Consider the following 207,558-nt stretch of genomic DNA (forward strand, 5'->3'; position numbering starts at 1 on the left):
TAATCATTACTGCAGAATCTTAAGAGCTGTTTTCATGTAAACAATGAAGAAAGAGGTCATCTTATTGCACTTAGGAGTCCCAAACTGACTTTTTGCCTGAGGTATAGTTCTCCACTAAATCATTTCAACTAATTCAAGCTGTTAAAGCTTTTTGGAGAGTAGTGCGGCACAGCATTGCTAAGAGATACATCACCTACCCTGCTTATCTAATAGCAGCTGATACGACGCTGCTGCTGTACAACGTTACAGGAAGGCTGCATACTTGGGAGCCTTCCAAAGGCCCAACCAGCTGCCAGAGGATACGAGGGAAGAATTTTTCACACTTCATTTCTATTAGTCTAACTTACTCGTGACCTGAATACCAGTAAAATGATGTAGCATTTCTTTATCAGCCACCATCTGAGCATCTGAGCGTGTTTTATCCTAGAGCTCTCTGCTGCATCACTGGAACAGCACACTAAACCTTAATCAAAAGACTTTTATTTCGGTGTACCTATGACAGATTGTTACCCTTTGACCTATTTTAGAAATGGGAAAAGTAAAGCAATTGTGCCTTAAACCAAGATTTGTACCATTGCAATCCTGTTGTGCATATGTTAATGAAAAAAGAGAAATAATCTGGTATAGGACTTGCTAAAAACCTAAACTGGATTATAGAACTAATGTCTCAAAATTAATACCTGAGGCAAACTGGGTATTAGTTAACAAATGCTAATCTTTTTGGGCATTACAACAGCTTGCACTGAGGTCAAACACATTATCACCATGACTAAGTTGCCATCTCCCTTGTGCTTCCAACGCAAAATATTTTGCTTAACCTGTACTGGCTTAACCCATCTGATGCCAAGATCATGCTGACAGATGGCCCGCTTTTAATAAAGGGCACATTAAGTGCAACGGAGACTCCACAAACCCCTGTAATGAAAAGTATGGAAGGAGTGCTGAGTGGAAAGACCTCTGCCAAACCACTGTAGCCCCCCGGGCCAAGCAGCCCCTGTGGCAGCTGTAAATGGGTTATTCCCAAATGGCGCCTGTGAGAGTGAAGTGAATTCCTACCTGTCAATTGACGCTGACAAATTGTAGTCCAGTCTCCCAGCTTCATTCCACAGGGTTAATGCTGCCTAACTCATGCAAGAAATTCTGTTCTTCTGGTCTCTTCCAAGTCCCTGCATTGCTCATGATTTCATGATTGTTAGCTTAACTCCCTGGAAAGTAGGTGTCACTCCCACCCTACTATAGGAGCTTAGGAGGTATTAAATAATAAAAAAACCAGTCAGATCCTCATGCAACAATACAGCATGTCTGTATTTTACTATTTTCATAATAACTAGGAGTTACGAAATAAATTAGGCAACAAGTAAAATGATAAATTAGATTCATAACACTAAAAAAGCAACTATATATTGTTTCATATTTTATATATATACACACATGTATACATGCACACGAATCAGTTAATTCAAGTAAAATTCCTGTGGAAAAAATAAATTTATACAATGCTTTTGTTTTGAAATGGTATTTTAAAAGATTTGTTTGCTTTTGGGCTGGAGGAATTTACTTTGCTTCCCTGATGCCAGAACAGGGGAGGGAGAAATGCCCTGTATAGCATTAACTGCAGACAGGTGCACACAAAATTTATTAGACTTGCTTGATGAACTAAAATCCAAAGTACTTTTCAAATCTCATGTAAATAATAAAATTTGTGTGTTTTAACCAGACTGTTAACTATCATGCTTAAAATACTGTCAAGCAGAGTTCTAGCTGGGGATGCCTAATATGAAACATAAGGCTAATGTAATCTAAGCCTCAGCAGACATTGTTTATCTTTTAATTTCATTTCAAATTAATTAGGAAATATTTTCTATTTTTTCCCTTGGAAAATGGAACCAAGTTTGATTCCTCAAGAACTAAAAGTTATACTATAAGTATCTTGTTAAATTTTTACTATAAAACAGAAATTCTGTTTCCCAAACAAACAAATGTGATTTATGGCAGAATAGTGTTAACAATAAAAGGACCCGGCACAGTGGATGGTATTCAATGTCCTCAGTTCTTGGAAAAGCAAGTCTGGCAGATTTCAATTATTAGGAATTAACAAATTCCCTCAACATTCAGACATCTGATCCTTTCAGTAAAGTTAATTGCACTGATTAGTGGCTTGTGTCATCTTTTTCCAGAAACTTTTTCCAGTCATCAACCAAATCAAGCCGGAATTGTGGATTGCTTCAAAACAGGTACATTTTTCAAAGGCAGTGGTTGAAAAGTTTATCAGCTACACAGCTGTAAGAAGATAGATTCAAACATAAATTCCTTTAAAAGCTGTCTAAACGTTCTTGCTTTTTTTTTTTTTAAGAAAAATTTTGAGATAGTAGTGGAGGTGGAGTTCTTATTAGCAAAGTGGAATAATCCCTTGAATGTTAGAAACAAGGTTGTTTACATCTATTTTTAACACTCGCTTCTTCAGAAGTCTCTTGACTATGGGGAAGTCTGGTTGGCAACTGAGAAAAGGTCAGTGACAGCTGACAATGTTGGTGACAACATGAGTGAAAGGAAAAAGCTGCCATAGGTTATCAACTTTTTATAAGGTCTGTAGTACGGACCCAGAAACATTGACATCAGTATCACTTAAAGGAGGCAGGAATGACAGATAAGCCAGTCGAGAGGCACAGAATTTGTCTGGTTTTAGGTTACTGGTTCACAGAGAGTTTACTTGGTTCTTGACTTGGTGGAGGAGACTGGAAAGCAGTGGTCAAAAGGCTCAAACACGACATCCACCATTCAGCTGCCTGTGGCATCTTCCTGAGCCATTGCTGCTAAATCCCTGCTGCCCTATAAAACGTGAAACAAACTTTGTTATTGTTCCCTTTCACTCTTGGCGTACTTCTTAATACCAGGCCTTGTGAAAGGGCATCCACAGGCCACCTGGCATTTCTTGCACAACGCTTGTATAGAAGGGATTATCCTCCATTTAGCTATAGGCTCTGTGCTCTCTGTACATTGGATTTATGTGCCTGTATAACAGATCTTAGCTAGGTTTCATGTAGAGACTCTGCTATCTTTTAAAATGAGATGTTAACGTAACTCAGAATATAACCAAAGATTACCCAACAGCAACTAGTTCTTACTAGTGACCTGCTTTCTTGGATGAAATGATACTACCCACAGCAATAGTCAAGGTTATCTATATAGCGGTGTATATACACACACACACGGGTCAGTTCAGCACACCAGTGAAATTCCTTGCGCGTAGAGAAGAGCAGCGCAGATTTGGAACCCAGGCTTCCTGATTTTTAAGAACGTTTTCCACAACAGTATAGTATTCAATTTTGATTGAGGTCTGATTGGACCATGACATACAGCCTAATGCAAGCATGCTTTCCTTTTTAACTTTACAATATAGTACCTGGCACTGAAGTATAGTATTCTAATTAAATGATTCCAAGTGGGAAGATAATGTCACAGATTGTTGTGCAGTCTTTGTTTTAATTATGATTGGCCTCTGACTGGTTTTTTCAGATTTAATTATCAGTGCATTACGAGATTATCATTACTAGGAAGGTTAAATAATTTCCTTTTTTAAAGAATCTGGTACATCCTTTATCTAGACATAAGTTAAAGAAGAGATGCTACTACTAATTTGGGCTAATCTGGATGCTTTTGTAATATTACCAAACAAAAAAGATGTAATAAGCCACAATGTACTTCAAATATTTTTTGGCAAGGAAAGAGCTAGAAGACCACCTTCTTATAGAAGCACTAGTTGTAGAATAGAACCTTTGACTGAAAAATTGTTAAGTCAGTAGGTGGAAGAATAAGTTAAAAGCTCCTAGAGCTATGTGAGAAACTATAGAAGTAATCAATGACATTAACTGGGCTGAAGTTTCAAATGCAAGTATTTGAATGGAAGATAATACAACATTTCCCTAGGTTAGAGATGAAACCTATTTGGAATTAGAAGATCAAGGAAGAGAAAAGGGTATTTTGAATGAGCTCGAAATGTCACTGGATGACTAATCAGGAGAAAAAAGATGACAAGAAACTGATAAACAAGTACACTACATCCTGTAGGCCAGAAATGCCCCAAATGAATTAGCGGACCTAATGAAGTTTTTGAGTTTTGACATATAAACAAAGCGAAGTAACTAGTCACGGCTTGCCAGCTGCTGCATTTCATTAACAATACCCGTGTTTTTTGCCTCACTTCTGTTAAAAAATAAATTTCTTCGACGTACTTTACATTTACCACAGTGTAAATGTGAGACGGAGAATAACTTGCTTCTTTGCAGCAAATCACTTACTTGTTCAATCCCTATTCATAGTCACCTCTACAGCCTTTTAAAACAAGGCGAACAAGGAAAGAAATGACACTATTAGATAAGAAAGATGAACTCAAGCTTAGAGGTAAGCTAGGATATGGCTCTCATGCTAAACAAACATATATCCAGTTTTAAAAAATAAATATGATGTTGATGACATAGTAGTATCACCAATAGTAGAGCTTTGTAGTAATGCAATAAGGATTTTCAGTTTCAAAACCTACTGAAGCAAGAGTTAAGCATGAGTAAAAAGCAATAGCTCAGCATAAATGGGAAAATCAGGGGTATTAACTGCTACAAGCTAAGACTTGTAGCGTGTCAAGGCTTGCAGTGTATACAGGCTTCACCTGTACCAGGCTGCAAGAATAAACATACCCTCTTTGGGTTATGTGCTGGCACTGGAAACAGGAACTACAAATAGACAGCAATAAACAATATACAGTCATACAGTCAATGTGATGTGTTCTAATTACTGACATAGCATGATACATTTCAATGAATGGAATAACAAATTGGAACATGGAATGGGACCACCCCATCAAACATTAAGGAGCAGCTTGAGGAAGGCTGCTACTACTGAGGTACCTGAAGAAGTGATCAGAGGAAGCCTGGACATACTGCGTGATCACAGGAAGGGTAATAATGCCCAAAGACCCAAAGCAATACAGGTGTAGAAATGCATGTAACAGCTACGAAAGACCACACACACACACACAAAAAAAAAATCAATATTTTCTAATTACCTCAGGAAGGTAAATAGTAGGGGAGGAAGACCAGTGAAAAACCAACCAAGCAAAAACCCCCCCAGTACTAGCAAAATAGGTGGTAAAGATTCATGGTATAGACTCATGGGAAACATCTCCAGTTTTCTTCCTCTCCTCTTCTGTTAATCTATGTATCAGCCAGGGAAGACAACTCTAACAATCTTCATGAAAGACAGTAGTTGTGAATAATTTCAGGATGTAACACACTAGATAAAGCTTCCAAACATCAGAGATGTTTTTGAACAGTCTCCAAGAAGAAAAGATGGGGATAAGAAGATACAGTTGTTGTGAAATGCAACTTGATATTCTTCCGAATAATAAACAGTGGCAGAAAACAAGATAAACTTATCTTGGTTTGTCTTAATTACTTTTTTTTCCCCTCTAGTTATTCTGGAAGTACTAGACTAGTTGCCTGCCAATAAACATATGAAGTACCACCCTTCTCTAAACCCTCCAAAGGCCATTAGAGAATGGCTTTATAGAATTTTTAAAAAACATTTTCATCATTAGACATCACAGTTTATTCGAACAACTATTTGCTGTGAGGAAATAAACAGGGATAGGAAATCATTGTTAGGTTTTGGCAACTATATTGCTAAAAAGCAAAATTCAAAATTTTATGTGATAAACAACTGGACAGAATGTAAGCAATGTTCTCTCAAAAATTTAATATCAATCTGAAGGAAGACAATTTTCATCAAAATAAAAAGTGACATAATTTTACAGCATGTAAGTTTAAAAGAAACTTATCTTCAACTGCTGCATTAATAAATCCATATGAATATAAATAATCTGATTTAATCACATTTGTCATTTGCAGTTATAGTTTAGCAATTACAAGCAAATACAAGTTATTATGCTAGAGTAATTTTTTGTCCTGGTCTGAATGTTGAGCCAACTTGTCCTTTCCTCTTCTTGGGATTCTGAAAATTATCATACCTGGAAACAGAAAAAGATATTAGCAAACTCCTTTGTTTGCATATGCCTCTTCAGATACACATTAATGCAACACAGAACTACAGATGTTTAAGTGTATTTTTATGGAAGTGAAGAGTGCATGTCTTCTCAGACCTGGGGGCCTGAAGGGAGTGCATGTCTTCTCAGACCTGGGGGCCTGAAGGATTTTTTGTACACAAATCCAACTCAGAGAACTCTATGCCATGCTCTGTGCTTCCTCTTTTTTTTTTTTTTTTTTTTTTTTTTTTAGGGTGGTTGGTGGAAGGTGGGACAAGGAACAGAAGTGGACAGGGTAGTATAGACTCCTGGGAAGCATCTCTCATTCTCCTTCTTTCCTGTCTCTCTTCTCTCTTTCCCCTGCTGTAAGACCTGCTTATCTAGGTATCAGCTAAGGAAGACAACTCCTTAACAATCTTCATGTCAGAAGAACTCCCTGTGAGATCACAGAATATCCCAATGCCAGTTTCCATTTTTTTCACTACAGTCATTTCCAAGTCTAAGGAGACACATTCTTCTTTTCAGTATGTTTATACTTCTGCAGGTTACTGCCTTTTCACAAACATGGCAGCTACAAAGACCACTATGGGGAGTCAAAACCCACCAATCTGAAAATACGAGGAGCTACTGCTCAGTGGGAGCAGGAAGGACCTAGCTCTAAGTCTTAGAGAATTGGTGCCTCTTTGTATTGGCACAGCTCTTAACACAACACAAGGGTTTTCTGGTCTGCGATCAGAATTTCTAGGTCCTACATTAATAAAAACAATAAAAGACAATGCACCGGTAAAATATTTTCCCTTTCCCAGTACGTAATTTAGTGTTTCTGAAAAAAATTGCTGTCAGAAGCTATTCAATACCAGTGCCATTCCCCACATTAAATAATTATTGTGTTTCTGATGAATGAGAAATGCGAGAAGACCAAATCTCCACTGAATTCACAATTACTAAACATTTAATACTTACAGTTCAGTAAAATTTTTCCAGTCATCTTGGCTAATGGATGGTCTTATACTCCTAAGTGCAGTCATCAGATGGGACTGGGTAATAACTAAAGTGTTCTTGGCAAGCACGGACTGATTAAGGGTGCTGTCCTCCTTAAAAACAGAGCCACAAACAGACAATGAAAAATTACCACAGAAATATAGTGCCACAAATATCAGTAACTCTGGAACCTCCTCATTACATGTACGGACAAATGTATTATACATACAGTCAGAACTTCTCCCCTCCCAATATTAGTAACATGGAAAGAACTGTTTAGCTATATGAGTGTTAACATTTGGCTTATTTTCCTCAAACTAGGTTATCATTTATCTTTGCTATTTTTGTTACATTATATTTAATGTTATTGCAAACTTTATTTATGGAAATATCGAGAAGTGTGGGAAAACAATAGAGAAGCGTTAAGACTAAATAATTAAAAAAACTGCCATACTCCATTCTTGCTTCTGTAATTGGCTTTGATAGCACTGATTTCTGTCCTCAGGTGCTCTATTTGCTGCTCCTGGTTATTTTCCAAGGAGTCTTCTTGAGAAGCTGCTCTAAGCATTGAAGGTTGTGATGACGCTGCATCTCTCTGAGTCATACTGGTAAAATCGTGGGTTATGGAGTCTGGTCCAGACAAACACAAAGAGCTCTAAATTGACCACAAGGAGAAACGTATTAACTCACAATGGATCCAACAGAGGAACTGCACTATTAAGATTTGGTCTACAATTCAGTATAAGGCTGCCCCCACTGGCAAAAAGAGTTCTTTCTCTTAAAAACATATCACATACATAACTTTTTGAACAGAAAGATTTAGGTTAATTTGCCAAGGTGCTTGGGAAAAGTACAAATTTGAAATTTGAAAAAAGTGTTTCATGTTTGGAAAAAATCTAAATATTTTTGCAATGGCCTATCTCAAAAAGAATAAAGGTCTACTAAGGCAATTGTCTTATTTACATATGAAAATCAGTGTTTCTGAAATCTGGGCAAGTTTATGTATTTTGCTTTGGAATGACTCATAATTTAAATATTCATCACCTCCAAATGCCCTGTGTACTTGATAAAACATGCAACTTTCAAGTTCAACAGCTTTAAGAGATCAAAGTCCTTGTAGCCTTGCTGAAGATCTTTGTCAGAGGAAAATTTCAATCTCTAAAGATACATTAATTGAATACTGTCATATATAATGCAAGATAAAACATACAAAAGCACCTTAGCAGTCAGTAATTAGTTCTCCCATGTCAAGATAAGATATTTTTGGCTTTAAGAATCAATGCAAGACAATTTGGAAAACAAGAATCTAACAACTTTATTAACTACTTGTAGTAATAGTTCTACAACAGATCTTGAAAATGAACATCCCATGGATCACAAGCAAACTGTGAAGTCATCAGTTCACCATAAGGAGCATATTCTGTTTTGGTTACCTGGCAGCCAAGCGAGATGAGCTGGCCAGCTGATCACTATGCAGGTGCTGGGTAGCCAACCAGCACATCCCTATCTGCAGGCTAGCCAGAAAACATGCTGCTTTCTGTGCAACGTGATACTACAACAGGAATTCTGCTTCTTAAGAGCAACGATGGAAGCCAAGGTTTACTCCTTTTCAATCCCATAGTTAGATTATTCCATTAATGCACACTTTACTGGAAACTGAAAAATGTTTGTTGATTCTTAATTCTTGAAAGCTGGATGGTCATGGTTTAGTAATAAAACTAAGTTTAAAAAAAGATCAAACCCATCAGAAAGTTGAAAACTGTTTTAGTATTAAACTTTGGAAGGGAATAAGCCATTAGACCAGACAGTAAAATCTAGTATGAATGCAGTTTGCCTGATTATAAGGTACTAAGCAGTACTATCGGGTTTTGATTTTAAAGTCCTGCAAAGTTGCAGAGAAGTCCATATTGTATTTTGTCAAGTAACACCCTTTCATCTTCTGCCCCACTGCAGATCACAAGATATAGGATAAGACAGTTTGAAGGACAAAGCAGACATAATTGTATTTACCTAGCTTCACAACTGGTAGTATTTACAAAATTCAAAATATTAAGCGGGTAATTTACCAGTTCTGAGGAAGTTCCATTTCCCAGCTCTGATTCATAAGAGCTCCCAAAATAAAGACGATATATGTTGGACCTTGGATCTTCAGGAAGAAAGTCAGACATGTCTAAAGAAATAAGAGACTGCTCTAGCCCTGCTTCTCCATCTATTGCTGAATCATCTGAGCCACTGCTGTGGTTTAGAAAAACCATGGAAGAGAGACTGAAGTCACTATCAGAACTAGAACCAAAATCCTGTAACAAAGAACAGAACATTAGCACTGTTAGCTCATAACTAATTGCAATCTGAAACACAGATTGCATATAAAAACATTTCATATACAGTGCCAATGAAAGTATTGATTTACATTTGATTCTAGTAATCTGTCTTGCTCTGCGATTACATTTCCAAATATTTTGCTAAGAAAATCCAATGCCTTTAAGCAGAACTTCCTGCTTAAATAGAAATATAGAAAATAATATGAGGGGATAATCTTAAAGTTTTGTTTGTTTCCTTTGAACTGTCTCACTCCGTAACAGCACGTGTTGGGAAACTTCATGTACATTTTCTGTTGCAGAACCGTATCACTTCTGTCTCAACTACTCCCTCCAGGCAACTTAGCAGCTTGTGTAAAGTGCTCTAGGAGATTGTGGTGAGTCTACTTTTACAGTGCCTAAAATTGCTGTACTCATCTTTAGTCATAGTCAACACATTTTAAGTGCTGATCTGGAAATCATAGTAGTTGCTTCAGACTGGTGTCTGCAAACCTTTTTGATGGTACACCTGTCAGTAAAAAATTTCTGAGCATGGTCAACTAAATATATGCACATTTATTTATTAGCGATTTATATACATGTACTATTGACCTTCTAATATTTTCTTCCTGCACCTCACTGGATTGTCTTGTGCATCCCCTGGGATGGGCACGCACCACTCTGAAGACCACTGCTTTAGACAATGGTGTCCTCTAATGACAGATAATCATCAGGTATCCTTACAGCCACTTCCTTGCTGATGCCACAAGTGACGGAATTGTTACGGAAGATATGCTGGAGATCCCTCCCAATACTAAGAGTTGCATCCTCAGAGGCCCATCCCTTGCTACAGCTGGGGCAAAAAGAACCCAAGAGCTTTCCTTGCTTTTTGCACCCCTGACCCAACCCTCCCGTTTGACCTCCAAGTAGTGGAAGCCATGCCTGCCCCCTTCTGCCCCCCAGAAGACAGGCATTACAAATGTGAGTAGAGGTAGCTGAATAGAGGCTAAGAGGGGAAAGGACCTGTCAGTCACATAAGGGGTATAAACCAAGGGTGGGATCCTGTATCTTGGAAGTGCAAGTATTAGCTGGTGCCTGGAGGATGAGCCAAAGCAGACCACTTCAGATATCATCATCCTCTCCACCTCTCTCCTGACGTCAGATAACAATCTGTTGGAACAGCTCCACAAAAGCCGCCAATTCCTTGCTTCCTCCATCATCCAAAATGTGCCACCTCGAAATCAAATTTTCTAGCTGCTCCTAAGAAACAATAAGTGGGATCCCTCCTATTGATCTGTCAGTCGTTCCTCACAATAATGATAAACAGACTTGGCTTACATAAATCTAACATTAAACACCTATCATAAAATGGAAAAAATCTCATGCTTAAGAAGTATTTAAACTAATTTGTTCTTCTTGCATTATTCTGCAAATATATTAAGACTTTAATCCTCTGTATAGAAATATAGGAAAACTAAATCTTATTAAACATAGTTTTGCTAAAAAACCCTCGAAAATTAACGCTTTCAAACATATTAACATCAAAATAAAAAGAGGAGAGACTTCTTTTTTATCAGTTTTATTTACCTGTGTTAAACCTGAACCTAAATTAGTATGGATTGCTTCTAACTGAGCATTGTACAGCAAAGCTTTTAGGTCAGCCCCTGTGAACCGTTCCGTTTTTGCTGCCAAATCCTGAAAGTCCACATCGTTTGCCAAGGACAGGGAATGACTGAGAGCTTTTAAGATTTCATAGCGTGAATTCTGTAAAAAGGGAGAAAAAAAACCAACCCTTCAGTAAAACAACCTGTTATTTTCCTTGTTCTGATTGCTAGGCAGTGCTTTGGCCCTGTCATGAGCAACTTCATATCTAAAAGAGGATCTTTTTCAAAGAAGATACCACCCTAATAATAGTCCATATAGGACATACTGTACAGTAATCAATCTTTAAAATACAGGCATACATCATTACATTTTCTTGAAGAATAAGAGAAACTGTACCAAACACAGTGTACAGAGAAATATATTTCTTTCAATATCTAGCTAATATCTGGGATTTTTATATATAAAATACATACAAATATGAAGGTGAACTCTGCTACCCGTATATCCTTTTGCAAAGAGAAGTATGACAAAAGTGAAAAACTTCAGTTTACTGGAATGATCATATTCTAAACCAGAAGTTTACAAGGAGAAAAAAGAAAGGAAAAGAGTGTATTTGTGTTCTTATGGCACAGGATTATCTTCTTCATGTTTGTTTTGGAACAAAATGATGTAGTATTTGTTAAATGTGCCAACTAATCTGAAAATGAACAGCACTCATTTTTTCTCATAAAACGGGGAATCAAAGACACACACTGTACAGCCTCAAAGGCCTGATCCAAAACCCACTAAAATCAATAGGAATCATTCCTTTCCTAACTAGTGACACATCTGACTTAAAAACAGCTTGAATACTCCAAATTAAATGTAGACAAAGAACAGTGGGATCAACTGGATTCAGAATAAAACTGCTCTGAAAACTTCAGATAATTAAAGAGTTGTGTTGGGAATGGCTACAGTTCGTCAACTCAGGCAAGAGTTCAATTCAGCAGATCTACTGAACTCATAATTCAGAGAAAGACGCAGAACATAACAAACACTACCCTGCATCATTTTTTTCCTGCAGACTAGCTTAATTTTTTTAATCAATGAAGGACTTGATCCTGAAGACTGTGGTAAACAGCCTTGTCTTTCCCCAGTTTTATGCGAACACATGGACACTAAATAATCAGTGAATTTATACTGTTGTATAACTGGAGCTGGGCAACCAAGTTCACTTCATCCAGGTTTGAAATGTCACTAAATACAAAGAAATGGAGAATAAAGCCCCTGAGTTTGATTTTCTTTCCTTGTCTCTCATCTAAGATGTTTTGTTTCCTCACCTGATCAGGAGGTGGACAGTACAGGCACTTATCCAGTCGACCTGGCCTTAACAAAGCAGGGTCAATCAAATCTGGGCGACTAGTAGCAGCTAGCACATAAACCCCTTCGGAAAGTGCAGAAAAATATCATTAACATCTGCTAAACTTTTGCATTAAAAGGAGCACACAGATGAATTATTACCTTGTAAGCCTTCCACACCATCTAACTGAGTCAGCAGCTGGTTAACCACCCGGTCTGTAACTCCTGTGTTGTCATGACCTCGGCGAGGAGCAATAGAATCAAACTCATCAAAGAAAACAATACAAGGTTTAGCTGCCTGAGCTCTAAAAGGAAAAAAAAAAAGAAAAAGGCAATACTTAAATTCTGTTTAAGTTTGGGTCACAGGTAAAACTGTTAAGAAATATTAAAGGTAATTACTTTTTGCTTCAGAGAACAGTTATCTTTAATGAGAGAACAGAAAATCTGTTTTCTGTAGAAATTAACAGGTTCTGAAGAGTTGGATTGCAATGGAATCACTGCTCATTTGTACGACATACCGCGTGCTCACTTTATAATTTCTGAAGTACTGAACTGTCATGTTATATACATGAAAGCTCTAAAATCCAATCACTGCAGATGAGGTGTTGGCTTATGTACACCTAATACAAAGACTGCCTACACTGTAAACTAGAAGAGAAGCAAAGGCTATGTAGGGTATGTTTATATTATTGAGCATTGAGGGTCAGTAAGGGCAGATTTGAAAAACAAAGCAACTGGCACCAAGGACCTCAATACCAAGTCTAGTATGATCCCATGTACTGAGTGTTCATTACTACTTGAAGAACACTTGACTGTCTCCTGGAATCATCTGAAAGGAACTCGGCATGCATTTTCCTAGACAGTTCTGTGCTGTGAACCAATGCACTGTAAATGGAGAGAACCAGGAGTTCAGCTTCAAAAGTGCACTCCTGATCTAAGCCAAAATGCTCAGTTCTTAAATAATGATGATCAAGTTGAACTTGCCAAGATCTGAACATCTGGTTCGGCACAACTAATTATTTGAGATGCTTTTGTGATGTGATGCCATGTCTCTTCTAGGACAACAAAATTATTTCTTGGAGCTTCAACCAATAAAATTCATTGATAACATCACAAATCTTTACAAAGCCAACCTGTTAAAGATATCTCGAACTGCTTGTTCACTTGCTCCAATGTATTTACTGAGCAGCTCTGGCCCCTAAAAAAAAAACAAAACAGAAAAGAACATTCATTAAACGTTTCTCAGTTTTAATGTGTTATTCAACATCAGCATACATTTTATAAACTAGAGTGAATTTTCTGGTAAACAAGAGTATGGCATCTCTGAACAGAAGAGCCAAGGGGTCTAGATAAGCCAAAAGAATCTTCTAAGCATTCCAACTTACTTTAAAGTAGTAATTTACATTTTTCTACTATAACAGAACATGTGTTAAAGTATCACAAGGCAACAGCTTACACTGTATTTTGAAAATATGTTTAAAATGCATTGCTAAACTTCATTGCCTGCTGGAACCAAAATCAGTTTCCCATTTTTTATAAAAAGATTCTTAAGAACATCTAATCAAATTTTGTAACTCTGCCTAATTAATAATTACACAAAAAAAATCTCCATAATAAAACTATGAAGTTCCAGAAGTCATATGGTGGGATATCCAGAGACATACCAAATTTTAAATGTGAGTTTCTTACTTCAGTATTTTGCCCTCACAAGCACATACTCACAGGTATTATGTTAAGCTAGTTCTTTCAGTTAATAAAATGAATCAATTAATCTTCAAAATCTTGTTACCTGGATGCTGATGAAATTCATTCCACTCTCTCGAGCAACTACTCCTGCTAACAGTGTTTTTCCTGTTCCAGGTGCTCCATACAGCAAGACTCCTGATCTCTGTCGTATGGGCAAGTTTGCAAATAATTCTGGATACTGGAAAAGAATTTCAACAAGACATATTCTAAAATATGTAATTATTCTGCAGTGTACTGTAAAATCACTGACTAGGGTTGATTTTTGTCTAAACAGAATGTGTCTAATTTCTTTTATCCACATTATTATCACAAGAGCTCATCTGGACTGTTAGCTTACTTGGGGCTAAAGCGGGTTCCTAGGCTTCATAGGTACTTACAACTCAAACAAGCGGCATTTTCTACCAAGAGGAAACAGGACAGAACAGGGATGCACTAGAGCTTTACAATGTTTATACTGGTACTTCTAAATTCCTATTTTAATCACTGACTGATATGACTGAATTATATAAGTATGCAGTAAAAGATCCTGTCCATTATACAGAAGATTGTTCAGTCATTTCTCTGAAGACTGAGATGGACGGCTCGTCTCAATGCTGGAAGTTTTAAGCAAGGCAGAAAGGTCAAAGTGAAATAAAAGGGAACTGAAGGACTGGCATTCATCCAAAGGAGAGTACTCTTCTAGGAAAAGCACTGCAGAAGACAGCTGGAAATGTTGTCTTTACAGAGCCTAATCACAAACCCTGCAACAGAGAGTGTCACAAAGATCATGTTACCAATACTGCAACATTCTAGAGCTACACTTAACCTGTAGAAAAGCACAGGCCATTGCCTTTTGTATTTGGAAGAGGGAAGGGAAAGGAGAAAGAGTTTCCCAGTAGCTGCAGACAGTTGAAGACTGGGAAGCTACAAAAGAAGCTTAAAATCACACATGTTGTCGTTCTGTCGAATACTGTGTCACACCTTAAAAAACATTCTTCCCCTACTAACATTATGTACAAAATTCAGGTAACTGATTTAAAAGAACTGGGTACCTTTGCAGGTAACATGATGGTATCCATGAGGATTTGCTTCACATCTTTTAAGCCACCAATCCTGTCCCAGCCAACATCCTTAGGTTTATGAAGGTTGACACTTCTCAGAGCTAATGGAGTAAAATCTTTTAAAGCTTTCTGAAAATCCACAGTTGACAGATTCAATTCTGCTAAAAAAAAACCACACAAAAAACCTCTGACCAAAAAAAGAACACACAGTCTACCAGTAACAAATTCCTCACAATATGTAACAATTAAATAAATTTTAACCATAAAAACTGGCTTTTTATTTCTGTATTACTCCACAGGTTCTGAATTACAGAAGTAAGACTATGAAATAAAGAGATTTTGTTGTCCACATACCACCATTTTGAAATGCATTCTGGTTGGAAACACAGGCATGAATGGCACGATCCACCAGCAGTGTTAAATCTCTAGCAACAAAACCTTCCGTTTCCTTTGCAATACACTGGAGGTCAAGATCAGAGAACTTCTTTATATCTGAATTCAGTTTCTTTTTTATTATGGAATACAACATTTCACATCTTTGCTTCTGAAAAACAGAATTGTGCAGCAAGTGTATATTGAGCTTACAATTTATATGGATTTCAGAAATTCAAAAAGTAAATACATATGAGTTACTAAAATTTCCTTAAATATTTACATGTCACAAAACCTTCAAATAACAAAATGTGAGCAGGTATGAATATAAAAAAAAGTTAATTCTTCACGTGAATTTCAATAACTTCACCAGTTTTACAACTTTAAATGTTTACCTCACCACAGCTGTGTTAAACCCAACAATAATAATGAAACAACCCTCCGCTTCCCAGATTCTACTGTTTTACACCATTTTTTCCGTTTCACAGGAAAAGGAATATTTTTTATTTTGCTGACATGAGTAGAATATCTTTGAGATTAAATATATTGCACTAGATAAAAATACATTTGATAGTCTGTTATCTTTGAGATCCTGACTTTTCCAGTGATATAATCATCCTTATTCATGTATTAGTATGATACAGGCAGACTTGCAGGAAGTGGGAAAAATCTGCACTGTATCTAACACAGAATCCCCTCCACAATGGCCTTTAACCGTGACAGATGGCAAGCAGGCAGGAACAACACATGTTAAAACACAAATGAGGTGCCACATCTGTGTCATGCCATTAGGGTATGCAAAGGTACAAAGTGCTGCTTTCTCCTGCAATAAAGGTACACTGTTTATTCTTCCTTCTACCCTTTTACTTTTCAAAATGGACTATATCCAAAAGTAGAGGGATATAATTAATATAGAAAACCAACCCAAAACCTTCACATAAAATTTAGTTTTAATAACATTTTAAAAATACATGTTCTAAGGCCATATTTATTCCTCTGAGCAGTGAAGAAACACACTTAGGTTTAATCTCATTTATCTAACTGTAGTGACTTACATGTTTTTTGAAAGATGCTCCTCTAGAATCCCCTTACAGGTAACAATGAGACAGGCATATCTCACCTATGTTAGACAACCTGACTTGTTTTACGTTGAACTGAAATGTCCTCTGAATACACCTTTCTCCCACCACTGAAGATAAGGGGAGTGAGGCCAACTGGGAGTTTTCACTTTTGTTTTTCTAAAACTTTATAATGACAGATGTAAGTTTTGAAGCATTTAAGTATCATGAAAGAACTTGTAAGATTTCCAGATTTTTTCTCCTCTTCGGGTGTAACCTACTATTTTTGCACTGTTCCAGTGTTGCATTTGAGGCTACAGTGAAGGTAAGCATTTTAACCAAATGAATAAATACCTGAATTTACCTGATCTGGAGATCGGATACATTTGAAGCACTGAAATATGTGAGTTCCTTGAGCTGAAACCAGGGAAGGATGAAGGGAATGTTCAGACTGACTTGTGGCAATTAATGCAATCATACTCCCCATGGAAATAACTTCTTTTATCAGATCTTTGAAAACTAAACACATAAGACATAGCTCCATGAATTGCAAAATAGCAAAAGATGCTGCATTTCATAATAGACATTTCTACTGTACTGGAGAGCAGCATTAGGGCACACAAAATGTACCATCTTATTATATACTTGGTTTATTCCCATATTTACAGGCTTTTATTTTAAATTAAAAAATTAATAAAAGATGTATAGTTATTTTTTTCTAGGACAGTACATTCCATTAACAGAATGCCATCAGAAGTGCTCTTTAAAAGTTAAATTTGTAACATCACTGATGAAGTCTACCACGGCATATTAAATGGGCTTTTTTTTTTTTGTCTTAGAAATTTTGTTCTAGAAATACTGTCCCCTCCATGCAAACAAAAAAGGGAAAGCTACGAGAATACAAATAGATGCTAAGCCTAGAAAATAAGCAATCTAGGAAAAAATAAATATATAAAAGTCAAAGAAATTATGGATGCAAGGTAGATCTTCAAGAAATAATCTTTAAAACTCTAAATCTCTGTTGTATGCATTATACCAGTAAATAAAGTAAGAAGAAACACAAACAATTGTGCAAGTAACTTAAGTGCACATTTTTAAAGAAGAAATGATGGCAAGATTTTCTGAACTTCAAAAGTAATTTAATAAAAAATTATACTAACTCCTTGAAACTGAGCTAAGAAATGGAAGATATTTTTTGATATGACTTTAATTTTACATGAACAGAGCTGAATACAGCTAAAAAAATAAAGCATTAATCTTGATCATTTAATTTTACTTTGCAACTTATCATCGTCTAGATTTTAGGGAATAAAAAGGAACTGTATACAGGATATCAAACTACAATTGATAATCTTATTTTTAAAATCTGTGGATTGTTCCATTGTAAAATAAAATAGAAGTTCTACAAACTATATAGCAAGTAGGATGATAAAGAAGTTAGTATTCAGCTAAAAGAAGCTGGTTCTAAACATCAATAAGTATAAAATTTATATATTTCTGTAATTATAAATAATAATTATGGAAAATTGTATGAATTTTAATGATATGTGAATGATGATACTGATCTTATAAATAATTATCAGTTCAAGATTCATCTGTAATTTGTAAGCAATTGCAACGCATTTGAGTGCATGAACAATGTAAAAAGGAACTGAGAAGCCTCTAACACTGGCAGCGGTACTGACAACGGGCATTGCCATCAGCAGCAGCAGCGTACGTACCCTTGGCTGTGACTACTCCACACTCCAGAGTGGACTATTTTGATTCAGCTAGCGGTCCACAAATGGTCTACATACCATAATTTGTGCATCACTGCCATGGAATACCACACAGTCCAGAGGCAATAATGATACAGACAGAATTGTTCAGGTAGGACAGTACAATTCAGGTGCAAGAAACTCTAAGTTGCATTACATTTTTATCCAGACACAGGTAGCACAGTATTACCATAAGCAAGTCTATTGCTTTGAACAGTTTCAGGGCTGTTCTCGTGCTCTGGTGTAGAAGGTACTCCAACAATGTTATCAAGATCATCCATCAAAAGAATGGATGGTTGTCTCCATGCTGCCTCTAAAAAAGCTTCTTCCACATTTTTCCTTATGTTTACTAATCTTTTTCCTAAAAAAGAAATACAATTTTAATGACAAAACGTATCAGGAAAAAAAACATCAGACTGACTACATCTTCTTCATGTAATACTACAATGTTCTGACTTATGTAGCTTAACTTTACTCCTATAAATCCAGGCACCAAGATTAAACCAGAGGCAATAGTCAGTAAAGAAAAGAGTCCATACCTCCTACCAAAAAACCACACCAGAAGGATCCACTTGTCCTAAAATGAGATTAATCATATTCCACTAACCACTATAGAAGCCTACAGGTCTAATTTCTAGACAGTTAAAAACAGAGCGGTATCAGCAGCATTCTAAATTAGTCCTGCAATTGGAAAAATTTTTCAGAGCAAAGGACCTAGCTCTTTATCAATCTTTCTTTTTTTTTTTTCTCTGGAGCAATGAGCTTAGTAGGGACTTAAGCAAAAAGGGACTTATGCAACCTAAGGGCTCTGTAAGAAAACATTTGAGTATTATGATTCTCTGCCTCTCTAACATCAAGACTATGTGGGAAAGCCAGTAAATGAAAGACAAAAAAAGTCTTTTTGTTTCCATTTTTGGTGGAAAATACTTATTTTGAACTCACAAAACCTAAGGATTCATCTCATCGTCATCTACAGTCATGAGTGTTAGATGCCTACTGCCAACATACACTAGGTTAGTAAATATGCCATCATAAATCAGGTTTCAGCTGGCTGTTTGATCCTTCTTTGGTGCCTGTGTCTTCTTTTACTGAGTATTACAGGTATCCTTTAACACTTAAAATTTCTTAATGTAACGTTTATTCCAGCTAGCACAGCTGAAAAACACACAGTTCTACTTGCATCTTCTTGCTGTTTTGTAACAATTAGAAATAAGCATGGCAAGCCTGGTTGGAATTTGGTGGTGGTACGTGGGACAGAAACAGATGAAAGTGTGAAATAAGCTTATGGCAGCTGTATTTTCATCAAACTGTTAACGATGCTCATTGTGAGGCATCAAATATCCTTGCAAAAGCAGTAATAACACTAGAAAAATTATTTGGACTAAATATAACATTCATGATTGTGCTTCTTCATCATACAGCAAACATCTGAGATTTAAAAAACCATTATCATACCTCTTAAAGCTTTACAATCAATTACTTCTACATGAGCATCCAGTCTATCGAATGCTTCTTTGCAGATGGCCTTTGCTAATGTTGACTTTCCACTCCCCTACAAAAATAAATGTAAGCTAATGTAAATTGACAGAACTATTTCCTTCTGTTTCTGTGGAGTTTTTGTCACAGTATACACCAGTTAACAAGCTGGGAAAGCTGTACGCACACTGATTTTATTCCTCACCAAAAGCATGTAAGCATTATATATTACAAGAAAGCTGGAGAGGGACTTTTTACAAGGGCGTGTAGTGATAGGACAAGGGGCAATGGATTTAAATTGAAAGAGGGGAGATTTAGATTAGATATGAGGAAGAATTTTTTTACAATGTGAGTGGTGAAACACTGGAACAGGTTGCCCAGAGGAGTTGTGGATGTCCCATCCCTGGAAGTGTTCAAGGCCAGGTTGGATGAGGCTTTGGGCAACCTGGTGTAGTGGAGGGTGTCCCTGCCCATGGCAGGGGGGTTGGAACTGGATGATCTTTGAGGTTCCTTCCAACCCGAACCATTCTATGATTCTCTGATGCCTTTATATCACTTGCTAGAAACCAAAGCCCTAAAGTAAAACAAACATAAACAAATTTAGAGTGGATACATCTACTGCAGATAGTGTTCTGATTCCAGTGAGTTCAATGTTAAGACATCTCTTAGTTTCAGTGGAATATGGTATTAAATGGATCACCATAAGAGGCAACAGGAAAATCAGAGTATCAACTCCACTGCCATTTTATGTTATAACACAGGAGAAAATACCATATTATTATTTTCATTCAGATATTTCAGAGACAAGAAGCATTTATTATACTATAAACAAAAGTAGATTAATCCCCTAAGGGAACAAACTGAAATTACACTGGTAGTGATCTTTAAAAGTTACATATTTTTTTTATATATATATATATACATGAAATATTAATATATATTGATGAAGTGTGCATATAATGTGTGGTAATATGATATAACGTAATATGATATAACGTAATATGATATAACGTAATATGATATAACGTAATATGATATAACGTAATATGATATAACGTAATATGATATAACGTAATATGATATAACGTAATATGATATAACGTAATATGATATAACGTAATATGATATAACGTAATATGATATAACGTAATATGATATAACGTAATATGATATAACGTAATATGATATAACGTAATATGATATAACGTAATATGATATTTTACTGAATTAACTCTGTTCAGGTAACTGCTCTTTTTTCAGCTTGTTCTTTCTTTGGAATTCAGATGGTATCAAAGAAAACTAACAAAAACAGCAGAGGGGTTGGAACTAGATGATCTTTAAGGTCCCTTCCAACTCAAACCATTCTGTGATTCTATGATATAAAAACAGTTTTGTAACTATGGAAAACAATTTGGGAGGGTTTGAAAGTAAAGAGTAGTAAAGTGTGTACCTTTCCTCCTGTGAGAAGCACCCCTCCACTTCGCAGTCCCACAGCAAGAGCAGCCAGCTTTTGAGACAAAGGACGTCCCAGAAGACTGTGGCTTATGTGTTCAAAGGTAGATGTTCCTAATTTGTCCACTCCTCTGCAGAGCAAATAAAACATTATATAGTCTAAGGTAGCATCAGTACACAGCAATAGCTTGCAGTATGGTGAAGTTTCAATGCTGACACAATTCGATGTACTTCACCTTTTCAAGAAAAAACTAAAGACAATTCAATTTGAAGAGACAGTACCCTTATTTGGCAGTGGTGACACAGGGGACACAGACAGACACTGCAGAACACCCTCAAAACGGAAGGGTTATCCAGTCATTCTACACCACCCTAGCATGAGGCAGGTCTCAGGAAGCTAGGAGCTAACCACATGTTGATGCTTCATCTATTTGAGCGTCTGAGTAAGAACCTACTAAGGAATATAATAAACTGATCAAACGTGGAGCATGGCCAGCTCAGAAAACTACTCAGCCTTTTCAGAAAAGCAGCACATAGTGCATTTGAAGCCATCCTTATCCTTCACCAGTCCTAAATCTTTGTGACTTTTGACACAACAGTGTTCCTTTTAGGTCCACAAACAGCAAGGCTATCAGTTTTGTATTTCAACTTTTTGTTTAAAGCGTTGTTCCAGGAGAAACGGAATGAACAAATGAATCCTGCTTTCTAATACCCCCACCCTTGGAACAGGTATCCTGGAGAGGTAGTTGATGCCCCAAGCCTGTCAGTGTTTTAAGAGGTATTTGTACAATGCCCTTAACAACATGCTTTAATTTTTGGTGAGCCCTGGAGTGGTCAGGCAGTTGGACTAGATGATCATTCTAGGTCTCTTCCAACTGAAACATTCCATTCTGCTCTATTCCTACCACATCCCATCCTTACCACGCTACCCCTACGTCACTTCCTACTCCCTCTCCAACATAGTATCCTCAGCTGCCTTTCACAATGCCAACGGCATACTACCACAATACTTCCAAGTCTCTCGTGTCCCCTCTGCCCCATCCCTACCTCAAGTTTGCTACACAGTACCACTGTCTTCCCTTATAGTAATGACCACAGCTTAACATATCACTTAGTTATTGGCTAGGAAAGAGCCAGCAAGTCTCATGGCTAGTTCCAGACTATACCACTGCCACTAGTCCCCGCTAGCAGGTTAACCAAGTAGCTGTTGAGCTTACATGGCACTTCTTACCAGTGGAGACAAGATTCTGAATTTCTCTCCTCAAATGACAATTCTGAAAAAGCTAGGAACTAAGTTTCTTTGACACCCACACTATTAAATTTAGTTAAACAAGTAAACGGGTTTAAGTTACTGTGGGAAGAGAACTGACCAGTCTGCAACATATTGTAAATTTTGCTTCATTTGGAAACCCCAGCTAAAAACACCCTCCAACAACCCCAGTATCCCTTACTGCTACACAGAGGTCTCTCTCATACCATTGGGTAGCACAGCAAGAGTCACTCAACTATCAGTATTTCTTCTGCAACTTACGCAGTTCTGAGACCTCTCATCCTATTGTCAGATACAGTGAACTTTTCAGTACTTGAGTACCTTTAGTCATGTGAAGTTTTCTATTCACTTCCTTCAGTAAGACTATTCAGAGGACAAAATTAACCATCTACATACACTAGGATAAGGTCTGAGCCTGACAAGCCAAAAGATGCAGAGTTTCTTTAGATCTGGTTTACTTTTCAAAAAATCTGCATTTACAGCAATATTTTTTTTTTTAAATTCCCATTCCCATTCCCTCCCACGTTTTCTAATATGAAAACGTCTCACCCTAAATCGTTTAGTTTGTGGTACGGAAGGTTCCTGTCTGTATCACACGTAGGTGGCTGGCTGTCACCTTCAGCTTTGCTAGTTAGAGGATGTAAAAGAACCTACAACAAAGGAAAGAGTTAGTACTTTACATTAAGTATACCTACAGAAGAAGGGTATAGAAGTGACTAGCCATTTTTGGAATTGTATAAAGAAAATGCTGCATGTATGTTTTGCTGAAGTTTATTGTGCTCGAGAGAAAGATGGATTGGTAAAATGGCATTGATGCAAATATTTCCAAACTACAATCCAGTGTTCACAATGATGTAACAACCTGTGATTAGGTGTCAGGCCAAGTGCTGTTTATACCAGACTATGCGGCCCATTATCTCTTTCCCTACCTGTAACTACTTGTTCCTTCTCCTGTGCCGGCACGAGTACTTGTGAGGCAAGACAGTGAATCAGATCAGGAGTCTGACCTGGGTGAAAAGTAACCTGACAACACACCTGGCTTGTTTTACCTGCATGAATTTTTCAGTCTAGTTCACTAGGGAGCTAGTACGGAAAGCTGGGCAAGCAAACAGGGCTAACAGAGAGGTTCACAGGTAACAACAGACTGGTAGGAGATGCTGACGCTGCTATTAAGAAACGCGCTTCGCCCTTTCATCTTAGTACCAGTCACTAGCACAATTTGTAGAAGCCTTCTTGTACTCCTCTACTACCACTAGAAATAAAGCACTTGTTTTACCTTTCTTTTTAAAAGGAAATCTTAAATTTTGCAGAAAAACTCTTATTTTAAACAGCCGAAACAGGACACCTTAATTCTCCACTCACATTTAACTGTATCAGTTTAAAAATGAAAAAAATGTTATCCCACTTGTATAACCATAAACCTGGTGTCACAGGCACTGATTCAACCAGAATTATTAATGGAAACAGTAATCTTAATATTAAATGGAAATATTTATTCTCCTGAGAAAGGAAAGACTGAAGAAACAGAAGGCACAGAAACTACTATACAACAGAGAAGGCAGCGTGATCTTGGTAGGTTTGAATGGGGAATACATCTCACCATCGTCAGAACAAGCTACTGTTCCTGCCAGATACAGCTGAAGTGATTTCACAGTGCTTTAGGTATTAACGGAAAGAACAACTAAATGTAGGGATAGTATGTTCAAACTTGGAACAGTACTGACTTTCCTGTACTCTAATTCATTTTCCTGAGAGTTTAATACAGACTATGAAATTCAGTAACTAGTGTGGCATGCTTGGAATCTCACCAATGCTGAGGCTATAAAATAACATAAAGAAGGCAGAATTAACTTAATGAACAGACTGACATTATTTAATTAAAAAGGGAAACTCAAATACATTATATATAAAACGTAACACATTTTTAACCAAATGTAACAATTTAAATTACTTGATACCTGATACTATGTGATATTTACTTGTATATTAGTCTTTTGCAGCAAACTGGGACTCAGTATAAAAATATTCTCAGGCTTATTTTCTTCAATGTGTGCAGGATGCACTACACTAAGGACAAACTCCTCCATTCCTGTAAAAACCCAAGGAACAACTATTAAAATTCCAAATAATCTCACAAGATGAAACAGGTGTTTTTTGAATTACTACGACATAATCCAAAATGAAAGAATAAAAAAGGTTAATCGTTATTAAAGCATAATTCATGCTTACAGTTTCAGTGTAAAGAGATATCTGTTTTGTTAAATGGTGTATATAGAGAGATTAAATGGCATATTGCCTAAGTAAATTCCATACTGGACAGTTGAGACAGCTACAGTACAGGATGATATTATCCTTACCTTCTTTAACAGACAGATGTATACAGTCTGTGCCTGTCATTATCCATGGGTGATCATCAGTAGTGGAATCCTGCAGCCAAGAACTGAAAGCAGTTTTAACATCATCTTCATTTGTATCTTTATGCTAAATAGGAAAAAAGAAAGAGTAAAAACTGTTTTCTTCTTATGTATGAGGAATTTGTTTCTCTTATGGTAGCAGAGAGAAAGAAGATGATACAAATTTTATTCTAGAAAATGGCATTTTGCCAATAAACACCATTTCTATCAACTGCTCTATGGAAAGCATCTGTCTAGCCCTTGCTACAGCAACAGCTGAATCTTCCACTACCTCTGAAGATTTTACCTTTTGGAACACTGATGTGAGCTCAAGGAAGAGCTTTTCTTCTTGGTTTACTTATCTGTATTGCCAGATCCAAGAGCACTCCTCAGCTCATGGGTTTGAAAGAGCACCCGGGGAATGCACGTGTGACTCATTTTGGGCACTCTCTACACCCCTCTCATCCCTGTATACCTGGCTTCCTACACAAAAACTCCATGGCTCATCCAGGTCAGGGGCACCACCAACAGACTGCAACAGGCAGGCAAAGAGACCAAACCACTTACCTCAGATCACCTAGATAATTGGAATAGGAAAAGAAATTGAATCTAGATAGTGTACCTCTTGGTTGAATTCCTAATCAGAGAAGTATAACTCCTGTTTAAAAAGAGGGAGGATCAACTGAGATCATGGAATCAGTGTTCAGAAAGGAAAATGAAAGTTACTGTCATAATTCTTTCTGCATTTGGCTGTTTTTTTCCAAGAACTAAAAAAACTTCAACTGAATTAGAAAGGAAAGAAAAGGAGAAATCTGTATTTAAGACATATAAAAGCACACATAACTACTTCTTACAATTTTAGCAGATTACTGCCAGAATACTTCTTTTAACTCCAATATAAAAAAAAAAAAACAATGCAGTTCAATCACTCCTCTGTAGGTAAGAAACCAAATTAGAAAATTAAGGATAAAGAACAAACCTAAATAAGCCCTGCTATGATGGAAATTGCTGTATTTGAAGTTTTGAGGGGCAGCTAACATGGGAAATAATCAGTCCAGTGTCACACAGAAACAAACATACGGTACATTATGAAGAAATAAGTCATTCCAGAGCTACATCTGAGACTGTGAGAACTGGTACTGAGTATGTTCTTACTGTCACAGATGCTCACCCAGAAGACTGGTTACGTCTCATTTACAGGAAAACAGAGAGATTCAGTGATATAACTCTAGAAAATTAAATCTTTAGCATGAAAAAAAAAAAAGAAAAGGAAGAAAAAACGAAACAGCTCACAAAAAATGATAATAATTTTACTGCAACTTTCTTTCTTAGGAAATCTACTGGGCACCGCAATGTTTGAAGAGTATGAGCATTCCTTCAGGAAACGAGGAGTCAAAATTCAGAATTTCTATTTCCTCCACCCTCTGTGACTTCTGCCAATTCCTTTAAATAGAAAATCGTTACAGAGAGCAGGCCAAACTATTTGAAATATCTACCAAGTGCAAAACAAAATTTAATGGCTTGATGTTTACAGTATCATTGATCAAAATACAAAATAGTATTACTAGATAAGCCATGTTTGAGTAGATCATAGCTTCTTCTTAATTAAAACTTGCACAGTAAAAAGAAAAAGCCATGAATTACTCAAAAAAGGAATTCCTTTGGAATTATCTCATACATGATAGATGACTTCCAAACTATCATCTAGCAAATGAAAATGAATAAACATAAAAAAAATGCCAACTTGACCAGTGCAACATTATCAGTTTTTCGATATACAAATATGTAATCAAGAATATCAACTCACTAAGTTCTGTTTGGGTTGCAGTGTAAGAGATACGGGAATTTTAGGAATAGATTCAACTGACTTAATTCGGACCGTTGAATGTATTTCAATACGTAGTTTTTTTCTCAGATCATCTGGAATCTGAAACATTTAAAATAAAAGCAAACAAAAAGAAAATATCAGAAAGTAAAACAGTTATAACATTGCTTATATAATACAACATCAGTTTCTTCATTGCTAAAAGAACCTCTACATTTGATCATCGATCTGTTTATTGGCTGTAATCTGCAAGACAATTAAGAAGAGAACCATAAAATTGATGGGGGTATTCAAATCTTGTTCTCTCATGCACACTTTCTAATTGCCTTTTATCCTGTTTGTGAAAGTGCTCACTATAGCTCACCATCCATTAACTTCTTTAAATAAAACCCCAAAGTTTGCAAAAGAAGAATTAGGAGTAATTCTTAGAATGTTTTAAGAATGCTTTTACTACAGGAAAAAACCAACTCTACTTTCACTTGCTAATTAAAATTAATTTTACATGGGCAGGTAAGTATAAATAGGCTGGTATACAAATCAGAACTAAGCACAAGTGCACCACAGACAGAGAAAATCCAGTTTCCCTAAATTGTACTCGTAGGTGTGCCTTTTTAAAAGGGAAACTTCTTTATTTTCCAAAATTTCTTTTTCAAAAATAATATGTTATTTTAAACATATTTCCAAACTGAAAACATCTCAAATATTTATTAATTCTGTCAGTCTTCATGGTTGATACCATTTGGAAAATTGTTACATCTCTCAAAAGATTTAGTGGTAAATACCACTGCAGGCTCTTGCTCTCACTCTCAATGTGAAAGAATGAGCGAATCGTGAGAAGAATATTATGTCAAAATAGTCAAATGGTGACCTGGAGTGCATTTTATCTATTTTTGTGGATGCCACATGTGCTTCCAGGAAAGGAAAAACATAAGCAGGCTGTAGTTCCATCGGAACAAGCTGAAATGTCAGTGTCTGCACACTGAGACTTGTGCCATCTTACAAAACAGTATGTAAAAACCAAAATAGTTTAAACTATACAAAAGCCAGATATTTGATATTAATTTTTTTAATGATTTATTTTAAAGAATATACAAAGGCACTTGCAAACATCATGTGGCACTAGGATATGTGATCCCATTACTTTGCAGTTTGATGACACCTAGAGTCCAAAGTACATTCTGAAGTGATAACTGATGAAAAGAATCTCGTTATGCAGTACTGAACGTATGTAAATAGATACTTCCATGTTCTTATGAATACAGTGGCTACCAACATATTGTGAAGAAAGCATGCATTCCCTCCAGAACCACTGAAGAATTTTCCCCAGTTGGTGCGAAAATGCTACAGGTGCAGAAATCAAGAGTACACCGTACGTCTTGGAGGGTGATGGCAAGTAACGTAGTCCAGAATGAGACGGCTTAGCAAAGCACAGCTCTAGTAAATACTATTTAATTCTAGTGTACTCTACCTGAGAGCACAGCTCTAGTAAATACTATTTAATTCTAGTGTACTCTACCTGAGAGCACAGCTCTAGTAAATACTATTTAATTCTAGTGTACTCTACTTGAGAGCTTAGCACAAAAGTCTATACCCCAAAACTGCATGTTAACTAGCCAGTTCCACAATTACCCAATAGAAAATGTCATACAATAAAAAGCCCAAAAGATAGCGTGCTCAGACTGACCCAAACTCTTCCAACATGTAGGGCTTCCCCACTGTGGCCATATTCTATGACACTCTTTAGGTCTTCAAATCCATTCCAAACGATTTGAACAACGGATCCCTCACTGGATGCTTGACTGCTATCAGAATTAGAATTATTTTTGTCTTGTGTACTAGTCAAATGTTTTTGCTTTTCCAATGGCAGATTTTGCTTTGCTTCTTGATGACGCTGTCTTGGGGAAAGCAGCTCATTAATTTTCCCATAAGATACTACAGGGTTTGGATCCAAATCAATAAATTCTAAATTCCACGGAAAAACATGAATGGCATTGCATTTCAGAAATGCATGAGTGGCGGATGCATTCTGCACGCTGGGAGGCTGGAACTGACATACTCTAAAAACGGAATCCATGTGAATTAAGTTCAGCAGCTTGTCTTTGAAGGTGCTCATTTCATCTTTATCACACAAAGTCTTTTGTTTCTGGTCAGACGTATGAGAGAAAATGCTCCCTATGAAATTCCATATATTTGGGAGAACATTTGAGCCAAATGTCATGTCTGCATCAGTCTTACTCTGTTCAAGGACTCCAGGCTTCAAGTAAGGTTGTCTGGCAAAAGGATCCTTTACTGTTTCTTCTTGCTCCATGTTATTTTTCACAAAACTTCTGAGCAAGATGTCACTTTCTGTGGAAGGTGTGCTGGTGATATTTGCCTCAAGTTCACGTGTTTTGGGACGTATCAGAAGCTCCGTGCGTGGCTCTAATCTCCCAAAGGAGGCTGCTGGCATAAGCGTACCTGAATATGAACACAGGAGGTCAATGAACGCACCCGCTCTCGCGAAACAGCGACTCGAGGGGCCGCGAGAGCCTTCACTGCCGCTTACCGATTCTGACGTAAACGTGCGTGTGCTGTTCAACCCATATAGGAAAGATGGCTTTTGGAAACACTATTCGAATCTGGTCAAGAAGGTGCTTCTCAAGAGAGGAAGCGTGCAGTTCCTGAGGAAACGTGACACCATTATAAATTAAAAACTGCAAAACTTTTTAACATTTGTTTGAAGATAAAAGATCTACGTCTCTTTCTAATACCCCATTTGAAATATAAAATACAATTCAACCCCACCACATTTAGTATTTCCTTAGGGGTTGAAAAGAATGGGGCAATGTGCAAAAAACTGCTTGCATCAAAATCTATGCCATCTGTTTAAAAGGATGTGAACAGTAGAAAACGTTTTGTTACCAGAATTTCCCAATCGTCTGCTGAGAGTGGTTCCACTTCCACTTGCTCACAGGAGGAGACGTGGGAACAGGGTTCAAGAAATACCTGACAAAAGTAACATCATTTCAAAACATTTAACTTCTTATTTTTAAACACATAAAAGCTCCATCTTTAATTCAACTAGAAAATTGACATCTCCTTCATTATATGTTTTCACTACTTCGAACACACATAAGCAGAAGATGGATGTTCAACATATTGGAAACGTTGGATTGCACTGGGAATGTCTGGGGACTTAAACACACTGTGAACCAGATTGACTGTGAAAAGCATCATGAGCTTTATCAGCTGCTAACAATCAATTTTTAAAGCATATTGATCACATAATAATATTTTCGTTTTTAAATTTTTATTTTAAAATGACCTGGACCTTAGAATGCTGAAAAATTCATCAAGTTTTACACAAATTTAGGTAAGGCAGAAACAGTTGAAGAGATGAAGAAAAGGCACAATACAAAAGCAAAACCAGCTCCTTTATGAATGATTTCACAGGAAGCGGCCTCGCTTCCACAGAAGAGTTTTAAGGTCCCGTGTATCAGGAGGAATGACAAAAACTATTGTGGCTTAGGCCAGATTAAGAAAGCATTAAAGGTCAGAAAGCATTAAACATATATTTCAAAAGTTAATTTTTAGCAAAGGTTCCATGTGACAGAAAAATGACAATTTTCAAACAATATCATGTCATACATTTTTAAATAAAGTTCATGGAATTTTTCTCAAGATAAAACTAGTTATGTATCCTCTGAGAGGGATTTATTTCACGTCAGCTTTGATAAAAGGAACAATTGATTTTAAATTCCTCTAGGTATTCCAAAAGTTGAGAGGAATATCCTTTCCACAACATGGTAAACAGAAGAGCGTATGATTACGAAACACAGCAAACATGCAGTTCCTGAGTCCAAAACAATGGCAAAACTACCTAATTATTCATTTGATTGTACAGATGATTTCCAGGCAACAGCTGGGTGAGCTTTTCTTACGTTTCCTTTGTCAAATGTTTTTCTGTTGAAGGCTATTAATCACTAGAATAAAAAAGGTTAGTTACCTTGCCACTGAACTAAAAAACTAAACAAGGTGAGATAACACACTGCTTTGAGCCACATTCTCTGATCTTGTCTATTGTGCTGAATCCCATTTTCCACTTGGGAGAATAAGTGTACATGAATACACTACACAACAGCATTGTGTAGAGTAACACTTTTCCATTCTTGTTTGTTTAAATATCTAGTTATTAATACAAAACACCCTTGCACGTTGACATTAATAGTCTCATGTCAGGAAGCTCTGCCTGCCTCTTAGGCATCTCCTCGACTTCTGTCCAGTGACAGAATCATTTACAAGAAGTTTAACGCAGTGTCCAAGAGTAAGAGGACAATTTAAATACACATTCAAAGAGAGAGGATATACTGGGACATATAATGGAAAAGGGGGGGAAAAAAGGGATAAAAATGTAAACCCTAAATAAGTCAACCAAGGAGAAATATGCAGTAAGACAATAATTACTTTAAAATAACAGGAACTCCAGGCAAAACATTCTCATGAGATAATTCTCAAATTGTTTAATTGCTTAAAAGTGTATTTTCCTAAAATTAATGGCACTGCAGATAGTGGCTCCAACCCTGCAAAGACCTACTGACAAACCTATCCTAACATTATTCGGGCAATTGCTAATGATTTAATGAGCAAACCTTTCCATGTTTGAAACATTTCCTGGTGGTGAACTTTTCTTATGAGCAGATATAAAAGAAGTAACTGTCTAAATACATGAAACAAGAAGTTCATAGCTAACTTGTAAATCATCACCTTTTCAGGCATCTTGCAACGTACTCTTTATTTAAATAAGAAGAAAATACTGCATTTCAAACCTGTTCTCCATCTGTAATGCCAAGTTTCTCCGCTAACTGTCTGTTAATCTCTGCAATATTTTCACCCTGGTGACCTCGATGCCTGATTTCCATCCAGCTCAAAAATACAGGCTGATGACCACAGGATACTTTCACAGCTTGGCCCTATGAGTTTCAAAGAAATAAAATAAATTAACATCAAACAACCCAAATAAGATCAGTAATAGTCAACCTAAACTTCATTTGACTGGAGAGATGAAAGGAATTAAAAATATTTCTGGATTTTACATGCTCTATTTTAATTAAGATTCCTTAGCAATAACTTGCAGCATTTACAACATATTACTAAAGGATGTTTATTAACAACGACAGTTGGGTTTTTTTTTTAATTCTGGCAGACTAGCCAACTTCTTAACAACCAAGACCTTCCTTAGAATTCTTCTCCGTGTTATCTATTTGCACAACTTTCAACATAGAAGTGTGTGTTGGTTTCAATTTTTCAACAGCTTTTAATTTTTATGGACTATTTTTAAGTAAGGAAAAGAATTCCTCTTTCCTTCTTCTGTACTATAGTCTATCAAACAAGTATCTTACAGAAACGTGTGACTACGCACTTCTATTTCCCAAATGAGGAAAAACCTTCAGCACATGCCTAAACTTCACATGCATTTTAACATTTGCATGGACTCCAAGAGTAGTTTTGTGAGCTGGGGAACGTGTGAAATAAGTCACAAATCACACAAAGTCAGACCAAAATGATTTTATCAATCTGTTTCAGAACTGCTCAGCTATTCTGATTCAAAACTGAAGAATCTCAATATGTTCAGTCAGTTTTCATATAAAGAGACTATATCCTACGTTGTATCACTCAACTGACATTTTCTGTATTTTTGTTTTGCAAAAATGACTACTTTTATGAACATCAAGTGACCAAGACAACGTGCACTGTGGATATACCACAGATTTACTTGTCAACATAGTGATGTTTTCTGTTTTGTTCCCATCTCTATTCTAATGATTTTGAATATTATTTGACTTTTTGGCAAACTCCAAAAACGTTTTCAGATAATATGTACACAGGTTCCAAGATCCTTTTACCAAAGGTAATGTTTAACTTACAGCTCTTCCCTGTATTCACACGGATAAAGCCTCTCCCTGAGTGTCTTAATCTTCACACAACATTGAGTTTCATAGACCATTGTATCACCCACTTATCTAATATCTTCTGCTATTAGATTTAGCTTTTGATTCCATTTAAGTTTTTATACGATTTACTCAGTGTAATTTGTTAACATAATTATTTATCCCCTTTTAAACATTTTTATTCTAGAGTTTGCATTTAATATGCTATTTCTATCAAGATTTTGGAGCTCATATATTTTCATTTTGCAGATCACGTTACGTAAAAGCAGGAGCCTGCCACAACCAACCATGTACAGAATGATGCCGCAAGACTTCAAAGCAATTACACTCGTTTTCCCTCTCTCTTGCCAGCAAATTTAGAAAACATCCAGAAACCACAGCAGAAATGAAGCTAACATTTATACTGGATTTCTTGCAACCTCTTGCAGCCCCACCAACCCTTCTTCTACTACTCCAAAGAAATAAGAGCAAGTTTTTACAAGTCTAGACGATTTCGCGTCTGTGAAATGTCCTTTTTGGCCACAGGAAAGCAGCGCGGCACCGCAGGTCAAGCACGGTGGGTGCGTCCAGCCACCCCCGCTCCCCAGCTTTGCTCCCATCTCATCTTCTTCACCTGCTCGTTCTCACCATTTCTCCTCCAAGCTGTCTGTTCTGCCAGCAGACCCTTAATTCTTGCGTTCATCGCACAAGAGACACAGGCGGGCTTGACCCTTGTTTTCACGTGTGAAACGTTATTCAAAACCTTAAGGTGCGCTTCCTGCGACCGACCCACGTGCTTACTAGGGCTCTGCATGGCAGGAGTCTCTCTCTACACAGGAATATATCGTGACAGACTTACGCACGCCGAGAGCGGTTATTCTGCTGGGATTTACCACCTTACCTCCCGCCTGCAAGACTGATTTACACGTTATTCAGTTAATGCCAGTGAGTTACCGCGACGACCGATACAAAATACACAGTACTGAGAGAGACGCAGATGACACCAGTGCGGACCGCGCCGAGAGATCGACTCCGAACTTTTCCCGCATTTTATTACGAGGAAGGGATGGCAAAGCAGGCGAGCTCCCGCGGGGACCTGCCGCCGGAGCCGGGCTGGGCCGGGGGGGGCCGCCCCGGCGGGGGCTGCGCAGCGCGTCCCGCTCCGACGCGCGGCACCGGCGCGGCCTCCGGGCGCCGCCGCACGGGGCGCCGCGGGGCCGGAGAGGGAAGCTGGGGGAGGGAAGGAGGAGCGGGGCTCCCCGCCGCCACGGCCACCATCGCGACACGGCGGCTGGTGGCGGGGAGGGCTGACGCTCGCCGGGAGGGAGGAGGGCTCCTCGTGTCACCATAGCAACGGGATGCCGAGGGCGCACGGGACGGTGTTCTCCCACAATCCTCCCCGAGGCGTCCCTCCGCCCAGGCCCCGAGCGGCGCCCACCCGGTACCTGCTGCAGGCGGAGGCGAGAGGCCAACTCGGGAGGCAAGTGCAGGAAGCAGTCCCGGGTCCCGCTCAGAACGACCGTCACCGCGGCGGCTCCAGCTCCCCCTCCGCCGCCGCCCCACATGCCAGCGGCCGGCCGGGCCGAGCCGGGCCCCGCAGCCCGGCGCCACGGAGCGCCCGCTCCGCCCTGGCAGGGAGCTGCCGCCTGGGAGGGAGGCGGGCAGACCTGCCCGAAATTCCCCCGTCGCCCTGACATGGTGGTACGACCCACCGCCTGCCAATGCGGGCGCGGCATATACCCACTCCCTGCCCCTGATTGGCTTCTCTATCGAGGGCTCAGACTCCTCCGTCTGGCGTATGGGTTTCCGCCCCAGCGGGAGCCAATGAAAGCGCTGTCCGATGTCTGATTGGCTGTTCTCTCGGCGAGCAGCTAGAGCTGCCTAGCGGGAGGGCGGTGGGTGATGGGAAGATGGCGGCCAGCAGCTGCAGTACTGGCGGCGGGCTGGGCGATGCCTGCAGGCACCATGCGCAGCTCGGGGTCTGCGAGTCGCGCGCCAAGTACCGGGAGGGGCGGAGGCCGCGCGCCGTGAAGGTGGGGCCGGCCCGGTTCTTCCGCGGCTGCGGCGCGTGCCGGGGGCGGCGCGGTGCGGTGCCGCGCCGGTCTGCCCGCGCTCGGGCGGGACACGGGCGAGGCGGCCCCGCTCCCGGAGCGCCGCGTCCTCGGGGCTGGTGGGCGGCGGCGGAGCGGGCTGTGGCCGTTGGAGCTGACCGGCGAGCTCCCCGCCTTCACCCAGCTGTGGTCGCAGCCCCGCCCGGGCTCCTTTATTGCAGCTTGTCCCCGTTCGCGGTGCTTGTCGGCTTTTCTCTCCTCGCTGCTGAGGCGCGGCGGGGCGCGGGCGGGCAGGGGGCACCGGGAGGAACAGCCGGAGTCGGGTGTGGTAAACATGGCGGCTCCTTCATCGCGCCGTGTGACTTGGTCGCTTGGAAACGCCCGGAGCCCGGGGGCGGGTTCTGTGCGGGACACGGGCCCGGCGGTGCAGCGCCGCGCCGGGAGGCTCGCGGAGCGGGACGCCGCCGTTATGGGCCGGCGGGCGGCGGCGGGGCTCTGCCTGTGCTCCGGTGTCCGCCGGCTGCCGGGGGGTGAGGGGAAGGCCTCCCGTCGCGGGCCGTGCCTGCTGCGGAGCACGAACCGCCATTGCCGCAGCAAAAATGCAGGATTTGGTTTTTGTGTGCAGTTAGCGCTCGGTGCGCGGCAACGGCGACTTCCAGGGCTGGCGTAGAAAGAGGGCAAGTGGCGGGAGCGAGCTGCTGCCCTAACAACGATTTATGAGACCTGTTTGCAGAGCGGCTTTTATAATGGTGGTTTGAGAGCTGGTTTCCTGAGGGGTTGTCTTGAATTTTCTGCTTTTTGAGAAGGGTGTGTAGCTCACGCAGTCTAGATGTTTTTTTTTTTTTAACAAAATCAGAGCGAATTTCCTTTGATCTTGTGGTTTACCTACCTGTCATTCGTAAGGAGCTGTCACGGAACTTTTCCTTAGAGCCTGTGTTATGTGACAGTCATACCCAGAGCAGGAGTGGTGTTTTTGCTACCTGCTGGGGAAGATCTTGCTTCTGTCTTAAAAACGTGTGCGGTTTGATCACTGTAGTGAAGAGGCAGCTTTGCACACACACGATCTGCCCCGAGGAATCGTGGTACCTTCCCCCCCCCTTCCCTCCCTGTGTTTTATCTGTGTGGCCGCTCTGCCTGAGAACAAGACAGGTTTTACAGTGTTTTTTTTCTTTATTTTGACAGTGCCTCGTATTAACCGGTTACTAGTCAGTCTGGCTAGCAAACTGGCCAGAGGCTTGTAGATTTTACTCACCAAATGGCAGTACTCTGACTTGGTGGAGAGAGTTAACTCTAATTTGTGTTCTGCTTTGAGTAAGAAGCTTGAGCTCAGTTCCCTCGCAGTGATGAAGAGGACCCAGATTACTGTGCTCTTACTGCTCCTGCAAGGGTCCAAAGTCAGAGTACAGAGGGATTTTCAACATCCTGAGAGGATTTAAGGAGCAACAGAAAACAGAGATGATGTGTTACTTTTGGAGTAAAGCAAGAATTTGAACATTTTAGAATATTGTTTTTTTTTTTTCCCTAGGTTTATACTATCAACTTGGAATCTCGTTATATACTAATACAAGGAGTTCCTGCACTAGGTGTTATGAAGGAATTAGTTGAACAATTTGCATTATATGGTGCCATTGAAGAGTATCATGCTTTAGACGAATATCCAGCAGAGCAATTTACGGAAGTTTATCTTATAAAATTCCAGAAACTGCAATGTGCAAGGTATTGGACAGGGCAATATCTGCCTCTTGCTCTCTTAATCTTTTACACCTTCTTTATTTACAATCTGTTAAGATTCTAGAGAGTTGAGGTAAAATCCTCAGTTTTGCCAATACAATTTAATTCCCTTCAGGGTGGCCAAGAAAAAAATGGATGAACGAAGTTTCTTTGGTAGTTTGCTGCATGTGTGCTATGCTCCAGAATTCGAAACAGTCCAAGAAACTAGGGAGAAGCTGCAGGACAGAAGAAAGTATATAGCAAAAGCAACAAATCAAAGAGGTTTGTAATTAAATTTCCTGTAGAACGTAACATCTCACTTCGGTGGGAAAATGCTTTGTATCTGGCTGTTGTAAAGATGCATTTTAAGTATCTTTGCCGCAGAATGGAGACATCTTTCAGTATTTAGAGGGCTGTATCTTTTTCAAAGCAACTTTATGGTTTTGGTTAGCACTAAAATAAAAAAAATGCATAAGCTTTAATAATGAAGTGTTTTTAGTAATACTTTAATAATGAAGTGTTTTCAAAATGTTATCTGAAATTTCAAGCACTGGCAGGAAATATGGGATCATCTTTTCACCCTTGTTCCAGCTTATTCAGGCATGCCAAAGGGACAGTTTTGTAAGGAAGGTGACTATACCAGAACATTCACCAAAAAAAATTTCTCCAGCATACATTATTTGGCACTGGACGAATGCTAAGAATGGGCTGGGTTTACAAAGGCTACTGTACTGCAGAGTTCCCAGGCAGCACTGAAGGCTGGGCAAGATGAGAAATAAGTGAATTGCTGAGCGCAGGCTTCTCCTTTCTGTCCTTATGTACTTTGAGATCATAGTTCATTGCATGAGGGTATTTAAAGGGAATAAAATCACTGATTTTTAACATCAAACCACCTTTTTTTCCAATGTTGCACGACAGCCTATCCTTGAAATTGTAACTGGAATCATTGATTTGAAACTTTAGAAATATTTTCCTCATGTTCTTAAAACTGCTGAAATACTGCTCAGGCATTCCTTTCAAACCAGCAAAGGGACTAGGCTGGAAAACTTTAGTTTGAAAGGTGCGCTTAGGAAAAAAGAATCACAGAAAGGTGGTTGGGAATGAAATACCACTGGTATTGCTTCTGTAATTATATTAAATGTTTTTTCTTATGTGTTAGAACTAATAATGACATGAAATAGTGAAGCTACTTTTGTTGTTTTAAAGATTGCTTTGTGTTAAAGAAAGTAGAGAGGCCTAAGAAGACCGTCTCAAAGAACTCTGACTGTCCATGGAGTACATCAGGATCATGTGGAACTGGTAACTGGGATCCATCCTGCTTTACAAGTTCTCACGGAGTATCCCACAACACAGGGTATCCACCTGGGAATCATCACCAGAGCCTGTTGACATTTCCCCAGTATGATAACCATTGTGCTGAGACTTCTGGGTACTTTGGTCAAAACACATCCCTAACTCTAAGTGTACAGCCAGGAGGACATACTCCACCAACGCCTTTAATGCAGCAAAGAACAGTTCCAGTTGATAATGGAGTTGACAGGTTTATGCCTCGTACGACTCACCTGCAAGAACGTAAGAGGAAGCGAGAAGAAGGTAACAAGTTTTCCCTCATTGGAACAAATGTGGACAATACTGAAGTCACTATTGGTCCACAGCTACCAGAAATACCTAAAGTGGATATGGATGATGATTCCTTGAATACTTCAGCTACATTAATTCGAAATAAACTGAAAGAGGTATGGATTCTGAAAATGCTGATATTTTAATTTTCAAACAGATATATTATGTGCTTGTTATCTATAAAAATAGAGACGCTAAGGTAACTTAATTCAACAGTCATTCGGTATTATCAGTTTATTTGCCACTTAAAGCTAGCTTTTTACTACTTAACCCTTTCATAATGCAGGATATTGCAGGCCTTTCTACTCCACACCTCTTACACTACACTTCAGAAAGTATAAATGTCGGTGTAAAACTACACCTTTTTTCCATGTGAGGAGGCAGGATAACTTTGGAGGTAGTCCTGCTGACTCCAGTGTGGTACTCGTATCTCATTCCTGATTCAAAGGGAGTGAAAAATAATAAAGCCAGAGTCAGATATAATTTTGCTCCAACACTTCTTATGGCACTAAAAGATGTACAGAACTATGAATTCCATGCCGAGAAGTGTGTCTTGAGGTGTATAACCTGTGGAGGATATTAATCAAGTAGCAGGTCAAACACTCCTGATAAAACTCTCCATTTAAATTAAGATATGAAAAAGCTCCCTGGACTATAACTAGACTGATTTGAAAGAGCTTACCTGCAGTCAAATTGATAAATAACAACCCCTTATGTTAAATACATTTCTGAAATATGTGTCAAAACACATTGTCCCTTTCCCTTTTCTTCCTGAAATACCTGAGTTTTAAAAATATCCTAAGCCTTACTTTGAAAACACTTCCGGTAGGTTCTGGTAGGGAGAGGAGTGATAAGGTATGTAACACTTATCATTGAGTATCTGAAGTGAGTTTGTGTGGTTAAAAGAAAACAGAAGTGTTAGCAGTACTATTTTTGTGTAAGTTTCACCTTGCTGTGTTTAATGCTGCCTTTGGTGTTATTTTTTTCCCTTTTTCTGCAGGAAAATTCAATACAAGTGTGATTATAGGAATAATACATCCTATTCAAACTGGTTACAGTTTACTAAGATTTTTTTTTTGTCCCCGATTTAGGTAGCAGATTCTGTTTCAAGAACATCTGTGGAAAAGCCAGAGAGTAACTCAGCCAAACCACTTGTAAAGCAGAGAAGAAGAATATAGATACTGCTGGCAGCATCTTCCAACAGTCCTTTTTTAAAGGATATAGTTTTAAATACTTATTTTTTAAGTTAAAAATAAAACTGTTTTATATTGTATTTCCAAGCAATTCCCTGTTAAAAATTGTATCAATTTGTTTCTTGGAATGAACAAACCAGTATAATATATTATTATTGTTGCCATCTTGTCCTGTGTACTTCATACGGTCACGTATTTCATAACTCGTTGAAGAACTGTATCTAGGCAGAGTAACAGAAGTAAATTCTGTTTATTCAGTAGCTTTTACAGTAAAGGAATACTGAAACTTAGTAATAGGTTAAAGTTGCTCATTTTTACTATACCATGAAGAATGGTGAAGAAAAAACCTCTTACAACAGTATTCTACTGGGAGTCACAGTTTACGAGTTTCCTGGAAAGTCTTCTGTTCAAATGCTATACTGCTCTTTAAAAAAAAAAAAAAAAAAAAAGTTTTTAATTAATTAAAGGATTTAAATTCAATTGGAAAAGATGCTAAACCGAAATGTGTAAGCAGTGACAGTGCTTACACTTAGGCATCTCTTGCTTTTTAGCTTAGAAAAGGTAAATTCTGTGGCATTCATGATGTCATCACTGAGAGACCACTTGGAACAGTCAAAGTTGTAACTGAAGGGGAAATTCAAATTGTATCTGCTGAGCAGTGGTAATGTGTGACCAAGGAACCATCTGGCGTGGAGGGCAAGAAGGCCCAGCTGCAGAATGAGTTAAGCTGGCTGGAAGCAGGAATGATGGAGACTGACAGAGACTGAGACGACTTAAAGTAAAGGAGTGAAATTTCCGTTGGTGATGAGATAAATACCCACAGCGTTGTGTTGTAACAGTCTGGGAGTGGGAACGCTCAGGGGCTGCCTTTGGCGGCAGAACTGGCGCTGGGGAGATGAACCCAACACTGAGCTAAGGTGTCCCATGCTGACACGCACAGGATCAGTGCTGGTGCATGTCATGAACTGGCTTGGGGTGCATCTTTGCAGACTCCTTGTAGAACCGCTTATGGTGGTGGGACTCTACCAAAAAGTTGTTTGTTACGTTTTTTAAAAAACACTTATTTAAGTACAAATGAGTTTTTAATTTGCGTGAAAGGGTACAATTAAAATTCCCCAACATAACCCCACGGGGAAATCTAGTAAATTATGGGTTTTCTTCACGTAAAGCTCATAGCTGAAATTTACTTAGTGCTTTTAGGGCTTGAAAGGACATGTAAATGGAGTTCTCTCTTAACAGTGAATCTAGAGACCTAGTGAAAGGGCAACAGTTGGGTAGGGTACAGAACAGAGGACACAAGTAGTGGAAGCAAGAAACAAGCCGAGTTTTCCACCTCTTGCTGTGATTAGCCTGAATTGTGTACCTGGTTTATCCCCAACACTGACAAAAAACCCAGTCATTTTTCTATGGTGATTAATGAATGTAATTTTGTTCAGAAGGTTTCTAAAACTTCTGCACTCATGTAAAAACCAGAGTACTTACCTATGTTTTCCCCAACCCCTGAAAGTCTTTGACAGCCTGCCAGAAGAAGTCTGATATTTTGGAAACGGCTGCTTTGCAGCTGACATCGTGTCATACAGTGTGCAGCCACAGCTACAAGACTCTTCTTTCCTGTCCTCCAGCCTGCCAGGGAGGTGAGCTGGCAGGAAGCGCAGGTTTCCAGCAAATGAAAACTTGCCATGTTCTCAGCAGTCTTACTGAACTTCTCTGTTTCTAGGAATCACTGCATGTATTTCAGAATTTTGTTTTTCCATCTCCATGAAGTCACAACTTGCAGTATTTAAAAATGACATACAGTTCAAGTAGAATAACGATTATTGGATTAGGAAAGAAATTATTTTTTATTATAGAGCAGAAACGCTCTCCACAGTTGAACTCAACATTGAGGAAATAAGCATGTTCTAAATTACTATCTTCCAAAAAAAATTACAAATCTCTGAATTGAATTAGATGTATTGCTAATAAATAAAGCCCAGTTAGATGTAATTAAAAAACAGCAGTGCCACACTCTGAGATGAACGCCACTCTCAAAGTATGCTTTTCAGAAAGTTTCCAGCCTCTCCCAAAAGAGGCTGTAAGTGAGGTGGTGGCAGCGTTGCCAGTGGCACTGAAGAAAGAAAAATAAAAGTTGTATTCCTGGAGAGCTTTCAGACAAACAATTAAAGATAATGGTCTCATTTTCTTAGTCTGAGAGGGTGTTCACTGAGGATTGTTCACTGTATTGCTGCCCCGGGATAGACAAACACTGAGGAACTGTGTTCTTCCTTATATTCTCTGGTACCAGTGTTTGACTGTGTAAGGAAACATCAGTGCTGTGAAAGGCAGACACCAACTCAGCACATGCGTATCTCACAACGGAGGCGTCTACCAGTTGACTTCAGCAGACCCCATGTGATGACAAGTTGATACCACAATAGATACATCTCCTTAACAACAGTACAGAAAGTATTGCACATTTTTTTAAAACTCAAAGTTGATGTACCTTTATGTCTGGCAAACATGGTCCAAAGGCTTCTAAGAGAAGATTTTCATCTCTGACTGATTCTTCAAAGTCCATCAAAGAAAGCTTGCCATCCTGATCACGGTCCTACAAAAGGAAGGGAACTCTTCAGCAAAGGATGATTACTTGTAATAATCGTATTTTTGTTTAACAGGTGGTTTATTGGCATGGATTCTACTTTTAGTTTGATTATATGCAAAAAATAATTTTCCTTGGGCCGTCAGTCTCTGCTCAGACAAGATCTGTATCAATTGCCTCTACCTAAGGTATAAAAGGTGGAGCAAGCTCAACTATCTCATATGGCTCTGCTAACGGAATTCCAGAGAAGGCAAAACTTTAACATGGGAAGAGGCCGAGCCGAGAATTGCATAGACAAATCTCAAGCACAGCTGCACTGAGATGAACTAAAAGTTGGAGACTTAAAAGTAGGAGAAAACATTATGGTATATTCTGTATATGTATTTACCCCACGAGTGTACCTACACCCTGGAAACACTCCACCCTAGTGGTTCCTATAGTAGGCATACTTTTGCCCTGTCTTGTTCACGTACAGCACCCAGAAGCATATGGTGGAGGATGCTGGTGCCAGCCCACTTCTTTCTTACTGCAGCATCTCAGCATAGCAGAACATTCCTCTAGGAGTGGAAAGAAGCAGCCTTGTGTTTTTAGTATTTCTGCAACTTGAAAACCTCCTGCTTCTACTGACGTGGCAGCTTGAAACACCAACAAATGCTATGGCGAGCATAAGTACTTTAGACCATATAAAATAAAGGGTTTAAGTGAAGATACATGGGTGGATATGACTAGGGCTCAAGGCACAGGGCCAAATCAAAATTTTTTTAAGATTAAGTCATGGAACCATCATAGCTGGTGAACATGAAGGGAGCACAGGTTCTAACAGCCAGAAAAGTATAGGCAAGGAGCTGTGTAGACAGAGATTCCTGAACAGGAAAACCTGCCACTGGATCCTTAAAAGAAACAGACGTGGCTGGGTACACTCTACTTTTTACACTCCTCAGCACGGGGGAGGGCAGGGCATGAGCATGTTCATTAAAACACTTGCAAGTATGAAAACGGTATCATGGGACTTGACGTATGCTTAGTCACAATGCCATGGTACCTACAGGCAACGGCTCAAAGAGGAGATTTTTCTTCTCCGAGTGATGGACTCCACAAATGCATTTTTGGATATCTAAGAATTAGTTGTTTAGTTATTTGAGATGGGCAGCAATATCCTACTCGGACAACTGCCCAGCAGCCAAATCAGACCTGGACATTCTTCAAACACGTATCAGAGCTTTATTAAGTTCTCGTGGAAAAGCCAAAACAGGATTATGTACATGATTGGTTCATAATATGGTCTTTAATATATGAACATTCATTCTGTCTGAAGCATAGTGCTTGTGCTTGGACTAGCATAGCCCCCTTACCAACTGCCCAGAACATGAGGGCATTCATTTTGGATGCAACCTGCAGGAAAGCTGCGCATGCAGGTGCTCCAAAGATGAACGAATTGCTGAGCCGTAGCTTGCCTCCTGTGTGAGACTGGACTCAGCATTGTCAAGAACTAAGGGTAAGAGACTTTTCAGCTGAGGTTCTGCAAAAAGGGTGGGTTTGAAAACTAGAAGATGGGGTTAAACAAAAGGAGTTGGGATTCAAGATCTGCTTTTAAGTGAGATTTTTTTTGAACACCACCATAGGAGAGGAGGTTGTGTTGAAACGCAGTCCCTGGTTGATCTGGATATTCTAGATTAATCACAGTAAGACAAGTTTTACACTAATAACTTTGAGGTTACTATTCTAACAGAATATATAAATTGGATAAAGACATTTCATGATCACTTGATAAAACACAAATGTGCTTAATAATAAAGCTAATGCAGATGGCTAACGCGAGAATAAATATAGTTTACACTTTGGAATTTTCCAGTTTTGACGGGGCATGCACATATGTGTATGCACACAAACACATGCTAGTTTATACATAAAGTTTAGAATACATCTGCATGATAAATTAACAGCTTCATGTGAGGATACTGGACTGGGACTCATTACATCTGGATTATATTTTTGGCTTTCCTTAGGAGAATTGCTTATCTCAAGTACATAACTAACTCTGTGGCTCAGGATCCCACTGTAACTCAGGCACAGTATTTTGTTATCTCATAGCAATGTTCTAAGGTTCAGTTAATGTCTGAATGTTTGACAGACACTCCAGTATCACAATGAGTAAGTACTTGCCATTTTCTTCAGTACTATGTCTACCAAATCCTTAATTCCCTCATCAGGATCTTCTTCTGACGGTTGTTTGAGAAGGCTGTTTTTCAGCATTTGAAACATTTCTTCTCTTGAAATATATCCATCACCATTCAGGTCGTAAACCTCAAAACAGTCTTTTTGAAAGATAAATAAATTTAAAGTTCATACAAACTATATCACACACAAAACTGTCTGTTACCTATAGACAGAAAATGAGAATTTTATGTTGTAGAGCATATCTACTGAGCCATATTTATCACATATAATATTTATATACGAAATATATGTATCACATTTTGATACATGTACTAGTAAATTACTGCCTATTTACCCTTCATAGTTGAAGTCTACTTCTTCTCAAATAAATAATCTTCAGTTCACAGAAACTACACTACCTTATAGATCTTAACTTCTCTAAAATCGTTTATTTAGAATATAAACAAGGTTCTGGTTTAGAAACCAAATTTCCCACAGTGGGGACCAGCTGTTTATATCCAAAGGACTTTGCATCTACAAAACACATACTCATTATTTCAGAAGCTGGGTTAGAAAAGTAAAGGAAATGGAAGAATGAGCTGTACTAGCAAGGAAAACAAAACAGAAATATCCCTTAATGCAAAGGAAAATCCCTGTAACAATGTATTTTGAGTATCTGCCTAATTCCTCTTCTAATTGTTTCTACCTTCCTGGAACCAGAAATCTATGACCATAATAAACTTTACTATCCTTCACAAAACTTGTTTAAACAAACAAACAAACAAAGAAGCAAACCAAAAGCTTCAGTTTTGGGACACAAGAGTTGTTTTTTTCCCCCCCCCCAACAAAGAGTATGTCTACAGTGAAAAATTGTACTGGCATACACCTACGACAGATAACACTGTATCACTATGCACTAGTATATTTTACAGTGCTTACAGCACTACACGGCAGCTTACAGCTGCATACTTTACAGTCTGTAGTTGTACTGACGTAGTGAATTACATCCTGGGCACACATCCGAGTGCTGTGACATCCCAGGCCACTTTTCAGATGAATTTACATAGTCCATTAGGGATGGCTGATGCTGCAACTTGGGAACTATGGAAAGAACATGCTGTCGTCCTCTTTTCTATTACACTTTTTTCCCCACATGCCCTATTTTTTTTTTTCTGCTTCTTAAAATTCTAGAGTTTTTGCTATTTTTTCTCCCTATCTTTCTCCATCATTACTGTGAAGGTTCTCATGACTATCTTACAAACAGACTCCAAGCTGAAGAACTGCTGGAATTAATGCAACTGCTGCTGTGTCCCCATCGTGCCAGTAAATGAACAAGGCACAGGCCTTGGTTGGCTTGAGACCCTGCTATTCAGGCAAAATCACCCTTGAGCTACATCTGTATCCTTCTAATTTTGTTTATGAATACAAAAACGTATACCCTGTCAAATCTGTATACTGTAGAACAAGCTTCAGTTCAAATGCTAGTTTTCGTCAGCAACAAATTTAAGTGGCAGCTATAATGGCAGTTTACACAGAAAAACCTTTGTCTCAGAGAAGCCATTTCAGAACTCCGTTTCATTGCATTAAACTATACAGAAGAAAACTCTTCAATTACCTAATACTTTATAAGAGTAACTACTAAACTGTAATAAAAGCAACATGTAATTTAATAGTCATTAATTCAATGATTATTACTAAGTACTAACATACAGATAAACCTTACACTTAATCCGTTCTTCCAGTGTCCCTCGAAGAAATACTGATAAGCCTTCCACCCATTCCACCACATTGATGCAGCTATCATTGTCTCTATCAAAAATGCGGAACACTGGAAAGTACATTAGACACATTTAAAATTTATGTCATAGGGAAACACAAACAATATTTTCTTAAATTTGATGAAAATATAAAAACATATTTTTTCTAAAGATGTTTCTCTGCTTTCATCAAGGTATGATTACCCTTCTTGAGCCTTTCTAAGTCATAATAATGATGAGGATTTCGCCCCTCAGTTTACTCATCTTCCATTCCAGAATCCTGCTGGGATAGACATTTTGTCTGATTTGTTGCTTTCCTGACTTGAACAACTACAGGATGCTTCCATGCAGACGTAAATCAAATAAACCAATATCCCTTATGCTCAGGCATATTTGCATGTAGAAGAGGATTTTAATTACTAGGTTTTGTCAGAGCAAATCTTGGAGAAAGTAATCCTATAAACAACACATACAAAGGAAAAGAACCTTTGCCTGTCTTTCAGGTACCTAAAGAATTTTTTTTTCTCCCTTCCCTGAAGAAACTTTCAATCTTTCAGCTTCACTATTCATACAGCCTGTAATATAGTACTTCAAATACAAGATATAATTCAAAGCATCAACTAACATCTATAATAATTCATTTAGAATGTTAATTACTAAGTTTGCTACAGGAACACCTCTACATGCAGAGCCAAGGATTTTGGAAATGGAAAACAGGTTTTGTTTTGCAAACTGAAATCAGCCCCCTTGTACGTAAGCATTAAAGTAATTTTTAAGAATGCGTGCCTGTAAGGTGTCTTCCAAGACACATTTGACTTGTTGCATAAAATGGCAACAAGTTTTTATTTTATGGCATTTAAATACCACTCCGGCTAGAGAACAGGAGAAAGCTGAACCAGGGGGTGGCTCTTGGCAGCCTGAGACTGAAAAGAACGGCAGACTCGTGTTCTCCACATGCTCCTCTAGACACCTGTACATCAGAGATCACTCATGCGACTTCCACAGCAGCAGCAGTAAACATGGCCCTCATGTTATGAATCTGTGAAATCACTGCACTTTCAAGGGGTTATTTGGCTCATTACTCTCATCTCTCTGTATTGCCTGCCTAGTCCCTTCAGTGGCGTTCTCAGAACCTCCGTTCCAGAAGCCACCTTCTCTAACAGAATGCCCTTCTGGGACCTCCAAGCCGGAGACAGAGCTGCCCACCGGCAGCACCGACCGCAGCTCCCGGAGGGCACCAAAGTGACCCCGTGCTGCCCTCTTCTGCCACCGCACTGCAGTGACTGGGACAGAAACCGCCACAGGGCAGCACCTCTGGCTGCTCTCCCTCGTACAAGCGTGAGCCAACCTCAACTAAGGGAAAACTATTCCGTGCCAAGAAAAAGACACCCTTTACGCCGCAGCTCCTGAGCACAACTCTTCCTTTGCTCTCCCTGCAGGGATGAGGATGCCGCTGCCTTGTCCAGGCACGCTCATCGGTCGACAACGTAAAACGAAAAGCCGACATCTTTTTCCGACCCGCGGGCCTCACCTCTGTCCACGACCATGTCGTCCGTCATGCCGAAGGCGCCGTGCAGCGTGTCTCTGAACGTGCCGCGGTCAAAGCCCGCGGCAGCGACCCGGCTGCTCGACTTGGCCACGAGCGCGTCGAAGAGCCTGACCAGACATTCCACCTCGCTTCTGCTGACTGCCCGGTCGGAACAAAGCGAACACCGTGTGTGACCGCAGCCCGTAGGAACACGCGGCAGGCGCGGGAGAGCTGCCGGGCCGCCCGCTCAGGGGTCACCGCTAAACCCACCCCCACCCCCCTCCGCCCCGCGCCCGCTGCTCCCAAGGGGCGCGCGGTAAATGCCCCCCGCGGGGGGCGGGCGGTGAACGGACCCGCAGAACGAGCCGCGGGAACAACGGGAGGCGGCCCGGAGCAGCGAACGCCCCTCCGCCCGCCGCCCCGCGGAGCGGGCCGGGCCGGGCGCGGGCGCCTGCCGCCCCCAGACTCACAGTGCTTGGCGGACCGGCCCAGCGCCTCCACCAGCTGCGGCAGCCTCTTCCTGCTCATGGCGGCGGGCTCGCCGCTGCCGGCCGCCGCTGCCCCGGCAACGCGGGCGGGCGGGGCGGCCGCACGGCGCCGCCTGGTGACGCCGGCGGCTCACGCGTACGCGCGTATATATGGCCGTAACGAAGGAAATTTGTATCCTGCATTAAAAATAGCAGTCGTATAAAACAAAATAACTGAATTTCAAGCTTCTGAGAATGTTTCTGGAAAGAAGAGCTAACAATTGAATACTACATGCAATACTGTTTGTTCATCCGCTGTCAGCAGACAGAAATCTGTTCAAATACTCCTGTTCTCACATTGCTCGTTTCTACTGTGCCCCGCTGCTGAAGCTTGGAACCTGCCGGTAGGCTGCCTGGTGTGGTGCCCCGAAACCCACCTCACCTCCTCAGGTACTCAGGAGTGTACGACCCGGGAGAGCTGAAGGGCTGTGACCAGACTTTACTCTTCCTTCAGGGGAAAAAAAAGAGGATGCAAGAGGAGTCGCAAGGTATTTGTTAATGTATTGGAAACAGAAACACTTCGCTGTCAGCATTAAAGCAGCTCTGTTGCGAACTGGCAAAACCCGTCAGCCCCTCGAGCAGCTACAGCACTTCCAAAGCGCGACAGCGTCTGGAGCACACACAGCTGACCAGGACAGTTACCTTCAGACAATTAAAATCACATACCAGCTTACGTATTTGGAAGACTGGGGCTCTCGTTTCCATTTTTATTTCTTTCTGTTGCAGGTAGTTGTGTAAAAGTCAAATAAGGTATCACACAGGACAGTGCATTTATGCTATGGTTCATTACAAGTTCTTTTACCAAAACTGCAACATCACAACTTAAAAATAAGACAATCCCCAAAAAACCAAACACAAACCCCAAACCAAACCCCTACTGTTCATTGCATCTTGCATTTATTTTAACCTGACAAAACAGTGTCTAGAATTGGTAGTATCAAGCCCAACAGTATAAAATATTTGATCAAAATATTCTTACTTTGTTTTAGAGGGACGTTGCTGCAACTCAATGGTTGTCTTTTCCCAAGAACTTAACTTGAAAAGTCAATTTCTCTGTAGAATGACAATTTGAAATCCTGTTTCCCCCCCAGTTTTTAGTTATGGTTTGCAGACTAATAATCAAAGTCTTAAAGATCCTGAAAATCTTGGCAATAAAATCTTTGAAACATCTGTATGCAACAGAGGTAAGTTTTAAGTTAGCACCTGTGCAATGAAAAAAGGGGTGGATCAAAAGTACAATCTATAGTTGACCACTCGGGATGGACGGGCAGTTGTTAAAGGCTAACATGAGGCCAAGCAATAGGTACATCAATGGAAGGTTATAATGAGAATTTCATGTAAAAACTAAAATCAAATGGTTGCTTGTGTTTTCTTGTGTGCACATTTGATTTATAAAAGCTTTTTCAATTTCTAAAGCAACTAATTCAAAGTAAAACAGCTTTATGATTTAGGTCAACATTCTGTAGCCCTCAAGTACAAAAATATAAATACAAACTGTTTAAACAGTATCTTTAATGAGATTCTGGCAGTAGTTTTTTAATCTAACAGGACACATCACGTAACAGGTCTGCCACTGAACTTGCTTAGAGTAAAATCAGCTTCAATATGAAGCTGTTAAGGTATCAAAACCCTGCTTTTTACATGCTAAATATCTTCAGCAAGTGTGCACTTAAACACAGCAATGAACTTAACTATAAGAATAACTAAATACATACATGAAACTCTGCATGTGGAACGTAATTCATAGAACTGGTTACAACAAATGATTACCTGCATTTCATTAAGTTAAAAATGGTACAAATCATGCAAAACAATTCTAAAGATAATGCAAAGAAAGCTACCAGTGCTTGCACGAAGTGTTCAACTTAACCAAAATTACATTAAATGAAATACGCATATTTACTAGCAAAGATCTATCGCTATTTCAAAGAAGCGGAGGTAAAATCTTCAGGTTTTGAATGTCAGTTATACTGCAAAATGTCATTGCTCTTGCTTAATGCAGAAGCACATGCTTAGAAGCCCAGAACTGCTTACTCAGAAAAAGTCTGCTGATGATAGTTCTGGCTTCCCTAGAATCAGAGATGCTGCATGGATTAAAAATAGCAGAGATTTGCAGGAATCAAAGGCACAGGCACCCGATTCAGTTAGCCAAAATGGTAGCATTCCCTTTCTCGTAAGCATGAAGACAGTAGTGGGGCAGATGATAAACATTTCTACAAAGGCAGCGTTTTAAATGTTATCATTAATTTCCCATTTTGTAAATGCCATTAGCAGACACCAGCTTGTAATAGTTTATTTATAATATTAACCTGCAGGATGAACTTGGGATTTTATTTGTCCTGATTTACAAATAAAGACTATTACTAATGCTTTAAAAGACTACTTTTACTATCTAAAAAGTTTAACTCTTATTTTCCAATATTTTACACCTCAGCTGGACTACCATCTTATATTGTTTCAAACATCTAACACGGCTTACTGGAATTTTATAAAAGTTGTACCTCATGTATTAAGCAGCAGGCAATAACAATGGTCTTTCCCAGCACAGCTGCATCTGGCTGGCTACTGGAAGATTAGGAATATTTCTAAAACACAGGAAAACTCATGCAGTTTGGTAAAGTTTGCTGTCATTTCACAGTTTAAGTTTCCTTTAGTCATTGCACTTCCGTTGATAGTCTTGTTTTTTTAAAAATATTATTCCGAATCTGAATTTGAACCAGCAATCTTCTTTTTCTTCTTTTTACCATGTTTCTTGTGCTTCTTTCTCTTTTTTGTTTTATCCTAAAAAATAATAAAATTGAATGGAAGTTATCGTATAATAAAATTGCTATCAAATTCTGCTAATGCAAAATGAGAGCACAGAAAGGACACCTTTAGAAAGACATTTCAAAAGAGATTTCTATAAAAGCCTATTGAGAAATCACAAAAAGAAAATTCCTATTTTACCCAGTAATTTGCACTATTATGAGCAGTCTTCAATTTATCTCCATCGTGGTCTGGCTATTTCATACTTCTCATCACTGCTACTATTCCATTCCTATTCTTTTAAATGATTTTCACTGCTTTATAGATTTCTGAGAAAGTAATAAGGAAGTGCTTTGACAAGCAGTGACATCTCACATATATGGCAATAACTAGGATGTTTACTTACTTTCAAGTAAGTGCTTATATTTACTATGTAAAATTAAATTTTTGGCTAGAATCTTTAGCACTTGCACCATGATTTGGTACGGGGCGCTTAACAAGGAAGAATTATACACAACGATAACAAAGGAACAGCACTGATGCTTGTGTGGCAAACTGCTACCCCACCCAGTACATCTTACAGGTATTAGTATTCTAGTAAGTTGATACAGAGTAAAATATATGCTACAATAAGTGTTAAACTTACACAAATCTCAAATCATATGTATCTATATAGTGACAAATTCTTCCTTTAATTCTACAATTGAAAAAGTGACTTCAGCAGGTAAATAGAAAAGTTGATAATTTGGATTCACGTGACAGTAGACTTTTGCTATAAAACATTTGTATTAACGAAAAATGTGAAATTGGAAATTAACCAAGTAAAGAGTGTTTGTATCCTAAAACTATAGTATAAGTAAGGAGGATACTTGCTGTTTTCTCTTTTTCCTCGTTGTTTTTCTTCTTTTTCGCCTGAACCTGAAAAAACATTTAAATCAAATGTAATGGGAAAGCAGCTTCGGAAATGCTGTTTTAAATAGAAGTTTGAGCCTTTGTTGCACATAAACGAACTATGGCACAACAGTAGCAGAACATACTGAACAATAACCCATGAAGAAGCACTGGTTATCTGTGTTATATTCTAGAATACGCATTATCCTATAAACATCTGATTTAAATGAGCTTTTAAATACACAGCAGAACGAGAAACAGCAGAGATATAAAGGTAAAATTACTAAGCTAATAACGTGGCAAAAATTCTTAATGAGAAAATGCAACACATTGGAACCCTCCAAAATTTTGTAATCCTACAAGAACATGAATCCTCAAAGTATATATACACAAGGATGAGAGTAAGATTATTACGTCCAAAATTTTTAATTCACTGGGAAAGGGAGCCAAAAAATTTAGCCATCTTGAAATCTGCCTATCTATTCACAAAGATCAGAGGGAAATCTTGTAAAGGACACCACACAAATCACTTAGCCTCATTTCATTAAGCTCCAAAATACCCATAAAAAGTTGAAAATTTTCAAGCAAATTTATTCAAAATAACTGGTAGGTGAAAGGAGCTATATTAAACAATTCTCACTTAAAGTTGTTATTAAAGAGAAAAATATAAACAACTTTGAATGTGCTACACCCTTTAAATTCAACCGTACGGAGCAGAACGGTTTCAACAATATATTAAATCTAAGCTAATTCGTTCATTCACTCATGCGAATCAGTAAGCTAAAAGCATCACAACATCTGAAATTGAGATTTCACACTGACCTCCTCTGTCTGATCCGATTCGGACAAGGATTCTGATGATAAAGGTCCATCACCACGATCCGCTTTCTTCCTTTTCCTGTGGTGATTTTTGCCTTCCTACACAAAGTAGTATATTTGTGAGTAAAGTAAAGCCTTTCAAATTTTGTAAAACTTCTGCTTAAAACTTAGATGGAGATATTATTTCTAAGTTGTGAAATATTTTTAAATATTGTTGACGTTATACTAATTATTCATCATCAACAAATTACCCTACCAACTGTTAAAACGCTTTTAATGGAAATAATCTTTTTTCTGTATATTCCTTTATTTTGTCACCAAGATACAGCAGCCTTCTAAAAGTGAGAGGAAGAATACTACAATATAGTGTCTTATTTTAAATAATAACACATGAAGGAGTAAGCATTTGAAAATAAAATGTTTAACCACCTTTAAATACTGAGTAAATGAACGTGTCTCAATACGTGCATACAAACACTGCAGCTTCAGACTCTTGCTTTGTTGATGAAATTAACATAAAAGGCTCCCTCTATATTTATGTCCAACCAGGACAAGCTATCCCTGCCAGCTGCACTTCAACACAAATATACTTCTCAGTATATTTAAAGGACAGTCTTTTTTTTAATTTCTTGTTCAAATTTTCATGCTGCATGAGATTGCTCTGATGAGACACTTTTCCGCCCCGCCCTCCTTTGCTATGGACCAGGCTATGACTGCAGCTACTTTCTTCCATTAAATTTGTAAGGCCAGAAACTGAAAAAATTCTTGTTAATCATCTTTTTGCAAGGTCGGACCACGCATCTCAGCTGTGCTATTTAGTCTGTTATAGGTACCTCAATCCCTTCTCAAAAGCACTCATGGAAAGTAGACACGACGCAGCTCATTTGGGAGACGGGGAATCTTCAGGGAGGGGAAGACCTCCAGTCCCCAAACGCCCTTTGCTTTCAGATGTGTTAAACTAGCCCTACAGTAAGGGGCTATGGTCCATCCTCGGTCTTTGAAGAGAAGCTACTCAAAGTCAAAAGGAGTTGGTGGCAAATGGAAACTATGAAATGGAAGCAGGAGCAAGAGAAAAAAAAACTCCACGCATTTGCCTTATGCAATGGAGAATTTGTACATCAAAGTCCACACTATTGACTGGAGCAGTAGAGGCTGATGTGATAAGAAAGGTAACTGGAGAGAAAGACTGGAGTGGACTCTGAAAGCATTGTTAGTTTACACATAGGGTAGAAATAACTAAAATTTAAGTCAAAAAGATTATTTGCATTAAACATAATGGAAGAAGGAAAGTGCTCAGATGTGCGTACAAAATGACAAGATGGCAGGAAGGAGAGACAGTTTTCATGCTCGGAGAAAAGACAGAATAAGGTAATTTTTCTTAAGCTAATACATTTTTCTCTGCAATTTTTCAAAGCCATCACAAGTACAATATTTATAATTATGACTACATTTCAATAAATACATCCTCTGTTTGATGTTCCTTAATTTACAGCAACAAGCCAGTATCCTACCAGGCATGCCACTGAAATACGCCACACATATTTTTAGCTCAACGTGACTGCTCAAGATAAGACGCAAAACACGAGAATGTAGCTGACCTACTACAGCAGATTAGATACTGTCTCATTTACCGTCATAACAAGAACAGATCCAGCAGTTTCCACTAACAACAGGAGCTGAACTCAACTAAAAGTCTCCCTCAAACTGGGGATACTGAATGCCTTCTGACTGTGTAGTTTTGGACAGAAAATTTCCGTAAGTGTAAATTGAGGCATTCGGTATTCAAAAAAAAAAAAAAGGAAAAAAGCACATTCCATTAGATATGTAAAAATGCAGTTCTGAGGCAAGTAGTTCAGAAGTAAAAATACCTTTTCTTTTTCATAATCTTCCTTTGACCTTTTCTTTTTTGTGCTGTCCTAAATAGAAAGAAAAACATAAACCATGACAAAAATATTTCAGGGAAAAGATAGAAATCCCAAAAGCAGCCTGACCCATTGTCTTTTTCTGCGTATTGAAGGTCCTTCTTCAAAGTTGTTCTTTCTACTTTGTACTTAACAGGAAAAATATGAAAAATGCGTAATTTTGATGCAGCTGCTTATTTCCTGAACCAGCAGTGTGAAAAGATCTGTTTGGAATCACGTAACAGAGTACTTGCAGTCACACAGAGAGCCTCTGGAAAGGATACCAACTGTCACTACTGTAACCACATGTTTAACATACAACAGTCTGGAGTCTTTATTCTCTAACCATGCCCATCGCCGCTGATCAGCCAGGGGTTAAGCCGGTATTTCCATAGTTTTCTGCCTTCCAGTTTCAGCAGTAAGGGTATCTCTGTGTCCCTTCATGTAGCAGAAGTTTTCAAACTCCCATTAGCGCAAATTCATAGCTGTACGCAAGCAGTGATTCATCACAATTTATACCACACTGAATTAAGATTTTCCAGTGAAAGTCTGTGATGAAGTCTACACACACAATCTTAACAACTCACTGTATTATTAATATTTAGGCATGAAGTAGTTACTATCCACTGCAACACAGAAAAATGCCAACGTAACAGAACAAATTGCCTCATATATCTTCTCCCCTTTTTTGTTCATTCAGTAAGCCTGTGTTATCTACATTGCTCTACTTTCAGAAAAGGAAAAAAGACACCCTCAATTTAATATGCATTTGGGAAAGGCTCAGTGCTCCAAGAGGAAACTACTCAGTCCACAGATATTTAGAAAGGCAATATTCTGGCCACTGACATCCTACAATACCTGCATTTTCATAGATGGTGTTAATGTAGTATTAAAACTAAACATTTGAGCAGTACAAAAGCTGCGCATGCCTGAATTCAGAAAAATACTACAAATTGCTGGAATAAAGCATGTTTGCTTTCTAAAGATCAAATTATTTCTGCCAGACATTGTGGCCAGTGGAGGTGGATTCCCGATTGCATCAGGAAGATACAAGTGTAGCTCAGCTACCTAAGAATGCATGGCTTCAAATTTGGAAGATTAAAAAAAATATTGATATGCAAAAGTCAGAAATGTTTATGTCTTTATAACAGATCAAGAAAACTTGCCAAGGGTAACACATCTGCATATTTACCTTGCTGTCTGACTCAGATTCAGAAGATGAGCTTGCTGAAGATTTCCGTGAGGAGCGATACTTCTTCTTCCTTCTTTTCTTCACTTGCTTTTTATCCTATCCACAAATATTGTAGGAAAAAAGAAAAACACAACCCTGAATTTATTCTCACTAGAATTAAAGACTCACATTAAATGTAAAGAATAGGGAACACTCAAATTCCTACATGTTATCATGCTCTCTTGAGGAATAAAGTGCACTACAATTGATTCTTTTAGCGGAGGACCTTCGTAACTCTTCTGCATTGAAAAAATGTAAACTGGTGAAAATTCCAGGTTCTCTAGATTCTGTTTATTATTAGATGTGTGCTGTAGAATCTGATTATCTGTAACAAAGATTTTTGCTAAAAAATAAAAATCGTATGTTTGCATTTTTATGATTAGACGGGGGATTCTATTGAAAAAACATGCAATTCAATGTTAAAACAGAAATGGATCCAGTTTACAAGTCAGCCACCCAAAATTTATAGTGTTCACAAAGAAATTCTTGAACAGATATATATTTAAAATTAACTTTATTTTATGTATCAAATGCATAAAAATTAAATAATTTTATGCAAATCAAGCCCTCAGAAAATATTCTAAAATATATTACTAAAAGCTGTGTTAAATAAGCCTCATGAACAAAACGTGTTAGATTCCAGTAAGTTAGCTCTTACCTCATCTTCTGAATCAGATGAACTGCTGGAAGAATCAGAGCTTGATGAAGAAGAGGAAGATGAAGACAACTTGACCAAACACAACAAAAAGTGAAGCTTGTGAGATGCAGCATTTTGTCTGGCAAATAGTCAAAAGTCCCTCCAAACATTCCCTTTAAATTTTCTTCATTTGCAAAGTATTATCAATGAAATTTTACTTTGAAGAAGCTGGTCTTACATAGATTTTCTTAAATAAAACTCTAAAAGTAACTTCTAACATTTTTCATTTAATCATATCTACTTAATGCTCTTTTCCTCCCTTTTAGCAGAAGTAAAACTCTCCTTGTATAAAATGTAGACCACTCCCTCAAATAAAAATCAGTTAATTTACAGCTAAATTCAAAATTACAGCTATACTCTCTTTCCAAGAGAATTTAAATGACAAATAGGAACAACCCCAAAGCAAAAAAGCTCGGAAAACTGAAAATTTTGCTCACCCTATTAGATTTCTTCTTCTCTTTTTTCTTTTTCTTAAAAATAGAATAAAACAAATGTTACTTTGGCATCGTGTTCTTCTGTCGTGCATTTAGATTTATGTACTTCGACGCTGTCTTGTAAAATGTATTTATAACATTCTGTATTGGCAACACCGACGATAAATCCAGTTCCAAATACAGACTGTATGAAGCTGAAAATAACTTACCTCCTTCTTTTTGGAGGAACTCTCATTTCCACCCAGTAATTTCTCCCTGTGTTTTTCCAGTTCTTTCTTCCAATTCTGAAAATAAAACCAAACAGAGACAGTGACATGAATGTTACTTCCAAACAGCTTTTTTAAAGATATCTTTTTCCAAATTTTGTCCTCTACCTGACATTACAGTTTTCACAAAACTCACAGAAAAGAGAATGTTAACCAAGACTATAATGCATTTGATTCTACACGAGATTAATATTCATCAAAATACCACCTTAGTTTGCACTTTAATGTTCAAATTATTTGTCATTTATCTTGAAGGTAATCAATTATGGTATTTTTGTTCTTGCCAGAGCACTTTAGAAAGCCAGGGCACCATACCAGAAAAACTGCTACTTCATCTTAGTTTTAAAATCACCTGAAACAAATTTTCAAGCCAAATTTTCCTGGCCCTTCTTCCATGTATGGGTGTCTCTAGTGTCTGTTCTGGGCCTTGTCAGTGTCAACAAAAATGAGAATATTTTATACACGTCTTCATAGAAACACTCTTACTTTTGTTAGGCCAAGCACACTGCATGGATAAAAGTCTCCTCTCATTCCTCCTTTTCGATCCCTCACAAGGTCTCTAGGTCTACCGAAAATCCCCCCTTCAAGAGCCCTGAAACATCCAGCCCGCCCCCATCAGATTGGAAGGCTGCAAGCTTCAACCTGCGCTGTTCCTGCTCCTCGTGTCAGACACATCATGTGCTCCCTTCTTTATTATTACTATTCTGATCCTCCCTTTCCTCACAATGAAGCTGTGTTGGTATTGTATTAGCAAAGCAACGATAATCCACACGTTGTGCTGAAGGGACAGAAATACCAGGAATTAAGTAAGATGACACCTGTGCAAGGCAGTACGACACACAGATCCCCAAGTCAGCACCCTGTGAATTGGCTGCACGGTGCTGCTCAGAGACACGGCAGATTAGCCAGGATACAGTGCTGTGCGTGACGTGGTTCCACGGTCCAAGGCAGCACCTACGCAATACCGCAGCGCGCTGTGTACTCTGATACATTGGCTACCCAGAGCTACCTGAGGGGCCTCTAACAACAGCCTGTGCTTTATTAGGCAGGCATTCTCTTTAAATTATTTTAAGACTGTGCTAGTGTCATGTTTTAAACAAAAAAGCACAATATCTGTCAGTAAAATAGGAGATATAGCACCTCATTCAGATACTTGTAATCTTTTTAAGTGTTCAGAGATCTGTTCTTAAGAGGTTTAGGAAGAACTCATGGTCATTTCATGATTCTCTGCATCCCTTCCTACCCTTCTGCCATACTGAAAGGCTGTTATCTTCTATCCACGCCAGTTTCAACTATTTCACAATAAAGCAAAGATAAAAGCAGGAAAGGAATATGATAAAATACTAAACTAAAACTCACAGAGCACAGAACAACTGATCCTCTCAGAACAGTATCCCATGACCCTCCAAATACTGGTATAACTTCTTAGGCAAAAAGGTATATCCAGAATACTATGTCCTTCCAGTAACAGAGGAGAAACATCATCTCCTTCAACCAGAAACTCTTCGCACAATGATAGGATTACTGCTTGAAGCTTATATTGAGATACCGGAACCCAAGGAGGAACAGGAATAGTTAAATTCACTGTATACTAATTTCTTCCTATGTATACAACAGGAGTTGCACATGAAACTTTCTTATAGCACGCTGATACCCAGTAGCTACTGAACAAAAGCATTAAAACAGCTGCATTTACAGTAGGGAACCAGCATGGAATGTAATCAGCTTAGGATGAGAGAGAAAGAAGTGCTTTATAGTTCTATCCGTATATTGAGGGCTATTCTTTGTGCCTTCTCTTGTATAAATACCACGTGTATGGTCCTTGCCAAAGATGTCTGTTTCCAGCAATACACCTCTTTCCAATATATTTGCATTGTGTGACCTTAAACAAGTGAAGATTAGCACAACAGACTTTGATTTATCATACCAGAAAATGCGTTTCATTTATTAATATAAACATATGCATTTGTATAACTCTATTTACATTTATGAAAAGTTCCAAGTTTTATCCACCAGCAATTTTCAAAACTTTTTATGTGGCGTTTCTCTGAGCTGAGAGTACCTCCTCACTGGTTAAGTGGTAACCTTAATTTGCCATACAAATGAAACAAAACATTTCCTCATTAAAAGCATGAGTGAAGTGAAATATTACGGGTACTTGGCACTGTTAATGATAAGGGAGGAAAAGTAGCATATAAGAAGAATCAAGTTAATGTTACACACTAGTAACATTACCAACCTCGTTCATCTTTTCTTCAAACTCAGCCAAAGCCTTGGATCCTTTCTTTTTCTTTTCTAGTTGCTCTTTCACTTCTTCCCTACACAAAAAGGATGACAGATCACAATTTTCACAATTAAAAATACCTTCTTCGGTGTCTAACTTTTTGCAGGGTTTTTTTGAAGTTTAGCTTTGGCTGAACTTCCAACAGAAAGAAGAATGAAAACATCTTAGATGTTACGCATATGGTAACCTAACCCTAATAAGTTAAGTATGGTTGCTAAATCCCTCTGAAAGAGCTAAAGCTAACTTTGCAATTAGGGAAATTGTTCTCTCAGGTCTTATAAGAGGAGGCAAAATGGACTGAATGTAAAGTTGCTGAAATATCTCCAAGTGATGATTTTGTTGGGTAGGGTAAACTGCGCCAGCAAAATGTTTTTCTAGAGATTACTTTGTTTAAAAATTAAATATATCTGCAGGCTTTATGTATTAGGACTTGTGAAAGAGGTAAAGTGACCAATGTTTCCCTCTTCTGAGGAACAGTTACCAAAATATTTAAAGACAAATGGGAAACATGCATTTCAAAGTGAAATACTATTGTTTTTAAAAGAGGAGGCTGAATACATTATTTACAAAAGAACACCCTGGCCAGAGACAAGGAATCTTTAAAAACGCATTACTGGGTATTCTAGGGAGGAGGTAGGTACCAGTGTCATCTTAGTGAGAGGAAACAAATCTTCTACTCAAGAGGTCAAAACGGCAGACAAGTACTGACACTTACCATGTTGGTCTTGGCCTGTTCAAGTAGTCTTGTATTGTTGGTCCCGAATTTTGGGCAGGACCTCGTGCTCTGGCCATAGCTATGGGATTCATATAAGCCTTGAATATGAAACAACAAAAAGAAATACCAAATTCATCAGCTGCATTGTGATAGCAAAATCTGTCCTTTTTGTTTTTCACAGAAACTTGTCTCACTCATTGAAAAATAATCATGACTTGTTTCTAAAAATATAAAATATTTAACTAAATGAAGCTGATTCAGTCTGGCAGAAAGACTCAGGTAGGTGCTTTCAATTTGAGTTACACTGTGACAGAAAGAACTCATCCAAAAAGAGGCCATGTTCCGTACAATAATTCCCCTCCATAAGCAAGGATTTTGCAAACTGTGTACAGTATCATGATTACTGAAAAATTCTTCACTGGGATATAGAAATATAGAAAATGTATTTAAATTTCAGCTCTTATTCTCTGGGACAACTGATCTTATGCCTTTAAAGTTCTGCTCAAAATTGATGATAGCGGATGCAACAAATTCTCCATCAAGTTTCTTGCTGTAACACCAAAACAAGCAAACGGTGGTGCTTTCCTACAATTATGCATGTATGAAAATTCTGTAACTTAAGGCTATTTTAAGGAAGAAAAAAAAACAAACAACAAAACTCCAACAAAACAATGTTATGAGGTATTCCATCTTTCAAATCCCTGTATCCTCTTCATATTCACTCTAAAAATGTAATAGGTTATAAAAGATTAATTTAAAAGTCAGAATCTATAATCCACCTCAGCAATCAATGGAAAAACTCTAGCAAACAATTCTTCAATTTTTTTTTTCATGCCAATAATATTTTGCTCATGCAAAAGGGAGGTAGTCCATATACCCTCGATCTCTTGGACTTTTATCACTACCTGATCCCAACACCTCACAACTTACATTTGCAAAACACAGCACACACTGTTCTTACTGTCCACAGTTTGGAGATGAGGAAAAAAACCAAATAGTCAAAACAATGACTAGCTTTGGTTGCCCAATCTGAGATAATTTTTTTTAAGGGTTCAACATTTTATACATTCAAAGTAAAGATCTGACCATACGTGTAGCTCGTACGTGTCCGACATTGGTTTTTATCAGGCCCTAATGTGAACATTCAGAAACCACCATGCAGAGTAAGAGACTGCCTGTGAAAGCTGTCAAAAGCAGCAGCTGCTGCCTCCCCTCCTGTCCCCCCCTCCACAGAAGCAGTGGCCACAGCAACACTGAGTTTCTGGACTGGACTGCGAGTAGACTGGTGGCTCTTGGGGCTACATTTAGTCCTGGAAGAGGGACTCTGGGCCCTGCCTGGGATGGGGCAGCGTGCCGGAGGGAAGCACTCCCCACACTGAGTTTGGCTTATGGTCCATGAGCTGGACCACACCAAAGCAATTCGAGAACTCTTTCAAGTTGACTGTTTTTTGACTCAAATTGTAGGCTAACTAAGGGTGACATTTGCTGGTATTTCTTGGGGCTTTGCTTTGTTGCTTCAATCCATATAAAAAGGCTGACTAACATGGGCAAGTAAACGCTGAGATATGCCAATTTAAACTAGTTTAATCTCAGCTTGGCACCTTCTTTTGGTAGCCAGGCGGATGTATGCACTCAAGTAGTTACAGTACTTGAAGATACATATTCACATTATTAACTCTAGCATTTTGTTATATTACAAATCTACAAAAGACTACAAATTTTGCATGTGAATTCAGCTTCAAGTGGAAAAGGAGTTCCCTCAGCAATGCAGTAAAGCAGTAGCTGAACACTGTTTTCAGTAAAGATAATTTCAGTGTACTAGATCCACTAGAGAAGACAATAGAAATGTAATTCACAACTTGGTTTACTCTCGTGAGCAAAGTGAGCTCAACTTTTTGGTTACCATTCAAGAATTTGTATTTGAAAGCCCTAGCTTCTTACATAATTATTATTCCTGAAAACGAGGTCTATTGCTTAAATAAAAGTTAGCTACTTTCTTATCTAAGCTAACCTGAAACAAACACTCTACCGCCTCCCAAAAGAACTCTCTCTCTACCTGCAGAAGAGGCTACAACTGCCAAATGTTGTCTTTCTACTTCCTCAAACTAACCCCAGATAACTAGCTTGGAAGCTTCCTCCATTCAGTGACTTTCTTTAACTTTCAGGTAGCAAGCACATAATGACTGAAAACTGCTCTATATTTCACAGCTAGGAAATTTAGGTCTTAAACCATGTTCTTATCATTTCAAACAGGTTTATTTATGAAGAATTACTTCAACTAACATTTCTTAGAAGTATTTACACTACTTTGCCAAACTGCATGTCACTAGCCAGAGAGAGCACAGAAAGCATCCTCAACAGAGAAAGTGCTTGTCTGCACATTCATTTTTTTCTTTTGGCAGTTTGCTCAAGCAGTTATTAAAAACTATTTGTTGTATAGCTTTCATAAGGCACCTTCAGTCAGCTAGGGTTATCTGAGCAAGCAATACAAACTGTTACTGCCTTGCAAGTATCTTGCAGATGTGAAAAATAGTATTTATTTTCCATCTCCAAACGGTCAAAACAATGGTGTGTTTAAGAAGGGACATGGGAAAGAAATAACAGGTAGAAAGCTCTACGATCATAAAAGAGAGGCAAAGGGTCCTATAATATAACTTGTCTGTACTAGCAGCCACCATATTCCATGGTATAAGGAATCTTATATAGGAATATAAAGATTTGCTGGCATTGGTAGGTGCATCCCAACTGTCCTATGAAAAGAAAATTAAGAATAAATGAACAGACACCTAAATACACCCAAAAAACATTACAAGAGGGCAACGCATCTCACGGACAGGCCAGGTTTTCCAGTCTAACACTGTCAACTTTATTTTCCACTATTTCAATGTCTCAATAAAGTAATAAAAGGCACTTAGCTACTCATTTGTATAACGTATATGCCCATCATGTCTATTACATATTATTCCACTAAGGTAAGCAAAGGCATTTCCCTGAATGGATCAGAGAACTGCTGTGTATGTGCTAATATGTATTTCTAGTATGTGCTATGAGTTCACAACACATACTAGGAAGAGACAAAGGGAGGAAAAAATAAAAGTCTTGCGACTTGCTTTTAACCATAAAACTCGTTAACTGTAAATTCACAATGCCTAAATGAAACATGAGCGTAAGGTGAACCGGTACAAAAAAGTCTGAAGAAAAATACGAGGAGGGATGAATATAGTAACGGGGTACAAAATTAGGCTCTGCAATCCGGTGTGCAGAAGCGCATTTTTGGCCTTCTGGCCGCTGGCTCCCGAGGCTGGCAGAGCACTGCGTGGAGCTAAATTTCAAACCGCTCAGGTACAGCTAACGCCAAGTTTAAGAGAATACGGTTTAGCGGCGATCACAGCTACTTCAGCGAATGCTGCAACTCCCACTGGGAACATTTCATTCCGGTACGGACCGGGCCAGCATCTTAATCATCTTCGCGTCGCAGATGGCAAAGCAGGCATCAGTCACCACTGCTGCCGCGTCCGACGGGGCACTCGGAGCTTCCGCCGGGGAGCCGCGGGCACCGGCCTGCCCACGCTGAGGGACACCCCCCACGGCACCTGCGGCCCCCGCCCGCCCCGGCCCCGCTCCCGCGGCGCCCGGCACGGCCCGCCTTTGTTGTCTGGCGGCACGGGGCCCCGAGGCCGGCCGGCCCTCCCCAGTCCCGCCGCCGCGTAACCAGCCAGCCCTCCAGTGCCTCCCGCCCGCCGCGGCGCAGGCCGGGCAGCGCTGGGCGGCGGCCCCCGCGCAGGGGAGCGGGCCGGACGGGCCCGCCTGGGCCGCCGCACCGGTGCGGCCGCCCGGGCTGAGGCAGCGCCCAGCTTCCCACAGCTTTCCCGCCGCGGCCCGCCCGAAGCCGCCGCCGCGCCTGTGGTGGATCCCAGCGGCGGCCGCCGCGCCGGCCCGGCCCCCGCTGCTGCCTCCCCGCGTTACTCACGACTCGGTTGTCCCGCTTCCCCATGGCGCCGCCGAGACCCTCCGCCGCCGCCTAGCCGCCACCCCGGCCCAGCCCAGGGCCCTTTCCCCGCGCCCCGGAGGCCGCGCAGCCGGCGCCCCGGCCCTGCTCGGCGCCTCGCAGCCGCCGAGCTGCAGCGAGCGGTGATGGCGACGGCCGCGCAGCGCCGCCTGCCGGGGCCGCGGCGCCACCACGGCCGGGGCGGCCCCTCGCCGCTGGCGGATGGCGGCCGTTCGCGCCCCGCCTCGCCTCGGCTCCGCTCCGTTCCACCGGCGGCTCGGCCGCGGGGCGAGACCTCGCAGCCAGTAGGGGCGGCGGGAGGCGGTGGCCGCGCAGAAAAGCGCCGGTGGACGGAGCGGTCGGAAGAGGAAGGGCGGGAAGGGATAACGAAAGCGGGGGAGCTCGGATGCAGGGCGGCGGCTGAGGCGGTAGCAATGGCGGGGAGCCGGCGGCGGCCGCGGGAGGGCCAGCGGCGTTGTGGCGGCGCGGCGGGCAGGCGCCCGGCTGCGGGAGGATGGCTCTGGGCCGCCCTTCGTGAGGGGGAGCGGGGGAATGGAGGGCAGTTCTGAGGGGAGACAAGAAAGGTAAAGGTGCACTGGGATCGTGGGGCGCAGGGCCCGCGCTGCCCCTCTGGAACAGACATCCCAGGGCAGGACGGGATTTCATTGTAAGGGTTTTTTCTCCTTGATCCACCTAGTGGTCAGTTACAAATGGAACTGCGGTGCTTCCTTTTTCCTTCAGTAGATACAGAGACTAAGGGAAATAGCCTGTCCTGGCGTAGAATTCAGTGGAATGGGGCGCTTTTGAGGGAGAGGAAGGTGCTTATTCATCGCTCGCTGTCTGCATGGCAAAACAAGGAACGTTGTAGTATCGACAGGTTAATATCGCACCAGGTTAATGCAAATGCTAAAAGAAGCCTGGGAGTTACAAGGATCTGCTAACTCAGAACTTCAGATGTCCTTTTCTTAAAACGTTATGGTTAAAAATTACTCTACGTTAGTTTTAGCTTTGTAAAAATGAAGAAAAGTAATGACACGTTAATACGTTAATCATACAACTCACAAATGAGTTTTGTTTCTGAAATAGCATTGCTGTGTTAATCCTACTTAGCAATAGCTGGAAAAATTGGTGAGTTCACAGGAATCTGTGATACCAAGCTATTTGGTATAACCAAGAGCAGGTTGTGAGGAACTTGAAAAAAACTAAGAAGGTGACTACACCAGAATCGCATGTAAAATTTGCCCAATTGCAGATAAAATTTAATGTTGAAAATTGCAAGATTGTGCTTAAGCAAAGGGATAACTAATTCCTCAGGAAATAGTTGGTATGTTTTAAACCAAGGATGGCTGCTTTGAAAACACGGCAGGCTGAAGGTCTCACTGAGCTGCCTGTGATGCTGAAGAAGTCCATTGAAGACGGAAGAAACACTGCATTAAAATACATAAAAAATAAGGTTAGGAGCATTACTAAGCATATTACCATAGCCCTTTTGCGAAGCATGGTGACATCCTCACCCTGAGCACGTTTTCAGGTTTGGGCTCTTTCAGAGTACACCTGCATAACCCAGTTTTAGGTGACTGACGCCACCACGCTGCGCCCGTGCAGGCTGTCCCCAGTGCTGCTGCAGCCCCCAGCAGTATGAGGGTGGCCATGGGGTGTGGGACCATGGCTGTCTGTCCGTCCCTGTGCTGACACAGTGGTAGGACTGCAAGTCTCCGTGGGCTTCAGCTCAGCTGCAGCAGCGCAGGTGATACCTAAGCTGCGTCCAGTCTACCGGGACAGAATTACTCTTCAGAAACGTTTTGACCGAATTTGAACCAGGAGAGTTTATTCATCCAATGCTTTGCACTGTGTGGCTTTGAGCTGGTGCCTGGTGCCATTGCAGGCAGCTGGGGGTGCAGGATCCCTCCCTCCCTGTGCAGGCGGTGGGGAGGAGGGAGTCCTCTGCTAGGCACTTTGCAGTATTCTAATTAGACTCCCATTAGCTTTTCTTCCCTGGCTGCGAAGGAGGCTTGGGAGTCCAGCCAGACAATTCAGCCAGCTAAATCAGATGTCTAAAAATGGAGGAAAATACTTAGAGAAAGGTCTTCTGTGTGACAGGAGACTGAAAGATGACCTCGTTTATCCAAGGGGGGAAAAAAAGGCAACACAACTGATGAGTGTAAAATGAGGAATGATACAGATATTTTAAATCTTGCTTTCCATGTATCACTAAATGGCAGGGAAATGATAGACAACGACAACGCTTTTAAAATGAACATTTGTTTCTATGGTGCTAATAAGCATGTGACATCAAGTGTCATTAGCTAATTTTGAGGCAAAGAGGATGAGAACATTTGTGTGAATAATGAAAAGAGTAACATTTGTTCCTACTTCTGCAAGGTCCTTAGTATTTTGCATAATGCATTTTTTTAATTGGGTTTTATGATCTTCATGCAGAGGGTAAGTCACCTTCTCACAGATGAGGGCTAGGAAGAAAATTCTCATATGAAGAATTTGTTCCGTAACTGTCCACAGACTGTTGGATTTTATTCCGTGGTATCTTGCCTTGAGCACTATCAGAGCATAAGACAGTGGATAGTATGCAGATCTGTATGGTAGCTCTTATTTAATCTGTTAAATATTTCCGTGATTTTTTCCCCTTTTCACTATGCGTTAGCTATGGCTAATATGGGTACTTACGACGCTGACTATTCTGCTCAGCCACAGGCCTCACTGCAGTTGATCTGCAGTCTGTCCCTGGCTGGACTGCTGCTCCTAATCTGATAATGTGCTTAAAGACTAATTTGGAATGTCACATCATGTAAAGGTAGCAGCTGTTTTTATTTAATGCTGCGTCATATCTGCAGTGTATATAACTATGCTTTGTAAAGGACCTTCATGGTTCCTAGGGGCAGCACAAAGTTTTGGTTCTAAGTTGTAAAATCCTTTTTGGCTTTGGGGTGTGATTAGCTTTGCAGTCATTTTTGTCTAGAGCTTTCCTCCAGAAGCTGAAATCTGTTTCGATGCTTGTGTTAATAGTTTTTAGATTCCTATGTCTGGTGGCTCATTGGAGGCCTCGTTAGTAGATACTACTTGTATTCTGCTCTAAAGAGCACTTAAAGATCTTTACAATAAGCTGAAGCTTTATCTGAGTTGTTTTGATGAGGATTTTTTGGTTGGTTAGGAGTGAAGACAGGTAATACGCATCTGGTTTTAGAGTCTGATGTTGAGTCATTTGGTGTTTGACTCAAAACACGCACTTTTACCATTTCGATGTACCCAGAAATGTTAGTAGTCATATTTACAGCCAATCAAGAAAAAACAGTCAATCAACAAAGTGTGCTCCGCTTCCTAAAAGACGGGAGAAGAGAGCAGCACAATCTTTAGGAATACACAAATACCACGCACATTAGCGCAACTGTTGGATCAAGTAACACTTGGGGAAAATACAGTGTTTCATGAATAATTGAGAGTCATTATAGCTGAATTAAAGCACAATTTGCCTAAACCAAAACAAAGAAGATTTCAGTAAAGACAAACTAGTGCTGAACCACATAGCATTCGTAGCAATTGCAACAATTTTATGCCTAACTCAAATCTTTATTTTTTAAATGGAGTTCATCCTAGGTAAGCACTAAAGCAGCTCATAAATGAGAAATCAGGACAATTGAGGTTAGATTTTTATAAAATTAAAAGTATATGGTAAGGTGCTTGAAAGGGCATGCATGTGCTTACGTTTCTGTGTCTGGTTGTGTGTTCGTTTGTTGATTTTTCTAGAGTACCCAGGGTGTTGAGAAAACATTGGCAAACATAAAAACTAGAAAACAATGTTGCTAATTTTCTGTATTTAATATACAATACTTACTGCATTTGTATTCATTTTACATTTTACATAAAGGAAAAATATAGCTAGAAAGGTGAAGTAAACCTCAGGAAAGCAGTTTTAAATACAAATCTAACTTTTCGCCTTTTTACTTTCCAATAATTTGGGAACAACTAAAAAGAACTTGACACCGTGAATATTTTTATTATATTGATTTTCATACCGAACCCTCAGCACCCAACAATAAATACACAACTTTGCTTTTCTTGCACTGCCAGCAGCAAAACGTTCAGTTCCAAAGGACTGTAATTCTGATATAATACAATATTGATAACCTTCTGTGTGCCTTTATTTAATTTCGCTGTATTGACACATGATTATTTTTGCAGTCAACCATCTTTACAAACTTGTAAAAGCTAAAGAATATGTTATATGGTAAGATGCATGCTCCGATGATTCCATGCAGTCAACATGAAGTAGCCCCAGCTGAGGGTGTTCTCAAAGCAGAAGGCCCCACAGGGTGAAAATTGGGACACAGAGCAGGCATGCAGTTAGATCAAAGGGCTTTGTTTGAAAGCTTGCAAAGGGAGCTCTAGAGTTTCCAAAGTGTCTGCATTATTTCCCAGTCATTCTGTACAGCAGAAACACACTTTTTTTCCAATGTGTATATGGTAATCAGCAGCTGTGTGGACAGAGGAGAGAGGCTGCAAGGTTTCATGTACAGCAATGATGCAATACTTTTCTGTACCACAGTTTGTGTGTTGAAGCCCCTTGGTGTCATATTGATGACTAAAAGGTAAACCAGTATGTTTGAGTAACAAGTCAAGAAACCGCTGTTACCTTTTTCTGTACCTCTGTAGGTGATACTGCATTTCACACATAGGTGATTTTAATGCTGAATGCAAAGAATGTAAAGAAATTTTACTGAATAGTAACTATTAAGCACACAGAACAAAAAAAAAAAAGAATGATGCACCTTTAAAAGAAACAGTAACACACGCACCTTTTCATGTTTGTACCCTGATCAAAAAAACGTTATGAATTTCAAGTATGAAGTGATACAGTGAAATCACGTCCTGTGAATAGGTATCCATGGTAGTCTAGGTAGTACAGTTTGCACCGTAGGTAACTTTCCACCTTGCACAATAAAATCCTACAGCATATGTAGGTAAAGTGACTTGAAATGCTAAAACTCGACGTGCCAGCTGCTTTGCTGGGATAAGCGGATACAATGCTGTAGAAGTCAACAGGACTGTGCTGATTTTCACCAGCTGAGTATATGCCCTACGGTGAATGAAAAAGAAATATTCAAGACTGCTTTGCATGTTTTCCTTGAATTATCAAACCCTAGACACCTCCAGAGCAAATGATATTTTATTACCATAAAGGGAAAAAAAAAGAGGAAAAATAAGCCAAACAGCGTTACAGGCTGTTTTAACTTTCTGAATGTTTTTCAGGTTATTTTTTGTAAAATCATTCTGGGAAATAAAGGTACCGAGACAGATTTGGATTTGCTAATGGATGTTGCTAATTGATGTAACATCAAGTAATAAAGTTACTCTGGATGTGTCTCAGAAGCTGTCCTCACTGTTCATAGTATTCTGTAAACCTGAAAACACAAGTTTTAATAATGCCTTTTGAGAACATAACTTATCTTGCAGATTCCAAAACCAGTATCCCATGAGAGTTATGAACAGGCTTAACTTTATACATGTCTTCTGTTAACTTCAGTGGGATTTGTAAAGTTAAGATAGGCACACATGGACTGTCTGGAGCAGTAAGAACTGGATCTTATTTCTGATACATTTGTGTACCAGCATCATGCTTTTCTCCACATATCCCAATGCCACTAAGTGCACTTCTTTACTTTTGTATAAAAAAGTAATGAATAAAAATTTTGAGAGAAATAGTTACTAAAGATTTTTATCACACATTACCATTTATATAGTATTGTTGCTGATTTACTAAGCTTAAGTATCTTTATATAGACCTGAGCTGCCTGAAACTGAAATTTGTAGACTTACAAGGTCAAATTCTTGGTTTAATTTAACTGTAGTCAGTGGAGTTACAACAAGAGTAAATTATGCTAAATGATTTAAAATACTTTGAAACCCCCATCCTATTTCATGCAATTGTCCATGCACAAAAAAAACTCAAAAACCACCTAAATTTGCTGCCTTTATGCTTTTGTTTAGCCAACAACCTTACTTAAAGCCGACAGGCAACTTTATCACTGCGAAAAACTTTCTTCAGTTACAAGATGCCGCACAAACTTGGCCCCTGCCGCACAAACTTGGCCCCTGGCTTAAGCATCTGGAATTGACAGATACCTGCTGGACCTGCTACAAACGAAATAAAGCCAAAGGCAGCCTATGTAATGTTTTCTAATTTTAATTTTTCAGACAACATTCCCCCACTATGTGTAAAATTAGCTCTACAATAGCATTTCAAAGTAATCTGCTTATTCCTTTACATATTAAACCCTAAACAAAAATACCCTAAAGCATAAAAAATACTAAATCTGAACACACATACTACTCTAGTTGCAAAACTCAGTGTACGGTATGAAGCTTATTTATATTTTTTTTTGACTGATCTAGCTTTTTGCCTCTCTATGAACCTAGCTTCACTTCAACAACTGAAATGTGTACTAAACGCAAATAAACAATAAAGCAGCAAGACTTGACGCATTTTTTGGCAACTACCCTTTCACAGGACTAGTGTGTTTTCATAAGAAATAATATACTGAATTATAATGGCAATAATTTAGGTTAATGTCAAATAACTTGCAGATAAATGTGCCCACATCTTCAATAAACACTGACCCCATTTACTGGTGTCTTGGTGCTGTTATTAACCATGTGTCCTCACAACTACAGTCAGTTACTAAAGGAAAGCCTTTTTCTGCAAATACTTTTCGTGAGCAACTAGACTCACACGAGTAACCCCTCTAAGCTCTGTGGGACTGCTCAGGTGAGGTGCAGTATCCATGTGTTTGCATACTTGGGCCCTCAGACTGAATCCGAGTATCAAGCTAGTGAGGAACTACAAATACACACTGTTACACAGAAAGTAGCAGACAGACATACAGGTGAAAGCACCCTGTGATGCTTTCGGGAGTTATAATATAAACATAATTTCCAAAGTATACAGTTCAACTTCTAAGACATCATTTTGAAGGTATAATTTTTCTTTAACTAGAGCATTCAAAGACATTATACTTTTAAAGCTGTTCAAAGAAATGCAACTAAATATTACATTAAAAATAAAACTCACACGAGATTCAATGGCAGATATAGACCACTTAAATGAACTGGAATAAAATGGACCATAAATACATTAATCTGAATGCTTGAAAAGAATTTACAAAGAAATTAAGAGACTGAAAGGAAAGAATAAATGGGCTTGGTTTCAGTGCCAAAATCATACAGCTTCGTGTAGAAAACAGATTCTAGCAGAAGAATAAATGGCATCTTTATATTTTCTCTATATCTTAAGTATTTTAAAACATGTTTCTCACTTGAACAGAAGTGACTGCCTTACCTGTGAAAGAGGCCTGGCTAAGAGTCCTTGAGACTCTTTCAGGCCCTGTTTCAATTTGAACCAGCTCTCATTCCTCACTGAAAAGCACCGCCATAATGTAAACTTCTTTTGCCCACGTTGCTGTGACTCTAAGTGGGTTGTAGGAGGGGAGTTCAGTCTCCAGGGAAAGAGATTTTGAACACTGTGGAGAACGACAGCGAGGTTATTTAACAGTGCTGAATGCAAGGAAGGTGTCATGGATATTGAATTCTGTTTGTTGGAATCTAAACAGAGACAAATGATTCACTTAATATTGACCACCAGAGAGCGATCAAAATTGTTAGACAGTGCTGGTCTGCTCTGGTTTTAAGCTGGTAAAGGAGAGAAATGTTTTTCTGTTCAACTTATTAGGCACAATAGGAAGCAGAATAGGTGTGGTAGAGGTGAAATAAACCAAATCAAAACCAAAGAAAACTGGAAAACCACTGGGTTGCTAGACGTCTAGAGAGAAAAGGAAAGGATGGATCAATCTTTGCAATCCCTTCGGCCTCTAATCTCATGACACTGCAGTCCTTCTACCATGCTATGGCAGGTACCTTCAGTTCAAAATGTGCATGGCAATCAATACTTTCAGACGAGCACATCCCCACTGAGCTTATATAAGCCACCTTGTACAGCCGTGCATCCACAAACTTCTTGCCAGTACCCAATTTCTGATGTACTTTTGGCTGCAGTTGCAGCCTATGGTTACAGCCACCTTTGTTACGAGACTCTAAGATAGAGTCCCTGCAAGAAATGATGATGGATTTTAGGTCTTGCTGGAAAAAGATTGGTAAGCATTTCTTATTTCACTAGCACTTTACAGACCCAGGATATATTTTGAACCCAGTGGGTTTGTTGGGTTTTTTTTGTATCACTGATGAAAGATAATTGTTTGACATACATCATCATCCACCTGGAACAAAACATGTCTTTTCCCACAGCATGTCCAGAATTCAGAGTCATCCTTTTTGTGTAGTGAGAGAGCTTTCTTAGAGGAGTTCTTGCAACACTGCTGTTTAAAATACAAAATAGTCAGCTGTCACAGAAACAGTAAGCATACTGTTCCCTCTAGATCCTGGAAACGCTTATCCTCAGGAGAATATACTGCAGGTGAAGGTCCATCTGTGCCTAGCATTTGTGGCACAGCTCTGTACTCAAAACTGCCATAGCAAAAAGCAAAAGAATGAACTTGATTGCCTCATGCACCCAAGTCATTTTGAGAGTTGGGACATTCATATAAGGAAGAACTGTTTCACAGTTGCTCTGCCTCTGCCAGGAGGAAACCTCTCCCTGGGAACAGTGATCTCAGGGAAGGGGAAAGGAAGCGGGATAAGCAGTAGGAGGCTGGCATTGCTAGTCTTGTTAGTATCTGTTAAAAACTTCTGTATAACAGAAGCATCATTGGCTTCTCTTGTAAACATGTACATCTCAGACAGCTGTCCAGGGATCTTCTATACTTAGTAAATAATTTTATGAATCAAAAATCGTTTTGGCTAATCAAACACATTATGTTCAATCTATTGTAGCTCATCTCTTTGCTTGAAGCAAAGAGTGTAACAGTAGTGCACGCTTTGCCATATTCTATTGTAGTATTTCCTAGTTTCTATGGAGAAGCAAGGAAAAACTATAGTACAAATCATTGGCTGCCTGCAGACAGGGGGGGCTGCAGAATCACAAGGTAGTAATTTAGCTCACAGCTTCTTAAGTGGCCACGGAAGTATCAGCAGAGTCAGATACAAGTGATAGGTAATTAAGTGTCACTGCAGTACAAGGAAGCAGAGTGTTGAAAAACTGTTGAGGAATAGACTCCCCAGGACTTCTTTCACAGGGTAGCAGTAGGATGGTCTAGGATAAGGAAAGGACAGCGTGAGTGGCTGGGTGATCTATCACTATATGTATTTAACAAATGCCAGTGAACTGCTGTGTAGAATGAGTGGTTTCCCATCCCTGGAACTGTGAAATTTGTCTCTGTGCCAAGCCTAGTTGCTCATGCTAAATGGAAAGACCAAAATCAGCTGCTCTGCACCAACATTTACCCAGCCACCCACACACATGGACTAAATACAACAAAATGCTACACGGCCCTTGTGTTCTGCAATATTGGAGGTGACATAGCAATAGTTAACGGTAGCTCTCAGGTTGGCACAGCAGCTCAAAAAGCTCCACATCTGCTGTACAACCTGTGAAGAGACTTTTTTTCCACTGCAGATTGTTCTGCAGTATTACTTACACTGAGTGTCGGATAGACTTGCTAGGCTTTCAGGCTTGCTCCTGTAAGATGGTGAACCACCCGGACTGATCCAGCAAAACGCATGCGGAAAATCTTATCAAAATCCAAGTGCTCAGAAATATGCCATTTTGAATTTGATTTTCAATTTGTGGCAGGAGTCAACTCTCAATGCATGATATTGCACGCTAATGGACATTGTTAGTGACTCTCCTGCGTTAGAGCTGTACGTTCTCCATGTCTGCAGCTGAACAACAGGCAGTGCCTGTGTGGCCGGCTTAATCTGCTCTCAAGCTGTCTTACAAGACTTTTTTTTTTAATATCTACACAGTAAAACCTCTAGCTTCTGCAAGATCTGATTTAAAAAATAGAGCTGTTGCTATGTTGAAAAACTGCACTGTAACTCATGACTTGATTTGGCATAATAAGTATCTGGAACTAAAATCCTGTGCAATAGTCTTGCTTTATCATCTTATGCTTATGAAAGTGAGAAAACAAAAAATGTGGGAAAAAAAGTCTTCCCCATACACTTATACATAACTTTTTCACATATTCAAATTCACTTGCCAAAATTGTCTTGAACTCTCCTAATCTCTGCCCATGTTTTCTGTCTTTGCAGTACTTCAAATTTTTCCTCCCTCATCTAGCTTTTTTTTTTTTTTTAAAAAAAAAAGGCTTCGGATTTGCATAACATGACATATGTATGAAACATGGAATAAGACGAAAGGCTGCATATTGTAGAACATTAATTACGAACTCTTTAGGTGTAATTGCATGAAGGAAGTTGGCAGTCTGTGAAGATTCATTTTCCACGCAGTGGGTGGGTTTGACATGAGCCTGTAAATGGGAGCGAGTATCAATGTAAACACTAGAAAATGTGGGTTTTTTTGGCATGTGGATGGGTTTGAGGTGCAGAAAGCTAAACAGTGTGGATGCAAATTTATCTCACTCAAAAATGGACAGCAAGCTTGAGAGCTCTACAGAACATCCATGCAGACATCACTAAAGTAAATCACAAATATTACCTGTTTTCCCTTCTCCTTTCAGTCAAACAGTATAGGTTGCTTTAGTGTAAATGAACATTAAAAGGGTAGTTGTACTAAGTTCACACTTTTTTTCTTGCATAAAACCCTATCAACTTTGCAAGGTCAGTGAAAAAGTATCAGTTTCAATGCACATTTAATACACATTGTTTATATTTACATTTTTCATGGTATAAATATGCTCCTTTTCCCTTATTCCAACAATATTTTCCCAAAATTCCTTAAAATCTCAATTTTAACTTTACTAAGTGTCAGTCTTTTTTTTTCTTTCTTTTTTTTTCCTTCTTTTAAAGGAGGCAATATCTTTCGTTTGATCTTTTTTGGAAACAAAAAATGTACTCTACCAAAATCACCCAGTATCAAAATATCCATCGCAGAATCTCTTCTTACTTTCTCTAGCCATGCAAAAATCTCATTGACATTGGGCTGGATGAAGCCCACCAATATATTCTAACACAGATAAAACATTTCATCTGAAGGAAAAAACGCCATACGGTTAGGGAGTCTTGGTTTACATTAGCTCTTTTGTGGAGTCTTTCAATGAAGGCTGGAAATCTACCCCATTTGAATATTGCAGAAACTCTCAAAGGACTTTATTTAAGTCAAAGCAAATTTTCCACTAACTGTACTCACAGCAGCCTTGGGCTTTTCTGCCCAGAAAGTAAAAGGCTCATTGAAGCATGGTGCTGGGTAATTTCAGCTTCCGTTAACACATGAAGAACTGATGGTATCTACTTGGCCTCGTGGAATTATTTTTGAGAACAAGTTCCTATTATTTGATTTAGTTCTGTTTGGGAGCCTATCGCTATCTGAATTAAAAACATATACACAATTTCTCAGGAATATTTTTTAATGAAAAATACATCAGTTTCAAAATTTTGAGTGTTGCAGCTCAACGAATGACTTTTAGTTGGTTTCTGCAAGAACCTAATGAGCCATTTTTTATACTATCTGTGCACACTACTCCTAAGTGGTTTTTATGGTTCTTATATTGTGTATATATTGCATATCAGTATGCAATACTTGCTAAGCTTCAAAGTAAAGGGAAGAAATAACACTCGCCAAAAATATATTTGTCAGTTCATACGTCCACATCTTTCTTCTTCTAATGGCCTAGTTCATTTAAACTGATGAGAAAGCTTCTTTCTGTTTTACATAAATTACTGGGATTTGATGGTTACACAGTCTAGTCCAGAAACTAGAATTATATTACAGCCATTAACTAACAATTTGCAAAACAAAGAGATATAGTAAAATAAATAGCTCACATAAACCTCCTATTTGAGTCGTACAGCCTGTTAGACTGTTAAAATTGTAGTTGTGTTTTGCATGCTTGAACTGTACTTGCACAAAAAAAAAAAGGATATGAAAATGAAACTTGGAAGGTTAAACATATAAAATCCCATTTACTTCTCTAGACGTTGTTTCTGAACTTTTTCTTCATGGAAAGTAATCTGTATACTCCAGTACTTAGTAATCAAAACGAAGTAAAAGTGATAGCTTATTAACAGTCAGTTACTGAAGATTTGAGTATACAACATGTTATTATTTTCTGTGAAAGTAAAAATATATTTAAGTTCTCCTGCACAACTGCAGTTTGGAAAAATGTTTTTTTCTAATATACTGACTTCAAGATAATCATTTACACATTAAGAGAAGTGTGAAATCCTGTTAACATCAAAAAAGATCTTGATATTTAGAAGCAGTTTTATAGCAATAAAATAAATATGTTAGGTTCCTAAGCTTGTGATCAATTCAAGCTTCAAGCATAGCACAACAAAATCACTCTAATAGTCTAATATCTTCTAATTCACATTGTATATAAAAATCAATCCATTCATGAAACTACTGTATATGAAAAATATTAGCAAAGTGGTTCCATAAAACAGAGTTCTTAGAATAAACTTCCTCATTATTCAACTGTGTCTTATACATGGAACATAATTAATTTATGTGGCCTTTTAAACCAAACTGTGTGGTTTCTGATTCATATACATATTTAACAACTGATGCGTTTTCAGTTGTGAGTCTGGTAAGTGCTTCAAGTTTGTTGGCTAAAAGACCAAACCAGTATGTTTTCTCTTTATTTTCCATATTAAAGTTGACCTAATACCTAACAGCATAGAGAACTGCATGTGTAACAAAAACATACTTCTCAAAGACAGTGAGTGAACCTGTGCAAAGTAGCATGGCACAGTATTTTCTTCTTATTCACCAAAACAACCATTGAGTGTAAAAACCATGTAAGAGTTACAATGCTGGATACCATCCCCTATGCAGAAGATGCTCAAATGCTACAACTTACTGATTCCTCTCATGTAAAAGGCTCTGTACACATAGCACCAAATTTCAATATTTTGCAAACATGACGTCCTCCTTTTTTGGTGTGTTTTACAATAGAAACAACAGAGAAAGGTACTCTAACATTTACCGTTGTGGACTAATAGGCTGTAAAAAACATGGAGTACGGGCACAACCTACACAGAAATATGCACAAACTCTACGTTCAGAGTTTTACTTGGCACACAGAAGGCAACATAGGTTTATGAAAAACTAATGGTAAGCAAGGAGGTGCACAAAGAGACTCTTTTTTAATCATAGGTTCTGGGCTGCTGGACTGAAAGAAGCAACACTTGGTAACAGGGATGCTGGGGACACTGCCACTGCATAGCTATTGAAAATTTGGAAGAATCTTGATGGAAATAGCACCTGTGAGTATGACTGAAACCTGTTTCCTTAAGGGAGCTGAAGGAGAAGAACTGGAGAGCTATAGTGAGTGTGGAGACAGGGTGAAGAGAGAAAAGGGCTGCTTCAGATGTATTGCTAGGGTTCAGCACTCTAGCACTTCACCAGCTGGCTTTGGTGATTTTTTTCCTTGGCTATTGGGTCTGTTTTTCCTTGCAGAATTATGTAGTGGTGATAAAAAAAAGATTGGGGGGAGACAGAAATTGCTCCTTCTATTAGAACACCCTGTTCTCTGCTGAGAAGAGCACAATGCTTGGTGGTGGGTGCTTTAGGTGCTAAACATCTATACCTATTTTTAATATATTTTTTGTTATTCAGTGGTTTTTAGCTGCTGTTGAAACAGTCCTGTAGAACACATACAGGCATAGTTATTGATTAAAAGAATTGCACTCTGAAGTCTTATTTAAAGCACGTACGAAGAGTTTTCATCACAGTCTGGAAAATGCATGTCAAGGAGCACTTTCTTTTTCACATACACAATTCCTACATCCTACACGTATGGCAGTAATGAGTAAAGGTACTCAGTTACTAAAGCTATACCAGTAAAATAAAAAAAGCACGGGCATGGGCTTGAGCACAGTCCCACGGTTGTCTGTACTGTCTAATTATGAGCATGATTCCTGGCATGATTTTAGCCAGTGCCAACACTTTGCCCAGCCAGAGAACAGGCTTTCTCAGTTTACTGTATAAGTAAAGTCCCACGGTTTGGCAGGGAAGACTGGAAAAAGAGTGAGCCTATGGCATGTCAAATGGTATTTCTTCCTAAAGAGATTCTGAAAAGGAGATCATTTAAAAAGTCTTTGGTCCTTTGAATCTAGGCCCTTGCCACCACAAGGACCCCATTAGATAAATCTTTTCCCTAACCCTGCCAAGACAGAACTTAGATTTCTTTTTCTGTTCCTGCCATTCCCACTGGAAGGATGTTCCAGAACATGACCATTAATGCAGCCCTTCTCAAGCTATTCTCCTGAATACCCCCATTTATAACCTGATCCTATATTAGACAACATACAGCACCATGTTGCAGAAGCTCCACTTCTGACTTTGTGAGCCAGCCCCTACTTCTCTCTGCTGCTCTCTGAGCTTTTCTTCTGATACTACAGATTGGGAAATACTGCTTCAGTAGTTAACTTCCTTGTGATTTCCATATTCTCATTAGTATTCGGGCCAACACTAACCTTTGGCTTAAAGTGTTCTTTTCCCTCCTTTTTGTTTTACCCTAATAATGTACCTACATTCAGCAATCATATTCTCTTCTAGCCTTTGCTTCACTAAGCGTAATACAACAAGCTCTTCTAACAGAACAGATGCACATCTCTGTCTTGGAGTTTTGAGTCTAATTTGAAAATACTCCCTCCTCCGCTACATTTTCACCCTATGTTAGTTGTTGGAGAACTCTGGGAGAGTTCCCTGACAGCTGCTGGAAAGCCACACCAGCTGAATGCCCTGATAAAGTATGTACAACAGCTGGGTGCTAGGTAAAATGTGGAATGTTTTTAAAAGTGCTAAACTGTGTAGAAAACTTTTCTATTTGTTACTGTCGCAAGATTCTCCTGAATTTTGTCTCTGTTTGTTGTTCTCACTAGTGTTTAAAAATGATTAGCAAAAATTTCACTCTGGCCTATCCTTTTCTGTGAATGTTAAAACCTATTCACACTCAGGTCCATCGACTCGTGGTGGAATAGGGCTTGGACAACACCAGTGCGGTGGGTTTGCAGTTTCCCTTGGATGTAGGAACGGAGAGAATGACAGAGGCAAGGCCAAGATTAGAGGGTTAGCTGCTGTGACCGCTCCCTGGCCTTCAGCTTGCTGCTTGCAGAGCTTCCAAAACTCCTGTGTTATGCATCTGTAGTATCTGTGTGCAGATGCCTCATGCATGCTCTTGCCAATTTGCAACTTGCCTGTTCATGCTGGTAGGTTTTTGCATAGGCATCATTCTGGGCATGAAGAAAAGCACAGGCCACTGCATGCATGCATGCAAGTGGTCCTTTTAAAATCTGGCTTACTTAAAACAGATCTAATGTAACCATACGTCGCATAGTTATGCGTCTAACAGTAACAAAAAGCTTCACCCAAGAGACAGATAAGACCCACTAACTCTTCTGGCAATGTACCATGTCCCAGACAGTGCAGATACCTGAACCGGAGTTAACAGGGAAGTTCACCACAACAGCCAGTCTACCACAGGACTGAGAAACTTGCCAGGGAGACAGCTACAAGTTCCTGTGCCACAGCCGGAAAAATTATATTGCTCAACTCACTCCTAAGGACTTGCTGCTGCCAAGCATGCTGTGAATGAGGATATAATGCTGGCTCACTAGCTAAACAAGATGAAATAGAGGTGAGGAAGAGAGAAGCCTAAGGGACTATCACAGGAGTAGGCAAAGCTAGCTGCCTCACTTATCATCAGTTATACGACAATAGTGTATATTTATGGTTTTATGGTAAGGGCTAACTCATTGGACCAATATTTCCCCCCAAGTCATTTCCAGGTAAATGCACTAGAGTCATGCTGGTGAACAGCTTTTATGGACTTAAAATATTTCTTTTTTTCCCAGTACAGTATTAAAAAAATAAAAGCTTCTTTTTAAAATACTGAAAATATATTTTAGTTAAGGTAAAAATACTAAATATAAAAATTTAATGTAATTTAAATTAACTGTGCTATAAAGGCATGTGAATTGCTTAATTATTTTGACATTCAATAATGGCACATTAACCCTAGTGGAGAAGCATGTGCCGGTATACCCACATGGTGGTTTAGGAGAGAGGCTCATGCATTTCTGCATAGGAAACAAGTCTTCTTAATAAATGAGATCTGAGGGATTTTCTGACAGTAATGTTCATGCACTTGTGATGCATGACGGGGTGTTGCAGGTAAGGCAGCGCAGTATACAGCATACAATTCAGCACAAGTACATGTCTGTGCTTATTACAGGGATAGCATTCTCTGCTTCTGAACTGGAAATGTTTTTTCTATTTTCCTTTTTGGCTGATAATTAGAACAGATTGAAGGCAAAAACCTATATTGATTTTCATTGGCTCTGTTCATGTCTTTGAGCTGTATATCAGAAAATTTGGAATGAGATAAAGAAAATGTGCTTACAGCTGTTTCCAGGCAGGAATGATGGGTTCGATGATCAGCTAGAATGTGCCTGGATTTCAACGCAAACCGACCATTTTGAAACTGAGTCTTTAAGAACAGAACTCTAGAAGTTTTTTAAAACACTTGTTTTTTGCAAGATGCACATAAACATAGCTAGATAATAACTTGTTTGTGTATGAAAAAACCTAAAAGTTGAGACATTTATTATGACCACTATCACCACTGTTATTTTTATAAAGCAATGAAATGATAAAATAATCCATCCAAGTTTTCAAGTGGGGAAGCACCTGCATATACGCTATGAATGAACAGTAGCTGGATGTATTAATGCATGTATCAGTTAACTGCTGATTGCAGAGACCTGATATTTCAATGCCATTCTTACAATATTGCTGTAAGAGATCACATAATAATAATAATAATAATTTAAAAAGTACCAAATTATGCTTCAGCAGCTAGAGAGAGAGATTGCATCATGTTTTGGCAGTGACTCCATCATCCTACTCCACGCTGGCAGCATTCAATATTAAAAGGATAAAATGACAGCAAAACCAGTCAGCAGCTTCTCTTCCTCTGGAGTTTTCCCAGGTAGATAAACAGAACAAAACCCAAGCAAACATAAAGCTGCAATGGGAGCAGGTCAAAGCCCCGGCCCTTGCGTTAATCTGATGAAAGTAAACTAGATTGATTTCCTTGGATAAGCACATCACAATCCCAAAGTAAAAGATAAGTGCATAAAACCTCTAAATAATGATCTTCCCTAGAACAGCTATGTGGTTTGTGTGAGACAGTGGGCTTGTCAGCTACGTGTTTTGTTCATTTATGGTTCATCTTCAGTCAGCATTACGATGCATTCACCTCACTGGAGTTTTGGCTGGATGACATGTGAGAGTCCAGATTCTCCTTGCATTTCTCCAGATCGTGAAAATACGGGTGAGAGAGGGCAACATAGGCAGATATTCTCTTGGCTGGATTGAACGCTAAGCATTTCTGTAAGTACGAAAAGAAGTTGGTTTTAACTAAAATGCACAGTTAATAGTGCGAACATTGCATATACACATTAATGCATGCCACCTTCAACTTATGATCAGTATGAGGCACAACAGGGTCTCAGTGTGTGCTGCACAATAAGATGACCATCCATATTAAAACAAGCAGTGAGGTCGTAGTGTATGACTATGGCATCCCCAAAGCTAACAGAAAATAACAAGTTAGAAAATTCAGGTATTCATAGTTTAGGAAATACCAGAATTCAGGTTGTCTTGAATTTGCATGCACTGGACATCTGTGTCACAGACTGCAGGGAGCAACTATTCATGAAAAACCTTTGAATCCCCTCAGTGTTCAATGCACTGTTCTTTTGTGGTTATACAAACATGGACGACATCATAATGTCTATGTGAATTTGTAGGCTCAGTATTTCTATAGGTGTTGGGTCTTTCACTTTTAGCTTTCATATGCTAATGTTTTGTGTTCAGTTTCTCCCTTTTCTTCCCAGTTGTTCTTTGCTTGCCTTCTTTCCGGATCTTTATCCCAGCTTTTATCTAGCCAGCACTGAAATCTCTCCCATAGCCTTGTATTTTATACCTTGTTCTTCTCTTTTCCTTCATTCACCTCCAAGTAGCATTCTTCCTACTATCCTTGTCTAACCACTTCCTATTTCTTCTTTCTTTTCTTGTATCAGAATTTCTATCATTTAACTTCTGAAATTTAATTCAGTGACTTCCAGTCCTACTCTGCCCTTTCATCTGTGGCTCCCAGTTCTCATCTCTTTGCCTAACAGGAACAGCTTCCCTTTCCACCTCCTCTCCTAGGCATAGATACTTGTCTTCTTCCTCCCTCTAATCATGCCTCACACTCACTGAGCTCTCTGTCATATTTTATTCCTTGTTGTTCCCAGAATCTAATTCTTGTCCCACGTCTAGCTTCCATTTCCAGGCTGCCTGCAAGCACAACAGATGCTTTTCTCCTATCATTTCAAGTGTCCAGATGTAGTCCAGCTTACCACAACTGAGAGCTGCAATCATAAGGACAACGGAGGACAATCTGGTGTTCTGTAGAGATAACTTTGGCTGGAGATAGTAGTTCCTGAAAGGATGCAGCAAGTCTTTCAAGAGTTGCACTGAGCCTGCTCTACTGAGCCCATGTGAACTAAGATCTTTTAAAGGCTTCCAGAGAAAAAATTTGGCTAGATTTCAAAAAGCATGGCAAAAGGCAAACTGAGGCAAGGCCATTTTCTATATTTCATTCCAAGACTGAACTTCAGGGCTGGAGTTTATAACATATCATCAAAAATGATGGAAATAATTTAATTGAATTCACTGTCACCAGTTGTACCAGCACAATTTGTTTGCTTCTGTTCAATCCTGCCATCTGCAAGAGGCAACAATTGGTGAATTCCAAATCTGAAGTTTTCAGCATTGAATAGAAGGCATAAAGATATAATCTGCCACTGCAGCCTATTTTCTGCTTTATATCAGGTCCACTATACCATGAAAATGGTAGATCAGTTTTTGTACTCATGTCAGGCTTATACTAAAAGAAGGGCTGAATCAGTGGCACGATGGTGGTCAGTAATGGGGATCTAAGCATAAGCTCTGAAGACAGGTCAAACAGGTACTTCCCTGACAGTTTCCTAGTCTCTAATTGTTCTCAGCTCTGACACCTCTTGAGTCAAAGGTGGTGTCTTTGTGTTGATGTTTCACAGATTTATATGAATTTGTCTACCTACTTTTGAGCTTGTCTTTAATAACTCCATTAAATGGAAACATAAATGTTTCTTGGCATGTTGCACGCATAGTGGGAACTATCAGTCATGCAGCTTAGAGAAAAACAAATAGAAACTCACAAGAAGCAAGTCTTTGCCTAGTTCATCAATATCTGGTACAAATTTTTCAATAGGTTGTGCGGGTCTGGAAGTGAAAGCATTTATTGGAAGGGCAACATCATTAGGCCAGTCCTCTTCTTCTGGGAGTCCAATTACACTGTGAAAGGAAAACATAACATTAGGTCTGAACATTTATGCAGTCTTCCCTTTATATTGATTATACTGAGTGGAAGTTTACTTTATGAGTAAGTCTTTTTGTTTAAATGAGATTAATCGTACAGTAGTGCACTGATCTCTGTGAATAGAGCGTGATGAGTGTAGGTCCTCAGTGTGCTTGGTAGGAATCATTCTGTGGCCAGCACAATTTTCTGGCCCAGATCTCAATTTTCTGAGCCTTTTTGTTGAAAAAGGGTTGAGTGCTTTGGAAGAAAGTTACTCAGCTCTTGACTGGATGGTGCAACACATGTCACTCCAGGATGATTAAAAGCATTAAGTTTCAAAGGGAAATTGCATGCAAGGATCTTTATTCACAAGAATAGGGACGGAGAGAAGAGTGTGGGTCAAGATGAGGGTAAGGCAATAAAAGGGATGTTTCATAATGCTTCAAAGCTATGTGCAGTAATTGTTGCCCAAATTCAAACAATTTATTTGCTTCACAATACAGGTTTTAAAGTGTCAATTCAGCAGTGGCATAGGACTTGAGTGTCTTTATGCTTTTACTTTCAGGTTTTGTTTACTCTATAACAGAATATTTTATTTTCTTTTTATAATTTTTTTCTTTATTCTTTAAATTCTAGAAGGTATTTATACTTATTAAATAATCATGCTAAGGTTTAAAACCCAAATAAGTGAAATAGTAGATAAACCTCCAATGCTGGATAATGTCTCATACATTTTGTGCTTTAGTCTGATGCTAATATTTGTGGGGTTGAAATGCCAGTTTTATACATTGCTTGTCAGGTTTCAGGAAAAATAAATTTTTACAGGCTGTAATATCGAGATTCTTAATGGAAACACTGACAGAGTAAGACCAGAAGGAATTTCACCGAATACTTGGGTCTGCGCTAAGCTCAAAGCCACTAGGGAGCAGCATTGACCTTCTTCTTACTGAGGTTGGTGGTAAGACTGGGTGAGGCCATGGGCCAAACACTGTGATGTAAATCATAGGTTACATCAGTGAACTTAGTGGAATTACTCCACGTCTACCTACATGGATTTTAGATTGTAATTTGGCTCACCTAAAATACCTCTGAAAATTAATATGTCCTCAAAACAACAGCATGGCTAGAAGGGCAAAGCAACTAAAATCTCAGGACAATTTAATTTTATTGCATCTGAAGATTTCACAGCTCTTGGGAAATGATGAGTTAAATCTGTATGAAAAATTGAATCTGACTTTTGTCACCACAGGTAAGAGGGGGGTATGGGGCTACTCCCTTGGCCACAGTGATTAAAGCCATACGATTAGTTGTTTGAGCATCTGGACCTGTGTTAAATAGAATACAGATAGCACCGTAGGAAGATGAGGGAGCTAAATATTTTAAATAACAATGAAGTTTAACCTGCCATTCAAACATGTTTGGTTAGTCCCAGGTTTTTTAACGTTTGCAAGAGAGAGCATGAACAGGGCAGAGTAAGCACAGGCACAGGCACAGCTAGCAAAAAGAAACAAGGAGGCAGCCTGTCAGACAGGTAGGGCGGACAAGACCAAGAGTGGAAAGGAGAGATATTTTCAGATACACACTCACACAGTACTCAAAACTGTTAACAATGAATGTCTGCGTAGATGCCCTCACTCTGGACTGGTAGTACTACCATTTCAGTGCCTAAGTCTGGGAGTATCCTGGATGAGTTTCACCTCCTGCCAAAGGTTCAGGCCTGGTCTTGAGAAACGTTGAGTACTTTCCACTCCCATTGATCGCAATGGCAGACAAGTCTGCTCAAACCATTGCAGTGTTGTTTAGCCTTAAATCTATGAGGATATTCCACACACTGATGGTGTCCTGGAAAAGCAGGAAATTGTTCTGGGCCACGTCTGAGGTATTTACTCTTAAACATGGTGGAATTTTACCTGATGCAAATCAGAATGCACGTGTAAAGCAAAGGTAGAACACAGCCCCTTATCTGAAAGAATGCATCAGTCCAGACTGCATGAAAATCCCAAAACTACTTTCTGTCCAAATTAGTCTGGAGAATGAGTCACTAACGTAGAAAGAAGCAATCCTCCTACAAGAAGAGCTATGCCTAAATGTAGAGGGTTCTCCAGCTGTGAAAACACAGAATAAACACTATTTAGCATAACCAGCCCAGAACCCAAGAAATAAACTTTTGAGCTATTTAAGAGGAACTGCACAAAAGAAGCAAAACCAAACTTTCTCTTTAAGTCAATGTGCAATAAGGAGTTTCTTCTAAAATTAGCACGGCATTTTCTCTTCTTGATGAATTCTTTTCTGTACAGGTAATCTCGGCCCCTAGGGACGGAAAGATCCCTGTTGGAGGCTGCCGCTAGCAGCTATGCATTTAATACTAGCCCAGTTCATTTTGATTTTTCCCCTTAAATGTCATAAACGAATCAAAATCATTAAAAAAACAATCACAGCTATATATTTTTTAATTATAAATTATGTTATATGTATTAAAACCATCTTCGTTTAATAAAGCAGAATATTGTAGGACTAAAGGAGTAACTTTGGCAGAAGCAGAAAAAGTAAACTTTAAGGACTGATTTTTCTGGATTGGACAGGAAGAGCTATTCAGCGCATGACAAATTAACCACGCAAGTGAGTCACATACACTGGTATGGTATGCAGGAAAGGGAAGTCAACTGTGTGAAATCAGGACCAGCAATTTAGGAACCTCATATTAAATAATGAAAATGCTTAGAAACAGATCTGTTATGATTTGAGAACTGGAAAAATGGTTAAACAGAGAAATTCATTATTTGTTCTGTTTAAACTCTTCTCACTAGAAATTTTACTACCTTATCTTTGGAATATCTTCAAGAGGATAATATTTCAGCCTTCTCTCTTCTTTCTCTCTGCCTATCTATTTCTTATGTCATCCAGATCCCTGGATTGCTGCAGTCCCTCCATATGAAAAGGAAAGACAGAGGTGCAGAGGCAAACGGGCATGCATCCTCCGGAGTGGGACCAGCCCTATGAGGCTTTGATTTCCTAGCTACACGATACGTATGTCAGATCTTAAATTTACACGGTTCTTATAAATTCAGAAACATTTCTTGCTCTGAAGAGCTTTTACAAGAAAAAGTGATATAATCCCACTTAATTGTTGTATCAGTAATATCAATAACTTTTTGTTGTTGTTGTTTTTTAACTAAGAACATATTTTGGCAGAGAATTATTCTACCTCAGAGAGTTTAGAGTCTCCCCACCTCCTCAACATATTTGATATATCTGAAGAAGAAAAACACAAACTCCTAGAATTGTAAAATGGTTTTAAAATAAAGTCAATTAGTTCATCTATGAAAAAGCATATGTTAAAATGCTGATATTCCTTCTGTTCTCACTGTTACCTTCCCGACCAAATTATGTTAATCATTTTAACAGCCTACACAGTATATTTTAAAAGCTAAAACATTTTCTTATGTACTGAAATCTTTTTTGCAAAGAAGCTGTTGGTAATCATCATAGAGATTTCAGTTTAGTAACAATTTTAAAGTATTCTAATGTTTTCTGAAATGCACAAAGAAATTACTGAAAAATAAAACCTCTGCATTTGTTTATGTGAAGAGAATCTCTTGAATCTAACTGTTGTTTAGGAATATGCATGAATGGTACATGGACAATATGCATGAATGGTACATGGACAATATGTTTAAGAGATTTAAAAAGCCGAAAAGAGAGGTCTTTCATAACTTCCTGATGATGGCTGTTAGTTCTGCGGAACTATATTCCATGTTGCTTCCTCCTCCCACTCTGACACAGAATACACGGAAATATCGTGTTGCATACGGTAGCAATAGGAAATATGTTCTAGGAATACTTTGTTCTAGTCACATTATTGCATAAAAATATGGCAAAGATACCTCACAGTATTTCAGTGTTAAACAGATATTCACATAATGCAACTAGTTATTACTTACTCAAAGATTTTTCCTAGCTGATCAACATCTGAATTTCCACGGAAGAGTGGTCTGAAAGAATAAAGAAATATTTTTAGGATGTGACTTGTTTTAATTAATCTGAATTTATATTTGTCATTGATAGGTGCCAACATAGGGTGAGAATGTGGGAGGGTTTTTTTTGACCTCACTTCTTCTGCCTCTATGTTTTATCCAGTCTGTGAGAGTACCTTTCAAGTTTCTAATCAAACTGATAAAAAAGGGCACAGACAAGACATATTTTTGAATATCCTACTTTTGAAAATTTAATTGTATCCTTTAACATGAATGACATAACTTTCTCTCAACTAATACCTTCCTGTGAATTATATCATTGACAAAATATTTACACTGTAAAGAACATACTTAAATAGCTGTTTAGAGAGACAAAAACAGAGTGAATATCATGCAATTCATTAAGACATAATAAAATTAGAGATGAATTATTATGGATATAAATTTAAAATTAAATTTCTTGTGTATTGGAAACGTCCTCCTAAGTTTAATGGGTCAAATAAATGGCAATGGATTGATGAAGGTCCGTAAAGAATGGGGTGTGAAACTGTTCAGAGTTTACCTTGAAGGAGAGGAATACTTCTGCTGCATAAATAAAGATATGTTCAGGAAAGAAACAAATTAATAGGCTGAATGTCCAAAGGCGTTCAGAAAAAGCAGCGACTTTAAATACTTTCAGAGAGTGGTACACACTTTTTCTTCTGAAAGTGCAATTTAAAATATTTTCACTCATCATTTATAAAATACTATCACCCCATAGTGCCTAAGTAAAATATGAAATTCAGATTTGTATGGCTGTATTGCCATCTTTGTGTTGAATTCAGTAAGGTGTGATCAACAATGCAATTTTATGTTTAAACTCCCAAGACATTCCAACAGATTACTGACAGATGATTAAGGATCCAGCCAAGAATGAGGGCATCTGTGAAGATCAGGGCCCAGATGCTGCATACCATTTTGGTTCAACAAATGGTAGATTACTCCAAGAAATGCAGTTCAGAGACACTGCGAACCAAGACACCAACTGGGGTCAAACTGATAGCCAGCCCCTCTCCTCTGGAGCACAGTTCTTGGAGTACAGTGCATGCTGTAAACTTACGGTTACAGTTTAAAAAACTGTTCAACTGAGACCTGCTGACTTGATAAACAATGCGTATTTTCATGTTTTAGCTGGCAGCTTGTGGTTATGGAGAAATGTCAGTTCTCCTGCCTCTCCCTGCATACTCCTCTTCTTCTGTCTGATACAGGTCCTTAACAGCAGTGATAGCCAAAGACATTATTTCACTGTTGCTCTTCATAGGAGAAGACCTCTTCCCATTTACACTGGGAGAACAAGGAGTACTCAGCTATAGTCTTTCCCCTCCCATTGCCCAGATGCAGGAGCAGGTGTAGAATCTGGATCTCCTTTTATTAAACATGAGTTAATTCTGAAAAATGGCACTTTACGTGTTGACACTCTCTAATAGACAACAGAGCTCCATGTCACTGCCTATCTGGTGGGTCCACACCAAACACAGTAAGTAGACTCAGAGCACTGTGACATTTCTCAGTTACAGATAATAATCTGCAGAAATCTGTGCCACCAAGAAAAAGAGCAGAGCAATAACTGGAAGACATGCTGACCATCTTTGATGAAATAAACATGCGTTTTGTCTCCTTCGTGTTTGCTGCCGTTCAGGTCACATCGTATCAACTTACACTGCAAACTGCTTTGTGCAGGGAGATTGAGAGAACAATTTCATCAAGTCTGATTTGAAACCATGCTACATCAGATTGAAACAGATGGGATAAAATGTGGTCGCCTGTTACTTATCCATAAAGGGCTTTATTTATTTTGACTCTCAATAAATAATAAATAATAGTATGTGCTACTTCCCAGATATACATGATATTTAGTAACTGCAAACTCTTTAACAAGACCGTTTCAACTCATACGCGGAGGTTGCAGTGGATTTTAAGCTTTAAGGTATCCAGCAATACTGTCTTCTTCCAAAAAAAGAGGAGTATCTACTTCTGCTGTAAGTTTTGAGCCTGATTTTCAAAGTGGTCAGCAGCTACAATCCTAGTATTGTTTGTGGCAGCAGACACACTCCATGTTTTCCAAAGTCAGATAATACGACAACCTTAGACATTTTTTTGAATGACTGCTTAAAATTATTAACATACAGTTACTATGAGTATTTAATCTTGGCTCCAGTATTAGAATATTGGGGCCCTTTAAACTAATGAAATCTACAGAATCAAATAATCCTATCCATGCAAATGAAAAGCTGATTTAATGTTTTAAAACGTATGCTGAACCTTGTGTTAATGTGAAAGCTTGGCAAAGTCAGCCTTGTTTGCAAATCACCTTAGGCAGTGTCATGCCAAAACAAGTATGATTCTTGGGATTTTTAAGGAAGGTTTTTCCCATCGCTGCTGCTGTCTCAGATTCACTAAAGGCTGAAGCAAGAATTTAAATTCTTTTGAATATATAATTATACAACACAAGGTGACCTTCCAACATACTTTGATATTCCATCATAACGAAGTGTTATTAATTCCTCTTTCAGCCTCCTATCCATCCCACCATCATGACTACAACAGAATGCCAACTTCAGGCTAGGCACTACTAATGTAATGAAATCTGCCTCATGAATTTTGGCTGGAGGTTCAATTGGAATATTGGACGGATGATTGGGGAAGTAGATCCACTTAATCAACAGCCGTATGAAGATCTCGTCTCACATTTTGGCACTAGTTGCTCTTTAGTAATGACTTGCCAGCCCTGCAAGTCCAGTATACATGAAAACATTCGCCTCAAGCCAATTGTTTTTTTATTTCTATTCTTAAAGGTGGACATCAGCTCTCCTAGTACCACTGAACTGGGAGCATACTCAGCAGCCACAGAAATGTAAAATTTCACCTTTGTTCTTGGTATCTTTCACTTGACTTGCTCACCCACTCACTCCCTGAGGTTTATTTATGCAAGCTGAATCCAGAAGTCCTTACATGGGTCTAAGTTTTCCTCTCTCTGATATTAATCTGTGTAAGACTGGTTAAACTCTGAGAGTCTGATTTTGTAGAATTCCTTCTTTTGTTCCTTGGGAAATGTATGGGGCTGGATTTGTCTCCTGTGGCGGAAGATGTGAGTCTGTCCTCTGACTTCAAAGAACTAAAATCTGTGTGTACCTGTCTCTCAGGAAAGAGAGATATTCCAATGGAGGAAAGGGCTATCCATGGGGATACTTGCTTTTTGTGTGATTCCTTGATCCTCTCAACCATCCCTGACTTTGCTTGCTGCAAAATCCATTCTCTGAGGGCTCCAACACCATTGCTGTTACAAAACACACACTTGAGTAGGGAAGAAGATGGGACAAAAAGACTTACAGTGCACCTAAGACATATAATTTCCCTGTTTGCTCAAGAAGTCTCAGATGTTGTTGTCCCCTCATAATTTCCTACTTTTGTTGGTTGTTACTTTGATTTTTTAGAGAGGGAGGAGGAGGGAAATGTTACAGGGGATCTGCAGGTGTCCATATTGTTTTGACCACTGCTTCTTCCACCCTTGGAGCTGAGCCGTTATCCACTGCCGCTGGAATGATGCCCACTGAATGCAGGAAAATCCCTTTCATGTCTAATGCAGTATCGGAGTGCTGTTAGCCTACAGATGTGAAAATGGGTTGAAGACACTGTATTACTAACCTATCCTGCTCACATAAACTCCTACTGAGTCAATAAGCATGTACCTTAATTACTGAGGTACAAAATGTGTAGCTGCACAATTGAAGGGATATTAGCTAGAAGTCTGTATTGTGACTATTTTCACAGGATAAATCTATCTACCTTTTTATATGGCAGTCCAACACAAAGATACATACAACTCCTGGGCTGCATGAAGAACAGCATTGCCAGCAGGTCGAGGGAGGTGATCCTTCCCCTCTGCTCAGCACTGGTGAAGCCACACCTGGAGTGCTGGGTCCCGTTCTGGGCTCCCCAGTGCAAGAGAGACATGGACATACTGGGGAGACCAGCAAAGGGCCACAAAGATGATTACAGGACTGAAGCATCTGATATATGAGGAAAGGCTGAGAGAGCTGGGACTGTTCAGCCTAGAGAAGTGAAGGCTCAAGGGAGATCATCTTAATATAGAGAAATACCTAAAGGAAGAGTGCAAAGAAGATGCAACCAGGCTCTTCTCAGTGGTGCCCAGTGACAGGACAAGAGGCAATGGGCACAGATGGAAGCACAGGAGGTTCCCTCTGAACATAAGGAAACACTTTTTTACTGTGACCGAGCACTGGCACAGGTTGGCCCAAGAGGTTGTGGCACCTCCCACTTTGGAGATATTCAAAAGCCATCTGGACATGGTCCTGGCCAACCAGTTCTAGGTGGCCCTGCTTGAGCAGGGCGAGTTGGACCAGATGATCTCCAGATTCAGAGGAGGAGGTTGGTCCCTTCCAACCTCAATCATTCTGTGATTCTGTGATAATACAGAAATAAAAATACAGATCATGACATCAGGTTGAAATGTAAAACTTCGCAGACCCTGAAAAAATTACCGTCTGTTTATAGTTTAGAAGGAGTTGCATCACTGATCTTCTGGCCAAAATATGCAGCTGAACAAATTAGATTTCACCATTCACCAACTTTAGTCTCTTTTCTCTTATCCAAAGGAGTACATTCAGCTCATGTTGTTGTTTCATGCTGAGTTTCACCTTCACTGAATATTCTATCTGAATATATTCTAACTGAATATTGGTGTCTGAAAGGTTGAGTACTTTATTTTATAGACACTGTGTTTCATGTCTGTGCTACTAAGTAAAAACTGAGATATAAACATTTCCTAAGCAAGTCTCCACAAAAAAATTTTCCCTGGTGCAACTCCACAGACATGCCAAAGCAATTCTAAAAGTATTGTATACAATGACAATGCAATGACACCGAAGAGAGAAATGAGGTTTAGCTGTAAACATTACTTCCAGACTTTACTTTTAGTCTTTGGTCTACAAAGCAGAGGGTCTGTAACTTTTCATAAGAAAAAATAGAATTTTCATAAAGATTAGAACTAAAGATACTGATAAGCACTGCTCTAGTCTATACTGCAGTATAGTAGATAGAAGGAAAAAAATAGTCTAATAAACCATATGCATCGAGGCATAGGAAAAGATTTCTGCAGATTTCTTGATAGAAATATTTTGAAACAATTAGTGACATTCTGATTGGAAACTTATCTTTCAATATCTGACACTGGGTTATTCAACTACAGGTGAAATGGGTACATGGAAGAAAGGTGATGGCAAGAAAAACAGTATTGAAGAGGGAAAAAAAGACAATAAATTCTCTTTCTAACCAAAACGTATTACAGGGCTATGATGGCAATTCTAGATTTGGGAATACAAATGCCTCTAAGGCTAGACAAGCCTTGCATCTTTCCAGATATGTAAGAAATAACTTCCAAAACAACTATTTGGATTCTTTCTGCTAGTCCATTTGCACAGTGTGATGACAACTGCAGCTGGGAATTCCATCCCCATCCTTGTTATCACAGAACAACAATAAGGATAATCTCTTGCTTACCGACTTGAATATCTACAATATCCTCAGTGAAAAGTCTGTATATTGACAATTCACCTGTACTCAAAGAAGTCCTACAAGAACTCTCTAAGATCAAAAGAGGATCATGGATGTGAAAGGTACAACCTGCTTTTTGGGCAAGTAGGGCTTAGAAAGTCTGGTTGAAGAGATGGCAAGGAAAAGCATTGGGAAGAAGAGCAGCAATTTCCAAACAAGTAGCTGCTGCTTTGAAGGCGTTAGACAAGATGAAAGTGAAAGCCCATGATAATTTGACCTTGAGGAGAGAAAAATGTAAAGGGAAAGAATATAGCAGCAGTTTGTGGAAGTGGTACAAGGAATTTTAGAAGATGGTAAGTTTGTAGTAGTGAAGTCTAGGAGTTAGTATGTCTTTGTGTATAAAAGCAACAAGGTGATGATGAAGAAACTAAAAAAGCTGAAGCCAAGAAACATTTGCCAAGGAATCCTGCATCGTGCCATGGGAAACCTGCCAAGCTACATAGTCTATGACTCAGAGATATATTTAAATGATGAGGTTTTTTTTTCTTTTCATATTACAAAATGTGAATAGCTGGCAAATAATTTTGTCAGATTCTTAGTTACTTGTTATGAAGAAAATATTTTCATTTCTAGAATTGAAAACAAGTAAGACCTAAAACTAGAATTAGGAGATGACTCGAAATAGCATGATCTGGACTGTCCTGTGGAAACCTTTATTCAGAGGGATTATTTCTGAGCTGAATCCTCACTCTTATTCCCACCACTGTATCTCTTTGACAGATCCCCTGGACAAGTCAGTACTGCAGGCATGAAAAGAGAAACTAAAGCAAGATAAAAGGTAAAAATATGTATCAGTGTTTAAAGATGAAGGTCCTCGGCATCTCTGACAGGTAAAACGAACATGGTACAGTATAAAACTTTACTCTGAAAGCAGGCCACAGCTGACAACATTGCACGCTCTGGACAGTTATCCACTTCCAGTCACAAGTGACTTGCCTCAGCTGTTGTGCAATACAGAGTTCTCATTTTAAACGTAACATTTTTTGTACTTCTCCCTCTCCTTTCCCTTTAATAATATCTTTGTGTGGGTGGGTGCCAGACGCAGCATAGGAAGAAGTTACTTCATGTTGAGCTTATTATACTTGATCACTAATTGCTCAAAACTTTTAAGAAACTTATCTTCTCTTCTCCTACATCTAAAAAGAAGGATGACATAGATAAACATTACAACTGAGGAAATACTCTTCAGCTAAAATCTGACAGAAAACAGATCAGCCATCTTGAGTTTCTCATTTTAGTCTTTAACAGCTCCATTTCTTACTCAAAATCTATCATTCTTCAAGTAGGATAGTATCACAATCATGAATAACATCTCTAAGATCACTGGGGCTATGTCAGTATTAAACTACTATTAGAATTGGATCTAATGTATCAAAAGAATTGCAATAATTATTATTTTCTCTGGAGAGAAATTATTTTCTTTGGAGAGAATTGTTTTCTCATGTCACCCGGCAGACAGAAGCAGATACTGGAAAACAGTTTCTGAAAAACTACTGCAAACTTCCAGTGCTGTAGTGTGTTAAATTTGTGCCCCATTGCTATTTAAAATGAAGCAAATGAATTCTAAAGCTAAAGATAATATTTTGTCCCCCAAATGCACATGCAGTCTATTTCCTAAGAAATATAAGGGATTTCTGCCTGAACTGAGAAAGCAAGGTGCTTTCTGAGCTGTGGGTAGATACAAGCCAACAAGGGAATGACGCAGCCAGCACAGTGAGCTTCCAGAGCTCTGTTCGTGTACAGGTCCAAAGGTGCTAGAGACGTGGCTGGAAGCTGCAAGCCACTGGGTGCAAGAGGAGGTGAAAGGTAAAAGAGAAAAGAATATTAATAGTGAGAGAGAACATACTAAAAAAGATTAGGCTTCATTTTGGCAATCCACTTTGAGATTAAGATTGTTCATCAGATGAATGTTTCCTGGTATGGGTTTTCATCATGAAAAGTTTGCACTGCTTTGATGCAAACTATTGTATTACATGGAGATGCTGGACTTTCTGAGGGTTTTTAACATACAGGTCGGCAGCCTGGGAAGAGCCAGAGTTGTAAAGTGAACCAATCACAAGAAAATTGCAGATGGATATGCAAGTTCCCTTTGCATGCATCGCTAAAAGGGATACGTTAGTAAAAGGGAAACGTTAGTAAAAGGGAAACTAAACAGAGGTAATGTGTACAGCTTCACAACCAAAGCAGGGCCAGCCTACTGTGTAGATTCAGTTGTTGATTAAAAATACAGCAAAAAGCAAGAGGAAGAGCATAAATGAGAAAAAATGTAAGCACCTTCAAAGCTCCCTTAGGAACTGGGCAAAGGAAGATCTTTTTCTGAGTGTTTAACATTTGCTTGACACTTTTCATGTAAGCGTCATGTTACAAGGTCCCAGGTGGCCTTGGAGCAGAATGATGGACCTCATCCTCCACCGCTGACATAAAAGGGAGCTTTACCACAGACATCAATGACCCCAGGATCAAGCCAAGTAAGATCTAGTTTCACAACCTCTTATAAGAAAAAAAGGTGTTTCAATAGAAGGGTATACATATATGTGTGTATATATACATATATAAAACCCAAAAAGTAACCTAGAGTGCAGATAGTATCTTTGACCATAATATGCTCTAACGTGGGCAGATATCATCTGTTCCTGGGCAGAACTGCTTCAGCATTCATCATTTAACACTACTTTTTGAAATGGAAGAGCCTTGATAGGTTGAACGTCCTTCACTTATTCCCTCAGCACGAACGTCACAGTTCTCTTATCTGCAGACATTTGCTTCTCCAGAAGATTTGTAGGTTTATTTCACCAGGTCTTTAAGAGTCGTTATCTCAGCTCAGGGAACATGATACAACAGTGGCATTTTGAAAACTGTCCCAACATTTGAAGCAAGTTGTGGAAATACATACACAGCTGACCTTGGCAAAAGGGAAAGGAAAAAAAAAAAAAGTATGGTCTCTGCTCAGAGTGGAAAAAGAAGCATTCCTCTTGTTTGTACTGACAGATCTACCAGCAATATGATTTAACTGTTTGTTTGTGTGTTAAACACCCACCCCATCACTGTACACAGTTTGAAGTTTAATTATATAACTACACCGCAGGCTTCTGCATTTTTATAGCATCCTGAAAAAACTACTGGTACGTCAAATACAATATGGTCATGCTCTTCCTGCGATCACTTACTTAGTTTTCTGTATTCTCTTCTCTCTCATGAATCTATTTCATATCTCCTTTCTAAACTTGCACTCTCTAAAACTGCCATGCTTATTTGCTCTTTCGTGCAACTCAGTTTTAGGGTTTGAAGGCAGTAATCGAACTATGGATTAGATAAAGGCTATCCCATGTGGATGGATAGGAGCCAAGAAGGGTCCTACCTCTCCAGTTCACTCATAAGCAACAGTGCAGATCAGTGTGCAGGATGCTGTGTGCAGGCACTGTTTGTGTGCATGCAGAGCTCAGGGAAATCCTTACCTAGTTTGTGCCTGTGAACACATTTGGCCATATTTTCCTTGAAAAGACCTAAATCCTCCTTCCAGAACATGACAGAGCTGTTTTTCACTGCTCTTTTCATTTAGCTCATAATTTTACTCCTCACTTAAAAATCTAGCAGATAGCACTCCAAAATGACACACTTTAGTCAGAGTGTTAAGGTGCTCTTTAATGCTGTATTTTAAAGAAGTGTTTTTAAAACACCTATATGACAGCACAGGACCTACCTTCAAAGTAAGCAAAGGGAGTTTAAGTCTGTCCCTAGTCTTTATGAAGTACGCAAATGAAATGAAAGCAATCTTCTACATGAAGTATCTAGTCCTTTATCCTGCATTAAATTTTATTGTGAAAATCTGTTGAAATCACAGTTTTCAGACATATAGAATTAACTTTTTATAGTTTCACAATTTTTCTTGCAATGTCAAGATGACTCTGAGAAAGGTCACCAGTTAACATTTGCTACATTTACTGGTCTGAAAAACCCTTGTAAAATGGACTTTGGTCTGAGAGTGCCTCTAATGCTGGAACTAGTTTTAATCAAGGGAATATGTAATAGGTTTTCAACTCTGAGGCCCTCTAATTAAAATACAACTCATCTTCCACCAACTGAATATATTTTCAATCAGATTGCTTTCCCAGCAAAGCTTTAAACTAAAAGATTTTGTGCCATTGGGTTGATTTTTCTTGGAATAAAGTCTTTTTATCCAAATGTGTAACAGTGCTGTCATTCTTGCATCAGCCGAAAGTCTATGCACACATAAATATTGCTTGAAGGAAACTAATTTTTACTTACCCCTGATTCTGCTATATCAAGGGAGAAGCAAGTTAATGTAACAGGACGACATATACTACACGTACTGGTTCATTCAATCTGCCCAAGGATACTTCGCAAGTTAACATCCAGGTATGTGTTCCCAGGTTTTCTACGGTTTTCTTTCTTTCTCAATAATGCTAAGGAAGGAGCTTCACAGACTAAAGTATATCCTATAGATAAAAGAGCTTATACTCTAAATATATAATATAAAATCATGAGAACAGATAGTGTTATAAATGGTGCTTTAGTTCCATCATCATTATGAGTTACATATAAAATGGTACAATCTATTTGACTAAATTACTAATCTAACTTTTTTTTTTTGGTAAAATTCTGTATCTGGGAAGAGTGAGGCAGAAAAGTAAATATCCAACTATAAAAGCATTGGAAAAAATCTGAAAGACAAGATATTTTCTGTCACTCTGTACAGTGACAGAGTACAGTGATGAGATAGCAGAGGCTGCACATGGGCACTTTCTGAGGCTTCAGACAAGAGAGCTCCAATAGATGCCAAACTTCCATATTTGAAGGGAAACATAGAATTCAAAATGTTCTACACAATCTAGAACATAAAATTCTCAATATAGAATAAAACCCAAGAAAAAGGGATTTCCTTTGGGAAAACACTACAAGCTAAGAGAGAAAATCCTTGGGTTTTCCCTCCAACTGGTCTTGAGCTGCTCCTATGTGGTATTAAGTACATGTTTTGATCTATGATCACTTCTGTCGCCCCATATTAAGTGTTAATGGCACCTGTTGCACTAAGCCTCTCTAAATTTTCAGATAAACCTGAAACATCAGAAGAACTGCCGCCCCTCCACAACTAATATGCCTCATCACCTTTAGCTGTAATAAAACACTCTTGGTCAAAAAAAAAATTCTCTGAAAGGGGATTACAACCCTTCAGACAAGAAAGGCAAGGAAAACATTTCAGTACTAAACAGTAAACTGTTATGTGAGCAGAGGTGAAATCTCAACTTCAAACTTTTTCTCCAGCTGCTGAGTCTGAGTGTCAAAAGACATGAAAGTGGATTAGAAGGATGGTGTGAAGAAAATACTTTAATTTTTAGCAGCTGTGCTGGCTTACAGTGAATTAATAAACACCTGCGGAAAAACCTGAGATAAGCATTTAAAGTAGAAAGTATGTACAGCAACCATGCAAGGAAAACTGATACAGTCTTCAAAGGCCAGTTAAACTAGATAAAACTTCGCTGTGAGCAATACTTTTTTCACTCTGTTACTCAGGCTGGAGTGTATTAGTGATGACAAATGAAATCTTTTTCCCACTTGAATTCTGACTGAAAGAAAGAGTATGTTAATGCCTTACATTAAAAAAAAACAAAACCAAAAAGAACTTGGAGGTGATGACACTGCTCACATGCCACCCTCCCCTATGCAACTGCAGTGTTAAAACACACTTTATACTCTAGATTCGTGTGTTTCAAAGCTTCCAAAATTAATTTTGGGACAACTTTAATGCTGTTATCTCTGCTTTGCCATTACTGAACCATAGCCCTGCTTCTGTGTTATCCGTGGCACAATTCTATTGGGTTTTGACATTATTTTAATAGGAATAGCATGCAACTCTGTCTTTACAGAATTAATGTTTCCTCAGTCTCTGAAGTGCTGAGCACCTGTAGCTCCTTAAGCCACCCCGCATCTTGAACTTTTCAGGCCTTACATCACCAGGTTGTTCACCACCTTCGTGTCCACTACAAGATCCAGCTGGAGTGACCTGTCATTTCTGAAAAAAAATGTGATTTTCTCAGAATTAAAAGAACGGAATCCTCTTCTGGAGCAAATGAATAACTGAGTAAAAGCTTCCTTCCATAGGAAGCCATTTTATGTCTTGCTTTTCATACAGTTGTGGCTGGAATGTTTGCCAAAAATGGGGAGTTTACCAAAAAATTCTAGGCCCTCTTTAAACTCCGCTCTTGCTTTCTGACAAAGTGCCCTCACCATCAAACTCTTAAAAGATCTAGAAGATGAGCAACACCTACCTCTCTTTTTGCAATTACTTTCCAGAAAAGGAAAACTGATTCCAAGGCAGGAGAGAAGCAAGCAAGCATGTTTCTGTGCCTCAGGGGTAGCACACCCAGGTAGGATACAGTTCTGACTTTTCACATATACTTTTTCGTTGCTAATGGTTTGATGAGATCTAGTTGTAACTGAGTATCTTCATTCTTACAGCAACAGAGTATGAGTCATCACTGCCAAACATGCTTAATTTAACAGCTACAGATAGAAATGTTACTGAAAAATCTCTTGCTACCTATACTTCTTTAGATGCTGAAAGCTTGTACTCCAATTACTTGGATATAAAGAGCACTTAAAAAATTATTCAATTGTATAGAACAGTGGGTATGCTGTATTGTCATAATAAGAAAACCTGTACCGTGGATATAATCTAATAAAAAAAGATCTGATAATTCACTATAGTTGGTCAAATTCTGGATGATATAGCTGAATGTGTCATTTATCTTTAGGTAACTGACTCAGACTCAGTCAAAATCAATAGTAAGTGAATCTTCATGCCAATTTATTCTAGCTCAGGAGAATAAGTAAGTAGAAATGAAGTAATCCCTTGGATGAAATTCTTATTTGACAAACGTCCATATTCCAAAAGCACTTATAGCTGACAAACCTGGAGATGTTAGGAGAGAAGATATGAACACGGAGAATATTTAAGCAAAAGAAGAAATACTGCATCAGAGATTGTCGTAGAGATGCTTCCAGACAATATATGTTCGGTGCATCTATAAAAGAAAAGTGGAGCACATTATGCATGAGTTTCTGGAAGAATTCATATGGTTTCACCATGCATAGACAGACTGCCGTTTCCTCAAAGACTGCAAAATAAAGCATGCCGCCAGTATTAGAGAGCAGCCAGGCACGTCACATGTTGACATCAAGAACTCTCGACTTGTCAAACTCTGGCTCTGTCTCTAGCAGAGTCAGCGTACCATGGTGGCTGTGTCTTGCACAGACTCCTTTATACAGGGCCAGCATGTTGGCAGGTCAAGCAGAGCACAGAAGCGAATGTGATGGCAGTGCCACAGGCACGCAAGGCAACAACACACGTATTCATATTACAAGGCGAACTGTGGCTTCAGAGGAAGAAGGGATAAGAACTAGTGTGAGCTGTATCCTGGCATGCCTCTTCTCTATTCTTCAGTACACAGCCAACAGCAGGACCCTGAGGACTGATGGCAAAGGCAGCTCCAGCTACGTGTGGGTACCACGTGTGCTGCTCTGTGGCAGTCAGCACGAACATGCAGGAGAGGCTGTGGCCACCTCCCTTCCTCCTCAAATTAGCACTCTATCTAGGTCTTTGACATCTACAACTGCAGCCAAAGCACAGACTCCCAGATCAGCTGGCAACTTCTCTGCAGTGATCTGAACCCTGTGGCATAGGTAAGCTTTTCCACAAAGGCAGCAGGGAGCTGTCTCTGGGCGCTGTGCTTCCCTCGGAGAGATGGTTTTCCAGAAATCTAAATATCAAACTTCTTCTTGCTTTCTCTTTGACATTTTGAGTTCTCCTCTCACAGCCCATTATTTACTTGGTACGAAGTAGTACAATGTTTCAGAATGCTTATATTTTGTTCTGCTATCCTTAGCTCTTTTTAAACTCCTGTTGCCTGTTCCCTTATGTGCACTTTCTCCTTCTTTCATGCAGATTCATGATTTTTTTTTTTAGATGTGAAGAATACCTAACGGCTTCGGTGAGTATCTACATATGGAGAAGTGCTAGTGCAAAGCTGTTGAAAAGAAAAGACACAAATGAGAGACAGATTTGTTCTATACACTTCTAAACTATTACATACTGGTTTTATCACTGACCAATGGTAGCTAATGATTAGATTTCTTTTCTGGACAATCAAATACAGAAAATTCAGTAAAGCTGCCCAGATCAAAATTTCTGACTAGACACCTAATTTGGAATAAAAAACCACACTTAGGAGCTCAGCAACATGAGCCACAGTCAAAATTCCTCCCCTTCTCTAGAGTGCACCAGTGTTCAGGAAAGGATCCCGTACACCCACTTGGAGTTTAAATAACTTTTTGTAGCCATTTTCTTATGAAAGAAAAAAGTAAATAAAAACAATGTTTAGTTCTATTACGAGTCAAACAAAAGTACACAGAGCTTCCCCCGGCCAAACTCCAGGCAAAAAGCAAAGCCTCTCTCAGCCAAGTTCCTGAAGAGGGAAGCTGTGTGAAAGAGCCAGGAGACCCTTTCAAAAGGAAAGTCTTGGGGCAGTGTACAGCTGGCTATCCCTCTGCGGGCTGGAGAGGAAGGGGCACAGGTAACATTGCTCTGCTTCTCTCCTGTTCTCTGGCTGGTGGAGTAACTGCTGAAAGCCATCTGTAGCTGGGGATACCATTGAAGCAGCCCTCCAGCTGCCTTGGCTTATCCCGGGAATGAACTTGTCCTTGAGATGCTCCAGAAGACACAAAGGTGGTGCACGTTCACATTGATCGGCTGGCAGCTGTGCTGAGCACAGCTCAGCATGAGGGAGCCAGGCGTTTCTGCTGCCAGCTGCATTTCCAAATAGCCATTACAAATGTTACAATGTTAGTAGCAAGGACTTACAAATATCTACATCAGGACTGACATGTTGTGGTCTTTTTCCTAGCCACCTGGTCTTTTCCTCTGACCTCTGGCCAGGCTAATTCAGATTGTCACAGACTGGAATATCACTCCTCTAAGGAATGTATATTTTTTTAAGGATGACGTGTTCAGGGGGATTTCAGACCGGTGCTGTGCCACTTGCACATGAAGAAGCTACAGGAAGCTTTCCAGGAAGGGAGCTCTCTCGTGAGCTCCCACTGGGCTCGAGCTGTGTGCGGCCACCGGCTGCCAGCCAAGAGCCACCCGGCCTCAGTTCCTCCTTGGCCACTGCCTGACATGACCCCACACCTGAACTTAACAGTCAAATTAAACTCAGTCAGCTAACACCGTTTCTGTGGGTCTTCTTACCCCTGCCCCAAGGTTCCCTTCTGTTGTGTGTTTTTTTCTTTTTTTGTCATGGGTAGTGACAGTTTTTGGTTTCTATGGTTTATCAACGGTTTCCCTTACCAACAGATCTATTTCTCTGACTGAAAGTCTGGCACAGCTGGAAACTAGAAGGAAAACCACAAGTGAATGGCCTGGCACTCACTTACCACTCATCTCCAACCACAGACCGATACAGTTACTGGATTTGACTAATGGCTATCAATCAGCCCAACTGTAGACACTCAGAAAGATATCAGCTAGAAAAGGCTTGAGGGAATATGTGAGCTGAAAAACAACAAAGTATTTTACTTTTAATGGAATGATGCTGTCTTGGAAACTCACATTTATTTCACACTCAATAATTAGTGGTATTATTCTGACTGTTTGCTCTTCTCTCCATTAATGTGTGTTTGTCCTCTGCCCAAAGCTAATGGGAGTTCTGCCTTTGAGGTCAGAGCAAACAGGAAATGATCCTGCTTATCCAAAAACTGGAGTAACACGAACAAGTGCAGTCTTCTGCCTTCCTTTGTTAGTTAAGTTTGAAGCAAAATGTCATTGCTGTTCCATCAGATCACTAAGGTCACTAAGCTAAATTGTGGCTTGGGTCCATTCAACTTAAAAAATGCTTGAAAAAAATCTTTGTAATAGGCTGGCCACCTATCTGGGGAGGAAGAAAAAATCCTATTTTATTAGGTCTGGTTTGGAAAAACCATCAGCCTCCTACACACCCACATGCACATGAATGGCAGAAGAATAAAGGAGGAAAAGTGCAAAGCACAGAATTTTGAATGCTGACAAGATCTTTCCAAAGAACAAACCTTCTCCCAGTGCAGTTGGTCTGGACTGTAGCGAACTTTTATGGCACTTGCAACTTAAATCATTCTTGTAACAAAACAAGATAATTTCCAAAAATGGCAAAAACAAACTCAGGCCAGAACTGTACAGTACCTTGGTTCAAAGGTTGCAAATCAAGCTGTGTAGCTTTTACAGTTCTAAGCTACAACATCCACCTTTGCTTGTTAAAACAAAGACATAACAGAAAAGAAAACAAAATTGTTGTCTTAGTTTTCCTGCTACCAAAATCTAACTGTGAGCAAGCAGACAAGTGAACGATTACACTTTTGAGCTCTTGGTCCACTAGATATGTTGGTTTAAGGTTCCCTGGAAAACACCAGATAGTATGATTGCAAAGTTTGTGTTTAAAATTGCTGCATGATAAAAGAACAGTTCTCTCTTAAACCACATTTAAGATGTTTGCCAGTTTATACGGAAAACCCAACTTATAAGCAGCATTCATGGCTGTATTTACCCAGTCGCTTTTTGCCTAGATGTTTCTACTGTCTTGGTTTTATTATACCTTCACTCATTATCCAGTTATACATACTTTTTTTTTCCCCCACAGATTGCTCTTTGGCTCCTGCTATTTCTCTCATCTTTCCAACATAAAGAAGATTTGAAAATACATTACAGCTCTCTTCTCTCTCTGCTTTAGAAAGGCATTTCAGAAATGTGTTGAAAATAAAAGAACAGAGCACAAAAAGGGAAGGTTAAGCTAAGAGCTGGAAAAAAGGTATAAACTTGACTGTATTGAGAAATACAGGATCTAATAGGCAAAGCAAAATATTCCTACTGCTGCATAGCTACAGTGCCCACTTAAAACAGTGAGGACTAAATGATCACATATGCTGAAGCATAGGAAAATAACTGACAAAGAATTAAAATGCATCTGAAATGAGACAAAGCCGTGTCATAGAAGTATGCCTCACAATTCCTTACACGGCAGTATTAATATTTTAGAGTCTCTTTCTTATCTTTAGAGTTTCTTCTCAGACTCTGTTCATGGTACTTTTCTTGTATGTGCAGAAAGGTAAAATAAAACTGAAATCTTCACTACTATCAGTCAGAGTTGTCTTTCTTTCTCTTACAGGATTTCATCTGTAACATCCACACACACAGCAAGAAGCTAAAAACCCAGTTTGGTGACCACTCATAACAGTGTGCAAAACAGCTCTTAATAAAGGTAATTTTAAAAAGATGAGGAATATAATCCTTCCCTACAGAAATCCTGGTGCTTTATCCATAATTTCCTACCCTACATAAATCATGCTAAGTTCATCCATTGATTTCAGTTTGATACAGAGTTCCGTTTATGGCATGTTACATGAATATGTGGTCTCCCTCTTCTGGTCCTGTCCAAACCAAAGTATCTTCAGTCACATCTCTGCCTGCACTGATGCACATGGGCTATGGCAAGAATAAGTACTGTACTTAGAAAGACAAGCTCCATATTAAGTTGCATAGTATTTTGCTGCTAGTGTTCCACTGTATGACACTGTACTGTTGATTACAGGCTTTAAACAAATGTTTCTGCTCCCCTCAATGCTTTGGATAATTGAACGATATCAATGGAAAACATTTTTAAGTGATGACATACTGTTACTTAATTTGAAGTGAGGGTCACTTAGTACATACAAATCCCCCCGTCAGGTATGCATTTGCAAAGTTACAGATTCATCGTCTGTTCCTCAAGACCATTCAACAGCAAAGCAACTCATCATGAGGAATGAGTAACCCAGGTTATGTCTGCAGTAGAGGACACAGTACTTCAGATTTCCAAGCAATTCTCTGCAATAGCAGAATTTCTATGAGTAACTTTCCCCAAAGCCCCCTGTCCTCTCTCCTTCGTTCTCTGGGTGAAGAACATGCTTAGGCAGTTGAGAACCTGTGGTTCTGCTGTTGAACACACGTTGCTAGAAGTATACCTAATTTTTTCAAAGTGTAACCTTAAAAGACTACATCTGTGAGAGATCAGCTCCTATGAGAATAGCTAATTCAGACCAAATGAGCTCATGATGAAACTGATGTTAGAATAACAGACTCAAGGATGAACTGGACTGCAGATCTCTTCTGAGACAAAAGCTGTCTGTCCCATTCAAAGCACGGGAGAATCTGTAGGCTCTGTTTGTTATGCATTATCACCAAGTTGCCTACTGGTAACATATGGAAGTATATACCTCCTTCTCTGGATAAGGACATGCATACAGTAGCTCACTCACGTGCTGATTTCATTTGAAACTGCATGTGTGTGTGTGTGTGTTTGCATGCGCGTGCATGTTTGTGTGTGTGTGAGATATTTTGGCAAATAACAACAACCATACCAGCACAGCAGCTTAAATTCTTGCAAATTTATCTTGAACACACTCTTGCTTGTGCTACATGGTGAATTCCAGCCTCAGCTCTTCAACTGACAGTTCCTCATATCTCCCACATACATTGCAACCCTTGTTTTGAATGAAAGTCTCGCAGTCCCCGGGAGTTACCTGTTGATGTTTATTTCACAGACAGGATGACTGAAAGCTTGTACAGGATCACTGAAAGAAGTGCAAGGAATGGAAGCTGGGACAACACTATGCAATACCTTCTCCTCCTTGCCAGTTTGCAAGAGTGTCTGTCACAGAGATCACTCTATGTGCTGTACTATGCACATCACAGATATTAGCTCCACCACTCTCTGTGCCACTCTGTCACACTGAATTGTTTCTAGAAAGGCTACAACCCCCTTGGAAGTCAGGGTTAATTTCAACAATGATTTCAGCGAAGCCAAGACTTTACCACATGATCCAGCTAAAAAGAGTTATTATTTTCACTCAGTGATAGAAGTTCAAACTTTCCTATCCAGCTTCAGTTTTCGGAGACAGCTTAAAAACAGGTGTCCCTGTTACCCTTGGCTATTTTCTTCTGCAACCACTTGACCATGTTTATTCCACAAAGCATTAAATGAAACTTAAGCTGCAGAGCTGACTGCTCTTCCCTCATTCACAAGTAGAGGTGGAATCCAGGGGCAGGTGGGTGCCCAATCTCTTTCCACAGACTTATCCACCACCTATTTCTGGAGTCGATACAGAAAAAGTACATGCAATGGACCTGATGGCTGCATTTCAAACTCTACTAATAATTGATGGCTTGTTTGGAAAGAGGAATAAAGATTTACTATATTTCAGTGTGAAAGATGCTTTACAATTACTCTATACTGTAAGATCTTGTATTTAAGAATGAATATGGGTGTATTGCTAGTTTTTTTAAACCTGTTAAATGTTTTACAATTAAAGGTTGCCTGTAGGTGCCAAATCCAGTGCCCACATCACAGCCTGATTACCAGACGAGGCTCTAAGCTTTGATTTTATCACATTACTAGAGCAACAAAGTCCTGGGCTCATGGCTTTTCTACACACAATGATGTATGTCCTCTAACTGAACAAATTTATACCCTTGAAAGATGACTTATATACTTATAGCTTGTTTCCTTATGTCTATTGTTTGTGCCCACCAGGGAACTTGTCCCATCATAGGTATTTTGGTAGAGTCATACATCTCTTATCTGCTGCTACAATTTTCAAGCATGGCTCGTAATGCAAAAACTGTCTCACATACATTAGGAGCTGGCAGAGTAAGCTGATAAATGAGACAACCACTAAAAACACGATTTAATGTTTAAAAATGAATAAATAATAACCTCGTGCTGTTTGTGCCAATCTTGCGGCTTACGAAATTCTGGGACTGACAATCTTACCAACAGCATGCTGATTAAAACACCATGGAGCTGGTGCATGAACAGTCTCAGTAAGAAGCCCATGTGCATGGAATTAATTTCCCTCTCAGCTGCACGAAGCTTGGGGCACTGAGATAATACTGGTTTACTTTTGGTTTAGGGAAGTGGAAAAGTTTCTTGGGAGATGACTGTCTTTCAAGTTTTGTGTTTGAATTGGTACCTGTAATGTTTGTGAAGATTTCACATGCAGCCATGACGTTGGCCACTCTCAAACGTATGACTTCTTCAGCTTAATTAGTCTATGAATACAACATAGGCTACAAAACCTGATGATCTCCTCTGATGATTTTTAGCTCTATATTTACTACAAAGAAAGATAAACTCAGTTGCCTGTGCAATATTTTATTTAAACTTGCCTAGTGGTAATTATGATATAGTCCCACATACACATCTACTAACACCCTAGTCGGTGCAGGATTGAAATCATATAGGATTATGGTTTTGAAAATTGAGCATGTATAGATGCACTAAGAACTAAGCATTGAAACATTTCTGCATTTTTTCTCAAGACGGCTTACTCAGAAGAGAGTCCAAGACCAATGATTCCTGCTTTCTTTTATAGATCATTTCGGGCAGATTCAGATTCCAGTCATCTTACCCTCTCACACTTATTCACCTTGATTAAGTATTATCTAACCCAAGCAAGAGAAATATTCCTTTCTTCCCCTAAAACACTGGTCATAGTTTCCTGCTTTGGAGCCGCCCTCAACCCTTGAGCCAGCTGGAGGAGTTCCATGTATCTAGACAGAAGTGGATGCTACTCCCATGTTTTCCTTTCTCTTTAATAAGTTGTTCACAGAGTAGGAGGCATAAGGGCCTTTCCTACTGGCCAGGAAAATGCTTAGCCTCAAAGTGAAACTCTTTTTGTAAGTAATCCTTATTTTTACCTAAACTTAAAAAACCGCTAATTTCTTGCTGCGCCAAAGGATGCCCCTATGCCATCAGGCCCCTGTCAGTCCTGCCAGCTGTATCTCTGAAGGATTCTGTGATATAGTAGAAAGCCATAGCATACCTTACAATTTACCTTACTGGTTATTATTATCAATGCACCATAGCTTTTAAATCACGAATAAAACAGTCACTGTGGCAAATATGTTTACACTTTCATTAGATAAGGACAGACAATCCAAATGTGTCTAGAAGTCACTGCAACCTACTTAACTAGACAGGAAATTTAAAAACTTAAATTAAACTACCATTTAAGGAAATTTTAAAGGAATGCTTTATTTGGTGCTGCTTTCATCAGCAGTGCAGATTGACAGAAAAAGATGCACAAAGCAGAATAGTTTCTGCACAGGTAACACATACACCTGACTACTGAGTAATTTATTGCTGATCTGTAAGTAGAGTGGGATCCTCGGGAATCCGCATGAGGCGTTTCAGGATACAACCTTTGCGCATTCACATATGCAGAAGCCTACAAATCTGCGTCATAATTAAAAAGTGCATATTTTAAATATAGCTATGACTTTATACAAACCTCAGATTGCAGGAGGACATTCTCATACTCTTATCCTATCAATATTGGTGAAAATGCAGATGGATGATTACCCAAGGGCATTACCATTTTCCTGCAGAAATAGCTGTTGCATTTATTCAATCTTTTGGAAATAATCCATAGAGTTTGCAAAATTTTACAGTTTATTGCTACCAAGGTCACAGTCACATGGGTTTTCTTTTGCAATCCATCAGGAGAATCAGAAAGACGACATATATCCTATAGAGAGTAGGATATTGCAACATTAACCCAATACAACAGTCCATGGAGACAGCATTTAGTGCTGTTCATTGTAGCTTTATGGCAATGAGGCTTTAGACTAGTCTTCCAAATCATGCTTGTGTACTCAAGTATGTGAAAGTCATATTGTTTTCAATGAAACAGCATAGTACATACAGACTTGGCAGATTCTTGACCTCTACAGTTTTTGACAGTCTCCCAAATTTAAGACTGAGAATGTCAGACTGACCCTGCATTTGGCAAGGATAATAGAAGTCCTGGCCTTATTAAACTCTGCTTCAAGTCAGATCTCATTTCCATTAAAAAAAAATACCTCTGATTTTGTAATATTAATGCAATATTTGCATTTGTAAACTTGTAGAAAATTTAACTGTCCCTAATTCAATTTACTGTGTTGGATTTGGAAAGTCAGTGAGGCTCATACATCATAAAAGGAAAAATAAAATTAAATTGGTTGTGCTTGTAAAGGGCAATATTTCTCATCTGTCAGAATATTGCAAATTAAATGAGAAAAAAATGAGAGTTTTGAGGATGTAATAAAGTTCTGTGTTTAGCTGTTTGTCCTGTATCACTCTTACTGCAAATGCTACAATGAAGTTGTTGACTCTGCTATTTAAATCACAAAAAAATATCAATGGCTTAATGCTATTGTGAACCTGGCAGTATATGGGGTGAGTGTAAATCTTTAAAAGTTTGCAATGGACGATTTAATTGATACTCATAAAATCCACATTATTTTTTTTTTTCTCATTTTCTGACCTCATTTCTGAGTCAGAGGGAGAGAGGGTGGAGTATAATAATTCTACCCAGGCCATTTGACCAGGCAAGAAGCCCAAGGAAAATGATTTTTCCATACACTAACACTAATAAGTAGTAGAATCCCAAAGTTATTTTGCAAGACTTCAATTAGTATTTTGAACTTCACATTGTACAAACTAAATAGTTGTTTCTCAAGGCCCTTGCAGTATGGCTTCTCCTTGTAAATTATATTGATTTTAGTTTTTCAGCTACTCAGTGTATAATTTTCTTTCACATTTTCCTTATGTATATTCTTTGATTTCACAGTAGGTGTTACAAAATGCGTAAGTTTCTACACAGAGATCACTCGGATGATGACAACATGCACTTTTTGCAGTAAGCTCAACCAAAATGCATGTGATTGAGTTAATATCGAGACAGATTTAGCTTGTTAAGGTTCTTGGGGGTTTGTTTCTCTCCACATCCTACATGGTACAACCTCCATATTGGTGTCCTTCCACGGGGAAAGACCGGTACAGAAGTGTTTCTCTTGCATTCACAACTTATCTGCATCCAGCTGTAATATTTTGTAGCAAGACAGTTCTGATAGCCAATGTAATCGAATTAGTGAAAAAAAAGTCTTTTATCTGGTGTGTTATTTTTTTTTTTTTACCTACATTTAACTATCTCTATTACTCTGCACTCAGGCTAAATAGCTTATTCTTAAAAAAATCCTACCTCTGTTTCCTACCTCCAGAAATCAACTTTACAGTGACGTCTGAGATCTCAAATATGCCAAGAGGGGCTACGAGCAAACATCCGATGCTCCAATGCACAAACTCCAGAGCAAGAAGACTCTGCTGACCACCACGCCCTGCCTCCCTCAGGGTAAATCCTTTCCAGAATGTAGGTTTAAACAAATGAATCAACAGCCTCTCTAGCCCACTTTTATCTGCATTTGGATTCAGGTGTAACAGGAATACAACAATGCTCATACAGGCTTTACCAAGAGCTGAGGCAGACTCCAACAAAAAAGAAAGACAACAAAATGGCAACAAGTATGAATTCACAATGCACTGCAAATAAAACATCTTATCAAGCCTTTCCAATATAAATGTGATCCAGTGTATTGTACCAGACATTACTGCAAATTTTTTCAAATTTCAAATAAAGAATGTGAAGAAAATAAAACTGTATTTCTTACTTTCGACGGAACATTTCTGCAAATATGCAGCCAACACTCCAAAGATCAACTGGTGTTGCATAGCTGGACTGAAGCAAAACTTCAGGAGCTCTATACCACAAAGTAACAACCTGTAAAACAAAATGGAACATAAGAGAGAGCATGCTTAGCTGTAGAATTACAACTTCATAGGTGTTGTGTATACAGCTCCCATTTAGTTTAATCCAAATTGTAAAATCTCACAGATTACGGCAAACTGGTTTGGCCAGTGCATAGAAAAGGGTGCTATACGGAAGACCTCGATATGGAGAGATGCAGTGATGATGAGTCCGGAAGTGAGGGCACTTCTTGACAAGAACAGTGTGGTTCAGGGTACAACAAAAATACAACATCAGAGTACAGTGTTGGCGTGATATCACAGCATCACACCACACTACCAGAACTCTTTGAAGCTTTTGCAATTTAAAGACCACAAGCACTTGCTGGTGGAGATTTGGACTCTCCATAGAGCAAATGTTAGTCTATTGAACAAGGTCTGCTTTTCTTAAATAACTTTTACAGACCTTTTAGACGCAGTCACCAGAGTCAAACGGGAAATAAACAAGCTAGGGAATACTGTAGGTTTACCCCCAGGACAAACCAGAACCTGTAGCCCCTGTCTGTCCTCAGTCCTTCATAGTTTACGTATTATTTTTTGTAAAAGAAATATGGTTAGCTCAAGTGTACGGACAACTTGAGTAAACATGCCTGACCTGTCTCAAAAGTTTGCTTTTCATGCTGAACCAAAGAAATTATAACTAATTTTTTCATCAGTTGGATACAGATTAAGCCAAACCCTCACCAAAGCTGTCCCTTACCAAAGGCATTCAGTGCTGTCCCCTGTGGTTTCCTTGCACACAGAGGTACCTTAAACTGTCAGTTTTCAACAGCACAGGGATCCTTGGCAGATTCCTGACCTTTATAGTTGTGTGACTGTCTCTGCCCATGTGCTGCTGGTTGGACCAGCACTAATTTATCTCACAATTTATTTCCAAATTATACACTCTTTCCCAGGGACATAAGCGTTTGCTTTGAGGCTGTTCTTGTACCGATGGTCATGTCACAACATGTTGTAGAGACCGAGCGGGAATTTTGCTGGCACTGCTCCATTGATGTACTTTGATGAGTCCTGCACATTGGACCCATAACAGAGATGGGCCAGTTTATATTTATCCTTTTGCTTCCCACAAGTAGACCAAATACAGAAGAGGCTGGTTGTATCTTCAATATATTTACAGAAGAACACAAGGAGCTTCTTCAGAATCCTGCATGAGCTATTATGCTGCTAGAATAGAGCCATGGCAGTATAGCACTCCTGAATGCAGTTACAATCCATCCATAACAACACATGATTATCAGCTAAAAATCAATATTTTCTTAGTGCGTGCTATAATCTAAACCTCTGACTATTAATCTGGGGGCAGGGAGGATTTAAACAATTATTGGTTTCTTTCTCCAACAAACACAAAGGTGGCAGACGCAGCATTCAGGAGGAGCATAAAACAAAGCAAAAACACTGAAAAGAAACAAGTGCAAAGATAAGAATGAAAATAAATTTTAAAATTATGTCAACTAGGATAGCCAGTTCTGAATTTCAAGATCAGTACAAAGAACTGTGTAAGAAGAGTGGGTTTTTTAATGATAACAATATAATTGTCTTCTAAGCAAAAATAACAATGGAAGCAATCAGCTGAATTTGCTGGTCAAATCCAGCTGAAACAAAAGCAAATACAACATTTATTACAATCATTACATGCCCCGACAGCCTTTGGAACTACTGAATGGCTATTGCAGGGAGCTTCACGGATATTTGCACAAGTGGTCATATTTGCTCACAGTCCTCTTAAACACTTTGATCTCTATTCATAAAATTTGTCTTTGAAACAGTTCAATAACCCAGTGCAAAGTACTGCACTGGCAGGCTCGACTTCCAGATACCTGTCCACAGAAATAGACTCGTGTGTGGAAGTTTGACATTATTTAACTCCATTTGTCTTGTTCCTGATTTGGTACCATACCAGTGATGCTTTTCCAAATTATTTCTCCCTTTAAAAACCAGAAAAGTTTCTTCAGAGATTCACTCCAGGGAAAGAAGACAAATGTAAGTGGAGGGCAGGGATTTTTACTGGAGCTGCCCTGTCTGAACCAGATAGAATTCCTCCTAAAACACAGACTTATTTTTCCAGATGCAGATATACTTCTCAAACCGATCTGCACTTTCATTCTCTCAGGACATTTGTGGAAAAGCTTATTAAAGAAACGTTGCTTTGAAAAATTAGATATAACAATTTCAACTCATTATTGTTTGTCAGTGGCTGGGTGCAGCGTCAGGAGCAAGAGCTGCGTGATCTCTGATCTGTGGGAATACCACCAAAACCTCACGATTCCTGGTTTGAGATCCACACGGCTCTTGTCACACAGAGCGAAAGTGTGCTTTATTTTCCCCAGTCTCACCAGTCCTGCCACAGTAAGGCTCTGCACTCTCACAGGCAAAGGATTAGGGGATGTATAGTTGCCAGACAGTTCGAATACTTCTGACAACGTATGCCCCAAACTGAAGTCCCTTTTCCAGGGAAATCCGGCACAAGACAGCTGCTTCTTCCCTGAGAGGAGCATCGCAGCTTGTGGCCCGTCCCCGGGTGCTTGCTCAGGGGGAACAGTGGTGTTTTCAGAAGGCTGCGGAAGTGTGCAGCACGTTAGCTGCTGCTCCCACGTGACCACTTACTGGCACACTTCCCCAAGCATTCGCACCATGCTACGCTCCATGCATGCGTACACAAGGGACTGGGAGAATTTACTTCTGAGTAATTTAGAAACTTAAACCCTTAAAAAAAGTTATTTCCAAAGTCTTACAGTTAAATTCCAGCAAATGTCTGATTGCTTTATAGTCAGAGAGGAAGTAACTGTGTTGAACTGTTTTGATATACTCCGTCATTACTGTGTAATTATAAAAGTGACGAAGTAACCTTTATGGTTTGTAATGTGCAAGTCTGTGTTTCAAAATGTGAACCTGAGAGGGATCAGAATGTACTAAATGTCAGTTTGCACACAAGTAACGCCACAGATGACTCCTCCCGTGGTCAGGTTCTTCTCCTGAAAAGCACAGGATGATGCAGATGATGCAGTGGTTTTGACACAGTTTCACACTCTCTTTCTCTTACCATAGAAACCAAGAAAATATTTGTGGACATTCCATTAACATTTGCAGATAAGTAGAAATGAAAATTATTCTGAACACAGGATATGGTGAGGCTGAACAACTAGATCATCGCTTCCTCTTTAGCACAGTTCTGACTTAGAATGAAAAAATGCTTTGCTTAGGTAAGCCACACCACCAGTGAGACAGGCTCTCCCTGAGAGATACAGCACTTGATAAAGAGCTGCTTGATAAAGTCCCACTTTTAGGAAGAAAAAAAAGCAAGCACTTGCATTGGTTCATTTTGCTTAAATTCTGCCTGTCCTGAAAATCTGACACGCACGTAACGTGGCACATGGTAATGACTGTAGGAAAAGGGGTTCACGCTCACATGCTGACAGAGATCCTAAATTCAGCACAAGACTCCTAAATACTTCGGAGGTTTTAGGCCTTAGTGACCATGTTGCATTTTAGTCCTTCCATCTATTTAACTTCCCTCCTTTGCCTCCTCCTCACTTTCCCTCACCCTGCCTGGCCTTTTTAGCTCCTCTTGTACACCAGCCAGGTTCCTCCCAGCTGTGCCTCGACCTCCTGGCTCCTCTCCCCTGCCTCCACCTTTCTGCCACATGCCAATGGCCCCTGACGAAGTCACCGGACATGCCTAACCCCATGCTGTTCATGTGCAAATGCCCAGGTGGACACTGCCAGCTGTCTCGCTTACTCCCATGTGCTCTGCCTTCCCTCATGCTCCCTGTCTGCTCCCTTGCACCCCCAAACTCCCTGGAATTTCAAACCCTGTCCTCTCTTCTTCCAACTGCCTCTAAATGTTCCTGGACCCAATTAGGTACTTTTCCCCTCTTAGCTTCTCAGCCTACTCTGCCTGTCCTGAGGATACCCTATGACATCTGTATTCCATAGATTAAGCTACATCCCAGAAGACTGAGAATAATTCATACTCTGGAAGGAGTACGTACCTAAGCGAGTAACTATGCTTCTTTTCCAGTGCACATTTTATGTTTCCACTACTCAGATAAGATGGGATGACATCAGATGAGAACAATACCAGTAGCTGGAGATCATTGCTTCTAACAATTCAAATATCAATAGATTTAGGCAGCATTTCAGCAAGAAAATAAATGAAATGTGTATCTTAGAGCCACTAGAATGGAAAATAACATAACATCTGCAAAAGTCCACTGAGGCTGTGTCTGACCCCTAAAGAAGGAAATGTGCTCAGTGAGAAGCAAGGGCATAGCTGTGTTTAGAGTCAGAAGAAGAAAGATAACTTTATTTTCAAATAAAGCTTTCTGCCTTATTATACCTGACAGATGTTGCCGTCTGGGACCATCCAGCCCCAGGAGTTTTAATCCTGCACTTCATGGTACCTGTTTCTGATGAAAAATCAAATTAGTGGTAAGTATCTGCTCACTAGCAATACAAACACAAGATCTAGGCATTGTGTTAGTCTCATTTAATTTCCATTTACTTTACAGAGCAGATTTTCACCTTTGGATAACTGCTTAATTTAAATGGATCTGCACAATACACAGCTCTTTCCAAATATAGTTGCTGTCTGAATAGCATACAGTTCAAAAAGGAGAAAGACAAACAGAGGTTTAGGGATGGAGTTGGGTAACATAGACACAAAAGACTACATTTCGGTTTGCCACAGACTTTAAGTACAGACCAATGCCCAGTTGCACAGCTACAGGAACAAAGCAGGGATCAGACTGTAACACAGCAGCTATGTCTGTGCTAGGAAATTAAATGGGACAGGAAACGTTCCTTTGGCACGGAGACCAACAGGCACAGAGTGGCCTATGTCCATGTTATTAAATTCTCAGCCTCCCAAAAAAGGTGACCGCATACAAACTGCTTATTGGGAATGGTCTTCGGTCCATGCTTAACTGTGCCTAGGAACTGTCTGTGGAAAGGCTGGTTGGCATAACTCAAAACCATGCCAGGAACCATTCTAATAATTTAACAGTATAGACAATTGAGCTCCAGTACCCACGAATGTTTCCTGGCACTCTCTAATCTACTAGCCAGTGAGTCACGCTGTGGCCCTGGGTCTTCCTTTCACTCCAGAGAGAAGGCGTTTTGCTATGCTTCCCTCATCTCCGCTGATTCAGAGGAGGCTCCAGGAGGGCGATGGGGTGGGGGAGGCATGGCCCACTCCTCACCTCACTCAGCAACTGGTCTTATTTTATCGTGTGTTGCACAGGTCAGACGAACACATGCCGCAACTACTTACTATCTATGAGGAGAATTTAACTGACTGGCCCGCAAGTAGACATCTTCCTTTTACACATTTGAAGTTGGAGGAGATTAATTCTGCTCTAATTAGTTCTGAAGGGACTTTGAAGAGGCCTATAAAACCTTTTAAAATATTAGCTTTCATAGAAACTATGCCACAAAAGCAATTAGCTGGATGCTTAAATTCATACAAAGTATCCTTGAATCCAAATAAAATTCTTCTTCCAAATATTTTGCTTTTGTGATTGTGGTTTCAACTGTACTCTTTTTGGTGCTGATTTTGTTAATTATATTTGCTATTAGACATTGGCTCATTTCCTTGCTTAAAGCATTTCAGCTTCATGAAAGATTATTTGTAAATTTATTTCTTTTAAGTTCCCTAACCTGATTTTTAAACTCAGTTATTTTGTTCAGTTCTCTCCAACAAGGATTTCACATTATCTTTGGGGCATCTTTTTGACTATTTTTCTTTTTTTTTTGTCCTTTCTTTTTGAGTAAAAATGAGGGAATATAGCTATACAATATATGGCGCAGTATGTAGAATATAGCTCATTAGTGTTGCTTAGTGGTCTCCCAACTTCACAAAAAATCTGTCGCTTCAAACTGCTAAGGATATTTAAAGTGGAATCTTTCCAACTTCACTATAGAGCTGCTATTGCATGGCTTGTTCTTCAGGTCAGGGACTCAAAAATAACTTGCACAATTTTGTTCAAACTTTTTAGAAAATTTCTCCTCAGCTGTATGACTAAGACTGACACATTTGCCACAGGCTAGCTGGAGAGGGCAGAATTACAGATGGCTAAAAATGCAGGCTTGCATATTGATTGAAGGCTGGCTTCTATCTCCACTGCGGAGAGACTCTCTCTCCCTAACACGCCTCCCTCTCGCTTGCTAGAAACACTGTGCTGAATCTCCACAGAGTATGAAAAGAAGAAATGTAATTTCATACGTGAATATGCTTAAAAATGGCTCACTGGTGTGACAGTGTAACACTACTTAAAATGAAGTCAATGTAATATTAAAAATTCTTAGGAAAAGAAAGAATTTGTCTAATCATGTTTCACCACCTGCAGTTTGGAACACTGACTGACAACCAGAATTGAGTAGGGCAGAAGTGGCAACTCAGAGGGCACGTGACACTAAGTTACGAGGTGATGGCTTTTCTGCAGGATCATGGGCTCTGACACCTGCCCTGCCTGCTGCTCTGAGCCTCCTGAGGCAGCCCAAGGAGGCCCTGCTCTGTGCTGTGTGGGCAGACCTTTGGCTGTCTCCAGCCCTCTGGTGCACTGAATCGCCCCCAGCTGCTCTGCTCCAGCAGTGGGGACATGCTCCACCTCCTCTTTCACCTCCAAGCCCCCCAGGGACACCCCAAAGACCTGCAGGAGCAGAGCACACCTATGCCATATAGGGAAACTGGAAAGTGTGCATGTGTGTGAGAGTCCCAGGAGGCACAGGAAGGGGTAGCCTGGGGTGTGCTAGAAGTGGAGAGCAAGGAGAGGAGATGAGGAAGGGAGAGAGGGATGATGCCTCATTGCACCCTGCAGCACCTTGCACAGTGACCTCCAGCATAAGGAGACAGCCTTTCCATAACCCTTCTGTTCAAAAGGTGTAAGAACGCCAAGACAGTTGACGGTAGCGCAGGCTTTTTAGCCTTTGTACAATGACTTCCAACAAAATTTTCATCCCTGGTTTGGAAGATGAGTGTGTCTGATTTCCTTGCTAGGGACTGCCGTACTCTATTTTCCCATCATTATCCTTAAATCATTTCCTGAGCATTCAGCGTTTGTAAAGCAAGCCTAGGACTCTCTTTAATCTACCTCTGAAGACCTATTATTATTTCTACCTGTGATGGAGAAGGTAATAATCACTGCATTATACAATGTCCTTTAGTTTCCAGGGATAATATCGGCCTGAATAATTACATCTGTTTCATCTATTTTTTGAGTAGCGGTTCTTCCACTGTTATGTAGCTGTTTTCAGTTCTATTGCAGAGACAGGTATGGCTGGAGAGAACATTTCTTTCTTAGAGAAAGATGATTATATTTTGTCTGTTTAGAGAAACATTAAAATAGTCTCCCTTTTAAAATAAAAGTGAACCAAACTACCCTGGTGGCTTTTAGAAAGCACTTTATTTCTTGGCAAAAGGTTTAATATATATAAAAATGACATCCTTTCAAGGGCTATGGGTCTCATGAAGTACTCATTGTAATAGCAATTTTATCACTTTATTCACATTTATCTCTGTTTTAGGCACAAGCTTAATTAACTGCTTTGTGAAAAGTAGGATTGTTATCATTTTATTAGTGAAATCATCAAGTAAAAAATTATCTATTTATAGAAGACACAAATCCTGATCATATGTATCACCCACTATCAAGCTGTTATTTTAGCATGTGATCTCCTCTTTTTGATACGAAAACATTCGTGCTTTGAAGAAAGTAAGATTTAGCATCTGCTGTAAAATAACTTGACAAATAAAGAAGCCATTCATTTCTTTGATGGTTTATACACACAAAACTAATCAGAATTTTGCTTTTCTTATTTCTAGGAAGAACCACATAAACCAGTGTGATGGTGCTGCTGAAGAATATGCCTAGGTACATCCGTTGTCAGTAGGAGTGCATGTGTGTGTGTGTGTCTGTTCGCACATCATGCGCGTGTACATAAACACTAGCGAAAGATACTTTACCTACATTCAGTGGTTTTTACCTCAAAAGTCTCTGTGCACTAAGCAGCTGTGTGTAACAGCTACTAGAAAGGAAAACTGGCTCTTAAGATGAGGTAATATTTTCAACCATTACTGATAATTCAGAACTTACCTCAAAACTAATACAAGGAAATATAGCATTAAGCTGTATTTCCATTAAGCTGAATATTTCATAGAATTCTCTACTGACACCATACAGAGATCATTTCTGAGAGACTATCTGAAACTTCACTTGAAAAGTGTTTTATCTTTATACGAAAATAAAGAAGCAAAAATAATCTCAGTAACACTGCCATACCTGATCCAGAGCCAACGAAAGTCGAAGAAAGACTTGCCAGGGCTTGTTGTACCTTAAAATCAAAACCATGATGCCCTAATCTCTGAGCTGCAGAGCAGCCTTCTATGGAATATGGAACTGCACAGCTCTTTACAGAAGTGGTCAGCTTTGCATGCAATGAGGCTTGTGCTGATATTGCAATGTATGTACATATAGAGATACTTGATACCACTGAGAGTGACAGGCTTTAAAAAAAAGTAGCCATTCTTCAGTCATGCTTCAAGACAATCAAACAAAATTTGTAGACTCAAACAGCAAATTCTAATCATCTATCTCAGAGCTGAAAAAAACACAAAGGCAGAAAGAAATAAACACCATTGGCTTCTTATGCCAATCAAGTCAAATATCTACTATAAGAAAGAATTCCTTCCACAATACCAAAAGAAACAAAGCATTAAAAAAGGTGGCAGACTGCAACTATGCCTTGGAATACATGTCTTGTTCTGGATCTGGCTGCAGCAATTTGGCATGTTTCCACTCAGTCACCTGTTGGCATTAGCTAGCTGAGGGAACCACCATAATTTCTAGTACCAGATCTTGGGCCTTGTTCCAGTTGCTTTGCTCTACATCTTTAGGTAGCCACAAAACCAACTCATCTAGCACCCTACATATTCCCACTGGGTGGCACCCAGCTCTTCTGCAGTCTCCCATATCACTTATGCCCAGTCCCTGGGAGAAGGAGAACGTGTAGCTCTAGCTTGCGCCAAGAACCAAACCATCATCGGCTCAATGCTAAGATCCCCAGAAGCTTCCCTTGTGACTGCCTAGTCTCTCCCTGAGTTCATCAGACTAGAGAATCTGAGCCTTGCCACTTAAGGTTTGACTCTATAATGAAGTCCAGCTTTCCATTGCTACTAGAAAACCAGAGTCTGGTTAATAAAAAAAAGTCTCCCCACTTCCTGGGGTGCTGTGTGGGGTGCTTCAGTTCTGAACAGAAAAAAATAAATAAAGCAAAACCATGAAGGCCACCACAGACCTCTCTCCCATGGAACTTGGGCTCACTTCTGTTTCAAACCATCTTTAACAAAAGGAGACAACGCATAAAGGAAATAGTGCCTCAAAGAATGGATTAAATACTGCCAGTTCTCTAGGTGAGAGGCTTTACCATGGACTCGACCATTGCTTCAAGAGGAGAAAGAAGGTGGAATTAAAAATGAGGTGGAATGAAGGTGGAATTAAAAAGGTGGAATGCAACACGACCATCAAAATTGACCTGAACAAATCAGTCACTCTCAGAAAGAAATACTCTGTACTATTTTCAGGCAAATGTAACCACTGGGTCAGAGTTTAACACAGAATTCTGTTAAGATCCTGAATTGTTATAGACTGATATGAACAAAGCAAATTTTTCAGCTTAAGACTCTAAAAAAGGGGAAACTTGGTGCAAAAAACTTCTACAATATACTGTGTTCATTCAGTTGAGAATGAAACTTCTGAATTAACGCTGTGCTTTGAGTTACTGGCCGGAGCTGAACAGGAAAGTAAGGATACAAATAGCAATCAGGGTATATAAGTAAGAGAGGTGTACCTTGTTTGCATACAGCAGGTTGAGCAGAGGACATGTGTGCATGAGCAGGTTAGCTGCTGAGTAAGAGCTTAGTTGATCTTTACTCGGAATGTGTAATGAAGGTAAAATAAGATCAGTTCCAATTAATTGGAAAATATTTTCCAAATGTCTTTTACACTGAAAGCTAAATTTGGACAAGAGTAGTCTCTGGCACATCTAAAGTTAAGATATTTGTCTGGATAACTTATAAAGCTGATAAATACGAGAAATTTCATATCTCTACTACATTATAGCTACAGTTGTTAAAAATTGTAACTTTGAGCTCTCTTCACTTCTACATCCCACCAACTCCTAGGAGAGGCACTCATCTACCAGTGGCCCTAAGAGCTGTAACTTTTCCCCGGCAGCACAGCCTGGTATGGTTGGAGCTCCCACAGCACCTGACAGGGTGTTATGCAGCCACACAGTTCTCCCTCCCCAAAGCAGATTGGAACTGCAATGCCCCTGTTGGAAGTGGAAACTTGTGCTTCTAGTGATACAGACTCTACCAAGGCTTGAGTAGGGTCCTGGAGACAAAGTACGGATTTCATTGATAGTACCTGGTATAGTATATAAAAGGGCTGATGGAGCAACATCTGCCAGTGATGCTCATGTGAAGCAACAGCTTACGGTTAAACCTCCTGTATTACAGCAAAACTCAAGGGGAACCCGGGGTTGCAAACAAGGCAGCTTCTCTGCAGTAGAAGCTCCTCTTGGGATGTACCTGCCCTCAGTACTTCATAAGGTGTAGACTTCAATTCTGTTATCTCTAGGATGGCTGACATGAAGCTGGACCTTCCTACACCTATGTCATAAAGAATCTGGGCAACTCTAAACACTACAAGTCTGTTCTACATTTGAATGAAGTAGATTTTACTATGCTTTAAACATATGTAACTGATGTCATCTACTTTGGATTTGTGCAAAGCATTTGACACTGTCCTGTACGACATGCTTGTCTCTAAATTGGAGAGACATGGATTTGACGAATGGACTACTCAGTGGATAAGGGATTGGCTGGATGGTCACACTCAAAGAGTGGTGATCAACAGCTCGATGTCAAAGTGGAGGCCAGTGACAAGGGGCATTCCTCAGCGGTCAGTGTTGGGGCCGGTGCAGTTTAATATCCATGTCAGTGACATGGACAGCGGGATTGAGTGCACCCTCAGCAAGTTTGCTGATGACACCAAGCTGTGTGGTGTTTTGGACACACTGGAAGGAAGGGATGCCATCCAGAGGGACCTTGACAGGCTGGAGAGATGGGCCTGTGAGAACCTAATGAAGTTCAACAGGGCCAAGTGCAAGGTCCTGCACAAGGGTCAGGGCAATCCCTAGCACAAATACAGGCTGGGTGGAGAATGAATTGAGAGCAGCCCTGAGGAGAAGGACTTCGGGGTGTTAGTTGATGAGAAGCTCAACAGGAGCCAGCAATGTGCGTTGGCAGCCCAGAAAGCCAACCGTATCCTGGGCTGCATCAAAAGAAGTATGACCATCAGGTCGAGGGAGGTGATTCTGCCCCTCTGTTGTGCTCTTGTGAGACCCCACCTGGAGTACTGTGTTCAGCTCTAGAGTCCTCAGCACAGGAAAGACATGGATCTGTTGGAGTGAGTCCAGAGGAAGACCATGAAAATGATCCGAGGGCTGGAGCATCTCTCCTATGCAGACAGGCTGAGAGATTTGGGGCTGTTCAGCCTCGAGAAGAGAAGGCTCTGGGGAGACCTTCTAGCAGTCTTCCAGTACCTAAAGGGGGCCTACAGGAAAGCTGGAGAGGGACTTTTTACAAGGTCATGTAGTGACAGGACAAGGGGTAATGGCTTTAAACTGAAAGAGGGCAGATTTAGATTAGATCTATGGAAGAAATTCTTCACTCTGAGGATGGTGAGGCATGGAACAGGTTGCTCAGTGAAGTTATAGATGGCCCATCCCTGGATGTGTTCAAGGCCAGGTTGGATAAAGCTTTGAGCAACCAGCAGAAGATGTTCCTGCCCATGGCAGCGGGATTGGAACTAGATGATCTATGAGGTCCTTTAGAACCCAAATCATTCTATGATTTTATGAAACTGACGTTAAGTATAAAAGTAAATGATACCACAGAGATGAAACTCTTACGAAATGCCTTTGAAGGGCTCCTTGAAATAACACTCGGGAAACAAAACCCTCATGAAACATCTTTCATTTTAAAAACAAATGAGAAAAGAGCTTTGGAAATATATAGGTTTCCAGAAAAAAAGAAAAATATGAACTTTCTATATTTAGATACAATATATGGATAGGTGTATGTGTTTATACATACTTATGCCACAGATGATTAGAAATGAGTTCAGTTTTGAAGTAAATATCACCAGAACAAGGATTTGCTGAAGACATTGGATTTCATGGCAAAACAAAGACTGGATAGAAAGGACAAAAAGACTAAGGGGAGTCTCAGGCTGTCTGAACTTCACATTTAACTAGCTTTGCAAGCTTAAGACCAATAAAATGGTGGGCACAATCCACTGACTTTCCAACGCTATGAGCTTTGTAGGCATCTTTGCTGATGAAATTCCTCTTCTTAGTCTTAAAGTATCTGTGGGTCTCAAGTGTAGATGGTCACACACATTAGAAAGATCTGTGCTGTAGAAACAAGCATCTGCATTTCAGCTGAAGCTCTACTGTGTGTGATGCATGTTTAGGCAGACAGATACCTGAGATACCTGTGTGTTCTCAACAGAAGTCCATATGGAGTCCTACCTGGTGAAGCCTGTAACTAAGAGCAACGGTGGAAGCAATATGTGTTTGCATCCACGTTAACATCTTGTACAGATGCTATTATGTTAATCTCAAAGTGGAAACTCATCCTGAAGGCAAATTAATTGGCATCTCCTTCATCCAAGCAAATATTCTTGACCACTAGACTAGTTTTTTGGGTGACAGCTCTTTCCTTGCCTTTGCTGAAGCCAAGTCGCTATTCTGCCAGGAGTATATGAGTCATGGGGCAAGACTGTGTGTCTGAAAGTTGCTGAGTGCTTAAGAACAATCAGCTGAAGGAGGCAAGGAGCCGAGTTTCTGGATACTGCTCTCTGGAATGTGTATGCATTTTACATTAGACCATCACTGGATAAAAATAAAAGCAGGCATTAATTACATTAACCAGGCTGGATTCTACTTTGGATCTAGGCAGATTGTATTCCATCTCTCTGACTCTAATGGATGGGACTCATAAAACCTCTAGAAGACGGCCCTCTGTTTTATTCTGTGGAGAAAGAAGTAACATCTCCTTCCTTACTACTTGATACACTACTCACTAGACAAAACTTTGGATTCACAGTACAAAGAGAAGCCCAAGATTTTTAAAGAGCCCGAAAGAAAATTTCCTCCACTTATAAACACTACAGGATTTTCTAAACTGCTATTAAGTGTCTGAAGATTTAGCAGAAAACCAGAATGTTACAGTTGGCCCAATACTAGATGTTCCTAGGCTTTATTTCCCAATTTTAACTTTGAAGCTTGTATGATTAATTTATGTTATTTTCAAGAAGCCAGATTTCAAGGGAAATTAATTATAGATAACATATTTTAATAGTTGGATGAAAAAGATCTGAATTAGTCTAGATCACTGAAGACTCTACTCCAGAGTGGTTACAGACTTGTAAAAACGTAAAATGTTCTATTTGTGAAAATGATGTAGAACAGACTTCTACAAATGACTCATCTCTCTCAAAATTGATACAAAGCATCTTAAGTTAAAGAGATAATAGCTTATGACAATACAAACAGGAATGTTCAAGGTAATGAGCGCTTTCATGTTACAAGTTCTCATGTCTGAGGGCACTGCATCAGCCTAAAGGACAACGAGATAAGACCAATATTGCTAGTTACTAACAAATGGCAGATAAAAGAGCTCTTCTGGATTCTGATTAAGTGACAGCATTCTACACATTCCTGTGAGTTGAGAAAGTTTGCCTGAGAACAGCAGCTATGTTACATGTGAAGTATCACTAAACAAGCATATCTCTATGTTTTCAAATTCCAGTGTGAGTAATGGCTCTTTCCCTCATCTCTTCAATTTGAACAGAAGCTTCCTCTCTCCTTCTGGACATGCAGGAATAACTTGCCATGCTTCAGTTTCCATTAAGACGTATAAATGTATACGCTGAAAGTAAAGAGAAGTTCTGTAGGACTCCGTGGCTGTGAGCCAATGTTTACAATCCCCTGGGTGGGAAATGCCGGGTGAAAGGCTCTCCATGGCAGGCTGTAGGAGTCTTTGCTGTTGCCGCCAATGACCTTCTGCCTCTGTTTTCAAAGTAGCTCCCTTGTTAACCCCTTGCACACTGTGTGCATAGGGGCCATAGAGAGGAAACGCTTTCACTGAGAGTCCAAATCCACTTCCAGGCATCTGTTTGACGGACTCAGATTTCAGCAGTGGGAGTGTGGACTAATACATGTACTCTGCATCTGCTATTGGAGCTGTAGTACTCATGTATTTTTAATAGTCCAGAACCGAGTTTAGTTGTGCTCTTCATGTTACAAAGTGCATGTTCTCAGCTTCAGGCAAAGGACATCAGTTTACAGGCACAGGGGTTGTGAAACACGAGCATACTGAGTCTCCAGGAGAGAAGGAAACATCCAATTTACAGAGATATGTTTTAGTTCTCTCTGGCCAATCAGTGGCAATGTTGTTTGCTGATAGTGGCAATACCTCCTCCTGGAGTCCCCTCGGGAGCGGAATGATACTCAAAATAGAAGACAGGCTGAACTGCCATTGATGCAATGGAGATACACCACAAGGGAGCACCCGGCGTGGAATGGAGATCTAGCACTTTAAAAGGTTTTGCCCCTCTCCAGCCTGAAAATGAAAATATAATATCCAAGAGGTCCCTTCCTGTGTCACATCCCTTTTGCCACTCTGTGATTCACTCATGGCTCCTAACTGTGCAGGAAGAGTCCTTATAAAAATGATAAAAATGGACACACAAAAAAGGCCTTCTAAAAAGTTTATTGCAATATGTAATCCATCCTTGAAAAGAGAGAATAAATCAAAAAGGAACTAATATTTAAGAACTAGTGTAAATGTTCTAATGATCTCAGAGAGGGAGCCAAGAGGTCTTGTGATAACACCAACTTTACTACCAGTTCACCTTGGAATAATCAGTTTCATAGTCTATACGTGTTTCCCTGTGCCTTTTCCCCACAAAGATCTGTTCTCAGAAGCAGTAATTCCATACAAAAACCTCCCTACATATTCCCTGCCAGTGAATAAGAGTGCCTGCCACCTCCAGAAAATTTTCACAGCATTAACAGCCACATAGGCACAGCAACATCCTACCACCCTCCATGAACTTTCAGAGGAAGTCCTGTAAACAACATCCTCATGTGGTCAGGAAATCCTTCAATGCATGGCTCCATGGATGCTGAGGAAGACAGAAGAGAGAAGCAGTGCTAGAAGATAAAGCTTCTGCAGAGACACCAAGCCCAAGTGCAAACAGCTCTGGGATTGACACAGATCAACAGCCTCTAAAGTTACTGCATGGTCTAAGGGTCTAAACCTAAAGGCAGAGAAGGCACAGAACAAGCTGTTAGGATCAGCTATTCTTTGCAGAAAAATTCATGCATGAAAAGCCTAATGTTATTAGACTGTGTTAAAAAAGTCAACTGGACATGTCATAAAAAGCTCCAACCTAACTCCAAAGACACATTTAATTCCTAGTGATTTCAGTGGAAGCTCTGGGTGGCTAGAAGAAGACATCTTCAGACAATGAAACATTTATATTTTGATCTATCTTTGGGTTTAATTGTTAACATTTTAAAAAGTAGTTTTAGATACAAGAAATTAGAAATAACCTATATTTTCTAGAGAGTATACAATTCCATCTGACAAATGATATCTATTTTTTCTAGGAAAGTGGCAGTCTGTAAGGAAAAGGAATTTTTTATGATAGCAAACAAAGAATATATTTAGTTTAGAATATTTTTCTTTGTTGTTAATATCATGAGGTTATGTTGCTGCTGTTTTAAATCATTAATGATTGTAGGATCAGAAACTAAGTATTTACAAGAGCTAACAGTATGATTGTTTTTAGAATGATACTCTCAGGCTGAATTTAGACCAAGTTAGTTTTTATAGTGTGAAGCTTTTACAAAACATGGGTCTAAACGACCCCTTCTTAAGGTTTCTATTTACAAAGCATCTTTAAACACCAGATAAAGTTTGTTTTGTTTCGGGCTACTGCGAGAAAATCTGAAAATGAAACTCATTTGAAATGAAGTAAGAACAAGACTAAAATAACCCATTAGCATAATCCAGCAGAAGGAAAACAGAAGTGAACAGCACAACTAATGAAAAAACCTGAACAGATTCAAAATCTTTTCAGTTGCAGTAAAGGTGTTATCAGCAACAATAAAAGAGGCCTCTAGTGTTTCTTCTGAATAACTGAAGTCTTAGTCTGGGAACATGCCTTGAAATCAATTATGTGGAGACTCACAGTATTTCTTAAAACAATTCTGGGGTGCAATCTTCAGGCCAAAAAATAATGTAGAGTACTGCAGATGACCTCTCTTAACCATCCTGTCGTTTCTGTCTCCAGGATCTGGGATGAACGACAGTTGACTGGGAAATACTGTACACAAGGTTTCTGTGTGTTGTAGCTCACACATGAGGCACAAATTTAATTTTAATCAACTACATCTCAGGCAAGTACAAAGTAGCTTACTTACTGCTGCCATAATAAGTGATCTGTAAATTAGCTTCTTTTCAAACGTTTAAAAGACTTGCCTTGTCCTTGACCGGAGAAGGAACCAGTGTACTTACGGGAAATGAAGCCTTTTCTAATTAATATGACTTCCAGTGAAGTTTTATGCATTTTATGATGAATAGTACCCACTGGGTTGCAAACACATGATTTTTCATTTTCATGAGAGAAAAAGACGAATTTGTAATTTGGAAAGGAATTTTGGTATCCATAAGTTTATGTTGCCAAGCACAGAACTGCTCTTGAACTTCACCGTCTTCAATGAGACTTAAGGAGTCTCATGCCTGTCAGTGACCAGTAGTGCCCATAAACATCTCTACCATAGATCTGACCCTTTTCTTCATCTAGTGTTTTTACACCACTCTGACAGCTTGTTCCCAACTGATGTCCCTAATTGTGAATAAATTACATTTATAGATGCCATTAGGGACTGGAAATGTGTAGAGGGCCTTTAAAGTGAGTAAGAATCAGTTTCCACATGTGGTAGGATACACAATGTTTGGTTATAAGGGTATGAAGAAGGGATTCATGCACAGGAAACAGCGCATATATCAGTAAAAAACTGAGTTTTGCACCTTGGCTTTTTCTCAGGGAAAGAGAAAGAGTCCTTTGAGACTCTCTCAGAACTCTGCAGATTTCTTCTGGTAGGGGACAGTCATCAGAATCAGCCCGTATATAACACTTTCAAACTTCTAGCATGGCCTATTACTGAAGTTATCTGTATAAGACCCTGTTTTCAGCAATTTTTAACTTTATCAAAATCTCACTGATTATAATAACATTTTCCATGCTGGATCTCTCTGGAATATACTCAGCTTTATTGGAATATTTCAGTTGAAGCCATTCAACGGTTTCCATGAGTGAGGCTAGGGAAAAATACATGGTTTGTCCATCTTAAATTCTAGTGACCTTCTTTTTTGAGAAGCTCTGGTGCCCTCATGTTTTGGAACAAGGGCTGTGGAACTTGGCCTCTATGTCAAGGAGGTGCCTCTTGCTGTCTTTGTAAAACTTGGCTCCAAATTTGGCCATGTCATAAATCTGAAAACCAGCACATGCTCAGTAAGGATTTATACTAGCGTGTAATTATTGCACTTTCAGAGGGTTTTGTTTTAAACAAGCACGCCTCAGGCCAGCTCCAGGGGGCTCAGCGGGACATCATGGCATCCCAAGCTTTTGACTGAGTGCAGAAAGCGTGTTACTCTATAAATGGTCTATCCTATGTTTGAAGAGGAGCCTATCAGACTCAGCCACAGAGATGGACACACTGGCGGAAAAGAGTATGAAAGCCAGATTAAGAGACAAGATTAAGACACACCCTTGTTGGGGGGATAAACCTTGTTGGGGATAAACTTCTTCTAGTTTAATCAGCTACTTATGACAGCCATCCACTACAGCCAGATATTCTGCCAGCTCAAGTTGAAGAAATCTATGTGACTGATCCATAGGTTCAGCCCTGCTGATAACCAGCATGCATATAAATATAATGCCAAGTGAAGAGGTTCCATTTTTTAAATATACTTTTCTTTTCTTACAGAAGAAAACTGCACATGTGCAAAGAAATAATGGAATAGATGACTTCCATATTTTGCAGTTAAAACCAATCACAAAAAAATCTGTTCTAAAACCAAAAACATCAACAAAGAGAAAAACAAAGTACTTAATGCCAGAAAGAGCATGTGAGTTGGGAAGTGAAAACAAGCCTGTGGCAACAAGGTCCACTGGTCACTGGAAGACGGTCCAAGTACATCCAAAAATGCCATGGAAATATATGACAATTTAAGCTCATAACAATAATTTATTCCCTATCAATTGATCTAAAGTATTGCAAACCCTGTCACTGCCTAGTGCAGTTGGTTCTCTTCTCTGTACATACTGATAGTCTTCACACCAACTTTCACCTTCTTTGCAGAGGCTGTCTAATATCGGCGAGGCTATTCTGCCTGTAGAAGAAAATAACAGCAACCTGTTTTGTTTCTTCTCTTCTTTGCTGTGTACTGGTAGTAGCAAAATCACTTACTACATTGTGTATAGTAAATCAGGAGTATAAAATTCCTTAAAAAGACACCAATACTGTTTATAAAGACAAAGAAAATAGAAAAACAGTAGCAAACTAGCATGTTTATGCAGCCCCCTGTTTTTAGCCAAGTGTTAATGCTATATTGTGGGCTTTTCCCTAAACTAGATAACTGTAAGGACTGATTTCATTGATGAGTTTAAAAAGGCAGCATTCACTGCTACTGAGGGTCTCCTTCTTGCAGCTGTTTGCTGTGATGGGTTGTACTTAATGAAATTTTCTTCTTCTTCCTTCGGAAGACTTAACACCTATAGTTTAACATTTAAAACACAGCTCTGTTTAAACATCTCACAACAACAAAAATGCATATGCATTGCCATCATTTTATTTCTTGTAACAAAATCATTGGATTCATGCAGCAACAACTGAACTGCTCCATACACAGTATATAGTTAAAACTGCACAACTGAAGCCAAAATATGCACAGCTAAAAGGAATGTTACAGGGGGGCCTCTCTTAGTGAACAAAGCAGGCTCAGTTTGGCTCTTTTTCCCTAGCGCTACCACATCCGCACATCGTTAGTTGGAAAATTCCAGATATATGCTGTAATTTTTTGTGCTTTTTTTTCCCAGTACACTTGAGGCTTTAGTGTCCAGATGCCATTTTCCCCCCCTTATCTGTCCCTGCTAATTTGGGTGTTTGCCAGTTATGGTCAACAATTAATACAGCAAAAGAAAAATACAGTACACTCCCTGGCAACTGGCAGAAGCTCACAGGAAATACCAAATAAAAACTTTATTATGTATTGTTTAACTATTTTGTTTGCCTGTGGGCCACCCTGTTGTTGATGTAATTTAGAAAAGCATGCTCCATCTGGATGATCTGTGCGCAGGCTCATTGTTCCCAGAATCTGTCACGCACAATCACTGCTTCAGCCTGTGGCCCTCTGCAGAAAGAAGTAAAGGCATGGCAGCCCTCCAGCCTGCATTCCTCTTCATTAGACAACTTGTGACCAAATGTTAGAATAGAAGAGTAACCTTTTAATATTCATGTAATTAATTTACTTTCCCTTTTAATTATAAACCTTCACGTGAAAAGAAGAAAATAAAAAGACTTCCCTTCATGATTCTCCTCCCTCCCCCATCCTTTCTACTTGCTTTTTGGGACACGAAAGGTGCTGAGAGTTTCATTATACATAGGTACCAGTACCGCTGTCTACTGGGAAATTCTCAGGGTCCTAATGTGTTTCTGGGCTTTTACTTCATGTATTAATTGCTCCGGTATGAGGAACAGATTTTTAATTCAAATAAAATGGGAGAATTCTTTCCTTCTATATGCCCTTGTGGCATCTGCTTCCTTGTCTTAATCAGTGGGGTGATCCATTGAACACAAAGCCATTCTTCTATATTTAAAAACACAACAGACATCTAATTGAAGCTCCCTTTCATATTAAGGTCAGCATATGACTCAAAATACTGTGTCAGCTGGGATTTTGGCTGTGCAGGCTTAGGTGCATAGGCAGCACGTTATCTGCCCCGCTTTTCTGGAAAACGATGCCATTTTTTTCAGCTAAGGTTAGACCAGTGCTGAACTGGCTAACATGATGCAAAGTTTTGCTCCCCATAGCTCAAAAAGTGCATTTGATTGCCAGGGAAGGCATCTGATGGTGTAAGGTCCTATCGTATGAGTTAATTTCAGCACACTGACCTGGGGCCCTGATTTCTGTGCGGGCAGTTTACGTCTTTGTGGCTGCAGAGCGTTCAAAGGACCCCAATTGCAGTAGGTTGTAATTCGAGTAGATGAAGTTAAGATAGAAACTGCCTGTCTTCAAGTTGCAGCATTTAAGTTCTTGTTGCCTGATTTTGATTGCAGTTTCAATAGGTGATGAGGACATTAAGGACTCACAGAAAGCCACTTGGCATATCAAAGGATGAGGGCCCAAAAGCAGTCAAGTATCCTATATAAGATGCAATGGTTTCTATGGCAACTGAGGAAATGTAACTGAACTTCACTCATTTTTCTTTTATTAAATAGGTATACTGCCATGTTAAGTCTGCAAGCGATCAACATAGACGTTAGTGGTTTTGATTAATTCATGCACCAACCAACCATAGGAATGGAAAGCAGCACAAGAGATTTTCTGTCGTGGCCACACGGGCACAAAGATAATGTAACAAGTCAGGACGTTTTAGATGAGGGCAAGACTTAAAAAGTTTCTGGAATATCTTTTACTTAGTTTTAAAATAGCACTTAATTGAGTTGGAATGATCCTGGTTATGAAGCACCTTTAGCAGGGAATAGAACTAAAACGATGTCGTTTGTCATATTAATTGCAAATTCAGGGCATAATATTTCTAATATTCAGGAGGAAAGAATTTCAGCTATGTGGCAAATTAAACTGCTTGCTTATAAAAAAGTAGCATCTTCTGTCCAGAAGGCAAAGCAGCAATTGGAAATAAAAGTGAATTCAAAAACTCCTTGGCCTAAAGCAACAAGAAATTAAAAAAAACCCAAACAGAAAAAAAACCCAACCAAAAAAAATCCTTGTCATTGTATTTAGTATGACCTCCTTTTCACTGTCAATGCAATGACTGTCCCGGGCTTTTTACGCCTCCTGACTTTCTTTTTGCTCTCTTTTCTCCTAGCTCCCTCTATTTACTCTACACAGAATGCTAGGGATGTGGTATCCAATATACAATATTTGTGGGAAACAAAGATGTTAGGAACTGTGCTAAGCAGAATTTAAAGAAAGAGGTAGGATGAGCTGTAGTCTAGCCAGAACACTACAGTTTTAAAAATTATTACAGTATACTTACGACAAATCATTAAAGACGTAACAGAGGTCAAGCTCCTCCTACAATTCAAAATTTCTTTCTCATTTTCACTTCCTGATCAAATAACCTTGAATACTAATGTAAAAACTCAGTAATTTAATTTACATGAATTTAAATCACATTCCTGAGAGGACAAAACCCTAAGAAGGAAAAGCAATATGCATAACTACACATGGATGCTTACAAATACCAAAGCAGAGTAATACGCTCACAAAAAGAAATCTTTCCTCTGAAGAACAGGAGACACTGTTAAAATCCCTGATTAAAGTAATCATGTTGACAAATAGGAAGAATTAATATATTAACCAGAAATTAATCATAGTAGAAGACTGTAATGCTTGTCCATAAATATACAATATGATAAAATGTCTTCAAAAAAGGCTATGAAAGAAAGCTAGATCTTGATTCAAATTTCTACAGCTCTTAACACAATGATGTTCTGTTCCATGATAAGAGAGCGTCAAAAGGAATCATTTCTCCTGAGGTAAATATGACAGCAAAGGCCTAACTGTAGACAAGTTCTTTCCTGATGTCAGAACATAAATCCATAGTTTCTCTGAATGAGCTTAGCCTGACAGGATGGTTCTATAACTTCCCTCATTTTACAGCTCATCATTCTCACTTCTATTGACCAAATCTGGAATCCTTTACAGTGCAAATACTGTCCCAATGCCATACGTATACATACATATGCCGTGCAATGAGACAGTTCCTGAAGATTGTGGCAGAAGCACGCAGGAAGACTTCTGTTGAGCTACTTGCTTGGACAAGGTGCTTACATAGACACATTAATTCTTCAAAATACCCAAAGCTGTGTTCAGAGCAGGACATTTCAGTCCTGAAAATGAATGTTCAATTGGGATTAAAGGGCTTCTCTCATTCATTTTAGCATGCACCTCACCAGGAATTATCGAGAGGTTTGTGCTCATGCCTCTGGGTTCCAGAGCCTGAAAGACACGTAAGGAATTCTCAGAAGAAAACGTTAGTTCTAACAAATATCATTGTTCAACACTCATGCTGTCTTTTCTGACTTCTGGGCTTAATTACAGCTACTGTCTATGGAGTTATTTAAGTTTTCAATCTAATGTAAATCTATATGTGAACACCTTCTCAAGGTACAAGGTGAAAACTTCTCTGCCATGATAATTTGGCTAGCAACACTGGAAAAGAAAATTAAGACCAGGATATCAGTTGTATTAAAATCTTAATTCACTTCAATTTCACAGCAAGTAGCAAGTGAACAGAGAGGCTATTTCAATGCACATTAGATATAAAATACATGGTTCCCTTCACCTTCAGATGTTCTTCAGGGAAAAGTATAAAACGCCTTCCATTTTTTCATACTAGTTATCTCTGTACCAGAGCCTACTACCACTGCTTGTGGTGTTACTGAAGGTATAGAAGAAAAAAAGACCTCCCTGATTTTTAATACGACCTAAAAAGCTTCAGGTATTTCGCATAGTTTTGATTGTACGTGCCTATGATACAGGAAGATGTTCATAGTTCTCTTATTTTAAAAAATCTTCATTCCCTGGTGTGAAAAATAACAAGAAAAACTTACTAGAGGAGTACCTAGGATGAAGAGTGACACAATACACACAGTAATATCGAATACTCAATATAAATAATTAGCGTCCACTTATCACAAGCATTTTTATTTCTAGTCAGTTTAATAGCTTCCTCAGTTCAGTATGAATCTAAGAGTTTTTGAAAGATTTATGCATTTTACTTGTCAATAGTGTGAGGGTCAGATTACATTTGTAGTGTATCAACTGCGGGAAAAATAAGTTCTGCATGAGCATAGCAGTTTCCCTCCCAGACAACCTGGTGTTTGCACACTATCCTGCACACTAATGATGTAGAGAAGGGTAAATTATCCTTAATCCTTAATCCTTTCCTGGTGAATCCATTCTTGATAACAAAATTTCTTTAAAAAAGTGAGGGCTGGATCTGTCAGGCAGATCTGAATGACAAACACCCCTCAGAATAAGAGGGAAATGAAAATGTGTACACGTGAAGTAAAAAAGAAAATAATCAAAGTTTGGGGGAAAAAGTATCATGACTTGTAAATTCTAAGAACAGCACCAGTTTTTGTCCTCCCATTTTCAGAACCTGATGGTTCAACACTGGAGCAGTGCAGTAGTCAATTTGTCAAATGTGACTATACAAAGAATATGCACAGAGCCTTCTCACAGCAGGGTGGGAACTCCAGCCCCTTTAGGGCCTCAAGAAATCTCTGCAGGGTAAATATATAGCTGATGTTGTAAACACAAAGTAGAGCAAGGCAGAATTCAGGAAACTCAGGCTAAGTTCAGATGTTTACACTGAGTATAAAAATCTGAAAACAGTGTTTGCATTGAGAAAGACTTTCTTCTTTTCTGGCTTAATACAGATTCTTTATCCAGACTTGTCAAAATCTAATGTACACACTTTCTAATTTTTAATCTGAATTTACCTGATGCAAATATTTGGATTTTTTTTCTCTTTGATTCACTTGTTTTATCTAATGTTGTTTTTTAAATAGTTGCATCTATTACTGCCTCCCTCGAATTTAATTTTATAACTTGGAAATGTTACTATTTCAGTAATTTTGCTGGTAACTGCAGTTACGGATACATTTACATTTTTACACAGCAAAGATTGTTGCATTAGCAAATCTCACCTGGCTACTATATTTTTTAAATGTTGTATTCAAAAGTATTATTCAACAATGTCTTTCAATGTTACTTCATATTCTTGAACCATCACAAGAGTTTTCATCCAGTCTTGCATTAAAAAAATGGACCAGCTGCAAGGCCTTGAGAAGTTTAAAATGTTGACACCATTGTGTTAACACTAGGGAAAAAAAAAAAGCAGCTATATTCTACAAAGTACCTGTGGGAATTCTGTGGCTAAAGCCCATGAATGGATAGGCACTTGTATCAATACCATTTCTGAAGGTCATTGCTGTTCTCTGTATACTTGACTCCTCCAAAGCAGCTCGAATATTTGTTCAGAGAAAGCGTCTGTATTTTTCAAATAGAATATGAAAACTTGGAGTGAGATCCTGGCCACAATAAAGTTCAAGAGATGTTTTCCATTGACTGCATTGAAGCTAGGATTTCATACCATGGATATTCAATAATAGTGTGTCAGTTCACCTTTAGCAATACTTGAAGCTAAAACCAAAATGGAGTCATTTTCTTGCTCCACACTTTTTCTTCTTTGTTTGTATCAAAAGATCCTCGCTACTCAAGTGACAATGTCTGGAGATACCAAACTTCATGTTTAAAACTTAGGTCATACTATAAATTCAGTTTTACTACAAACTCATGGTTTTTACATTTTCAGATATTGATGGTAATAAAAATGGCTTTGATTTCTTTCAAAAATTATTAACTCCATATATGACTTGAAGTCATCTAGCTACAGTGTATGACACTGTCAGCTTTTAATGTCCTTTGAAATTACAGTTCAAACCATGTTTAAAGCTCATAGCCAACTTCCCACAAACCAGAGAAATCCATAGTTGAATAACAATTTTTTTCACTCTGTTCCATCTACATTATTTTTTTGTCTAGAAAATCCAGTTGCATTTTTAATGAACTGATTATTATTTTTTTTCCACAGACTGGTGAAAACTAGTTTTCTGGAACTAGGTTATGCGCAGACTTTGGTCCATTTAACAAGGTCAGACTGTTTATTCTTGACCAAATTCTTTCCCACTGTAAAAAGGTACTTTTAAATGCCACATTCCAAAACCAGTGCCAGTAAGTCACTGAAGCATATTTTCCCACAAGAACTGATACTGTGCACAGGCCCCTCCTTATTTAATTCTTCTGGTGTTTAAATTACATAAGGTGCAGGATGTATTTAGTGTCACAAATCACTTAAATCTATCCATAGCTTAGTAGCACAGAATCTACGCAGTGCCAGCTGTGTCTTTATTAATTTAAACAGTCCCATTCATTTCATAGCAATAGTATCTGAGCAGCATCGGACAGCAAAAGAGAAACAAAAAGACAATTAAGCACAAAATTTAAATATAAAATAAAAATAAACCAAATACAAAATATTCACTGTTGATTTAAAGACAGACCCTCTTATTTGCCTTACAAGTTGGCTTAATTTGATGAAGCCATGCTGATTTATAACAGCTGAAGCATGTGGCTATTATAACCTACTGCAATAGCTGTAAGAAAATGTAAAACACGTAAAGCACTTCTGATTTTTCAACTATTTTTCCAAGATGGTTTTCATTTTATGGAACCAGAATATAAATATGTAAACAAAATGAAGGAAAATAACATTATATTAAGAAGGTACATATCTACCTCTGATCCTCTCTGTTTAGATGTTAAACTGAGCATGCTTTAAGGTATATTTTTTCCTGATGTAACATGGCACCCAGATCAACCCAGCATACTACACTGCACATCAAGATTTTAAAATTTTCCAGCAATCTTCTGCATTTTAAGAATGACTTGATTGGTTCCTGTCCTCACAAAAGCAGTACGAAGCAGAATATACAAGAATCAGGTGAAAAATGTATATCCAAATAAAGCAGGGTTAAAAAGCATCAGTTAGATTTTTTTTCTGAGATGTACTGTAATTGAAGTTACAGTACCAGTGATGGAAACATATTATTTGATGTGATCAATAATGTATTTGCAAGGTAGCTGCCTCTAACGAACATAAGAAATATATATTACTTTCAGTGACTATTAGAAGAAATTTACTCAAGTACTCACATTGAAGCTGGTTAAAAATACAGACTGGCCAGGAAAAGTGTGTTTGATTCAATAGAATACCTGAAAAAGTAGCCTCCAAATCAAAAAGTATTCAAGGGTTCTCCTATCTGTTTTTTCACTGGAATTTTAAAACCTTCAACATGACTCCACGCACTCTAACATGAAGTCCATGCCATGCTCCTTTCTCGCACTTCAAGAACTCAGTCACACTGTTCAATAGAAACCACTTCAAAAAACCCAGAAACAACTGGGTATCCATGAATGGTCTTAACATTTTGTGAAAAACTACTTGTTTTCCGCTTTATAGTGAATCCTGTAAAAGAGCTAAAACTTTTGTTCAGTATCACCTAAGAAGAGTCAGGCTTTATGCTGGACTGAACCAAATGGCTGGTTTGCCTATTTCATGGAGCCAGTCAGCAGAAGTGGTGGCATCTATCTCAATGTTATTGATATTCCAAGTGGATTAAAATGTGTTACTTATCAACTGAAAACTATTGACATAAGTGGTATTATGAGATGTCCATACCACTCTAGAAAGCCTCAGCTAATTTACAGTACTCCCCAAGATATTATACATTGGCAGCTCCTGATAGCTTTCATTTTCAAGCTCATACCTTACTTCTAAGGGGAGTAAGATTCTCACAGACTTAGGCCTTGCATTTTCTTACATCCAAAATCATTCTGCTATGTTTATAACAATGTATACATAGAAGAAAAGCATCACATGTTTTTTAAAGACACAACATCCTCAGGCAGTATTAATTTATGGTGTCTTCTCCCTGAAAATTTAATCAAAATAGAGGATTCATATATTAATTTTTATAGGCTAGGTAAGGAGGGGCAAGAAGACATAAAGTGATGATGGAAGCCATGTATTTTTTGTTTTGCTTCATAAAAAGAAGTAGTCCTGTTTCCCTGAACACATCAAGCAGGAGGATATAGTTTTCCTCTAAGACTTATTCTGAATACTCCACCCAGAAGCTCTCAGCGTTCTCAACATTTTGCTGCATATGTTCTTACTGATGTCTGTGTGTGACTTGTGCGTGTTTATGTACTTGTGCACTGCTTCCCATTGCTTCTCTCACTCTCACAGATATCTTCTCAAACACCACTGGCTCTTCTGGACTTCCATTCAGATTTCAGTTAAATCCCCTCACCCACATAGCTTAGATTCCTGACTGGCCTTGCATATGTCATGTATTTTGGGTGGTGGTTCTAACAATAATTTCAGCTACATATTCCAGAAAAGTGCTTAACTGCTTTTACATTACAGATTTATCCAAAACACACCACTGCTTTTATGCTTCAATTAGACTTCATTTGATCGGGAGCTGTCTCGGCTCTGCCAGTATCTTGATGGAATCCTTGATAATGATATTCTTTATGACTCATCAAGAGCCAAAATGGCAATGGTATCAGGATTGAGTTGAGCCGGATTCATCTCAGCTGACTTCAGGTCTGAGTACCAGGCAGATGTTCACATTTGAACTTGCTGCCCGTGACAGTCAGTGGAAAGAAGCAGGTACTTGTAGACTCTGATTCATCTGACCTATGTTAACTGTCTTCTTTAAGCTGAGAGAACTCTTCATTTTACCGATTATACTGTTTAGGAGATCTCCTTCAATTACTACTAGGCTGCTTACTCAGTGGACTAGCTTAGATGCCTACACTTGATCAGATAAGTCCCACTTACAGTGTTTGTAAGTCAGGAGATATTCACACAGCCTTCTAAGTCCCCTTATAGTTTTTCCTCCTTTGTCCAATTTCCTTTCCTTTCAACTATTTCTCAGATATCCCCAAGAAACAGTTTTTGCTTTTAACAATAATAGGTTGTCTGGGACACAGGAACACATCTTGATAGTTTTATCCTAATTGGGAATGTATCACTACTAAAATTTTTTCAACTTTCTTTTGGCAACATGTACACATATTTGATACACACATAGTGGAGATTGGCTGGAAAATGCTGAGTTTCTTATAGGATCTATCTATTGGCTTCCTATTCACCAACCAATTTGTTCAGGTCATCATTGGACAGTAGTATTCTCTAAATTTCTTCAGTACTGATTTTTAGCCTCTAATTTCTCCTAATCCTCTGGGACAGTATCAAACCCCACCTTTTTAAAAGCTTTTCCATGTTATAAGCCATTGAGTATTTTTAACTTACAAGAGATTATCACCAATCCTTCCTCAGAAAGATGTGAGCTCTTCCAAATTAGGACAGTTTCTGCATCAACCAAGTAGTCTAAATCTCTCTAATTCCTGTAAGGAGAATCATGGTCCCTGCAGATCCATGCAGTGTTCATGACGTAAACGTAGATCACTAGCTCATACCTAGACATAATGAATGCTGAGACACACTTATAGCAGTAACGACAGCATACTTCTGTATGCTATCAGAATGAATATTCTATGTTGATTCCAGTCCCTTTTGTGCTGTTCTACAAAGGTACATAGCTAAACTCTAGCTTTGACAAGTTTCAAAATTGCAGATTCCTGGCAGAAGTTTCCCTTATGTTTGTGTGCAATTTGCCCGAGATCCTGCACCTAGTGAAGAATTAATTCATTACAATGTCTGCTACTGTCAAGCCTCTGGGTTCCTTGCTTTGTGTATCCTCAGCCATCGCAAAAAGTGGCCTACTGCTAACAGCTGATATTGACTGATTGGCTTCTCCTCCATGCTGAGGTCCAAACCCATCAGTAGCCATGTGCTTCAGTGCTGCTCTCAGTGATACTGTAGCAAGCTGGATCTATCTTTCTCTTAGGAAGAAATGTCTTTGGCATACAACCATGGCATACCCTGCACTTGTTTTCCATTTTCTCCATGCCTTCTACCAAGTAAAATTCTTCTTTCAGTTTGAGCAGCGATTTCCCAATCTCAAAATGCGCAACAGTTTAACAAGCACAACTGAATCTTTCTTTCACTGATACCTGTATTTATCACCTGCTGTTTCAGCTTTAACTTCAAGACTACTACCACCTGTTACCATCATTGTGTTATCCAAAGATGATACTAAATTCCACCTGCCAAACAACCTTTCAGTTCACATATCATGATGCTCTAGTCTGGGATGCTTTTAACTGAACAAAGGATCATTCCAGCTGTCCCAGTGCATAAACCATAAATATTTGTCCTTCTGTAAACTACATGAAAGGAGAAAATAAAAATATTTTGAGGATGCATGTTTCTTCGCTAACATATTCCTCATGGTTCCACTTAGGGCTGCGCTTGCAATCAGAACTTCACTAAGGCACTCAATCTGTCCTATCCTCAACTTTGATACAAATTACAGTGGAGATACTCCAGAGATTTAAGTACCTCTAAATGTCTGGGGTTTGTTGAGTGGCATAAGTTTTTTCTGTACTATCGAGATCATCTAATTCTGTGGTATTTCTCTGTCAATATTGCCATGGAACTGTAAGCTCTAGAATTTGTGCCTGGTATGAGCCAAAAAGGGTTTTGAAAGGGTTTTGAAAAGGCCTACCTAGATGAAGGGAAAAGAACTCGTAAGAACCATTTCTAACATTGGAAATTAAAAAGTCTTACTCTTTTGTTCAGTTATACAGTTTTTCACCTAAAATATTTTTGCAATGTTGGTCAATGCATAAATAAACTTTCTGTAATGGGAATACAATGCTCCATACATGTGGATGGCTGTGGAGTTGACAGTTCAGTACAGCTGCAAGTTTCTTGTCTTTAGTGGAAACTCCCCCATCCACAGACTGCTTGTGCAAGCTAGAAGGCCTCTTTTGGAAGCAACTCACCATCCTCTAGGCATTCTACCTCCTGTTCTGCAGAACAGAATATACGTATTTTCAGATCGGTTGTTCTAGGAATAAGGTTGTTAAAAATGTCGAGTTTCTTCCAAAATCAGGTCATATACCTACGTATGGCAGATGAATCTGTGCAGAAATAGGAGAAAGAAATACTGTGCACTGCCTTTTCCACTAGCTACTCAGCTTGTCTCAGCAAGGATCTCTGCTCTGAATTGCCTTCAGAGTTTTCTGGATAGTTAGTGTACATTTCACTGTCCTTTGGACCTGCTTGACATTTTCTACTGCTAACAGTCAAGGTGAAAAACAAGTACTACAGCATTAAGGGTGATATTTATTCATAGTAATAAACAATAATTCTTTTAAGTTAAAGGTATTAATTTTGGACATTAATAGCCATAGAAAATATGGTCCTGTCATTTTCTTCTGAATTACAGCTAAAGGTAAAGCCCAAGAAGTAGCTGAAGGGACATCTCTGTCTCTACATATTTATTCAAAACTTATTTCTTCTTTCCTGCTGGTCAACAATGAACGAGCTGTTTAGATGGCAGGTTTCCATGGTTACAATCTTGCATGAAGCCCACATGGTACAATTTATATCACTGTTAAATTAAAAAAATATCTCCTGCTTCCTAAGAAGAAAGTTTCTACTCTTGTTATTCCTCTTTTAAATCTAAAGCATGACCTCAGAACAAAATCAGCTTGAACTTGCAGGTGCTTGCTTTCCCTCTTTTTTTCGCATCAGAGTTTTCTACTGTATCTGTGCTGACTAGATTCATTGCTCCTGTTTTGTAATGCTAGTTGTTTTCTTTTGTTTTCCTTTTTATCATTTGCTCTTTATAACTCAGGCTCCACAAATGATCAAAAATCTGATCCTGTTTCAAATCAATCTTAACTTTGAAAGCAAAAATGTACTGAGTCTTCAAATAGTATGCAGTCATTCCTTTTTTTTTTTCCTTTTCTATTGGAAAGCTACTACAAGATGCCTATGTCATTACAACAGTTGCCCTGGAGAGCAGAAAAACTTGCTGACTGCAAACCAATTGCCCACAAATCAGTTCTTCAACGTTGATCACAAGTTTAAAGGGTATTTTCATAGACTGTATCTCTAGAACAACTTTGCCTTGCATTCATTACAGAGATAGCAAAATCCAAGGCAATCATTAGTTTATTCGCTACTTCAGCTGTTCTGATTTGCACTTGGATTCTATGGACTCCATTTTCAAATTCAGTTTTCCCTGTTTTGCAATGGACAACTTCTGTGTGCATTTCAGAACATTTTGAAGTTTTATTTTCAAATCTCCTGCTTATCATTTTTATCATGTCTCATCTAGTAACTAATTTGTGACCTTTCTGCACATTTCATAGAGCCAGTTATACATTTTAATAGACTAACTTTGACTACTGCTACTTATCTGTCTGACCTAAACAAAAACTCAAGCCATTGCTTGTACCTCCAAAGTCTGACTTTCAGTCTGGATGAATTTCCTGAACTATTCTGCGAGTCTTTGGTATATACTAATATGTCCCGGCTGGTTTTGTATTTTTGAAAAGCATTCTGCAGTCATCTTTCATGACACTTATATTTAACTGATATATTTCTTAATCTTGGCACTGATGTCAATTTATCTTGTTTTATAAACCAAATACAGTATTTTTTTCTACTTACCTAAAAATGCAATTTATAATATCAGAATGTTCTTTTCCATTGTCTTTTAAACATAGAACTGTTCTCCTAGAGCTTCAGACAAGCAGATTCTGCTGTAGTTGTATCATCTTCTGATACCTTTCAATATGAAAATATTTAATTTCCATGGCAAATCTTACAGATCCCCAGAGTGCCTCTGGCTTCTTTGCTTTACTGTGATTGCAAAACCCAAACACTGCTAATGTGTCTTGTCAGGCTCGGTGGTATCCGCCTGTTGTAAGAATGTAAATGTCCTCAGGTGTCCCTCTCTTCCTCCTCTCTTTATCTCTTCATAGTACACAAGCCCACTCAGATTGATGACTGTCCTTGACATATATATATCACAACCTTATAGCAGATCTGAACAGCTGAGGCCAAGTATAAATTCTGAAGCACCATCAGAGCTGGGCTACCTAGAAAGTCTACTGGAAGCACTCCTTTCTGCTCCTTTTCCTCACCATTCATATAGGGTACAATGCTGAAGTCAGCTTCACTGGGATTTTCAGTAGGCATTTCTATCATTTGAGCTGGGAAAATGTAAGTCTGCAGGATGCATGCTAAGTGAAAAAAAAGATAAATAGATAGTCTCCTGACAGGTTCATTTTTACATCCAGGTGTTCACTTTACTTCCACAGTAGCCTATGTTTCTGCTTACTTTCACATGCTGATTTTTCAGCTCTAGTGCTTGTTGCAGGTTTTTTCTGTTGGCCAGTTCCAAGTTTATCCAAGTTTTTCTGGCATCTTCCGTCTCATGGAAAGCCTTCTGATCAGGTTTTCAGCAGTCAGGTTGGTTGTTGTTCACTGATGTGACTTGCCAGATTTATCCCATTTCCAGATGAGGAACGTTGCAACTAGACTTCTTATTCCATCTGGACTTTTTCAACTTGCTGTCCTAACAAAGATTCCATTTTTGCCTTCAGATCATCTTTCATCCCTATTTGGGAAACTTCCAGGTTGTCTTTTCGCTTCTTTAGTGAAGTGTCTTTCTGTTTCATATCTCATTTTAGTTCTTTGCGCTCTCATGCTAGCCTTTATTTTAACTGTAGCCTCCTTTGGTTTATGAGATGATCTCCACTATTTGCTCCATCTCATCTTAATAAAGCTAAGTATCTCACCAATTCTTTCTCAGGAAAATGATCTTGCTCTGACGTTTATGCCAATCCATCTGACCTGCTGAAAGCTATTTCCATTCAGGGTGGAGCTCATGAAGTGCATCTCTTTCATAAAGTTGACTATATAAAGCACATGAAATCTTGAAGGGGAAAATACAGAGATACGGAACTGGAATAGGCGGCCTCAGTCATCAAGATTTGCCAACTGCATTGCAGACGTTCATCAAGCTCTCTCTCAAAATCAGTTATATTTCTTGCCTGTACTGGTCCTACCATAGTCTGTTTCAGAATCTCACTAGTTGTTTTATAACTTCCTGACTAAAGTTAATTAAGCTCAGTTTAAACTAACTAGTTCTCATGCCACCGTTGTTTTAACTCATGTTCTTCCTCTCTGGGTCTTTCGTGATGTTTTTAGATAGCAAATGTATCTACTTTCGTAATTCATTTTGTTAAATTGAGTCAGGTTCTTCTTGCCTTGCAGAAAATAGTGCCCCCTCTTCCCTGATCATTAGACAACAATTCATCCTTCCTTGTGCCTGTTCCTGTCCAAAACCATTTCTCAACCACAGAGAAACTGAACAGCTCACAGTATTCTAGATGAGGTCTGATCAACTAATCTGTGTTGTGGCTTCAGTATTTTCTTATTTCTAGTAAAATATCCTACACATAACAGTATAAATTTCCATTTGGTCTTTTTGTGCATCTAAACAGTGACTCATAGCCTGCCTGTGATCTTTGCAGCATGTTAAACAAGCTATTTGTGAGATCCCCAAAACTGAGTGTAGCTCAATAATTCTTTTAGTGTAACATATTTCCCTCTGGATTTATCCACTTAATTCAAGAAGATGGGAAGTCTAAAGAAATCTAGTTTAATCCATTGGTGCCCTATAATTTACTGAAACCTGGATAATCTACGACTGTTACACTTCCATTGTTTATCAAATGAATTATCTTTCCATATTTTGCAGGGACGAATGTATACAGCAATATGTAACTGATTTCTCTAATGCAGGAAGCCAAATACAAGGCCTTGGCCATCTGCTACCATTCAGCATATAATAACAAAGAATATAATGGAGTTAAATTAAGAATGGGAAATTGAAGGGTGGACATCAAGGAAACTTTCTGAGACTGATTACATAGAGGTTTTGGAACAGCCTCTCATGGGAATCGATGGAATCCCTCTTTCTTGGCACATTTAAAGTTAACATGGGCAAAACATTAGAAATGACATAACAGAGAACAATCCCGCCTGATTCAGAAAAGAAACGGATGTTTTCACATCCCTTCTGCTTTTGAGCTCTAGAATTCCACGCCAGCGACACTGAACAAGTACTAAATACTATTAGGCCAAGAGAAATTTCCTTGCATGTACCCATACAAAGGAATTTTCGGTTTTAGAAACACCTTCTACAGCAGGACCTTGGCCAGTATGCAGAGAAAATTTACGGATACTTCCCTGCCACTGCAAAAACGTGTCAGGGACTCATTTTTATTATATGTTAAGCCCTAAGAGCATTTCCGTCAGCAGTGTACAGACGCCTGCCTTCACTCTGGAATAGCACAAGCTCCAAGGAGAGTATGCTATTTTCTCTGCTCCTCTTCTTTTGGCTGTCTCACATTCAAGTATCAAACAGGCCCATGCCTGCTTATCCTGTGTGCTCTGATAAGAGCATAACCTGAGGCCGTATTTTAGTGTTTCAGGACGTTTTGAAATTATGTGGGAACAGTTTTGTAAATACACAGGGAGAGACCTTGTCAAACAATCAAATTGTTTTTACAATCCAACCCACTCAATTATCTCTGGGAGTAGATGCAAAAACAGACTCGCTTAAATCAACAGAAAAACAGTACAAAGAAGATGTAAATCACTGGGTGGGGGAAATGCACCACATATTTTTATATCTGAAAACAGAAGATAGAAGTAAAGTCACACAATAGCAGGATGCTCTTTTATAGTATAGACAAAATACACAGTAGTAACTTTCTGTCTTTCTTTCCACCATCTACAACCTTCCCCTCATTTTTTTTAGCAGATTAAGCACAGCTTGTTCCTTATAAATTCAGTTTTGCTACATCCTAAAGTGCATTCACCAGATATTTGTATGAAAACTGTAAGTCAGTAGCGAACCGTTACTAACAATATCTACTGTATTTTCTTAAGTGAAAGGGAAGGAAAACAAAGAGAAAAGAAAAAAGAATATATAATTTTGTCTTCACATCAACATGTGAAGGCCTATTTACACCTTCCGCACAAAAGCAGAATTAAGAGGAACCCAAGTAAAATTATCAGGTGTCAGATTTAAAACAAAATAAACAGCTTTTCTTACAGTGCAGAAGTTAACTGCAGCCCAAAGTATAAATGAATAAAAAAAATGTAAGTAGCTTAATTTATAGAGGATGAGCTCTTCAGTAATTATTATAGACAATGATCCAGATACTGGAAACTGCCAAATTTCTGATTGCTGGAAGCTAGTTCTCACTCTCCTTCCTAAGCACCCTCTGTTGGACACTATCCTTTTATAGCATGCGCAGTCAACCTTTCATCCAGCCCAGCAGAAACCTCCTTTGTTCTGTGCTTGGAGTTGCACATTTTTTGCCTTTTTCCACCAGCACAAGGTAAACTTATTCTGCAAGGTTGCACTGGTGCAGCTGCAGAGCTGCAAAACATACTCAGCTCAGTACGGACAAACTCTGTCAGTACATGACATATATTCTATTATTTGCAGCTCTGAAAAAGAGTTTTCTGGCACAGGAAATATTCTCATATGGAGCCAATTTGCCTGTTTACTGTGAAATAATTTACTTTCTTTGAAAGATTGAAAGATAGGCTTTTTATGCTTCATGATAAACCTGGGCCTGAATCAGAGCAGAGGGTTGCATTCCCTGCATTCCTGGCAGGTCTCGAGGGTGAGTTGTGGCATCAGCTGCAGAGGAACAGCACAGAACTCTGAACCCAGGCCTTGGCACTGAGGGGTAAAAAACACTTCAAACATCCATAAGGATACCCTTAGAAGTTTTCTTGAAGTCGTATGCAGTAATAGCCTTAAATGAACCAGTAACTGGTTCACCTAACAGCTTCAAAACAGCATAAGTCAGCATGAGTTGCGAGGTTTTGAAAAACATTTCTGCCTTTGAGTTAGTTTAGTTATTCGAGTCCTCAGACTTCAGATGTGGTTTCATAACAAAATCCAACAAATCTAAGACTGTGTTGTCTACGAAGTGGATGACCCCATCTTTCTGCTCACCCTTGCCTGTGTGTCAGTGCTTTCACTCATGTGGCCATGCAGTGATTTGCATCTGCTAATCCATCTGAAAATGAATAACTACTTTTTATGCAGCTCATTTTCAGTCGGACTGCAAAGGCATGACCACTAATGCCAACGCAAGGGAAGTGATGAGAGCTTGTGGTCAAAAGCAGGACCATCCTTCCAGCAGCAGTAGAAATGTTACATCTACTTAAGCTGCCTGTGAAACAGCATCTCTAGAACATTATCTCTAGGACGTGTTTCTAAAAACAACCACCTTGCCATAAATCTCTCTGTCTCTCTATAAGAGCAGCTAGTACTACTCTTCCAGATAAGTCCTAAAAACTAATGTTTCTCACAATGGGCAACAAAAATTAAGTCAGTTTTGAAAATGATCTTATACGATCATAACTCAAATGCATAAAAGCAACTTCTAATTTTTGAACTTTGTCCATGTGTATTTCTGTATTGCCCTTTGATAATATTGTGACATTGAGCGATCTGTTTTTTCATTGCTATTTTCATATAAATCTGAACCCTCTTAGTGAATATCTGGTCCGAGTGAAGTCAAAGTATATATACATTGAAATGCTTTTACCCAGCTACAGATTTTACTATCAACGTGCTGATAATGATTTTTGTTCCTAAGATGGCTCTGGAGATAAATGACTCATTTTCTGTGATGGGAATAACTTTCCTACAGGATGTTTGGGAGGGTGCGCTAAAGATTCCTTTAACTATCGAGATGTTAAAACATCACAGAAATTCACTTGTTTCTTCACAAACCCAGACACATAGACTTTTTATGCAGAACTCTGTGTTAGTAGGGAAGACAGATTTTCCTAAATAAGCCAACCAATTTAATCATACTGCATTCCTAAATAGTCACAACCTTTCAGCAGCAGCAGCACTGACAAGCTGAACAACACATATTTTGATCCTCTGGATGTCTATCTGTGACTCATTTTCCTTTTCAGGGACATTGGGTGGACAGGAGAAATGCACCGTGAGGAAAGAACTGGAGATCGGCGCTCAGATCTTAACGTGATGTGCTTCTTCACAACAGTGAAGGCTCAGTGCACACCAAAACAATGTCACTTCCATCTGTCAGAGGGAAGAAGATTTATGCTCTTACCAAATTACGTATGAGATAAAACCTAGTGTCACTGCAGTGATTCCGTTAGGACACTCTTTAACACAGTCCAGATTTTGAATTTGATTCACCAGAGGCAGGTGCTTGATTAATTTCCATAGGTCTCCTCCTATGTTTGATGCTAACTGCGAGTTTTAAATAGGTTGCTGAATCAGGCCCATTTAGGGTTACTCAATGCATCTCAGGTTAAAGCTGCACTGCAACAGACTCCAGGTCTGCTGGAACATACCCAACATAGGAATGGACTCTGCAAGGTGTATTACATACAGATATGTGGATTTTGGGAAGCACAGTATCAGGAAGAGGTGGCCATAAAAAAAGGGACCACACCCGGCCAAAAACAAGGCAAAGCCAAAGAAAGTTCTTCGACGATCATATTAGCTCAGAAGAGAGTTTATTCACGTTATTTACTAATAGGTGGCATTTATTAGAAAATTACAATGCCAACAGCGGGCAGAAAACAGGAAAGCAATCATTCCTCTTTGGAATAGGGTTTTTCTACCCTTTTTTGTTGTTTTAGTTGCTATAATTAATTTATATCTTTATTTTTACAAAGTAAGCCCAGTTAGTAAGAATTATTTTATGCTCCCTTGCTACTATACCAACAAAATGAAATCCAAGTTCCTGCATGATGTGACATGTAAACCATTTGTGCTGAAGTGACTGCCAGAAATGGATGGAAAGTTTTTATCCTGAAGAAACACTGAAGTAAAATGCTAGTGTAATCTAAAATTATTCACTGACAGTAACTGCAGGATTTTTTGTGTCTTCTCTTTTTAATCATCAATTTAGATGAGTCTAGTATTCAACAACTTAGAGCATCAGCAGAGAAAGTGATGTGTTTTCCCTTCTGATGTTCAGTAAATCTGAAAACAAGTGGGTTATTTTTTAAAGGAAGACATAAACCAATTTTGTTTGCCTTTCATGGGAAAAAACCCATCAGTAGTGCTGCCATCTAAGGTAAAGGACACATGTTTTCAAAGAAAGTATTATGAGTGTGTTACAAACACTAACATTTTGCCAGTTTCACTAGATCCTGAAGCAGGTCAGGTTTTAAATCTGGACAGCCTCAGCTCCACCTAGATGCTGTGATCACAACTGCGTGTACTTCTCTCACAGCAATCTCGTGTGCCATGATTCAGCTTCATTTCCTTTCTTTAAGGCAGTTAGAAGTCAACAAAAATAGATAAATGGCTTATTTCTTTTTCATAATATAACTTCCCTTTTTCCAGACAGCCACTTGCTGCTTTGCTCAGAGAAAGTTAGGACTGAGTGCACATTTTTCTGCACCAGGAAAAAAAGTGACAGTTCATTAGCTTTTGCTATCAAACTCTAAAATTACACCGTCACATCAATCCACCTCCCCTGTCCTATGGAGCTTCTCTGTTATCACGAAGCCACTCAAAATTTCCCCAAGGGCCAAGACCAACAGTTGAGAGTCTAACTTTGTACGAAACCAAAAGCGTGCCCTGTTACCCACCATCTGAGACACCCCTGCCCGAGCCCGTTCTTTCTAGTGCTCTTATTTCAGACCTGTATCAGTTCTCAGTCTGACCACAGCTGAGACTAGTGATCTCCACCCTGCCCCCCCCAAGCCTGCGTAACATTAGTTTGAATCTTTTGTTCATTCACTGACGGAAATATTAAGAGGTTTCTTTAAATGACAGCAATATGCCCGGATGACTTATCTGTCAGGAGGATTCTTTCGCCTTGTGGAATTAACTGGCTATCAGAGAGAGACTGCTTTGAAGTCAGCATTTGCAGCACCCAGAGTAGTAGGGCTGGATCAGTTTTTACTGGATCAATTTCATGGCAAGCTCTTTTTGTCCCATCTGAAGAGTTTCTTTGTAAGCAATGAATGAGAATGCATCTTGGGAATGATCTGATACTTCAAAAGATGGTTCTTGTCGTTTATCTTGCAGTAAGCATCTCTTCTGAAGGAAATGCTGCAGAGCCCTTGTATTGATGACAATGATAGCGCACGCAATGTGCCTTCTATCACTGGGCTGTCTGCACTATCACTTTTCAATATAACTCTGAAGCAAACCCTTGCAAGCTCAGTCTTTCATTAATTGATACATGTGTAGATATATGCTGTCTTTTACAATGCAACATTTTTTTCTGCAAACACTTCAAAACAAAGCTGGTTCTGCTGAAGTCAATGAAAGTTTACTCACTGCCTGGCAAAGAACTGCAATTTAGACTGTTTTGGGAATGGTAAAGTCAAGAATATCTTTATGTTTGAAAAACAGAGGGTTCGTTCGTTTGTTTTTTTTTTTTCTGAAGTTTTGTTTCCTGTACTGAGTTTTAATGGACGAAAAAAAAAAAGAATTTGCACACCAAAGCAGCTACCCAAAGGTAAAAGTTACATTCAGAAAAGGAAAAACTGATGGTTTGTGTCAGCTAATACACATTTACTACAAGTTTCTAACCAGCGCTCTGTCTGCAGGAGCAATGAAGACTGACATTTAAAACCATACCACATTATCACATTGAAAGCAACACTCCCTTACAAGCTTCCGCATACCCAGGGAAAAGTTAATTTTGGAGGTGTTAAACACTAAGTGTTTTAAAACCACTCCATTTTTAACTTAAAAAAGCCATGATCATAGCTGTTATTTTTTTAATAACAAAATAATTATGCAATAAGTTCTAGTTGTGAAAGCCATTATCCATGCCTATGTCCATACAGTTTACTTGTCATTGGTGAATGAATAATTCAATTATTTTAATACTCGTTAGCATAGCTGCAATGACAATTGAATGTTTGTGCGAACACAGTACAAACTTGCATGTGGACAACCCCTTAGTCCGAACAACTCTTCTTCGCAGCAGCACTAAGGGTACTAGCTAATGGGGTTTGAAACACTATTTCTAGCACACAAGTATTAGATACTTGAGCATACGCACATCCTTCGCATAGCAATTCTGGCAATGTTCTCTTACAAGCAGGTCTTGGTACATTTTTGCCTCAGTAGATGCACTCTATTTCTGGGTCTTTTGACCTTCCTTTCCATGCAGGCTACATGATCATGGACAAGCTCCTGTTCAGTTCCATAGATATTTTTTCTTCATTTTATGCAGAACTCTTAAAAAAAGCCCTGCTGGAAGCCTTACAACACTCTGCAAGTTTAGCTTAAAGAATCTTATGGATCAATAGAAACACTCATTGAAGCTGTTACTGACTGACAACTGGGACATGAAAAATTACAGCAATTCAGGAAAAACTTTTCTCTCCTTTTCTTCAAAGCTCTGTTTTGAGTTGCAACATGATCCATCCTCACTGACCTCAGCAGAGAGATCCTTTCAGCTTTGGATTAGGCTACATCCTACAGACCGTGAAAAAAAAAAGCCCCAAAACACAAGTTTACATACGCTTTATGTGAAGAGAATACTTTCCTACATTTAGCAAGATGATGATATCATTTTCTGTTGCTTCCTGCCTTCATTCACACTGAAGCCGGAACTCAGGATGTCATAATTACATCACACAAGGATGGGAAGACTCTTACAGTAACTAATAATAACAATAGATTACTTTTTATCAACGTGAGCCAAGCTAATTTCTACAATAGGATGTAAAATGCGAAGTGGACTTTTTTCAGTTTGTTCTCTCAGCAGTTCTCCCTCTCCCCTCTTCAGTGTAAATGATACTGCCATGGCAATTGCGATACTCAGAATATAAAATGGAAACAAAAAAATTCATGAGCAGGCAGCAAAACCAAGCAACACCCAACATGCATGCAGCACAGTTACTCTTCAATGCACTTCAGAGATGCTGGGCCAAGGTAACAGCAGCTGATTCTGGGAGCAGGGCCAGCAAGCATGGAAACACACTCAAAAAGTGAGGAGCTGGCAGGGCTTGTCTACCAACATGAACGCAGGAGAGGACCAGATCTTCTAGGAGTAAGCTCGTGTCTGAGCCAAGGACAACCAGGAGAGCTCCTGGGAGAGAGGCAACAGCAGCAGGGGGCCTAGAGATACTGGAGGTGCTCTTTAACAGCTGGCTTGGGAAATAGCTGTGATTTTGGCTGCCTACTCCACTTGAGCTGCCTCCAGCACAGCCCTATTTGGAATCATTCAGTAACATATGGGAGCAAGCATCAAACCCATATTAACAGAGATGGAAAATCAGAGACATGACAGTGTGGCATTTTCAGAAGTATCTGTGTATTTTTTCAGGCAAGATACCTCGGGATCAGCAAGAGTTTTATCTTAAAATGGGTACTCAGAAACTTTCACCCTACTTGTCTGGCTTAATGTGCAAAATAAGTCAGTATCACAACAGATGCTAACCTGATGGAGTTTCAGAAAACTAACACATATCTATCCTTCAGTAATTAGTCATGATTTACTTTAGAACCAGTAACCAGTAATTGATTAGTTTTACAAAGTAACCACAACAACTTAAATCCTGGCTGGAAAGCAATTGTTTTCAGAGACACAAGTTACTTCAATCGCAGAGATGGTTCTAGAAGCAGTGCTATAATATGGGATAAAAAGACAGGAACGTGAAGAGTAAAGCACACTACTGCATTAAAAGAGAAATAAAAACCTCTAGAAACTTACCACTGAGGTAAGAGCCATCTGAAAACTGTAGATTCGTGCAAGGCCAAAGTCAGCTACCTTTATCTGCCCGCTGCTGGTTACAAGGATATTTTGGGGTTTCAGGTCCCGATGCACCACACGATGTGAATGCAGAAAATCCAGTCCCCGAAACAGCTGAAGCATCATATCCTAAATATAAAGAAGAAATAAACATGCAATTATCAAGATAAGATTGTAAACAAGTAAACTCCCTGTCATAAAATTAAAATTAATTTAATAAATATTGACTGGAGAAAAAAACAACTATTAATATAAAATGGACAGGATGTTGCTAGAACCAGCTGACTTGAACAAGTGTACTTACCAAGTCAAAGTGTTGTTTCTAGATGAATTATTTGAGGTTGATTCATAGAAGTATAAAGACTGGTCAACAAAGTTAAAAGAAATAGCAAAAGTATGTCTGTAAATCCCAAGACAATTTCAAAAGAATGCTATCCAAGTAAGAAAAATACAAAGCAGCTTTTTGCTCTTAACTTTAAACCACATACCACTTTGCATCTCACAAGTTTATGCTTTGTCCTGCCCCAGTGAAGTGAAATTTTATCATTCACTTCAACAGGCGCAAGGATCTCTTTCAATCAGAAAAGCTGTTTAAATGACAACTTTGCCAGGACTTAATTTTATAGAAGGAAGAAGTTTACTTGGCAAAACCTGCTGTATAGAATTTACTGAATAGGACAATAGATCAAAGTTTAGCACTAAATCAGTGTAATAATCATAAGCAACAGTTCTCATTTTGCTTTCTGCTATGTTATAGTGATGCAATCTTCTATGACATTTCCACAGCTGAAGAAACTATTTCATCTGTACTCATGTTTTCACATTAATCTTAGTAATGTGAAAGGAATGAACCGACAGACTCAAAACTAAATACTAGAAATCCCCTGAATTCCAAATTAGAAGGATACTGTCAACTTGAAAATTATATTTGCAAAGCAGACAGTTACAAGAAAATGCGGCAATAAATAAGAAACAAAAGAGATAAAGTAAAAGTTTATTTTCTGTATACACTTGACTTGAGTTCATGAAACTCCAGCTCTGTGTTGGCTGGTGATATATGCCCTTCCCATACGCCATGCAATGGGTGTCTACCAATCCTGTTATTAGCAACCAAAATGATCTTGAAGAGGTGGATGACAAAAACACATGAGAAAAAGGAAGAAGGAAAAATTGAATATGGTTGCTTTTGTTCTTATCTATAGACTTGGGCATTTTTCAAGTGAATATTCAAGGCACACTATTAAAAGGAATGATGTATGAAAATGGATTTAAAAATAGCTCAAAACATTCAACTTGATAATATTGCTTTAGCTGGATGCATTTTTAAGATACATTTTATAGACATTGCTATATAATTTAATACAAAATTATTATTTTCACGTAATGTTCCCTGATCATTTCTACAGAAAGTATCTTAAAATGTATAGATATTAAGGCTGGAAGCTCTAATTTAACCTCTGATAAAATATGGCTATTTTTATATGTAGCCTATAACTCTGCCTGTCAAACAGTAGTGACAGTAGGCTGCTCGTAAAGTAATCAGGTTTTCTTTGAAGACTCTGATGATGGAGATACAACCATGGGACTATGGATGCTGTGACAGCATTTAATTATTATCACCTCTGAAGGATGGTGGTAATCGTAAACTGAGAACTCCATTCCCTGCTAGCTGATGCCTTTTATTCCCTTTGTTTCCCTGGGAAAAACTGAGATCTGATAATTTTTATAGCTAGTATAATAGGGTTTTCAGCTTTAAAATAAATACACAAAGTGCATTGAATCCTCTTGTATTTATATAATTTCCCTTTGCAGTTCAGAAGTATATGAGAGAGGTTTCAGTCAACAGTAGAATTAACACGTCCTGTCTGCACACTTTGTGCTATAACTTAAATCCCAACAGTCTTTGGCTCAATCTTGCAGATGTAAAGAACATGACAAGAACATTTAAGCATGTGGTTATCTTATGTACTCAATGGTTTCACTGAATCTGGGCCTAATTTTTTTATTACAGGTAGACATAATATCAGATAAAATAAGAAAATAATTTAAAGAACTTAAAGATTAGTCAGTAGAACCTGGCAAGTCCCTTCCTGGTGACATTTCTGCATCCTACTCATTTGTCAAGCATGTAAATTCATTCCTGCAGTTACCAAATATACAACAATATTTTTTTTCCTACAACTGGTGCTGGTTTTGTTTCAACTTTCTTCCTCAAACTCAGCAGACACAATTCTTTTCTGATAGTTGTGAGCTGCAAGCAATGTCTTCAGTTTCTAAATTCAGAGTCTTCTTCCAGGCACAGGTAAAAAAAGAAAATATTTGAAAATGGAAACTGGTATCTCTTTCCCTGCCCCACAGGACTCAAAAGATGGATGTCATTCACTGAAGTTCTCTTCACACACAAAAAATGAGATGCACAGTAGTAAAGTGTACCAGGAAAGCGTAAATTTAAAAGGCATTAGAAAAAAGAATGAAAAGTGGGGAAAAAAGTGCTATATTTCCTCTTCCAGGAAACTCAGAGATCGTCCTTACAGGCTATTCTCTAGTAGTCATTTTGGATTGTTGATTATGCTCTTTTGCTATCCCTTATTACTTACTATTACATGTACGAACAGATTCCAGCTCAAAATTATCTTGGAAGAACAGCCTAAAGATTCATGTGTGTAAAGAAGGGCACTTTGATGTAGAAAGACTGTTTGCTATGCGTGATTCATTATTGTCCCGTTTTTAAACTCTCAGCCAGTTAGGAAAAGAGCAGAAACCAGAATCCCATGACATAATCTTATTATTATGCACTGTAAATACATAATATCAAACTATGCAGCTCAGAATTTGATATTTGCTTGCACAGATAGATTTTCAATATCAAAACAAACAAAAGAGAGAGGTTTTAAATTATTTTTTATCCATAATGAGTGACTTTGTGCTGTACATAAGTCTAGTCAAACACCATTAGGCCTCATGTTTGGAAAATTACTCCATAATTTTAGTCAGCCACTTGCTAGAAACATCAGACTCGGTCTTGGCTGTGTTTTTTCTTCAAAGAAGTACTGTAACTAACATCAGAAGATACCAACCTTTGCTAGCAAATCGGATAAATGCTGTAAACAGGCACAAGTCAGATCACTAGCTAATTAAATCAGGATAATTCCATTTATTTGATGGAAATGCATCCATTTTTATTAGTGATGATTACTCAGTATTATCTCAATTACCAAGATCTAGGAATAACTGCAAGAGAGTCTTCATGTCCTTCAAGTATTAGTTTGTTACATGTCTGCTGAGAAATTTTGTACAGTAGCTAGGCATACCACAGTTTGGAACTACAGTTAAAATCATATTTCGAAAGTTAATGGAAAAATGATCAATCCTACTCGGCGAACAAGAAGATTCGTGCCTTAGCAGATCGAAGGAACAAGCTCTGATGAGTCATGATCAAAACTCTACTGACGTCTCTCAGACCATCTTTGGATATTGGATGTTTACAAACATAGACACAGAATCGTGCCTGTTGTTTCCGATTAGAGATTTCTGCCTTGCTTCTAATATCACAAAATCTACAATGGTTGTTGCTCAAGTTGAAGATATATACATTATTCCACTGTGATTACTTTCAGATAATCATGGCTTTACAATGCTTTCCCTTTTCAGGCTACATTTTCAATGCAGTCTATGCACAAACCTAAAATATTTATCCGTAACTCAGTTGAAAACTGAGCTATTTTGAGATGCAATGAAAAAATATACTTTCCTTAGAGGCAAACACGCAGCCTTAATTTTGTGAAAGCTTCATAATGGAAACAGTTAGGAGCAAAATTTGTTATGGAAATGCTGCATCTTTTGCATGTTCCACCATATACGGCATCAGTGATGGCATTGTTCAGCCTGATATTTACTGAATTTACCAGCACTGAATGTCAGGACCAAATTACGATGAACTTTTCGAACAGTACCATATTATGTCATGAATCTCAGTAATAGACAGAAATACATCCTGCATTTTCTGCCTCTGGCGTCAGCAAGGACGGGGATAGGCTTGGGTGAGGCTGAGCAGCTGCTCCTGCTGCCTCTGCCAAAGGCGGCCTTCACGGCTCCCATTTCCCGGCTCAGGGGCAGCAGGAGCATAAAGCCTTGATTTCCTACAGACTTGTGTCTCCTTCTTGCCCTATCCCCTCTTAACCCTACGCTTCACTGACCCCTCTTAACCCTCCTCCAGCTTCTGATCCATAAATCCCTTCCAAGCCATTGGTTTTCAAAATACCACTCCGATCCTTTAAGAGTCACCCACCATCTTGACTTCCAGCTAAAATATCTGCCAATTGCCTGCAGTAACTTCTCCTCAGCTGCTACGGACTGATCGCAGCCCCCCCCCACCCCATGCCCCTGCGCTGCTTGGGGTGGGGAGAGTCGGGAGTGATGTGAGGTCTGGAAAAAGGCAGGGAGAGGTATTCTTTGAATGTTTGCCGTTTTGTTTCCCACTACTTGAATTAGTAATTAAATATCTTATCTTAATTGGCATTAAACTAAGTTAATTTTCCCCAAGGTGAGTCTATTTTGCCCATGATGGTAACTGGTAAGCAATGTCCCTCTCTTATCTCAGCACATGAACTTTCTGTTCCTTGTTCTTTTTTGTTTTCCGTAGCCATCCTCCTGAGGTGGGGGATGTGAGTGCGCAGCTGGGTGGGAGTTTGGCTGTTGAGCTAGGCTAACCCACCACCATGATAAAGGTATAGATGCTAGATTTTGCCTTTGTAAACGGGGACACAACGCGATGCAACCTGAAGGAGAACACCAAAAATGATATGTCTTCAGAGAACACACGCAGCCAGAGGTAACACACACACATGTGAATGGCTACTAGTTTGTTAGGTGAAGCGCATGTTTTTCCTCCATTGGCTAGTATGTGAAGAAATTAAAACCGTTAACCAGATTCTCCTTGGTCATGGTGATAGGAGTTCCTAATACCAGAGAAAGTAAGCCTGTGGAAGCCCACAAATGTACTCAGTCATATCCAATAAAAGCAATATAGTACAGATCCCTGTCAACTGCAGCAGATCCTACGTTTGTACTAACAAGCAGGTTTTTTAGGGCTTTTGTTTTTTTTCTTTACCTACCTATTTTTCATTTCCTACTCAATTTCTGTGCTAACCCAACAATTGGAATGTCCTAACATTTCTCCTACTCTTCTGTGGAGCATCTCACACACCTGCACAACAACCTGCATCCTTCACCCAGAGTTTCTATTTGTAACTCATTTTCCTCTTTTTGCCAAACAGAATGGAATGTCCCTATTTTGGATGACAGGTGTTGAGCTACTCATCCTGAACATTTCCTGTAGGAGTGTTTGCATAAGAGACAACCACAACTGTAAACAAAGGGGACGAGTTTTAGACAGCAACGTGTAATGAATCAGTCAAGCTAGTTTGATGAAAAGGCTCACTGCCTCTCGCTGAACATCAGGACCTTCTCTGAGCAGAAGAGAAGCAGGATGAGGCTTCCTTCGTATTGTACAGGATTATACAAAACTCCCAACCATTAAATTGCTTTCATTTTAAAGGGTATTTTTTAAACATGCTGGAATGAAAGTTTAAAGAGTTTTCACATGCTCTGGGGCCTATTTTTGAAGCAGAATAATTACAGCACTTCTATGGTTATACTTTGTAACAAACAGTCAACATTAATTAATGCCAAAAAAACAATGGCATTCCTCAGGAATTACACAGTACAGATACATGAATAGCAAAAGACATGATTAATGTTGTTACACTGAATCCCAAAGGCATTAGTAATAATGTAGTGACTCCCTGTTAAATGCAGTGATTTTCTTTTTTAAATCTTGTCCTCATGCTGGGCTGGGAACCCATCACACCAGCCTATCTAAGATGCCATGACTGTGATGGTGGGGGCAAAGGAGCAATCTGCCACAGCCTGTGGAGCTGCAGAAAGATCTTCTCCATGCAGCCGCTGAGGGTACCAGCTGAGACACAGTAAGAGGCAGATAGACCCCTGCCCTTGTGCCCTTTTCCTTCCTGTCTCAGGAGGAAGCTATTCTGATCGGTCTCCCTGCAGGGCATTCAGAAAAGGGAGGAGGAGGCTGCACTCTTTGTCTTCACCTAACCACACTATAGCCTCTCAGGAGTCATCCTTGATCCAACTCAATACACACCCAGGAGATAGAGGTCTTACTTTTCCTTATATTAGGTAACAGTTTATCTCAGAGTAGTCCTATTACTTTCCATGAAAGTATTCACAGGGTAAGGGTCGTCCCTCAGAAGAGAAGACTGCTGTGATATTCCTGTCAATTAACTAAAGAGTACCAAGAGAACGTGAACTTCACAGCATGTTCAATTTAAATATGTTCACTGTTTTGATATGAGAACAATAAATCCAAATGATCCATTCACTTAGTCATCTTAATCAACTTCACTGTACAAGATAAAACATTCATTTTCTGTTCATAGAATAAAATGCTGTGCAGAGAGAAAAATACAGTAAATTTATTTAGTGTATTATTAGCAGAAGGGAACTAACATGTGCCAAGCTCATGCAAGGAATTGGTCTAATCATTGTTGGTGTTTTATATGCTGCTACCCTAGAGGTAAACAATTTGCTGAAAATTAATTAACATTGTATATTTTTAAATATGAAGTAAAATATTTGTGTAATTATTTTTGAATTGTAAAATTATTTTAATCATATCAAAGATAATTCAACATACTCAGAGAAGATTAACAGATATCTTTAAATATATTCTGATAAACAGTTTCTAGTCTATTTTAAACTACTTTTATAAGAAAGAAAGCACTGTTATGCATGGACCTACCTGTATATGATGAATATTATACATCAGTCTCAAGCAAAAGTATCGCAACTGTGCGTAAGATTCAGGAAAAAATGCAAAATTTGAACTGAATTATAAAGGGCCATGGCAGTCTTTGAAAAAGTTTGAGGCTTAGCAACGCCATTGTGTTTATGATTGAATTTTACGTACGTATAGAATAGCTTTTGGTATACTGAGGTACTATTTTCCTTTTATTGTCATACTCCTGTTTGTGGACTGAATTACATTTGTAGCCACCACAGCCGGTTTAACATGTTTTAGCCCCTTTGCTTAAACTCACTAACTGTCCCTTCTGAGTTAGAAAGGAACCACTGAATTTGTACTGCCACAGGAGATCATGAACAGTATATTTTGGAGGGCTCCAAACACTCCCCAAACACCAGTGCTCACAAGCTGCAGAGGTGACATAATTAAGACTAGATTAAGGCAAATAGATGCATTCTATTGTGTTCAAGGAACTGTTCTGAGTAACCTTCTGTCTGCTCTCCTTAAAATAGAGAGCTGGATTAATATTTCAGAGGTCTTTAAAAGTTTCAGTCTTAGTACATGTCTGTTTTACCAGTGTCTTAATACTGCCAGGTTTTCATACTGATCTCAGCAGTTGTGAACTGAAGACCAAATTCAGTATATGAAATGTGTACTTAACATCTGTGGGACACATACATACATACACATGTATAGGCACACATGTGGATGCATTTCATTTCAGGTAGATCAATATTAATTTAACTGTAAATCTTTCCATATCAATTTCTCATTTTATAACTCAACACCTGTCAAGTCAGTTTGCAATATAGACCTTTCAAGTTTTACTTTATTAGCTGCTATTTTTCATAGTTGATGAGAAAAATTTGCATGACTGAAAGGAAACCTATATAATTATTGTCCTACTTAGTTGTTTTCAGTAATTCAGTGTAACAAAAATTCCTATCGAAGTGGAATTACCAGACATGCAAATGAAACACATAACATTTCCTATCTGGTTATTGGTATTTTTAAGAGAAAACACATGCAAATTACATAAGAACAGAGGGGAATTTTGTTTTAACAAGTTGACAGAAATTGGCAAATGTGGCACTGTTACCAAGACCTGTTCTGGCTGTGAAATTTTTATGGTAGGTAAACGTAATTTTGTGATTAATAATCTTTTTCACTGCTCAAACCTTTCCACTCTTTGTGCCCAGTAGAAAAAACAATAGAAAGCACAGCTCTTAACAGAATTTATAGATCCGAGCCCAGATAAGCAAACAAACAGTTTTTTTTCCTGTATCTCTGGATGATATCATCACAGTTTCGTACATCCCCAAATACTTTCTGGGAAACTTCCTTTCTTTTATCGCAAGCTTTTCATAAAACTGTAATGGAGACAGTAGTATCTCACAGCGCATCTTGGTGCTACCCACTTTGTTCTTTTATTCCTCATACCATGTGAAAAAGAGATGAGGACTAAAACAAACCAAGAAATCCCCCAAACTCTTTACAGGCTCACCAGTTGGTAAGTCCCATACAAATGACTTAAAATAGCATTGGTGATTTGTATGCTTTGGCTCTGAAGCCCCTTCTGACATGTTTGGGGCCTGACACCAGTCAAAATTTGGTATCTAAGTGCCACATCAGGTCAAGCTGGACGGCTTGAGGCAGAGTTGCAGTTTGAATTCTGGAGTACGCTTTTCACATAGTTCCAGCTTCTTTAATGGTCATGTTTCCCAACAAGCCAAGTCATCCTTCCTTTGAATGATGCTGTGAGCCTGTTCCTTCTGGAATAACACCCAGACTTTCACTTGCCTAAGTCAATCTATTCTGGCGCACCATGTATACTCCCCTATCTCTATCACCTCTCAGTAGAGCTTAGTGCTTTCAGTTTTTAAAAAATATTTTTGATTGCTTCTAATGATATATATTTCCTTCTCTCATCAGGGGACATCATTGTCATTTCCTCTTCATAGATGTTGCTTGTGCATTCTGAAGCCGTATTTTGGGACATCCTAAGTGTATCATCACTTCTCGTAATGCAATCCTTGTGGAAGCTCTCCTGACGTAATCAGAGAAAGAAGTCCACCCAGAAAATTCACAAAGTTGGATGTGGCTCCCTTTAACTACTTCAGTATGCTTCAGAAATTAGTCTCACTCGCTGCCACAATCTACAAACGACAGTAAATTATCAATCACTGATGAGTCGATTCTCCTCCAGCGCTGCCCACACTAATCCTTATGAGAGATGGTACCAACAAACAAAACCACCTCTTTAGAGGTGAATGCCCCTCAATCAGCACTACAGCTATTTACCAGCACCTTCATGACGCTGTTGGTCATAATGGTTCTTTTTAATTTACTCAAACTCCATGAAGGGTTAAAAATATGGCATATGTTGACAGCCGACACTCCTCGCTAACAGGAAAGACGTTGCTGGGGGGCCCAGATCTCAGCTTCTCCTTCCCTGCAGCTGTCTGTGGATAGCAGCTAATTGTATCCACTTGTTTAACCTCGGGGATAACGTCTGGAGGGGACCAAGTGCCACAAGCGTACTTTTTTTTTTTAACGGTCATTTCCTCTCTGGTGTAACTTGCATGACAGCATGTGACAAGCAGAAATTAATGGGGACACTGCTGTGCCAATACCTCTTGAATTGCTTTGACACTGGCTGCAGGCTGCCTGCTTGGCCACCCAGCCAAGACCTCACATGAAACGTGGCAAGGGGCCCACAGCTCTATTCACTAACAAGCCAGCTGGTCAGTGATTAGAAAGCTGAAACAATGCTCTGCACATACATCAAGAAAAATGCTTTACAAACAGCTTCGGACTTAGGAGGTAAAGTCTCCTAGGAGAGCAAATCTGTAAATTTATCTTCTGGAGACTGCTAACTTAAGCTAACATTAGAGATAATGTGGAAGGCTCTGGAAGATGACTGCCCTACATTGTCACCTAAGCACAAGAAGAGCTAACCTCAGAACAAAGACTAACATACTACCATGCTTAAAATCACATGCAAATAGCTTACCCCACATGGATTCTGGTTCAGAGGAGCATTCAAATTATGTAAATACATAGAGATTTATGACAGACTACTCTTCCTAATGGTCTATCAACACCTTGGCAACATTACTGACATTTCTGCAGAAATTCTCATTGGATTTGTCTGCAGTGTGCCATCAAGAAGGCTGAGATTTGTTTATACACTGACACGTAACAACAAAGGATGAGACTTTAGAAGTATCCCAGGGGATTTGGATGACCAGATCTCCTACACCCAAGGCAGCTTTGAACATTTCAGCCAGACTTTTTTGAAAACGCTAAAAGCCTTGGCTAGACACAAAAGGCTCAAGAAGACTGTCCCTTTAATTTCTCCTCTCTGCTTTTTTTTTGAACAGTATCCACTAAAAATGCATGGGTTCTTTATGAAACACCTGCATAGCAACAAGAAAATGTTATGCTTTTTTAAAACTTAGAAAAAAAACAGTCAATATGATCTTTCATATTAGAAACCCAAACATCATTTTAAATCAATAGGACTTGGGCACCTAATTCCTATGGCTCCTTCTAAGTTATAAACTCAGTCTAGCAATTTTTGTTTAATAGAAAATTTGTTTAAACTTATTGTAACATAGGCCTGCTCCATTTCCTGGTGTATAAGGAAATATATTTTGTGACATATACAGATACTTAAGAGCTCAAGGCACTGTAAAAGAGGCTGGTAGGATAGCAGCGTTGCTTTTGTGAATTAGAAATTGAGGTTACTGTAGAGTTTGGACTGTAAGACTAATTAATTTTGATTGCTTCTATCATAAAAACATCTAGGAATTCATCATGGTCATCAACGGCACTTGCATGCTGAGGAAGACGGCCTCGCATTAAGCACAACCAAAGCCCAGTGAAGTCACTGGGACTCTATCCATCAATTTTCAAAGATCTGAGCTGGTCTCACTGCTTTTTAATATTTCCATCCTCCTCCCACACTCATCGGAAGCAGCAGGACCTTCAGAGAGGTGTAGCCAACCTTCTCTGAGTCAAAAGTGTCAGCATGACACCAGACACTGAAATAACAGCTATTCTCTAGAGTTAGACACTCTTTTAATAAATAGTTAACAGGTTTTATTAAAGATGTGAACACAGAGGAAAATAAGAAGACAATCCCTTCCTAACCTCTCCAGGGAATAGATAACAATAAACAATAAACAATAAACAATAAACAATAAACCAATAAACCAATAAACCAATAAACAATAAACAAAGCTCAGTCATATGCTTTTTAAAAAACACTTTTCAATAATTTGCTTGTAATTTTCAAAAATTGTTTATAATGTACATGCATGGCAGAAGTATCATGATGCTCGTCAGCGCTGTAAATGGCTCAACATCAGGGTCAGTTACTACCTGAGCTCGTCACAGGACTTCACTTCACTTTGCTGCCTCTCTTGCTCCACATTATAAATTCAGGGATAATGGTTAACTACTTCATGAGTGTTGCAAAGCTTAACTGGTTAATGTTTGTTGAGGACTCTCAAAGATCTAGAATTTGTTTTCAGTTATAAAGGTGTAACAACCTTTAAGAAAACCAAGGATATACATAAGAGGAAAGATTTCTTGGATATAAGTTATGGGCAGAAATGGGCTTCAAGAAAGAGCTGAGAGGGTACAGTGGCCTAGTGGAACCAGCTTGGCCAGAGCCCCAGTACAAGAATTGTACCTATAGCTTTTCAATGCTATTATAGCAGTGTATGAGCTGTCAAAATAGTCTTCAGGATGAGAACCTTACTGATGCCTTAGTACACCTAAATCAAAAGTAGGGAAAAAGAGAATTGTTTCTCAGAAGCACTCAGCGGAGTAAGTCGTCCTCTATGTTTACAGCACCAAGTCATTTGCAATTCTATCACATTGAACTAAAAAATCAACAGCTCTTGAACCAACAGCTTTGCAAGGGGAACCGGCAAGCACTTTATCCTACAGACAAGGTATAGAGATTTTGCAAGAGGAGTCAAGAAAGTGCACAAAGCCTTTTGTTTTCACCAAGAGCATGAAAAGTTTGCTGATAGCACCAGACAAGGGGAATGGCTGCCCATTCTGTTCCACTTACATGGTCTATCACTTTTTCCTTTCTTCTCTGATTTCCTACCCTTTCCTGCCCCATCTCCAGTTCTGACCCTTCTCTTCATGTCCTCACTGCACCCCATCCCACTCAGCCATCCCTCTCCCATCACACTCACTCTCAGGCCCTGTGGTCCTACTCCATCTCTTTGATTTGCTGCCTCCCACAGGCCAGGTCATTACCAAGCAAGGCAGATCAGCAGATGTCAGCTACTAGCATGCCTCAGCAGCTCATCTCTGGATTTCAGATATAAAAAACTGTAACAAGGAGTGATGTGCCTGAGATGTTTGCTGTGGCTGCAGTGGGATATGACCCCACACATCTGCCAAGCCTGAAGTGCCATGGGCCACAGTCCCTCCAGTTCTGAGCAAAATGACACTGATTTACATTAGTGTAAATTAGTGTAAACCTTGTCTTGTTTTCTTTTGAACACTTGACTGGTTCTTAAAAAAGGAGGCATCTTCAACTCGTAGTGACACAATGAGTGATGAGCCTACTTATTTCTTAATGTTAGCACAACAGATAAGATTCAGTTCTGCTTTAGGGGTGAGGATGAGGCTTGGGGATGGGGAGAAAGGTGCAACATGAGTGTCAATAGTCTTCTTGGGAGGGAAGAAGATTGCCTCCAACGTTTCACAGACACGATATTCTCTCCCTTCCCCCACCTCTGTGAATGCTAAAGAAAACAAACTCTAAGAGATTTTTAATAAAAAGCCAAATGTATGTTAGAAGTTAACTTGTGAAATCAATGGAAAAAAATGCTTCCATGAAGCACTATCTTTTGAAAGTAAAGTGTCACAAATGATGCAAGTGACAAATGTAGCTTGTGACAAATGCATCACTGCTTCCCAAAAGAGTAACTTGTGACCAGCAAAGAAGTATGCTATTGCTTATGTAAGCCAATTTGGAAAAGAAAACTACATGTCTTCTTGCATATCTTCACTGAAACCATTCATGGAAAACCTATGAGAATGAAAGTAGCTATGATCCAGATGACCTGGAGCACATACGTCTGTGCTTTTCTGGATCAGGCCCCAGAAAGACAAGTCTTTTGTTTTCCCTATCAACAAAAAAAAAAACCCATTACAAATCATACAATACAATATCAAACTCTATGTTATTCCAAAATGACAGTCAATTAAGTAGAAACAAACTGTATCTTCAGAAGGGCAAATGAGAGAGGCTAGGGATCACTATCAAAGGACTTCTGCTTGCTTTTGTTTATTAAACAGCAACTGTATTATTTACTGCAGCTTTGCAAGCTAGTGAGCAGCTGGGTGTAACACATTTCCATGCTGTGTAACCTCTCCTTATGCTTCGTTAGATTCCTTATCAGGACCAGAAGAAAAGAAATCTCTCTGTTATGCTTTTCCTGTGGCAAAGGAAAAGACAAGATGATGACTTTCCAGCTCATTTCACTTGTACAACGTTCTCATCAATCACCATGGGGTAGGTCTTTGTTATTTTCACTGAAGGACTGTTCTTAGTTTTCTGTCACAATAAAGCGTGACTCCAGTAACGAGCAAATCAAGGTTACCTCCACCACATTTGCAAAAGAACAAAATGCAAACATAAGGCTAAAGCTGCTTCTGAAATATTTTCCAAGGCCTCAGTTTCACAGACATAAACCTAAGTTGAATGAGGTCTAAATTCTTTTCATTGAAATGAAGGTTAAAGTTTGGGACACTCAGAGCAGTTGAGGTAAGGAAGCTAAACTAACCATTTCATCAAGAACCAAAAGTTTTCTGCTTGTTTTGCGACTTTCTGCTCCAGAAACCAAGCAAAGAAACTGTGGTTTACTTTTATTTTAAACTCTCTGTCAAGTATGCATCTCTGCAGTTTTGGTTCACTATAGCCCACGCAGCTTGGCCTCTCTTCTCCTTTTCCTATGTCTTCAATAAGCCCTATAGACATCAGCAGGAATTATGTGTGCTAACGTAAAGCAAGAAAGGGATATATTCTAATCAAGGCAAAACATAACAAAAAGACCATCTTTGTAAGATGGTCTCTCCTCCTTTAACTTCATGTTTTTGTATGTCTCTTCCTTTTTGCTCCGTGCTGTTTCTCACTGAACGACAGTTATACACAACATACTATTGTAATAGCAAGCATATGGCTCAGAAATCGCTGTTGACTTTCTCAAGTCTCAAATTAGACATTTTTATTTAAAATACATGAAAGACATCCGTATACTCTTTCATTAAATGCATTTTACATTTGTAACATCCTACGTATTCTTTTGGAACCATTTCCACTAAAATGCCGACTCTGGGTTTGGATAGCAAGTATTTCCTTTGTAACGCTAAGGGAGGAGTATGTTACTGTCAAAATTTCTCTCTAAAAAATCCTTGCTAAAATATTTACTCTGCTTGTCAGAACAGGAATATCTGAAGTTAATTCCAAATGAAAGAATATTTTAGAATGAATCATAAACTAGATGTTAAAAAAAGGCAACATGCTGCCATTTTAGTGCCCCTTCCCTGCTGTAAAACTAAACAAAAAACGACTCTGCATTTGCACCCACAGAATATTATAACATTTCAGAGCCTTCTGAGATTCTTTAATTGTAGTTATGCAACAGAACTGTCACATCCTAAAACAAAGGACAAAAATTCAGCAGCTGAATTTATTGGCTTGGAAATTAAACGTTCTTAAGAGATGGCTAACATGTCTTCTTGATTGTTTCTGGCATTTTAAAGTTACAGTGCAATTCTTCCTATTTCAAAGTCCAAAGAAGTGGGACATTTTAGAAATACTTAGAATTTTTATGGTGCTGTTTGTAAAGTCACATATTTAGCAACAGTGAAAACTGTTGAGCGGTAACCTTCTTTGCAGCTAAGCCACTAATTTCAATGGGCCCTTTATGGTATAAGACGCTGTTCAACATTAATAAAGATATAATGTGCTGGCTTCTAATGAGTTGGTCACTGTGGAGAAACCTTTTGGCTGCTGCAGCATCCTGTGAAAGTTCTTTCCCTATGCAGGCTAACTAAGAAACACCTGTAGCTCGTTACACTGGGAAAGTTACCTTGAAACAGGTGCTGTAGCATTCAGCCAATCACTCTGCGAGATGGATGGTCAAGTGACCAATAGCCTTGACCCATCTAGCAATGGGTCTGTGTGACTCCTGACTATTTAAGGCAGGGCGTTTACTCCTAAGGGTGAGGCATTTCCTCCTGAGCCTTGTAGGAGTGTGGGCCTTCCTTAGAGTAGAGCCTAAAGCCTTTGCATTAGATCATTGGTCTGCTTGGAGCTGCCTGAAGCCTTCCAGCTGTGACAGGTCACGATGGCAAAAACCAGCTGCTTCCTTTAAATTGGTATTCTCGAGGGTCACACTTTTCAAAGGCAAATGGGGCAAACTCTGTGGCCAGAACAGTTATGACATTAATGAAAAAAGAAATAAACAAACCAGTCCATCAAACCTGTGATCCTCCGGAGCCCTTTTCCATTACCGAGTCAGTTTACTATGATGACCAACTATGACACATTTTTGTGAATAGTCAGGAGTCTGGTTCCAAAGGCAAAGACATTGCTTACACATAAGCTTTGAGGGAAGACGGCTTCCTTGCTCTGACAAAGCATTTAAACACAGCAAAATGCATGTTTATGACAGAGACTACAGAAACAATGGTTTCAATTCTTCTCTCCTCTAACCTTGGATTCCATCAGGTCAGTAGTACAGTAGTACAACTGATGCTCCTCTGTTAGCTTCTCTAATTCACAGTCTTTCAACCTCACTTCTTCTAAAGCTGGAGAAATCTGTTTACGTAAAATTAAGCAGAAGCTTAAGAGCTTTGCTAGAGCAGAGCTTTTGCTCCCTTTGGGGATTCTCCTTCAAGGTCTGATGTTGAACCAGAAGGTTCAGGTATATATTCCAGCATGAATTTAAATGTTTCATGTATACAGACATAAGTGGTAGTACCATACAGCCGTAACAATAACAGGGAAGTAAAAAGAACCTAAAGTACTCCTGGTTATGAGTCTTTGGATAAGGCTTTCAACCCCAAAATTAAGGACAGATTTGATCTAGGAGACTGAGTCTTTGTAATTTACTCTTTCTTAATTGCAAATTGTTCAGGCTTTGCATGAAAACAAATGAAAGGCTGCTTGCTAACTGATGCTAGTAGCATTGCACCACACTCACCCCTGGAGGAACCCTACGAAGCCAAAAGTTACACCACTGAAGGATTTGACCCATAGTTGTGCTCTAGAGTACCAACGTTGGCAAATAATACAAAACCATGTCTGCTTTATTAAAACTCTAAATAAACTAATAATTTTAATTTCTAAGTATTTTCCATTGCTGTCACTCCAAGAGCAAACAACAAACAGCCTTTCTGTTATTTCACTCATCTTTCCATTCTAAATTTTCTATCTTCTGGCAGCTGCTTGCAAACTTACTAATAATGTGTGGCTTTGCTTGGACTTCTTAAAACGAAAGATATTCTGAAAATGGAAGAAAGCTCATTTTATTTCACTCTGAAACCTGAGAAACCTGTAACATGAACCATATGCTGATCACAGAGCACTGATATATAAAGGAAGCAGTTGTGTAAATGTGTGAAGTGGCTGTGGTGGGGAAACAGCAGAGCAGAGGACAAGTACTATTTTAGACAAATAATGCTGTTGTAGGATCTGATTATCATGACTCATGTTTAACAAGGTATTGCGTGAAGGCCAGCCAAAAAGGAGGACCTATTATGGTGGGCACTATACAGTCAAGGGTTTTTCACACAGCCTCTTTCATTAAAAGCTCACAAATAAAATGGACAAGACAGACCCCAGGTGGAGAAACGGTGTGACGGTTCCACGATATTACTTTTTTATGGGAGTAGAGATAGTTAGAAGGGAATAAACAAAATGGAAAGAAAAGCGATGGAGAGAAAAGTTCTGGAGGGAGGGAAAGAACAGAACAGAAGAGTGCTATACAGTGTAAATAAAGAGTGAAAGTGAGGGGGAAAATGAAGGTGGAAGGGAAAGATGGAAGGAAGAAAGGGTTGGAAAAAATGAGATCAGCAGATGCAGAGAACATTGAGTTGAAATGACTGGGAGCTCTCTGAGTGTCACAGGTTTTGGCTGTGGTTGCTTTAGCAGCTGAGTGTAGCTGGCTGATGCCACTGGCTGGTGCTTCTCTGCAGTTTTGTCACTGATGGTCAGAGGATGGGAAGAAGGGAGGAACCATGTCTGTTCTGGTATCTGCAGTAGTGGCTGGGACAGGTGTGTCTCTGATCCAGCACACTGAGTAGGAGGGAGAGGCGCAGCCTCGGCTGGGTTCCATTTTATTCCTTCCCTATGACTGTAACAGCTCTTGTTTCAGCTCAGCTGTATCTGATGATGAGCTGAAACATAAGCCTATGGGATGAACTCAGAATCAGCAGATATACTGTATGTGTATGTGTAGCACACCTTCACATGTATACATAGAATCATAGAATCATAGAATCATAGAATGGTTAGGGCTGGAAGGGACCTTCAAAGGTCATCTAGTCCAACCCCCCTGCAAGGAACAGGGATATCTCCAACTAGATCAGGTTGCTCAGGGCCTCGTCCAACCTGGACTTGAACGTCTCCAGGGATGGAGCATCCACCACCTCTCTGGGCAACCTGTTCCAGTGTTCTACAACTCTCATGGTAAAAAATTTTTTCCTAATATCCAACCTGAATCTACCTCCCTCTATTTTAAAACCATTACCCCTTGTCCTATCACAACAGGCCCTCCTGAACAGCCTCTCCCCATCTTTCTTGTAGGCCCCCTTGAGGTACTGGAAGACCACTATAAGGTCACCCTGGAGCCTCCTCTTCTCCAGGCTGAACAGCCCCAACTCTTTCAGCCTGTCCTCATAGGAAAGGTGCTCCAGCCCTCTTATCATCTTCGTGGCCCTCCTCTGGACCCTCTCCAACTGGTCCATGTCCTTCTTATGTTGGGGGCTCCAGAACTGGATGCAGTACTCCAAGTGAGGTCTCACGAGGGCAGAGTAGAGGGGGAGAATCACCTCCCTCGACCTGCTGGCCACGCTCCTCTTGATGCAGCCCAGGATGCGGTTGGCCTTCTGGGCCGCAAGAGCACATTGCCGGCTCATATTGAGCTTCTCGTCCACCAGTACTCCCAAGTCCTTCTCCTCAGGGCTGCTCTCGATTCATTCTCCGCCCAGTCTGTATTTGTGCCTGGGATTGCCACGACTCAGATGTAGGACCTTGCACTTGGCCTGGTTGAACTTCATGAGGTTGGCATCTAAAGACAATGTACACCAAACCACTCCCTAGGCATAGGAGAAGAACTGGTGCTACTCCTTCTGCATTCTTGTACTTTTGACCCTTCTCTAAGCATCTGGGTGGCCAGTTCTGGCTTCTTCTGGCCCACAGCTATTTTAAGATCATGAACTTCATAGACAGTAGAGTGACGATTATCAAATTTCCCTTTCTCTTTCTCTCACTTGCTCAAATAGCAATATTTTTTCCGCAAATATGCTAGAGGACTTTCACAATAATCATATGTATATATATGTGTGTGTGTATTTAGATGGCTATATAAATAATTTAAAAATTTTAAAGCTCTACATATGAAAACATGCAATGCAAAAAAATTCTGTCCCTATCCATTTGTATGGGACTTTGTTCTCTGGCATAAGCTAAATACATCTGTTACAGAGGAAAAGAAACAAACACAACATATCTTGATGGAATCAATGTGCCACTGAAGTAACACACTTCAAATTAATATTTACTGTGGGATACAATAACCTACCTCTTCACTGGAATAAAAGCAGTGCATACAGCTAGTGCAAGAGCATTAAATATCTCTTGGGATGGAACAGAGAAAAGAGTTTCATAAAAAAATAACTTATTTGATTACTATATTATCTTCTATTAGATATGAGTTATCTGTGGCCAACTTTTGAATTATTTTACACTACAGCTGTATACTTGCTGTGAATAAATATGGACACTTTGTAGATATTCTAGTATAGAGAATCTGAGTTGAAATAACATGGGTTGGCCGAGATGGGAAAGGTATCCTGTCACAATGCTTCTTGTCCCAGATCAGCTGAATCCAACCCTTAGAACCTCCAGTTCAACAAGAAAAAATATGTTGGTCAGGTTTCCCAATTATCTGTCTTGTCACCATTCTGCCTCCATTTCCACATCTCTGTGTGCTTGTTTTGGGGTGAAGTATAGCTTTGTGGGTATGCAGAGGCATGGGGCCTGATTTCCTTCCAGTGTAGAAACTACTATTAAGAAAGTGATTCCTCTCTGCCCCCATAAAAATCAAGAATGACTCTTTGAACATCTCCTCTTTATCTCACATCTGCTGCAGTCCAACCTTCAAATTACTTGTCAAAAGTAACATATGGCTTGTAAGCAAAATTTAGAACATGAGTAAATCCAAACATTTCAGTCTATTGTTCTGCCACTGCTTTATGTGCACCATGAGCTGCAACAGCTTTCTCTTAATTGCTTTAACTGTGGCATCTCATCTTCAATGAAGAGAAAGACTCCAAAAACATGAGTGACACTTCTTCTGATCACTGAGGCAGGATTTACTCGCAGAGCAAGTTGCAACTATACACCACCACCACAAGACAAAGGAAAGCATCTCGGAAATACTCCCCACTCTGAGGAGCTGCCACTGGCTCGCTGCGGAACAGTACGGCACTGTCTCTGACATGCTGCCTGGCAGTCTAGCCCCACTTCTACATCTGCTTGGGCTTTATTCCTACCACGTGCTCTCTTTCTTTCTTTCAGTGTCATCAAAGCATTTCACACAGCAATTTATACCGAATTGATGTTCCAATAGCAAAAACCCGGTGTCACTAATAATCCGAGAGCATCTCAAGGGAATCCAGAGCAGCAGGATCTATAAGCTTTTATTTGTATCACATCAATGTCCAGATCTGCAGAATTAACAAAAATGAAATGCACTGATAGCAACGTTTCTTTTCCAGTGTTGGTAATACTGCAATTTTGCAATGACTTGATCATGATTCTATAAATTCAGTTCTACCAAAGGCTCAATCTCTATCCCTGTTCACAATTTAGAATCTCTTCAGCTTCTTAATTCCCTTTGACTTTCTGAATAAAGATGATTTCTGGCCCTGCATCTATTGAAAACAATAGCTTCCTTCTGACTTCAAAAAGGATGTGTCCCTTAGGGCCTTACTGGATTGTACTGCTGCCTTGAGAGTTTGGGCCATAAAATAAAAGTAGCTTGAGTTGCCTATTTAGAGTCCTTGACGGACATCTTTTCACAGCAACATTTCTAATTCAGTGTCATTGTTTTGAAAGACTAAAATTATTATTTCAGGCAGGTAGATTTCAAGCATTATGCTACGATGTTGCTTGACTGCTTTCCAAACTGGAGCAACTGAAAAAATGTGAAGTGCTCCAATGATTTTAAATCACTGTAGTCAGGACAGAGTGATTTAAAATTATTGGAGTGCCTCACATTTTTATGAGCTCTCAGTTTGCAAGCAATGGATGTCTGGGCAGTCCTGGGCTACAGCACTTCAAAAAAACCCCAACTATATATTATCATCAGTTTGAAAATGTTTGCATTTGAATTTGGAAATGGTAGGGATTTGGAGATATTTAACACCATCATAATTAAAATCAGTAGCTGTACATTGACTGTAAAAAGGTCCAACCTAAAGAAGTAACCGTATGGAAACAACATTATATTTGGCAGCATCCTGTGTTCAGTAGTCTCCTCATTCGAATCCTGACTCCTCCTAGCTCCTTGGTCAGACCGTACTTTACTGTCTGCACCACCACTCCAAAGGAGTTGTGGCTGTGTTGCTACATGCAACACAGTACGGGAGAGAAATGACAACACCTGCAACAGAGGGAACCACCCTGCTTTGGAGAATATCCCCCTTAAAAAAAGGTTTAGTTCCTTCAGAGCCACCACTTGTGTGGGGCACCTGCTCTCTCTCCTGCTAGCCTTCCATGCAGCAGGCCAGCCCCTGGTAGTAAGATAATGGAGAAAAACCCCAATATATTTATCCCACAACAGTATATCAGTTCAGTCCTTTTGTTTTTCATTTATTTATAGTGGCAATTCTTTAACTCATAATACGGACTCAGAGCAAAATTTATTGCAAAACACTCAACAAATAACAAGATCTTTAGCAGCTGTAAATGGGCATCATTTTACTGATGCTAATGGATTTACACCTCTTAGAATCAGTTGGGGATCTAATCCAATATTTGTGGACTCTAAATTCCTCACTAAGTTTTGCTTCTTTCTTTACCACAAAAGTACTGACAGGAAAATGTTAGTAATGCCTCTTCTCTTAGTATCTTTCTTATTAATTTGAGCAGGCTCTTTTTTTAGCAACTTTTAACTTTGATGTTGTTAAATACGGCCACACTCTGAAGACTCTCAGTACTGGGAAATCTGTTTTCCTGGAATATCTTGTGTTGTTTTCAGAACCGCACGATTGTGTGACATCTGCTCCACATCTCATACGTGATCGACTGAGTAGGTACAAGCGTGGCAGATGGCTGATGACTCACCTCACAGCACTGAACATTGGTTTGCTTTCTGAGAAGCAACATCTTCACATTTCTAAGAGTCTTGCAAAGATGTGATCGGTCTGCCTGGTTTGCTGGCAGGTAACGTAAGTTATAGGAAATGCGCAGGGATGCAACAGCAACATTTATTCTAGGACTGAGGGTAATATTTTAAAATTCAATTTATGGGCTACTATCAGACAAATCCACAAAAGGAAATTAGGTTCACTGCTGTACCATCTAAATTTTAGGCACCTAAATAGCAAAATATGGATCCCTGAATCAGACAGGCATCTAGGCTTCCTATGCAAAGGAGGAACAAATATCCACAGAAGCCATTCACTTGGGTGAGGAATCAGGAAACACCAGAGAAAGGTTATACCTTAAACTCTGCTCTCCCTCTGATTTGGCTGCCCTGTTCCAGGCTGTGGGGAATACCATGAAGATTCACGCATCACAGACCTGGGCAGAAGGTCATTCCCAGCTCTTCTAACATCCCATTACAGATAATGTATGCACCTGCTATACTTTTGTTCTGTTCCCCCTCTGTTGACTGTCAGATCGAAACAGGCGCAGCCCAGTTAGCCTGTGTCGTTTGGATAGGCCAAGTTCTGATCACTTGTAAGAAAACTATTGCAAGAAGCCTCAAGTTTACTTACAGTGACATAACCTCGCAAAATTAACTTTGCTCGTTACTACAGTTAAAGAACCTTGGTAACAGTTTGTTATGCCCTCTCATTCTTCCAGACTCCTTGGCCTGGCAGAACAAGATGATTGGAGGGAACTCCAAAGAGCCATTCCTAAACCACTTAATTTACAGCTCTATATACCAAGCCATCACACTCCCGTATTAACTTAAAGATAAATATTGTTATACACATTGCAATAGCTTAGGTATACCAAGCTTAAATCGAAAAACATCAACTTGTTTGCAAGTACATAATTTCCGTATTAAAAATCTAATTAGTGTTATAACAACCATAACCATGTCCAAATCCTTTAGGATCAAAGAGCATGCCAGTCTCACAAGCATCATTTTGAAATGTGACTACCCAGCTTAAACATGCTTCAGCCCTGAAGACTAACACATCAAAATGCTTTAGTGGCTTGTCAACCTTTGTGTTTTTTAAAAATCTCTCTGCAGCAGAGACGCATCATTCCCATTTCCACTACCCTTATGTCAACTAACAAAAGTTCCTAACGAGCCTCTTGGAGGCTCAACTGCTAACACCATTAATGTTACCAAAGACCTGTGCATGACTAACAGCTGTGTCCTAAGGAAACTGAACTCATACCTTCCATTTCCAAATAAATTGCTCTAAAGTTAAAGAGTATCCCAGGAAGAAAAGCAGGGAGGAGATGATGGGTAGAGAGGAAAGAAGGAAGATGTTGTCATTGCTGATTCTGATTCATCCCCTATGGAATAAACATTAATCAGGTCTGACAGAGGAAGCCAGCAAGGGTGAGCAGGACTATAACCCAGTAGTTATTAATTAGATTAAGGGCTTGAACACAGTTGTCTTTCAAAGGTGACTGCCATGTCCACGACTGTTTGTCATCATGTTCTCCATCTCTCTAGTCCGAAGTATACTCCATTAAAAAATAATGGAAGGAAGGCTTCTATAGAAAAGATTTAAAGTAACTCTGTCCAGAATAACTTAGAACTCAGTAGCCAGCGCTACTGCCACAGAAATGGGCTATGGCATTCATGGTCCTGGTGACAAGGAGGGGAAGTGAGCATGTCTGCCCTACATCCTCTGTAAGTATTGACACTATCAGGCCATGCCTCGAAGGGAAACTCGCTTTCTTCTATCATTTTATGGGCATGTGTGGATATGTTTCTAAAATACTCTCTGGGATGACTCCTGCTGCAGGGCTTTAGACATTAGAAAGACATTGCTGAGACACACTAAGACAATAGCTTTAGTTGTGTTTAAATGATTGATATGGTTAGTTTCTCTGAACTGCTACAGTCTGACTATTATCTGCTAAACATAAAGTAAATTCTTTAAGTGGTACTGGTGTCACTTACATTCCCTGACAGCTGGTAACTAAAAACCCCAGCATGCCCCAAACCAGCAAAAGTGGAGTCTCCCTCCTCCAAATGGTATGTAACGATGGTAGTTAATTCACATAGAAAAGATCTTTTGGGGCTGATACTTATCTCATAGTAATTTTATGTCATTCAAGTTCCACTAACAACTGTTGAGTTTACACCATGGTGCCAAAGAGGTGTATTAGATCCTTCAACTTCAAGCTATCCAGAGCTTACTCGGCTCATTTGGCACCTCTGTGTTGCTGACACATGCAGAACTTTAACAGATGGTCTTACAATACTGGCAGTTGTTTTGTACTGTGCTAGCAGTGAGGGGAAATGCTCTGCACAAATTGTCTGCAATTCTGGAAAATAAATGAGGTACAAATCCATATTAACCTCAAAAGCCAAACTATAAAAAGTCAGATTAGTCATTTAACGATGTATGTGCTCTGGGTTAAATGCTCAATTGCTACAAAATGGCAATATTTCCCTGCAGCCAGGAGAACTATACTTTGCTTCAGTTTCTGCCAGGAATACCTATAAAGAGTGTATCATTAGAGAGGTATCGAAATTTGTTAGGAATAAACCTTGAGACCCTTCTTCATGTGATCAACCCTGACTACCAGCAAAAGTACCTCCATAAACCCGGTGTTTTCACAGAAATAGTGAAGCAACAGGGTGCAATTTAAGTTAACAGAATCTCTTTTTTTTCCCGTGCCAAACAGAATTCAAGAAATAACACATCAGCTACTGTGCAAATGTTGAAATCAACAGAGATGACGAATTAAACAGTAATTTTACTTTTTTTTCTCACCCATTTAAAAAGAGCTATACATACCACAAGCTGAATTTTACACTCACTAATTTCACTGGCTGCAATGGAACTTGCACTGTACATAAAAGACCAGAATTACTCCTCCTTTCTCTATGTGGCTAAATTTTTCTCTTCTGTTGTGCCAATTTATCAGATATATCAACTGAGCTGAACTAGTAAACTATGTATTTGTCATTTAGTTCCCATCCATTTCAATATATTTAGTTAGATAATATGCCAGTCACCTTGTGTGTTATTTTCACAGTGTTAGTTAGACTGAAATACAGTTCCCTTAGATAGCTTCAAAGCCCTAGAAGGAAGTGGAATCTTAAAAGCGTAATCATAAATGTCCTTCAAATGTGAGAGGTTCATTCCAGTCTTCTGCTGGGACTGAATCTAAGATGTACTCATTTTTTTAAAATTTTATTTTATTCATTAAGGTTGCATAAAAAACATAGTTGCTGGAACTGACTGATGTTATACATGTGTAACTTTGATACAAGTGAAAAGATTTTTATTAGCTTTATGTCTAATTTTATACTTACAGATCAAACAACTAGTAAGTTTAAGATAGGTTTCATGTTTTCTTTTCCTCCCTCAGGACTTTTGCCAGACTAGGATAACACAACATACTTCCAGGAAATACTTATATAAATATATGATAATATGCCTCTGAAAGCATAAATTATTTCATTAAAAAAGCAAAATCAAAAGAAATGTTAAACAGACACAGTCAAAATGTAGGAACATCAATCTCTCTTGTTTCTCATCTCAGGCTTAAACATTTTGTCAAACATTTCAAGCCATGATCCTCAATGTAGCACTTTGCAGTGAAATTCCCAAGAGAGAAGAGGAGTTGGTATTCACGTTTTAGTACCAATAACACAAGCACATCCTATTCTGGGAAGAGGTCCTCCCTTACAGATGCAGAATATGAGATAATGTGATCGAAAAACTTCATCATCCTTCCAGTTACTGAGAGGACAGCCTCCCACCTTCTACAACAACTGGTCATGGCCCCCTGCTTCCTTGGGCTTATCGTCGGCAGAGCTCACCACAAGTCCACACTGAACATTTCCTGCGCTTGGGACATATAGAAACCTTTCTGGCAAGACAGGCATGAAACAAAAGGAGTCTCTTGAGGAAACAAAAGGTAAAAGGAAGAGGATAATCTCACTCGTTCTAGCAATATCCAGCACTCTACGAGGTGCCTTCTAGTGAAGGTTCAAGTAGTGTCGAATTAAAAAATAATGGAATAATTTGCCTACAGATGCAAGAGAAGGTCTTTCTTAATGATTTAGAACACTACATTTGGTAAAACAGTAGAGAGTCAGAGGATTTATAAACCTAAAAGAGAAAAAACCAAATGCAACATTTCCACAAAGAGAATACATCTGTTAGTGAATATAGATCTTTGTGCTGCAATTCATGTCCCAAGCTGGACATTATTCAATTTTGAGAAGACAAAATCCCATGGAATCAAAATGCAGTTTGTCTTTGTAATTTATCTCTTTATACTTCCTATCTAATATTTTTGGAAATGATACTCAAAATCTGCTTAAATACCTTTATAGTTTCAGTAGGCACTCCAGGCTCTGGAACTTTATCCAAGTAAGTAGACAAGTCTTGATCCACATGTTCAAACACTAACGTTAACTTGGTCTCTCTATCTGTTCGTGACACGGTGCACACATCAAACAATCTGAGAGGAGGAAAAGAAGAGGAGGTAAGTATACAGGAACCAGTACAGACATACATACCTTGCAGCTCATACATGTCTATTTAAGTTTCTTACAGTATGTAGAATGGAAAAAAAAAATCTTTCCAAAGGTAGAGCAATCTTTGAGCTCTTGATTCATCAGAGAACTACAGATATATCAATAATATCATATCTCTCTTTCATGTGTGGATTCTGAAGTAGGATTAAGGATTAAGAATCATCAGCTGTTAAAATAATTACATTGAAATAAAATGTCTTTTGGACAGAACAACTAGAGTTAATACAGAAGATGATATTTATCCGCATTCTATGCTGCACCAACTGTACTCATTAAAAAAAAACAACGTAACGTTTTTGAGAAAAACATATACTGAGTGTTTGCATGCACCTTCAATGTCTACCCACATAACTCCGATGTCCACCATCACACAGCTTTAGAACTAAATCTCCTTTGGCAGAAACGGAACTTTTGTGCTGATTACTCTTGCAAGTTCCTGGATGCAAGGAATACCTTCAGAGTCAGAATACAGTCTGGAAAAAAAGCTTTGTCCACAAGACGCCACTACTAAGAAAGTCTGATTCTCTCATCAATTTCTGTCATTCTTTTACTTAAATTTCCTTATCATTTCACCTTTTTGCATAACACTAAATTCAAATTAATTTGCAAAGCTCTTCATAATGTCACATTCCTATCTGATTACTCTATTTTCTATTTTTTTCTCTTTTTTAATTAGGTCTTTCCCTCGTCTTCTCCACTTCATCTACCATACCAGCTTTAATCACCTTTTTATCTTTTTCACAAACATATTCTCATCCATCTATGCTTCACATCTCTACTCAAAACATCTGAAATTTACATCTGAACATAAACATGGGAAAATATTTCCAACTGTACTCTTCCTTTGTGTTGACCTACATTTACCTAAAAATATTTAAAACACCTTTTCCTGTCAGGTACTTAATAAATTGGCAAAATTATCTTTTCAATTATACAAGATTTATAATTAAAGAAGAAGAGGAAAAAATATATCACTGTATAGCATATAGAAGCAACACATAATTTCCAACTCACTGTGGAGGGAAATGCCGATTCTCTGTTTAATTCTTCTGTATGTGGCTTATTTTGATTCTGGCATTTTCTGGCACAGCTAATAAGGAACTCAGAGGAGCGTAATTCTAGTCACCTATTACTGAGTAATAATATTATCATTGAGTAATAATATTATCTTTCCCTTTTATACACCCTTTATGTAAAACTGTAAATGCTTTACTGTTAATAACAAAAACTCCAGATCCCGCACTGGGCTGGGTGGAAGCACATTGTGTTTACCCACTGAAAATACAGCTGCTGCCTTAGAAAGATAATAATTTAAAGCACAGCTTATATGAATCCACAATATTACAAAAAGACAACATGTGGCATCGCCTGTGCTAATCATTCTGGAAATAGATTGAGAAAGACACAGCTTCTTTACTTGACGGTTTCCATAGGGATAAAACTACTTTTTATAAATTATATTCTTCTACACCCACTGTGAGAAAATCATCCATAGAGTTGTCTTCTTTAGCTAGGACATCTCTGCTGCATCTCTTATGATTTTTTGTACATGACAGGGTAGTTTTGCATGTGATTGCCTCTCTGGAATAGGCAACAGCAAAAGGCCTTTTATTTAAAGAGTTACTATGTGGACACTGTCCTAAGAGAAGTAAATGTACCTCAATTAATACAGGATTTCCATACTGAATACTTTGTAAACACAGCCCTGCCCTTCTATTGTACTTACAAAAGAAACGTTTGAATTATTTGATTAAAGCAAGATCCGCTATGGGAAATCCTGCAAGTATTTAACAAGATGTTTGGCTAGGAGTCATGCACCGCCTGATGTGTTGATCTGAACTGGAACATTGTTGAACAGACACTTACGCAGTACCTGTGTTATAATGTTAGTTCATTGTACTAAAGTAAAAAAAGCTTATCAGCTACAAATCTATGTGTCTGTTTCATTTTATGTGTCTAGTGTCTAGTGGATCTTACTACAACCTAGCAGAACACCTCGCTTCCTACAAAAATAGTTTGGGTTTTTTGAACACAGAAGACTAGATGATACATCTTGACATCTCCATAGTTTCTCAACAACATGTAATCCGACAATTGCAACTTCAGTTCATCTTAATTTTACAAAATACAGACTGAATACTTAATGCTTTTATAAGAAAAGACAGAGTTATGCCAATTCCTTTGAAAACTACTGTGTCTACTGACAGGTACTAATTTGGTAACTGCTTTGAGAAAGTCCTTAAATGTTACTGGACTTGCTTTTGAGATGTTGTGAGAACTGCTATAAAGTTACCCATTTTCAAGTGGAATAAACTTGAAACTTCCTGAGCAAACTGAGACAAAAACGATGGAGATCAAACCCATCAGCCCAAGCCACCTGCAAGAAATACCAAAAAAAAGATCTGACTGTAAGACCTGAAAAACTGTAGGCTATCAGTTCTCTTGCCTCTTGTCAAACAGATGAGTAAGAACAATTGGAAAATCAGCCAGAGCATAGTCACAGGGAAGACCAAAGAATTAGATACTTGCTGCCAAAGTATCCAAAGACTTATTGTAATTTTTATTGCAGTAGAACTAATCCAACACGAACACAGATCCATTTACTTTGCTGGTCACTCACAGCACTGAACAAAAAGACAGTCCCCACCCTCACAAGTTTTTCAATAACATGGATTTACTTTAATTTGCTTAGGAAGAGTGTCTTCCTAGGAAGAGTTATTTTCTAGCTTATGCATGACAGAGAAAGAGAACTGGAGCTATTGATTTCTGGGTAGGCTAAATGTTCAAGAAGACTGTGGTGTGGTAAAGTAGTGGCATAGTCATACGCTACAGTTTTAAGGTTTCCTAAGTCTGGACAAAGACTCAGATGGAAGAGTTCAGTGGTCTCAACATAACTCCAAAAAGTGTTTATCCACATGATAGAAAACCACCAACACAGAATTTACGTATGATTGACGGTGTTTACAAAAACACCACAAGATTGGGATACTAAGAGTATTACAGGTCATGATTGAGATTTATTGACAAATACGCGGTGGGGAGCCTGAATAGCTTCTGCTTTCACTGCCTTTGGCTCAGGTTAATCCCATGAGTCCATAATTTTCAAGGGCACAGAAAATTTCAGCCTATCCTACCTAAAAGTATTGAAGAATGACCGTCAGGCATCCTTTGAGTCCAAATTTCAGAAGCAGCCTTAGACTCTTCTGTTCTCTGGAAGACACTCAGCAGCAAGCCATTTGTTTACCCCAACTTCTTAAACTACATGCTCCTTGAAAAAACAGTTTCCCCCATACTTTTAATATAAGCTACCTTCATCTTTCTTGCTTTTGAAGAGAAAAAATACTCTGGTAACAGAAATCAGTCTCTACTTGGAATCACATATACCCAATGTATTGTAACAAAGGGGTCGTATTTCAGATCAAGAAGACAATAGCTGGGCAAGTGGAGTGGAACATGTGCGTTATGAGAACCATGTCCCACATAGCAAAACAGGAAATAGAGCTTCACACTCTGAAACATATGACAGAGCTCTTTCCCTTTGTTCGGGACGTGCTGCTTTGTCTCATCTTAATCAGCAATCACCTAGTCCTCCATGCCTCTGAAAAGTGGTATTTCAGACGTAGATTTTTCTCACTCGAAGGAGCTTTAGTGAAGTACTTTTAGAAGAAAAAAGAGCACATGCAGATGAATGAGCCTCTAAATTCAAGGTATCTCATATTTTAACTGCGTTTTTTTCTGGGATAACATTTGTAAAACCACGTAGTAACGCAAGACTTAAGTTCCATTTTCAAAAGCCTATGGGTCTTCAAGGAGCTTTCCAATGCGCTTGTCACTCCAGCTGCAGCTGCACCCATGTGCATCAATACTTAGGATATGCTTTCACGGCAGATTGCAACATAATGCAGAAACACTTAGACCACACTCAACTGACCCACTTCGGTACTGAAGGCGCACAGCATGACAGCACAGCATTGCCTGCAGCATGGTAAACTAGCCCACTGTGAGCTTCACCCAGCAGCAGTCAGATGCCTAGAGTCAAACTCAATTAATTAAAATAAGCTTGGGTATCTCTACACTGCTGATGGCAACTTTGTCTCACATCTTTATTCTCTGCCTTTCTACTGGGTTCTTGGAGTCTGTAAACATTTATTTTCCTTGCTCTGCTACCCTCCCAGGAAAGAGCAGCAGGATCTCTTCTTTCCTTCAGAAGAAACCTCTTGCAGGCAAATAGCAGAAAAGGGCAGAACATAACATCAGATAAAATAAATTAATTTATCTAGGACAGGCAGATGTTATGCAGATAGATGTTTTCAATTCCACAGTTACTCATTCATTATCTGCTGCGCACAGAGCAGAAAGAGCTACCGTGAGGAAGCAATTGCACGATGGAAGCAAGGCAGCAGAAAGTCCTATCCTGGAGACCTGTTCCAGCAGAGCCCAGCCAATATTCTTGCTTATAGCCCACTCACCAGTGAGGTTGAAGGGAAGGAAGGGGGATATTAGGATGACAAGGCAATCGTTCATCTGCAAGCTGAGCTTCGTGCTGTAATTTTTTCCAGTCTCTCTCCCTTTCTGACTTGGAAAAATTATTTAAAATGCTTAGCTGTATAAAAGATGTTTTTGTTCTTTAAGTGTGTGTGAGAAAGAGAGACAGAGAAAGTGACAGAGAGAAATAGATGCTCTTGAAAGCGAAGTAAATAGCACTGGCTAAAGTCCGATAGCGTGGGCTGACTGGGCAAGCGTTCAACGCTCAGCCCCGGCGGCAGCCCTGACCTGCAGCAGCCCTGCTCTCCTGCGCCGGGCCCCACTCGAGCCACGACGAGCCCCGGTGCCAGACTGAACGGTTTTGTGATGCAGACAAATGTCTGCTCACATGAAACCACCAAAACTAATTTTCATTTTCAACAGAAGCCAAGATTTGTGCCCAAAAGACGAAAACGCCAAGCATGTTTACTCACTGTGCCACCCAAGTCACTAAAAGATGCAGTTGTTACAGTTTTACTTCAACGAAAAATACGCTTGACAAGACACTCTCTGCATCTCTCTGTTTATAGCAGCATACTGTCTTTTTTAGCCCTCACGCTGCCATTTCTTGTTCACCTTCTTGGCGAAGGGAGATTATTTTTAATAGGCGAAGGCCAGAAATGGATCTGGTAAGGCTCAGTAATTCAAACAATATCCCGCCTTGCAGAACTTCACTTTCAAGACTCGTCCTACAGTTCACCAGTTTTTGAAATACTTAACTCCTCACCAGTCCATTAACAGCTTCATCTCTTTGCAATTGATTTTAAATCGAAACTGGCCACACACTGAGCAATTGCCATTACCCAGGGAAAATAGGAGCCTGCTGGTGCCTACGCTGATTCCTGTGCGCTGCTGTACCAAACAGACTGTCAGGTTCTCTCTGCGAGGGACAGGCCAAGTCACCCCCAAATCAGAAAAATAACATGGCCTGTTATGAAGACAGTCGCTGACAGATTGTTCAGGATCAGCAATAGCTGTCTGACCTATTCATAGTGCTCTCATGTGATCCTTGAGCAGACAAATGTACACTGCCTTTCAGAGTCATGTACACTGCCGTTACACAGTACTGAGAGCTCCCAGTGAGCTTCCATAAGCTTCCAGTTCAGAGTACAAATTAAAGATGCTCTGATTCACTGGCAGTGCATCTGCATCTTTTATTAAGTGTTTTAGATTTTCTGTAGAATACCTTGCTCAGGGAGAGCTGCATTCCTTCTAACATTCCCTAAATTGCTCAACATGTAAATAACACTTATGCCTGAATATTGATTTTGTTTAATTCAAATGAAAAGAGCAAAGAAGTTATTCTGGACTCCCAGTTGTACGTGGCGCAAGATGGGACACAACAAAATCCAGTCTTTATTCATGTGTCAAGACATGAATGTCACTGTCAAATTGATGGTTACAGACTCCACATTTCAGCTTACATTTCAAATCCATGATTGTGCCAAACCTACAGGATCTAAATCTAAGATCTTCTCCTTCCTAGATTAAAAAAAAAAACAAACAACTCATCTTCAGAAGATTTTACAACACTTAAACTATCATTTATTTTTCAGTAGTTTAATAATCTAATCTATCGTCGCTTGAGATTTAATGGTGATGCCAACATTTCAAAAATAATAAAGGAAATAATAACCCTCCACTCTATATAAAAAGTATTCACAACAAAAAAATCAAATGTCCTGTTTGATGCTCTGTACCATCTCATATATTTTTTTAAATTCTTGCAATATCACAGCAGTTCCTGATGCATTTAATTCAGTTGTTTTTGTTTTTTTTTCCCCAGTGGTAAGTAATCCTAATGCAAATCTGATTCTGAGCTCTTACTTTTCAGAGATGCATGGGGAAGTCTAAAAGACAGGTGCTGTAGAAGATGACAAAGGAGTTCTACTGATTTGATGCTTACCATCAATTCAGGTACTGCTGTTCCTGAACGACCTCCAGCTTATTACACAGTCGCAATTATACTGGGGGATGGTGGCTGTATGCAAAACTCTGGTTCTGTTTCAATCTGAATCAACCTTCCAGCTCAGAGCCGTTGATCAAGCAAGGCAAGGGGATGTACTAAATGGTGCAAATACCCCAAGCCCTGAAGGTGTTGCTGCCACTTCCTAGGAAGAAGGGTCAGTTCTGGCAGCAGCTGAAAGGAGCCCAAAGCTGGTATGGCCATGGTGATGAGCAGGAGAGAGCGAGAAATAGGTGCAAAATGTCTTGCTGTGGTACTTTTACTGGCAGTAACAACAGCTTTCATTAAGACCGTCAAAAAATTATTTTTCTAGTGATTTGTGAGACACTGACACTTAAAGCCTTGTAAGAAAATAGATTTCTATAACGCTTCGTAGGAAGATATGGGACCAAATGGTCTGTGTTTCTCAAAGGATCAAGAGCTGACTTTTAGAAAGGGAAAGCTTCCACGGTTCAACAATACTGTGAACTCTACTGCAAAAGCAAAAGAGTAGGAAAACAAGGAAAAAAGCCTAAAGAAAATAAAAGGCTGCATTGTCCAAAGTAGACAATATTGACATGCACAAAGTAAATAAATAGTGTATATGTAAAGACAGCTGTTTGAAAACCAAATTAATTCCTTTTAGTCCTTTGAATTGTGTTGTTCTAATGTGTTCAAGGAATTACTATGGAGATCTGTAGGCTTTTTAATGTAACATGCTGTATATCCATGTATTAAACAGAAAGCAATTAGTATACATAGAAGTAAAACAAAGTAAAAGATCGCATGGTTCATGGTCATGCCTGTTTGTTTATGTTTGGGTTTATTATTATGTATCATTTTTTAAATACAATGTTCTTGGCTCTCTAGAGGACATTATAGCAAACAAAATCCTTTCTAGAGGACATTATAGCAAGGAGAATGAAACAAGCACCGCTCTGGGAAATCAGGTGTAAACTTCTTAGAGAGTCTGTTTGTTTATTGCTATGACAGCAAGATCAGTTGACATAACACAAGTTTCGAGCAGTATTTTATGAAATGTTTTTAGATCTGTCAGTACAAGAATGCAATTCTGGACTGCGCAGAGAAAAGGAAGAGTACCTGTCATAGATCTTGATCTTGTACGATCCGCTAGCTCTGAACTGCCAAAGAACTTATGCTGCGCTTAACTTCCAGCATGCAAATAACCTAAGTGACTTTTAAGGAAGCAGACATCACCTAAAGCTTCATCTCCCTTATATGCCTGGTATCTTTCAGAAATGAAGGCAGAGAAGGAAAAAAGAAGAAGAAAATTCATTGTCTATGCACATGGAATGAAAGACAAAAGGCCAAAAAAGGTAATTTTTCCCTTCCTTATACTTGGACAGAGAGCCCTGTGTGCCATTTAAACTCATATATATTTACTATGGTAGTTGCTGTTTGTGGCTCCTGGTCTGGCTTCTTTTACCCACAGAGTGAGAACTCTGCAACTTTTTTTTGCTCTGCTTTTGTACCTCAGTGTCGTTGTCTGTACCAAAGTTTCTCCTTCCTAACGTTTTAATTACGTTTAGGACTCAAGTTAATACTTGAACATGGCTGTACATCTCTGCAAATGATGGCATGATTTATTCCAAAGAGTTCATCACAATATTTCTTTTTCCTTAAATTCTGAAATGAACAAAACCGTGAACCATCACTTTCCCAGTCTTTACCTGGGAGACTAGAAAACAGTAACAAATATGAACAGTTCTTGTTATCCATTATTACAAACGGAAACAACAATTTAACATCAGATACTTAGACCGCTTGAAAACAACCTTAAAAAAATGTCTAAATCTGTTGAAAGATTCTGTTTATAGATTCAATAGAACTGCTCAAAATTTCCTGAAAATGGACCAGACATATCCACCCACTTCCAACGCAAGCACAGTGATTAGGTGGCGAACGCAGTTGCCACTTTCAGCAACAGACCAAGAGAAAATCCACAAGGTGTCCTACATTTTCTGTGTTGATTTCCACACATGCTTGTTCTGCTTTAGGTTAAAAGACATAAAAATAAAGGCACAGTTGACAGTGCTTTTTTGGTTACACTTGATATGAGGAATGACTTTGATAAGGCTTTGATGCCAGGCATACTCCCAAGAAGCCCGTGTGCTGCGATGCCAGGGGCACTATTACTAAAGACAAAGGGAATTCCTCCATTCAATTCAGCAAGATGTGGAAAGGAGCACAGGAAACTCAGCTGATCTCCCAGTGGCACTGTACTGTGTCCTATCCCAGCCTCTCAACATGCTGCAAGTCACATCCCAACTGCCCGAAAGCAAATAGCACTCTGCAGTGATTTCCAAAAATCAAAAGACAAAGGCTTACATGGGTTAAGAAAAACAAACAAGATTTGGCCAGATTTTGGGAGGCAGCCAGATTTATGCACCTGAACATTGTACTCCTCTTCATAAGTTGCATTCTAAAAGAAAAACTGAGTGGCAGAGAGTAATGTATAGCTTTATAATGGAAAGAAAATACAGTGAAAGGATATTTATTCTGAAACCAAAGTGTCAAAACTAAGGGAATACAAAGTTGAGGTCACACTTGAATTCAGCATATACAGAATCATAGAATCATAGAATCATAGAATCATAGAATCGTTAGGACTGGAAGGGACCTTCAAAGGCCATCTAGTCCAACCCCCCTGCAAGGAACAGGGATATCTCCAACTAGATCAGGTTGCTCAGGGCCTCATCCAACCTGGACTTGAACGTCTCCAGGGATGGAGCATCCACCACCTCTCTGGGCAACCTGTTCCAGTGTTCTACAACTCTCATGGTAAAAAATTTTTTCCTAATATCCAACCTGAATCTACCTCCCTCTATTTTAAAACCATTACCCCTTGTCCTATCACAACAGGCCCTCCTGAACAGCCTCTCCCCATCTTTCTTGTAGGCCCCCTTGAGGTACAGAAGGCAGATTTAAGGCTTGCAAGAAAACTAACTCCATCAAATGTAGCTGTCTTTGGTTACCCATCATCAGACAGTTCAAATGCCATCCATCTACATAACCACCTAGCAGAGCTCGTGGAGCACTGAGTTCTCCTGAGCTGCTCAGGGTTTTGGTTCATGTAGGCCTCCATACATTCTAGGGAAAGAAGTAGGTTAATTGAATCACTTGGCAGGGTGGGGCACGGGGTGTTGGGGTTAGAGCGACTATAATCGAGCAATTTTACTTGGTGGGATTCCAGATTATGTTCAATTGATTTTTGAAGATATTTGACAATATTTCTTCTCATGAGGAACTTAAAACAAAATGAGAGAGAAGCAGAAAGGGAAAAGACACTGAAAATGTCTCTGTCCTATTCACTCAACCCCCACAGACCCAGATCAATCCTAAAAAGCTCTGCACGCAAGAGTCTTTACTAAGCCTCACAAAGTCAGTACATGTATTTAACTGGCTTTGGCTCAGGTCCAGAACTTCCTTTAATGTGAAAGGGAGTTTCACTTGTGACAAACTTGCAGGATTGAGTTTAATATTCATGTTGTACAGAACAGAAACAAATGGGACTAATAAATCTTCAATAGAAATTTACAAGATTTTTCTTGCTTAATAAATTTAGCCAGGGGGCAATTGCTCTTAAACACTCGATACATAAATAGGGATCCTAATTTCCATTAGCATGTGAATTCCTTACACGTTTCATCAGAATTTAAGACACCTTACAAGTTTTTAAGTTTTTAAAAATGCAGACTTCATGGCTGCTGTTTTTCCCATTCACAGTCATTCACATGTGGCCATACAAGCTCCTTGGCTGTCATGTCACTTCTTCTCCTAAGCCGTCTTTTTTTTTTTTTCAATTTTAAATTAATTCATAGCACACAAAAAGAAAACTAAAAATGTCTACTTCTGTAAGATTCTCAGGTGCTTTCATCCTCCAGTTCTTCAGGTAGATGTCTAATGCACGTTTCCTCCTTTTCCAGCCAGCTTGCGCAGCCCGTGAGCCAGCCATTTAAAGATTAATGCACACAGAGTGAAGCATTCTACAGGCTGTACAGCTCTTTAAGTATTTCCTTTAAGCTCTTGCACACATATGTAAAAGAAAACAAATTAAGGATTATTTGCAGAGCTTGGCAATGAAAATGAGGTGTTAGTAGCATTTTGAGCTGGCAATAAATTTTATTCGACTGTTTTATTACTTTGGGGCAAAGGCAACTATTTCTTTTGGGGCGTCTTTTAGCAGCATGAGATGAGGGTTTACATTTTAATGCATGGATAGTTTCGAAATAAACTCAGTATTTGTAAATGATAGTGTATGTCAGATGCAAATACACAAAAAAAAACTGCGTTTTGGCTGTTCTACAATGTGAAATTCTTTCAAATTTCTGCAAGAAATGAGCAAACTATAATAAATCTTGCAAAACAAGGTCTGGTTTCTGGAGCACTAAAACATTTTTACATCTAGGCAAATGAAAACAAAGTACATCTACCCAAGCTCTGCAAGTGAAGGAGAGCATGTTCTGCGGCCTCCACGCAGCCAGTGTCGGCACAGGCTGAGCTGAGGAAGATCTGCGGACAGCAGAGCGTAATGGCTGAGGCTCCGCAGCACTAACATGGCTACGCGGCTTCCAGCTGGCTCAAAGCACCGGCAGAGCGAGTAGGCATCCGCCTGGGAATGAGGCAGGGCTGGCTCACATATGCTTGCAAATGCTGCATGGATTTACAAAGCAGTGGACACAGATTACTTAAGACCATAGAGCAAGTCGGCGTCAAAACTGTCGAGCCTTAATTTGCTAGAAATTATGACTTCAGGTCTGTCCTGCTTTCACACCGTCCCCTAAGCTCCCCGCTCTTTCTCACTTCAGAAAAATACTGGGCTAGGTGGAAACTGTTTTAACTTTCTCTAAGCTGTATATGAACTGTATTATTCATAGAATTATTTCTATTTGAAGAATAAGTCAAGAGGCATCGAGGGCTGAAGGAGTTGGTCCTCATTATTTTCTCTCAGCCATCCCCAAAACCTACAATCCTCCCGTTTACCTCTGTTCAGAGAAAAGCACAGAAACTTATGCCTCAGTTGATGGTCTTGAGCCTTTGTACAGTTGACTGAACAAGCAACACTACACACCATACAGGGCCCACAGAATCAGCACAGTCTACAAAAGCCTTTTTTGGCCATGGTCAGCTTGCCTATTCCAATGGTGCACTGCTATTTTTTTTTCCAATTTCCATCTCCATCTCTTTTCTATCTAACAGAACCAATTACCCCTCTTAGCTCTTCTTTAGAGCTTCCATTGATCTTCTGTTTAAATATGTAGTCAAGGAAAAGCCAAATTTTCACACGGTGAAATATATCTAATCATGATGGACTTAATTATCTCTGTACAATTTTTATATGAATGTTCATGCTGGTTGCATCACAGGCTTTTAATTAAGCTGTCACTGGACTACTAATTATATCAATTGCTATATTGTGCAACTTGTCTGTGTGCGGGGGTGAACACTTACCAGTGGCACTGGCCTACAAAGACAAATATATTAACACTCATGTGGCCAATATACACTGGAACAGGAGTTAGAAAATAAAATAAGATTCCAAACTGAAGGATTCAAGAGCATTTATATTGAATAGATACAGGGAACACATTAAGGAAATGTATGATCTTAGATAGTAAAGATATGGCTGCATTAATTGCAAGAGGAAAAAAGACATCATAAAACCATCAAGATAAGTTAAGTGATTTAGGATCCAAGGCCTCAAATTACAAAATAACCTAGGTATTTAGGGTTGTCAGTACACTTGAGAATCACTTTTTGTTCAAAGTGTCACTTCTTGATGATTTTCAATTAGTATCGCAATGCCTAAATCATAAGAATTCAGGATTGGAAGAAAGAAATGAGACTACTTGCCTGCATTAAAAAGCACCCACATGACAGATATTTATGAGGATGCACAGATATCACAAGCCACAGGACGCTTCCTACCGCCAAGCACCAAATGCAGAGGACGAGAGAGCTACGGCCCTGGAGCTTTTCCTTACGGTTCCTTTTAGTTCGAAAGCCTCACCATCACCCCAGGTCCCTGCAGCAGTAGGATATTCATGAAATAAAACTCCAAAGTTATTCCAGGAAGCTGACCTCTACCATTTTACACAGGATATTAAATAGACCCCAGCTGTCTCCACTTAGAAGTGACTTAGTTCATACGTTTTATAAAGGTCCATTCAGCCGCTTTCTGAGTTATCACAGAATTGAAGTGACTTTCTGTGAAGAAAAAGTCAAACTTTCTGGTGATTTCCCTTACCTACTTTTCATGCAGGTATGGCTTGGTTTTCAAACATCACAACTGGAATCTATATGTTCTGAATAAGAATCTGTGTCTGGATTATGAAAATATTTGCCTGAGAAATAACTGTCTCAAGTCCATTTGAAAGAAATATATATGATAGAGCTTTTTTTTTTTTTGCTAAATCCAGGAAGACACAGTAGTCTGCATTTCCATGAATCCCTCTGTACGTAAACCCCTACAGTATATGTTTAATGATCTAAGCGCAGCACGGTCTGTGTGATTCCACTCCAGAAGGCAAAGAAGTGACATGGATTTAGACTTTCCAAAGCACAAAAACACTTTTTCAGGCTTACAAAAATTACAGTGATCAATATATTAGAACTTCCATGATAATCATGTCCATTCAGAAAATTTTAGTTAAATTATTTCAAGGACTCAACAGTCTTTTTAAGAAGAGCCTCCATTTAAAAGCTCTCAAGATGACATAGCAATATTTTTGTATAAAGGATGTTCCCGGGGATGAAGGAGTTTGGGAACTGAGTGAATAACGCAGTTTAAAGATGGTCATTTCCTACTTGAAAGAAGAGAGATCAAAGTGACTTTAAATTTACAAGATTTGAAAAACTAAAAAAAGGGTCAATATTAAAAGAACACACATAATCCCATCATCTAAGTACTCCCTAAAGCCTTTAAAAATATATGTTTGTACTGCACCCAGGAGGAAAAAAAAGCCATCTGTTTCAAAAATTAGTTCTGGTACTTTTAAATATTGACATCCCCTGTTCAATTGCCTGCTGCAGCGGACTGTGCCTCAGTTAGGTTGAGCCATCAGATGTTTACTCTTTTGGATATTGCCTGGGCTCTTTGCCACTCACATCAGGCTTTATAATTTTCATTTACTCTTTCCAGAACACATTTAATAAAATTTACTGTTTTATTATACTTAGGAGTGAGATGGTATTTCATTTCCAAGTTCCAATTTTCAGTGTCATGTAACTTTTTAAAAACAATTAGCTTTTGGGATGGGTTTTTTTTTCCTGGCTTGTCTTCATTCCCTTTCAAATTTTGCTTTTAACTTTAAAAAAGAAGAGTGTTCAGACATTTTTAAGGCACAAACTTTAAACTAATTGCAGTCCTACATGTCTAACAATCCTCATCCATATTACAAAATAATTATTCTGAACTTCCTGGTATAAATGCAGTCAAATTCTGAAATTTTCATGTTTTTTCTTTTCTACATACACACATACACATGTAATATGCATATCCGAACAGTTAATAGAGCTGCTTATTTGCTTTACTACAATTATATCATCTTAGCTATTCCACAATAAAAAAAAGCCTTTTTCAAGCTTTGTAAACCAAGCTATAAAAGAACTAGCTCCAACAGACACTCAACATAAAAAATGATGGAGCAGAATCTGTTAGCATTATTGATTGATTTTAATTTTGCAGGCTACCACCTAGCAATGTGGGCTGACATATTTTGAGATTATGGAAAAAAAAATCTAAATGAAAAAAAATTATTTGAAGAGATAAAGGTATAGTACGACTGCTTTCCAAGCTCTCAGGTCTTGGATAGTTTGGAGTGGAATATAAGTTAGGCACCAGAATTCTCCACCTACTTGCAATTGTATAATCACCTAATTTGCTCAAATGGAATTCGAGACAATGAAACTATGTGTAGAAACAGAATTTTATCAATAATGAGATAATTAGCCCACTTAGTGGCAAATCCTGTATGAGATCAGTATGAGAGAGTGAAGGGAAATGAGAAAAATATGCAAGGGAAACTACATCTGAGAAAACTTTGAAAGATGCCTTAAACCACTTGTAGTCTGCATGACTGGCTATCTCCAACACACACCTTCAGCCACTCTTGCTCATGTAAAAGATTAACATGCTTTGACCAAAATGGATTCTGCTGGAGCTTAAAATTGGGTACAGGGTAACCAGGCAATGCCCACCCATTCCAGCTACATCCTGTTCCCCTTAGTACTTTAATGTCACAAACTAGAAGCAGATTGTCTTAAGTCAGTACATTTCACAGAAACCTACACTCTGCTATTAGGAAAAGTACATAATTTTTGCTAACTGATAAAAAAAAGTGTCTGGTACAAACCCTTACCAACAACCCATATACTACAAACTTTGTTAAAAAAAAATAAGGTCCACTGTAATACAAATTTCTCATTTGATTCGCTCCTTTAATTTCTCGTAGTTCAACTGCCATCTGATCTCAACACTAGCTTTTTGTACCCCATCCCCAAAATAATTTCCTATTTGCTTTTGTAGTTTCCCTTATTTGCTGTACAAACTCCCTACTACTGTTTCCACTTTCCGCCTTCAAACTTGAACGCTACTGACCAGCATCAATCTCAACCAGCTGTGGCAGGCAACAGCTGGGCATCCACTCTGCATTAGCCACCTGGGCTCTCTCTGCAGCCAACAAGAGAGAGGCAGGCGTTTCCAGAGGGCAATTCATTCTGCTCCAGGGTGGGTATGGAGGGTGTGTGGGATGAATTATTCTCAGAAAGTACATCCTCTCTCTGCTCTCACCATGGGGAGACTCTGAATGAATCAGATGGAGTATACTTTTAATATTCAGTTGGTTAAAGTTAGAAGTCTGCTCACAATTATCTTACATTCCTGTTTTATTTTTTTATACATGGCTATGTGTATGTTCTGTGCATCCATCATGATACACTGGAGTAGAGCCATAAAAGGAGTAGAGAAAGTTTGATGTCTCCCTTTGACATCCCCCACCCCTCCAGAGAGTTTGAGGAACCAATACTTTTAAACTATCCTGCTATACCTAGCACCCAGGAAGAGGCTATAGAGCCAAAGCAGCAGCCAGGATTTCCAGTGACTGGACAGAACATCACAACAGGGAAAGTTTATGTCCCAAGAGACAAAATGTGCTGCTACAAATCTCTGTTTAAGTAGCTACCATGTAAAATCTAAGCATTTTCATATCCTTCCTCTTGACTGTTGAATTTTTGATTACCTCCTGTTTCTTAATCTCTCTTTTCTCAAGCCTATTGTTACTACATCAAATCTGGGAATCATCTCTTTCCCAAAAATATCAGATTTTTTGGCAATGTGCGCTAGCAGCCCAGAAAGCCAAGCATATCCTGGGCTGTATCAAAAGGAGCGTGGCCAGCAGGTCAAGGGAGGTGATTCTGCCCCTCTACTCTGCTCTCGTGAGACCCCACCTGGAATACTGCCTTCAGCTCTGGAGTCCCCAACACAAGAAGGACATGGAGCTACTGGAACGAGTCCAGAGGAGGACCACGAAGATGATCAGAGGGCTGGAGCACCTCTGCTATGAAGACAGGCTGAGAGAGTTGGGGCTGTTCAACCTGGAAAAGAGAAGGCTCCGGGGTGATCTTGTAGCAGCTTTCCAGTACCTAAAGGGGGCCTACAGGAAAGCTGGAGAGGAATTTTTTGCAAGTGTGTGTAGTGATAGGACAAGGGGCAATGGATTTAAACTGAAAGAGGGCAGATTTAGGTTAGATATAAGAAAGAAATTTTTTACATTGAGGGTGGTGAGGTACTGGAACAGGCTGCCCAGAGAAGTTGTGGATGCCCCATCCCTGGAAGTGTTCAAGGCCAGGTTGGATGAGGCTTTGGGCAACCTGGTGTAGCGCCCTACTGCAATGGGCAGTAGGATTTCCCTGCCCATTGCAGGGGGGTTGGAACTAGATGATCTTTGAGGTCCCTTCCAACCCTAACCATTCTATGATTCTATGATTTAATTAATGTGGCCACTATGACTGTGTGTCTCGGCTATAAGAATTTCTTAAACCAGCTATTGCAAGTTACTTCGAGCTATGCAGAGGGTGATCTCTTTTCCTTGGACTCCAGGAACAGCTGCTTCGTTGATGGTGTCTGTAAGTTTTGTCTTTAAACCTTGTCTCATTTGTCCACTTCATTGCAAACAGTGGTTGAAATTGCCTTTTATTATTGTTTTAGTAAACTTAGTTGACTTTCCAGCTTCTTCCAGAATTATAAGCTCAATATCTTTTCACTGATCTAGAGGATGACAGAAGATTTAAATTTGCTTCTTATGACTTCAGTTTTGTTTCTGCAGAATGGACTGGTCCACTCTGAGCTTTTGGTTACTGGAAACCACATAGTCTTTGAAATGTGTTTTCTTACAGACATCACAATATTTTATTGATTCGGGACATTCCAATATACTTAAAGTGTCTTCTAAAAAGACTCCTTCATCAGTGTTATTCACCTATCTGGGTTTTATGTACAGACAAGAATATCTTTCATTTTTAGTCAGATGGGTTCCCTGACTCTTCTGTGTAACTCCAAACTGTTCTTGCTGTTGTACTGCCATGATCTTCAGTTCCTGTTTCATTTCTGTTCGTATTTTTTTCACTTCTGAATAAAGATTTGCTTTTGAAATAACTAACATCTCTAAAATGTGTTTTAATTTGATCAAACAAAACTAAAAAGCATTAAAACCTTCTTGATTGCTTAAGAAGAGAGCCAATATAAATAATAGGCAGCATAGAATTAAATAATGCCACATAACTCTCTCTTTTTTTTAAAAAAAAAAAGATGTTACAAATGTAAAGGCAATGTGATGAACAGGATTCCAAGCAATGAAGAGACACAGAAATCTTTTAAGTATAATGAGACATTTAATTGTGATTTTCAGACTCTAGTCATTGACTCAAGCCTGTCTGGATATGGGTATTATTGCTTTGATCAAAACTTTTTGCTCAGCACTTCATAAAAAGCAGAGATGAACATTAGGGCAACAAACTGATTGGAGATATCTGTGAGGAAACCACAACGATCAGTGGGTAGGTCTATCTCCATTAACAATCTAGAAGGTTATCTAAGGATAAACAACACTAATTAAAAGTGCAGATGCTGCACAATCTTTATGTCATAAAGTTCACAAATACAAAGTATACTGTTAGATAAAATTAGGAAAATGAGATTCACCTTATAACCTGCTTCCTAGTACAGAAAAATAATGCAGGCCCTTAACTTCCACTGTTTGGAAGAAACCTGGAAATCAATAATAAAGGTTCTAGTGCTGTGCTATCAAATAACAAGTTAGACAAACTTTCAATGCTGTACAGCAACCAGAGAGTCTCTAATTTCAACTATAGAAGCATGTTCTCTTGAAGTAGGGAGATGATGGTGTCTGTGATGCAACCTGGAGTTTGGGAGTAAGCACAGCATTGTACAAATTGCTTAGGTGACAACATAGAGGTGGACTTTAAATATTTCAGAAGGTATATATTAAGGTACAGAGGAATTATTTGTGGTGCTAAAAGGGAATGCAATTGGGAGGAGTGAAACAGGACAACAGAAACTCTGAGTCCATTATCAGTGAAAAACCTACAAATGAAAGAGCTGTATCTATACCCCAGTTTGGTAACTCAATAGTCGCAGCATCTAAAATCTGAATGGTAAAGTCTCAAATGTGCGTGGTTGATGAGACATCTCTGCACAAACTGCCTGTCCTAACATATTTTTGTTCATCTTAACATTACGAATTTATGATTTGAACAACCAGAGCTGTTTGAATCAGTGTAGCTCTACGGACTTTAGCTTCACCAGTAGAAACTCAAGCCTTAAATTTACAACTGAATTCTTGGATTAGCTGGCAGATGTGGATGCAATTCCCCCATTAGTAGCAAATGTTAAGCTGCTCACATAGACAAACAATTAACTGTGCATATTGTTTTTCAGATCGTAATACAAGAATAACCAGAAGATCTTCCTTCAACTGTAATCTTCTGGTTAAAATATTGTATACGTGATGATGCACTATAGCAAAGTCAGAGCACTTAAAGATCAGAAACGTTTTTTCTGAAGAATGCCATCCGGCTACAATTTATTGAAGGGCTGTCATTTATTGTGAGACACATTGATATTCTAGACAGCCACAAGAGTTTTTCTAGGAAAATGATTGGATCACCAGTGGGGGCAACTGAAAAGCGAAAATATATATAATACATAATACTGTAAACCTGAAGAATCTAATTTTGTCTTTAATATGCAACATGATAAACATCACAATATATTTATATAATGAGGAAAGGGGTAGAAAGTCAAAGCTGGGAGAATGACAGAACGTGGGAATCTTACTAAGGCTTACTAAAAGGGATACAATTTTAACATTCATACAACATATCTATGAGAAACTCATCATATTTCTATTTATATATTGGATTTTATTATAACTTTATTCAAAATGCTGTTGCTAGGGATGTTTAAGTTTATTGTAAATAAAAGACTTTCATATCTTATATCTGTTTTTAATATAATGAGGTTTTTTAAAAATGTATGATTATGTATTTCTATGTATTAAAGGTTTCAAGTTTTTTGCAGAAACACTCACAAGGCATTCAATTCCTTGTCATAATGAGTGAAAGTTAAATGTGACATTCAGTGGCTTCACAGCCCTCCCTCTTCATGGAGAAGGAGCAGAGTGGGCAAAGTCCTCTAAGGTTGTTTCACGTTGGCAGTAGCTGTGCATCCAAACGAGTCCTCCCCCAAACATCTAAGCACAGTCAGTACATTCCCAACTCCTACTGCCAAGTGAAAATGAAAATGGTCTTAGTTCAGAAATGATTGAGGTGGTTTGCTCTAATCAAATTAAACCAGCCAAATGTTCTTTTCAAAGGTAACTGTCTACTCTGCAGCTGTATGCAAAATACCACATCAAATGTGAAAAAAAAAAATAGTGATAGAATTCTATCCTTACAGTAGAGCCCTGGCTCCACAGATGAAGAGAAACAAAAGCACCAGTGCAGCTAGGAATTACATTCACAGAAAGCTCCTAGAAATATGCGAACTTAAGGAACAGTGAACAAAGTACTGAAATTTCCAGTTTATAATTAATGGATTTCAGAGAGAAGGGAATTCTCTGACATCGTTAAACAGCAACAGACACCTTCAGTTATTTATCATAGTGACCACACTTCAAATAGATATTAAAAGACTAGCCAAAGCTTCACATAAAAGAGAGAAAAAAATCACATAGGCTTTTCCATTCTATTTCTCACTTCCTTTCTCTGTTTCTATCAAAACACGTAACATTCTGCACTGACTAATGTTGCAAAAGTCCAAACTCAATAGGTTTTATTTAAACACGGTATGATTCATTTGCACTAGAATTGAGTTTTCAATCACTAAATATGGGAAATTCCTGCAAAGATGAATTCATATGTGAGTTATTTTTTTATTTTCTTTTACTGAGAACAGATCAGTCACCATTAATGACAATCCAGAGCGATAACCACCCAGTGTTTGTATAAACACTTCTGAAATGGTACGGAACTTTTTGCTAAGTTTGTAAATTGTTTGCTAGGTATGTCATGGGAAGTCTACCCCAGGGCAATTCTACCAATATCAGCAAATTGGCACACTCCAGTACACCCTGTGTTTAGGTATCCAAAATCGTCACCTGGCCCTAAAATTTATGGGATGCTTCTTAGGTTAGAGACCCATCCTCTTCTAAAATCCTAAAAAGACTTCTAAAGCATCATATGGAAGAGTTTATTATTACTCATACAAAATATTCTTTGTTCTGCCTAAAGAAAACACAACTATGTTGTTACAATTTTAAGGTCTGATTTTAAAAGGATTATTTAGCAGAATATTTCTTTGTGAACATTTTCTAAGGATGGAAGAAAATTTTCAAAGGCTAAGGGTAAATAAATAAATAGGAAAATAAATACAATAATTTGAATGCAATGAGGTATTTTGAAACAGTTTGGAAATTGACAGTCATATTTCCACTCTTTGATGATCATCTCAAAAGCTTCCCAAATGTAAGTTCCCCAAACGGAAAATGTCAAAGTACACAATGGAGAAAAACAGTCTTTGGAAACTTCTAAATTGGTTGGTTTAATAAATTCAAACGCTTTATATTTTAAAAGTATAGCTGTTAAATAATCAAGGATGTGTAATTTAAAATATTTTTCGGAACCTAAGAAAAATACATGAAGAACTGATAGAGGAGGAGAAATTTCCTCTCGAATGAAAAAACACAGCTTAGTTATGTATGTATATAGGCACAGTTATCTTCTCATGATTTGTTAGATCATTAAGAATCAACTTGTTCAGCAAAACTAGAAAACAACCCAATTTCATGCAAAGAGTAAAACCCAAATTCTCTATATACAGCTGCAAAGTTTTGGAATCAACAGCTACCCTACTTTATTTAGTGTTATGAAACTTTATAAAACAATTTTAAAACTTCAGAACTAAATTAAGTCAACTAAGAATTACTACAAATGACCACTCTTGATGCCAAACTATCATTAGTGCTGTATTAAGGTAGTTGTACTATTTATTCTGCATGATCTACTTTAATTTTTAATAAAAGAAATTCTCTAGAAATAAGGTTTCAGTTAATGTAATACATGAAAAAGAGTCAATATCTGTGATTCATATTCTTATGTATATTGTCCCTGAACTCTATTCAGAAACACCTTTTAAAATTCAGTGCATACTTACTATCATGGTTATTTCTACCCGATAATGCGCTTACATCTATGCTAAACTTCAAACAATGACTTAAATCCCACCAAGTGTACCTGAGTGACTCACTCAGTGCTTTGCTAAGTCACAGCCTCCAGCCTACTCTCTTTCAAAGACCTGGAAAGGGAGCACTTTCCTTCTCCCTGCTTTGTTCCGCACTTCAGTCGGTGATAGGTACCATGAAGCAAACTGAAAAGTCCCAATTAATCTACCCTGGCCCCTCTTCGCTGGGGTGGAGTATCCACTCTCCTGTCCTTTCCAAGGCTCAGTTTTGAATCCTGGATCCCACTCCATTAACCCAGGGGATGCTGATGCCTCGCCTGGCAGTCACAGACTGTCACCAGCAATGGTAGTGGCGAAATGAATTGGTTTTCCATTCTGGGAAGGACCCTGCAAGACTAGATCTCTTCAAGAACAGCATAGACACAACCAGTCACAGATTTAAAGAAGGAAGGGAGTGACATAATCTGACTAATATTTACTCCCACAAAGACTAGAAACATGTTTTTCGTAAAAAGCTTAGATTCAGAATAAGATAAATTATTTTTTGAAGAAAGTTTGTACTCGCTCCAGAAACTGAACTTCCTAAGGCTCAGAAGGTTATTCCATATTCAACTCTTCCTTCCTGACATGCTCTTATCTTGTCCTGTTTCTGGCAGATCATGTATTCAAACTAAATAATCACATCCATTACTAATAAACAATTTATATGGACAGGAAGAATATCACTTATTTTCCCTGTACGTGCTTATTCTGTGTACTGTAGGGTCGCAAGCCGATGATGATGGGCCAGCATTCATGTGCAGTCACTTCACAACATCCTCTGCCAACTTAACAAGCTTCTCCAAATCCAACCTACTGCCAAACTGTATTCAGTGTCAGCCACATCACTCCTCTTTGCCCATCAGAGAAGCCATATTTCCAGGTAGGTGGTTCCTCTCTCCCTCCCCAAGACCTTTGCAGTATTCCTCCTCACAGTGGCCAGTCAGTGCAGGGACCATCTCCCTTCCCCTCTGACCATCACTGCTCTCCAGCCTGGAAATGCCTCTCTCCTGCCAAGGCACTTCCTGTCTTCACATCTGCCTTGAAGACCATCCTGTTTGTGTTAGACTAAAACTGACTCTGAAGTTCATTCAGTTTTTCCTTCCCATTACTCATCCATCTCTTCTACCTCAGCTGAGACTCATCTGCCACATTAATTCCTTTAATCCCAGCAAGTTTCAAGTTCAGTTTCTCCTGCTTCACTCCATCCCTGCATCTTATTTCTCCCTTTCCACACGCAAGACAATCCCTGCACCTAGCGACGTAGAGGTAACCATTTCTTTCTCTCCAGGGACCTGCCAGATGCCACATGAGTGGCGCTACACAAAAATCAATTGTATTGCAAAATGCAGCAAACTGCTGATCTGTAAGAATAATGTCACACACTAGAAGTTTAACATTAGCTTGGCAGAAAAGGGAAGTAAGGAAGGAAGCAGAATTCACTGGAGACAAACATCCCCAAAAATAGAAACGTTTCACTTGACAGGATGGAATATCTCAATGATTTTGAGAAGATCATCCTTTAAACTCATTAACAGTACAGTAACAAAGCCAGCAGCCAATATCGGTGTCACCACAAACTGGAAAGAGAAACAAAATTAGCTACCACATTTTTAAATTCTTTTCCCTCTCTATGTTCCCATCTCATTTCAGTTCCACAAGCAGAACAAAGCAAAACAACTACAAGTTCAAATTGCCTTGTGAAAGCTTAGCTATGTATTGATGAGCTGCTGCACATATGTTCTGAATGCTCTCTCTATGAGCTTAGACAGGGAATTTTAAGACACTTCTAAAAAGACACCTTCTATCTTAGTATAATGCAATTTTAAGCACCCAGCCATTATACGGTCAAGTGCTGGTCTTTATGTCAGGGCACGTGGGAATGGGGAAGTGACGTGTGCCCCAGCTTCCTCCCCCCACGCTCAGGTTGCCTTGCCAAGCGAGTCAGTTGATGGGCTCCATCAAGTACTCAGGTTCAAACCAAGAGATAACAGCATGGGCCACTGGACTGCAAAAGCAGGGAAAAAGCGACATGACAGTATTGCTCTACCACAGAGGGCAGTTTACAGTGTCATTTATTTAGTGGATATAAAATAACATAAAACCTTCAATATGGCATAAATGTGCAAATGCTCCCAATTACTAGTTTGCCCCCTGCACTGATCCAAAAAAGACTGAGGAATGAGTTACACTTCTGGCTAGATGCATCATTCTATTCAACCTAAGTCCAGTAGCTGGGGCACCTATTCTGCAAGTTAACAGGAAGGAGAGAACTAAGACTTTGAATTCCTTATTATGTGGTAATGACGACCTTGAAAGGCAAGATTTCTGACACTTATCTTTGAAATAATAACCCAGATTAAATTATACTCTAATAGATCATATTCAATATAATTTTTGTTATTTTAAAATCAAAGACTTACTAATCCATGAAAATACTAAAAAAGTTGTATTTATCAGAAAAATTATGAGCCAGGAAGCAAAAATATACAGCTTTGCAGGTTTGCTCTAATTGCTTAAGGTTTAACACTATTAAAACTGTTAAATATGTTAGAAAACAAGCATGGCAAGAATTACAGTATTCTGTCTTGTACATCACCTTCCCAGAGTGCAAATTCACAGTCTGATGGATGATTAACATTAGGGGTAAATTATTCATCTGATCACCAGCAAGAGAGAAATAAAATGAACATAATATAGTACTCATTTTAGCATTATAATCACAAGAAGAATTTTTACAGATATATTGCAGCAGGGAATACTCCCAGTTTTACACATAGGAATTTCCTGAATCTAATATGTCATTTATTCCTGGCAAAGTCTGTCCTTTGTCTACATATATTTCATTTTTCCCAAACAGAACAGCACTAAGCTACATAAGTGCTGGATCAACTTTTGCCAGATTTAACTACTGTATACAGTAAAACTTCAGGAAAGTATTACATCTCAGTATCTGAAAGGTGAGCTAGAGGAACACCTTAATCACCCTACCAGTTATGAAGGACATTTCAAAGCCTAAAATATACCTCATTTTGGAGCAATTCACAGTAAGATTTACTCTTGAAGATTCTATTTTTTACTTTGTTTTGTGAAGATAAATAGGATAGAGTAAGGTGTCCTGATGGAGGGGAATTCCATACAAGGGCAAATGTGAACAAGAGAGGATTTTAAGCACATAGCAATCACCCTTTTAACTGTATTTTTCCCATGTCTTTCTGTATACTATTTTGGACAGTCTTACAAAATTTTAGATTAGACCTCCAGACCTTATTTCCATTACAGTCAATAACCCAGACACTTCCATCACTTTTCCGATGAAGATTAGACTTCCTTTCACTTATCTTGAGCCTCATTTTGCTTTATTCTGCAGTGAAGTCTTATCTAACTTCATCATGTGTTGGTGTAAAAGCAACTGCGAAAAACATATCTCTTCATTTTATGAATATGGAAACGACAGATTTGGACAGAAGCTCTCACAATTAGCAAGCAGTAGCACAGAAAAATACGACAAAAATTTTGTTTAAAATTATTCTATGCTATTTGGATATTTCTACTTTATGGACAAAATTCTCTTCCATCCCCAAGGCCAAGCACTGGAAACCAGTTTTGGCTCTAAGCATTTGTCAGGATTTTAGAGGAAGGGAATCTACGATGGCTATGACAATCCTAGGCTGCAGTAGCAACATTGGTCCTGCATCATGGCTCTGTGGCCAACAAAGATATGGAGCTCTACCTCTGCCTAGCAAGTACTCGGTCTTTTCCTTATCAAAACTCTTTTTCACGTTCAGCACCACTTCATGGAGAAAGAGAAGCCCCGGACTGCTGACCTTCCGTCCTGCACTCTCTGGACATGCTCAGACCTGCCACTTGAGTTCAGTAAGGCATTCAGCATAAGTTCACATGGCCTGTGATTTCTGCCGCTGCCGTCAGCTGATGCCAAAGTACCACAGCCGAGCACGGCGCATGTGGCTCATCTGTCTGAAGTCTGTCTAAATTTTGACTCACAGAATGACTGTTGGTTTGCAATGAGCGACTCATGGATCACACATGTCATTACTCAGAGGTAACAGATCCAACATTATGTGTGCAGTTCTCACTTATTTCTCTCTGGCTAGTTGCCTGTAATATTCAGAAAAAAGCCAGATGCCCCCTCAAAATTATTTCAAACATTTGTGTTGTTATGCCAGTGCTCTGAAAACTATGTACATTTTAACCCAGTACGTAGACAATGTATTTGACATTATTTTTATTTAGTAGCCTGGCCATGATACCAGTTTCCAGAATGCATGCCCAAACAATGAATGTTTTTGTAAGCATAATATTGCTTGTTTTCTTTTACAGTATTTCCTTTTCTGAGTATATTTACATAATACAAAACCAGGCCTTTAATTTCAATGAATTGCTAACTATTCTACCGTATTTAGTAAGGGAATTGGGGCATTTAAATATTTTCAAATAATCTTTCATTGTAAGGATATGGTTTCAGTCACTCCAAAGTGCTACTTATAGCTTCATCTGGTCTACAGATTAAACACATGGACGATGGAGGTGAGTTTTTAAATAGCATTCCTCACATTTTAGAAGAGATAATGTTTGAAATTTCTTCTTATATTCCGCTGCCTGTTTGCGGAAGAAGATATGCAGCCGAGGTCCCAAGCATCCTGATACACCACAGACCAAACCCTTGCATCTGAAATGCTGCTTACGGCAAAAGGTACAGGCTTCACAACGCCACTAAGGACCTGGAACGCACTTTCAGAGATTTTTATATTGAAACTATATTCTCATATTGCTGGTTGAAATACTGCTTGCAGAGAATGAATTTCATTCAGACTTGTAAAAATATTCTAACCTTCAATATATTTATGGAACACTATGTTGAGATTGCACTGCACTTACACCAAAGCAAAACAAGCCTGCAGCTGCACAGTCAGTTCATCAAACAGCTCTTTGGAAAACAATTTTATTTTCATGATTTTACTGAATTCAGGATTTGAAAGCTCTTAAAAAAATTCTTTTTCTTCATAGGGAAAGATCTCAATGGTAGAAAATTTCACAAGTATTGTTATGTTGAATTATTCCCAAACAAGGTTTACAGTTTTCAAATATGTAAATGTCTAAGCCCAGACAACTAAATCCTCATTTACTCTCATAAATTATCAGGCTGGATTTCAGAGATTTTAAGAACTCTCAATTATCTCTCTACTGCCAAGGAAGAATTTTGTGTGAGCTCCTGTGTAAACAAAGCCCCTTGATTCAGTGATCAAATATGACATGTTGTCTACACAAAGATGCCCCCACTTTTGAAATGTGTTGACTAAGCCTCTGGCATTACTAGATGCCAGTCAAAATAATGGTTATTAACCAAATTGTGGATTTGCTTGATTAGCAATGGAAAAATGTGAGTCGCAGCCCGTATCTCACTGCTCATTGCAGTCAGACTGATGACACGCACTCCATTATCAGTATTTCGGAATAAACATGCTTTGCCTATTCAATTTAGACAGAAATGAGACTGTTGTATTATGCTGTCTTGAGATGAACAAAAATGAATTTATCTCTAGCTATCCACTTCTGTATTTTAAGTATTATTCCCTGTCTCACCTTTTCTTGCACCTAATATAAACCCCCCTGTCTCAGACCCTGAAACAGGAGGGCCACAGCTATAAGCCATTTTGAAGGTCACCTCTAACTTCAAAGTATCTATTTCTCTAGAACTGAAAGAGTTTTGATGTTAGTGAAGTATAAAATATTTTCCTTTTGCTGCAACGTGTGCATACAATAACGGAAATAACAAGAAATATTCTTGCTAATACAGAATCATCAGCAAGATGCTGACCAGTTTCAAATCACTGCGTACCAGGGTATCTGAAAAGTGAAGCTTACTTCTTAAAGTTCATAGTATTAATAAAAGATGCTTGCAGCTGCTGGTGGTTTACAGCTATAGAAAAATGTCAGAGGTTAGGGTAGGGCCCACCTTGCTATTGAGAGAATCTGCTCAAGAATACAGGTAATTTACCTGGGGTTTATGCTATTGACACGACAGACAGGACATCCTGGGGTCATTGCCACCATTTTGCCAGCAAGGTCTGATGTCTGTGCTGTTGCGCTCTTGATAGCACAATCATCAGCATACAGTGAAATCCGTAGCAGTCAAAGAGTATTTGACCGTAAGGCTGCCTGCAAAGCTTGAAGTCTTAACCTGCTACTTCACCTTAACATGATAATCTACAGCTCTCTACAAAAGCATCTAAAAAGGTAGAACGCGCATTCCACTTCTGCTCTCATAATCTTTGCCATTTCCATAATGAACAGAGATGCTAAAAATCAGCTGCAGCTGGCACAACTAATACCTGAGACAAAACCAGGGAGACGTTGGGTTTTTTTTCATTCTCTCTTATGCCTGAGGAAATAGTGTATATATGGCTCCTTGCCCATCCACTCAAACACTTAAGTCACACACCTATGCCTCTGGAGATGGGTGTTTGTGTGTGTGGGAGGCAACGCACAGGGATGAGGTGAGGTCTGGCAGGCAGCACCATGGCCTGTTGAAACCTCAAACCACACTTCATGTACACAGTTTAGTGCTTACTTCATCCACAAACCCAAACTAGTGTCCAGTCCATTTACGTATCTAAACTCTTGCTAGCCCAATTCATATGCTAAAACCAGGACCCCGTTGATCGGGACGCCTGCCCCACTTCCTCACCTGACCACATTGGGGTGCTCGAACGTCTCCAGGTGCCTCAAAACTGCCACCTCTCGGATGGTGGACAGTGGCATCCCCTCCTCGCTGGTCTGCACCCGTACCCGCTTCAGCGCAACAAAGCGACCTCCGTTCTTCAAGTCTCGGGCTTTGAACACCTTCCCGTAGGCTCCTTCCCCAATCTCAGCAACACATTCATACTGATGGTCAGCCAGGTTCGTGCTGTCCTTATCCATGCTGGCGCTGTTCCTCTTCCTCCTGTGCTGCAAGTGCTTTGGGGCAGCTCTCAGTCTCACCCGCTTTCTGAAAACTAATACTTTGCTCGTATTGCAGATATGCCAAGCACTTGGTACCTCTGCCAGAGGGGCAGTAGGAAGCTCTTGCCCTCCTGTTCCCGTTCCTCTTCTGCACAGGCCCCAATGTGCCTCCTCTTTTGGCCACCAGGAACTATCATACAGTCTTTGGGAGCATTCTCTGTGTAAAGCCAATTAGATCTGGAGGACAAACCAAGCAAGAAAAATCAGTTTACTTCATTGTTTTGCAACATTCAAAAACTGAGAGAATTAAACTAATATGGTAGATAGCTACATGCAAAGCAAAAACGTGGTGCACAGGAAGACGTGAACCACCAGGGTAACACGTGTATCAATATCCCTGCATGGCTGATACAACACTACAAAGTTATCGGGCTGTGCCTAGAAGGCTGCAACACACAGCTACAGAGCAACCACATGCTGTGGGTTTTTACGGAGCAAGGGGCTGAATACGACGACCCTGTGAGACATGGGCGATGAGGATGGCAGAGCTAACTACGCATTTGTGAGAGGAAGCTACATCTAGGAACTTATGTCAGGACTGCAGGACTCGCAGGTTTCTTCAGTGCACATGGCGGAGTTCTGGAAACATAATCCATGCTATATTACTGTTACTTATTGGTAAATAATAGCATTTGGAGGATTCAGCCTTGATCTGCTCTCCCCTGTGCTAAGCCCTGCACGAACACATCGCAAAAGACAAGTTCCTGCCTCCAAGTGCCTGTGGGGAGGAGAAATATGTACATACTTAAACGACAATAATAATATGTTACCGAGCATTGTGTGCTGAGGTAGATTCAGAAACGTACACTTTAGCAAACTTATTAACATGCAAGGGTCTAGGCTGTGGATCCTGCTACCACTGGGTGTGCGACTGGCAGTTCCTCGCAGACCAGCATGATGAAAGATGGTCTTCAGGAACAGCATGCTATGCCGTGCACTGCATGAGGCTGGAGAGCAGAAGTGCTTCCTCCTGGATCCAGTTTCATTCACACTTTCTGCAGGACTGTGGGCAAATCC

The 207,558-nt window shown here is 39.2% G+C and overlaps 5 protein-coding genes across 15 annotated transcripts; 1 reads left to right on the forward strand and 4 right to left on the reverse strand.

Annotated features, from left to right (window-relative positions):
- Positions 1 to 5,740: 5,740 nt before the first annotated feature.
- Positions 5,741 to 34,115, reverse strand: PEX1 (peroxisomal biogenesis factor 1). 8 transcript variants are annotated; one of them, XM_086615066.1, is made up of 24 exons: positions 33,996 to 34,115; positions 31,450 to 31,593; positions 29,546 to 29,629; positions 29,190 to 29,304; positions 28,329 to 29,101; positions 26,627 to 26,746; positions 24,784 to 24,907; positions 24,406 to 24,515; positions 22,976 to 23,076; positions 21,155 to 21,287; positions 19,684 to 19,780; positions 18,419 to 18,589; positions 16,836 to 16,888; positions 15,396 to 15,585; positions 15,033 to 15,202; positions 14,045 to 14,179; positions 13,389 to 13,453; positions 12,418 to 12,560; positions 12,237 to 12,340; positions 10,900 to 11,076; positions 9,082 to 9,312; positions 7,470 to 7,670; positions 6,998 to 7,128; positions 5,741 to 6,019 (listed from the first exon to the last, which is right to left on the reverse strand). In XM_086615066.1, exons 1-24 carry the CDS (start codon positions 34,113 to 34,115, stop codon positions 5,935 to 5,937), a joined length of 3,777 nt encoding a protein of 1,258 aa, XP_086471192.1. In that variant the 3' UTR covers positions 5,741 to 5,934. The 8 variants fall into 8 exon arrangements, with proteins under 8 accessions (XP_086471192.1, XP_086471191.1, XP_086471190.1 ...); XM_086615065.1 differs by having other exon boundaries at positions 15,399 to 15,585; positions 16,836 to 16,990; XM_086615064.1 differs by having other exon boundaries at positions 15,033 to 15,199; positions 16,836 to 16,990.
- A 345-nt stretch (positions 34,116 to 34,460) lies between these two features.
- RBM48 (RNA binding motif protein 48) lies at positions 34,461 to 39,283 on the forward strand. The gene is made up of 5 exons (XM_086614371.1): positions 34,461 to 34,583; positions 36,127 to 36,317; positions 36,448 to 36,593; positions 37,518 to 38,047; positions 39,023 to 39,283. The coding sequence occupies exons 1-5, from the start codon at positions 34,461 to 34,463 to the stop codon at positions 39,107 to 39,109; spliced, it is 1,077 nt and encodes a 358-aa protein (XP_086470497.1). The 3' UTR covers positions 39,110 to 39,283.
- A 51-nt stretch (positions 39,284 to 39,334) lies between these two features.
- Positions 39,335 to 47,672, reverse strand: CLXN (calaxin). 4 transcript variants are annotated; one of them, XR_015222248.1, is made up of 7 exons: positions 47,615 to 47,672; positions 47,148 to 47,303; positions 45,583 to 45,687; positions 43,866 to 44,017; positions 41,607 to 41,711; positions 40,607 to 41,415; positions 39,515 to 39,548 (listed from the first exon to the last, which is right to left on the reverse strand). XR_015222248.1 is itself a non-coding variant. In XM_086614373.1 (6 exons), the coding sequence occupies exons 1-6, from the start codon at positions 47,670 to 47,672 to the stop codon at positions 39,498 to 39,500; spliced, it is 627 nt and encodes a 208-aa protein (XP_086470499.1). In that variant the 3' UTR covers positions 39,335 to 39,497. The 4 variants fall into 4 exon arrangements, 3 of the variants coding, with proteins under 3 accessions (XP_086470499.1, XP_086470498.1, XP_086470500.1); XM_086614373.1 differs by lacking the exon at positions 40,607 to 41,415 and having other exon boundaries at positions 39,335 to 39,548; XM_086614372.1 differs by lacking the exon at positions 39,515 to 39,548 and having other exon boundaries at positions 39,567 to 41,415.
- Positions 47,673 to 48,364: 692 nt separating this feature from the next.
- On the reverse strand, positions 48,365 to 63,705 carry FAM133B (family with sequence similarity 133 member B). Its single transcript, XM_086614537.1, has 11 exons — positions 63,625 to 63,705; positions 59,655 to 59,752; positions 58,895 to 58,973; positions 56,599 to 56,673; positions 56,393 to 56,425; positions 55,917 to 55,985; positions 55,220 to 55,315; positions 53,995 to 54,042; positions 52,130 to 52,225; positions 51,290 to 51,334; positions 48,365 to 50,452 (listed from the first exon to the last, which is right to left on the reverse strand). Exons 1-11 carry the CDS (start codon positions 63,646 to 63,648, stop codon positions 50,366 to 50,368), a joined length of 750 nt encoding a protein of 249 aa, XP_086470663.1. The 5' UTR covers positions 63,649 to 63,705; the 3' UTR covers positions 48,365 to 50,365.
- A 17,270-nt stretch (positions 63,706 to 80,975) lies between these two features.
- On the reverse strand, positions 80,976 to 206,460 carry CDK6 (cyclin dependent kinase 6). The gene is made up of 7 exons (XM_086614949.1): positions 206,228 to 206,460; positions 178,020 to 178,155; positions 152,129 to 152,296; positions 110,280 to 110,389; positions 87,062 to 87,112; positions 82,981 to 83,116; positions 80,976 to 81,122 (listed from the first exon to the last, which is right to left on the reverse strand). The coding sequence occupies exons 1-7, from the start codon at positions 206,458 to 206,460 to the stop codon at positions 80,976 to 80,978; spliced, it is 981 nt and encodes a 326-aa protein (XP_086471075.1).
- Between the last annotated feature and the right edge of the window lie 1,098 nt (positions 206,461 to 207,558).

Source organism: Tauraco erythrolophus, chromosome 7, assembly GCF_009769465.1.
Source record: "Tauraco erythrolophus isolate bTauEry1 chromosome 7, bTauEry1.pri, whole genome shotgun sequence".
NCBI classification, from domain to species: Eukaryota; Metazoa; Chordata; class Aves; order Musophagiformes; family Musophagidae; genus Tauraco; species Tauraco erythrolophus.

Bases quoted from the DNA above. Each gene is read 5' to 3' on its own strand.
- RBM48 (XM_086614371.1), top strand. From the start codon at position 34,461: ATGGCGGCCAGCAGCTGCAGTACTGGCGGCGGGCTGGGCGATGCCTGC. The intron at 34,584-36,126 runs GTGGGGCCGGCC...TTTTTTCCCTAG, and splicing joins GGAGGCCGCGCGCCGTGAAG to GTTTATACTATCAACTTGGA. The intron at 38,048-39,022 runs GTATGGATTCTG...TCCCCGATTTAG, and splicing joins TTCGAAATAAACTGAAAGAG to GTAGCAGATTCTGTTTCAAG.
- CDK6 (XM_086614949.1), bottom strand. From the start codon at position 206,460: ATGGATAAGGACAGCACGAACCTGGCTGACCATCAGTATGAATGTGTT. The intron at 178,156-206,227 runs GTGAGGAAGTGG...TCCTCCTCTCAG, and splicing joins GAGCACCCCAATGTGGTCAG to ATTGTTTGATGTGTGCACCG. The intron at 87,113-110,279 runs GTAAGAAATACA...TTATTCTTTCAG, and splicing joins GCAGAAATGTTCCGTCGAAA to ACCACTCTTCCGTGGAAATT.
- PEX1 (XM_086615063.1), bottom strand. From the start codon at position 34,115: ATGTGGGGCGGCGGCGGAGGGGGAGCTGGAGCCGCCGCGGTGACGGTC. The intron at 29,102-29,189 runs GTAAGCGGCAGT...GTTCATATTCAG, and splicing joins GCACGTTTACGTCAGAATCG to GTACGCTTATGCCAGCAGCC. The intron at 14,180-15,032 runs GTACCCAGTTCT...ATTCTTTTCCAG, and splicing joins CCATCATGTTACCTGCAAAG to TATCCAGAATTATTTGCAAA.
- CLXN (XM_086614372.1), bottom strand. From the start codon at position 47,672: ATGAGCAGGAAGAGGCTGCCGCAGCTGGTGGAGGCGCTGGGCCGGTCC. The intron at 47,304-47,614 runs GTGAGTCTGGGG...CCGACCGGGCAG, and splicing joins GGGCCGGTCCGCCAAGCACT to TCAGCAGAAGCGAGGTGGAA. The intron at 41,416-41,606 runs GTACATCAACTT...TTCCTTACACAG, and splicing joins CATGTTTGCCAGACATAAAG to TCAAACACTGGTACCAGAGA.
- FAM133B (XM_086614537.1), bottom strand. From the start codon at position 63,648: ATGGGGAAGCGGGACAACCGAGTC. The intron at 55,316-55,916 runs GTAAGAGCTAAC...ATTTGTGGATAG, and splicing joins CATCTGATTCAGAAGATGAG to GATAAAAAGCAAGTGAAGAA. The intron at 52,226-53,994 runs GTATTTTTACTT...TACTTTGTGTAG, and splicing joins AAGATTATGAAAAAGAAAAG to GAAGGCAAAAATCACCACAG.